The sequence below is a fragment of the Ambystoma mexicanum genome, chromosome 11 (assembly GCF_040938575.1).
Source record: "Ambystoma mexicanum isolate Mex_15411 chromosome 11, UKY_AmexF1_1, whole genome shotgun sequence".
Taxonomy (NCBI): domain Eukaryota; kingdom Metazoa; phylum Chordata; class Amphibia; order Caudata; family Ambystomatidae; genus Ambystoma; species Ambystoma mexicanum.
Window position 1 is genome coordinate 342,260,221 of NC_090934.1, and position 288,358 is coordinate 342,548,578.

The window sequence follows — 288,358 nt, forward strand, 5'->3', positions numbered from 1 at the left end:
AAATAACAACTGCAGATCTTCACTGGCTCTCAAGACACTGGACACTGGCTCCCTGATTCTTGGTTTTCAGCTACTCTGACTCCGTAGATGATTTTTCTTTATTGCTGAATTGATTTAGTTTTTATCATTAAGCTGTGTCTGTGAAAATCTAAAAACAGGAATATACGGGTTAAAAATACTCTACTCTGAATATAGTCTATATATATATATTTAATTTTAAACCTTATTTTCTCTTTACCTGCTGCCTATGCTTGATTGCTGATAGGCATCAATTTTATGATACACTTTTCATTAAGTCTTCAAATATTATTTAATATTTCAATTGTTAATAGAACCTTGGTAGTTTTTCTTGGCTTAAGTGTTGCTGAAAATCTGAATTGAAATTGCTTTGACGAAATAGTTCAATTATAGTTCTTAAAATTCATGAAATAATTAAAGTTCTTCTTTGTAGAAACTTCCAGCTTTCTATGTATTGTAATTCTTGAGGAATAATGTATCCGTGTGTAATTTTATTCAACTTTGTAAACTTCTCAAGTTCTTTAGATACAGGATCACTATAAAGCACTGAGAACAAAAAATATAACTTGTCTGCAGGACGCGACGTTACGCGCAAACATTGGGAGTAGAGAAAAATTATGACACGAAGCAAAAAATATAACCTCGCCCTAGTACATACTGGAAACCCAGAAAAAACTCTTCGCAATATAAACTCAACTATTTAAAACTAGAACACTGAGTATTATAGAGTTTTTTTCAAACAACGTCCACTACGTCACTATAAACGACCAGACGCCAAACCAGGAAGTAAATCAATACTATTGGGATGCACGCAACAGACGCACGCGGGTCCCTTACTCTAACTAAATTACCGTTTACTCAAATATAAACGAGTCGCGTGAGTAACAAGAAAATACTGCGAAAATGATGCAGAATACACGCGCAACTCCTAAGAAAACCGAATCGAATTAAACACTACTGAAAATAAAACCTACGCAATACAATAATACGCTAACACGAAGTCGCGAGAAAAAATAAACGCAATGTTAAATTTCGTTCTCCAAACTTGCGCAGTGCAAATAATAGTTCTTTTCAAATCATAAACCAAAATGCAGATATTACAGTTTCCTTGTTAATAACTCATAGTGGAGTTCAGTCAAAAAGATGAACTTTTCAGATAGAACGACTTAGCTTGCTTCATCTGTAAATATTCTTGTATATAATGATGACTTCTTCTTGAAGATATCTTTCTGTAGAGTTATCATCTAGGAATTACTCAAAAAGGAATTCTAAAACTTCTTAAAACTAAATATCTAGGGAGCTATAGTTTCTACAACCTTTCTCTTTGGGAACTGGAATGAAAGGCAGTTTAGAATCTTGATGAAAGTTCCAAGCTACATCACATCACTATTCCTGCAATCACTGTTATGGAACAGAGCCACCATTTTGGCTTGGGAAATTAGACACTTCCTGCATAGTTTAACATTAAGGAATTTTAGGTAAACAATAAGATGTGAAATTCAGAACTAACACTCAAACTTCACTCACCCATCACTCTTATATATATATGTGATGATGAAATTTCTAAAATGAACATTTTCTAGTGTAATGTCTCTTTAACAATGTGGAAATATGCCATGGGATCCTGACAGTGCCTGCTTCGTAATGCCCTGCCCCAGGGCCAACTTTTTCAGGATGTAAATGATGAAATCTTTTTACTAGTCTAGGTGCATGTACATTTTCAACTTTCTCCCACGAACGCTCTTCAGTACCATATCCCTTCCAATCAATCAAGTATTGAAGTTGACCATGAACAATTCTGGAATCTAAAATAGCTTGCACTTCAAATTCATTCTCATCTTCAGAAAACACAGGACCAGGAACATCATGCATTCTGGTATCATTCCTAATTTTTTTCAATAATTTTACATGAAAGGTTGGATGAATTTTTAATCCTGATGGTAACTTCAATTTCACAGATACTGGGGAATAAACCTTTTCTATCCCGAATGGTCCAATATATCGTGGACTAAATTTACTTCTCCCCTTCAAAGGTACATTCTTTGTAGATAACCATACTTTGTCTCCGACCTGATAGTTTGGTTCTTTTCAGCGCTTTCTGTCAGCAAATTTTTTGTAATTAATTTTACTCTTAGTCAAAGCCTGAACAGCACGTTTTAAATTTTGTTCCATAGCAATCAACCTACTCTCAACATCTGGAATCTCAATTTCATCTAAAACCACTCCTCTCAAAAATTGTGGATGAAATCCCTGATTTATAAAGAATGGGGACATAGAAGTTGAATCTTTAGTAGCGTTATTTTAACAAAATTCTGCCAACCAAAGTAATTCCAACCACCCCTGACCTGCACCAAGATAGCATCGTATATACTTCTCTAACTCTTGATTCACCCTCTCGGTTTGGCCGTTACTCTCAGGATGATAACTTGTTGTTAAATTAATCTCAATCTTCAACTCTTTGCAAAAAGCTTTCCAAAATCTAGAGACAAATTGAGATCCTCTATCGGAAATTACTTGATTTGGTAAACCATGCAATTTAACAACATTTTGTAGAAAGGCCTGAGCTAAAGATGTCGCTGTAGCCGCTCCCTTGATGGGGATAAAATGACCAGCCTTAGAAAACACATCCACAACAACAAGAATAGTAGAACAACCCTTGTCAGGTGGTAAATCCACAATATAATCCATTGATACCGTATGCCACGGACGAGGTGGAACTGGGAGTGGAACTAAATATCCTGCAGCTTTCTGATGATCAGACTTAGAATGAATACAAACATCACAAGTTCTCACATAATTCTCAGAATCTTCCCTCATTTCCTTCCACCAAAATTCCCTTTGAAGAAGATCAAAAGTTTTCTTAATTCCTGGATGACCAGCCAAAGGGGAATCATGACAATTCTTTAATGCTTCAATTCTCAGCTCTCCAAAAGGCAAACACAATTGCTTTCCAACATATGGTAAACCTTCTATAATGTGACGTTCAGAATCTTCTGCTGCCCAATCCAACAGTTCCTTGTCAGTAAAAGATTGTAAAATTGACTCACGAAAATCTTGAACCTTCTCAACCCCAGCAATGACAAAATTCTTTTCTGCCAGCAAAGGCATAAATATACAAGGATCATTCTTCAAACTCCCAGGAATACACCTAGATAAGGCATCTGCTTTTCCATTCTGACGCCCAGGTTTGAACAAAATTACAAAATCATATTCTGCAAAAAATAACGACCAGCGTAATTGCCTTGGTGTTAAAGTTCTTGCAGAACGAAGAAAACTAAGTTTCTATGGTCTGTCAACACAGTGACTCAGTGTCGAGCTCCCAATAGATAGTGTCTCCATTCAACAAAAGCTGCTATGATTGCTAACAATTCGCGATCTGAAATCGTATAGTTTCTTTCAGCTGGTGAGAATCTTTAAGAAAAGAAAGCTACTGGATGAAGCTGCCCCGTAACACGATGACGTTGTGACAACACAGCACCCATAGCACAATCTGAAGCATCAGCTTCCAAGAAAAAAGGTTGTTCAAAGTCAGGATGTAATAGAATGGGTCCAGTAACAAATTTATCTTTCAAAAAATCAAAAGCTTTCTCCGCTTCTTCACTCCATTCAAATTTAACTTCTTTCTTTAACAATCTTGTCAAAGGAGAAATAATCTGTGAGAAATTTTGTATAAATCTGCGGTAAAAATTAGCAAAACCAATAAAACTTTGTAAGTCTTTTACAGAATTTGACTGTGGCCAATCTCGTACAGCTTTCACCTTAGCTGAATCCATCTCAAGTCCTTCTGGAGACAAAACAAAACCTAAAAATTCAACTCTATCAGTGTGAAATTGACTTTTTTCAAGTTTTGCAAACAATTGATTTTCTCTTAACTTAGTCAACACCTTTTTAACATGTTCAATGTGTTCATTTAATTCTTTAGAGAATATTAAGATGTCGTCTATATATACTACAACAAACACATCCAAATATTCTCGAAGAACTTGATTAATGAAACATTGAAATGCAGCAGGGGCATTGCAAAGACCGAATGGCATTACCTGGTACTCAAACAATCCATATCTAGTCCTGAATGCTGTTTTCCATTCATCACCCTCTCTCACTCTTACTAAATGATATGCTCCTCTTAGATCTAATTTGGTAAATATTTTAGCTCTTTGAATTCTGTCCAACATAACTGATATCAAAGGTAAAGGATATCTATTCTTGATTGTGATCTTATTCAACGCCCTATAATCAATACATGTTCTTAAGGTCTTGTCTTTTTTGGGTACGAAAAATAATGGTGAAGCTGCTGGGGATTGTGAATGTCTAATAAACCCATTGGCTAAATTTTCATCAATATATTCCTTTAAATGTTCATTTTCTTTTTCTGTCAATGCATATACCCTCCCACAAGGTATGGGTGCTCCATCTTCAAGGTCAATTCTACAATCAAATGAACGATGTGGGGGTAATTCTTTAGCTACTTGAGTATCAAACACATTCTTAAACCCCTGATAACAATCTGGTAAACAGCCAGACACAGCTCCTATCACATGTTCATTAATAACTCCAGCAGCTAGACAAATTCCTTGAACTTCAGAAATCTCCTCCTGATCCCATTCTTGAAATGACAAAGAACATTGTTCTTTGCAAATTTCTGACTTGAACTCTACTGTTCTTCTTCCCCAATCAATATATGGATTATGTAAAGTTAACCATGGCATTCCTAGGATTATTTGTAATTGTGGTGCATCAATTCATTCAAACACAATTTCCTCACCACGTTTTTCACCAATCTTCATTCTTAACACACCTGTCATTTTTGTAATTAACCCAGATGTTAATTGTGTACCATCCACCGCTCTCACTTGTTCAGGAGTTCCCTTAATTACCACAGGCACCCCCAATCTTTCTGCTGAAGTCAAATCCATAAAATTTCCAGTTGCTCCACAATCAATCACACATGGACCTCCACATCTTAATTTACCATCCCAATATAAGGATACATTGAGAGTGATATGTGGTATAGCAGTCTGAATAGTATTTGCTACAACTTGTCCCTTTCGAGGAAATGGAGGAAGTCTTTTAGGAGCACGTGGGCATCTTCCTACAAAATGTGTTCCATCTCCACAATACAGACATAATTTTTCCTTGCGTCTTCTCTCCTTTTCTTCTTTAGTTAAAGGACCTCGCATTTGATTTTCACTAAATTGTACTTTAACTTCTTTTCCAGCATTTTGTTCTACTTTAGGTCGTTCACTCCTATTCCAAGTTTTGTTTTCGAAAACATTTCTCCTCTTTTCTGACCTACGCTCCAATATTCGTAGATCTAACTGAATTACAAGAGAAATTAAATCCTCACAAACGGTGGGTCTCTCTACTATAGTTGCTAAGGCATCTTTTAATTCTTCTCTTAAACCTTTGTAAAAGATGGACGCTCTCTTCTCCTCTGGCCACTCACTCTCTTGCACCAATGATCTAAAGTATGTAATATAGACTACCAATTCTCTGCTACCTTGACGTAACTCTAATAATTCTCCATCTACACTTAAAGATGACGTTCTTTTATCAAACATTTTACGGAATTCATCTTTAAACAGGTTCCAGTCTCTAAGTTCTCTTGCACCTCTTTCTACAAAAGGAACTGACCATGCTGATGCCTCTCCTGTAAAATAGGAAATTAAAAATGCAACCTTTGCTGTTCCTGTAGGAAATGCTTCCGGTCTACACAAATAATGTAATTCACATTGCATTAAAAATGTCTTTAATTTCCTGTGGTCTCCACTAAATCTTTCGGGTGGCGCTAATGGAGTGGATACTAAAGATATTCCTGGTGCCAAATGAATGTCTTTCTTCTCTTCTACTTCATATGTTGGCCATTTAACACCTAACTCTGGATACAAAACTGGTGGTTCTTTATCAATTATTTCTTTAGTCTTATAGGTTCCAGGAGTCTCTGACCTATGCACATAACTGTTTAACTCTTCCATTCTAACTCCTAAATTAATTGTCTCACTTTTTCGCTAACTTTAACACCTCTTTAATTTCCATTAACATCTTTCCTATGGCCCCCAAGCTTAACTCTGACTCTGGATCCATCATCACTCAGGCAAGATTCAAATACGTGGGCCTTTCATTCTGTCAGACTCTGTCTTTATCTTCTTGCAGGAGTGATGCTGGCCCACCAGACCCCCTTGATATGCCAGCTCAACAATCCTTAATAATTAAAATTACCAAACCGGAAAACCCAAGGGGAAAGGGGAATAGAGGATAAAATAACAACTGCAGATCTTCACTGGCTCTCAAGACACTGGACACTGGCTCCCTGATTCTTGGTTTTCAGTTACTCTGACTCCGTAGATGATTTTTTTTTATTGCTGAATTGATTTAGTTTTCATCATTAAGCTGTGTCTGTGAAAATCTAAAAACAAGAATATACGGGTTAAACATACTCTACTCTGAATATAGTCTATATATATATATATATATATATATATATATATTTAATTTTAAACCTTATTTTCTCTTTACCTGCTGCCTATGCTTGATTTCTGATAGGCATCAATTTTATGATACACTTTTCATTAAGTCTTCAAATATTATATAATATTTCAATTGTTAATAGAACGTTGGTAGTTTTTCTTGACTTAAGTGTTGCTGAAAATCTGAATTGAAATTGCTTTGACGAAATAGTTCAATTATAGTTCTTAAAATTCATGAAATAATTAAAGTTCTTCTTTGTAGAAACTTCCAGCTTTCTATGTATTGTAATTCTTGAGGAATAATGTATCCGTGTGTAATTTTATTCAACTTTGTAAACTTCTCAAGTTCTTTAGATACAGGATCACTATAAAGCACTGAGAACAAAAAATATAACTTGTCTGCAGGACGCGACGTTACGCGCAAACAGAACGGAGTAGAGAAAAATGATGACACAAAGCAAAAAATATAACCGCGCCCTAGTACATACTGGAAACCCAGAAAAAACTCTCTGCAATATAAACTCAACTATTTAAAACTAGAACACTGAGTATTATAGAGTTTTTTCAAACAACGTCCACTACGTCACTAGAAACGACCAGACGCCAAACCAGGAAGTAAATCAATACTATTGGGACGCACGCAACAGACGCACGCGGGTCCCTTACTCTAACTAAATTACTGTTTACTCAAATATAAACAAGTCGTGCGAGTAACAAGAAAATACTGCGAAAATGATGCAGAATACACGCGCAACTCCTAAGAAAACCGAATCGAATTAAACACTACTGAAAATAAAACCTACGCAATACAATAATACGCTAACACGAAGTCGCGAGAAAAAATAAACGCAATGTTAAATTTCGTTCTCCAAACTTGCACAGTGCAAATAATAGTTATTTTCAAATCATAAACCAAAATGCAGATATTACAGTTTCCTTGTTAATAATTCATAGTGGAGTTCAGTCAATAAGATGAACTTTTCAGATAGAACGACTTAGCTTGCTTCATCTGTAAATATTCTTGTATATAATGATGACTTCTTCTTGAAGATATCTTTCTGTAGAGTTGTCATCTAGGAATTACTCAAAAAGGAATTCTAAAACTTCTTAAAACTAAATATCTAGGGAGCTATAGTTTCTACAACCTTTCTCTTTGGGAACTGGAATGAAAGGCAGTTTAGAATCTTGATGAAAGTTCCAAGCTACCTCACAGCACTATTCCTCCAATCACTGTATGGAACAGAGCCACCATTTTGGCTTGGGAAATTAGACACTTCCTGCATAGTTTAACATTAAGGAATTTTAGGTAAACAATAAGATGTGAAATTCAGAACTAACACTCAAACTTCACTCACCCATCACTCTTATGTATATATGTGATGATGACATTTCTAAAATGAACATTTTCTAGTGTAATGTCTCTTTAACAATGTGGAAATATGCCATGGGATCCTGACAGGTGCCTTGTGACGGAGCACTCCGTGGCTGGTCTCTTCCCTGGTGGTGCAACGATCTTCAACTTTCCTCGACGACGAGATCATCTCATCTTCTGGCAAATCCCCGACTTGCATCCACCATCAGGAACAACTGCCCCCGCCGGAGCTGTCTCTTCACTTTCAAGGTACTGTGTCCACCAGGCTTCCCTCGAAACGGTTAGTGTGAGGTGTCTTAAATCCTTACCTTTCCATTGGGTCGCCTCCAGGCCTTCTTAAACGTTTGTTCTAAACGGGTCCAACCTTTCTGTGACATTTTGCTACAAAGACTTGAAGTGCATTTCCACTGCGATACTTTTGGGACATACAGCCTTGCCTCTCTCCGAGTGGGCCTGGCCTCTGAACTTTGTGATTTACAGTAGACCCTGCCTTGCTCGCCTGGCATTTGTTTCGTAAAAGTGTTGGTACTGAGTTGGTTTCATACCCTGCCTTTTTCTCTTCCTTTCTAACGAATACTAGAGTGCCATCTAGGTTAAAGCATTCACCTCTGTCTGCAAATAAGTGGTGCCGTTGAACCTAGACTTGTTGAAATATTGTTATGGGATTGATATATACTTATAGTAACTGTGATTGAAGTTGTTTGCCATATTAGTGCCAGTGTGTTTTCCATAGATGTGTTTTTAAATAAATAATTATATATCTTTACACCCAAGCTCTGATCAGTGTCTGCTTGTTCTACTGTGTAAATCGTCCTATCTTGTATACTCCAAATACGGCCTAACTTTTCTTGAGGGAAGTCTGACTGCTCAGCCACAGCTACCAAGTGAATCTGTGTGGTACAGACTGCTACCAAGTGGGTCTACTACCAAACACCTGTAGTCTTAAATCTTTTGCAGTAGTCCCAGAGGGAACTGCACAGTTTCTGCCTAACAGGAAAACAGGGAACCCCATGGGAATGCGCAGAGGTCTGACTTGCGCAAAGCAGGCCAGAATGTATTACCCAGAACCCCAGACAAAGTGAACATTGTGTTTTTTCCCCACCAAATATCACACTTTGTCAGGGGCAAAAGGAAAAGGGTAACCCGCTGGTAACCCCAAGCCTTTCGCCACAGCACAATTTGGTCATGTAGGCAACCTACAGATTTGGGCCTAGGGTGTCGAAGCCAGCAAGGAAAACAGGGAACCCCATGTATTTCCCAAAAGAGGACACCTGTGGGAATGCGCAGAGGTCTGACTTGCGCGAAGCAGTCCAGAATTTTTTACCCAGAACCCCAGACAAAGTGAACATTGTGTTTTTTCCCCACCAAATATCACACTTTGTCGGGGAATGTGGCTAATAAAAACTGGGGCAATTTGCGCAAGGCATACCTCTGTGGATTCCCACGGGTGTCCTCTTTTGGGAAATGCATTGGGTTCCCTTTTTTACTTGCTGGCTTCGACACCCTAAGTCCAAATCTGTAGGTTGCCCACATGAACAAAATGGGCAGTGGCGAAAGGCTTGGGGTTACCAGTGGGTTACCCTTTTCCTTTTGAGCCCCCGGTAGGTGCACCCACACATGTGTTGTTGGCCATGTGTTGTTGGGGTCATGTTTTGATGGGTGAGCCGAGTGAATTGTGCTGAAAATGTTTTTTTTTCCCCACATTTTTGACTTCGTGGGGGTGTCTGGGTAATAAATTCTAGGGCGATTTGGGCAAATCATACCTCTGCGGATTTCCACGGGTGTCCTCTTTTCAGACATGCATGGGGTTCCCTGTTTTCCTTGGTGGCTTGGACACCCGAGGCCCATATCTGTATGTTGTGCTGGTCGGCAGAGCGTCTCAAATTCCGGTCTGAAAACAGATTTGGGGTTACTTGTGTTTTAGGCTTTCCCTTTGGCGGCCAGGTAGGTGCACCCACACATGTGAGGTACCGTTTTCATTGGGACACCTGTGGGAATGCGGGATGGTAGTCCATGTGTTAGGGGCGTTTTTCGATGGGTGATCCAAGCGAAATGTGCAGAAAATGCGGTTTTTCCCCAAATTTCGGATTTTGCAGGGGTGTCTGGGTAATAAATTCTGGGGCGATTTGGGCAAATCATACCTCTGTGGATTCTCATGGTTGTCCTCTTTTCGGAAATGCATGGGGTTCCCTGTTTTCCTTGGTGGCTTGGACACCCGTGGACCATATCTGTATGTTGTGCCGGTCGGCAGAGCGTCTCAAATTCCGGTCTGAAAACAGATTTGGGGTTACTTGTGTTTTAGGCTTTCCCCTTGGCGGCCAGGTAGGTGCACCCACACATGTGAGGTACCATTTTCATCGGGTCACCTGTGGGAACGCGGGACGGTAGGCCATGTTTTGTTGGGGGCGTGTTTCGATGGGTGAGCCGAGCGGAATATGCGGAAAATGCATTTTTTTTCCCACATTTCAGACTTTGCGGGGGTGTCTGGGTAATAAATTCTGGGGCGATTTGGGCAAATCATACCTCTGCAGATTCCCACGGGTGTCCTCTTTTCAGAAATGCATGGGATTTCCTGTTTTCCTTGGTGGCTTAGACACCCGAGGCCCATGTCTGTATGTTTTGCCGGTCGGCAAAGCGTCTCAAATTCCGGTCTGAAAACAGACTTGGTGTTACTTGTGTTTTAGGCTTTCCCCTTAGCGGCCAGGTAGGTGCACCCACACATGTGAGGTACCATTTCCATCGGGACACCTCTGGGAATGCGGGACGGTAGGCCGTGTTGTTGGGGGCATGTTTCGATGGGTGAGCCTAGCGAAATGTGCGGAAAATGCATTTTTTCCCCACATTTTGGACTTTGCGGGGGTGTCTGGGTAATACATTCTGGGGCGATTTGGGCAAATCATACCTCTGTGGATTCCCACGGGTGTCCTCTTTTCGGAAATTCATGGGGTTCCCTGTTTTCCTTGGTGGCTTGGACACCCGGGGCCCATATCTGTATGTTGTGCCGGTCGGCAGAGCGTCTCAAATTCTGGTCTGAAAACAGACTTGGTGTTAATTGTGTTTTAGGCTTTCCCTTTGGCGGCCAGGGAGGTGCACCCACACATGTGAGGTACCGTTTTCATTGGGACACCTGTGGGAACGCGGGATGGTAGGCCATGTGTTGTTGGGGGCGTGTTTCGATGGGTGAGCCGAGCGAAATGTGCAGAAAATGGGTTTTCTTTCCCACATTTCAGACTTTGCGGAGGTGTCTGGGTAATAAATTCTTGGGCGATTTGGGCGCATCATACCTCTGTGGATTACCACGGTTGTCCTCTTTTCAGAAATGCATGGGGTTTCCTGTTTTCCTTGGTGGCTTGGACACCCGAGGCCCATATCTGTATGTTGTGCCGGTCGTCAGAGCGTCTCAAATTCCGGTCTGAAAACAGACTTGGGGTTACTTGTGTTTTAGGCTTTCCCCATGGTGGCCAGGTAGGTGCACCCACACATGTGAGGTACTGTTTTCATTGGAACACCTATGGGAAAGTGGGACGGTAGTCCATGTGTTATTGGGGGCGTGTTTAGATGGGTGAGCCGAGCGAAATGTGCGGAAAATGCGTTTTTTTGCCCACATTTCGGACTTTGCAGGGGTGTCTGGGTAATACATTCTGGGGTGATTTGGGCAAATCATACCTCTGTGGATTCCCACGGGTATCCTCTTTTCGGAAATTCATGGGGTTCCCTGTTTTCCTTGGTGGCTTGGACACCCGAGGCCCATATCTGTATGTTGTGCCGGTCGGCAGAGCATCTCAAATACCGGTCTGAAAACAGACTTGGTGTTAATTGTGTTTTAGGCTTTCCCTTTGGCGGCCAGGGAGGTGCACTCACACATGTGAGGTACTGTTTTCATTGGGACACCTGTGGGAACGCGGGATGGTAGGCCATGTGTTGTTGGGGGCGTGTTTCGATGGGTGAGCCGAGCGAAATGTGCAGAAAATGGGTTTTCTTTTCAACATTTCGGACTTTGCGGAGGTGTCTGGGTAATACATTTTGGGGCGATTTGGGAAAATCATACCTCTGCGCATTCCCACAGGTGTCCTCTTTTTAGAAATGCATAGGGTTCCCTGTTTTCCTTGGTGGCTTGGACACCCGAGGCCCATATCTGTATTTTGTGCTGGTCTCAAATTCCGGTCTGAAAACAGATTTGGGGTTACTTGTGTTTTAGGCTTTCCCCTTGGCGGCCAGGTAGGTGCACGTACATGTGAGGTACCGTTTTTATCGGGACACCTGTGGGAATGCAGGACGGTAGGCCATGTGTTGTTGGGGGCGTGTTTCGATGGGTGAGCAGAAGTTACGACTGCCTACATGTGGGAAAAAAAAGGAGCCAAATTTGGCCGACATATCTCATGTAACAAAAAAGTTACAAGCCATTGAATGGCCACATACCGAAATCACCAATAAAGGCCCTGGCACTGGGGAGAAATACCCATGGCACTTAAAGGGTTAAGGATGTGTAACTCAGCGAAGTCACACCAGAGTTCTTCATGTCGGGCAGTTTTATTATGTAGGGCTGCTATGATTTTCTCCATTGTGAATATATTCATGGTGATTCCTATCCATTCTTTTTTTGCTGGGAGGTGTTGGGATTTCCATTTGGTCGCTAGGCCTGCTCTCACTGCTAGGAGGAGTGCTATTCCTTTTGTCCTGATTAGTTCTTCTTCGTCCTCTTCTAGACCGAATAGGACCAGGAGCGGTGTTGCCTTCTATCGATGCCGTCTATCTGTTTGATCCATCCCAGCACTTTTTCCCAGTAAATGCGTACTTTAGGGCAGCCCCACCACATGTGCCAGTAGTTGGCATTGTTTCCACATTCTCTTCAGCATTTGGGGCTGTTGGTCTGAAACATTTTAGAAAATCTGTGAGGGTCATATTGCCATCTGTGTAGAATTTTTTAGCATTTAGCTTATATTGGGCAGTGATTGATATTTGGGATGGTATTTTACAGATAGTGTCCCATGCGTGCTGGTCAAATTCTCTGTTAAAGTCCTTCTCCCATCTGTTTTTGAGGCTTGTGATTGGGTTTTGGCCTTTGTTAAGTAGGGCACGATACATGCTAGCGATCAACCCTTTAGTCGTAGTGGCCGTGTCGAGGATTTTTTCAAATGTCGTTAATTCCCTACATAGCTTTGTACGCCACTCTCGTTTGGATAGGACACCTATAGGTGTAAATAGAGGACGACTGGTATGAGGTGCAATTGCAGGGCTTCCTCTTGTTTGGAGATTGCAATTAATTTGCCGTCCCTACATACCTGTCCAACTCTTTCGAGCCCTGCATCGAACCAGGATTGGTATCTGAGGTGTTCGGGAATTTCCTCTCTGATTCCTGGGGCCCATAGGTGGCTTAGGGGGGAAGGCCATGTTGTTATCCCTAGCATTTCTTTTCCTTCTTTCCATATGTCCCATATTGTTGACAGGATGGGGTTGTCACTCAGTTTTCACATGAGCTTCGATCTGGGGACCAATAGCCATCCCAAGCGGGTTACTGAGGTCAGATTGTACAGTTGGACCCATTGTAGGTCTTTTCTATCTCTTAGGTGGGGAATGAGTACTCTAAGGTGGACAGCCTGGTAGTAGAGTTTAATGTCAGGGAGGCCTACACCGCCTTGCTCTTTGGGGAGTATGAATGTTTTGTAAGCTATTCTGGGTTTTTTCCCTGCCCATAGGAATTGTACCATCGCCCTTTTAACTAATTTAAAGAAGTCTTCCGGGATCTTCACAGGGTGGACATGGAATGGGTAGAGAAAGTGTGGGAGGCTGACCGTCTTCATGGCGTTAAGACGTCCCATCCATGAGATCATGAGGGGTCGCCATTTCCGAGGTCTGCGTGAAAGGCTGTGAGGAGCTGTGGGAAATTGGCTTCGTATATGTCTTCAATGTTTCTCGTTAGGTTGATACCTAAATAGCTAAGCGTTGGGCCTCCAATAGTAAGGCCCAGCTGGGAGAATTTAGAGCATTTGTGTGTGGTGGGTTCGTTTTGCGGGAAGAGGATGGATTGGGTTCTGTTAATTTTGAAGCCTGAAAGTGCACCGTATTCTTCTATGAGTTGTATGGCTTGGGTATGGATGTCATGGGGTTTTGAACATGAAGTAGGATGTCGACGTATAGGGCCAATTTATATTCCCTTCCCTGAACGTGCAAGCCTTTTACTAATTTGTCTGCCCTGAGTGTTTGGGCTAGGAGTTCTAGGGACAATGCGAATAATATTGCAGAGAGGGGGCATCCCTGCCTCGTGCCTCTTCCTAGGGAGAGCCATTGTGGTTACTGTGAGTTCACCAGTGCGGCTGCCTGCGGTGAGGTGTATACTGCTTTAATTCCTTGCCGAAGTATCGGGCCGAGGCCTATTTTTTTTAGCGTTGCCTCTAGGAAGTGCCATTCGAAGCTATCAAACTCTCTCTGCATCTGCATCAATTGATAGCAGGACAGGGGTGTTTGTCATTTTCTTGACCTTGTGTATCAGGTGGAGGGTTTTACGAGTGGAGTCAGCGCCCTGTCTACCAAGGATGAACCGGACCTGGTCAGGGTGGATTATGGAGGGCCTATGTGTTTCTAGTATGGCAGTGAGGACTCGTGTGTATATTTTGGCGTCAATGTTAAGGAGGGAAATGGGGCGGTAGGATGCACACTGTTTGGGATCTTTGCCGTCTTTGGTGCTGATCCGGTTTGAAGGATATGGTTAAAGAGCTCGACCATGAATGGGAGGAGGGGGTCCATGAAGGTTTTATAGAACCCTGCGGTGTAGCCGTTGTTTCCTGGGGCTTTCCCTGTCAGGAGCCTTTTGATGGCGTCTTCTATTTCTTCGGGGGTGACGGGAGAGTCGAGTGTATCAGCTATTTCTTGGGTGCGTTTTAGCATAGTGATCTTGCCCATATATTCATTTATTACATCTTCATCCGGTATAGTTTCGGAGTTGTCAATTTGTCGTAGAAGTCAACAAAGGCCTATGGAACCTTAGTGGGGCTCGTTGCTTGGGGGTTCATCTATGTTTTCTATGGATGACACCCATCTTTCTGCTCTTTCCCCTCTTAGCCTGGATGCTTATAGTGCATCTGCTTTGCCACCTTTCTCGTAGTGTTTTTGTTTCAAGAATTGGAGTTTACGGATTACTTGGCAGATCTCCACTTGGCACAGTTCATCACTTTTTCAGGCCACTTCTGCTATTTTCCTCCCTCTCTCGGCACTGTTAGATTGTGCTCAGAGATCTAATTATGAGATCTCGTTTCTAAGCTTTATTTCTATCAGTGTTCGCTCCCTTTTCTTGGCTGCACCTTCCCTCATCAATTCTTGGTGTCCTGTGGAGATCCCCAGGAAGCTTGCTTATCCAGTACCCTATCCAGAGCTTGCTTATCCTCTAACCTATTCAGTCTCTTCAGCAAGCCGCTTTTCCAGCTGCTTGATGAGAATCAGGTGTTTTACACAAACTATGCAGACGATGTTCAATGCCCCATGCCTCTGTCAGGGTATTACTCCAAGGACTTTAAAACTGTCAACTCAACCTACTTCCTCAACCAGGTCTGGAGGATGGAGAACGGCCTCACCCAGAATGACTCAGAAATGGAGTTTATGGTTATGGGCACAAGACTGCAGCTAAATAAACTTAGCCCAGATTTTGGCAAATTCAAAATCGATGGCTGCTCTATCGTCACCCTCCCCAAAGTAAAGACTATTGGGTTCTTCCTGGAACATCAACTAAAAATGAAAGCACTTACCAGTTGCCTAATTTCCTCCACAGAATCCTCTGGCTACCAGCAAGAAGAGTGCTTACAACTAACAACTCCTTTGTTCTGCGTGCTCCAAGGCTACATTGACTCTGGTTGCTCAATGGTCCTTCCCCTGTGCCGCACCTGAATGCTGGAACACCTTGCCACCTGACCTGACATCCAGCCTCTCTCTTAACAGGTTTAAGCGTGGCTTAAAAATCACCCAGTCAAACCTGAGTATGACCTTCTCTCACTCTCACATGCGCATCCAGAAGCCACAACATAACATTCACTCACGTCATACTCTATGCACATACCTTGCACCGGAGGATACAAACACATTGCATTCTCATTTATTCACACAGACACAACACACATATGTTTGTTTGTTTTGTTTGTTTTATTATTTATAATGCGCGCCAGACCCGAGGGTATAAGGGCTCAGAAGATGCTACAAGAAAGTTTTCAGCTTAGTTACAGTGCTGTACAAATAATTACAAGTATAAACAAAATCAGATTGGTTACAGTGCTGTAAAAAATAATTACAGGTATAAATAATATCAGATACAAGATATCAATACAAGTACAAGTGAGCCATGTGGGTCAGAGGTATATACAGCATGGTGAGGGGAGAGGTACAAAGCGGTCAGGTGTGTAATATCTAACACGGATATGTTATATGCAGGCAAGGCTGAGCAAAGTAGCAGGCAGGGAGTTTACAATATGTGCAGGGTGGGATACGGTTTATCGGTTGTATGCACCACACACTCACACCCATACACACCATCCACATTCACTGTGCACACAACACATGCATATTTATATAAATTCAAATACACATATTACAAACATACACACACTTTTCTCCAAATTTAAATTAAAAAAATTCCTGCATTTCCAGTGCCGGTGCCACGAATGTCTGATTTTCAGACCCAGCCCTTTAAGACAAGGTAGCGATACTTTGAGATGGATGGGGGTGCAGAATATATTCAAACATCTTCTATCAGGAGGATAGCTCAGTGGCAATGTGCTCGCCTTGGAAGCAAAAACAACATGGAGAAACACAGGTTCGATCCCCATGTCCGGCTTAAAAACCTCTGGGTATTAAGCACGTTATAAATAACCTATCACATCATATTATCAATAATCGGAATAACTCAGGAAGTTGGCAAAACTGTTCTATTTGCAATTGTCTAAAACAGGGAGTACAACGGACATCAACATACGTTGCACAGCATGATCTCCCCGAATTTCATAAAAAACATTACTTTTATAGTAAAAATGTGTCATTTCTGTCGTCAATCTACATGGCAAACTACAAAAACATATTGGAGAAAGTGATTGGGTCTACGGCAACATCTAGGTATATGTTCCATCCTTGTTTCAGAGAGTGATACGGTCTTTAACTAAGTCCACCCCCCAAACAGGTCACTATGAACGTCATCAAATTTATGACGTCCCATTGGTTACACAAAATATAGGGGTCTTTACCACGTGGCCCTCTTTAATTGGTTGGGACCCTTACATCCGTCAGTACTTTTCGACATACGCCAGCAGCACGCAGGCTGGTCTCCAGGTGCTGGTGGGTTGGTCTTGACCATAGCTTCCCACCAATTAGCATATCAACTATCATCACCTCTGTGGTCTGAACTCGGCCTTGGAAATGTTCCTTGCTCTGGAGAATATGAGGGAGGACAGCATGCTCTATCTCCGTGCGTAGGTGTGGTTCATCATGATTGCCTATTTTCAGCCATCCACGTGACTGAAGACCATGTTCTATCAAGATTTATTTTCTGCAAGTGCCCAATTGCTCAACGGCCAGGTGCGCTCTATAAATAAATAAACAATACAAACAATACAACAATGATCTTGAGCTCTGGTGTATTTAAAATGCTACTATTTAATGAACCTCTGACGTCTTCATTGTTTTCGTGCACGTCTTCTGAGCCAGAGTTTGTTCTTTCACACGTTTGTAGCTACTGTCTTTTCATTCCAGCCTAAAGCGGCCTGGCTTCTTGGGGTTGATCCAGCCTTGCCCATCTTGATTCACCTCTGTAATTCAGTTGCTTTTCCGCTGCGGCACACAAACAGACATCTGATATGATGTATTCACAGAAAGACATTGCTGGGTGGCACAAATTCATCAGAGATAACAAAAAGGCGTCCTACACATCCACAGACATTTAAAGCTACTGTTCTAACTTGTATAGAAATGCAAAACCCCATAACTGAATACTACATATAAATATAGCTATCGCCCATGTTGTTGTTTTCATTTAACATGCATTGGGGGAGGTGTGGGTCATGATCAGTCTCTGCCGTGAAAAGGATTTCTGGGCATAGCAAATAAAAACAAGTCTACTTTTATAAAGTTTTCCATATGCTGAGCCAGCTTGTGCAGTTGATATAACATGTCCCTTAGCACATGATTTATTTATCATCACTGCCTCACAATCTACCATGGAATTAGTTCTTCGTTCAACTGGCTTATTTTAGTGAGAACTATTTTATGTATTCATAATTAGATACAATTCAAAACACATAAATTATTAAATAGTAGAATAATTGCATTTTCCGTGAAGCCTGCTGGAAACAGAGCCACTAATCACAGTTTGTTCCTCACGTAGCTCACTTATGTGTATACTGACCCCGGCAGCATCCTCACAGGAGGAAGACATTAGTGTGTTATGGCTAACAGTTAATTAGGATTAACGTTTTCTTGCTTGTACTTTCAGTATAGTTTTGTTTCAGGGTGACTTGATTAGATGATACAGAAGTCATATTTTTTTCCATAGGCTTTAGGACATCGTTTTGAGTACTAAATAAGACTGGCATTGTTAGAAAGCCAATTCCTGAAAAAGCAATTCTGCGCAACTTATTGAACTTCGGAAATGAGGAAATAACAAATTGCTGTTCTACAGAAACATTGCATCAGTGTTTGCAATGGCCAGAACATGTCCTTTGTGCAAATATGGATTGATCTTTGGGGGTAAGTATTCTGTAAGTACCAGAGTTTTGGTCCTATGTGAACATACTGGATTTGTTTTGTTGCTGCTAGCAGGCAACACACTATTGCATTCCTGTTGTTTAAGCCCCAACACATTTTATCTCTTATTCTACCATTTCAAGCCTATATAGTCACTCTCCCCTATGAGGTGCAAAGCAGAAATGCGAGCAGTTGACTTTAACTCATCATTAAAAAAATAATAATAAACTGCATATATAGGCAATACGTCTTTCTCATCTAATTGGGAGGGACCATTCAGATAAAATAGAAATAAAATAGATTGTGGCATGAAATTAAACATTTTGCAGGATAAACAAGCACATTTAGAAGCACAAAATTATATTGATTGCAGTGTTTTTGTAGGCACAATTGTACTGCCTGCATGGCTAAAGCGCCAGTATGCATGAGAGACAGCTTTTAGGAAGAGGAGGTGCGTATGAGGCTACAAGAGAGCCAGGTTGTCATTAATTATTAGCACCCTTTGCATGTGGTCTCTGCTATCACTTTAATAGATTGATATTCCCGGCTTGACAGAACAGTTTGCTTTTGTTTTACTATACTTGTTTGTTTTTATGTGTGTCTATTTTTTATTCTTAACTTTATTGATTGTTATTGGTTTTAATAGTGCAAATATAACCTTCTATGTTCTCCAATCTCCCAAGCACCCACATTTGCCAGTCATCAACTTCCCTCACACTGGCCAATTCTCCATTATAATTTATACTTTAAAACCTCTGTGCCATTCATGTGCATTCTCACTTTCTCTGGCACACTGCCAAGTCACAACTCACACTCCACAGCTCTTGTCACACCCCCAACCCACACCATGCTTTGGCTAGTTCTTCCGGCAGTCTGCAGTCCTTCATTTTCCATCACTCCTTCTGCACCTTGCATCCTTTCTCTCAATCTAGTGCGCTCTCTCCCATCTTTTATCCCAATTTTTAGCTCACTCCCTCTTTCCAGCCCACCACTCCCTCTCTGTTTTCTGAGCCACCACTTCCTCTCTGGCCCACATCTCCCTCTCTGCTTTCTGTCTCACTGCTTCCATTCTTCTTTCTGTCCCACCACTCCCTCTCTGCTTTCTAGTCTTTTAATGCTTTATAGTATTTTAATATTCATGCAGATTTGGGTTAAATTTCTAAAAAAGGGGCATCTAAATAGAGCACAGTGGATGTGCTGTTTTTAGATGCTCCATTTGTGGAAATGAGCAGGTCACCTTATTATCAAAGGTGACGTGCATTTTCAGGGGACAAGCTGTACCGCAAATAATGCCCTAACAGCACCAATTGGTAAACTTCCATACCAGACTTTTATATACAAAGATTATTTTTATTTTTTCATTTATTTACATATAACGCAAGGCACAACTACCCGTAGGTTTGTAATTGCTAGACCTACGCAGCACACACAGCAATGGCCTGAAATACATAGTTTAAAATATAATGGGTCTTCAGTTCTCTTCTGAAAGTTGTAAGGTTTCATGTCTTGCAAAGGGCCAGTCGAAGGCTATTCCACAATTTGGCTGACAGTACAGCACTGGATCTGCCATACGCTCACAACCATTTAGAAGGATGAATGAACATAAGGTTACAGTAAGAGTAGTGTTGAGGCTTGGAGGACAGCCACATAGATCTTTGTTTGATACAAAGATGGGAGGAACCATAGATAGATTTATGAACCAATTTGAGCAGTTTGAAGGGAATTCTGCTTCCGATCGGTAACCAATGCAATCTTCAAAGAACATGAGTAATATGCGCCAAACAAGTATTCCCCCATTACAAAATCTGGATACACAGACAATGGACCTCATTACATCTCTGAAGAGGGAAAATCGAGATTAAACTCCTGCCCCTCACCCCAGGTACATCGACAGACAGGACAGCAGGAAGAATAAGGAGCGCACTTATCATTTGAACCAGGCCCCAGCGCACCCATGGGTGACAAACATGCTGAAGCGGAAGCGGCCACTGCGTTCACTGTGTTTCTGTCAGTGACAGCAAACGTTGGTGCGGCTTGACGTTCTGAGGCTCAAGGTGCTTTAGGTGCTTTCCTCTAGCAGACGTGCGCTAGGACGCGGGACGCGCACCCAAAGCTGAGGCTGGTGTTCGGTCGGGAGCCGAGAGCAACGTTCACCGGACCCGGAGTACTGGAGCTGCAGCTGCCCAGGAGCACTGGACTCGTTTTGGACTCGCGTTGACCAGCTAAGCGAGTAGAGCGAGTAGAACGAGTCTGTAAGGAGGCGGCTAGGAGGCGGCAAGGAGATAAGGAGGTGAGGAGAGGCAAACCGAGCTGAGACCAGGGGCAGTGGTATTATACTACCATACTACCATACATCTCGGACTGAGGTGCCGGCAGTGGCGTATTTCAATCAACAGAGGCACGGACACCTCGGTAAACAGAGTCCCAGACCCCCCCGTGTGGTGAAACATCGTATTCCTCCTCCACGCCGCACTTGCTCCTCAGACCCGCCTAGAGCCCCCCTCCCACTCCCAGTACTACCATTTTTCTCTTTTTTTTTTTCGTTCTTGCTGCCCCCCTGGCTCTAATAAGAGCTTTAGAGTCTCCTCAGCCATAGCTAGAGCAGCCCACAATGCTGAAGTGGCAACTGGACTGATAAGTGCGTAAAGGGTGGGTGTGACCTATAAGCATTGGCTCCAAGTATTCTTACTTTTTGCTGTGTCTGGGAGACTGCGGCCAACGCCTTTGATCCTGGCACATAAGGCAAATTTATCGCGATATAGAAATAAACAATAACAATATGACATGAGCATGCTATAGACTGGAAAAACCACTTCTGTCTCTGAGCCAACTGCTCCAACCTCAAGAGGACTTACTACCAGGCTCTCACCAAGAAAATTTTACTTTTGTCTCTGACACCTGGCAGTTTGCAGCGACTGAACTAGAGTATCAGCGACAGGCAACTCAGATTGGGCAGGCTGCTTACAGTGATAGAGGGAATCTGACTTCCACTGCTGCCACTGTCACTGACCAGCCTCAGGGATTCTACCTACTAAGAGATCAATTAACTAACTGACCGTAAGATTTGTCTTTCAATCTTGCACCCTCTATCTTCATAAGATCTCCTACAGAGGGGAGGGACAAGACCCATCATGCTTACAGTCAAGAAGTGTTCTGCTACGAGGTACAACCTTCGAAACCAGAAGGGAAGTACTCCTACAACAGGGATGTCTAAGTGTAAGGGTACTAAACCTGGACCACTGGAAAAAGGCGCCATTACTGACTTCTTCCCATTCCCAGGCACCCCCAACCCAACAAGTTCGCCATCAACTGTGGGGAACGAGCCTGGTAGTCACAGCATGATTAACAACTCAGAGGGTCTAGGGGAAAGTGCAATTGATAATAACTCATTGCTAGATCTCTGCTTATCCATGCAGAGAGCCATGACTCCGCTACCAGGAAGTAAAGTGGGAAATCTGATCAATAGTTATCAAAATCAGACCATTGATACACCACTTGAAGTATACAACAGACTATCTGCTTCCCCTAACTTGGACGTACACTTAGATTCACTGGAACCAGAAAACAGCAGTGGCCAAGGAGAAAGCCTTGGTTGCATCCTTACAATTCGCATTAGAATTCTGTTATAGATGTGTGGGAAGATATTGGATGTTACCCTTACCTTGTCGATAGGAAACATAGAGAAAATAGCCAGAAGGAGTCTGAGCCGGAAAAAAGTAATGTTATTATTCCGGACAGCTCTGAACCTGTCGACCAGGACTCAAACGTCACAAATAATTTTGAAATTTATTTCTCACGCAAACAGAGATGTATGACCAGAAGAGCGATTGGAAGGAGAAAGTGACAAATTGTAACAATAACATTACCTTATACAGCAGAGCTGGAGGATGAAATCTCTAGACCGACTGAAGGCAGTACGCCCAAAAAGGGGCAGAGAAAAGCCAAACGGAAAGCGGCACGTGCCCGTAAACGCACAGCAGGTAAGGAGGGTAAGTTGACCAGTTGGCTCATTACTGACAAGAGCAATACCTCTCATCCAGCAGTGGCGGGCCAGAGCTTAGTTCAGAACAATACAAACAATGTATCAGATATCTCATTGACACCGAATAACAAACCTCTACCATCAATATCAGTACCAGCTGAGGATAATGGCAATATTGTAGTGCCCGAAGGCGGAAGAACTTGCCTCATTAAAAACCTGTATCAAACCAGCGACCATGACTGGATCACCAGATCAGCACTGATGACCAGACTGCACTCCATTCCACAGCTGAGAGTATTACGATCTGAGGACTTCGAATGTGTCGAACCACTGAAAGTCAGGAATTCTAGTACATCGGCTTTACACTGTAAATTTCTAGCTAAAGCCGAGTTGATACGTAACTTTAAAACAAGCCTGAGGGAAGCAGACATGGAAATAGATGCTGACTCCAATATGATAGACCCGCAATGGCCAACACAGATGTCAAGTCCAAAAACGGAAGAAAGCATAACACCACATTTACCAAAAGGTGATACAGTACAGATGGCAGATGTACAGAAGGTTCTCAAGTGGCTCGCAGAGTCTCTACCAGCATTAACATTAAAACAATGAGATCAAACTGTAATATCATGGAACTGTCAGGGATTTATCCATCTACTATCTCCCGATGGCTCTATCCCTCTACTAACAGGACATACCTGCATATGCCTTCAGGAGACGTGGCTTACCTCCCGAGCCCTGCTAAATGGGTACACCATACATCAGGAATTGGCAGAAAAGGGGCAGAGGGGAAGACCATATGGAGGACTACTTATTGGAATTCTACATCCACTAAGATCCACCCGTATCCACACTAATATGGACAAATTTGTTTTAGCGGTGGAATTGGAAATTCCTGGTAAAGATATAGTGGAGCAAATATTGTTAGTTAACATATACAACCCTCCTGAGTCTTTCCACAGAGATCAAATCCAGGAAGCCTGTCATGATCTGTTGATTGATTGGGCGACGGATGTAAAGAAAAAATCTGGTGATATTTGCTGGTGACTTCAACTGCCATTTAACTGGAGACGTGAGCACAAGTAATAATCCCCTGCTGAAGAACATAGACAAGTTGAGACATGCGGGTGCAAACCCTGAGGGACTACTATGGCTCAACTTTTTCAAGTCATGGAATTTTGAAATCCTAAATGGTAGAACCACTAGTGACTACCCGGGACAACCAACATGGGGAAATACCAAATCCAGAAGCACATTGGATTATATTTATGTAAGCCCCTCTATGGCCACTTGGGCATGGACATGAAGATTAATGATAATGATTGAAGTGATCATGCAACACTCACACTCACATTCAACTACACGGTACAGCACGTACAGTACAGATCCCCGGGAGAGCTAGAGACGAATCATGCCTCCTCTAATATTCGGTGGTCTGACAAAAACATCAAAAGAGCTACAGAATATACAATCAATAAGTCAAACACGGGTCGTGCTGAGCTACTTGCTATGACTAGTAATGAGATTGAAAAATGGATTACATAATTTTCGTACTGTAACGCAACTGTTAAAACAAATATGCTGGCTCCTGAAGTCTACCAATGTTTTCGACATTGAAATCAGAGACGCTAAACGAATCTTAAGAGTAGATCTAAGAAACTTACGTAAAGCATCCACCACATGGAACAATTACCTGAATCTAAGTAAGAAGCTGAAAAATCCCTACAGAGTATGGCTTAGGCAGAAACGTTATACATCTACATTATTTAAATGGCAAACAACAGTTCAAACACTCTGCACAGGGAATTCACAATCTATATGGGGTCTGCTGAGTATGGCACGGGGAGACACTAATAACTCTTTGACTAACCCAATTGGTATAGTCCAGTGGGAGGAATTCCTGAAAACCCGCAACCACACTGTTCATGATAAGCTCCAGGAGAGGAACATCCTGGGTCGACCCACTACCCCGTTTAAGGTGACAGTTGAATCACTGATTGCCAGGATTTAAAAGCTCAAAACATCGAGAGCTTCTGGGCCCAATGGCCTAGCAAACGTTATCCTAAAGAGTAATCCGGAATACTGGGCAGAGGTACTTGAGATATTATTTGAAAAGATCCTGAACGAGGGGCAAATTCCAGAAACCTGGCAGACAGCAACCTTGGTCCCTGTCTATAAGAAGGGAGACCGCACGGACCCTAGCAATTACCGTCTACTATCTATGTTGGACTGTACGGGAAAATTATTCGCAGCATACCTATTACATGAGTTACAAACATGAGCAGACAGAGAAAAGATCCTAGACCGTTTTCAATGCGGCTTCAGGGGCGGATATTCCACAACACACAACCTGGTTGTAATGGATATTCTCCGCAACAAGGCCAGAACACCAGGTAATCCGCCCCTATACGCTCTGTTTATTGACTTTAAGGCTGCTTTCAACCTAGTCCCCAGGGAGTTACTGTGGTCTAAACTTGAGAATTTGGGTTGCTCCAAAGGAATACTACACTATCTCAGACTTCTACACAATAATACTACAGTCTCCCTGAAGTTAGACTCCAAGGGGAATATGACCAACAAGATCAGTCAAAACCGTGGAGTAAAACAAGGTTGTGTTACGGCACCTATACTATACAATCTGTTTGTCCACGATATACCCAAAATATTAGCATTGGAACATAATTGCCCCCCCTAGGATTGGCACTGCCCACTGCCTGGTCCTAGCATATGCTGACGACTTAGTCATCATGGACCATACTATTAGTGGTATCCGAAGGTCAGCAGAGGCACTATGGACTTACACTCAAACCAATGGCCTGGTAATCAATTTAAATAAAACCCAGATGGTAGTATTCAGTTCCAAGAAGATACCACGAGTGAATCTCAATATACATGGGACTGCAATTCACTACACCCCATTCTACAGATATCTGGGCATTGAGATCGAGCCCAAGGGGCAATACACTATGTGTAAACAAGCCAGAATCACAAGAGCGGCCCAAGTTACAGCCCTGATTTATCGCTTTTCTACATCTCACTGTGGGTACACCATCTGGGCAGCACGACAACTTTACCTCCGGGTGCTAACACTGATGATAATTTATGGCCTGAGGCATCGCAATTGATGGACATGGAGTGGCTGCAGATTCTGGAAGGAAAATACTGGAAAAAAATACTCAGTCTGCCGGCTTGCATTCCCATGTCCATCCTCAGATTAGAACTGGGCCTCATCTCTTGGAAATCCCAAGAGCTGAACTGTATTTAAAAATGACACCTTATACAGACAATCTATTGTTAGCGGCAATGCACTGCGAAATTAATAAAGCCTTCTCATATCCACTTATGAAAAAACATATGGACTGTTATCTAGAAACGATTGGCTGGACCCAAAGACAACAAGCGGATACAGCCTCTTTGCTTGGAGCGCTATCAAAGAAATCTGAATTGCATGACTGGATCAACAATTTTGCGCATTTGGAAGATCTGAAGTGCTATAAATTTGTGCAATATATGAATTATACCTTCAAGAAACCATTACCATACCTGAATCTCTGCCCTTCGCCGCGCTTGAGACGATGTATTCTACTGTTAAGGATTGCTCAGCTCCCGGTACTGGCTATAAGTGGGATTAAGAATAATCTCACCATATCCGAACGCTCCTGCCAATTATGCAAGGATAGATCAGAGTCTGAAACTGGCAAACACGTCCTCACCAGATGTCCGGCTATGCTAAAAGTCTACACAATATGTTATGTAGATCTTGTTCATAGATCGGACCACGTTAGTAGCAATGACTTCTGGTTAAGGGCGATTAATGCAAGGGGACTGAAACTCTACATTGCAATGTACAACATATGGATGAATGTAGAGAAATCATTGGACATAAGCAAATAGTTAACATACAGTCTATGTATACCAATTTTTGTTAAAGTTTTATCTATGAATTAATAAGTTTCTCTTTTAGTAATTGTTTATTATAATCTTTCTCTTTCTAGAACATGCAATAGATATAACCTGAGTAACTGTTAATTATAAGACATCAAATATACCAGTCAGATATTTTTCATCTTTTAATCCTGGTTTAGTTATGTTCATCTGAAATTCTCAGTTTTTTTCTTTTTGCTTTTATGATATTACTGTCATTTTTTCTTGCTTAAACAATTTCTTGTAATGTAATAAGAATATTTATGTTACATGTGAAAAGCTTATGTCAAGCTATAACACATTAACAATAAATTAAATTAAAATATGCTGAAAGACACCCATTTCACCAACATTGCAACTTCCATGCTGCATTAGCCAATGCAGCAATACCAGAATCTACAAAACACAAGAAACCCTGTTTAAAGGCTTGCAGATGCTTATATGAACTAACCTGATCTAATTTCACAGTGTAAAGCCATGTTTCAGGAAGATCACAGCCAAGTGCATTTTTCTCACTGAACACCAGCCGCAGTGGGGATTTGTGCTGACTTCAGCAATGCTCCTCGCAAACCCAGGAGCAGCCAAGGTCGTACAGTAAGATTGGATTGCTTTCCTTGAACGACAGTGAACTCTGGCAGACATAACATCCAGAGCCCAGTGTTTTTCCCTGGGAACGAAAGACATTTTCGCAAAAACCCACACATCATTTGAAACATAATTGTAACAAGAATGGCTCAGCTCTGGTCAATGAATGCTGAGGGCCCTGGGGCGAAAAGCCTGTTTCAGCTAAAACTGATGGGAACAGATTCATACTGCAACAATTTTAGAATTAGGTAATGGGGGTGGCAGAGCTAAACCAACCCACTGACGCAAAAGTCCTAATGTCCAATGGTCAGGCGTCCTATAAAGGCTACATAGGTAACCTATCACTTAGCAGCCAATAGCAGGATGAGATAGGTTTCTGGGAGCTGGTCAAATTCTGTGAGGTCAGCCTGCAGTGTGTTACAAAGCTGGCTTGCAAGCCAGCCCCGGGGGAGACGGTGCCTGGATTGTCGCTGTGCACAAAGCTCTCTGTGTTTTTTTTTTTGCTGCCCAGAAATAAACGCAGTTTGGAACATGTTGATGCCTGCTTGGGACTCTTCTGCATTTCTTTGGGCAAAATGGGAGGTGTTGGGGTCTCCTATAGCTTGGACCCGGAGAAGCCCGGGTGGGGGTCCAACTTCTCCCCAACAAGTTGGTGCCCTCTGTGAGGCTCATTGTAAGAATGGGCACTGCCTGCACAAACCCTGCATTAAAATGCCCTCCCTGCCGCCGACCCAAGAAGCTGTGGGACCCTTGCCTGCACCTGAAGACCACTGGAAAATGCATTCACTGGGTAAAGGCCTCGGAGCTACTTGGAAATACCCCGCTTAAGGGCAGGTGAGAGCCCTGCAGAAGAAGGGGTCCGATGAAGCACCTTGATGAGGAGTCCGGTAGCAGAGCAAGTGCCAGTGCAGCATAGGAAACGTAAGTACAAGTTCAAGCAACCAGCAACATGGGGTTTGAGGGGAAGGTGTGATTGTGTGGGGTAACAATGGACAAATGTTTTAAGTATTAGGAAGTATTGTTGAACAGTATGTGGTAGAAATGTTAAATTGTATTGTCTGAATAAGGACTGGAGCTTTTGTGTGTAGGGAATGTTCGGTCTTCGAGTTAAAAGGTTCTGGTGAATAACCAGGACTATAGACTTGACAGGCTTGGATTGCAGAAGTATGTAAATAGAGGTTTACCTGTGAGTAGAGCGTTGTAGTCTGGATCATGGATGATGTATTCCCGTAGTGGTTGGTTAGCTGGAGCTATCCTAGATTGCGGAAGGTGTTTGACTGGTTAAGTTTCCGGGAGAGAGGTGTTTCATCTGTGAGGTGACGCCACGGGTGCAGTTTAAAACAAACACAAGTTAAGACAGCTGTGGGGGGGAGGTATTGTACATAGGGTGGTGGGTAATTGTACATTGTCGCAAAATCCGGCACATTGGTGGTGATCGGCATTTGAATTGTAGTTGGAACTGGAGCGCTGGCAGTGGTCCCTTCTTGTGTTTATGAGGTTATTGGGTGGGGTAGTGACTCCCCACGTATCGGACGTAGTGCCGCGCTGGTTGGTCTGGATGGCGATTACATGTACGGGGGTGTGGATTTCCTATGAATTGACTTTGTAGATCAATGAGTAGATGAGGTTCCCTGCTAATTGAGTGTTTTAGTTCGTGAGTGGATGATGTTTCCCCGCAGGAGGTAGCTAGATTGTTCCCGAGTGCGGAAGATAATTGGCTGGTTAAGCTGCCCTGGTGAGGGGCGTATCACACGCGAGGTGACGCAGCGAGTACAGTCCGATTATAAGAGTTTATTGTGGTTTACCAGTTGTAGCGAGAAGACAGCTGTGGGGATTGTGGGGTTTTATTTTGGGATGTTTGGGTGTTGGAAGCAATGGGTTGTTGTTCTGTGTATGCACATTTGTCTGTTCATTTGTACTGTGTTTTTAGTTTGGTGATGTCACCTTTAGATTGATGCATAGGATACAGATTTTTGACGGTGAGGAGCTAGCGGTGTGGATTTGGAGAGGAAGAGAAGAAGTGACCCAGAGGCGGTGTGTGGAAGGCACATGCGCAAGATTGTGGGGGGGTGCCGGAGAAGGCAATGGTTTGGTGGAGATGGACTGCACGTGGAGTGCGCTGGCTAAGGTGCAGAGCCAAGAAGGCTGATCGGAGTTTAAAAAAAAAAAGAGAAGAGAAATGTTACACTATTTTCTAACTTTTTCACCGTGAACAGCGGACTATCGAAAAACTTGAGGTGAGGTAAAAGGTATCACACAATAGAGAAATGACTCCCCTTCAACTGTTATGTAGGACACAGCCCCATTTAACGCAACATTGTAATTTACTTACACAGATTTTACTTTATCCAGCACTGTGCTGGGTTGATGAAGTATGAGACATCTACTTAGACTTTTGCTTTTTTGTTTTTGCTCTTTACAGGACCCGTTGTTCCAACCGTTCTTAGATTTGCTTTCGGGGTCGTTAACCGCCATTGAATGCCGGTTGGATGTTTAAGTGTCTTGATCTAACCCAGCAAAAATCTGGGTGCAATTTTTTCAACTAACCTACTTAACATCGCACAGGTACGATTCGTCAGTATTTTTTGCACACTATATCGATATGGGCAGGACACTGACATCTATGCATTTCTTCCCCTTTAGATTTTATTAATAGTCCCTCCTATTTGAAGGGTAGCGGTTCTGACTGGCCTGTCTACACTCAACAATGTGATACACGTCGAAAAGAGCCCAACCGAGAGCTAACCCAACCTTGAGAGGTGAGAACTCGCACAGAAGTTTGGTTTGCTCTTGGTCTGAGGGGGACCCTGTCGACATCTGGAGACTGTATTACTCCCCCCTGATCATAGGAGAGGGTGCCTATAAATATATTATCATGATGTTTTCCAATACCCCACAAACATGATGCTGTGGGAACCTAAGATATAGCACTGCCCCCAGTGGGATGTTATGTTTTTGTTACTCGACCCTGAGCTAGAGGGTATATGTGTATGTGGGAGGCGAGTTAGATCGAGTGAGTTGTGAAGGTTTTTTATATATGACTAACCTAACTCCAACAATGTGGAATAGTATCTGCTCCTCTTTTTCTCCCTTTTCCTACCTATCTTTATGGTAGTTTCTCTCTGTCTCGTTGTATTTTTCCACAACCATGGTTAGAAGACTTTTAAATTTTAGATTCAACTATGACAATGGCATTAGGCTCACGTAGTGTTTAGGGATTGGAGTACTTTCATTGACGTTAATTTTACTCCACAGATTTATAGTTGTTAAAGATTCTGGTGGGACTAGAGTCCATAAGTTGAGATCTCTACTTACCCACACCCTTATTTTTGATTGTTTATAGGTGGCAAGCATCTCCCTTTGGCCTGTTCGGTAATTGAGGAGCTGGTGACAAGAGCAACTACACTACAATTACCATCCCAGCTCGCCCTTGAACCGTGGTAGCACAACAACAGTACATATTGGCGGCTAGCCCTGGACTATGCCAGAAGGCTTTGCTTAGCCTTTTCTTCATAAATATAACGGCCGTTGAGCCGTTCTGCTTTAATTTTTAAAGCTATACACATTATTGTTTCTCTGTGAATAGTGTTTGTCCTTGAATACGAGCCCCTGACGAATTTCCCTTGACTTTGGTTGATGAATGTGAATGTGTATGAGGAATGAAACATGTTGGGTTGATTGGGTATGATGCAGTGTGAGTACCTTGGTGCAACTTAGCGTGGAGCATAGTGTGGGCGAATTAATTGACCCTAAACTGTGCAGCTTATATAATCTAATACCTCTCTGTAACTATAGATTCCTTTTTGTATTCTGTAGGGTGGAACCCGAATATGCCGGTTCCTTTTTTATGCCACTGTAACTCATATAGTATCTGTTTGAGGTTGTTTGATGCACTGTTTACACTTTTTCATTGTATTGTGTTTATGAAATACTAATTGTGGTTGAGAATAATTCTCTGCTTTTAAGTATTGATAATTTATTGAATAAAAACTTTTTATACTGTGACACGATTTTCTCTTTTAAAACCTAAAGAGTAGCACTAACCAGGCTAGGTGTTCTTACACTCCGCTTTGGAGAACAATACGCTCTTGATGCGTAGTGTATAAAGCCCGTTCTGGCCTTAGATAGATGCAACACCTGTATAACACACTACTCACCGAACCTTTTGTATGTTTGTAAAGGGTCGTTTCCCTAGTTTGGAGGGATGTTTGGTGTAGCAGTATAAATATCCTCCTACCTCTTTTTGTGTCAGTTGGACACAGCCCCATGCCAAGATAAATTAGTAAAAAACATAGTGTGCAAAGATTAAAAAGTACAGAAGGTAAATAAATAAGACCATGGCTGCCATAGGCGGCTTCTCCAGAGGCGTGCAGCAATTGCTCCTGACACACATGCACAGCACTTACACAGGAAGTGGCTGAAAAGCACCTGGCTACAGTTGAACTGTGGCACATGATGGAAAGGAAAGTGGTAAGGAGTCAGCAGATGCTGAACTAGCACGAGCAGAGCGAAGAGGGGTCTCACCCTTCTGCACATCAGGGAGTGTAATATTTGATGACACAGATGTTAAGCAAGGAATGCATTCCATGAGAGAAATGAAAGCAGCAGCAAGGACAGATACAGGGATCATTTCAACAGACACCACAAGCACCAGCATGAGCACTGTCACCACTACATGTACAGACACAGACACAACAAATGACAGCACCACCACCCCAGGACATACAAGCATCACAACCCAGGGGCACTGCACAGCAGTCCGCGCCCATACAGAACACTGGCACAATAGCAACAGTACCGCTTACATGACCGGGAGGCGTCATATTGTTGGGGAACAACCCTTTTAAAGGAAATGGATTGACATTATACTCCTAATAAGACAGCCCCAGACAAACTTGATTTGTATCACTCTGCCACACACTCTCACGCACACTCAATACTGCAGAGGACAACAAAACACTTTCCTTTCTGGGTGACAGTAGGGCGACTAGAACATCCATTAGGGAAGGGGCATTTGTGACATCACAAGTAGACTGGATATGACCATTTTATTCACAGACAAATCCATAACTTGTTCAACACCAGGCATACACATGCTGAATATAGGAAGATTGTTTAGGTATGTTGGGGGTGCACGGTACAGGGAGGGGTGCGTAAAGAGAGTAAATTGGGCTACATTATGAGCACACATCTTTCAGCGAGGAGACTGGGCTCATGCATAAACAAATAAAACAGAGCAATTAAATGAGACACACAAGGGGGGGGGTACATTTCATTGACAGTTGACAGTTCACCACGGGAGGAGAGAAATAGGGGTAAAGGGTGGATGATCCATGTTCCCAACGGACACCATTTGGAGACAAAATAACACAGTCCAAGTAGTAATGCCACTATCGCTTTTGAACACAGCACTGGCACAAATGCATTAGCCAACACACATAGGGAAAGAGGTCATTGCTGCACGAATTGGAGAATAATGGTTGTATTCAAATTTGGGAGTAGATAATGGGGGGAGAAATATATTGTTCAAATTTAACAGTAATGGAAGTAATGGAGTAATACAATGCTAGGCTTAAATACATGAGTAGTTAATACATTAGGGTTTAACAAGTGGAAATGTAGTGGGATACAGGACATGGGAGTAAATTGTGACGTTGCGATTGAAAGAAAAAGAGGAAATAAATAAATAAATAAATAATTTTTTATTTATTTAGTTGATTTAATCAAATTAATGATTTTTACAAAACATTGTAGAATAAGAAGAAACTGTATATCAAAAACTGTATCGAAAAAAGAAGCTGCATATCAAAGGAAGAGGAAGAGATTCATGTGAAGGACGATCAATGCTTTCGAAGTATAAAAGAAGAGAACCAACGAAACCAAGAAGTCATTTCAGCAAACAGCGCTCTAGTGGCTAAGTTTGTTGTTTGAGTAGTGGTTTAGATTTCATAAAGATAGAATAATCTTAAGCGTCTGTGTTGTGGCGATTGTCCAAGTGTTCCTTTCTCCGCTCATTAAGCGGCTCCACCACAGTTCCTCTTCCTTATATGATGCCAAAAGGTGTGGTAGCAGGAATTTCTCGCCCATTTCTCTTGTTCCTGGACATTTTAAGAGCAGGTGGCGTATGGTTTCCACCTTTGTGTCGTTCTTACAGAAACGGCATGTGTCTGAATTACTCTGAGTTTTAAGATCTTGTTGGTTTCCAGTAAAATTAGACGTGCTTTCAAGAACAAGTTTCTGGCTACTTTGCTGGGGAACTTGCTCAGATAGATTGGCACAATGTTCAATTTACTGTGATAGGGTGGGAGATGACTGACTGATTTTGCTTTTGCTGCATTGTCCAAGGTTTTAATCCAGTCGAGCTCGCCCATTTTTCTTTTTATTTTGGTCGGATTACAGATGAGGTCTTGCTCTGAGGAGTGAATTTCCAGTAGTTTCGCTTTGCACGCTGTTTCCCAAGATTTTAACACACTACAACGTGCGGCCAGGGTTTCATTTAATAAATAAATAAATAAAAGAGGGGGGGAGGTAGTGAATACCTGGTAGCAAATTTAATTAGTACCAGCTTAAAATGCCTGCAGTTCACTGCGGGGCACACCCTGATAAGTTGTGAGAGGAGCCATAGAAAAACGATTTAAAAACCCTATGATTTTCTTAACTAAGGAACATGATCCTTTTAATTTAGATACACAGCCACCCTATATGACAGATTTACCACCATGACGCTTCCCTGTTTAGCTTGTCAGTGCCTAATGCCCCCCCCGGGACAAAGGCGCGCACCATAAATAGCTTAAAGTAAAGTACAGTAAATACAAGACTCAAAGGCCCATTTGTACACCACCACCTAAATTACGTGTATATGATCCAAGTGTGTCATGAGTATATTCACTTAAATTAAGTTCAGATGATCCAGATGTGTTAAGGATACAGCTACGGGCTAGTGTATGTCTACCCATTTTCCAGGTAAATTTCGAATTATGCAACAATTTACGGTCAGACCGCCACTGAACACCCACCAGGTGGTGACAGGATGGTGCATAAATGCACCATTGGCTCCTCCCACTAAGACACTGAATAGTGCAAGAGTAGTGCAGAGAGGTTAGGTCAAGAAAATGAAGAATGTGTACATTCTCAGGTCTCAAGCGCTTCTTGTTCATTTCTCGGCAGATACAAAGTACCCAGGGCAGGCCTGAAGACAACGGACAACTAAAATTCCAACGGCTAGGGACTAGAGTGGGACAATTTGTCCTCCTGACAGACTTTGTTAGATGTGTAAGGCGTCAAGCCCTACAAAGCGGTGGTCACCCTGGCAACGAGGGAGCAGCAATCAACAGGGCCAATGCAACAGATTTTCATGAACTGCAAAACAGCACGAACACCCCCGAGTTAGGGAAACATGGCCATCCTATGGTCCAACGCACACTAGCAACTAGAATAGGGACCGACACACCCATGTCCAAAGTTTAATTGAGTTTCATATTATATTTTGTCCACCTACAGCTGTAACACTGTTTTTGTTCTTTCTCTTTTCCTCGCACATGCAGGTTGTTGCGTATGTATGCTGTTAGAATTGTGTAGGAAATTTCCTTAATGTTATCTCCCATTAGTCACCCTGAGGCCTACTCATTGAACCATTCTGAAGAGTTTCCCACACAATTTGCCCACTACGTCAGAAAACTCAGACACCTTAGAGCACGTTTCCCTGAAGTATATTTCCTCGCTTACATTGAATACAAAGCCCAAACTTTTCCCCAATTTGAATACAGTACATATATTGTCGGACTCACATTGAGAAACTCTCAACGGGGAGGTTTAATTTTTGCCCTTAGTGATTGTTTAGTTCACGGAGCTTGAGGTTACTAACAAGTACTAATGTATTAAAGCCTTTCTTGCGATTTTCAGGAGGGCAACTTTATCATCTCATCAGCAGCGCAAGTGGTTATGGGCAAGCCAATAAGGACTATTATTTTATGATGGGACTGTTAATGATGAACGAAATAATGGGGAGTGGTCATTTAAAAATTATATGTAATAGTGAGCATTACCGCTGTATCCCCTACTAACATTCCCTAACCCAAGCAGGAAGACTTACGGTGTCAGTGGGTGAGGAAAAAGCTGCTGCCAAAGTAAAGAGAGGTAAGGGCAGACACAAAGGGAGTAAAACATACAACTAACACACATAGCAGAAGTAACAAACAACATGCACACATGTACAAATTGGTAGGGACACCACTGGGGAGAGCTGTCCTGACTGCTCTTTAATAACATATGCCTTGAGAGAATTCATTACAACAGAAATTTCTACAGCAGAGCACGACGCCCATGTATCTCAAAGTGTGAAGAAGATTGCAAGGGAAGACAGCAACATTGAGATTGATAGAAAAAAAAAAGAGGCAATCCCCTCAGAAGGAACATTACATAAAGACACTACCAATAACGAACAACTACTGGCAGCTCATTGAAGAACAAGTGTATGCAGCAAGTGGCTAGAGAGAGAAAAAAAAACTTGCAAATGCACCAGTGAGTAAGCTGCAAGAAAAAAAACAAAAAGAGAAGAAAAAATAAAAAGAAGAAAATATAATAAATGCCTAACAGAGTGGGATAAGAGAGTGAAGATGGTGACAAACTGGCAGGCTGCCGCCTGAGTTGTAATTTTTTCCAGCGCCTGGCTTGCCGGTAACAGCGGGGGATTCTAACCCCGCCGGTCCGGGAAGTCAGACGCCAGAAAAATGGTATTCCCCATTCCCATTCGAGTCCCATAGGGCTCAAGGAGAATGGGGAACAGAGAGGGACTGGCATAACGGTGCCGGGGCCTCTGTGAAAGTCTGCTAGCGGCTGCCATACCGCCCGCCAGATTTTACTTGGCAGGTGGGACGGCAGCAGTTTGCAGACTCTGAGTGTGCCAGTCCATTAACAACGGTGCCGGCAGTCTTATCAGCATTGTTACCAGACGGCATGCTCGTAATTAGGCCCAGTGACTTACTAAGAGCATTGGCTGGAGTAACCAACCAGCTTTCAGTCTCACCTTGATTCAGCCACAGCCAATTTTGAGCCATCCATCTTTTGACACACAAGAAGATTGACTGGATATGTGCAATGTTAGTTGCTGGGTCCTGGTCCAAGCAAAATACAAGCTCTGTGGCGTCAACATAATTCTGGAATATTGCACCCAAGTTGAACAAGAGTTCATGCAAGGGTTTCATGCAGATGTTAAATAATATTGGACATAAGCATGACCCCGGGGGATCCGAAATTCCACTGGCTGTGATCGAGATGTATAACGTCCCACCGTCACACGAGATGTGCACAGCGATAAGAATGATGAAAGCCATTTTAATGCAGCATCTGATGCCCCCACAACATCATGAAAGTGCTGACACTATTGAATTGTCAATAGAGTCTAATGCTGCCGAATGGTCGAGGAGCATCAGTAGCCCATCATGACCCTTGTCCATTATATGTACAAGAGAATCCTTAAGGTCTAAGAGGGTTGTTTCCCTAATTCCCATGCCGAAAGCCAGATTGCCGATCCCCAAGAAGATGGAGTGATTGCAACTGGACTTGGAGTTGGAGTGAAACAGAGTGATCAAATGTCTCAAGCAAGTATGGAGAGTTTGAGATGGTAATTGGCCCAATCCTGGCTTGTCTAGTATGGCTTCTTTAGAATTGGTGTGAACCTAACCTGTTTGAGTTCTTTAGGTACTGCTCCCTGATTAAATGATGAAGAGATGATGGGGCCAATTGACGCTTGACTGTCCTTAATGATTGAAGCTGGGCATGGGTCACTAAGACAAGTTGTCAGTTTGAGTGATGAGAGAATGTTCTTAGGAGCTTTCTCAGAGATGGGATGAAAGTTAAAGGATGGGGGATCAATGATTTGTGTTTTGCTAGCAATATGGACTATTATTGCCGGTTGGTTATATGACTCATGCATGGAACCAATCTGTTCTCTGATTTTCAACATTCTATTATTAAAGAATGTCTGAATTTGAATCGGCCATGTAGTATAGTTCATTTTTGGTAATAGTTGGTCCTGTGGGGTTACAATGGGATTGCAAGTGGTGGTAAATCCCCATTTTTAGAGTCCATAGCACTCTGTGGGGAATTTTGGCTGATTTACCACCAGTCACATTTTTGGCAGTAAAGTGGTGGATTCATTTCCAACTTTTTGCTTGATGTAAATCCCCCACTTCACCTCCAAAATTATAATTCAGTGGTGCAGGAAAATGTCAGTGAGTCTGTTGCTGCCCAAAAAAGTTGCAGCAACAGAAATCACTGCCACTTTTTTCCCACACTGCCGAATTTCAATCAAATAAATCAAACATACTTTATTTCGGCAGATATGCCATTAAAACGTGCATAGTACATACAAAATACAATTCATATTTCAATGCTACATAAAAATAGAAGATTTTCTAGGCATCGGAAAACCTCTTTAGCCACCAAACCAGTTGGATCAATTTAACATTCATTCTTTTCCAGGCCCAAGCTAGATAGTTGGACGTAGCAAACACCACATCCTGGTGAAAGGGTACTACTGCTTCAACCATATGTCTTATTCCATCTTTCAACATATATTGCCAGATTTTAAAATAGCCAGTGCAAACTAGCAGGAAGTGCTGTAAAGATTCATATGTGCTTTCGCAGAATGGATACCAGCCAGACCATGTTTTGAACCACAGGTTTGTTTGGGATGCCAGTGGGAGAATATTTTGTCTCATGTTCATAAGTAACAAACGTTCAAACGGTGACTTAATAATCATTAGGTAACAGTTGTGTTCATAGGAGGAATTTTCTTTTAGATAATTTCAAACTATTGCCAATGTCAGACTGCTTGTCACCCTTCTGGCTTGTGCCCAGGCCTTATAAACATCCTTAAATATTGCCTTACTGCTGGGTTGCAACAAGTGGAGATTCTCCCATAACTGGTCTATTTGGCACTGGTAAAATAGTGACTTTATATAAGCAAACCATGGGAGCTTGAGTGCCCCTTCAGATCCCATTAGGCCCAATAGAGCCTCCTTGTAACTTGCCAGGTGAATGCTTGACCATAATTTGGTCCAACGTAGTAACTGCTTGAGTGTTATGTTATCACTTATCGGTATCAGGCCTAGTTCGATATTCATGTGGTGACTTTAGGCACTTTTTGGCAACATAAGAACTTTTTTAAGAAGCAGATTTTCAGTCTATTTGGAGCTTGTAAAATAGTGACTTTATATATGCAAACCATGGGAGCTTGAGTGCCCCTTCACACCCCATTAGGCCCAATAGAGCCTCCTTGTAACTTGCCAGGTCAATGCTTGACCATATTTTGGTCCAGCGTAGTAACTGCTTGAGTATTATGTTATCACTTATCAGTGTCAGGCCTAGTTCGAGATAAATGTGGTGACTTTAGGCACTTTTTGGCAAAATAAGAACTTTTTTAAGAAGCAGATTTTCAGTTGTAGTTAAACTTACAAAGCTTCTGTGACCCAATAGTTCCACCGATAAATGGCTGGTCCAACAACTTTGGATATACACACGTCGCACGTGAGTAAAAATGCAGTGTTGTGAATTTCTTAGCGAAATTGAGTACGGCAGTGCTCCATTTGGCAAGTGGAATATTACCTTTCTCTATATGCCTACGTCCCATTATTGCTAAACCTGAAGCCTACATGGGCAAAGAATATAACCGTGTCTACAGGAGAATATCCTACTTGATCATATGGTTAGTGGGATTTTTAATTTTTTTACTACATCTCATGTACTTCGCTTTAGATGGGTTGGTAATCAGACATTTCCTATCCCAGAATGCGCTAATTTGCTTTACAATCTATTAAGATTACTGGATGGCAGGAAATAATAACTGCTTCGCCTGCATATAAAAGATCGTTAATGTTCCTCTCACCCAGTTTGGGGCAATCAGTGTAATCCACAGACAAACTGCTCACTACATCATTAAAATAGATGGAGAAAAGAATTCGTACAAGAACACATACATCCCTGTCTGACCCGTTTTTCGACAGGGAATTGATTGGAAGTTTCTCCTCCTAGCCCAACACTCACTACAGCAGTACTATTTGTATACAGCAAGAGAATGGCCATCAGAAGAGACTTGGGAATGTTTTTGATCATGAGAGTTTTCCACAACTCTGATTGGTGGAGGCTGTCAAAGGCCATTTTAATACAAGCAGTAAGCTCCCCAGATTGACTGATACTAACTTTAACAGCTGTGTTCTTATGTAGAGTAATAATTATGCACCAACTTTACAGTTGTAGCCACTGGCTTTCCCGATTAACAGTGTCAAATGCTGAGCTGAAGTCAATACAAGATGCATGAATAGCCTGATTTTGAGTTTAGCTAATTGCTGTTTAACATGGCGGCCCCCGAGTGGAGCTGTGCATCAGAAAGGATCTATCCAGAAGTCGAGTAGGAAAAAGAGGAATTGTGCACTAGAATCACGTCTCAGACATAAGTGAAGCAGGGGTCCTTGAGAAGTGATTTAAGAAGAAAAAGGGGTGAAGTGGGCACTAGGAGCACGATTTGGATGTGAGTGAAGCAGGGGTCTGTGAGAAGTGCTGTGGGGAATATCAGAACACAGGAAAACCAAGGTTGGGAGATTTACCAAGATATTTGTCCTGATGAAGGCTGAGAAAATGACAGCATTGGTTATGTGCTCATGAGGCCGAAACACTAGGTGTCAACGTTATTTTTCAGGCAGTGTCATCTATATACATTGTAAAATCAGCCCAATTGTAAGGCATAAGGTGTATTGGAATTATCCGTAAGGAGAAGGGGGTGACATAGTAAGAATTGTAATTATGATGAGTGAGGGTCAACAGATATATGAGTAGTCTATCTCATTCCTGTGTCTACAAAATTGTGTGGGGGCATGTGAAAAAATGTTCAATTTATTTTTTATATGTACATGTATGATTGTTTTATGTCTATTGTGTGATATTTTGAATAGATGTGTTGTCACAAACAAATTGATTTATTCAAGAGGAATATATTTTTGCAAAAAATAAGTGTGGAACTGGGATCCATAGTTTATCTGGAGATTCCTTCTGATCAGTTATTTGATTATAGTGTAATACCTGGGAGATCAGGGAAGTAGCAAAGTATCCCAATTTTAATTGATGTGAGTGCCTCTGTGCCCTTTGAATGACAGATACCAAAGCCTCTGGCAGGTGCATCGAGCATTGCTAATATTCGATAATTGGACAGATAGTTTGTGGCCCCACATTTGAGTATGGGAACTATAGTGCTCCTAGTCCAACTGTTTGTGAGTCTATTTGTTTGACTAATACATCTAAATAAGGTGTGTAAAAAATGTCTCCACCTTGCTTGATTTCTTTTTCAAAAGAGCTTTGCAAATACCATCTGAGAGAGGACTTCTAGAATCTGTAATCCACTTTTGAAACTAACATTGCATCTTGTACCCAGTATATATAGGGCAAAAGAACAATAAATAATATAAACATTCACTAATAGTTTTACAAAACTTACAGATTTGAGATTTAAAAACACCACCTGCAAATCTTCCCTTGGGGAGTGGAGGAAATATGTTTATGCCTTCCTGAATGAGATTGGCTATGTGATAGATGTTACAACACACATCACAATAACACTACCTGAAATCAAATGGCCTATGCTTGTCTACAGAAATAACAATTTAGTTGGTTTATCTTCTAAAAGTTTGTATAGGAGGTACATCTTCCAGGCATTCTCTTACAGACTTCCTCTTGCTTACCTGAAAAATACACACAATGGGAAAGCACAATGCTTCATACTATTGTTACACCTTGGCCTTCTCCCCACGGTATCCAGAACGGGAGCCTGACAAAAGCTGCCTTATGAGGAATGTTGGTGCAGACTGTACAAAGATGCAATTGAGACCCCTAGGCACCTCTTGATGGAGATCTCAGTAACCAAGCCCTTTTTGCATAGAGCGTAAAGCAAGATAAGATTCCCTTTGGAAGTAATTGGCTCTGATCAGACATGGGCATTTTTGTATTCAGGAATTTGTTTGGTACTTACTTATACAATGTATTATATCTGGATTGAAGCAGAACAATTATTGAACATAGTTTAACATTCTATGGATAATTGATACATGAGAAAATCTGTTATCAATGATATTGGTTTGATATATTATGATAGATTTGGGGAAACCTGATTAAATGTGAGTGTTCACTTTTAGGACCTGATGAAAAGTTTTTTTTATGTGAGTGCTTTTTTTTGTAATTAATTATTTAATTTATTTAATTTATTTGAACATTTATAAAGCACGCACAACCCAGAGGTATCTAGGCACTTGAATTTAAGAGATTGGTTACAGCCATTTTATTTATTTATATAGCGTGACAAGCACTGAGGCATCTGGGCACATTTCTTACAGTTACATGATACAAATATATACAGTTACATGGAATAAAGAAGACAAATATTTACAGTTACATAGAATCAGTAATTACTTTTTCCATCAATGAAAATTTTGTACAGAGGTATAATTAAAAATGTACAGCAGATTCATAGCATACATTGCCAATTTTACAGGGTAGCCTAGTTTGCAGAGTTGGGATCATTTGCAAAGGACTATGTTGGAGCAGAAAGAGTAATTATATAGGTGGGTGTTGAAAGCAGGGTAGCTAGTTGTTAGCATTCCTTCAGTTTGAGCCAGGTTTTTACATTGTTCCTCAATTAGTAGACGGAAGGTTCAGCTCTAAGGGTATTGGGTAATGAGTTCCACAATTTGTCCACGAGGACCAGGAAAGTACTACCTCCTGCTGTTTGTAGCTTAAACCTAGGGATGATAAGGCTTTTAGCTTGAGGGGATCTAGTCGGTCAATCTGAGGATTTTTGTATGAATTTGTCACACAAGTACTTAGGTGCTGAGTTATTTAGACATTTAAAGGTAAGTGATAGCGTTTTGAGTCTAATTGTTTGGTTGATGGATAGCCAATGTACACAGCGTCTCAGCTCTGAGATATAGAGTGATCTAGGGAAATTGGTTGTGGATCTAAGCGTGTTGTTTTGGAAAGTGTGTAACTTTTTAAAGTTGTTTTGGTTGGTACCTAGGTACAGGGCATTGCAGTAGCCTAGTTTAGATAGCACTAATGCCCTGGCTAAGGTAATGCAGTTATCCATTGTCAGAAATGGTTTGCAGGTGTTAAAAAACTTGCAGGTGTATGCAGTAGTTGAGGCAGTTGCATTTATTTGTCTTGACAAATGGGAGTTATGAGTCAATATAAATACCCAAGGTTTTTACATCCTTGGATACATTCATGTAATTTCCATCAATAATAAATGCCATGCTTTGCTTGTCCAGTTTGTTAAGTCAAGCTTGGGTACCTAAAAGAAGCAACTCTGTCTTATCATCCTTAAGACAGAGTCCATGTTTGGCTATCCAGGCTTGAATAATCAGATACATGTCGTTAAGACGTTTAGAGTCTATGTTGTAGTCACTGGTGATGGGGATCAGGATGTGGGTGTCGTAGACATACTTAGTGTAGTAGACACCCAAATAGTCTAGGTAATCAAAAAGGGGCTTTGTGAATATATTATAGAGCATGGGGGAGATGCAAGAGCCCTGTGGGACCCCGCAGATGACTTGAACCGCTAGAGCAGATGCAGTGAGAGCGAACACTCTTGTGGTTCTTTTGTTGAGGAAAGAATAAATCCAGGAGGTTTCATCATCAGAAAAGTGAGCCGCCAATGATAGGTGGTTACATAAAGTTTTATGATCGACCAAGTTGAAGGCCACTGATAGATCTAGTAATAGAAGAAGTGCTAAGTTACCTTAGTCTTTTATGATGTCCATTTGTGTTAAAACATCTATCAAGGCTGTTTCCTTGCTGTGTCTTGGTCGGAAGCCTGACTGACAGAGCCCCAGTAAGTTTTTGCTTTCCAGACTTTTTATGAGGAAGGGCAGTGTGGTAAATGGTCTGTAATTTGTTGGGGTATTTGGGTCTAGGGCAGGTTTCTTTAAGAGTGGCAGGACCCATCTGTCCTTCAGGTTAGTGGGTACTGCATTAGTTGTAAAGGAGGCATTTATTAGGGAAGTGATAAAAGGTGCCAGTTACTTAGCTGTCTCTTTTATGATTGTTGCTGGGCAAATATCACCCAGGCATTTAGATGGTTTAAAGCTTGTTGTTATGCCCTCGACCTCCTTAGTTTGTTTGTTTGTTTTTTTTATTATTTATAATGCGCGAGCGTACACAAGGGTATCAGGGCGCAACCTTTACAAGAATATGCAAAGCTTGGTTACAGGTCATAGTGTATACATTGAGCGAGAAAAGGTACACCAACATTATTAACATATCAACAATAAGGTACATGGATGTTATATACAAATGAGCAATGGGGCACCCATGGTTACATTGTTTGTGGGTAGCATAGAAAGGGACGGCCTGGCAGTGGAATATCCTTGAAGGCCTACGTTTTCAGCCATGAGACTACCTTGGATCGGAAGTTCTGGTAGGGCAGGTCCATTCTGAGATTAGGCGGTAGGGACTTCCACAGTTTGGCTGCTTTTACTGGGAAGCTATTGCCGCCTATGGTGGCACGTTTAAAGTTAGGGACAGAGAGGCAGTCTTTGTATGCAGTTCTGGTAGGTCTCAGGGAGGTCTGTCTATGGAATCTGTTGATCAGGTAAGTAGGGGCAGCGTTGTTTAGGGATTTGTGAGTGAGCAATGCAGTTTTTAAGAGAATTTTGTCGTTGATGGAGAGCCAGTTGTTCTGTTGACTAAGCCCTGAGATGTGCACTCTTCTGGAAAAGCCCAAAGCCGCTCTAAGAGCATTATTCTGCAAAGTTTGCAGTTTGCTAGTGGTAGCTTTAGAGGATCCCAGATAGAGGGCGTTACAGTAGTCTAGGCGGGAAAGTATAAGGGCTCTAGCTAAGGTAAGGCAACTAGTGTCAGATAGAAATGGTTTAGCTGTGCGGATTAATTTACACGTCTAGGCTCTGGAGGAAGCCAGGGAGCTCACCTGTCTTTTGAAGGAGAAATTAGAGTCCAAGTAAAAACCCAAAGTTTTGACCTCTTGTCCAACCTTGATGTTGTTACCATTGATCGTGAAAGAGTTATAGGCAGGGCCAAGTTTCTTTATGCTGGTCGTGGTGCTTAGGATGATGAGTTACGTTTTATCATCATTCAGGCATAGTCCATGTGTAGCCATGCATGCCTGGATGATGATGTACACCCTATTTAGCAAGGCCAAATCCTTTCCATAATCTCTGGAAAGCGGGAGGAGAATCTGGGTATCATCTGCATAGTTAGTGTAGGTGATACCGAGATGATCCAGATCATCGAAAAGGGGCTTGGTAAATATGTTGTACAGGGTGGGGGAGACACAGGAGCCCTGTGGGATGCCACAAGTGATTGGTGTGGGGTCTGCCGCCGCAGTGGGTGAGAAGACCCTCATGGTTCTGCCATTAAGAAAAGAGGTAATCCAGGTGATGGCCTCAGTGGAGAAATGAGCTGATGTGTGGAGGTGTGTGCAGAGGACAGAGTGATCGACCAGGTCGAAGGCTGAAGACAGATCTAGGAGGAGGAGTAGGGCAACTTGGCCGTTGTCTCTGAGCGTATCAATCTGAGCTTTCAAGTCAATGAGGAGAGAATTTGAACAAATCAGGTTGGTCAGGTAGGAGTACTTGAGTTCCATATTGGGGTTATTGTTGGCCATGCTACTTTTTTGTCTCTATTTTGTTGGAGAGAGTTTTCTGAATGCAACAAGTGCACCAAGCAAGGTTTTTAGTGGATGAGACAGGAGGTACAGTCGGGGATTCAAGTTCTTTGAGGATGCTGAATAATTCTTTCGTATTGGATTTGGGATTAGTAATCCGTTTGTTGTAGGATTCACTTTTAGCTTGGAAGATGGCTGTATTGCAAGCATTTGAGGAATTAATAAACTAGACCATTTAAGTTCAACAGAACTCAACGAGCGCTTAATAAAATAGGAGGAAATAAAATTCACCCCTTTAACTGATGATACAGGGGCACCACGAGTATCATTCTCTGGTCCCACTATGCACAATATCATTGCTAGAATTTAAACAGCCTCTAACAGATTGTATGAACAGAGTACTGTACACAACTAAGCAAACAGGATCCCAAATTAAGAGCCCCGACACTTGACGACCGAACACCAAGGTCACATGACTCATTTGCAACATCATGCAAAGTGACTAATAATAGACCAAAAGACAGCTCGCATTTAGAAGTAAATGGAGCCGTAAGCAGATGGACGTTAACGCAGGTTCCTCGGCTATTCCCACACGGTAAGATGTAACAGCTCACTCTGGGATGCACGTGCACATACTCTAAATGAAAGCTACAGTAATGCACGAGAGGATCCCTCTAATTTTTCCTTAAGACTCCAATGTTTAACCAGCCAGATGTTACACACTGCTAACTTGATGTAAAACTACTTTTATCCGGAAATAAAAGATTGCCAATAAGTAATTGCCATTACATAATGTACAACAAACGCAAAGTAGACAAACCTGCTGAAAAATTGCTCACACGCTCAAACGCATATCACAGACATTAAATCCAGGTATTGTTTTAATCGCAATCTGCCCCCTGGCACTGGGAACATAATCCAACTCCTAAGGGACACATGTGATGAAGTTCTCACAACAAATACTTTCAGGAATTTTCCTTTCTGTGTATATATGGCACCAACAACAATAAACAGAATGGCCACGGGCCACTCAAAATTAAAATCATCAAAGACTAATGGCATGATATTTTTAGCAACAGATATCACTCATTAAACTATTTCAGACCACGGTCACAAGAACGTAAGGATGTAGCAAGCAAACGAATCGAAAAAGGCTTTACCTTGAACATTGATTTTTTGTAAATTATCATTTGTCACTAAGAAATTAGATCACATGCTCTCCCTTGTGAAAGAAATCGCTCACAAGTTGACCCAGTGAAGCACCTGCACTCTCTTAAGCAAAGGGGAGCTCATAATAGGGAAGCCAACAATAAAAACAACTGGCAACTAAATAAATGTCAAATAAACTCAATAAAACTCAATAAAATGCCCAACCTGGCTTTTACGAATAACGGAATCTAACTAAAAGTTTATAACAATTCAAATTAATTCTCTTAAACCACAGGGATTGATATATTCAGTTGCAGAAACGAGTGGCAAATGCCTGAATATGGATTGCATGCAGGTGCAGCCACCCGATCTTTAACCAGGACCCTAGAATAGTGAATTCTCACTCGATACCAAAGGTGAGCCTCCTGCTAACATCTCAGTAACTGAGCATTCAGCAAAATGCCTTAACAGATTGGTGCTTCCTTCCTGTGTACCAGCAGCTAAGACTAACCAAACTTCTCAACCCTTTAACTCCTCAGAACCACAGAAGTCTGATCATTCAGGAACTACAAGAAACAGAACCCCTAATTTCTGAACCAACAAAATCTATATTTGTGTTATATCAAAGAAATGTATCAATTTATTGTAAATTTGAATCAAATTGATTGTATTGTATTGTGGTATTTGTATCGCGCACCTGACAAACTAAATCATAACTGGCCTCAGATGTTTCAATTGACATTTGTCTATGAATGGTCCACTGGATCTTATGAGAGTTACTTAGCACCATTATTCTATCTGAGGCCTAAAAAAACAAATAAGTCTTTACAGCCCTCTGGAAGACGAGAGGCTTTTAATGTCGCAGATTTCTCTAGGTAGTTTGTTCCAAGCTCTGGGCCCATAGACAGAGAAGCTGTGATCCCCTTTCTTCACAAGTTTGGTGCCTGGTATACAGAGAAGATGTTGGTCTGCCGAGCACAGTTGTCGGGTAGGACTGTACCTTCTGATTTTATCTGATAGGTATTGTTGGTCCTATCTTATTCACGCCCTTATAGACCAGACAGAGGATCTTAAATTCTATTCTCTCTTTTACAGGCAACCACTGCAGGGCTTTTCTCAGGGTAGAGATTGAGTCTGATTTTTTTGCCTTGTGCACCAATCTTCCTGCTGCATTTTGGGCCAGCTGCATTCTCTGCAATTGGTAGGCTGGAATACCCAACAATAATGCGTTGCCATAGTCTAACTTCGAATTAACCAGAGTACCGGTAACTACCGCTCTGTCCTCATTCACAATAAACGGTAGAATGTGTCTCAGCACGCACAATGAGTGATATGCTGCCTGCACCTTCACACTCACCTGAGCTCCACTTTCCAAATTGTCTTCCCAGATACAGCCTAAATTCTTAATATTTTGGGAGAAATTCAACTGCGTCCCCAATAGGCAGGGGGGGTGCAGTTTCTCCTACTGCAGATGATGTTTTGAGGCAAATACAGCTACTTCAGTTTTGCTGGCATTCAGCAATAGCTGATTAGCACACATCCAACTTTGTATCTCTTGTAGACAGCGTTCCACTATCTCATAAATTTCCTCTTGATTCTGTATTCTCAGGAACACCTGAGTATCATCTGCGTATGAATGAAACTGTACATCATGCTTTCTCAGGATATCCATAAGCAGTTTTACATAAAAATTAAAAAGCAGTGGGGAAAGGGAGGATCCCTGAGGGACTCCACAGCTTTGTAATACTGAGTCCGACAGGAAATCTCCCAGTCGAACTCGTTGTTCTCTGCTGCAAAGGAAAGATCTAAACCATTGCAGGGCCTTTGCCCCCACCCTTCCCACTTCCATCAGACGTCTCAACAGGGTCCCATGGTCCACCGTATCAAAAGCAGCAGACAGATCGAGCATAACCAACAAGGACTTGCCCCCCTGATCTGCTGTTTCCAACAAATCGTCCCACACCGTTAATAGCGCTGTCTCTGTCCCAAAACCTGGGCGAAAACCAGACTGTAATGGGTCTAACAGATTCTCCTGGTCAACGTGGTTCTGCAGATGAGTGGTCACAACGTTTTCCAGAATCTTGGAAGGCCATGATATTCCTGCTACTGGCCTGTAGTTCTGAATTTTTTTTTGGGTCTAGGTTTGCTTTTTTTAACAGCGGTGTTACCACCGACTTTTTTCAAACTAAAGGTACTACCCCTGATATAAGTGATTTGTTAACACATTTTGTGATGAAAAGGGCAATGTCTGGGGCTATTCATCTCGCTACTGATGATGGAATAGCAAAGAGCGTATCATTAGTAGGCTTTAAGGTGGAAAGCAAGAAACAAATCCTTTCCTCCGGGGCTTCAGTAAATGTGATAGTATTTTTGCACACTCCAATCTCCTCATGTGCTATATGCTCTAGGCTCATCTCCTCAGTTATTTCCAGATCCTCTTGGGGATCTAGTAATTTAATACCCTGGATTTTCTCTTGTTTTAACTATATTTTATTCACAAAATAGTGATTAAATGAATCTGCCTCTGCTTGATACAACAAACAATGTATTCCTTTTTCATGATGAATGTGGAATTAATTGAATTAAAACATAATATTGTATAAACAACAACAAGTGTGTATTTCACAATCCTTGCAGGATTGGGAACCTGTGAGGACTGCTAATTTGAATGCGCATAGGCTTACATAGGAAACCCCTTTTTCTCATTAATGAAGTTGTCTTTGTTAGATATGGAAGGGAAACTTTTCCATAAAGTTTCAGCGGCTCTTTTGTTGTTTTTGCGCAGGGATCTCAGGTGCGGGGTGAACCAGGTGTTCAAGTGTGAGATAGTTTAGCTTTTTGCATTTTTTGTGGTGCAATCCTATTGATAGCATTCAGTATAGTGGCGTTGTAGGAGTCCACTAGAGAGGTTGGGTCATCATTTTGGGTAGTGGGATTAGTGAGGGGGAGATGTAGCGGGAGTAATTTTGGAGCTGTTATATTGCTATCGAGTCTGGGAGGTGCCAGAGATTTGTCAGAATTAGGCTGATTGTTGTTCTGTATTGTAAAAAGAATAGCATGATGGTCGGACCAGGCAGAAGGTTGGTTAGACAGGATGTTGACATCGCAATTGATGTCAGTGATCCAGTCTTATAGTCTACCATTGTTCTGGGTTGGTTGGGAGACAGGTTGTGAGAAACCTAGTTCTGAAATATTATTAACAATAGCGAATGCGTTGACGTCTTTATTGTCATGTAGTCCTAAATTCAAGTCACCCAGGAACATCATTTGTGATCCAGGTTTGGCAGTGAGGAGTTGGGTGGTACCTTCCTCAAAGGAACACAGAGGGCCTGGTGGTCTGCACATAAGTCAAGGTTCACGTGGGTGTCATAGGTAATTTAATTGATAGAAGTTCTCCAGAGGGGAATATTTGGGTGGGGGCAGGGCTAAAACCCAGTGATGTTTTAGCGATGAAGGCTACACCCCTGCCTTTCTCGGATGTTCTATCCTGCTTGATAATGGTGTGATTATCTGGAATGGCCAGTGAGAGCAGTGGCAGTCCAAAGGGTCAGAGTGGGGATGAGTGATCTCCATCCTGAGGACCTCCCCCTGTGACAGACTATACAGTATATTTAACAGTAGAAGCTGCTCATTTATAAGGAGAACTGCTGGAACACTATTCTACCTGGTGAATGATTACCAAACGCACCAGGAGAGAACCTATAATTCAGAGGAGAGATTAATTTACTCAACACATGGGTGGATAAGATGGAAGGGAGAGTTCCCTGTGAAGAAGGAATTCACAACGGCCCAGTGAGACCAAGAGTGATAAGAAGAATCAGACCTAACAGTTTGGTGCCGTGACTTGAATCTCGTATTGAGGGCCTACCGGCTGGTTGTGAAGGAATGATAAGCAGGCAGGCCGCACACCAGCATGGCGGGGTGACCAAGTCAAAGCCCAAGAAGAAGGCTCTAAGCCGAAACGTCACGGGACTAAATAAGTTTGAAGGCTTTATTTCCTCCAATCCCGTCCATAAGTTGATCTGTCTCCAGACGTAGACCAAAGACTAGGTCCCTGTTTTCCTAAGAATTTACAGACACCAATTGTCTTGCACTTATTATTTACTTAAGACAAAAAACTTTGTTAATGATGGTTCAAGGTTTTTTCATTTGTTTATTAATATTTTTTTGTATTTTTCAAGTTGTTTGCCATAAACATGTTTGTTTTCTGTTCCTTTCTCAAATGCACTTCTAAAAATGAGAAAATGAATGTATTTTGACGAGACCAAAGACTAGGTCCCTGTTTTCCTAAGAATTTACAGACACCAATTGTCTTGCACTTATTATTTACTTAAGACAAAAAACTTTGTTAATGATAGTTCAAGGTTTTTTCATTTGTTTATTAATATTTTTTTGTATTTTTCAAGTTGTTTGCCATAAACATGTTTGTTTTCTGTTCCTTTCTCAAATGCACTTCTAAAAATGAGAAAATGAATGTATTTTGACGAACGATGTACCTTAAAAAACACCTATACATCTTCTTGTAAAATTAATTGCATAGATGATGTTGTGCAGCTACTAGCACTAAGTAATTCTTTTTTCCTAAAAAGAAAATTAAAAAATGTGGCAATCCAAGGGCCTCTTTTGCTCATCTTTTTAGAATATCCTTTGACAGTTAGCTAAGTAACAAAGCTGTTGTCAAATCCTATTTTTGCATGCTAAATAATCACCCTTTACCAAAATGTATAGGTAAAGAGATCTAAAAACAAGTGGCAGGACGCCTCCCTACTCGTTTCAGTGAGAGCAGTGGGCCAGATGTGGGCTGGAGCCAGGTCTCTATAATGGCTAGGAAGCATAGGTCATTCATGGTTATGAGGTCATTAATGTCTAGAGCGTGGGCTGTTAGTGATCTACCATTAATGAGTGCCCCTTTGATAGAGGATGTTTTACCCTTTGCATCTGGTTTCGTTGCTGGAGTATTTTTATATATGTGAATGCTTTTATTATGTGGCTTGATTGTTGTGTTAGCTTGTTTCTTTTCTGCTAGTATTTATGTTATTTATACATTTTATATGCTTGTAGAGCGCCGAAAGCCGGCAGGCATCAAGGCGCATCAACATATAACATACAATCAATAAGACAGACGGTGGCAGCAAGAATTTACAGAAAAGTTTACTGGGCTCAGAGAGGACTCATTTGAACAAATAGGTTTTTAGGTGTTTCCTGAAAGTCAGATATTTGCTTTTAAGGCGGAGAGAAAGGGTAGCTTATTCCAAAGTTGTGCTGCCTGCACTGGAAATGCTCTGCCCGATCCCGTTATAGTTTTGTTGCGAGTTTTGTTAAAGCTTTTACACAATGAATGTTTACTTTGAAGAATCTATATACAAGTCTAGAATTTCTAATAGTGGTAGGGCATGGTTGATTGGGTGTAGGTCTGGAAGCATATCATTTTAGCCATTGGTCGGGGGGTAGGTAGTTGGGCATTATTGGGCATGGGTAAGGTTGGGTTCTTGAGTATAGAAGTTGTTTGGTTTAGTTGTGATAGGAAGGTGGTAGGTTTGCCACTATCAGAATGGGGTAGTATAATGGCCAGATGTCTCTTCGGTATAGTTTGCCTGTTAGGGGATGGGCATTTATCATAGCCTGCTACAGTAGAAGCAATGGCAGGGGCAGCCATAGTGCCTATGGTTGGCGCTAGCAGACTGAGTAGTATGCTCGTAATGGTTAGTATAATTTGGAGCATAACTAAGATTTGGGTGGTGAAGCAAATTGATAGGCACAAAAGTTAATTTAGGAACAAGTGGGTTTGCACTGCGTTGTTTGAACTCTCTCTGATAGGCATATCCTCAATGTTGAGCTATGCAAACAGGCAGTTGAAGTGCAAATCCAATGCTAGTCTATTATAGCAAACACACAGCCGGATACGACTGTCAAGGCAGTATAATGGTAAGACAAAGGATGAATTATGTTATCATGAGCAGTAGAGAAAAGAGAAACAGAGGTGAACCCCCAAGATCAGCGAATAGGAAGACATGCATACAGTATCTAGTTATCTGAATTGTGAAGCACAACTGGTATGATTGCTAAGAGACGCTGTTGTTGGGAAGCAATATTCATCGTGAGGGGAGGAGGCAGTAATCATAGAAGGTACTTTACATAGCAGTCACAGTCAAAGGCCCCCAGCTCACAACCCGTAACATGCAAAGGTGTCGTAAAGGTGCTTTTTATGCCTCACCACCGCTCTTGATACAAATGAATGGCCGCATACCCATGCTGCTATTGTTACTGGCCACACTCCCACCAATGCCAGTTTATTGTGCTAAGGTTATTGCTCAGGAGCTGGAACTCTGACCTTGTTCTTCTTAGGGGTCATGACTTTTGGTGCTCAGACATATGATTAGTTTCAGACATATGATTCATCTCATGCAGGAAAAGCATATCTAGTATTCATAACGTACATTACATAGAACTGACAACATTATACATGTTACAAACTATAGTTTGTTGTGAGATCAGTAGGATTTGCATATTGCTACATGGGTGGCACCTATGTGAACTGTGGGCTTTTTGAGGTTGACTCAAATAGGTAACTTATTGGTGGTCTTGATTGAAAAGCAAGGTTTTAAGCCTTTACGGAATGACCACAGGGTATGTTGTTCCTCAGTAATGGTGGCAGGGTATTCACAGTTTGGCAGCAATCACTGGGAAACTGGATCTGCCTGCTTACCACATTTTAATGAAATGTTTGTATTCTTTCTTAAAAATCGGTTTGCATTTGTTTCTCTTTTACATAGTGTTGAAGGTTAAATTGAACTATACAACACTAATAAAAAAAGAAAAACTGACAAAACAAAGACTTTGTACTTTCCCACCTAGCAACGTGCTTAGCTAAGGGTAAAAGATAAAGCCAACATTTTGGCCATGAACTGTACCCAATTGCACTTAGAACGGTACCCAATGGCATTTAGAAGTGTACCCAATTGCATTTAGAAGTTGCGCCCAACAGCCTCTCTAAGAAAGTTGAAGTTAGAAGTGTACCCAATTGCATCTAGAAAGTTGCACCCAATAGCCTTCTCTGATAAAGTTGAACTTAGAATTGTTCCCAATTGCATCTAGAAGTGTTCCCAATTGCATCTGGAAGTGTACCCAATTGCATTTAGAAGTTGCGCCCAACAGTACCCAATTGCATTTAGAAGTTGCGCCCAACAGCCTCTTTGAGAAAGTTGAATTTAGAAGTGTACCCAATTGCATTAGAAGTTACGCCCAATAGCCTCCCTGAGAAAGCTGAATATAGAAGTGTACCCAATTGCATTAGAAGTTGCGCCCAATAGCCTCTCTGAGAAAGACGAATTTAGAAGTGTACCCAATTGCACTTGGAAGTTGCGCCCATACCCTCTCTGAAAAGTTGAATTTAGAAGTGTACGTGGTCTCTTGGAGCGGACGAACGCATGGAGCAGATTGATTTGTAGAGCGGATGAGTGTGCTGAACGGAGCAGTATGCTGAACGGATAAGTACGTGGAGCTGAGGAATAGTATGTTGAGGGTAGCAGTGGGTAGACCTCAAGAGTGTATAGATCAAATAAGCGTACTGATCAGAGGTGTATACCGAGCAGTTAAGTATACAGAGCAGACGAACGCATAGGCAGACATAAGCACAAGCGCGGTGTAGACTGGAATGCACGCGCAAGTACACGAGTGCATATGTATGGAACACATGAGAGCAAGCATGAACCTCACTGGAGAATGAAGACCAGACTCGAGCACGCAAGGTGAACCAGAGAACATGAATATGTCGAGCAGACACGAATGCGTAGGACAATCCTGAACATCTGAAATTAATAAAAATACATAGATCGGACCTGCCCGCCCTGAACTGCGTGACAAACATAATATGCTTTGGAATGCAGGGAACGTTTGAAAAACATACACCATACCACACCCCACGCTTACTCTCTCCCTTACACCACCACTCAACTAGAACACAGAGATACTATGACACTATTCGGTATAACTGTTCTCATATCTACATCTTCCGCTCAACCCACATCACTCTATGTAAACACTGCTGGTTTCACACCCCCCAGCCAGGCGTTTTCCTCAGGCCTAACGCAGCCACACTTGTTCTGGATAAAGCCGCTAGAGCGAACACATACTCCTGATCTCTCATCCACCACACCTACCACTATGAAGCAGCTACCACCTGAATTCCGCACCAGCTGCACACATACCTGGTGCGCACATGCACTTTTGGACTCTCTCTACTCTCTCTACTGACCCGAACTTCGGTTCCCAAGGGCGTTCAACCTATCAGCGCCTTCAGACCATACCAGTGGTATATAAGGCGCTATATAAATGCAAAATAACATAACATAACATAACATGGTACCCACTCCCAAGTAATTTTCAAAGCCTGAAGCCGGAAGTGGCTTTCTGGCAAAGGTATACAATAGATATGGAGACTAATGCTATACTGAAATAAAAAATATGGAGACCATTCCTCAAACGTCTTCCTACATTCACTATAAGACTCCATTACATCATCCTTCTACAGATTGGTCATACCTAAATCAGTTCAAAAGAATGTTATCAGCTGAAGCCATGTCCAATAGCAAGCAACCTTCATTTTGTCTGCTGAGTTCTCTCAGGGCTCTTTTTATAAAGTATTAATTCGTACCTCTTTAAATAATGAAAACAAAAGAGCAGAGATCTCAGGCAAACCTCATATCACCCACTACTTAACATTTAAGATTATCAATAGGACTATTGTCTGAATAAGATGATGCCCTTTGGATTACGCTATTCAATATAGTGAATGAAGCCACTCTATCAATGGGGATGAGTGGATTGATGTAGTGGGAGGAAGAAGATATGTAGGGTTAAGTGTGCCAGTTTATAGGATGATTTCTTGTATAATCATGAACGCTGAACGCCATTGTGATAAAAAAAAGGTTTTTAACTATTCGAAGGTATTGCGAAGGCTCCTTTTAGCATTTTGAACATATTCATTCTAACTGGATTTTCTCCAGGTCATGAGTGTAGCTTGAAGTGATTTTGGTTCCACTTTGCTCCTGCGGTCAATATCTCCCATCCATGGTTCTTACAGGAGGGGAGACGGATAGGAGTGCAGATCCGGTTTCAGGCGAGCCACGGAGGATTTAGCTGAATAGGAGAAGAAGGGAAAAGGCCTGGATCTAAAGGAATTGTTTTGGCATGTCGGGCAGCGGACCCTGATGCCATACAGACTGGACATGGGCACCATAAAGTTTATAACGGGGAACGTGCAAGCAAGATTTAGAAGCTAGAATTATCTGCACTGCCATACACCCATTAGTGACACTCCTGTCAATTTTGCACTTCTGTGCTTCTGGGTCATTTCAAAGGAGTGTTGTGATGGGTTCTGACATGACAAACAGCTTTTTTTTTAGCAACGTTGTGGAAGCAGATCAAATGTGGATTTCCTCCCCAATGTCTGCAGAAAAGTGCCTTCTGCTCTATCACTTTATTCCCTAATATACTTGTTCCTCTCGATGGCATACAGGAAGGCCTAGAGCCACCAAGAGCCAGGAGCACATTTTCTTGATCATGACAACGGGCCTCATTACACGGATGGCGGTAAGGGATTACCAGCACCGGTAAGGGCACCGGTGCCGGTAATCCCATAGCACCCTACTACGAGGTCCCTTTGCTGGTCCCTACCCGGTTCTACCAGCCGTTAAGGACGGGACCCGCAAAGGGACCTTGGAGGCAATTACGGTACCGCAATTTGCGGTACCGTAATTGCCGCCTTCCCCATTCCCATTGAGCCCTATGGGGGCTTGAATGGGAATGGGGAAGGGCCAATGGTGAATGGGGAATTACTGCCCCGCCAACCTTGGAATGGGGCGGTAATTCCGCCATTCACCATGGCGGGATCGGTAAATTACCGGCGGCAACCATGGCGCTAATAGCGCCATGGTTACCGCCTTCCGTGTAATGAAGCCCAATGACTTATGTCATTCATGTACAAATGACTTGAATGACTGATCCCATCATTACTCCTTGTTTTGCAAATGGCATTTCTACAAAGTGACCAATCAGAGTGTCAACACCCAAGATAGAGAACCTGCTCTTCCTCTCAGAATGCACTGCTTAAGTATCTCCCTTAGTCTGTATTAATGCTAATAAATGCCCATTACACCTTTCCAACTGTTCAACTTTGTTGTCAAACTGGTTTTGACATTAAATATAAAGAGGTGCATACAATAAACAGAACCATTTTTTTCTTTCTTATACTTACTCTGATCAGCTGTGCATGAGAGCCAACACAATTGGGTAATTGAAAGCATGCAGGATCCATTGTAGCTAGCACCTTGTCCTGAAGTTAAACGTAGTTAGCTCATAAGGTGGACCACCTGCTGATTTTTTAACAACGCTCCTTGGAGTGGAGGAATTTTGCACATACTGTGATTCACAAATCGTATCATCTTTTCTTTAAGTCATCAATGGTAGGCATCTCTGTTGACACACTTTAGATTTGTTCCAGCATTTTCTGGGCAATTCTGTTCTTGGTCTGTACGGGGTACAATGTAAGTTGCTGCCAAACATAACATCCTTGTGCTTGATTACTCCTTCCGCTATTGACAGAGTGGATTGGGAAAATGGCTGCGTCTCCTTCTGAAATGCAGACAATATCGCCATGCTGCAGTGTGAAAAAGAACAGCTGTGGTGTTGTTTCCCTTGTAAAGTTGTGTGAAACATCACATGAAAGAAGAAATGCCATTTTCAATTGGTAGTGTGCATGTGTATGACATTTCTGTGCACGCATCCTCACTATGGAAAATATGCCGCACAAATAACATCCCGTACAAGGAGGCACGCCGTTTCATGCGTCAGCAGGACCGGCTAGTTCCCACAATTCAGAAACTCACTGCAATGTGACCAATTGCATCATTAATGCAATACAAATAAATCACTGAATACAGCTGGACACTTGCGGTTACTTATTAAGTAGCCTTTCTAGAGGTCAGGAAGGAAATAAGGAAAAACACTGCCACGTAACAAATCGTTCTCGGAGTTCTTCCGTAAGGCAAATCTATTTGTGCATCATGTGAAAAATGTGTAATATGTCAATCTGTGTGATACCCCAGAGGACTCTACTAGCGCAAATACATTACACGGCCTGCAGTAGCGGCTGTGCAGTTATGTTTATGTTGCTCAAACCATAGGAATAGCACTCTTTGCGCAGGTTATAGCTCCCCCCTCTCCCATGGATGAATCCTCACCAAAGTATGCAGAAAATATATGTGTCCCTCAGATTGATTCTGCAAAGTTTGGCGAGGTTTCGTCCAGGGGCAGCAAAGTTATGGGAGGTCCCAAAATGTGTGGGTTTCCTCATCGACGCAATGGGGAAAAAAAAAATTGCTCACGCCTCCAGTCCAAATCGCTGGATGAATTTTCACCAAATTTGCATCAGTAGCGGCGGCTCGGTCCCCGAAAGCGTGCTTTTGAAAATTTGGTGTAAATCCATCTAGTATTTTTTTTTTAAATGGCTAAAAAGTAGGTAAAAATATATTAGTGGACATACTTCCCTGTTCGGTCCATGGACAGGCCTCCGATTGGCCCAGGGGCTCTCATGATGTCCTTGGACATCAGACACACTCGCTGATTGGATGGTAAAAAACGTGAGGTGTGTCAAAACTTTTGAAATGGTCACATGTTGGATTTGGGAGCATTGCCGGTAGACCACAGAGTCGACAGTAAAAACATATTCAAAACACAACATTGAACTTGTCAAACTAATGAATTAATTTCTGGGGAGCTGAGTGGTGATGAGGATGGGATATGGCCATAAAAAGCCAAATAATGTTATTTTTTCATCTCTGACGTCCACAAACAGTTCTGGGACAGCCGTACATATCTTTGCATTACAGGGAATGAAACTGACTGCCATTTTATGATATAATTCTAGACGTGACCTTGAATTGTTACAAGGATTGGTGCTGTTTTGCCAAGAGGGAACACAATTAGAGGAGGCTACCAACATATTTGAAAAGCTTATAAATTTGGTGATGTTTCACGAGTCAGCACAGAAGTTTGCAAAAAGATTTAAGACCCAGATTTGAACTTATTTTCAAAGTTTGGTGGGATTTTGTGAAGAGTGGGCAAAATTAGAGGGGGTTCAACATTTTTAGATGGCTTATAACTGTGTTGCCGTTTGACGAATGTGCATAAAAGATTTTTAAAAGATTATAGAGACAACCTTGAATTTTTTCTGAAAAGTAAGAATGGATTTTTTCAACTGTACGTGTATTTTGATACTTTTCAAAAAATAAAGCATGGATGAATTTATTTATTTATTGTTCACTTGTTAGGTGCTTATACAGCAAGTAAATTCTGTTTCAAAGTGGCCAAAGTTGTGCAAGGAGCATTGGCAAGGACCTGAAAGCATGGTTTTGTAATTGTGTCCATGCTTTATTTTTTGAAAAGTGGCATAATGTAGGTACAAAAATTAGTGATAAACCTTTGGTGACTGAGGTATAGCCGGCGGTAATGGGCAGAGGCCAGATTGTCAGAGTCATGGCCTGTGGCCATGGGCAGTGGCCAGATTGTCAGAGTCATGGCCAAAGGCCATGACCAGGATTATGTGGCTACTGGCCATGGCCACAAAGGACTGGCAATGGGATTAAAGTGGGTATGGCCATCAGGGACTGGCTATGTGGTGAAGTTTTCAAACCTTTTAGAACCTTTTTTGTTTTGTTTTTTTATGGGGTTTTTTTGCATGAGAGGCCAGAAAGTAAGGTCAAGAGGGAAATGAGGGAAGGGGCACCAACCATGCATATGTAGGGGCGGGTGGACAGGGGAAGATGTTGCGTGTGTGTTACATCTAAGGTAGAGGGCAGTGCTTCTCATGCTCCTTGATTACAGCTTCAAAAGCACTTCAAAATGGATGCCCCCTGCAGAGTGATGTGTTGCAATACATACAGAGTACTGTTGTTTTCTAAAGATATGTATCATCAGCAGCCTCTTTTATTTCTTGCAAGGTAGCTAATTCTGGGTCCCATAGTAGTGGGCTTTGTGGCTTCAGCATTGATTGAGGAATGTGAGGTAGAGAAAGACATCCTACTACTTCCTTAGGAACAGCCTTTCTCAGAGCATTGCAGTGGTTGGATTTGGTGTGGCAGCCCATGGAGGTGGTCCTGTAGGAGTACTGCCCAGGTTGTCTGCAACTGAGTACAATGTTGCACTCAGTCCATTTTACTTTGGTAGCTTTAGCCTTTGGTACATTTCCAAAAGTGCTAAAGAATTGCCACACCCATGATTCTCTTTGGGTGCTAGAGGTAGGCACTTCTACTTCATCTTCCTGGTCTTCTTGATTGCATTTTGAAGTATTGCGCTTCTTTCATTGTGTAGCTCGTCCAGCTGGCGGTGGTGGTTGCTCTTGGGGAGGAGGGATGGCAATAGCTGATGCCATTTTTAAGATAAATAGCAGTTTTCCTAATATTCTTCCAAGCATGTGCTGTGTGCTAGATTGTTAATGGATAATGAGTAAGAATAGGTGTACGATCTGTGCAAGGATACATTTTGACCATCAAAGTTCCTAGATGCTCTGAAAAATGCAGTCTGAACTGTTTGCGAAGCACAGACCTGTTCGTGAAGTGTGGTAATGTTTGCAGACACGTCATCATGCTGGGTCCGAGCATGTAGTCACATGACACTGTCCAAAAGGTCTGCAGTGACGTCAGACGTTCACGAACATCGGCAAACTCAAACACAGTGGAAAAAAGTATATCAAAATGTTAAAAATGATCCTAGAAGATAGAGATAAGCAATGTTTTAAAGTGAAACTTTCTAAATCGGAGAAAAATGGTGCTAAATTGGGGCAAGTATGATATTAGTAATTTGCAGCAAATTAGGGTGCACTGGTAAAACTCATGAAATTCCCTGAAAAAACATTGTTAAACGGACGTTACGGTCACAAGTGAAAACAAAACCTCCAAGAAATTCACCAGTTATAGTAAGCTAATCCACCATAACTCATGCAAATAAACACACAGTACATGAATGATGACATCACAAATGTCATTGATGACATCACTGATAACATCACATAATGAAATAATGTTCATGAACAGTCCCTACAAGGGGTAATGTTTATAATGTTGGTAAAACGATGTCAGAGGTGATCGAGAGATCTATCAAACTACTTAAGGTATTAAAGAATGTTCTCATCTAAAGGAAACATTATATTCGAGTGTTGTTGTTAATACAGGAAACTAATCATACATACTGTAAGGAAGGCATGTTATCAAACAGTGAAGATGGACACAAGTGATCTCAGTTCAAAGGTGTTTATTGAACTTCAATGGGTTGGTTGAACACCTATCTAACCTAAATCTAAGGATGGGAGCAAGCTACGACCATCAAATAATAATAATGCAGTCCTACTTGAGTCTTTGTCAAAATATAAAGGGCCTATACTAATAAACATATTGCCAATCCTTATTTCTAAATACAAAAGTGTGTGAGACAATAATGTATGCAACAAAGAAAAGTGTTCAAGAAATAACATGTCCCTTCCCCACATTTTCAGCACGGGGCAATGTGGCATGTTCGAGCTTCACCCACACTCTATGAGGACACGGTTCAAAGCATAGGCATCAGGTCCTTCTGCCAAAGTCTCTTTTCCAATAACAGTCTCTTACTGCAGAGAGCCTGTCATAACAAACAAATATCAAAGTGCCATTTCTATTAGTACTGCACACGCATACGTTCTGGCTTCCAGTATTTATGGGTCTCCCTCCTTCAGGCCCAGACCCCTTCATACCACAATGTTTACTTTTGGTCTCCCTCATTTGGTCTGGGACCATGGATCTCCATCGTTCGGGCTGGAATCATCTTGATATCAAAATCGAAGACTTTTGAAAGTGCAATGGGTTTTGCTTAAACCATCACAGGACAACTTCGATTCACTTCATAAATATTCTCATCAATCTTTTGGCTTTAGTTTCTCTTGGTGGGATACCTTACGAAGACCTTCGAATGAGTACACGCACAGTGCTGGACCACTCTGTTAACGGTATTGGATCTTTCCTTTCATCACACGTGTTTAACAGTGTTTGCTCCAGCGGTCGTTAACAATGTTGCTGCTTGCAACCTTGACTTCAACACAGACCTGTATTGCATTGGTCTCCCCAACTCACTGGCTGTGTTGATCTCTCAAATGCTTCTTTTTTTCTTGGAGCCAAGGACCATAACCTGGCAGCTGCCGCTCCTCCCCACCTGGTTAAAAGTGAGACATGAAACACGGGAAGAATCCTCATGTTTGGAGGTAAGTCCAATTTCACAGCTACCGGGTTGATGATGGCCTTAATGGTGTATGGACCTACATATCTGGGATTGAAGGTGTGGGTTCCTTTCATTGATATGTGCTTTGACGCCAACCAGACTTCATCTCCAATTTGATACCTTGGAGCTTCACTTCTATGCATGTCTGCCGATTTCTTGTATCTTTCTTTAGCTTGTCTCAGATGGTCTGTTGCTTGTTTAAAGACTTGAGTAATAGTAGTGTGTAAACTTCTTACTGCTGGCATTTCCGGAGGTTGAGGCGGGTCAAGATTAGAGATTTGTGGATGCATCCCGTAAATGGTAAAAAAAGGGCTCTGTCCAATGCTAGAGTGTAGAGCATTGTTATAGGCGTATTCGGTTATCCATAAAATATCTTTCCAACAGCTTTCCGTTTGGTGTAACATACATCTGAGGTATTGCTCCAAAGTCTGGTTGGTCCTCTCAGTCTGTCCATCAGTTTGGGGATGGTGGCTGGTGGAAAGTCTTACATTGATTTGAGCTAACTCGCAGCACTTTTTCCAGAATTGTGAGATAAATTAGCTGCCACGATCTGAAATCAGGATGGAAGGGAACCGTGTATTCGGACTATCTGTTCTAAGAATTCTTTAGCCAGGATTGAAGCTGAGGGTAAGCCCTTCAGTGGGATGAAATGGGCCATTTTGGAAAACAAGTCCACCACCACCAAAATTGGGTTGAACCCATTACAAGGAGGAAGGTCAGTTATAAAATCAAGAGACAATGTATGCCAAGGTGTAGGCGGAGTATCCAGTGGTTGCAGTTGACTTGGTGATCTCTTCTTTTGGGACTTGTTTTGTGCACAAACTCCACAGGATAGCACAAACTGCTTGATGTCCTTACGCCATGTTGGCCACCAAAAGTGTCGCTTGATCTTGGTTTCAGTCTTAACGATCCCAGGATGACCTTCTATCAGTGATTCATGGTAATTTGAGATGACCTTTTCCTGAAGTTCCTTGCTGGGCAGATAGAGACGTCCCTGGAAATATGGTAATTGGTTTGAGACTGAGTGGGGAGCCCTTTGGGTTGGCCAATCCCTCAGAGTGTTGGTATCCATGTGATGTGTGATTTCCTCGTGGATATCGTCTAAGGTTAGAGACATTGTAATTCCTAAGATCTTTTCTCCGGGGATGATGGGCACTGGGTCAGGGTTGGTGGATTCCTCGTCTACCCCTATACGAGATAGGGCATCTGCCTTGCCATTTCGACAACCAGGTCGGTAAGTAATTACAAAGTCAAATTCAGCAAAAAATAATGCCCATCGGAGATGGCGGGATGATTGTGCCTTTGCCACCTTCAGGTACTGTAGATTGCAGTGATCAGTGATTACTGTGATTGTGTGCCTTGCTCCTAAAAGATAATGCCGCCAAGCCTTGAAGGCCGCCTTGATGGCCAAAAGTTCCTTGTCCGTAATGGCATAATTGAGCTCTGGTGCCATGAATTTCCATGACCAAAAGGACACCAGATGAAGTTGACCTGTTTCAGGATCCTTTTGCGAGAGGACCACTCCCATTGCTAAACTGGAAGCGTCGGTCTCTACCACGTACGGTAGATCGGGACGAGGGTGTTTCAGGATTGGAGCTGAGATTCATTTTTGTTTTAAGTCCTGGAAGGCTTTCTCTGCCTCCTCTGACCATTGAAAATGTTTGTTCTTTCGCAGTAGAGAGGTGATGGGATTTACTAGCTGCGAAAAGCCTGGAATGAAGCAACGATAGAAGTTTGTGAATCCGAGCATACTCTGGACTCCTTTAATTGAGGTTGGAGAAGGCCATTTGAGGATGGCATCAACCTTCCACGAATCCATGCATACACCATGAGGGGTTAGGACAAATCCAAGGAACTCGACCTCAGTAAAATGGAAGAAGCATTTTTCCATTTTTGAAAATAGTCTGTGTTCCCCAAGTTTGTCTAGAACAGCACAGACATGTTTCACATGTTCTTGTTCAGATGGGGAATATACCAGAATGTCGACGATGTATACTACTTCACACACATCAATCAATTCTCGCAGGACGTCATTCATGAAATACTGGATAGCTGCTGGGGCGTTACAAAGGCTAAAGGGCATCACTTGGTATTCAAATAGCCCGTATTTGGTGTGGAAAGGCGGTCTTCCATTTGTCTCCTTTCTTAATTCGTACCAGGTGGTATGCTCTTTGGAGATCTAACTTGGTATAAATTCGGGCATCTTCAACTTGATCCAATAGTTCAGGAATCAGCGGCAAGGGATAACGGTTTTTAACAGTGACTTGGTTCAATGTGCGGTAATCGATGCAATTCCTAAGGTCTCCTTCCTTCTTAGGCATGAAGAATAAGGGTGAGGCTGCCGGGGATTTGGACGGGCGGATAAAACCGTTAGCCAGGTACTGGTCTAGATACTTTTTTAAATGCAGATTTTCACGTTCGGTGAGTGCATAGATTCGACCGCATGGAATCTGTGCGCCAGGTATGAGGTTGATCTGACAGTCGTACGATCTATGGGGAGGAAGAGTGTTAGCTTGATCCTTCTGGAAGACATCCTGATAGTCTTGATATACCGGAGGTAGCGGGTTAGTTAGACTCATGATTGTTGTCACTTCCTTGACCAAAGGTTATTTTGTTTGATAACAAGTATGAGCACATTCGACTGAGAAGGTTAGCCTCTTAGCACGCCAGTCGATGCAAGGATTGTGTGATTCTAGCCATGGCATTCCCAGAATTATTTGAAATTATGGAGCCTTGATTATATCAAACACAATGCTTCCCGATGTCCGTCTTGGCACAAAAGTGTCATCTCTGTCGTTCGCCGGACCCGAAGCAATCTCAGTTCCGTCGACAGTGGTGACTAAATCTGTTGTTGCCTTTTCACAAAGAGGAAGATTCATCCTTGTAGCCAATTCTTGATCCATATAATTTCCAATAGCTCCGCTATCGATATATGCTCTGACTGCATGCATTCTTGACGGCTGTTGGTGACTTATGAGGATCATTGGCAGGGCTAGGTACGAGGTCTGTGAGTCGTTCGTTTCGCTCGACAAGCAGATCTCTACGCTTGTCGGGCGGGGATGTTTTCTGACTCTGGCTCTGCTTCAACTTTGCCGGCAACCCCAACTGCTTTCTTGGGTGGTTTTACTGGGAATTCTCAGAGGAAATGGCCGGCTGACCCACAAGACAAACACAACTGTTGTTGTATTCTCCTTTCTCTTTCAGCCTTGGATAACGGCCCTCGCACTCCTCCAATCTGCATGGGCTCGGCCAAGTTGGTGGTCTTGGATGCATTTTCTTTTGGTTGCACAAATACCGAGTGTCCATTCTAGCTCGATCTGCCTTACGGCTCTGTAGTCTATGATAAAGCTGAACCACCAAGTCTATGTATTCAGCACAATCTCTGGGAGGGTTGACCACTTGAGCTAAAACATCCCCTCTCAAACCACGGTAAAACAGGGTTCTTTTGTCGTTCGGCCAATCGGTTTCCACTACCAGTCTATTAAAGATTGCTATGTAAGTTAACAGATCTTGGTTGCCTTGACGCAGAGACAAGAGTTCATTATCCAATGCCTGACCCAGAGAGTGGCGGGCAAGCAACTTCTCCACGTCCAATTGGAAGTCTCGTAAAATGGGATTGTCCCGATTGACTAGGGTACCGACCAGTCCGCAGCACTGTCACTGAGATACGAAAGCACAAAGGCCACCTTAGATTGGTCATTTGGAAAAGCTCCTGGTCTACATAGGATATGTAGTTGGCACTGATTTATAAAAAACACATACCTTTTTGGGTATCCTACAAAGCGTTCTGGAGGTGCCAAAGGTACGGCTCCTGGAAGGACCACCTGAACTGGATTGCTTGGTGTAGTCGGAACCGTTGACCCCAATCCTGGTAACAGTGTTTGCCCCGCCTGTGATTGAAGCAGTTTTCTAGCAAGCTCATTGGTACGTTCCTTGGCCATGCCCAGTTCTCTCCTTAAGGCATTGGTTTCCTGCCGAGCTGAATGTACCTCGGCCCTAAGTTCCCCCAAAAGCTGTGCTAGCTGGTCTGTCTCAGAGGTTTCCATGACGCCCAGGTAGAGAATTTGTAGAAGGCTTCGCGTTCTGTCATGCTCACCTGGTCTCTACAGGGGCATAGCACGTAGCTGCACGAATGATGTCTGCACTGGCATGACACTGCTTGAATGATGATGCTTGCTTGCGTCTTCTCCCTTGATATCACCCCAGGAGGCGTTTTTCTGCAAGGTCGAAACAAGATATTAGCTAATGAGTGGGGCTGGCTTGTCCCACCTCCTTTCACCTCCTGATGCCCTGCTCCTCTTCTTTCTCACCTTGGAGTTTTGTGGGGTAGGCTCTCCGTCCTGAAATCTCTAGCAGGGGCGCAGTAAGCACAGTCTTTGCCTGGACCTAGTTACTTCACTGATCCAGTGTGGCTGTGGCTGAGTCTGGAATAGCTGGATTAAGCAGGTAAGTCTCTATGCCAATGGACGCTTGGTATTGGTGCTTAAAGTCCTTGTTGCCCAAGTTTTAAACGTGTTTTGTCTTTGCTTTCAGGCGCGGTTTCGTGCAGATTTCAGATGAAGAATGACTCTTCCTAAGATGCTGAGCAGATTTCCTTCAGGTGAGTATTAGCGCAAGTGAGTGGCGCTGGATGGTTGAAGAACTGTTCTTTTTCGTGCGCAACTAACCTGCTTTTTCCTTTCTTTCTTTGCAGGCGTGGCTCCAGGATGGCGATGTGAAGAACCGACCTAACGAATTTCGGAAGAATGCCTACCCCGGGAGAGTATTGGATGCTGGTGCGGATACCTTCTTCTCTGCAGGGGCGGCGGTTCAGAGATCAGCTGAAGGCGCGACCGATTGGATGAAGTACTGCAGGTAAGACCTTCGTTGCTGTACTAACTCCTATTCTTGTCTCTTTCTTCTCTCAGGTACCAATGGATTGGAATCTCAGAACAGGCGTGGCTGTAGAAGTTCGAGGACTGAGCAGACACAGTGAGCTTTACACTGCAGGAGAGCAGAATAACGCACAGCGTGTTCTGCCTGCAGGGTGTGGCTTAAATAGCCTTGAAAGTAGTTCCTGGTAAAGTAGTCCCTTTACCACACCCTGCCCTTCAGGTAAAGTAGTCCCTCAGCCACACCCTGGTTATGCATAAAGGCTCAGCCTCACTAGGCTGAGTAAATAGTCGCAAGCAGTTCAACACATATTATGAGTCTAGGAGGTTCTAGGATACTCCTTTGGGGCTAGATAAGCCCTTATGGGTGCCAGTGACTGGGGTGGGCCCATCTGTTCCAGGGGTTTGAAGCACGCACCGTGACAGAGAAGTGGAAAGTGCGAAGCAAAGGAGAAACAGATAAATAATAATAAATAAATAAATAAATAATATTGGCAACAAACAGTGGTAGTGCAGGCAGCAATTTGCAAGTGCTAGGTTTATGGCAGAGACAGGGTAGGTCTGATAAGTGCAGGAAGAAAAAAGGGGGGGCTGTATGGGTACAGATACAGACCCCCAATACAAGAGGTGGCCCGAGGCAGTGTGGGAGGGTGGCAGGGTGAGCATGTACCTGGGCCCGGAGGACAGAGGGTGGCCAGGTGCACGGTGCCAAGAGTGAACAGATCAGCAGGGGAGATGGGGAGCGAAGGCAGAAGAAAAGAGGAAGGTCTTGAGGTGCTTCCGGAACTGGAGATGGTTCTCCTCAAGCTTTAGAGTGGCAGGGAGGCTGTTCCAGAGGGAGGCCCCAGCTGAAGACAGAGATCTACCCCCAGTTTGTTTCTTTGAAAAACGACTGACCCTGAGGGAGTTAGAGGTAGAGGAGCGAAGAGCTTGAGAGGGGAGATATTTGCGGAGGGATAGCTGAAGGTATTTTGGATCCAGGCCCCAAAAAGCCTTGTGGACAATGCAGTGGGTTTTGAATTTAATCCTTGCATCCACTGGGAGCCAATGGAGATATTTCAGAGCTGGAAAGATACAATCCCAGGGCTTGAGGCCAAGGACAAGTCTTGCAGTCCTGTTCTGGATTAGTTGCAGTGGGCAGAGTGTAGAGGCAGGTAGATTTAGAAAGAGGCTTTTACAATAGTCCAACCTAGAGAGAACCAGAGCTTGGAAGACCATGAGCTTCTGGGGGAAAGAGAGGAAAGGCAGATTACCTCTGAGGAGGTGCAGTAGGAAGTTTGAATATTTAGAGACCTCAGAGATGTGGGCGGAGAAGGAAAGTGTGGAGTCAAAGATGACCCCGAGGTTCTTAGCCTCGCAGGTGGGGGTAGAAGGAGGGCCAAGGGAAGCCGGCCAGAGAGTGAGGGGAAAGGATGGTGAAGGTGTGCTGATGAGGAGGATCTCCATCTTGCTTGCATTCATCCAAAGATCATTGGTGGCACACCAATCTTGAATGGTAGTTAGGCAATCAGAGATGAGAGAGGGAGAGGAGGTGGCCGAGGGAAGCCTGAAAATGAGTTGAGTGTCGTCAGCGTAGCACTGGAAATTTGAGCAGAACATGGCAATGCAGTGGGCGAGAGTTGCCAGGTATTGGTTGAAAAGCCAGGGTGAGAAGTTAGACCCCTGGGGAACAACACAGGTACAGAGGAAGATAGATGATAGGAAGGACCCAAGTTGGACCTGGGAGAATCGATCAGAGAGGAAAGAGGTCAGCCAGGCCAGAGCCTAATCAGTGATACCCAGCTTATCACGGAGACGGTTGAGCAGGATGGTATGGTTGACTGCATCAAAGGCAGAGGAGAGATTGAGGAGGATGAGGACAGAGGGAATATTAGATTCAAGGTTGGAGAGCAGATATTCACGGATGTTCAGGAGAACAGTTCCATGCTTCTGGCAGCTCTGAAGCCAGACTGGTGGTCATGGAGACAGCCAACAGAATTGGAATGAAGGTTAAGCTGAAAGATGGCCAACTTTTCCAGGAGTTTGCCAGAAAGGGAGTAATGGAAATTGTGCCAAAGGTAGCTGGACAAGAAGGATCAGCTGTGGGTTTCTTGAGAAGAGGATGCACAAGGGAGTGCTTCAGACAGGAGGGGAAGGATCCTGAGGCAAAGGAGTGATTGCATAAATCAGCAAGGGCTGGAGCGAGGGTGTCAATGTGGTCCTTGATGGTTTTAGAGGAACAGGAATGAACCTGTTTTGAAAAGGCTTTCATAGATCGGACTTGTCTAGTGACCTCGTCAGGGGAGAAAAGAGGAAAGGACAAGAAAGATGGTGGGGGGTGGCTAAACAAGGGTCAGCAAGCACAGATGGAGAGGGGAGAGGAGGGATGGGGCGGAGAAGGTGGACAGGATCTCCTGTTTTTTTATAGATGAAGTGAGAGGCAAGGGCATTGCAAAGAGCCTGGGAGGCAACAGGAGGGGTGGAGACTGCAGCAGTGTTGGCCAGCTCCTTGCAGATTTTACAGAGTTCAGCTGAGTTGTTAGATGCCACAGAGACACGAGCTTGAATATGGACTCTCTTCTTGGTGAGGACAGAGAGTCGGTATTGCCTTTGTAGTAGGCGACATGCCAGTTTGTCAGAGGATGAACAAGAATCCCTCCATTTCCTCTCAGCCACCCTACACTTACATTACTGCTTTTAAAAGTTACTGAAGGCTTACAAAGAGGTTCATCCAACAAGAGACAAACAGCAATGACAGGAAACAGGAAAGAGGTGATTGGGAGAGGACTACAACCGTGTTTATGCAATAAAGCAAGCCAGAATGAGTTCTCCGTACGTGCTGGTATGCCCAAGTGCACTGAAATGTTTGTGTCTAACGTATTGACCAATCGCCTAAATCAATCAGAAGATGTGTCTGCACATGGCTGTAGCCGTGTCGAGGGAAGGCCCAATCACTTTCAAAGCTGTGTTGACATGGCTACGTGGCATTGCGCCTGTTTTCCACTGCCAATGAGATCTCCCCCGATTTGCTGCATCAACAAACGACCCAATCACACACTGTGGTATTTTTATAATATTGATGCGGCCACACCCATGCCGTATGGTGAAATCCATGAATGCAAAATCACACATTGGAACATCAAGCTTCATCAACGTGGCTAAAATGTTTATGTAAATCTTGGTTATTTTAGCTAAGTCTATATGTAGAATAGACCGTAATTCTGTTTTGGTACCATTTAGATGATCAGAAAGCTGCACGAAAAGGTAATGTTACTGTCTTTTTCCAGCGTGCTAATAAATCCTAATTGCACTGTTAAGAGTTAAGTGGCAAGTTTAAACTCATTAAGTGTTCTGCGTGTTAAGCGGAATAAGGGTGCAGGTTACTGCTCCTAACCTCTTACCTCTATAGTTCAAGCACGGTCTCCGTACAAATCTGTCCGCGTTCGGCAAGCGAGCCGAAAAAATGGTGACCTTAACTGTTGTGATCTGGTCTCCATGACGACCGTAGCAGTCCTTCTACTGTTTCTACTATGGGCGCCATGTTTTGGGTAACAATGTACAAGGAAATAATAAGGTTACCAGTTATAAGAGCCCATACTCCCCGTGTGGAACGAAATGGATTTGTTAATGAAGCGTGAAGAAACCAGATGTATATATTTATGTCGCATGTTGAAACAACGTAGTAAATCCATGAATTATTTATCGGCAGAAACTGTTTACTTAGAAGGGACGCATATAAAGTTGTCATGACAATTGATAAAAGTACTTGAAGAGAAACGGTTACAGGTCATGGCTAAGTGGTGTAGCCATGGTATGAGGACAAATGATGTATTGGCAATAATGTGATTCGAAAATATATTAGGTGGCCATTACTGAAATTGTTTCTAAAGAAAGATCGAAAACGGACGTCGGTTGTCGGCATGGCGGATTGCCATGGCAACTGCTATTATTAATATCACAAAAGTTTCACTGGTTAAGAGTAATCGGTGCTAAATGTTATACTTATGTGCCTAGGACAAATAAAGTGGAAATAATAGTGCCTTTAAACGACAATTGTATGTTGATTTTGAATAAATTCAAATAAGGAACATAAGGAAAATGCTAGCTAAAGTACACAAAATCCAAATGGGCAAAGCTTTTATATATATATTGTCAGTGGCCATGACAACAATTAGTTCTGAGAGAATACTCTAAATATAAATATTAATGCAAGAACATGTGACAGGGTTGTAGTGTTTACATTACTAGTCGCTTGGTGAGCTTGGAGGTAAGTATAGCAGGTAGTAAAAGCATGGTTTGTACATTTATAACTTGAACATAATTTAGTTAAATGGACAACTCATTTCCTAAAGTTTACTTGGTAGGCTGGGATTGAGCCCATGACTATTTTTGAGTGGCTGAAAGCACCCTTCTGAACATTCAATCAATACGATTAGGTAAGATGCAATTTTTCCGTTCAGTTGAAGATGTTTAGATTTTGCTTTTACACTTGCAAACCGATACCTAAAAACATATGTACTCATGAGAATTGTGTTTTTCTCTTTTTTTCCCCCTTTCCTTTTTCTCCCATTGTTATTGTTTCCTTTGACATTTATACATTGTACCAATATGACACTGTTTACCCATTTCAATCTTCCCCCTATCCCCCTCCTTTGATGTCTGTGTTACACATGACACATTTCGTTTTATATTTTTTATATATTTACTCATAGAATGATAATGTCTATGACTGAAATAGATGATGTTTCGCTAAACTAGCCCTGATTTGAGAAAGACGACTGAGTTCGTTGAAACATGTGTCATCATAAAGGGCACTTTTTGTATTCATAAAGTTAAAATTGCTTAAAAACAAACCTTGACTAAGTGGAATCTGTTTTATTTCGTACTGGTGCATGAGTGATACTAAGTAACTACTTTTCCAATACTTATTTTTTGTTTTACTTTTTTCTTCTTTTTTTTAAACTTTTTCATTTTTGTGTCATTTTCTTTTTACTGTTGTCCTTTTTCTAATTTTACATTTTCCTCCCCAGTTGGACATTTCAATATATCTGACCATGAGAACAGCAGCAGCAGAGATGATGATGTCATCTGGCTCCCCAATGCATCGTTACCCAGAGTGAAAGCCTCAGGAATTAAAACCCTGGCAGACAGTTGGCAATATTTTACAGTCAAAGAACACTGCTCTACAAAGGAAGCAGAGGATGTAGTGTGCACATTGTGCATGAAGGCTTTAAGATGTGGACCATCAAATGTGCCATCGCAAAGCCTTGGAACATCGGTAATGATCATTTATCTAGTGATAGTTCATTGGGATGACTTGGACGACACATATTGGAAAGCGCAAGAACACCACAAACTTACAATGTATAGGGATCATAAATTACATGCACGAAAACCAGCACATCCTCCAGCACCTGCATCAACTAGTGGGATATCACTGACACTAAATGAATCCTCAACTTCAGCAACAGTGTCAATTACACATGTTCTTGTCTTACTGGTTCATTTATGAGGGTCATGTGTGAACTATGCCACCAATGGGCAGCCGTGGGAGGTGCCACAAATGAGTATTGGGAGAAGTTAATATCTTAACATCAAATTAACTGTCATCCTTATTTTTTGTAAATGTCAATTTCCCCCATTAAAAAAAAATAAAAATAAATAAAAACAAAGAAAATACCCCAAAAATATATGTGCCTTTTTATTTTAATTCCCTTTGTTATATGTTTCATCCTTCTATGCTTCGTTCCCTGTTCAATAATCATGCTAGAGAGGAAAAAAAAAACTTAGAGAAGAAACCTCTATTAATTTCTTTAAAATATATATCTATTACACAGCCCACGGTAGTGGCTGTGTAGTTATGGTTAAGTTGCTACCCCCATAGGAAGAGCACTTTTTGGGCGGCTTATAACTTTGCTCCCCTGGATGGATTTCCACCAAATTTGCGGCAGGGGCAGTGGCTTAGTCCCAAAAGTGTGCTTTTGTTAATTTGGTGTAAATCCGTCCAGTATTTTTTTTTTTAAATGAACAAAACGTAAGGCAAAAAAAGTGTGATATCTATGTATGCTCCGCGGGCACACTTCAATGTTCGCTCCGCGGACAGGACACCGATTGGCTAATCGGCTTACGTCATGTTTGCGGACACGTAACATGTCCGCCGATTGGCTGGAGTGAGGCATGAGGTGCGTCACATTGTTTCAATGCGCCCGCCATCTTGGATCACAGAGCGGCGGCGAACGGAGGCAAAATGCAATTTTGGGGAGTATGTTGGTGTGCAGGAGTGCTTCGGGAGGGTTGTGGAGTAAGAGATGGGTCAAATACTGTATTTGTTTAGGTGGCAGGTGCCCCTGATGTGTTCACCATGTCCGCAGTCTTCCCAGCTGTCCGCCGACATAATAAATACACTACTAGCTATTTTACTTCAGTATGATGTTGGTTGTGGGTTGTTAGTAGAGCATTGATTGTAATTAATATCCCCTATAAGCAGACCACATACCGCAGTCAAAATGTTTGGTAGCATAGGTGTGTTATGCTGCAATGATTGTGGCCAGGTCCTAGAGTCTTGGGTGCATGGCTGAAGGCCGTAGGCCATAGGCCACGCACCCAAGACTCTAGGCCCTGGCTACAACCACCGCAGCATAACACACCCATAGAATCAAACACCCATCAAATATCCACAACCCCAAAGTTTGTGTACTGTTTCATTTGTAGAGTTTTTATGTGAAGTTTTGGTAGGCTATGCAGTTAAGATTGTAGAGTTTGTAAGAAGGACTGCATCATAAGATACCCTTGGAAGTAAACATTTTGGATTGTGGTGTATGCGTGTTTACATTTTCTTTGAGATCTAATGGTAAATAAACTACTTTGCCACAAATGCCTTTCACTAATTCAGAGAGAGGTAATTTAGCTGTTTTTGGTTGAAGGCATATTATTGCTTGAAATGGGTGCACTGTTTGAATTATGATGCTCTTATATACATTTTGTTGTTGCAGGGGTTTTGGTAGTGGGAATAATTCAAGTTATTCGTGATAGCACGTGAAGGTGTTTGGTCATTGTCAAGTTTTAGTATAAAGGGGTCAGTAATTTCGTATTTGTTTTCTGCTATAAGGTAGAGAGCTAATTGGAACCATTTGGAATCGTCATTGTCTTCTATTTTGTACATTATGTCTACAGTATTTGTGCTACTTTTATAAAAAAGTCTTGCGGCAACAAACACACATGCTTTGGTACTTCAGCGGTACTTTAATATTTCTTTTTGTATGTGTTTTATAGAAAATTGCTATTTGTACAGTAGTTGCTAGTTTGTTGTAAAGCTAATGCATTTTGTAAGTGGCTTTCACTTCCAAAATATTTTCTCTGGATATGCTCTATTTCTTCGAGTATTTGTTTGGCTGTACCATATAGAAGATTGTTATTTAAATTGGCTAGTGCTAAAGCAGGACTTTTAGCATAGTAGAGTTTATGGACCAGATTTCTTATAGTTGAATGATGTGTTGATATCATTTTGATATGATGGAAGGTGCTTTTGCAAATAGGTCCTGAAATGCAGGCTAATGAATGTCCTTGTAGCCCTGTGTATTTGCGCACTAGACAGGCATCCATATTTTGTAGTAGTTTCATTTTGAACTTGTCTTTGCTTTTTACAAACTGATTGAGGAACTGGCGTAAAGATTTGAAAGATTTTTTTGGCAATGTTACACATTGATGTGCACGGCCATTTGAAGACTGGATGTTTTGGTTCAGTAGAATGGAGAGGTGATTCTGAGTTTTCTGGGGATATATTTGTGAGCAGGGTTTCTTGTTCCATAATGGTGTTATTTAGCTGTTCATACCCTTGTCCTCTGCTATAATAATTAATAATAATTTGGCATTTATATAGCGCTACGAACCCTCAGGTATCTGAGCGCTGCTTATTATTACCCACGGTGTGTGGTGCTCATTTATCGACCTCGGAAGGATGAAACGCTGAGTTTGGCGCTGCCGGGATTCGAACCTGCGTTCGTAGGCTCTGCACTGATGTCAAAGCGAGCGCTCTACTCGCTGTGCCACTTGACCGGCTGTGTATGTATGGCAATTGGGTTTGTTTGCTTTTGTTTATATGCTTCTTCATTAAAATATGGTTCTGTGCTTGTGGTGTTACTCCATTCACCTCCACAGATGTTTAAGAAGCTATTTTTGTTGATATTTCGTTTATTGAGATGTCTTTTTTGTACTTTAATAGTTTGTTTTGTTAGCGGTTTCATTCTGTTTAAAACTAAAATAAATAACTTCCTTTTGGGAAGGATTGCAGTGTCTATGAGTGCTTCTAGGATTAATCTTGTACGGTAGGTTTTAAGGGTTGTGCATGTTCTCTCTCCTGTTTTTATAAGGTTCTGAAGGACTCTGTGGCAGAACATTTTTTGTTAAAAAATATTTTTGGTATGGTTGCTTGCCACTATATCATGATTTATAGGTGCAGCATTAGCAGTAGTGGTAGTTGAAATCTTGTTAATCACTTTCTGTTTCATTTTACATTTTGATAGAGGAGGCAAAGTTTCTGTACTGGAAGCTTGTTTTGTTTTGCTTAATGACTGTATTAGTGTTTTGTTTGAACTTTTTGTACAACATCTGCTAGAGATGGTTGCTTATTTTGGACACTTATTTTGATTTGCTCTACTTCTGCATTGCTTTCTATGGAGTTGCTTTTTGGTAGGCATTCTTTGGGGTCTGTTGGAGAAAAAAGAAAGTGTGGGTTGGGCTTTTGTGCAGTGTATGCGTGCTTTGTGCATGAGTGTCTGAGTATGATGATAAGGATGATTGTGGAGGTGTGTGATTGTGCAATGCGAGCTACATCAAGTTGGGAAGGCTATTTTTGTATTTGTGTGTTACTATGCTGGGTTTCAGATGACAATGTAAAGTATACAACTGGTAAGGTGAAGCCCTAATACTACATCTAATGGGAAATGGTTAATACACTTCTTTGTTCTACAATACTAAAATGCTAGTGTGTTTGAGAAACAGTTAGAACATTATGTTAGTTTTGTACTTACTTTTTTGTATGGAAAGAGTAGGTTTCCTCTAAGTACTTGTTTGTACTTCAGACACTGCTGCTGTTCAGGAGAGTGGTCTTCACTGCAATTGTAAAAAAAAGAAGTTAATGAATATGTGTGTTTATAGCACTTTTGTTAATGTAGACATTGTTTTTTTTTGTTTTTGTAGTAGTAGTGTTTTCTTACAACTGAGCATAGTATGCATATGCACTTTCATTTGCCTATGTGTATCCTGTATATTTTATTTAGAATCTGTTAGTTGAATATGTTTTACAAATGAGTATAATAGTAAATGTATAGAGCATACTTGTTTTTTTAATGTTATGTTATTGGATGTTTAGAGATAGAAGAAATAATCACATGCATATTTTGCTATTTTTACAGGGTAAATGGCAGAGATTGTACAGAAAAGCATGCAATGTATGCATTTGTGAAGGTGCGCGAAAACAAGCAGAAGGATTTCATATAGAGGCAGTGGTGTTGTTGTTTGAGCTGGGAGCTTTTCTAATGATATTGTCTGTGTGTGTGCTTGAATCAAGATGCATATACTCATCCTGGCTGCATGTAATTTTATAACACACTGGACAGGTTTTTTCATAATTATGCTGTTATTTCTCCCATCCTTTAATATGAAATAACATTTTTTAGATAGCTGTGTGAGTAAACAAAAATTTGGAGAGCAGACAGGTTTGCAATTAACACTTCATCATAGCAGATGGGAGAAATGACAGTAAATTCATTTTACAGTTTATACAGGGTTAGTGGCAGTTGCTCTGTTTATATCTATTCCTAGAAGAGATGTACATGTACTGTGTAGAAAATATTCATATGTGTAGTCTGTGTTCGTGCATGAATCTGAAAGTAGAAATCTTGGGGAATTTTATAGTAGTTGTTGCTGTAGGTCTGTTGCAGTGACAGCCGAATTGTACTGAGAGTGATCAATAGTACATCTGAAGTGCTGATCTGTGATTATAGAGTTAGATATAGAGTTCTTGGATGTGATTGGTGGATGATTGTGTGACTGCTTAACAGTAGCCAATGAGGAAATGGTGCAGAGAGTGAAGTGGAAGGGGTAGAAGGGCTGCCCCAGTGTTAGGCGCCCCGCAGACACTGCGGCTGTCCGCGGACAGGTCGTATCACATCTGGGGTTTCACAGCAATTGCAGCATGGAAAGGGGACTGTAGAGATCAGCAAATCGGATGCTGAGGTTGTGGTTTGTGTTGAAAGAGGCTATGTGTAGTGAAGATGACAGAGGTGGAGAAAGTCAGGGTGTGGGTGGTTGGAGATATTTTGTGCATGGTTTGGAGCAGTATGCTAAATATAGGAATGTGGCAAACATTTTTTGTTAAACGAGTGGATTTGGTGTTGAGCACTGTGCCCGGTTTCAATGTGCAGGGAATTGTACAAGTTTGTGGCGATATGGGCAGGGTAAACATTCCACATGTAGTTGTTTTGCACTGTGGTGCTTTGCATTTGGGGTATGTCAGTGCTCCTACTTTGTTTGCAGATTTGGAACACTTGGTTCAGGCAGTAATGAAAATACTTCCAAATGCCAAGGTTATTTTTTCTGGTTTAGTACCTAGGGCAATATGGGGCAATAGTTTTGTTTTTTTGTCCTCAGCAGGTGGAGAGAGGAAGATGTAGGGTCGTATTTATTGAGGTGGGTCACAGACCTACTCATTCTCTGTTTTACAGTAATGTTGGTATCATTATATTTGACCCATCCACACTTTTTTTTATATATGCAGTGTAGAGACCTGCATTGGTTGTGGCTCCTGCGTGGTAGATTATACCTACTGTTGTGAAGGTTTTCTTATCAAGTGATAGTTTACCATGTGTGAATTCAGTTAGCTTGCAGTTGGTTTTGGTACCATCTGCATTATAATGTAAAAGCATTACTCATACGTATTTAGTATGTGTTTGTATTTGTAAGGTGGCAAGACCCCCACACCGTTCATCTTGCTAGAGACCGAAAGTGGGATAGTGCAAACACACATCTGCAAATTATAGGCCTCTAATTCATAACTGTGGTCATTGGGTTTAGGGGACCGCGGCCTGGCCGGAGGCGGTTGCAGCAGGGTTTGCTCAGACATTCTCATATGAGCACATTTTTGAGACTTGCTCCTTTGAAAAATGTTTACGTGATTTGCTGTGTGAAGAGGAGATGGGCTGAGGTGACAGGTGGTGTGGCCTGGCTGTGGGAGTCATTGGGAGAGTGCAAAGTTCTCCAGAGGAACAAAATACATCCGTAGAAATGTCCCCCGCATTGGTGAATGGTAGCAGATAATTCATATGTTTTTCAAAAATATTTGTAATACCAGTATGGTCTGAAGGGCTATTGGCTCCCATTCTGAGTGAAGGTCAGCGCTGTTGAACAAAAGGTTCAATTGGTTTTCAACCTTGAAACAAAGGGAGGATTCCGAAAGAAATGCATGAAGGGAGGGATGTAACAATTTTTAATATGATAAGGTTCACCATTCCAAAACTGGACAAAGGAACATGTAATTTCATTTTATGAAAATTTGTTGACCTGAACGGAGTGTCTGCGTTACGCCGATAGAATGGAAATGCCGAATATTATGTAAGTTTTACTTTCAACGATTTTATAGGTGGACTAGTCAAATTATCGTTCACCGACCATTATTGGTGGCTTACATTGTACTGAATTGTTGTTTGTGGCATATTGCAATGACACACAATTACAAATTCTATGTGTACTTGGTTTTGTCCTGTGCACATGGGCAGTCCAGTATCGAGATGTGTGTAGTCCACTAGTGGGTTCCCCCAGGATCTGCAAACGCGTAATTTAATGCTAATATTGAATTAAAATTCTGTGTATGTGTTCTTCTTGGTTTTAGCTTGCTCCCTGATCATAGCGTCAGCCTCCGCATCCCATTTCGGACTGACCATACTCCATAGCAGTAACTTCTGAAGCAAATTGAACAGTACTTTCCACGTTGTTTTCTCTGTGTTCCCATTGTTTCACGTCCGTGTTTATCAATTGTTGTAACACAGGGCCAAATTAATGGTAAAAATGATAAACTGTAATAAAGATCGGCTACTGAGACACATTTCTGTTATCTTTTTTAAACATGTACATCCTGCCTTTCTGCGATTGTCATCGAATCCAGATACCAACGGACGGTTTTCTTAACCGTCAGCTGCAGATACACGTGAATGGGTGGATCATAGTGATTCTTTTTTTGGGATGATCGCCATGGGCCGATATGCCCTTATGTGGTACCAGTGATAAGGAGCAACCTGACATTGTTTACGGTGGCCTAGCGCAAGCTGTTCCCGAAGCCTTAGGATTCACAGTGCATCCAATGCACTTCTTATACTGAAAAGGAACACCGCGTGACTCCCGATAAACATTTGCGGATCGAGAATGAAGAAAAAAATTACTTATTTGCTTGAGTATGGCAATTGCCAGATGTTCTCGGAGTGCTTTTCGTGAAAAAAAGTACTTTACAGATTGTACAGTTTTGCTATTTCCTTTGAAAGTATGGTTTTATATTCAGAATTGGGATGCGCTGTGTTGTGAGATGATGTGTGTTGATATTCCGGGTTCTGCTTCAAGTAATGTTATCACGTAGGTGATGACTGGGTGTGTTTGGCTACGCTGTCCAGTAACGTCCTGGAGATAGACGGAAAATATCACTAGGTTTGGTGATGTCAGTCTCAGGGGCAGGGCATATGAATTAGTGCCGCCAGGGCAGTCCACCTTGGGCGATGTGGCAACGGATAAGATTATCACAAGATGGCCATGCCCTGTTGCCTGATTTCACATGTGTAAAAAACAGGAAAACTATAGTAAGGTGAATAGGAAATGTTTGTATGATCAATCAACGTATTGTTAGAAGCATATGCCCGAACACTTGGGACAATAATATTTCTGAGTGCACTATTATTTTAATAGATCAATTTTTTACTGCATTCGCTGCAGATGATTTTTTAAGGTCTCTGTTTCTGTATTATTTTTAATGTCTGTATGGTGTTTTTAAAAAAGAAATTGGTAAATACACATAAAGTAATGGGTAATAATTGGTTTATATAGAGAAGTGTAGTGTCTACCATTAGTATCTCTGTTTTCACTCATTTTCTCACGAGGAAAATGTCCTTACACGCATTCCAAAGTACTAGACATTTCTGTGTCTTACATATAAAGTTTCCACTTCTTATTTACTATTGAATGTAATGTATTTATGTGCTGCTTTTTGAACATGTTTAGTGTTTTTTTTTGGATGATATAACAATTTAAGATACCCCCTGAGTTTTTGGATAGTGTTGATGTTGTCTGAGTCCGTCCGCGAATATCCGCATGGTCCGCGGATATCAGACCCACTAGCGCAGTTAGGGGGTTCAGTATGTTCTATGTTATATGTATGTAAACTAAGGGCATCCTAGTAAACATTTATCAAATTGACATTATCTATAGATGTATATTCAGTAAAAAAACTTTGTTAAAGGGACGTTAAGGTTAAGTTGCTCTACTAAAAACCTATGAAATTCAGTGAAAAACACTTTGTTAAAGGGACGTTATGGTTAAGTTGCGCTACTAAAAACCTATGAAATTCAATGAAAAACCTTTGTTAAAAGGATGTCATGGTTAAAAGTAAAACCGAAAACCCCCTGAAATTCGCCAGTTATGGTTAGCTAAGCAACCATAACTCGCGCCACCACAGTGCACTGCTAAGACTAACACCCCGGACATCAAAGATGCCATCACAAATGTCATTGATGACATCACTGATGACATCACATGTGCATTTACTTTAAGGCTGTGCAAGGGATTATTATAGTAATGTTGATAAAAAAGTATGAAGGATTATTGAATGAATATCATGAGGTAAGTAGTGCATTAAGTAATGCATTGATATGAATACCATTCTATTATGAGGTTCTTTCCAGTATTCTAAGCTACTCATGTAGAAACATAGGTATTGTGTGCAACATACTTGATGGAGATGCAATATTATTAATCTTACCATGTTGAATAGTAAAATGACACATGCTTTCTTATTACAGTTTTGCCTAATGTGAAACATTTAATAACTAGCTAATAAAACCCACTTAAAACATAATTGTATTATTGGAAACAAAACACAAATAGACAACAAAACATACAAATATGAGCATATACAGGGAAAATGAAGTAAACAAAAGTATTACCAGCCAATCTTCATACCCTAACTCATTAACTTTATACACAGAAATGATTGCTCTGCTTCAAAGCTACTACTTCGCTACATATAACTATCAAATATTGTGCCTGGACCCTAAGGAAAGTATTGTGCATACAATGTAGCACAATATGAGCATATCCAGGGAAAGTAAAGTAATACAAAAATCAGAACTATAAGAAAGTGTTGATAATCTTACTGATCATCTTCATACATAGAAAGCATTGCTGTTTTCCAAATCTGTGTTTTCCTCTATGTATATGCTTCATATGCTGTGAGCGAACCCCAAATGAATTACTATAAGAACATATTTGAAGTATAAGTCTACAAATATAGTTGTTTTTGAATTTTTAGTTCCTGACTGTTACTGGCCTAGATATGTCAATAAAGGCAAAAAGAGGGAGCCAGACATGTGATGTCATCAGTGAAGTCATCAATGACATTTGTGATGTCATCTTTGATGTCCTGGATGTTAGTCTTAGCAGTGCACGGTGGTAGCACGGGTTATGGTTGCTTAGCTTACCATAACTGTCAAATTTCAGGGGGTTTTCAGTTTTACTTGTAACCATAACGTCCATTTAACAAAGGTTTTTCATTGAATTTCATAGATTTTTAGTAGTGCAACTTAACCATAACGTCCTTTAAACAAAGTTTTGTTCACTGAATATATATATATATATATTATATACTATGTCACTTTCTACAAGTATATATATATATATATATATATATATATATATATATATATATATATATATATATATATATATATATATATGACAGGTTAAATAAAAATATTAACAAGTCTATATATAAACATTATGTCGAAAAAAAAACTTTAAAAAATTACAGTTTCAAAGAGAAGGGCTATCTACAGTGTAGTATAGAAAAAATACATTCTCCATGATTACATCAACTATACTAACCATTTAGGTAACTATGAACTTGGTTTTGCCTCAGCAAATTCTAAATATAAGTCCCCACAACGTCAATAGTATGTGCACTTATAAAGGGATTTCAATACAATGAAGATATGGTTACATTCTGTACGAACATTATTCAATATTACATGATGACACATTTGCAGATTAATTTAGGCAACCTTAACCAGGAAACCAAGACATATAACCTAACTATGTTTTCAGTTTTACAAATAAATGTATGAAGACATGCCGACATTGTAACATTATTTTGAGTATAAATCTTTATAAAATGTAGTCATACCAATATTCCAAATAATAGGTAGATAGTAAAAACTTGTGTGTGTATGAAAACATATTAACACTTACCAAAAGATACACTAAGAACCTAACAAATGTAATTTTCATACTTCTTCTGAAATCTATGTGCATCCTTTGTTGGGCAAAGTGCACACATGAGAAGTTAATTATGACATTTCAAAATGCGCACATCATATTTGAAATTTTTAAAAAAACTGGGAATTGTTATTTAAACTTCTATTTGCAAAGATAGTTGTTTGTAATGTGGAATACTTTTTTTCAAACTTCATTTTAAAATATAATAATTATCTCTACATTGCCATTAGAATACTTATTTTTTTATTTGGCGTGCATCCTTTTGTTCACCACCTACACACTTAACAAGCTAATGAGAAATTTGGATAAACTAATTTAAAAAACCAAACATATCCATGGTGTAGTGACACAATACTTTGTATGACTTTTCTGAAAATGTCCACACTGCAAATAGAAGATCTTTAAACCTTGAACATACTAACAATTAAAGTAAGCCATTTTAATGTTTTTATTGAATTGGAATACTTTTTTAAAACGTTGTGTGTGTGCTTACCTTGGCCACCTACACACATGACAAGTAAGACACAGTATATCTAAATCCTTCCCTAAAACTCCTATTATTAGTTAGATGTCATGTATTTTACAAACATTGAACTTTACTTTTTTTGCATGTACATAATAATGTTTACTTCATTCATATGTAAATAGTCATGACCTTCTATACCCCCTAACACTCAAAATATTGTACATGGAACCATTTATGTAACCTAGTACCTATAGGTAACACTTGTACATATTATAATATACACTGTTTTACACAATAAAACAGAAGCAGAAGATTGCAAAATCCTGTTTTCTGTTGGTATGTATGTAATATTCCGAATAGTATTGCTCCATGTATTTTGTACTGGTTTCAAAATACATCCTAGTAACAACCCATCGTCTAATTTACATAAACACTTATTACCCTATTATTCAATTTCAAACTTTTATTTTGAATGTTTATATTCACAAAGAATATAAAACATATATTTTAAAACTTTGGTTCTAACAACATAAAGTAAGAATTCTTTAATCTCTTTAGCAATCTAGCTTGGTGTGTGACTATAGAGTCATTACAAACAAGCCAATCTACTTCTGTACGCACCCATGCTGTGAAATGTCCACAGTGAATGGATGCCCCCTCATGAAAAATAATTGCACATGTCTTTAAAATTTTCTTACTAATAGAAACTTGACTATTTACAAAATTCACTACCGATGTGTTAATTTTCCTATCATCTACACTGTATCTTTGAAACATAATCAATAAATACTTATTAAAAACTAGATTTTGCAGTTTAGATTGTAAATTACAACCACCGGCACTGAATTGCATGTCATGTAATGCTGTATTTAGAAGATCAGAAAAATGTATGCTTTTCTCATCAGGGATAGGAACATGTAAAAATATTTCAGAAATATCCTTAGTAGTCTAATATTTGTTGCATTGAGGACACATATGATTCCGTTCTTAACTAATTCATACATATCTATCTACTAAAACAGTTTCAGGCAGTAACAAAGCAAAGAAAGTAATTAATAATTCTTGACTATCTTTCTGTGTATTTTGAGACAATTGTTGATTTCCACTTGCAACAGCTACTACATTTTGGATTGACCTTGCCAAATGTGTACTGTGTGGTTGTTCATCTGCATATGTTTTAAGAAATGAAAGATTCACACATAGCTGCTAGTCTGCTGTGGAAGCTATTTCTTGCATCAATGGTGTCATTTGAAACAACATACACAAAGCTGCATTAGAATAACATTCAACTCCTCTTTCATTACTAAAACTACAAAGAGAATATGTCATGGTTGAATGACTGTCCAACTCCGGTAGATTCTGTTGTATTTTAGTCTTAAGAGGAATGATTTTATTTGAGTGTTTTTTCACTGACTCCTTATTTTTCCTGGCTAAGTGCTTTGTAGTTACAGGTATAAGGTTCAGGCGAGGAGCATACAGTAGACCTAACATGTTATATTCTTCAAATCAGGAAATGTCAGCTGTCACTTTTGTTTAATCAACATTTATTAAAAATAAACCTTCAATATTTTTCACACATGAACGTGTTACATATGACATTCCTTCTTTAAATACTGTATGACCAATGTCAATAAGTGTTGCTTCTAAAGTCAACCCTTATGATTTATGAATAGTAATTGCAAATGCAGAGCACAATGGAAATTGTGCTCTTTTCACAAAGGTATCCCTAAAAAGCAAAAACGCATGAAACGTCCAGAGGTCGGAGAAATCAAATGAGTTTCTATTACACAATCAAACTTTAATTCACAAGTTCAATATTTGTACTGTGAGGAAACGTGTGATAGGCAATCACTCTTCCCATCGCTTCATTGACTAGACCAATTCCTACATTCAAGTTCCTTTTTAACATTACTTGTGCATTGATGCACAGTTTTAAAATTGCTTCTAGACATGCTGTTTTAGAAATTGAATTCTCCAGTTGAACTAATCAAGCTTTTGCTCTCTTATCCAACTCTAATGGCATAACATGACCATCTAAAACAATACACAACTTTATCTCCACAATATTTTGCTTCTCTGACAATAACATTGTAGAGATAAACGTTTTACATTCTACAAGTGTGCACATCAAAGCAACAATAGACATATTTTTCTGTTCCTGAAGAGTCAACATGACATCAGATGGACTGCAATCTGAATGAAATATGTAAGAAATCAGTCTTCCCTTTAAGATTGATTTCACATTCTCCTAAAGAACAACTGTACAAATCTTACTAAGAATTTCTGCATACTCTAAGTCTGCAGATGGTCCCATATTAATGGTAAATTCTTGGAATTCAAAACAATTCCAAAGGTTAACATGACCAATACTTCCTGTATTTTTTTAATTTGATATTACTTCCTGTAATATCCCTAGATTGTAGCAAACTGGTTGACCTTTCACTTAATTGTAACAAGTCTCCAAAAACAAGTACATGTTTACCTTGTTAGGGAGGAGAGGTCTTTTCAGACCCCCCGACATTCCCGTGCGAATTGGATCTTATGTTTACCCAAATGGTGGGATAAGTCCCCATGTTTGTTTGTCTGTTCTTATGATTCATACTTAACATTAACCACAATAGAAAAAGACGGTAAACAAAGCCATATGGTGAGACACACAGACTTCTTTTTTTGCCACCCTATAGCACCATATTTTCCTAGGCCACACCATGATTTCTAAAAAGCCAGCTTTGCACTGACCTATTTCTCACGGAAGCTTGGCCATGTATTTTTGCAAGTATTTAGTATCCTTCTCCCTTCCACTGAGCTCATTGTCCTGCGTATGACCGGTGTAAACCCTTGCCTTCGTGCCTATCCGTCTCCCCAAACCTGTGTGTGCCAGCTCACCCCAACCTTTAGAAATTACAACTTGCAGACCATATGCCCCTCCACTGTCTTTAAATGTAACTGCAGGAAGACCCTTCCCCGGGACCAGCCTAAATTGCTCACCATATACCTAATCCCATGTGATCATATATCCTCTCTTGAACTAACATCTATCCAACCATTTGTTTGAATTGTGAGGCACCAGGGAGAATAAATCACAGATCAAACCCCACAGATAGGGCACCTGGGAGAAGGGCCACATGTACCCTTGCCCCCATAAAGGCACGGGTTAGAATGTACATATATATGTCCACATTTTCTAGCGACCTACATCCAAGAAATGGTTTTATGTCTGACATTATTCTTTGCATGTCAATTATCATTATGTAGTTTAGATTAGTTAGGATTATGACACTTTGCGAAATAAGCCTGACCTTCACCCTGCGAAGATGAGCCCAGCTGACCCACGTGCCAATTGACTCCCCCAGCAACCAATTGGAGTCTGACATCACCTATATAGCATACTGTGCCATATGGGCCAAATTGAAACTGTTATTTTGTACTATATTTCATTACATCACTCATGATGTTCTTTGGGTTTATAATGTGCTGTCTGTGTATTGTTTAGCAGAGCATTCTGAGGGCAGCAGAGTTCCATGCATGCATATCTTTATCTATGTAAAACTTTGTTCAACTTGCAATCCATCTCCTGGTCTCATTCCCTAGTGGGGTGTTCCTTTTATTTGGCTTATTTGGTATTGTGTTGGGACCAGGTGCCTTCAACCTCCAAACAAAACATTGTAGTCAGTCTTGAAGACCTCTTGCATTTGCAAGTGAATGAAAGCTAGCAGACACCATGCTTACTTGATCTACAGGGACGTTATGGTTAAGTTGCACTACTAATAAACATATGAAATTCACTTGAAAAACATTCCCACAGTGATGTTATGGTTACAGGTTACAGGTAAAACTGAAAACCCCCAGAAATTCGCCAGTTATGGTAAGTGATGTCATCTTTGAGGTCATGGGTGTTAGTCCTTGGTCCTTGCAGTGCACTGTGGTAGCACAAATTATCTTTGCGTACCTTACCATAACTGGCAAATTTCTGTTTTTTTTGTTTTACCTATAACCATAACGTCCCTGAAGGAGCATTTTTACAATGAATTTCAGAGGTTTTTTAGTCATGCAACTTAACCATAACGTCCCTTAAACATTATTTTTTGTTAGTGAATTTCACAGGGCACTTTAGCAGGGCACTGTAACGGAAACGTTGCTTAAGCATAGTGGTTGCAGTAAAAGTGATATATTTGTAGTACCCCACCTTCACCATAATGTCCCTTTAGCAATATTTTTTGTGGCTGATTATGATATAAAGCTCCTTTCAGAGTTTCACAATGTAAGTGGCAATGAAGGGAGGCAGTGTGACGCGCATCGTATACCCTCAACACAGTTGTATGCTAAATGGAAGGAACCATGGTACTGTGGAAAACACTGCAGTGAACACAGGTAGAAATGGGTGTCTGTTGAAACAGATCGTTGTGCCTGTTGCAGTGCGTTTTCAAGAGCGCAAGTGTGCAACAGCAAGCACAAACATTATTCCCATACTTCCAAAAAGGGCAGCAATGCAATGTGTGTAAAGCGTCCAGAATTCGGAAATGCGGTAATATCATCAGGAACACTATTTGTGGGGAAACCTCTTCGTGCTGTGAAACAATAGATTCCCATTTGTACAGTACGACAATGCCACAAGTTGTAAAAAGACACAAATTTATTTTTTCACAATGTACTGCACTTTCTCCATTTCCGGACCAAATAAAAAATAACGCGCCTACATGGGTGCCTGCATAATGGGATACACAATTATGCAGGAGATCAGAAACAGAAGCATTACCTGGCCTACTGCCGCCCTCAGGTGTTCATTTGTCCCGCCACAAGCAGCAACAATAATATCATTGTGATTGAACGTCACCACAGTCTCACACCGACAAACCAAAAGCAAGCACTTCATTATAGGTGTTCCATACTTGTACAAACCCACGTGATATACTCCACACATAACTCCCACCGGACTCTGTTTTCCAGTCTCTGTCAAGTAATGTATGTGCAATTCACCCACAAAACATACGCTGTGGTCGTACAACACACAGCCATAAGCTCACCCTATGCATTTAGGTCAACAAATATACTGTATACCATAGTCTGTGCATGCACCCCAAACCCAGAAAGATTATTGCACAATCCTGTGTCCTCCACAGTCCCAAATATAAGGTAGCCATGTGCAAAAGGGGCATATATTACACGTACAACCCTGCAACTATCGCTATGTCCGCTGACTTTTCCAGGTGTGCGTGCGCAGGAGTAGGGGAATAAATGTCAAACAGGGTAGGGGATGTCCTTTGTAGTGGTGGCTCTTAAAAAAGATGTTTTATTTTTATTTATTAAAATAGCTTCCACAGTAATAACTCTTTTTTTTGGGCTTGTATGATTGTTTTTATTTGTTGGACTGCGCCTCACATTCTTACAATAGCGTCTTCAGTGCAGCCTGTAGATTGGAAAACCAAATGTCATTGCCACTGGGCGACAATGAAATGCCATTTCCATTGAGGTGCACATATTGATAACCAATGTTGTCATTGTCACAGGAGTACATCCCAGGAGCACGCAAAAAGTTACACATGCTTATGTTGATAAGACGCTTTCCAACCTCTTGCTGCCAACAACATTCTTTGGGATAGTTATATGCTGGACTTGGTAGTATACAGGAGAAAAGCACCTTTGCAGTGGCAAAAATGTGCTGCACTTCTTTCATCATCTTTTTGAGGTGACAGTACACACTTGCACAAGCTATGGAACCCAAAAGCAATGTTCCATAGTGCAGTACCACAAAATGTACAGTACCAAAAGCAGCCATTTGTTGACATTCTGCAAGCAAATGGTTGAAAGTACGGACAGCGACACCGCACCACAAAGTCTCCACGTCGTCCAAATTCAAATTGCCATTAAGGCCTCTTTCCACGACATATTGAAGCAGATCTAGCACAATGCGATCACCTACTATGAAAAATGTGCGTCTAGCCATCTCTGCTGGCCTCACTACACAGAGTAATGTAATAAAATATGGCTGCCCTTTCCTGTGATGCACACTCTAACCACCTGATTGGACAATTGCAACCATCGCATTTCCATTGCCCAGCATGTGCAAAAGCGCAGAATGTAGCACGTGCACCTCGCAAAGTATCGTAAGGACCGCCCCCCAAAAGGTCAGTGTCTGCACGGCTGTTGTGCTTTGTAAGCTGCACTGTTGTCACAGGCTCTTTTTAAATCTGGCAGCTTCCATTCTGCGCCTTCAGCAACTCATCCATAAGATGAGTGTGCAACTTTTCCTTGGCCTGAACTGCAAGGGGTCGTATCTCTGCTGGACTAAAATGTCTGCAATAGCTCACAGTGGCTACAAACAATAAAATAAAAGCCCTGTGCATTATGCAGAAGGTATTCTAGTCCCTGGGACCTCAATACCTTGCACTCTCACTTCCTAAATATCTGCTTGCTCCAGTTCTTCCTTCATCCACCTCGTACCCCCTCAGTGTCAGTTGCTTCTACACACAACCAGATGGTGGTATATGTGTTTCTTCTGCTGGGGCCTCCCTGTGGAACAGGCCATCTGTCTCCCTGGACCTTGAGGGGAAGCATTGTAGGGTCTGAAAGCACCTGGAAACCTTTCCATGTGCTTTTTCTTTTTCCCCTCCGTTCCCCTACTCACTTCCTGACTAAAAAGTATTGTGCACTGGTTTACTAGCCACCCTATAATCTGTGCACCCGGCCACTTCCCTCCCTACAGTTCCACCCCTGAACTGGCATTCTACCAACCCCTGCACTTGGGGACTGTTTTCTATAACCCTAACAGTGCAGCCACCACTTCATATCTACACTTATCCTTGCACTTGCCAGTACCGGCCATAGTTGCAGGGTATTCTATTTTTCATTGTTCCCGTATACTGCACTTTGCCCTCCCCCTTCCCATTAACTTGCGCACTCTCAATGTCAGCTGGCCTAGAGCAATAAATGTCTCTGTGTGGTCTCCGTTACACCACCCTTTCCACAGTGCGCCTTCACACACTTGTATGTAGGCGTGATACAAATGTTACAAAATACTATAGCATATCATATGATGCACACACTGCATTCATAACAACATGATGCCTGCCACATACTTTGTACACTTCACAAAATGGTCTTCCCACTGTAATGCATGTACTACAAATGTCAGAAAAGTGATCCCACAAAAGCAGCAGGGAACATATATTAGCAACGTTAAGCAAGTGCGTGCAGTGCATGCATACAAACAGGATGCATGCCCCTTACCTTATTCACTTTCGCCATAACCTCCTACACTTATCGGTACAAACAGACCTTCTGTCACAGTGTGTGTGTACACACCACAAACAGCAACCACATTGTCCAATGGCTTAGCCTCCACAGAGCCAATGCCATAGCTGCCATCCTAAAAAGAGCCGGATGTGCCACATTTAATCCTCAAAGTCCTGTGGCATTACCGTGCTAGAAACTTGACAGAGAATTGAGTGGGTCCTTGGGGGGGGAATGTGAAACAGGGGTGGGGATTGTGTCTTTAGGATTGTCTCTAAAAACACTTATATATATTTTTCTTTTCGTTGTGTTTTTGTTATGTATGTACATGCATTCATACATTATTTTTTTCTTGTTTTTCTCTCTTTTGCTCACTGTATGCTTGCTTCTCCTCCTGACATTTTTCTCAACTGAAGATGAATGCTTATCTTACGTTTCTACAGAATTCTCTGCAACGATTCATGCAGAGTGTCAAACACAACAGTATGGCAAATTGAGGTAAAAAAATGCCATTTCCTTGAAACCACTGGAAATCTTGCTGCTTATTAATGTTTTCATAGTCGGTGCAGAACATCACAGCACTGCACATAAAGTCGCACATGCTTCTGTTTATCCAACATCTCCTGACCTCTGGCTGTGGACAAATTACACCAGCATGCTCCCATTGTCCTCTTGGTGTCATTGATAAGAAAATCACCTTTGCAATAGGAAATATCTACATCACAGCTGTCATTAACTTCTTTACATAAGCGAGCAAACGTGAGCACGACATGTGCCCCAAATGTAGTCCTCCAAAATGCACAACCACCACATCTACAGTAACAACAGAGGCCACACATGTGCAAAGGAGATCCATGCATCCAAACCCCACTCATACACTCTGCCCCAAAAAGCCTACACTCCTTCCAACTGAAAGTCAGTATTGAACCCTCTTTCCACAGCATACCTGTGCAGATTGTGCACAAAGGTATCACTGACTATAAGCACTTGTCATCTGTCCATCTCTGCCAACCTCACTGCATCGAACCTTAGGTAACTATGTCACCGCCCCTTCCGGTGAACCACATCCTCGAATCCTCATTTCCACAGTTCCACAGTTCCACAGTTCTATTTGCAAAGGCTCCAAGTGCAGAAGGCCATGATGTGGCACGTGTGCTTTCCCAGCTACAGCTAGGGCCACACCCCAGTAAAGCAGACACAATACTTCTTCCCTTTACATTTGAATTTTCCAACACTCCCTTAGTGGCGCATATTGGCAAGTATAAATTTTCAAAACTGCCTGCACCAATCACATACTGAACCTTGGCATTGCACACTAGAATTTCTGTACATAAATCCATATTTCCCGTTAAACACTCTGAGCACATGTTCCCTTTGTCCCTTTGCTTCCAAAGCCCATCCACCACAACCTTTTCCTACAGGATGCCCTATTTCAGCATCCACAATAATCCTGCGGCGCACCCAGCACACCTTTCGCCATGCACACTACAGTCCACCCTTGCCCACAACCAGCACAACACTATGAATCCATGCACGCGACCATGTGAGCAGCTAACATTGTGCACACACGTAAAATACGTAGCAGCACTTCAACCTAACTCCTTCACACCATAAAACACCCATCCCCACTTCCATTGCCAAAGTATTGTGTCCCTGCCTAAGTATCCACATTTGGGTCACAACACTTGCCTACTGCAACCAATATGCACACATCGCACTATGCAAGCACCACCCTGTACCGGATGCACTCCCACACTTGCATTACTGTGGTGGGTATGCTAAAGCCCTATGCTCTTCAGTGCATGCCCTATGGTGTACAGCCTTTGCCCATGCATCGAATAGTCTAATCCTTCCAGTGACCCAACACAACTTTCTACTACTACTGCATTCCATCTGCATAGCACAGCCACCTGCGCTCCCATCCCACCTATGTCATATGCAATTCATTCCCCCTTCTAAAATTGATCTACCACAACTCACCCCAGAAAGCGGTCACCACAAACAGTTGCAGCAAAAGCTATCGGGCCATTACGACACCTGCCTCCAATCACCACACAAAGTACTCGCCTGTCTAGCTTCCAGCGTCTTGACTCAGTACGCGCAAAACCTATCGGCACTCCTCCATCTTCTTCCACCTACCTACATATGTCACATGAACCACTTCTCACTCCCCCACCCGTTCCCTCCCTTCTTGCCACCAACACATGGCGTTCAGTACATTTTCTAGAACCTTCTGCCACTGCACTGGCCTCCGATACACCATGGCAGGATTTCCCAACGACTTTGACGCACAGCACGCTTCCCTCCAGCCAACCACCGGTCACATCCAACATTCGCTGACATCACGGCATACAGCAGGCCAATTACACTTCAGTCCGAGAAGCGAACAGGGAAATGGGTCAGCAGACTCAGATATCACTAATTTTATGGGACGTACATTTAAGTAATTTGCAACAAAAGTACTGGTTGGATTTCCACCAAACACACGAAAGCACGCTTTCTGACCCAAGGCCCCTCTCCTGCCACACATTTGGTGAGAATCCGTCCAGCCGTTCAGGCTGTAAATGTGCGCAAAGGTTTTCCCCATAGACTGAAAAATAAATTGGGACCCCCCTATAACTTTGCCCCCCCCTTGCTCGAAACCTCATCCAACTTGGCGAAAAATTAAGAGCCGCCCATATACTTTTATAGCACTTTTATAGCAAAGTTTGGTGGGGATTCCTCCAGGGGGAGTGAAGTTATAAGCCGCCGAAAAAGTGGTCTTCCTCTGAGTTTAGCAACTTAACCATGACTATAATATATATATATATATATATATAGTGGCCGTGTAGTTATGGTTAAGTTGCTGTTTCCATAGGAAGAACACTTTTTGGGTGGCTTATAACTCCGCTCCCCCTGGACGAATCCTCACCAAACTTTGCACAAAAAATATATTGGCCACTTTGAAACAATGTTTTTGCAAAGTTTGGTGAGGTTTGGTCCAGGCGGGGTAAAGTTATAGGGGGGTTCCCAAAACTTCTTTTTTCCCATAGACTGACTGGGGAAAAACTTTGCGCACGGCTACAGATCAAACTGTTGGACGGATTTTCACCAAATTTGCGGCAGGAGCAGCGGTTTGGTCCCAAAAGCGTGCTTTTGTAAATTTGGTGAAAATCCGTCCAGTATTTTTTTTTTTTTATTGATCAAAAAGTAGGTCTAAAAAAATTAGTGATATCTATGTCAGCTCCGCGGGCAGGACACTCATTGGATATTCGGGTGCGTCATGTCCGCGGACATGTGATGCGTTCGCATATTGGATGTTGAAGGATGTCAAGTGCATCAGATTGTGCCGATGCGTCCGCCATCTTTGATCCGTGTTTTGGTGTCTACAGACATCGCTGCAAAAACATATAAAAAAACACAACATTGCACTTGTTGAACTTATCAAACACTGTCTGGGGAGGTAAGGGTTGATGAGGATGGGATGGGATGTGGCAGCAAGAAGCAAAAAAGTGGTGTTTTTATGTCACGAAAGTCATACGGTATATTTGGAGGTAGGCTGGGCAACTGTCCCGTAATTTGCGGGATAGTCCCGCAATTGGCACCTGTGTTGCGCAGTTTGCCGAGTGGCTCTGCGGGACGCGGGCTGTCCCGACTTGCTCTGTTCAAGCACAATTTGTGATCTAACAGAGTAAGTTAGGAGTCACAATTAGTCATGCTGCGGTTTGGGGCCGAGCGGGGAGGCGGTCATATACATACATTTTCCGCGAATGGGAATAACAGTGGCTGGCAAGTGGCTCCAAATTTGTAAATAGGAGTCCTTTTGTATTGCATTGCAGGCTTGCAGGCCGGTCATGTCAGTAGCTTCGGGTGCAATGTATTGATTCTGCCAGGTGAATGACGCCGTGACGTCATCACCACCTTTTGTCCCGCAAAGGGATGTGCCAAAGTTGGCCACCCTATTTGGAGGTATTGCTCAACATGTTGTGCGTAAAATAGCGGTGAAGGAGTAATGTGTCTGTGTTACAATGTATGTAAAATAATATTAGAGTCATATTGGTGCCCCCTAGACTTTGGCATCTGAGGCAGCCACCTGCAGTGTTTGATGGAAACAGCGGCCGTGCACGTGACAAGTTCTCATGGGTGCGTTGAGCCGTCTTGTTGCAAAGTGAGAATGCATTTAGATTCTGAGTGAAGGTCAGCAACTTTGATTTTTTGTTTGCAAGCTAAGGGAGCCCATGCATGGGACAGAAAGTAGAAGGGTCAATAGTTTTTTGACCTTGAGAGAAAGGGATTTTTTCGTCAACATTCATTGATAGGAAGTTTGTAATAAAGAACATTTGATAAGGTTATGCATTCCAAAAGTGTGTACGGAACATGTGAATTCAGTTCATGAAGATTCTTTGATGCAAACGGATTGAGCATTACAGACTGATTTTCGCAAATACAACGGAGACGGTCAATATTATGTAAGTTTGCTTGTGACGACTGTATACCAGAACGAGGTTTAACCTATTATTATCTGAAGATTAATTTTGGCAATGTAACTCAAGTACTATATTTCGGTGTGGTTGTCTTTTTTATGTGGTTATGGGAAGTGCAAAATGTAGTCGTATGTCCACTAAGACTAGATTCACCCAGGTTCAACGCTAATATTTCTTTAAAATGTCATGTATCACTATATGGAATTGTGTATCAGTTTTTAGGTTCTTTTTGTCTTTTTTGAGATTCTTTGATGTGTGTGCTAATTGTTAGTTTAAACTCTATGCCGAATTAAGAAAATAATACATATATTGCAATAAACTGTAATAAAGGTTGGGTATTGATATATATTTTCTGTTATGTTTTCCAAATAGCTACATGCTGCCTTACTGCGATTGCCATGGATTCCAGATGCCAACTGATGGGTTCTTCATTTGTCAGGTGCACGTAGTCGTGAACGGGTGGATTACAGTGACTGTTTTGTGGGACGATTGGCCAGCACCCATGTGTCCAGACGCTGCACTAGCGATTAGGAGTAACATATCATCTTTTATGGTGGTCTAGGCGTAAGTTGATGCAGACACCCTGGAATTCACTGTGGGACCCGGGCGGTTCCTTCATAAAAATGAACACTTTTTATATGGAAAAAGAAGAACGCGTGTCTCACAATTAACATTTTCGATCACGAGCGAAGAAACAAATTTGCAATTTGATTGAATATGGGAACAGTCGGATGTTCTCGGAGAGTTTATTGTGAAATAAAAGTACTTTACAAATTGTATACTGTTATTGTTTTCTTTTAAAGAGTGGTTTAATAATTTGAATTGTGACGTGGTATGTTAGTCTCTGTGTGTTGATTTTTGGGTTCTGCGTCACGTCACGTAGGTGGTTATGGGCGCATTTGGCTACGCTGAAGAGGAACCTCACCGAAAAAGGTGTTCATTATCACTAGGGTTGGTTATATGAGGGTCAGGGGTGGGGCATATGATTTAGTGACGTCCGGCCAACTTACCTTAGGCCGATGGAGCAATGGTTAACAATAGCACATGATGGACGCGCCATGGTGCCAGATTTCATACGTTTTTCAAAGAGGAGAAATGAGGTAAGCTGATGTGGAAATGTTTGCGATAAATCAATGTTTGTACGAAAATGGTCAAAACCTCGGGACAATAATATTTTGTGAGCATTGCACTTGTGAAACTTATGCAATAAGGTTTTGGGAAGTAAGGGGTGATGATCATGGTTGGAATATTTCTGACGTAATTTTGAATCACTTTACAAAGTTTGTTGGAATTTTGTACACAGCTTATATGACGAATGATTTGTGTATTATTTTGACAGTTTTGAAAAAATAAAACGTGGTTGGATTTACAGCAAATTTGCATAGGGCTCATTGGCAAGGATCGAGAAGCATGTTTTTTTAGTGCCTGTGGGGTAGGCTGTAGTCATGGGCAGTGGCCCGAATGTCGGGGTCATGGTATAAGGTCATGATCCGGACAATGTGGCTACTGGCCATGACCAGAAGGGACAAAACAGTATTAAAGTGGTCATGTCCACCTGGGACTGGCTTTGTTGTAAAGTTATTCGCAATTAGGATAGATTTGAAAGGGAAGAAAAATGTGCTTATGTTAATATGGTTAGAGGATTTTTTTTTGCCTTTTGGAGGCTGCCATGGAAAGGGAAGATGGGCCCTGTATGGAACTGGCACTTTCCCTTTCCATGTTGGCCATCTTGGAAAAGGATTTTATTTCTAAACCAGGATGCCGCGTCCCGATATAGGACGAGAAATCCTATTTTTTAGTAGCACGGGTTACCGCTTTGGAAACCTAGGCTGGTAATGGTGTTCATCCCCCATTTTAGGGGCTGAAATGGGGGGTAATAGTCCAGAACGCTACAACATTCACATTATTATAACAAAAAATGCAAATGGAAATGTTGGAAAATCTTAATGCGTCTATGTATTTTACTGAGAAATACTAAGTAGATGGAGTCTGCATTTTTTTTTTTTTTTACTTCTATTTTTTAACTGTGAAAGGTGGTTCCTAAAGGAACATTTATTTTGTTTTTGGATGCATTTTTTTTGGCAGGAGAGCTAAGAACGAAAGGTGGGGATGGAAATGAGGGAAGAGGCACCAATCACTAATATGTAGGGGCAGATGGAAAAGGGGGAAATGTTGTGCATGTGTTATTTCTAAGGTAGGGGGTAGTAGGGTAGTCAAGTGTCCCCAATTTCGTGGGATTGTCCCGCAATTAGGAACTCCGTCCCGCGGTTTGCAGAGTGGCTGTGCGAGACATAAGTTGTCCCGACTTGCGTCGGACAACAGCCACTCTGCAAACTCAAGTGGCCATCTGCTCAGCACGGCGCTGCTGCCTGTTGCTTTCTTTCTCTGAGTGCCTCTGCAGCCCTGGCTCCTTTTGAGCCTACAGGTCGAGCTGTAACAATCGGACACCTGCCTTAAATCAAATGCTAATGCTTTGTTCCTGGGGTCGTGATGGTCATGTTTGCAGTTAAAAAATGTGACCATTACCTCCCCAGGACAAAGCATTTGTATTTAAATTAAGCCAGGAATAATTCAAAAAGAGGCAGCCCAAACGTGAATGAAGTGACATCATCACTGCCTTGTGGCCAAGTGTCCCGCGGCAGACTATCAAAGAGTTGGCTAGCCTAGAGGGCAGTGTTTCTCATGGTGCTTGATTACAGCAATGGTGGTGTCTCTTGGGGAGGAGGGATGGCATTAGCTGATGTCATTTTAACGTAATAGCCGTTTGCCAAAAGTATGTACTGTGTACTAGATTGTTAATGGATGAGTACGAATAGGTGTTGGAGCTGTGCAAGGGAAATGTTTAAGTTGCAAGTTCCTACATCAGTAGAAAATGTAGTTCCAAACTGTCCATGAAGCACAGATGTTATTGTGAAGTGCGTATGGGTCCTCTGACACGTCGTCATGCTGTGCACGAGCATATGGTCATGTGCCATTCTCCGGAAGGTGTGCAATGAAGTCAGATGTTCGTAGACATTATGGTTAAGGTGTGCTACTAAAAACCTATGAAATTCAGTAAAAAAAACTTTGTTAAAGGGACGTTATGGTTAAGTTGCGCTACCAAAAGCCTATGAAATTCAGAACAAAAACTTTGTTAAAGGGCCGTTATGGTTCCAAGTAAAACCAACAAAAACCCTGAAATTCGCCAGTTATGGTAAGCTAGGCAAACATAACTCGTGCCACCACAGTGCACTGCTAAGACTAACACCCAGAACATCAAAGATGACATCACAAATGTAATTGATGACATCACTTATGACATCACATGTGCATTTACTTTTCATGAAAAGTCTGTACAAGGGATTGTTATTATAATGTTGACAAAAAAGTGTCAACGGTCATTGGAATAAATATCATGAGCTACTTAGTGCATTAAGCAATGCATTGATATAAATATCATTCTATTATGCGGTTCTATCCAGTATACTAAGTTACTCATGTAGAAACATAGGCATTGTGTGCAGCATACATGATGGAGGTGCAATATTCATAATCTTGCCATGTTGAACAGTGAAATGGTATCTGCTTTCTTATTAGAGTTTTGCGTACTGTGAAACATGTAATAAGTAGCTAATGAAACCCACTTACTACATAATTGCATTATTACAGATAAAACTCAAAGAGACAACAACACATACAAATATGAGTATATACAGGGAAAGTGAAGTAAACAAAAAAGCAGCAGTAGTAGCAGAAAGTGTTCATAACCTAACTGATTATCTTGTTTGTTTGTTTGTTTGTTTATTTGGTATAGCGCAAAACCAAACCCAAAAAGGGTAGCTGGGCGCGGACAGCACAAGGATACTTGAGAGCTTGGTTACAGGAAAATGCAGTTATACAGTTAAGATAGAAACAAGGTGCATGTACAAGCGAATACGAAAAATGCAGATAAAGCAAGATGCCCAGAGAGCAATTAATCTAATTACAAACATCAGGGTCTCGAGGGTAAGTGGCAGTGGGGGGTCAAGCTAAGTGTCATTGGAGCGTATCCAGGTGAGGACTTTCCGCCTGAAACTGGGATAGGGTTGGTCCATTCTGAGATCAAGAGGGAGTCTGTTCCAGGTTTGAGCAGCTATGACCGGAAAACTGGAGCCGCCAGCTGTGCACTTTTTGTATCTAGGCACCACTAAAGTGTTTGCTAGGTAAGGGGGCGCTATATTGTTAAGACATTTAGAGGTGAGGGAGAGGGTTTTAAGGGCAATCCTATCTTTGATTTTTAGCCAATGGATGTTTTTTCTAAAGGTGGAGATATGAGCTCTATTAGGAATATTTAAAGCTACTCTATTAGCATTATTTTGGAGAGTTTGAAGTTTATCAAGGATATATTTGTTAGATCCTGCATATAGAGCATTACAGTAATCCAGTTTGGATATGATGAGTGCATTAGCTAGAGTAATGCAGCTAGTTTCAGTTAGAAATGGTCTACATGCACGGATCAGTTTACAAGTATGTGCAGTGGAGGATGCTATTGAGTTAGTTTGTTTCTTGAAGGTGAGCGCTGAGTCAAGATAGACCCTGAGGGTTTTGACTGCAGGCATCACTTTGATGACATTGTTGTCGATGTTGAATGAGGCATAGTTCGGGTCAAGTTTTTTGATGGCCAACTCTGAGCCGAGGATCAGTAACTCAGTTTTGACGTCATTCAAGCAGAGGCCGTGAGATGCCATCCATGCCTGAATGAGGAGATATATCTTGTTTACTAAGGCCGTGTCTTCCAAGTAGTTGCCCGAAAGGGGGATAAGGATCTGAGTGTCATCTGCGTAATTAGTGTAGATGACACCCAGTCTGTCCAACTTGTCAAACAAAGGTTTAGTAAAGATGTTGTACATCGTCGGAGATACACATGATCCTTGAGGGACACCGCATGAAACTTGTGAGGGATCAGCGGCTGCTAAAGGGGAGAAGACTCTCATTGTCCGGTTTGCAAGGAAGGATTGTACCCAGGTTATGGCATCACTTGAAAAATGTGCGGCAGAACTGAGGTGATTGCATAAGACTGCATGATCTACCAAGTCGAAGGCCGCAGAAAGGTCAAGGAGGAGTAGCATAGCTGATTTGCCATTGTCCTTCAACTCATCAATTTGGGTCTTAAGGTCAATCAGGGCTGTTTCCGTACCATGAAGAGGACGGAGGCCAGATTGCCGTGAGCCTAGTAGATTGTTAGTTTCTAAGTAGTCCTGAATTTGCAAGTACGCTACTCTGTCAATGATTTTAAGCAAAAATTGGATGGTGGTGATGGGTCTGTAATTTGTCGGTATTGCGGGGTCAAGTGTTTGTTTTTTTAGCAAGGGGAGCACCCAAGATTGTTTTAAGTTATTAGGCACTAGGTTAGACTTAAAAGATGCATTGATGAGTTTAGAGATGAAGGGGGCTAGGTCTCTAGCTGCGTCTTTTATAATTTGGGCAGGGCAGTTATCTCCTTTGCAGTTAGACGGCTTTAGAGATAGTATGATGTGTTCTGTCTCTAATATAGTTATTTGTCTGAAGCTGAATAGGTGAGGGGTGTTAGGCTGGTTTAGAGGAAGCTGTGACTGAGGTGTGGCCTCCGTTGGCCGGAGCAGGGAAGCTTTCTTATTAGCAATTTTAGTTTGGAGCAAGCTAATTTTACCCGCAAGGGCATTTTGTATATTAGTGCACCAGAGTTTATTTTTTGGAATGTTATCAGTCGGGGGTATGGGTGATTCCATTTCCCGGAGGATGGAGAAAAGTTCCTTGGTATCAGATTTAGTTTAGATATTCTATTATTAAAGGTATTCCTTTTGGTGCTTATGATTTCCTTTTTATACTGTTTGGCAAGAGTGGCTAGTTTGAATTTGTTCTCCACATTGGGTGAGTGTTGCCAAATAGACTGTAACTTTCTTTTTTGAATTCTGAGGTCTTTCAACTGTGGTGTGAACCAGTTGTTCAACTGACAAAGTTGTTTGCTTTTACGAATTTTGGTGGGGGCAATCAAATCAAGTGCCTTAATCATCGTGCTGTTGTAGGTTTCCACGAGCGAAGTGGGGTCAGTGATGTTGTCTAGATTGTCAAGAGTAGGGAGGAGGTGGGGTAAGAGTTGTTCTGCTGTGATGTCTTTTTTACTTCTAGTGGGGAGTGGCAGGGCTATAAGTATGGGTTTAGGTCGGATAAGGTCAAGTGAGGCATTGAATACAATAAGGTAGTGGTCAGTCCAAGATTGTGGTATAACGTTGGTAATGCTAATGTTGCAATTCCGATCAGCAACCCAGTCTAAGGTCCTACCTTTGATATGAGTAGGGGAGGAGACTTTTTGTGTTAGGGCATAGTCATTCAATAGTGTAGCAACAGATAGGGCGTGTTTGTCATTACAGTAATTAAAGACCAAGTTAAAGTCTCCCAATAGTAGAATTTGAGCATGGTCTTTGGTGTTATTGGTTAAGATACTAGTTAGGTCGTCTTCAAAGGATCCTAGTGGTCCAGGTGGTGTGTAAATGACATACATGGTAAGGGTTCGGTTGCAGGAGAGGTGAAGTTTAGCAGTAAGGAGTTCACATGATTGAAATAGCAAGGTAGTAGCTAATCTAATGGGTAAGGTGGATTTGTGAATGATGGCTAGGCCGCCTCCTTTGGTATTAGGTCTGTCGACTCTTAGTAGTTGGTAGCCATCAGGTATTGCTAGCATGATGGCAGGGCCAGCCGCCTCATGGAGCCAGGTTTCGGTTATGACCAGTAGGTCTAGGTTCTCATTGGATATTGTGTCAGAGATCTCTGTAGCATGGGCTACCATGGATCTAGCATTGACGAGTGACCCAGTTAGTGATATGGTGTTAGTTGATATAGTAGTGGGAAGTTGTTTATTTTTAGTTAGGGTGACTCTTTGTGATGGTGACTGGTTAGTTATTATGTGGGCGAGATGGTTAGGGGCAAAATTGAGGTGTTGCGAGCGTTTGTTTGATAGATCAATGTAGCCTCTATGGTTGTGGTAGGACGATGGTTCGTGGAGACTGGTCAATCTTGCCCTCAGTCTCATGTTTCTGTCCTTAGGGGGGTGTGATGTGGTGGATACAAGGGCCATGGTGGTGAGGAGGCTCAGTACAAGGTGGAGTGTTTGGTATAAGGTGGTTTTCATTATGGTCGTAGGCAGGGAAGTGTTAGTGATGGGCAAATCTATGTACAGATTAAAGGTGTAGGCTGGTGCTGTGTGCAGAGACGTGTAGCTGTATTAGTTGTGGCAATTCGGTAGTAGGGGGGTTTAAGCAATCTAGTAAGAGGCCGTATGCTGGTAGTTAGGTAATCTAGGCAAGTACAGATAGACTAGGATCTAGGTAGGTAGGCGAGCTGGCAAGTGCAAGTAGTGGCAAACTCGGTAAGTACAGGAGTACAGGTTAGCTAATTGGGCAAAGTTTCTCCTAAATGCGAAAGTCACAGCACAGCCAAAAACACATTAGAGAGCATAGTATAACTTGGGCAGTATTTCACCTAAATGCGAAAGTCACAGTGCAGCCAAAAACACTTTAAAAAGCGTAGTATAACTAGGGCAATGTTTCACCTAAATGCGAAAGTCAATTAATGCAGAGAAATGATTGTTCTGTTTCAAAGCTGCTGCTTCCCCTATGTATATGTATTATATGATGTGATACGATCCTCAGGAAAGTACTGTGAGTACAATGTATACAAATATGAACACATACAGGTAAAGTACAGTAATAAAAAAAAAACAACAGAACTATCAGAAAGTGCTGATAAGCCTACTGATTATCTTCATGCACAGAAAGCATTGCTGTCTTTCAAGTTTGTCTCTTCCCCTATGTATATGTTTCATATGATGTGAATGGACCCTAAGGGAATTACTGTAAGAACATACTTGAAGGATAAGTCTACAAACATAGTACCTTTTAAATTTTTAGTTCCTGACTGTTACTGAAGAAAACCATTTGGCCTAGATATGTCAGTAAAGGAAAAAAGGGGGAGCCAGACATGTGATGTCATCAGTGATGTCATCAATTACATTTGTGATGTCATCTTTGATGTACTGGGTGTTAGTCTTAGCAGTGCACAGTGGTGGCGCAAGTTATGGTTGCTTAGCTTAGCTGAATTTTAGGGGTTTTTCTGTTTCACTTGGAACCATAACGCCCCTTTAACAACTTTTTTTTCTGAATTTCATAGGATTTTTGTAGCGCAACTTAACCATAACGTCCCTTTAACAAAGTTTTTTTACTGAATATATATATAAATATATATATATATATACAAGGAAGGAGCGCACTCCAAATCCCTGCACAACCTTCCAGGCCACTGGTGTTCTCCTCCGACCGGTTTCTGTGCCAAGCTACTCCCCCCCTTTCTCCACTGTGGGATTGGGCGTGAGCGTTTTCCTTTCTAACCTGATGACTACATCCACCAGAAGCCCTTGCAGCAGATTATCATCACCTGCACCTACGGTGAGCTGCAAGTTAAGACAGCCTCCATGATGACGTGTATTGGCACAGAAACCGGTCGGAGGAGCACACCCGTGGCCTGGAAGGTTGTGCAGGGATTTGGAGTGCGCCCCTTCCTTGTTTTTACGATATATATATATATATATGGACCTTCACATGACAATACCTAGTGGACCATTTACTTCATTACATATGAAGTGTAGCATGGCTCTAAAGATTGGTATTGTAAGAACCGCAATACACTTACCGGGTTCATGGAACACAATTTTCCTGGTGTCATGTGTTCTATGTCTTCTTTCTGTGGATTAGTTTTATGAATCCACTCTGCAAGATCATCCCAACCATACTCAGTGCCATTTAAAGTTGCAAACCAAGCTGGAGAGCCTCTGAATGTCTTCTATACCAATATCCCTTGGTTCCTCACATTGTAGCAAACATATTTGTAAGTCTACCCTCTAAAACATACAATTCTTTTATTTCACCTGTTGCAGCATCTCACATGCAGAACAACTTTGAAATCTAGTTCCGGTCTGAAGTGGTAATTCAAAATATTGCCTTCTGTGACAGATAGACATTGAAGCTGACTTTCACTGCTTTCGTTTGTTGACTCAACATCAAGCACAGATAAGTCTAGTTCAGTCACACTGCCTTGTAGAAATCATTATGCTCCAATAAAAACGCCAATGCATTTTTCACCTTTCCAATATCTATAAACTGCTCCTAAATGTTCTTATCTTTTGTGGCAACACCATTATCTAAAACAAACAAAGCATCTACAATGTCACGATTCACTCCTAGAGGGTTGACATTTTTTTCCAAATTGAGAGATAAATAAACAACTTTGCCTCTCACACCTTGCACTAATGATGTTTTAGGCAAGTTTGACTTCTTTGTTTGCAATCTAACAATAACTTGAAAAGGATGAACAGTTTGTAATGTAATTACTTCAAACATGTTACATTCTTGAAGCACAACAGGCACATCTGGCACTACTATGTTTTTCAAGAGACTGCTTGGAGGAATACTAATTTGATTATAAAACCCAACACAGTGTCTACAAACATAAAGTGTCTCAGTTGTGTCAAATTGTTCTTCTACAAACAAATACAGATGAAGTTCTTGCCAAACATCTTCTACACATCATCTTAATTTTCTCCTCAATGTACATTAGTTGCACTTGTCACTTATAAAAAGTGTGTCGACAAGATACGCGAACAATGTCATATCAAACATTGATATACTTTTTTATACTGTTGAAAAATCAGATCCTTTGAAAGCATAGGATTGTAATTTCTACTTCCTGTAAGTGTTTCATCTATGTAGACATAAAGCCTCATTATAAGGTTGCTGGTCCGGTAACAATGGTACCGGTAAGCATGCCATTACTGTTGATACCGGACCGACAAACTACGAGTTCTGCTCACGGGTGCCTTTCAGCCCGCCAGGTCTGACCTGGCGGGGGTGCCGGCACCCGCGAGCAGACCTAGATAGATGCACCAGCACCATTCATGAATGGTGCTGGTGCATCTGGCCCCCCATTCCCATTGAGTACAATGGGACTCAAATGTGTATCGGGAGTAATTATTACTGGTATGTGGCAATGGGCAATTACAGGGTCCCGCAGGACGGGAATGCCCTCGTAATTGCCCATTGCCGGGTGCTGGCAATTTCATGACTCCGGTGCTAGTATTTACTGGCACTGCTACCGCCAATGTCATAATGAGGCCCATAATCTTTTAAATGCATTATATTTATCATTTGCATTGTACAAACGAAACTTTCTACAGTTCCAGTCAAAAGTGTTTGATTTAAAAGTGCAAGCGACACACTTGATGTTTTGCAATCATTTAACTACAAGGTATCTCCTTTTATTATGATGTGCAGCCGGTATCCATATATGATGAAACTGACTCTTACATCTACTTTTATCAAGACAAGCTAGAGAGTAACCAAGAAGTCCTGTTTTTTTACAAACTTCACAGTCATCTATTTTCTGTAGCATCATTATCTGTCTTTGAACATTATTATTTATGTGCAAAACTTGCCAAAATCTCTTTAAAACTTTTCAAGATAAATTTGCAATATTGCACAAAACATTGCACGTCCATATCTCACTTTGCTGTTTGCATTTTATCATAGACTAACATAAACTTTGAATTTCTGTATTACCAAACCTTAGGATTTCTTATTTTTTTTCAATTCACACCGTTTTGGACTTCATAGCTACGCCCACTCTCATCAATAGCAAGAGGCACATTTTTTACTTAAATGTAACTCTCCTCATTACAAATTCTTTCCGTATGACAAGTGTGTTTCCACTCTCCACCAAAAACATCACAAAAATTGTCACGTGTAAGTACACTATATTTCTACAGAATGTTATAGTCACCTTAAGTAATTTCTTTAGTTGATTCAATTCAAAAATGAACAATTTTCTTTTCATACGAAAAACTTTTTTATTTATCTACTTTTTCTTTTGCAAAACATATTTAGATTTTGGTTTCACACTTCTCCAAAGATTTGTAAAAAGTCAAGAGTGGTACATTTTCCCATGTATATCTATATTCCTCTGTTTCAAATTCATAGCACATTTCCTATCATTTCTTCTAAAAATATTTGTTTTTTTACAAACTACTAACAGATTTCATAAATGTTTTCTTTATTACTTTCACGAAAATCATTTTAGGTTCCATTAATTTGTTCACTTGCCACTTCTCCTATTTGAAATTGCAGATTTTCAAAAAGTATTATTGATAACATGTATTGTTGTATCATGTTCAGTATTAGTAGGTACAGATTAGAGAACACTACATTTATAAATATTATATTATAAAAGTTTACTTCCCTGCAAAAGATCTGGGATGGTGAAGGCCAGTGATTGTGTTTTTTTATATTTTCAATATATAATACGAATTGTTGTTTATATAAAATGTATTCAGTATATTTAGTTTTGCAATTTAGTACATCATTCTCTTCATATGCGCATTCCTTATCATGAATTCTTAGACTGTGAAACAAATGATCACTATGAACTATAAAATGAGCTCAGGTTTCATTCAGGCTTAGCATCCTTAAAATGTACTGTTCCAACCACAAATGCATCACAAACTGAGAAACTCAGTTGCCACCCATTGAAACTCTACTTTTCTCATCTTATTTAGGCAACATGCAATCCTTCACACACTTTCTCTAATCATATGACTGTAACCTATAAGAGGTATGTCGGCCGTATGGGCAAAAGGCATTCCTTCTCCACAAATTTGATGAAGGGAACATTGTATTTTCCCTTTAGATTTATTCAACACTATAAACTGAATGTGCAAAGTGAGCATCTTAGTCCTGGGCACAGTACGTATGGCATTAGCATGACTTGTTAATTCACATACATACAGTTGTTACAAGATAACCTGTTACACATCTTTGGTTTGATGTAGTAACCTACCATTCATTAATCTCTGGTATGTCCGCAATTCATGAGGAAGGTGTTAAGGGAGGTGAGCTGGAAGGTAATGCACTGCTCCAGTTTTCGCACTTTATAAGCCTCTACTTAAGGACTGTAGGCCAGCTCCAGGCAGACAGCATTGCGTAGGCTACTGGTAATGTGACCAGGCATTGCCACTCACTTCCTCCTCCTCCAACCCATTAATCAGTCCTCCTTAGGCGTCCCCATCAAAGGAGTGGCAAAGACAAGGACCTTGCCTGTTTGAAACTGTTCTGGTCTGATAGGGCCAATGGCCTGACCTGCTATCCTGCTTTTTACCTACAAACGAATTGCTACGACTGCTACTCAACAAAAAACATCACCATGTGTGTCCCCCCTCCAGTGCCCAACCCCACTCTCAATAGGTTTGAATGGCCAGGCACCCTGGGAGGCTCCAGAAAACGACCCTAACAAACCTCATCAGTATTGACCTTGCCCTCATCCCATGCCCCATCCCAGTGAAAATGTCTTTAGTAAAACCTGGCATACTGTAGCCATAACTTTAGAGTACAATTCCCAAACCACTAGGTGGCACGAATATTTTGGGTTGTGATATATCTGTGTTTGGCACAGTACATTGTCTGGATGATAATCCTGAATTGAAGGTGAGATAATCGTATACGCCACAGTAACCCTTTCTTTCAGAACCAAACAATTCATGATAAAGCATGCGCATATGTCATGAGAAAGATATACATAAACCATGTGATTTGCAAGTTCATATCTATATAAAAATAGGCAAACACATTTGATGGATTTCTGCAGAAAAGCTGAAATGCAAATTATGAGGCCTTAGCCACTTTGCCACTATTAATTCACCTTCTTCACTTTGCTTCATAATTTCTCAGAAACCATTTACCTGGTGTATTGTGCCTGAAACGCCAAAAGAGTTTAGTAATGCATGGCACACTCTAGCCCTACCTTCAGAGTACAATTCCCAAACCACTTCTCAAGAGAAGTAACATTCACTGCAAACTTACCAGTTAAAATGACTTTCCTTGTAAGCTGGCAGAATCCAGAAATCTCCACAAATAAGCAAAAGAACATTGGCGAACATCATAACCAAGTAAGCATTCATCAGGTGCACTGCCTCATAATACTTTTCAAATGTAAAGCCACATTCAAACAATTCCACAAGTCTAACACAGTAGAAAGTCACTGATATAGGGTCACAGGAAACATCTTGATAACCAACTACAAAGCACATACACAGCTGCAATATTTGTTAAGGGTAGAGGGGTAGAGTTATGCTGCTTGGCTCAAGGTAGGATTTCTTATGCAACCCCATTCGTTTCACATCATCCAATGTCAATGAGGAACAACATTTAATTGGAAATATTTTTTTGATCACAGATACCATTAGCATAACATGTGCTACTGCTTGATCACACTCCTGAAAACACTGAAGTAAAATATGGAAAACCCTACTTTCCAAATATACGTATAAACCTGAATAAATCAGAAACCTAAATATACTTAATTTATCTTATATAACCAACAATTCATATTATATATCAAATATAGAAAATCACACAATCACAATCACTGACCTTCAGCTGCTCCAAATAATGATTAGATCTTCATAATAGCCAAACACAGTACATGTGCACACAGTTCTACAATCAGAATGTCAAAAGTTTACAAAAAGGTCACTTTCATAGCTTTCAGAAATCAATAGCACAAAAAGAGGACTGTACAAAGCAAAAAAGTAAAATGCCCCAATTTATTGAATTATAACCTATAACAGTCAATAAACCCCAAAATAATCATTCTAAAGAATACGTTGTTGAACATGGAGAAACACAATTAAATAAAACCATTTTATTTTTAATTTGACAAATTAAAAAACCGCTGCTATAACCCCCGTTACACTGAGAGAACCTTCCCATAGCCGCGGGTAAACATTAATATTTCAAATGCACTGAAAAGCACATATTGGAAAGGTTTCAAATTTAAATCACACATGCGTTGAGGAGAGAACATCCAAAACGAAAGACATATGCATGTGCTAAAACATCCATAGACTAGTATGATTACTGCACCAAAATGCAAATAGCTATAACTGCAGGTTCAATCAGCTGGTTCCTACACACGTCTACTAAAGCACGCCGTAAAGCATGATCTCCAATTGGAGCCTAGGTAGCCGTGGGTCTGGCCAGCAGCCAGTAGCCGCGGCTAGGTGTAACATTTTTCAAATTTCAAAAATACATATTAACAAGGTGTGAAAATGCAAACAACACAAAGGTACAAATGACAGCATAGAATCAAAATCACATGTAGCCTTCTGCACTCTAAAATCCATTAAATATCCATGAAATGTCATGATCAATGCACAAGAATTGGTACCGTTGTACCAGCGGCTAAGGCTATAGTCATAGCTGTGGCTGCAACTGCCAAAAATGCTCGACATCCCGTTGCTCAGTGATAACTGTGGCAATAACCCCTCTGACAGGGTGCAATGTTTCATTCACTGCTGGGTTCTCTGGGTGTCTCTTAAAAGAACCTTTGGGTTCTTTTACAAATATATAATCCCCAAAAATATGTTAAATCAGAGAAATACTCTTTACCTCTATAACAAAAAATAAAATGTTGAAACATTTCTCTGTGCTCTTTCTTTAAATGACTAATTAAGGTTCCAAGGAGAAAAAAACCTGTGCTCCCTGTCAAAAATATTTCTCCACAATTACAGCATAAACATCTAATCTCAAACACTTGTCTAAAATAGTATTATAGAATCAAAAAATGTTGTAAGCTAATGCTATGACAATACATCACCTATGTCCTCAACATCACTTTGAACCCCATTCTAAAAATTCTCAAATTCTTCAAGTCTTCTGAACAATGAAATTCCTCTCCTTCTGAAATTGGCTCCATATTTCAAATCTCCAATGAAACAATAAATATAGCCCATAAATAGCACAATCCCCTAAAACTGCACCTCACAAATATACTATGTAGAAAAATGCTTAATATAATGATACAATATAATCTACAATTTTATTGGCATATATAAACATCACTCAAAAAAGGCACTCTCTGATAGGTTCAACAGTAGAACAGCATCTGAGTTACTTGACATCCCTTTGGCAGCTGCCCACCACACAAACAATAAACAACCAACCAGAAAGTAAATACAAGAAATTCCACCTTCACACATCATGTACTCTTCCTCCATTGCTTATTCTAATATGCAAGGTGACAAGCAGTATTTCTTTCTGTCACATGGAATGGCTGGAGGACAATTATCCTACAGAGGAAGACTTTAAATAAGAAGATGCTCAAGAAAAGGAAACAGGGATTTTGTGTGTCCATTCGTTATACTTATTTAAAATGAGACTAACAATTGTTTAAAAATATTTCAAATACTTTAAAGCAGATTAAGAAGTCATTCAAGTATCAAGACAAATCAAACAAGAAGCACCACAAGAACTCCCCATGAAAATAATCATGGATACATTAAAAGAAATAAAACAACTATTAATTAATGTTAAACAATAAATACAATCAATGAAAAAGGACATTGACAATTTAAGACAGATCATGGACAGTAATAATCTGGATAATTGTGCTAAGGAAGTAGATGTATCATGTGTTGCAAAGGAAAAGGAAAAGAAAACCCACATCCACATTCCCCCCAAAATAAACCTGTTTTTAAGAACTGTGTTTGCATATTTATTTACGTTTTTAAAGTACTTACACTTATATGTATTAATGTATAAAAAGAATTGAAAACATTACAAAAACTGCTCACCAAAAGTGCACTCAATATATGTTAAAACATTTTTACAAGATGACTACCCACACGTATATGTATATATTTTATTTAATACATTTTATAGCTGTGGCTACACAATGCATGATGTGCCGGTGCATGCTTATAATGCACAGCCGCACAGAGCACCACTTATACCTGTGGGTAACACGCACACACACCGGGGTGAATGTGGGATAGCTGAGTTTGGAATATGAATGACAAAAGAGACAGTAGTGATACAATGGTAGTTAAAAGGAGTTATGTAAAGTATATGATGATAAAGGGAGCAGGCCAGATGTGCTAAAATAAAACACTCAATGTACCCCAAACAGTCCTTTTAAGTACATCTTACAACATATAAATACACAAATACAATTAAAGGACATCCAAAAACATTTTCTAAAATAAATCATTGCTCTTAGGCGCGGCTAGAGTTCATTGAATTTTTTCCTGGCCACTGTTACAATATGAAACTTTGGGGGGTAAGTCACATATATTTGTATACATATATACATAATAGATCATTCTTAGAAAAGACTCTTTCGGGTTTAAACAGCATACTTTTTAAAAAATTGTGCTCTATAGCCACAGGTATGGTCCAACAAACCCCCTGCTATGACCATCCCCAGTCGTTGCTGCAGTTAATGTGCCTCTGAAATTCAATAGCCCATTGGGCAATACTGTAGCTGTGGTTATTCATCTATGTTTAAACAAATGTATAATGTCCTTCTATCAGTAAAAAAGAAAACATAATTAGTTAAATAACACACACACTTTAAGAAACGCAATTTAATACACACGTTTTTATGACTCTCATATCTTGTATGAAGTGAAGAGAGTCCAATGCACCTTGTGCACAAAGACAAAGAAGTGGGCCTCAAATGTTTCAGCATGGTCTGCCCTATACTAGGCTGCAGCCTTTTTTGACTTACATGTGGTCTTCCCTCTTCAACTTCCCTCTTCACTGGAGCTGTGAGCAGTGGGTGTGTACAATCAATCTGCACACATTAAAGGTGCTGCTAGCAACAGCCAGAATCTTAAGACACCTGCAGCACTTGAGCACTCCATTTGAAGAATCATCAGAAATGCTAAAATGGTTCACAAAGGAGGCTTTGAACTGACTACAGAGGTGCTGCTCCCATCTCCAGCAGTACAACTATGTTTTGAACATGGCCTTAACTGTACAACATCTAGTGCAAGTTCAGTGGGATGATGAGATCGATGCAGCTATAACAAAATAAAAAAGTAAAAAAAATTACAAAAATGAACTTGCAAAACACAATCAATTGTACTACCTCACCGAAAACTCAAAACATCTAAGAGTACTGCATAGCTTAAAGTGCATTGAAATGAGAACACATACAATGAAATAAACCTTCAACCTCACTAACATGAATACAAAAACAAAATGCCTGCATATAAATGCCATTGAATGACAAATCTAATTGTGTAGGTCCATATTGGTGAAAGTTAAAAAACACATTAAAAAATACTTGCCATACAATCAGAGCAGATGGAAAAAAATGATAATGAACACCATCTGATAGCAGTGGTTAATATACCTAACATCGCAACAATGAAAATAAACCTTCAAATATATGAATATGTATTAACACTTACATCAGCCACACTCTTAACATGTGCACAGCGAGAGTTCTGGAATCAAAAGGATAAAACTTCAGAAAATGGTTGCTTTTATATTTTCCAAAATGAATACCAAAAATGTGGACTATATACCAATACAACTACTAAAATGGGTGACACATTTTCACTACAACCAATCACAAAGAACTTCACAAATAGAACAGTAGCAACAAATAATAACAAACAATCAAACTCACACACAAATCTTTTATTTCCCCCAGCATCTTTCATAGCCGTGGCTGCAGATCTTGCTTTGTAGCCGCATGTACACGTACATTTTTTGCAAACTCAAAAACAAAATAGGCCAACCAAACTTCAAATAAAACAATGGAACACCTAATCACATAAAATAACACACACACATGAAATGCTGTGCTGTATCAAACACATAACATGATATTGCACAGAAAATGTATGGTTTAATAGACACTGCTATAACCATAGCTGCAACTACAGGTACAACTAATAAATTGATGAAAAGCATTGATGCACCTACACACATGCTTTTTATAGACACGGTTATTGAAAAATGCCTTCAAGGCCGTTTGCATGTAGCCGCGGCTACACGAAAAAGACTATGAATAGAAAAATGTATTTACACTTCCGCAAACTCCAAACTAGTGTCTCTAACATGCCTTCCAAACCCCTCCACTTCCCATGGACCTTCTCCACTCCCCTAGGCTCTCCCAATCCCCCAAAACACTCAATGCATCTATGATGCTATTGCTCCCAAAATGTTTACCCACGGGTAGCAACGTCGTGTACCTAATGAGTGCTGAATGGCCGTGGGAAAACACCCCAGTCTTTGCTGTTGCTAGGCACGATCTTCAATACACCAATCACTCCCCTTTAATATAGCGATGACTATGAGGATTCATATTTTTAAAAAATTCTGAGTATGGACTGTAAACGACACAAGAGACAGTAGTAATACAATGGTACTTAAAAGGTGTCAATACAATAAATGACTGTTCATGCAGTTATTTAAAGTAGATGATGATAAAGTGTACAAAGTAATTAGGATATAGAAGATTAGGGTTAAGTAGGGTGGATAAGGTTCAAAAACAGGAAAAGGATGAGTTGGACTCAAACAATGAAAGTATATTGCATAAAGAGTTCAATCATAAGGACAAAACTGCAGAAATTGGTCATTTTTATACTTTCCAAAATCAAAACCACAAAAAGAGAATTATACTTACTAACCAAAATACAGAAATAGCCGACATATTTTGAGTGTAACCTATCACAGGCAAACGCAGAATTACAACAGTAACATCAACCAATTACAAACACCAAAACACACACACATCACAAATTACTAGAAATTCAAACTAGGAATACATTTCCTGTAAACAAAGAAAGACTGCAGATATCATGGCTGGTCTGAAAACTGTGTGGCTGATCAGAGACAGTTACTGGCTTTTTGTGAGAAACTAAATATTAACATGGACCTAGGTTTGAGAAATGTTACAATGAAATGGTTTGGATTGCGGGGAATGCGTTGGTTCCAAGCTTTCCAAAATTGCTCCGTCTAAGAAGTACAGGGCAGCCACGCATCATCTCTATTCATTGTGGAGGCAATGATTTGGGGAATGTATGAGGTGTGTCCCTTACTTTAAAGATGAAATAAGACAAGGGAATACCAATCCAGGCTATTCGGCTCAATCTTGGTCTCATCTCCTTTTTCACAATGTGGTCACTTGCTTCATGTAACTTCTGGGAAAGAATAAAATTCAACCTGGGGAGGAAGGATTCGCTATTGGCACATACTTCACACCACACCTTGAGATATCAGAAGAGTGAATGGTTTGCTAACCTGAAACACTTGTGTATGAGCACGATACAAATAAAATATAATATACAAGGATGCAGTGTTACTTGTAGAATATTGGGGTAACCCCAATACCGGACTCCTGGCTGGGATATAACCTGGCCAGGATACCGGCGAAAGCCAGGGCATATGATGCTGACCAGGCTCTTAACCATCTTGGTACGCTATGGACATTTAGGGTTTACTCCCAACAGGCATTCGTTTTGGGTGTTCCCAAATCTTACTTAACAAAAGGGCATCATCCTTTCCTGATCAGGTTTATTCTTTCCCTAGGGTTACAGACTATCCCTGTTTTTGGAAATTCTTGGGCTTAGGTTGGCATTCCATACAAAGACAGATTATGCATATTCTGTGGGAAAAAACGGAATCTGCCCAACATATTTTAACCCAATGTGAGGCCCTGGAAAATTAATATGGCCGTCCGTATGCTAAATTTGTGAGCCCTACTACTAATCAATTCTGGAGTGGTCTGTTTGGGGCAGAATTACTGGTCGTTTTTTTCGGCTGCTGCCTTCCATGTATGGGAAATAGCTGCTAGTAAACGCATGTTAACATAGAGGCACCTGGGAGGGCAAGATGTGAAAACTGTAAATTCATTTGAACTTGTAATGTGTGTGATAGGAGAAATTCTGTCGCCTCATGCACCTGTATGTTTTAATGGTTTTAGAATACTGATTTTATATCTTTGTACTTGTTATTTTTAATAGTGTGAAAAAATTGCAGCGTAACCAAGTGCACTTTAAAGAAAATAAAAAAATGTAAAATTGAACTTTTTCCTCACACCATCTTTATCTTTTCCAATCTGACTCAGAGGCACAAATGGAGATGGGCCACTAGATGTAATGGCAACATTGAAAAATCACAGAGTAATGTTAATAAAGTAGTTTTAGCATTCATGAGAGGCCACAATCAATTATGATTTCAAACAACAAGATACAGTTCTACATAGACGATTTCTATAGACATGATGGAGTACACCTAACCGATGAAGGAAATGTGGTGTTCCATCATAACATCAAAAGAATACTACAAATGTGCTAAAATACTATTCTCAGTGTAACCCAAAAACAGTACTTTTAAGGACTGCTTAACACATATAAATACACAAATAAATAAAATAACACCCATTGATGTTTTTATAGACACTGTTAGAATTTGTTAGTTAAATGGGGAGGATCACATTGGGTTTTATACATATATACATATTTACAAAATTACACAAGGTATAATAGCACAGCTGAGACTACACAGACTGAAATACAGTGGAGGGGGCATCTAAAACTAGAGTAGGGTGGCTTCATTTTCTATTGATGTTTTAAAAAATGTTCTTCTTTTTTCTCCTCAGTCTCAAAAGTAAGAAAGTCTGAAAATACACATCTAAAAAAGATAAGACTCCCACATACATACTGTGACACTGACCATGGCCTTTAGCCATGGCCAGTGACTTTTCACCCCCAACTTAACTATACTTAAAATAACTTTAAAAAAGAAAATAAAAGACAAACCCGTGGCTATCTGTAGTCCTATATAGCCTCGAATATAGCTGCAAATATCGGAACAACGGGCTGAAAATAAAATGCTTTCCTGTCCCGCAAGGCCTCACCAAGTGACCCCCTCATATGTCAGCTCCCCCACTTTCCAGATGGCCTCCTCACTTCCCCTGCCCTCTCCCTTTCCCCCACAACACATACTGTTTCTGTGATACAGTTTGCTTTGAGACATCAGCTATTTGAGGATATAGCAGCAGCTACAGAAAGCTTTGTGATGCAAACTCAGTCCCTGGACCTCTTATGACTCCCAAATCTCAGTTGGTGTCCTCCAGCAACCTTCCTACCTTTAGAGTAAAGTCATTTGCAATTATTTCAACCCGCAAATAGCTTTTTAACTACTTTTTATTCCCTGTTATCCCTGGCTATATCCACGGTTATCTATTGCATCAAGATAAAAAACAAGATGCTGGCTGTTTTGGATAAATCCTGGAGATATAGCTATCTATTTTTGAGAAGGGGCACCCCCTTCTCTGTCAAATGTTTTCAAAAATACTGCACGGAATACCCCCAAACCAAGTATGGATTGTGAGTCAATGGTTTAGGCTGTGCGCTTTGATAAAAATGGCCCTTGTTTGTCAATGATAAAATGAATGGGAAGCAGGCCTCAACTTTGGATTTTTTTGTTGTCTTCTTAATAACTTACTTATTTTCTAATGTATCTTTACAAAACTTTGCACTCTGGGGGAGTGGAGGGAGTCTGAATCACTAATCACTTTCCAAATTTCGGTCAAATCCATTACTCGAATCAACAATTACTTAACGCAACAAAACCCTGGAAATTCAGCAGATGTGGAAAGCGATGATCGTTCTCCCGTTAAGGACCCCTAGAACCTAATGCTGTGTTATTTATATAGCGCTTACACCTAAGCACTTTACATAGAACACACATACATTCAATATCAGCAGCGTTGGTACTCATTTATTGATTTCAGAAGGATGAAAGGCTGAGTTTGCCTTGCAGGGATTCAAACCTGCAAACCTGCAGACCCCACACAAATCACAGCTGCAAGTGCAGCAGCAAGCGCTCAATCCACTGAGCAATCTTGCCAGCCTTTACTTTTGTGTCTCATTTTGGATCCCATCTATTATGTATGCGCTCATGGGTTTTGCAGCAGAGGGACGCTGAGTTAAGATGATCATCCCTTCCCACATCTCCTGAATTTCAGGGTTTTGTTGCATTAAATCTGATCACGTTTACTGTCCCTTAACACATTTTTTTCAGTAAATGTCAAGGGTTTTGTTATACCATAGTTTATTCAAGGGCCAGTAGCCAAGGCCTTTCACCATGGCCATTGTACATGTTACACCAATAGGTTTCTATAGGGCCTACTAGCCATGGCCTTCAGGCCCTGGCCACTATGCATGTTCCACCTATAGGTTTCCTTGGAGCCCACGCCATGTCCATCAGCCCTGGCCAGTGAGCACAGTTGTTGGCCATGCCCACTGTATATTTTAACACAGTAGGTTTCTTTCAAGACCACTAGTCATGGCCTTCAGCCGTGGCCACTGCACATGTTGTACCAACAGGTTTCTTTGGGGCACACTAGCCATGGCCTTATCTTTGGGAGAAGGGGGTATCCCCATCCCCATCAAATATTTTTAAATCCACTGGACAGAATAACCACAAACCTATCCCAGAAATTAAATTGAACCAATGCTTTGTGCCCAAGTTGCTTTTTATTTGGTCCAATTCCCTCCAGCAGTGTTTGTGCTTTGGCTTGATCAAATTTTGACCTTTTCTCTATGGCCAGCATTGTTGGTGTGCTTTCTTAATAACATTTTCATTTTTTAACAAATCGTTCCCATAATTTCCAGTCTGAGAAGGCATATGACAATCCATTTTTTGGAAAATATAAGTCAAATCCATCATGCAAGGCAAAAGTTATTAGCAATAGAATTATCAGATTTCCTATGGATCATGCAACACACCTTAACGACAGAGTGGCGACTGCCACAATATAAAATATTATAGAGAGTAACCTCTTCTGATTATCAGCCCAGGAATAAATTACTTTCTGCACTTACACCTAGGGCTATGGGTTTCGAATGACATATTGAATTTGCTTGGCATCATTTGAGGTTTCTACCCACTCCTCTGGCATGTGTTGGCACATCATTTCTTACATTAATTATTTGCACAAGAGTTACAGAAACTCTTTGATTGGGGTACTAATTTATTTTGGATTTGCTATAGTTAACAAAGGTATTGTTTGCATTCTTACCATGTTTCCATGTTTACACTAACGTCTTTAGATTTAAAAGTCAGTAAACTCGTTGTGTGGTTTCTCAAAGCTTGGTGAAATCTGAGCTGTAAGTGACAATGATTGTATAGAATTGCATAGAAAGTCACTGGGAACATTCACCCACTGCATCACAAATGTCTCCATCTCGAGTATTGACAGATGTGTTTAGAGAATAGTCCACAGTGCAAACTATTTAATAGATAATATACTTTAAATATTAGGAAGCTAAGATCAATACTATGGCTCAAGGAGTCCTGTAAAGTAGTGGCATAGTTAAATGAGGGTTATCATCATATTTCATTATAATGTCTGTAGGGTTCATGAGAGGCACCTTGAGCAATAGAAGTAGACCGCATGCACATATTGTACTGTATTGAATTGTATTGTATTTGGTTATTTATATAGCGCTCTTTCCCGGTTGGAACGCCCTTGTTGACCGTAGTCGATGTGGTGGGAAATTCTAGGGAGTTTACCTTAGGAGATGCATGTGTGCATGTTGTCGTTCTAAGACTTGGGTGGCTGGCACGGCTTGACTAAGCAGCCCCAAGAGAGAAGTCAGACACGTAGGTAGGTGCTGTTGAGGATTTGAGATAGATTGCTATTGTTCAGAGAGTCTATCTCATGCCAGCTATACTGGGTTCGTTTCGGGTGGTAGTAACAGTATGCTAGTGGCAGAGGTGCTGAGGTAAGTCAGGTGTTTTAGTCTGATCTAGCCCTTTAATGAATCCTCAAATGTACCCCCTTTATGAGCCATTCAGAATTAATCTGCTTACAAAGTAACTCAAATGTGCTAATAACTGAAGTGTGACAGTCCAATGTCTGAAGGTAAAGAAAGGGATGCATTGTATCACTGCACTATTTATAATACAACGTTATTGAAATTGACAAATCTATAATAGATCTATATCTCTTTCTTCTCTATCTTTCTCTCTGAGGATGTGAGAGAAAGTGACCTATATATAGATTTCACTTCCAGTTATATCAGCTACACTCTAGTGCAGTAAAACAATATGCCCTTGCGTTTAGTTTCAGACAGGATGTAACCCATACTGCATAATGTCATGTTTCCTATCATCAATCTATTTTTGTTACTTTGTCCAAAGTACTGCTGAGCTGCAAAACTGATACTTCAAGAAGTAACTTTGAGGATTCATTTTGGGGGCTACTTTGCATATGTATATGTTGTCCAATCCTATTTTTCAAGGTGCCAACCCATGATTACTTAAATGTTTAAAATAAAATATGATGCATGATACCACACCTTTAAGGTTTCATTTGAAATGGTTGATTGCAGTATGTCAGTGGGAGGTCACAGTTGCTGTTGCTGACGTGTAATGTTGTGTCTAACTGTGCTTAAAGCAGCATATTTGTGGAGGAAGGATAGCTCAGGGACAATGTGTTTGTCTTGGAAGCAAGACAACACACTGCAACATAGTTTTTAATCTCGATCCCATGATTAGTAAGCACTCACTAGTGCTAAGTGCATTGTAAATGAACAATCAAATAAAATAAAAAATATTTGAGCCATGGGCCCATGCCTTGACACAGATTCATAGTTAGTAAATGCGAGAAATGTCAATTATATTCAGGCGAGGCCACGCAAAAGTGTTCATAATTGTAAATTGAACAGAAAATGATGTTTTAATATGAGAGTCTGGGACAGGCACCATGCAACCCTGGTATTAGAACACTCAGTGTTACTAAGTGTAAACGATCCTTATGACTGGTCTACAGGCTTTCTGGGATGAGCATTATGAGTGTTCTGATAAATGTCAAACAAAACTGAGATAGCAATATGAAAGAACTACAATAATACCAAAAGACTACAGAACTTCCTGTGGAGCCTTTTGCTGTTGAGGATCCTTTTGAAAGTGGGTGAAAAGTGCATTAGCCTTGTTTTAGCACACACAATATGTTGGCTTCTCGCAGGAAAGATAATGAGCAATGATAATGAGCTTGTTTAGCCAAATTCAAGTTCCTGCCCACATTCAAGCTGCTTACCTACTTCAAGCTGCTGACAGATAGATATGCTGATAGTAGGTGTTAACAGTGACTGGCAAGAGCTGGCAAGAAGACAAGAAGCAGACAGAAGGCTGGAGAGAGAGCAGCATTGGAGCAGAGAGGAGGGGTTGAGTCCCACTTTTTCCGTGGCTGGATTTTAAAGCAACTAAATAGAAATGTTGGCTTTTCTGAGATATTTTGAGTCCCTAGAGAACTCTGTCTACTGACATTAGAGAAGAACCTTCGATTGAGCTGTATGGAAAATATTTTGCTTACTTCCCACCCAAGACAAGAACGCTCACAACCTTAATTCTAATGGGCTGCATGCTGACACCATGATCAATCCCTTGTCTTTTAACTCACTTATTGGGGGCTACTGCAAATTATGATCTGTGGACTATCAAAACAAAATATATGACATTAGTAAGCCTCTCCTGGGAAGATTAAATAGATTAGTTACCTACTGCAGTGGTTGTTGCCTTCTCTCTTTACTGATGCACAGTGACAGATATATGCACTTCCCTATCTCTATTCCTATCACAGTCCCTGCTGGGGTGGTCTTAGACACTCCTTTGGGGTTGGAGGAGCGGGTCTGGAGATAGGGGTGATAAGAATCATGTCAGTGCACAACTGTGGTCAGCTGTGCATCCATAGCATGGCCCCCATTCTGCACAGCTCAGAGAAACACACATGCCATCACAGTTTAAATAAAAAATGGGATCATCAATGACAGCACTGATGGCATAACCTGTCGAATTTTCTATGCTGACACATTATGAATACTTCACAAAATGATTTAAGGAATAAACCCAGACAGACAGGGACGTTCCTGAAGCCGAGTTGATATTACCCCTGGGACACTGCCAGACCCAATAATGCCCCACCCAGTGGGGTTTAATGCTTTTTGTTTAGAATCCTGGCATTGTTTTCCGGGATGATAATATTTTTGTTTAAGTTGCGAAACGTTGTGTGTGTCATTTCTCAACTTTAAAAAAAACACACATAGTCCCTTCCCCCATTCAGTAGTGTTCATTAACTTGGCAGGGACGCGCCGGGAATGTGGTGAATTGCCATCTGGCCAGAGTGTGAAAGCACTGGCTTTTTTGATTGTTTTTAAATAATAAAATGATGCGGGTAATTCAATGTCTGAAAAAAGGGAAATCTGCTAATCTGCTAATCAGATTCCCCTTTCATTAACACCATGCCATACGCATAGTGTGTATGTCTTGCTGCATCAGTATCCTAATTCACAGCATCTGTTCTACCAGTGGCGCCACAGGTGCCGTCTTGGCAACTGCAGGGCACGGGATGCATTTAAAAGCACCCACTATCACATCTATTGTAGCTGGCGTAGTAGTGCACCAGCATTACAATATTTCATTTGAAAACTTACATGTAAACATGTTTTTATTCTTCCAATTGCTGAATCTGGGCCTACATTGCAGAGACACAGGGGTGATAGATGGCAGGTCTCTCTCAATAGCAGGAGTTTTGTGGCATCAGCAAGGGTGTAAACTTTATTCCAAATGAATGAAGACACTTTGTCCATGGTGGAAGGAATAGATTGGAAAGCAGTGGAGATCTGGCATCACCCTTGGGACTCCATGTTAACCTTATGCTACACAGATTCAAAAGTCTCAAAAGCCAACATTTGGGATCAGCTGGAAAGAAAGAATCTCAGTCACTTTAAGGCCTGACCTGTGACACCCACCCACAGTAGATGACTCATGCGTTGCAGCGTGTTTGACAGTGATGAAGGTTGAGAGAGCTAATGAAACCAACGCTCTAGCACCCTCATCCTCAAGCAACTACTGACATCCTCCAGCACTGACATTCCCCGGGCCCGGGCCCATTCCTTGCCAGAAACCTGGATTCATTTGTGTCTAAAGGTTCTGTGGTTCCAAAAAAATTAGTTAATTGTTTTAGAAATTGGGCAAAAGTTATCTTAGTCCAATAGATCTACATCTGCTTTATTTTTCAAGTATCAGAAAACTGTTTTATAAATCAGTGAGCGTCACATCTGTGCTCATGGTTGAGCTATGAAGCTGCAGACCGTATCCAATAGTTGCAGAATGATATGGTTGACACATTTTGCTTGATGCCTTTGGGGGTCCTTCTGTAACCCTGCTAAATTGCAGGGGAAGTGACCACGCCCATTTGCACGTACAAGCAAAAGATCCTGTTACGTGAAATTGTAGACATTTGGAAAACGGTGTGGAAATGTGAAGAATGAAACATAGGCGAAATCTCCCTTACAATTGACTTTTCCAATTGATTTTGAAAATAAAAATAAAGGCAACCTCCAAAGCATAATTTGCAGACGACATTTAAGTTTTTTTTCAAAAACTGCTTTTACAATTGATTCCTGTACAATCCACCTGTTTTTTGCCAGTGTGGTGCTCTTTGAAGGTGGCGTGGGAGAGCAACAAATACATTTATATACTGTTCCGCGCCCCCTCTCCTCTTTTAAATGGCACTAAAATCACTTTCAATCATTAACATAAAGTGTAAAGAGCATAAACCTTGCTTTTACGCTTTACTTTAATGCTCTGGGGGTTTAGAACATGACCATTTTAGCCTTGGATACAATAGTCTGAAGGTCAAAGTGATTGGGGTAAATGAAATACATTTTTATAGATAAAGATGGAAATCTCAACATGTGACCAATGAATCAGTATCTGACTACGGGCACTTCGCCAAAAGCTCAGGTATAACAGTAGAGACTGTATTGATGAAGACAATAGCAATGCAGTTACAATATTTCCTTGAGGGTGAACAAGGGTAAATAAGGTTTTTGGATGTGCAAAGCTCTTTTAGGATCTTAAAACATTATTTGAATATATTGTCACTGTGAGAGGCAAACTAAGGAGATAAACGAGCGTGTAAGTGACAGCAGTGATTGCTGACACTTAACATAAGTTTAAATAATGAAGAGTAAACTCCTGAGTCCACAAACTATAGGACTATGCTAGAAGTTATGGCCAACCTTTGTCTTGCCATTGTTATCTAAAAATTGTTGGAGCATTAACAGCATTGTCTTTAAGCAATAAGCCCCGAACTGTGGGGGCATTACTGAGTAGTTACAGCGAAGCTAGGACCTTAATAAAGTCCCCAGGGCTTTACCAGACTCGGTAATGCCCCCACAGCGAGGGGATTATTGCTATTAGTACCCCGGCCCGCAAGACCGGGGTACTAAAAGCATAGTTTTTCTACAGTGTTTCGGAACAGAAAGAAAAGTTTAAAAAAATGCCCGCAGGGGAAGGGAAAGCAGCCATCATGGAACGGAGTGAAGGGACTACATGTAGTCTTCCTTTCAATGATGGCCTGTCGGGGATCGGGAGTGGACGCACTGGGGACAGAAGTATTTGCAGCGCATTCGCTCCCGAAAAAGGACCAAAAAGAAGGTAAGTGGGGTTGGGAGGGCAGAGAGGGGATTGTTTGGATGGGGGGGGTGGGAGAAAACACTTAGCTGAATACCAAGACCAGGGGAGGATGGCAGCCATCAGCCGTGTGGTGGCTCGCCTCCTCATTGGCTGAGGGGCTGCCACACCCCACTGCTGGGGATACGAAGGATTTGAGGGATTCTCGGTCAGGTAAAGCCCCAGCGAGGGCCAATCAGATTGTATGTAACAATCTGATTGTCCCTCACGTGGTATTAATAAGTGTTAAAGATGGATAAGAATCTCACACTATTCGCTCCAAACATAGTCCCTTAGAAAGGCCAAAAGAAAAGCTTGTAAGAACCACATCCATCCTGCACCCAACGATATGGGTTGGCTTCGTTATGAGATGTGTTAGGCATAATCCCAATTAAACAAAAAGAAATCGAGTTCTCATTTGTCTTAAGTCACACACTTAAATCTACGGTCACAAAGAGGTGTGTATATGTTGGAATAATTAAGGCAATATTTGTTGTACTAGGTTGGTCGAGAAAGAACAAAAATGTCAAAAGAGCTCTAAGGATAAATTGTTTTTAATTTCTTGACTCCTGCTTTATGGAGTCAGATTTGTGCTGTGAACAATAACATAGAAATGCAAATAAATAATGTACAAACTATTGTTTTGGGGGCTTAAGCTGACATAATTGTCTAGGCCACTCAGTTCTTTGAGCCAATAAGGTAGTTCGAGCTTAATTTTTAATGACTGAGTGCCACGTGGAATAAAATAATCTCAGGATTGTGGTTTAAAGCAGAGGACTAAGTGGTGCCTGATCTGTTGGGCAATGTATTGATGACCTAATGATGTCATTAGCTAGAAAGAGTAGGTACATTGCAAACACAAGGGCTAGCAAAAAGAAAAAGCTACAGAAAATTATGTAATCGTTCATGTCCGCATATAAGGGTTGTGCCATTCAGCAAGTCAGACACATCCAAGGAACAAAGAAACTCGTAGCTGTCTGGAGACACTTTAATTGTAAATACAGAGTGCATGACGGGTTTTCAGATAGAAGCATGCTGATTGAGGCTAAACATGTGAAAACAGTTCATGTGTTATTCTTCTTCTAAGAGGTTCTTTTCCCAGGGTGTAAATGATTAATGAAGGATATTCTGGAAGGCAGATGCACTGTTGCCATAGTAACCGTGACGAGCATGCGGGGAAGGTTTGTCCACAAGCTGAATACTGAAATGATATTAACGTGCAGTGCAGCTATTTTAGCCCTCACACGCTTCTCTTTAATTATTCACCGCAGAAGGTCCTAACCTAGGGGAAAATGTATAAACTAAGCGAAGTTTAAAAAGAATCACTTTCCATGTTCTGTCTTTAAATCTCTCGCTGGGTGCAATTACACTGCCAGCTGGAAGAGAAAAAAAACAACATCCTATTATCCGATTGTAATTCTTTAATAGCTCTTCGATGTGGCCAGATAATATGCGTGTCAGACTCTCCTTGATGGGATACGGTCTGCATGCACTGACATGTTCTGTTAATAATACCCCAACACTGTTCAACACTACCATTGAAATGTGTTTACGTTATATAGTTGATAAAAGTGCTAACATAGGTCCAAAGAGGAGCGTGATGCTTTATAGTGGAGCATTTCAACAGAATCCTTCAGTGTGTAAGTGCTGTAATAATCAGTGTCACCATTATTACTCACTTGCACTCATTGTATTGATCCTGGGGGGGGTATAAAACCAAGGTTGCACAGGAGAGGGTATTGCACTTGAACAATGTGTGGGGGTCCATTTGAGGATTCCATATCTTTTCATCGTGTTATTCATTATGGAGGTCTTTTTTTTTTTATAACTGTGCAGATTACCTTTCTGTTTTGTTGTTAATTTTGTATTCTAACCTGTGTGACCACTCACCCTTGTCCCACTTACTACTAACTTACTGCCTTTTAGTGTGCAGTTTTGGGAGGCTGCTTTGGAGAATTCGAATTTCAATTTGCATAATAAAACATCCACAGAAAAAATGCACAATGAAAAGCCAGTTCAATCAGCTTGAGCCAGGGTTCTGGAAACCAGGATGTGATGGAGCGGGCACAGGGCACATGACTACACTACCTTTGGGTATGTTTTTACATTTTTACATCACCATATTTACAGATGAGTGTATGACGCATAATGGTGGTTTGTGCACTCTTTGAAAATACACTGGTTCAGCTTCATTGTAAACTGCAGGTGTTGTGTTGCAAGGTACACGGTACCTGTTGTCCCCCTTGCATTCTTGTATAGCTCTCCATTGCTTGTCAACATGGTTCGCACTTTATAACGTGCATACATATCTAGATACATACATACAAGCCTGGGGCCACATTGCAAACACATTGCACCAAAGCTTGCCCTATTTTTAAATACACTGGGACAGATTAGAAAACTATGACACCATGACAAATGCGGTTTGGCATATTAAAAGCACTAGGGCAAAAATTGCATGTATTTACCAGAGCAAAGTTTGCCCTAGTGCTAATACCATTCCGTATTAGCACTAGGGCAAACTGTGCCCTGGTGCAAAAAAGCAGTACAAATGCATCTTTTTTGCACTAGGGCAATTTTTGCGATGGTGCTATTAATATGTCAAACTGCCCATGTCATGGTGCAATAGGGTTCTAGTCTGTGCCAGTGTTTTTAAAAATAGGGCAAACTTTGCCCTAGTGCTAATACCGTGCAACGTTGTCCTTGCGTTGGTGCAACATTTCTGTAATCTGGTCCCTGATGTGCAGATGTGCTGTTGCTCAATATGCTTGTATGTAGCTTGAGAAGGCTTGATTTCTGGTCCTTTCCATTTCTTTGCCTTCATATTGGTTGTTGACTTCCTGATGTGGTTACTTTTTCAGCCAGGTAGGTTGTTGTGTTGGTTAATGCAACCTTATCGGAGCAGTTGCAGGACCTGCAGCACGTATGTATGATAAGTCACAAGATACCCAGTGCTAGTCCAGATGCAGCATGAAACGTATTGATTATTGATTTGAAATAGTGGCTTAAGGAAGGCTACTTGAAATATAATTAACTCTATTAACACCCAGAGTGGAATGCTCAAATCATGCCTGCCAATCACATTCTATGTGTTAAGGACAGTAAGCCCAGTGCCCAAAATGCTATGTGTCGAAATGGCTGGTGTATCTCTGCAACCACACTGGGTGCCTCTTAGTCTTTGATCAACGTTCTCCAAGTTCATGTGACATCTTCACTGCTCATTCTCTGCCATGGCATGCCTGTTTTTCACAACCTGCTTGAATGAATAATTTGAAAAAAGGGGCAGACATCTTGGAATGGGTTTTTCTGTTTTGACTCACCTTTTTCTCTTTCATGCCCTGTTCATAGCGTGAAGGACAGAAAAATCGGGGCAACGCACACCAAAGATAACTGGGACTGGTGCTATTAGCAATAGCTGTCTAGCCAGTGGCATACAAGAGCCATAATCACTCTGCATTCAATATGCACAAGTGGCTTCGGATCAAGATCATACATTGGGCTTCTGGGCTTATACTTCTGTGTATTGTCCATGGCCACAAGCCTTAAAGGAGAAGTTCTCTCAGGAATTATATTTGCCCAATGGAAACAGCATGTATTTTTGAGCCTAAATTGACTGATCACATTTTTTTTCAATACATCATACCTTCGATTTTCTGACATTTAGACATGCAGACCACACGGGTCAGTAACAAGCATCTTGTGATTATCTTATACGTTGATCAATCACCCTAAATTCAAGTGCTGTGGCGGCAGCAAATTATAACATATGCCCATCAAGTGACATCAGCTGATGCTAACTTTAAGCTTATGCTCCTAGTCACCACACCAGCCCACATCTCATTTGAACGTCCTACGTGCAATCTATTGAAGTGTCTTGATGGAAATTCCAAGACGACTCTTTGCTCTATAAATATCAACAATCCATTTCTGATCAGACAACATTGGAGTTTCTCCAGCCTTCTTGTCTATCTATTTCATTCTGAGGTTCCATGACTCCTTTTTTCTCTCTTCACCTACCTAACAAACTACAATGAATAATACTGAAAAAGGTACTTACACAAGCTCTAAAGACTTTTTTCTACAAGCACTTCAGCTTTCAATAATTACTACATAATTGAAAAATGTGCTAAAACAAGTAATATATATATATATAGATATAAAATCAGTGAAAAAACGTTGTTAAAAGGACGTTATGGTTACACGTAAAACCGAAATACCCCTGAAATTTGCCAGTTATGGTAAGCTAAGCAACCATAACTTGCGCCATCACCGTACACTGCTAAGACTAACGTCCAGGACATCAAAGATGACATCACAAATGTTTGCGGACACAGTCTGGGCCCCCGGACATTTAAAAAGTGATTTTTATTTTAACAATCCAATGTATATTCCAGTGAAAGTTCACCCTTTCACATGTCCCAGACAATGTCTCTGGCGATCTGCATACTATTTGGAACTTTTTGAGCCCTTTCTTGTTGTTCGAAGAGTTTGCGGATGGCACGGGTGTCTGTGAAGCGTGCCCCAGCACCCCTATAAAAGGCCACACCCCAGAGCTGCTCCTTATTTTGTTTTTGGGCTTCCAGGACAGAGATTGCTCCTTGTTGCATTGTTGCATTGGATTGCTCTTGCTCTTTCCTGTGTGCAGACTGCTCACATCCTGGTGGTTCCTGACACCATTGAAGATGGCAACCATGACTGCTGTGGCTCCTGCTGGGGCTACTTCTGCCTCAGCACCATCCCCACCCCCTCCACCACCACCACCTCCCCAATATGCTGCAGAGGAGAACAGGCATGAGGAAGCAGAGGAGAGTGATGAAGAGGATGATGAGGATGACGAGGATGAGGTAGTGGAAGTCCCTACTAAAAGTTCTCACCGTGTGGAGGTTGTTTGCCACTCTTGATGGAGTACCGAAAGCCTGTGCAAACAAGGTGCACTGCACTCAGTGCCAGTTGGTACTGAGCCGTGGAAAACCAGGTGTGTACAGCTATGGTACTACCTCAATGAAGAGACACATAAGGTCGTTCCACAGTGGGGCTATTAATAAAATTGTACCTTGTGATCAACGTGGTAGGTTGAGTTCCCCTGCAGCATCCTCCATTTCGGCTACTGCCACCACAAGAAACACTCCTGTGGGACAGCGCATCCCTCCAGCTGCATCACCGACCATAGGTGATGCTGATGACCCTTACACTTTTGAGGGTCACAGTATTGTGCATGTACTGCGAGACAGTGCTCTGCAGGGGGAGAACCTTCGAAGTGCTTTCGAGGACTTCGACCTACCTGAATAAGGCCAACCCTACATCTTCCTCTCTCCACCTGCCCTTTCTTATCCCCGTGGTTGGTGTCCCTTTCTTACCATCCATTCCCTTGTTTTCCTTGTGTGTCGTGTTTAAAAAAACAAAAAAATATAAACACAAATCCAAATAAAAAAGGCTCTTTTCAGAGCTGCCTTTCACAGTTTAAAAATAGAAGTGGCAAATAAATAGTGCAGAGCTCTGTGAAATGTTAGAAGTCTGCGGAATGTCCACGGACCTCTAACATTTTTGCAGTGCTGCCCTATCAGAACCATTGCACTTTTCTGTGGGAGGAAGTGTTGGCTCTGAAACGAGCCTTTTGGTGGTGTTTTTTTGTGTTTCAAAAACTTTGAATTGTCAACACCTACTGCAAAATGGATTTCTGTAATTCCAAAAAGGGTTGCAATGCATTTTGTATATTTTGTAGAAAAATCTGATTGCCAGCATAAGTAAGATGTACTCCATCTCTGTGAAAAATGTGTGTACTACGAAACATAATATTTTCAATGTGAAAAGAGGACATGCCTCTCAAAAAGGCACAAACAGTCTTGTTGACATTGCGCCTCGCTTTCTCCATTTGTGGACCAAATGAAGAAGAACACAGCCACATTTGTCTCTGCGCAATACAAGAAAAGATTACTCTGGATTTTGGCCATGACTTTCCCAGGTCCTTCTTTCATTGCAAATTGCAAAGAGATTCCAGAGACATGTCTTAAATTGTTCCTTCCACAATGAATAATAATAATGTCTGGATGACACATTGTCACCAAAGTAGCACAAAGAGGTATCAATCCAGCCACTTCATTCCACGCACTCCATGCCAGTGCACTTCCACATGAGGGTATCCAAGATGTGCAGCCACTCCACAGTGATCTGCATGCATCTCCAACCAATTTATCCACAAATCTCCCAAAATCCAGACAATCTGCTTCCTGAAACACACAGCCATAGTTATCTGCTCTCCTCTCAGGAAAAAAACTTTCTGACAAAGTCTCTCCTTACACATCACACCCAGTAAACCTTATTGACCAATCCCTTGCTCTGCTAAGTCTCATTTGCATGCCTCTGAAACCTCTACATAATACACGCTGCCTGCGGACAACCGCAGTGGCGGCGGACAGAACAAAAAATATGAGTGGGGAATGAACATTTAAATAGTGTGCCCAATTTCCCCTTTGAGGTTGGCTCTGAAAAGAGCCTTTTTTCAGATGCTTCAGAAACATCTTTCATTTTGTACATTATGTTTTTTCCTTATTTACCTCCAAATATCTTCACATTAGCTTCTCCAAAGCAATCCTTATGTTCCAAAACAGCATGACATTTCCCATAAAAGAAAAAGACATGCCATCTGCTTTAAAGTAAACAACATTAATAGAATCAATGTTGTCATTGTTGCAAAAGAACATAGCATCACCATTCCTAAAAGCAAACATGCCTCGGTTGATTAAACACCTAGCAACATTTTGCTGAGGACAAAAAACAGCACTATTGTCCCATATTGCCCTAGGTATCAAACCAGAAAAAATAGCCTTGCCATATGGAAGTACTTTCATTACTGCCTGAACCAAGTTTTTCATATCTTCCAATAAAGTAGGGGCACTGACATAGCCCATATGCAAACCAATACAGTGCAGGACAACCACATGTGGACTGTTAACCCTAGCCATATCTTGACAAACTTCTAAAATTGCCTGCAAATTGAAACCAGGCACAGTGCTCCACACCACCTCCACTCCTTTTACGTCAAAATTCTTAGCCATATTCCTACATTTAGCATACTGCTCCAAACCATTCACAAACATATCTCCAAGCTCCAACACCCTGACTTTCTCCACCTCTGCCATATTCACTACACACAGCCTCTCTCAATACAAAGCAGAACCTCAACCCCTGATTGGCTAATCCCTAAAGTCCCCTTTCCATGCTGGATTTGCTGAGAAACCCTGGATGTGGCAATGGTGCAGGGAGTGAAGTGGAAAGGGTAGAAGGGCTGCCCCAGTATTACATGCCCCTCCAGGCTAGACCAATCAGGGCGCCAACCAGCCCTCCTGCACCAACCAATCAGAGCAAGCACAGCCAGTCAGTCAGGAAGTGTTTAGGACAACACAGGCATCAATTTCACTTCCTGACTGACCACGACTGGTACACGTCGCCGGTCACAGCACCAGATAAGATTAATTAGGGCTACAAACCCTGTGCAGCGGGCTCCTCACGGGGAATCCCCCCTCTCTGCTCCTGGCACTGATGGATGTTGACGCGTGCCCCCTGGGGACGCAACCCCCCTCCCCTCACCCCTGCATCAACGCTGCGGCGGCCCAAATGGGGTCCACTCACAGCAACAATGGTCCCAATCCGCACCAGGATGGTCCGCTCCCAGCTTGCTCCCTGTGACCACACCTTCCTTCGCACTAATAGACCCACAGCAACCTCGATTCAGCACAAGCACCATGGCCGCATGGACCCGCACAACTGCAGCAATGGGCATTTTTAAACTAGACACCCCACTGCTCCGCATTGGTCACCCTTTACAATTACCCCCTGCGACCACCCACCTCCCCTCGCACCATCCGTCCTTCAATAAGTGGACTAAACAATTGCCAGTTCACAATCACACCTCGGCTAACCTGCTTTTGGGGTACAGGACCCCTCTTACACCCCACTGGCCTGCAATTATGCTGCCTCAGGTCACGTTGCCTTACCTTAGACCTTCTCCAATAGAGGCACAATCATCCTACAACTTTCCCCCCATACCATGGAAACCATGCTCCTCCACCGACCATTCTACAAACCTCCTGAAGGCTAGCATCCCCCCAACAGAGCTACATGGTCATCCCTGACCCCACATATAATCAGGCATGAATCTTCAATTTGACCTTTCTAGCATTATAGCTAATTCAGCTCCTCTGATTTTTCACAGACTAGGCCACCCAGCCTAAACCTGGCACCCGGACCAGGGGCTAACTCCTTACCCCAGCATCAAGCTTGGCCACATTACTGGCACTAACAACCTTCTAAACTTCTCTCCCCCACTTTTTCTCTCCCCCTCCTCTCCCTTGGTACAATGTCTCTCTTCGTTGAACTCATAACTCATGCTGCTAATAATCTCAATACTTGTGTCTTCAAATGATGAATGTCATGCTGAATGTATTTTCTTACCACCACAACTCATCATGCGGAATGTATTTTCTTACCACCATAACTCACCTTCACCACGTACAATGCAATGAATGTACTATTGATCTTACCTGTTATGATCACTATATTGGCTTGATGCACAAAAACATGTTATTTTTGACAAACCAAAATCTCAACATTGTACAACTGTCCCACAAATTTCCTTAACAATGTCACTGCACCGTGTACTACTCACTCACATGTCTCATCACTCACTTCACTAATCACATCCTTGAGAAAGACTTCAGTTGAAATGCGCGTCGGCTGTTTGTACTCACCAATTCTGAGAAAACAAAAAATTACAATTGAATAGGTTCACAAAATACAAGTGCTCTTGGGATGCTCCTACCTGTAGTCCCCTTCGCCTAAATAACTTATTCAGACTCAGTATGAAATCAATCTTGTTTCTTTATAAATATCTGAGGCATTAAATTTCAACATAAAATGTAATCTCCAAAATGGACATTAACAAAGAAAAACGGAATAATTAGTGTGCGTGAGACCATATCAATTTAAATAACATTGATTATAGAGTTCACATAAAAGTAGCAAACATGTAGACATTTGGACATATTAAACATCACATAAACATTTTAAAAAAACATAAATCATTTTTTCTGCGTGAAGCAGCATTTCTAAGCTGCAGTTGGAAAATAATGCATCGACACCAGTGTTTCAGCCGTTTCTAGGTGGAGTTAGTGTGCCACGTATGATGTATGGCCTTCGTCAGGACGGGGGTCTGTACTTTATGATGTCAGAGCTGTAAGTGACAAGAGAGACTATAGTCAGGGGAGTGTTTTAGAGCATTAGTAATCTAATTTGAAGTAAATCATGCAATGTTTGGAATGCCACACTGTTTACCTGTGGGTGTATTAATTCCACAGGTCTAGTAACTTAGGAGACAGGAGCCACAACGGCTAGTTTCTATGTAATCCTGTTATAAAGAACAGAAGAAACAGGAATTCTTATTAAAAGGGGGAGTAAACTTGTCGAGCGGTTCATGCTACTTTTCACACGGTGCAATATTTGCAATTATTTACAATTATCGAGCTCTTACCTCTCAGCAGGAGGTGAGACTCTAATATTGAGTGCATCTGGTGACTGGGTTTTCAAATGATTCAGCAGGGGACGCCTGTATCGGGTAAAGGCATCTGATTATTGATTTAGTCAATTACTGCACGTCGACAGCTCTCAAAATTTCACAGAAGCGCAGCGTTACCTGTCACTGTGCAGGGCCTATTCACTGACTGTTGCTGGAGCGTGCTGAACGCTGAGTCACTGTATCGTGCAAGGAGACCTGGCTATGGCGTTGGTAACGCTGTTGCTAGGTCTCCGTGATAATTTATATGGCGGCCATCTTAGGTGGGGCTCGATGTCAACCCGTATTAAAATTTCCTAAAAAATCACACGTATGATGCTCGGAATGATTGGGTAATTAATTGTAGTGGATCCCGTGTGTGTCAGGTTTCAAATAGGTAATTTAAAACCATTTGTTTATATTGGTTGCCATGGCAACCGTTCTTCATTTTCTGAAGAAGAGGCGGGAAACCGAGTGAGGGTTCAATTCAACTCATAGGGTGCTCTAAATTAAGAAAAGTGATGAGCGAATCAGAAAGTCGCACCGCGTTCTTTGAATGGTGTGTGTATAACGCCTAAATGTCATCGCTGAGTCAAAAAAATGCCAGTGGATGCATTTAAGGTTACAAAATGACAACTGTTTACAATAAAAAAGGGGACGTATGATGTTCTTAAATAACATTTCTATCAGAAAAACACATTTTTGACAGGAACAAGTCACAACCAACAATTGCATTTGTCCAACATCAGTCACAATTCTGCGTACAGTACATTGGTTTTGTCAATGTGTTGACAAAGAAAATGGCACGTGTGATGTCCTTATGACATCTCTATGAAAAAACACAATTTCTGAAAAGGAACATGTGAGCCGACAAATGCTTTTGCTCAACCTAAGTTACTTGTATGTGTACAATACATTGTATACATTGATGATTATTAGTGTAGAGGTTTACAAAAAAGACTTCCACTCCACTGATATGTTGAGTCCAGCATGTACAGTGTTCAATCTATGGACCCAACGCTGCTCAAGTTGTGTGAGTGTTTTGTTCAAATCTCCCCCACGTGTCGCTGGTTTGACCTTTTGGATGACAAACCATCTCAGATCAGTGTCTTTGTGTTTTTTTTTTTGTAAAATGCTCACCTAGGGGCTTGTCAGCTACCTTGTTCCTAAAGCAGGAACGATGTTCCGAAATGCGCATTTTTATAGCACGTATTGTTTTACCTACATAAAGGAGGCCGCAGGGGCATTGTATGATATATATCACCCCCTTCGTGTTGCAGTTGGTGAAATCTTGCATATCCCATTTGACCTTGCCATGTTCAAATGTTCTTTTTTGCAGGGTAAGAGGGCACGCCACACAGTGTCCACATTTATGGTGTCCAACTATAGGCGGTAGATCCCATAGGGTGTTAGGTGTCCTTGGCGATGGTTCAATGAATGTATGTACCAAAGTGTCCTTGAGATTTCTATTCTTTTTGAAAGCAAAACATGGCACTTTATTAAGGGTGCCTGGATGTTTCACCAGGTGCCAGTTGTTTTTGATGGTTTTCTGGATCAATTGGCTGAGGGGTCCGAACGTGGTGACACAGACCAACCGTCTCATTTCTTTTTTTGGTTTATTCTCTAGACATATTTCTCTTCTTGTATGTCTGGCTCTTTTTTTTTCTTGGCTAATAGATTTTTTTTGGGTACCCTTTCTCTATGAGTCGCTTGGTCAACTTTGGCCCACCCACTTGGTTTGTTACATTAAGTTTTGCAGAATATGCATGGGAAGATTTACATGATTTCCTATGCATAGCAAACAAAAACAAAACAAACATAGATATACTAACACCTGGAGAACTTTGCTCTCTAGATCCTGTTAATATTTCAAGATATTTCCATCATCGCTTCATTGCTATGCTGCACTTTATTTGTAATACAACTGTTCCTCCCTTGGGAGAAGTGCAACACGTCTTTTGGAGAAAAGAATACCAAGCCAGAGGAGCACCACATATCCACATGCTTTTATGGATTAAAGATGCTCCTAAATTTGGTCAAGACAGTGATTCCACTGTGTTACAGTTTATCGAAAAATATGTCACTTGTGAAATTCCATCAGAAGCAACAAATAGTGATCTTCATGCACAAATTGTACAATTTCAAAGACACAAATGCGGCAAGTATTGTCGTCCCAAATACACAAACACAGGGAAATACTACACCAAATGCTGCTTCGGTTTCCCTAGACCAGTTACAGAAACAGGTGAAGTGAACAACTTCATGTCTTCAGTTAGACATAGTGTTAAAAGTAAATCACCTAAAAATACATATTACATAAAAAGAACAGAAGAAGCAAAATATATCAATGATTACACTGCAATCATTGCCCTATTATGGAATGCAAACATAGATGTGCAGTACTTTGCAGACAATTCCACTGCAGTTGCACAATATGTTACAGACTTCTTAACCAAAGCAGAAAAAACAGTGCTTCAAGACCTCCGGATGATCTGTCATCAGACAAAACACTGTCTCAGAAATTGTACTGTTTGGGCATAAAAATGCTCTCCCATATAGAATGTGGCTACTATGAAGCTGCAGATCGTTTAACCGGTACTGCTTTGTATGGACAATATGAAAATATAGTATAGCTAAGCCTTGGTCCTGCTGAATCTAGAAAAAGAGTTCACAAATCATACGACGACATAGAAACAATAGCCAAAAATTATCCCAACAGCCAAGACATTTTGAAAAACAATTTACTAGACACATACTACCCAAACAGAGTACCACTTTGGAAACCATGTGTCCATACCACATAGCCCAAAACTTCACATACAAAAATTATATAAAACCTGATGAGAAAAAAGGTAGATACAGAGTGACAAATTGTGATGGCAGATTAGTAAAACTTACCAAACCAAGATTCATTAATCATATCAAATTGTCATTAAAAACTCCTCAACATAAAGAACTATTTTACATGTCCCTGCTACAACTCTTTAAACCATGGAGAAAAGAATCCTCCTCAAATGCTCTTACACACCAACACATTCGCCAAAGCTATGTTTCTCCACCATTTGTCACCGCAATGTCCAAGATGGCGGTCGCTTCCAAAAATCTGACTCACTTCACGCTCTTCACCATCCAATCAGTGAGCACGTCACATGTCCGCGGACATGACGCAAATCGATTAACAGGACACTGTCTGCAGAGCAAACAGGGAAATGTGTCCACGGAGCGGACATAGATATCACTAATTTTTTGTGACCTACTTTTTGGTCATTTTTTAAAAAACTACTTGATGGATTTTAACCAAATTTATAAAAGCATGCTTTCGGGACCAATCCACTGCTCCTGCCGCAAATTTGGTGAAAATCCGTCCAGCGGTTTAGGCGGTAGGCGTGAGCAAAGTTTTTTCCCCATTCACTCTATGGGAAAAAAAGAAATTTTGGGGCCACCACTATAACTTTCCCCCCCTTGACCAAACCTCACCAAACTTTGCAGGAAATTCAGAGTAGGCCATATACTTTTTTTGCAAAGTTTGGTGTGGATTCCTCGAGGGGAAGCAAAGTTATAAGCCACCCAAAAAGTGCTCTTCCGATGGGCATAGCAACTTAACCATAACTACACAGCCACTAATGTGGCTGTGTAATATAATCTATAAATAATCTCTAGTGCGCGAGTATAATGCGGAGTGCAGTACTGCAGTGCTGGAGTAGAATCTTGTCTATTGTGAATCCTTGTCATTTATAGGACACGCTCCCAGCAGTTTAAAATAATCTGCTCTGCACGAAGTGGGTGCGCGGGTTCAACACTGAGTGTAGTGAGCTGTACTGTAGTGTTTGTAGTTGGATTCTGTCTTTGTACTGTTCCTACCTTGTTGGAAATTCTCATTAGTTATTGGCCTTGCCCCCAGCAGTTTAAAATCATCTGTTGTGCATGTAGTGCATGTGCAAGTGCATTCGGTGAGAGGGGAGTGGACGCGAAGAGGAGTTTGTTGACAGGCTATTCGGGAAATACACTATTTGACTGATATCTTTATTATCTATTTTGAGATTGTTATAGAGTGACTCTTGTTAGGAAAGGAGCAGCCCTGTCCCACCCACCTAGTTACTTTAGAGTGAGGCGAGACGCATTGAAAGCACTATGATGAGCCAGGGGGAAGAGGGACGGTGAGAGGGACACCTTCCCGTTTAACAGGACCCTACTCCAGTATAACCAAATATAGTCTATCCACATAGTATAGCGTAAGAAGCAAGCAGCATTGCTATTTTGAGTAGATATTCATAACGTTAGGTAGACGAGAAGGCCTGCGCACTAGGCACAAATTGCAAAACAAGGGGAATCTCCAGCCATGCCCCATGAGGACCGTCCACAACCCAACCACTACAACACGTATTCAGTGTTCTAACAGTGTTGCAAATATGTTCAAGAGGAATGTGCCCTACCAGGCTGCATTCACAGACAGGCACATGGTGTGTATTTTATCTCACACTGGCCAAAGCATGACCCGGCCCATCCCCCGGTGACCACGAGTTATAGCCCATATAACTGACTAAAGCCTTAGACATCTGAATTCCATGGCACCAGGTGCCCTTTCACCACCACCATCCCCAAAGTAACAAGTCCTGAGATGTTCAAAGAGGACGGACAGAGCAGATCGTTGAAGTGACAATCGTATGATTTGTATTGTGATGTGCTGGGAGGGATACATGATAGTTCAAAATGAGGGTGGAGACCCTGTAGCCGGATGGCATGGAGGGGAGTGAGTGAAATATTTGTGTGAAGGTTACAATGCCCCAGAACCTCCTTTGTGTGCGTCTTAAGGCCTGCCAAGTGCACAGTATGAGTGATAAAACAAGTTGTATAGTAGGAGCATATTTAATTTGTTTTCTGACCTTTGTAATGAAGGCAATTCCCTGATTATGCACTCTCCAGAGTGAATACAACTCTCTAGGGAAATAAGCTTGCAAGAATAACAAGGTTTAATTGTACAGAATACAAAATATCAGCAAAGGAATCTGCTGCTAGAGAAAGTTCTGGTTAATCATAGTACAAGCAGGAGCTTAAAAGGCCGGGTGGCATCATCACATATAGTAGAAACTTATTTCGCTGTCATTCAGGCTCCATATTGGTCAGCTGGGCTCATATCATTTTGTGGTGAAGATCAGGTCGCTCATGAGATACAGTGCTAAATCTAAGCTAGCATGCTAAGTCTACTACTACACAACTATGACATGCATCTGGGAGGCTCGGGATTGGTGTCAGGGGAACGGGAGGATGAAATACAGTCAAACTGACCCACACATTCTGAGCTTTGTTGATACTGCTCCTCTTGCACCCAAGGTCTCCACCCTGGTTTTGATCTATAATGTATCCCTCCCTGCACCTCGTGTTACAAGGGATGTATATTATACTTAGGGGTGAAACAGTCGCACATGCTTGGATCTTTTATGGTCACTTGATTTGTTTTAGCACAGGATGGTCGCTCACTTATCATGGAATGCTTGGATGTGGGGGTTGGGTCGGTTGTGTGAGATCTGACTCTGGGCTGGCTGAGTGGGGGTTAGAGGCCTGCTGGCAGCTTAGTTGTGATGAATGGAAACTGCGTGGAGCCTGGTGTTGTCCCACACTCTTGCAGGGTTCATTCCTCTGAAAGATACTAAATGTTTGCAACAGTGAAGGGTTATGAAGAAAGTGAACTTCCGTGAGAACTGGTGGTGCAGATTCATTCTACCTTAATGATGTTGGGCCTAGTGAAATCTTTCCCTGGAGCTCAGCTGGTGCAGCGCTGTCATGCAAGCCTGTGCTTTTGTCATAACTAAAATTTGGCTTTCCTTGCTCTGTGTCTCCTAGTGTTATGCCTCTGCTGTTCGTGCTATATTACATCTGCACCGAGTTCCATAGAGCAGTACTCTTCCCTCCTTACACATTACACTATTTCCGAATGGTCCCAAAAAAACACGTGTTCTGAGTGGTTTAGTAGGAGCCATTTTAAGAGAAGTGCTCTCTGCTCTTTGGAGCAGACGTGGCTCTGAGGAGAATGCAGGCCGGTGTTGGAACTCCATCACGGAGGAGTTCAGGTGAGCATGCACATGTGAGCAGATTCTTTTAAGCAATAACAAGGAAGGGGCAGATGCATTGCGAAGTGCGAAAGGTGTGAGTATGTGGAGAGCGAGGTCGTCGATATGATATGGGTGAGGGCAGGGTTATTTTTTGTTAAAATTTGTATTGTAAAGAGAGTATTTTGGTGAGCCATTATAAGGTACGGTATTGTAAGGTAAGGCAAAGGTAAGGAAGGGAGCCCCTCCTCAGGAGGGGAGGATAGGTGGTATATTATCTAAAGGACGAATATAGAAATAAAACTAGTGGTCTCATAATAGGCCTGGAATAAGTAGTGGTTGTTATATTAGTGTGTCATTTGAATGCATTCTATTTGTGCTTTGTTGAATAAAGAACAGGCCCTAGAAGGGGCGGTAATAGTGTGCATCGCAGTATGGTGTGGTATTGGATGGCTTTTTGGAGTGATGTAGGTGTGTTAAAGAAGGGGGATAGAAAAGGGTCTGTTTGATTTTCTCTTTTTTATTACAAGCAAGCAGCAGTGCGTTAGCAGCACTTTGCGGGGTGAGTAAGAGATAGATATCACTAGCATGGGGGAATGATACACCAATACAACATATGTATAAGGCCCTGCTACTGTATTGTGACTGGGTGGAAATAGCATAAGCAGTGGATCGCGGTGACAGGCGGAGGGGGGATGCCCTGCCCATTTCCAGGGCAGGGCTCACACACAGAGCATCTTGGAACACATGTCCACATTTTTAGTAGTGAAATAAAAGGGAAGCAGCTAGAGTAGAGGAATTCTAGATCTCTAGCGTATGTTTGAAGATGCAGAAGATCAAGGGAATGGAGTGGTGGCAAAGAAACAGAAAGATGGGAAATGCAGAAAGGGAGAAGGAGAGGGTGGGGCACCAGTGGAGTGGGGGGATTATATCCCTTGACAGCATATTCCGCAGAAGGGTACACCAATCCAAGCTATGTACCTGTTGCGATAGGGACTTCTGATGTGGTAGGGTCCACTTTAGCACCAGTACTACCCCAGACTACCACCTCTCCCCCACCTCAATATACTCACCCGTCTGAAGTATCGACATCGGTGGGTTACAGGTCAAGAGAGTTTGTGGATAGGTTGACAGGATTGATAACAGAACTGAGAAAGATACAGACATCCCCAAGAACAGTAAGGTATATAGGGACATCAAGAGAAGGGTCGGGAAAATGGAAGTCAGGGGAAGTGCTGCTTAAAATGGATACTGAAGGAATAAGACATATAGGTGTTGAGAAAGAAAGAATCCCAGGTGGGTGGAAAATCCTGAGAGAGTAGAATACGATGTTGGGTGAGAATGTGGAGGAAAAGGACATTGATATGTTTACTGAAGGTGAGAGTGAAGGCAAAGAAAGGGGTAAAGAGGCGGTTTATCCCCCAAGTAGAAGGTCTGTGGGCATGGGGCAGGTTGAGGAAATGGTCCGGCTGAATGCCATTAGTAAAGAGAACAGGAGTCATAAAGAAGGGTGTGGGAAGTAGGGCAAAGATGCAGATGCCCCTCATACATAAGGTGGCAGGGAGGACACAGTATGTGCCCTGGCCCCAAATCGATAAGAATAATTTAATTAAGGCAAGCCCACAGCTCACAGCAGGGGCGAGCAAGTGGATATACACATTCAAAAAGCAACCAGCAACCATAAGAGCTTGATGGTTGCTGTAATTGGTGACCAGGCTAGGAATGTGTGGGTTAAGGCCGGATACCCGAGAGTAACCATGGGGGACAATGCACATGATGAAGCACCATTTAATGGAGTTAGAGCACTGATATGGGACGCACTAAGCAGGGCCTTCCCAGATACTCCAGATTAACAGTCCTTGATGCAGTATACTATGGGTGATGATGAGGACCCACCTAGATTTATTCTTAAAATGCAAGAGATGTGGAGAGCTGAAACAGGAGGGCTGTGGGATCAGTCAATACCATGTTTCTATTTTATTGTAAAGAGGGGCTTGCCGAAGGAAGTGCAGAAGGCATTGGAAAAGAGAGCGGGTATTGAGGCGAAAGGGTGGCCAGAAATACAGAGTATAGTAGTGCATCATTGTAAAAGAAATAAGGAGCAGGAAAGGGAAACAGTACAAAGACGTCAAGGGGAAGAAGTGAAAGTGGTGGAAAACAATTGGTTGCAGTCCAGGTGCTTGTATCAACGCCAGCTCAGGTGGAAGGAACATAGAACTGGGCTGAAGGAGGACAAGGACAGTGGAGCTGGGCAACAGCAACCCAGCCCACATGGGCAACAAGGAGGGTCACCTTGAGGAGAGGGGGATTTCGAGGAGCAAGAGGAGAAGGGTTTGAAGCCGGGGGGTGGGTCCGGAACATACCAATGTTGGAATTGTTTTAGGCAGGGGCATTTCAGAAGGGAATTCAGGAGCAGGTCTTCAGTAGGGTGTAATTATGGGCTGCAGCAACAGGACCCAAGGGCCCCAAGGTCTAGGGTATTCGCAACAGTATCAAGGATATCAGAACCAAGGGTATTCCCTGGGGCAACACCAAACATATAATCAACAGCCTCAAGCATCTCAAATGCAAGTGCGGCATATGCCACTGCAGCAGCAGAGCGGTGCTGCACCGGCGAACAGGGTGCCAAGTGGGGCTACTGCTCCCTTTGGATGGACAGCAGTGGTTGGAGGTAACCTCTTCTTGTTTCTTGGAATGAACACATACCCCTGATTAGGACAGCCCACAGAGAGCACTTGCGGTGCCTAGTCTTGTCGACGACCATCAACCCTAAAGAGAAACCTTTGGTGGGGCTGAGATAGGAAACAAGCAGTTCATATTCATGGTGGACTCTGGTGCAACTAAATCATGTATCATGGAATTGACTACTATCAGGAAAATATCTTGACGTGCATGGATTCTCTGGGTCTATTTCCAAAGTTCCATACAATGAGGAGTTGGAAGTAAAGGTGGGGGGGGAAGTAGTATGGGCACCTTTACTGTATTCTGAAGGTTCCCCAGCCAGTTTACTGGGTAAGGAACTGCTCAGTAAGTTAAACATGACTATGTCGTTTACAGATCATGGTGTAGTCTGTTCCACACCTGGAATGTGCACTGTAAGGGCAATGTTGATAATACACACATTTACAAGAGAGGTGGTGGTTTGCATGATTGCCGTAGACCCAGACAGTGCTTGTGGAGGCGGTGCATCAGATTGCCAAACAGTGTTGGTGGGTGCCCACTGATTTTATATTTCATCCAGCAGTGTCACCTGAGGTGGTGGCGGGAACGATATTGTCACTGGATTTGCAGGGGTTGTTGGTTTCAGACAAGAATGTTGCCCTGGTGGGAATAGACAGGGACTGATGTGAGTGGCACACAGTGCTCTGTCTAGATCCAATGGTACAGCTAAAGGAAATGACAGATGACAAATTATTTGAGGATAATGACAAAGATGGGGAAATAATCCTAAAGATCTGTATCCCCTGTGACATAATGATACAGTACCAAAGAGTGCAGTGTCCCTTGATGGCAGTATTAACTCCACCTCTATTTTTTTTACAAGGACTTACAATACATGCCTTCGCAGTTGTGGACTACACATCCACATGATGTAGGGTTACTGAAAGAGGTAAACCCTGTGCCTATAACACTGAAGCCAGGTTTGGTGCTACCCAGGGTAAAAAATTTATCCATTTCCGAGGGAGGTGGAGGAAGGTATTAGAAAGACAATACAGGCCCTACTGGACCAGTGATCATCATGCCATCTATGTCCCTGTGTAACACAGAAACATAATCTGTCAGAAAATCAACAGGGGGCAATTGGAGAATGATTCAGGTCTTGCAGTCCCTACATGATGTGGTACAGAAAGAATTTCCAGTCGTTCTGAATCCTGCAACAATGTTATGTAGCATCCCCAAAGAAGCTATGCATTTTACTTTATTGGATTTGAAAAATGCATTCTTCTCGTTTCCACTCCATCCTCGAGGTATCTCGTGGCATTCTCACAGGGCCAGATACGGTTTGAACACACTAGGTGACCTCAGTGGCACTTCGAGAGCCTGACCATAATTAACAGAATACTGCATGCTGATCTGGGGAACATTCAGGTGCCTGGCATGATTATCCAGTACGTGGATGATCTGCTAGTGTGTAGTGACAGCGAACAGCACTGCCGAAGGGACTCCACTGCACTCCTTCAATTGCTGGCCTGTAAGAGGTACACGATCGTGAAGGCCAAATTCCAATATTGCCAACAGGACATTCTCTATCTGGGGCAGTTCATATCAACGAATGGTAAGATAATACTACCAGACAGGGCATTGTCAGTACGTGCCACCCCTAGACCCACTGCAGTTAAAGAAATGCTGAGGTTTCTGGGCCTGTGTAACTACTGAAGGGACTGGATTCTAGATTATGCTGCATACACAACGCCACTTCTACAGGCCCTTAGAGAAGCCCAAAAAACAAAGGACCACAAGTTACAGTGGACGGCAGACATGATCAAGCAGTTTGATGACTTAATAGAATAAGTCATTAGTTCGGCACCCGTACTGGTCACCCAAGATTACACACAGGAATTGTATTTGTTTTCACATTAAGATGGCCAGTTTATGACACTGGTGTTGACTCGGAAAAGCACTGTGGGCCATAAACCATGGGCCTTCTGTTGCAGTACTTTGGATACAGCAATGCAAGGGCAGTTTAGATGTGAACAAGCTTTAGCAGCTGCTGCTTTTGCAATAGAGAAAAGCTTTACAATTGTAATAGGGTATTCAGTTACGTTGTATGTAGAACATTCTTTGCCATTCGAGAAAGGTCAAAATCTACTCTGACTACGCAAAGATCATCATTTCTAAACCCCATATTCATGTGGCTAGGTGTAAACTAGTGAACACTGCTACTTTGTTAATGGCATGCCCACTGCAGAGGACTTAGGGGTACATGGCTGTTCCACATTCGAGGGGGAGGAGGACGACATTCCCAATGCAAGGGACTGTGCATAGACAAGTGGTGATGTACGTTTTGTTGATGGGTCTTCCATAATTGATCACAATGTTGGGCAAAGACAGACAGGGGCAGCAGTGGTGAGAATTGTGGAAGGAGAGTATAAGACGATGGTCATGAAAAGATTGTCCATGCATTATTCTACACACAACTCATAGCGCTCATCGAAGCATTAAGAGTGTCCAAGGGGTGCTGTGTTACAATATGTTCAGACTCAGTGTATGTTAGAACAACAGTACATGCCTGTCTATCCCACTGGAAAAGGTGGGGGTTTCGGAGGTCAGATGGATTCCCAGTGCAGCATGCAGCACTGCTAGAAATGCTGATAGAAGCATTATCCCAGCCATCTGCTGTGGCGGTCTTCAAGAGCGCAAGCCACACTAATGGGTCAGATGAAATATCGATTGGGAATGCAGCCTCTGAAGCAGCAGCCAAAATGGCAGCGTATCTGCCAAATGAAATACCCGCTGAGTACGTTGTGACTGCCCCACCTGCAATTGAACATCCAGCACCTTACATAGCATTGCTCATCTCTCTGATTGTCGAACTACAAGGAAGGGCACCGGAAATGGAGAAAGAGTTGTGGTCATTGAGAGGTTGTAAGCAATCGCTGACAGATCTGTTATGGAGGCAGGAGAACTCTGGGGAGACAGTAGTGCCCCATAGCCTTTGAGCAGTAACATTATCCATCTCACAGTTCGAAACAGCACGTAGCAGCAGATATACAGGAGGACTGGTTTATACCAAATATTCCGGAAAGCATTACAGAAATGGTCGTACGTTGCATCACATGTCAAAGTTTCAGTACATGGATGACACTACAAACACTACGGACGTTACACAGCACCTTGCCCTGCCTTACTGGGCCATTCTGTGAATTTCAAATAGATATCACTGATTTGAGTGAGCGTTGTAACGGATCTACGTACCTCATTGTAGTGGTTTATGCTTTCTCAAGGTGGATGGAAGAGGGCCAGCGTGAACATGCAGATGCTAATTGTGCTGCTAGATTTTTAGTATGGGAAATCTTCAATCAATGGGGTGTGTGCGAGATTTTAAGGTCAGAAAATGGCACACATTTCTTCATTTAATTAATTCAGCACGTTGCAGCACTACTTGGTATCAAGCAACAGATGTGTTTGATCTACCACCCACAGACCAATGGTGTTGTGGAGAGAATAAACAGGCTCCTTAAATGTAAATTATCCAAACTGTGTAGTACGTCGAAGAATAATTGGGTGCACTGTTTGCCCCTGGTCCTCTGTTTACATACACTGCCAAGCAAAGACCACTATTTCTGACCGCATGAAGTGGTCACTGGCCGGCGTATGCATACTCCCCTATCCACTGTAAGAAAGGCTTCAGATGCAAATAGGGCAGCAGCAGTGCTAGGTGATGAGTTTAAGGAATATTTGACTACAAAACCTAGGGCCATTAAATATGTCTCCCGACAGATAGCATTGCCCAGGATTGTGATGACAGAGACACCAGATGTCGAGTCTACTACAGTGACAGATCCTGAGCATATGACAAAACAACCACTGATGCCTGGGGACTTCATATACGTCCGCAATTTTGTGCATAGATGGAATAACCCTCAGTTCCAAGGTGATGTTTTGTACTCGCCTTGCTGTAAAAGTCAGAGTTGCGTTATTGGCTCCACCTCTCTGACGTTCATAGGGCAGCTCCAGAGAGTACACTGGTACATCAGCTATCGTAAAACAAGGGGTAGCAGTATCTGTACCCCATTTACCTAACAGGGGCAATAAGTGTACGGTACGGACGCTCCAGTGGCAGGCCAAAGCTTAGCTTCTAGCTCTGTATCATTCCTTTTTCTGGGAGCGCTTACTTCCTTTCTTCCTTTCTTCTTTCTTCTTTTGCTCTCTTTCTCTCTCTGTCTCCCCCTTTTTCTCCTTTTTCCTCTATTTTCTCTCTCTTCTTTTCTTCTTTTCCTTTTTCTTCTCTTTCTATTTGTGCAAAGTACATCTTGTATGTTTCTCTTATCCTTTGTCTTGTGTGTCTGTGCTTTCATTACACGAAAGAAGAAGATGGACGTGACCAATGTAAATCATTTTATAAGTGGGGACCCGAGGTACAGATACATGAATGAGAGAATATGGACCAATGTTTATTATTGTGAATTCACTATTATTGTAGGTGTGATATTGATAGTACTGTTGGGAGTGTATTGGGGAAGGGTATTATAAGGGGAGGTTCTATAAAGGGGGCAAATGGGGGAAACAGATTTACATATTATCCAAATGGGACAATACATATACATTTTAATAATATGAGTGGATATACATATATTGGCACTAATGTGAACACTAACAATAACAGTGGAAATTAATTTGATGACTTTAATAAGCACAATACGTCAGTGGGGAAAACAGTGAACAGGTTGTTTTCAAAAAGTAGGAGATTGTCTAACACTGCAAAACAATATAATGTTATTTCCGATAGCACCATTAAAGCTGCCGTTCTGGAGAACATGCATAGAATAATGAAAAGATAAAAGTATGATACATATCAAGGGCTGGGTTTGGATGTGTTTGAGGATATTGATCATCCCGAGTTAACCAACTCATGGTTTTCTGATATGAGTGGTGTGGGGAGAAACGCTGAATGGAAACTGTTATATGTGTTCACTCATTCCACGTGCGTCAGGGTCTCCCAAGGTGTTATTACCGTAACCAGTCCCAATTACAGAAGCACACTGCCTAATTGATATTGTGCTATGAAGAATAAAAGGAACGTTCCAGGCACATAGTGTGCACATAGTGTGCAACTGCAAATGGTGGGTCCAGATTTTGTAAAGTGCAACGACAAACCAAAAAATATCAAGTGTGTGGAGCTACCCAATCTGATAGTGAAAAAACAAGGAGTACAATGGACATCAACAGACATCTCATAGTATTTCTGTCAACGTGTTACATAAGAAAAACACATTTATCGTAAAAACGTGTTATCATTGACGTCATACTACGTGGCAAAATAAGGAAACTCAGTCTTCACATCCAGACATCCTAGTCTGAAAAAGTGCTTCTTTGGAGTCCATATCTGCATTAATCCTTTCAGAGATCCTGCTGATTTTACATGTTCATCAACACTCCAGGTCATGTGACTACAGTGTCCATTCGGACTGCAGTAGATCCATCTTCCTGCATAGTTTAGTTTAGTTTGCTCATTTGTATTGCACGGCCAAACCCTGGGGTAACTGGGCGCATTGTCTTAGGATCAGCAGTGTTACATAAAGTTGCACATACATGATATAACATAGGATGGTACAGAACAATAGTTTGTGTGAAGGACCAGGTTACAGAGTGGTCCTTGAAAAAAGCATGTATTGGCTACAATGGTACATGTAATCTGACTGGTGATACATCTTAGATCATAAAAGCTTTAAATGTAGAGAGCTCAAGGCGCAGGATTTGGCTAAGTGCAGTTAACAGTCTATTGTTGAGTTGTGGGTATTTCCTTTACTGTTAGGAAGAATTCTCCAGAATGGCTAATGTCCCTTACCTACTGAGTCCCTCAGCAGCTTTGTTGGATTTCTAGGATTTTTTATTTTTCACCTGATAAGAGTGTAAGCCTTTTTTCCCACTCTTACATGTGTTTTGCTGAATGCATTTAACATTTGTGTGTTCATAGACTGTGGAGCCTCACCTACTCCATAGGCATCATCTTTTTACTGTGTGTTACACAGTACCTTTAGTGCAGTGACACAGGGTTGTCTTTTTAGACTTCCCAACTCAGACTCCATTTTCTGGAACTGACTACTGTCTCCCAGAACATGTAAATTTGGCATTGACTTTATTAGTCTTTTTATAATCCACAGACCCAGTACAAACTATCTTACATAGAGTTCTGGAAAGGGTTAATAGTTATCCCTTTTTGTCTGTTTCTCCTGGAACATTATTTTGTTCCCTTTTCATTAAGATTTGGCTGGTGGCAGTGGTAGCTACCCTTTTTTACCTACCGCGGTTATTTTAAATAGCCTTGGTATTGATTTAGGCAATCTTAGTAGCCTCGAACTTAAACCCGCTGGACCAGATATGTTTTTATTTGATTCTGGCTGGGTTTATTCGCCATTTCTTTTTGTAAAAGTCTTTCTCGTGTTTTACTCCGCACACCAAACTAGGTTTGGTCCCTTTGTTCGCCGACCTTTGTCGGGCTTCTGCACAGAAGCCCTCCTTAGGCGCCTGAAAGTCTGGGTAGGCAGGATGTCAAGGAGGGGTTTTAGGACCCATGCCATGGGTTACCTTGGTAACCCAAGTCACACTCCTGTTTGATTGGCTAGGTGACTGTCCCGCCAGGACAGCCACCCTGCTGTGTGATTGACAGCCAGGCTGTGTGAATGGGGGAAAACTGCATAAAAAGCAGGTCTCTGGGACTGAGAAGGCAGAGTCGCCACTGGATCGAGAGAACCAAAGAGAAGCTGACTGAAGAGGACCTCTACCACGACTGAACCTCCCGGGGAAGCCCTGCTGCAGGTCCGAATCTCCAAACTTCGATGACAGAGAAGATCTGCGAGGAATCTTCGCCACTTGAGCTGGTGGCAACAAACAGTTTGCCAAACTGCAAGCCATGCCTCTCTCCTCTGGTCGAATTTGGGGTGCACAGCTACAGTGAACCGGATATCCAGGAGGATCGGACCCTGCTTGGGTTTTAAGGTGCGCACCTTTTATTTGTCGCTTTGCTCCGCTGCTGGTTTCTTCCCTGGGCAGTGCAGGACCCTCCAGTCTTCCTCCTTCTTTGTAAGTCCCAAAGTCGCTTCAGGAACCGTGCGCCAGCAGGGCCTGCCAGGAACGTCTGCCTCAGCTACAGCATTCTTCTGCTCTAAAGGTACTGTGCTAACCCAGTTGTTCGTTTCGTCAAGCCGCGGTGAAAGTGTGTGAAATCTTTTGCCAATCTGAGGCCTTGTCCTTCTCTCTTGTTTAAAGTAACTTTTCGTCCAACCAACTTTGTTCTGAACTCTTGGCAAAGACTTAACCGCAAACTACCCTGAACTGCGTGATCCTCTGCAAAGACTTTGGTCCATTGACTTTGGCCCAGGCCTCTTGATTTGATTTCCTCACTGTAGTTCCTTTTTCTAGATTGCCCTGCTTACTTACTTGTTGGTGCTGCTCAACTTCTGTCTAACTTTGTCTTTTCCTCTCTTTTAAATTACTGGAATGCCATTTTGCTCACACTTCATTTTGAGCTAATGTGTCCAGAATCTATTGGGTGTGGTGTAGTGTATTAAAATTGTGATTTTTCAACTGCTTGATAATAGTGAAATGTTTTATAACTGATGTGCAAATAAATGTATATTCTTTTACTCAGAAACCTTGAGTCAGTGTTTGCTTGAATCATGGTAATTGCTGTCCTTTGTATAACTATTGATACTGCTAACTTTACTCTTGAGATAAGTCTGGCTGCTCGCCATCACTACCACTTTACTGTGTAGTGCAGGCTTGTACCAAAGGTGAATTTGTATTGTCACTTGTAGTCTTAATAGTGTGTGGTGTTCCCAAAGGGTACTGCATATAATTCTGCCTAACATTTACCTTAGCTCGGAACGACCAGAATGATGTGGTTTCTTTGATGAAGGAACTTCATTCCCTCAGGAGCTGGAATACTTGCTTCTATATATTTTCAGATGTCTTCATCTGTCAGCTCTTTGGGTCCAAACCCAGACTCAACATCGGTCATGATTTTCATTTCTACACCTTTCTTTGCCGTCTTCTTGCACTGTGTTATTATTATTCTGATCACACAGAATCCGAACATGTTCATCACCAATAGTACTCAGTGAAACTTGAAAATATTCGTCATTCCGTTGTGGGACCCATGAGAAGATCGATGCAAACCAGCCGTCAACTGCAATATCTTCTGTTTCATCTTCCATTTTGATGTGCAAGTTCATGAGCATCGTTATGGCCTTTGTCAAGGTCCCATTCTCGTCATTGTGAGAAGATATGGATGTGCAACATGATTCTCCAAGTTTGGCACAAACACCTCCATCCATAGCTGTAATCATGTCCAGGACATATCTATTCTGCAGGGTCATTAGTCTTATGGCTCTCAATTCTTTCTTGATAGGGTTGAATTCCTTTATGGTAGTATTAATCCGCTACAGAAGTTCCCATCTGGTAACCTGTAACAATTTGGCATTAGCCATTGTCTGGATCCCTGGCATGAAGATAGTCATGAATACTGCAGCAGTTTGACTGAACAACCTGTGTTCAAATGGAATAGAATCAAAGGCTTCAATGGACTTAGCTGAAAGGTAGTTCTCCCTCTTTGTTCAATTAAGAATTTCAACCGATCTCCTCCTCCTCATCTGGGCATCAGCTTTTGGAAACTCTCCAATATGCAAGTCACTCTTCAGAATCACCAATGCTGGAACGTGAATGAGAACTATGGAACACAGCCCTCCCCAGTCTTTGGGCATCTTCATATATCCTCTGGATCCACAGGTCCATTATCACTACTGTTCCATCCTTCATGCCTGGTACATCGAAATTTTGGCCGCACTGCTAATTCATTCCAACTTTTCTCATGCCATTGTTTCTGAAAAATAAGGATGCATTCGCTAGAGATACTATCTACAACGGTCCTCCTTTATCATGGACCCATGTCTGAAACTTTGCAATGTTCGGCCAATGGTGCTTGTATTCATTCTCTGCATGCCACACAATTGCTTCATGTCACCTGGTTAGTGCTGGTGCTTTACACACAATCAGGCCTTCAGCCCATCCAGTAAGCACTGTTCCTTTGATTTGAAGCTGAACTCTCTTCTTGCATCTTTGTATTTCTTCATGATTCTTTCATTGACAATTGAGCTTTTTGTTTAGTTCACATCTGATTCCTGTTCCATTTATTCCAGTCTGTTCATATCTTATCACATGACCTCTGGTATGTGGTCTCTCTCTTGTCTTTAAATCTTGCACATAGTCATCTTCTTCCGGGGCTGTCTTCTCAGTCACCCATACCAAGGATGCTGTTCGACCCTGGAATTGACCTCTCATATGGCAGAGTGCAAGGTGCATCATGCAGTGAGCTTTCTGGACTGCTACTTCTATAGCTATGAATATCTTAGAATTCCCCATGGCATAAGGTATGAGAGCACAAACATAGCAACTCTCATTAGACGTTCTCTCTCCCACCTTTTTCATGTGCTGATACCACATGTTATTACCCAAGTGTATTGTAATGTCTAGACAATTATTTAATTCATAATCGTCTTCCCTTGTGCTTCTCCTGTGTCTCATAAGGAGGGTGTGTGCATAATGCTTATGAAGTATATCAAAAAGGGTCCTTCCTACAGGGGGAATCATAGGAACACTTGTGATAGAAATGGGTGGTCTTGCATGCACTACTGGTGTAGAGATAATTACAAATGGTCTCCGTTTTTCAGTAACAGACAATTCTGTGAGAGTCACTGGAGTGGGAAGAATCAAAGGGACTTCTACTTTGATTGGACCAATGAAGTAAAAAGTATGGATTAGCAAAATCAGGAAAACAATGATAAATGCTGAGCATGCATCTATTATGCACCAATACATCAATCCCCACCTTTTACGATTCTCTGCATGTCGTTGGGTTAGCTCACTTTCCAAAACGGTAGCTTTCTCGACAGTCCTCATTATGCCTGTATACTGTTTTAAGGAAGAAAAAAATGTTTTAATTAGGCAACTTTGTTAAATGGTCAGGTAACTGTAGGATCTCTTCAACTATCTCCGTAAGCAGCCTCCTGATTGCAGGGCTATTTTTAGGATCATGCACAAAAGTGTGTATATTAGTACTGCGCCCAACAAGAGCAGTATAAGCTTGAAGTATGTAAACAAAAACAGAGAGAAGCAACCTATGGTCATGGGCATCTGTTAAGACCATTGATTCATCTAAACAGAAACTCAGTGAGGAACCCGTCTGGAAACTGCTCACGTTTCCAGTCATCAAATTTGAACTCCAGGTTTGGCATATTTAGTACGTCAATACTTTACATGGTCCAATTCAAAGTTTCCTGTGACTCAAGAAATGTGTTTGCACTCCTGCTATAATATCTATAAAGAGTGTCTGGGGTGAGCCACAATCCAAATGCACACTTGCATTTATTTAATCAGTAACCTTAGAGTCCTTCTTCCTCGTCATCGATGGAGTCTGCACATGCTGAACTTCTTCTTCTTGTCTTGCTTCCGAATCAATAGTTGGGGGTGCATCGGTCTCACCAACGTATGGTTTTATGTCACTCAAGTAGATCCAGGCGTGTCACTCTTGGACTTTTACTGCTGAGGCAGTAACATTTTCAACTACGTTGGGACCACTAAAGCGTGGCTCAGGCGATATCAGGTTGAAGTTACACACTAGAACTGGATCTCCAATAAGAAGTCTAGGTACAGGAAGTAGTTCTTGAATTCTGGTTGATGAATGGTCTTCATATGTGCCCTGAGACGGACCCCACTTGCGTTTCTGTTGATCTGAAATGATGGAGATACCAGTGGTCTTACATGTCAAATAAACACGTAACTCATTTCCTAAGATTTCTGCAGTCTTCTAGGCATCACTTCTGCTCCTCGATGGAGGAGACAAAGGCATTCTCTTTGGCCTCCCTGTCACTAGCTTGTGGGGTGCGAGATGGTGGTCTGAACCAGGCTAATTCCTTACTACATATACTTCAATGGGCAAGTAGTACAGCCATCCCTCCTTCAGGGTCAATTTTAATTTTGCAATTCTCTCTTTAAGGAGTCTCTCACATTCCATTTCGCTTGCGGGTGATAATCTAAAGAAAACATGTGTTTTATAATTAGTAATAGACTAATCTGTTCAAATATGTCATTAAAAAATGGGGCTGATTGTCAGATCTCAGCACCTCACATACTCTGCATCTAGAAAAGACTTCTCAGACTAAGAACTTTGCTGCACAAGTGGCTTCAGGGTGTGTACAAGGACAAGCTTCGATCCACCTAGAAAAGGGACACACCACCACTATCATATACTATAAAAACTAAAATAAACAGATGGAACTAGCTTTCCAGTCATGGCGAAATAACTATGGAACTATATCCCTGATTCCTTAATAGCCATATCTTCCTTTCACTCCTTTAAGAATAATGCTAAGCTGTGGCTGTACTCCCATGACCTGTGACTGCATTTGGCCAATGAACTCAAGCGTATCTACAACACCACAACAGGAAACTGTAATTAATGTATAAAACTGTACATATACAAGCATGTATATTCTGCAAAATTATATATAAGCATGTAAATGTATTTGATGTCCAAATCATCTGAAACCCATGTAACCTGTAATGCGCCCAGATGCCTGAGGGCCCGGTGTGCTCTATAAATTAATAAACAACACTACTATACAATATACATGTATCCACTACATACTTGCAGCATATCAACATAATTGATATGTAAATGCTGAAACTGACCATTGAGTCGAAGAATCACTCCTCTGAACATTAGCTGTGTATGCCAAGCGGTAAACATTTGACATACAATGCAATTTACAACATAAAATGTAATGTGTTCTAACACGTTCGGTACGAACCAATCCTCCGCAATAGCTTTTGCGAGGCTTTCCCTAGTTGCATGCTCAGGGAAGTGCAGCTGTCCAAGAGCTACCTTTAAGAATGCTACTCGCATCACTGGCTTTCCAGTGCTGTCCTGTCACCATAATTCTTTGGAGGGGGATAAAGAACACCCACTTGGTTTCCGAAATTCCTGCTCTTCCTGTGGCGCACTGCCATGAACCTCGATCAACTGTGTTCTTGATAAATGATTAAACCCTTCATTTACTGTCATAATCATGACTACTTTTTCTTTTACACCTGGAGTAGCAAAACTTGAAATATCTGGTGAATATGCAACCCTTTTGGCCTCTTCGTCTGCTACTTCATTCCCGTGAGAGATAAAGTCTGCTTGTTTAGTATGTTCTGCACATTTAACTATTACAATGGCTACTGAGAGTTGTAATGCCTTAATAAGCCTGTCCAATAATGCTGTGTGCTGCACTAGAGTGCCATCCTCTCAGAGGTAGCCCCTCCTTTTCCAACGTGCTAACTCTGCGTGCACAGTTAACGTCACATAGGCAGAGTCACTGCACACCGTCAATTCCAGCCCTGATTGTTTCTCAAGCGTGACAATAAGCACCGCCAATTCTGCTGCTTGTGCTGAAAAGTGAGACGCAGTCTTGCACTTGCTACCTTGCTACCACCACCTCAAATTCACCATTGGCTCTGTGTCTTACCATAGCTGAACCTGAATGCCTTTCTCCACTAATTTGATCAATTTTCAAAGAACCATGAAAAAAGAGAATCTCCCCCCTGCTAACACATTTTCCTTTACGCACAGAATATCATCATGGAATTCCTTGTAGTTAGCGCAATCCTGCACATGCTCACCCTCTACAACAGGTTAAGCTATGAATGTGGCAGGGTTCACTATTTTACACCTCACTATTTCAATTGATGGATTCAATATAACTACCTCATATGCAGAAGCTCTCTGAGATGTTAATGTACCCTTAGGTTTTTCCAAAATAGGAAACAAAGCATGCCCAACAAACAATGTCATAGAACACCTCATCACAATTCTGGTAGACTTCTCGATTGCGAACGCGGCTGCTGCCAGCAACTGTTTGCAAGGAATTTTCCCTCTCATAAATAGATCCAGATTCCCACTATAATATGCCAGCGGTTTATACCCTAACGTAGTCCTCTGTGTAAGTACTGCTGTCATGACTGTCCCATTCATGTGCGAAAATAAAAATAACTCCTAGTCATAATTGGGAATTCCTAAAACTGGAGCTTTACAAATTGCTTTCTTCAGTTCTCCAAACCCTCCCTCCATTTCCTCAGTCCATTCTATTTTTTCCCTATTCACTTGTGCTTTCTTCAGAGCCTGCAAAATGGGTCTGGTTTATGAACTATAATCAAACACCCACACTCTAACATAGTTGCATAATCCCAAAAATTGTTGCTTGTGTTTTACCATGTGCAAGTTTTGCTGTTTTCATAATAGCCTCAGCTCTTTCAGTTGTGACCCTCTTCCCGTCATGTGAAATCAACTGACCTGTATATAAAACTTCTTCTTGACAATATTGCAACTTCTCTTTGTCTACCTTATATCCCGTGTCTGCCAGGATATTCATTAACTGAATGGAGTCTTGTCCACACTCATCTTCTGTTGTGCTACAAACCAAAATATCATCTACGTACTGTATCACAACGCTTTTCAAATCAATATTGCTTAGGTCCATCTGAAGGACACTGTTAAAGATAGATGGAGACTCACAGTACACTTGGGACAAACAATGTGTTTTTCAAGGTTAGTTTGGCAAAACGTAAGTGATGTATGGTCTTGGGAGTGCTTATGCAACGGGATTAAGAAAAACCTATTTTTCAAGTCACTCACCGTAAAATATTATGCTTCTGCTGGGATACTACACAATATTGTTTCCGGATTCGGAACAAAAGGGAACTCTGCCTCTACAATCGTGTTAATTGGTCGCATATCTTGAATAAATCTCCACGACCGTCCATTCATTTTTATTATCAGATACATCACGGTGTTAGACAGTGACTCTGATGTCACTAAAATACTTTGTTCCATCAGGGCTGAAATAGTCTTAAAAATACCCCAATTCACCTCTTGAGACATTGAGTACTGTCTTGCACGAGGTAGAATTGCTCCTGGTTTCAGCTTAATTTTACCCCCCCCCACTCCCTTCAATAGGCCTACGTCATAGGGGCCTGTAGTCCATAAAGAGTTTGGTACCGTTTCTAAGTCTTCTGGACGCTGCTACACTATCACTATTCACTGTGGGATCTCTCTTTTTCTCTATCCGGATCCAATATGTAATACTCATCTTGAAATATCACTTCATCATCTCATGGATCATTTCTGAACTGTCTTCATCTGTGATGTCAGTCAATCTATACCCTTCCCCAGTGGCAATCACTGTTTACCATGTCCAGCCCTCGTCATCTGTTTCTTCAAGCATGGCCATCTCCCCTTGCACTGCGGCTGCATTTAACTCTAGGGGAATAGTCTGTCCCCCTCGTCATCCATAGCTATCTTAAGCTTGAAAAAAAACGTATCAGGTATTCTCATAATCTTTCCCACTAAGCCAGGTAGCCATGTCAACAAAATGCATACCCCACAACGAAAAACTTTGGGCTCTAGCAGCATTCCTCGCAGAGCCATTTGCCCTGTAAATGACAACATAAATGTGCCCACATTCAAATAATGAATCCCTGGAGTTCAACACACTATGCCTTCATCAGTAAAAGAAATCGTCATTTAAGTTTCGTCATTACGTCTCATCCTATAATGTTAACTAGTGCCTGTCTTAAATACAATAATGTAACATACATGTCACATTCTCCTATGGAGACTGGTAATTAGTCAGTAAAAGGAACTTGACTAGTAGCTCCAGAGAATCCTTGCATATTCATGGCATTTCCCAACATATGGTATTTTGCTTCTCATATACATGAACGAGTAGCCCCAGTGTCTACTAAAAAAGAAAAAGATGTGCCTCCTATCATCACATCAACCCTTGGTTCCTCTTGGAGGTCTGGTGTCACTGATAGTACTAAACACTTCAAGTTGCCCTGTGAGCTGTCCTATTGTTGATACATACTTATTCCCGTACCTGTGAAAGGACTACATCCCTAATTTGTGAGCTATATGCTGGAGGGTAAGCTGTTCCCCCTCTTGAGAATTGACCATCTGTACTTTCCTTTGGCTTTCACACATGCGTGCAATGTACCCTGGCATCCCACATGTCTAACATACAGGAGGAGTGATGTATCCTGGGCCAGATAATGAGACAAGAAGCAGGAACCAGACTGACCCAGGTGCGTTGCAAATAGATAAAGGATGCTTTATTCCTCAAGTTACAGCTTTGCAGTTTAGAGGTGGGAGAGAAGGTAGCATGCATCCACTGTGTGTCTAATCTTCAAGTTCATAATGACATCTCCAGAACCTCCAGGTGTCAAAGGTTCCACATACCTCACAGCATTCTCACAGGTCTCTATGTGCAAACACTCAGACTCACACATTCAAGTCACTACAAGGAGCTCTTCTGATTTGTCCCCCTTGATTAAATCCTATTTGTGCATTCTGATTATCATTCTGCATATTCTGAAAACTGCCTTGATTATTCTGAAAACCACCTCTCCCTCTATAGCTCAATCCTCTGTTTCACGGCATGGACTCATTCCCTCCTTGATCCATTTGGTGCTGACTATTCTCCTGTGATGCACCCACTGCTTGCTGCATTCCCAATCCTTCTCCACTTGTCAACACAGCCCCTTCTATGACATACTTTGACAATATTTTCTGAACTAACTTGGCTTCCTCAAGTTTTCTAGCATCTTCCTTCTTCCTATTTTTCTCTTCCAACAGCCGACAGTGATGCACTATGGTCAACTGTATGTCTGCCCATGGCTCCAATTCCATTACCACTAATTGCTTAAACTGGCTCTGTACTTGCTCGGGCAATCCCTGACATAGAATGTGGTAAAATACTGCCACTGTCTTTCCCCAAGACTTCTGCGTTTCAAGAGTCCACCGTTCCTGAATTCTTTGAATGTAAGCAAGCATATCTTCATCATCTTTCATCTTACGTTCCATAATTGCACCCATATCTGAAGTGTCAGGATACTGCAGTCTAAGTGCTTACAGACATCTGTTCTACAATTATTAAATGGCGCTCCATTGTGTGCTGTGTTCTGTGCCATGTCACCTGAGTATTCTGCTCTCGTCCAAATGTCATCAGCCCTTTCCCTAAGAATGGCTGCTAGGAGACCCTTAATGTCCCCTATTGCTGAGGTATTTCCCCCTGTAATTTTTTCGAGTTCATGAATCCATTTTCCTGCACCTGCTGTTAAACTGGGAAGCTTACTCCTTAAATTATCCTTATCCATTTGTGACCAAGGACTATACTGCTGTCTGGCCCCTCCTTTCTCTAATATAGGGAACTACGTGAACCCAAATCCACAATTGGCTCCCACCATCTGCCTATCCATAGTGGGGACAATGGTTCCTGATCGCGTTCTTCCTGGCAATGACCTCAGACTGCTCATATATGGTGGCGACTCTCCCTTTTTCGCTATGTTATCATCCTTTAGGTCATTCTAGATACGCTACAGGATCTGGAGCCCTATCCTTAGGCTTCTCTAGATCAGACCATCTCACTTCCTTGTCTGTCTGCATTCCTCAGGTCCACATGCACCTCCTCTCTCTTCCCCATGGAATATTTCTCTTTCTTCGTCTGACATATCTAGTCCCCAACTATTATAGCTCTCTTTCACCCTTATATTAAGTCAGCCTGTCTAAGGACCATGCTCTATGCTCAAGACAGAACAGGTCTCTTTCTTCGCTTCATGATTGGAAGACCAAGGGCTGTTCTCCTTTCCCTTGGCTTCCCGGGTTTGCTACTTTCTCATAAGTCTTGATAGGCTTTATCAATCCTCTCTCCAATGCTCCCTATGTCAAAATTCTCCTCTAGCGCTACCCTGGATGTTCCTACCTTTGCTCTCTGTGACAGGAGGAACTCCTCTATATTGCCCCATGATATTACTGGGCTCGGTTCCATCAACTCTTTCTGGATGCAATCAATATCGCGCTCTCAATGTTTCCTTTTTCGCTCCACTTCTTCATCTAATTCTCTTTGCTTTCTCGCTTCTCATCTTACTCTTTCCTCTTCATGTCTTTTCTCTACTCTTTTTCCATTTTCTCTACGCTCTTCTTCCCTTTGTCTCTGTATTCTTTTATCTCTCAATTTATATGATTCCTCCTCTTCTCTCTTCCTTTCTTGCCTATCTTGTTCTTTGATTGCTCTATGTCTGTTGTCATATTTTCTTTGCTCCTGCGCCCTTTCTTCTTTCCTTCACTGTTCTTCCTGATACATCTGTTCTTGCCTCTGCCTGCTCTTTCTCTTAGGCTCATCCTCATTCAGTTGTTTTTCTCTTTCCCTGTCTTTTCTGTCTTGTTCGTCTTGATCTTCTCTTCACCTGACTTCCTCAATACTTTTCCCATCAAGCTTGAGCAATATCTGTCCTCCCATCATTTCGATCTGTATGAGCGTTACCTTGTCAGCTTTATCCTTTTCTCCTTTCCATCTCTTAATCTATCGTTCTACGTATGTGGTTACTTTTTTATTGCTTTTCTCCTCCTTGTTTTGAAAGATCTTAAAGATCTCCTCCGTTCTTCTAGTCTCTTCTGGACTATCGTCACTGCTATTAGGAGGTTGTTCATATATCAGATTACTATACCCTGTCACTGCTTTTAGTTTCTTTAACTGGTACAATCCTGCATCTTCTGTACTGCCATCATAGACTTCGTGCGAGGTAAGGGGAGCATAGGGCTCAACATCTTCATCCATACACTGAGTAAGCATCCACTCCTCAAGTGGCGGGTCCTCCTGCTCCTCCTGATACATTTTACAGAGCTCTAAAATGGCTAACCTTTTCGCCAATGTATTCCCTGTGTACGCAGCGTGCGAGTATGTGGTCATATGTTGCAATACTGCTTTTGACAGCGATCCCCCTTGTGGCCATGGCATGAACATTTTGTCTGCTGTGCCCTTTACCCACTCCGCACTTGGTAGCGTTTTATACAGATACATCAGTGGAGTAATATCTATCATTGTGACAAGTCTGTTGCACAGATACGTTTCAGAAAAACAACAAATATGAGCATGTTCCAACCTTCGCTGCTCAAAGCCTCTATTTCTCAATTATCTCAACCTACTTTTCGGTCGGCCTTGACAATGACTGAAAATTGTTAATAATGTTTTAACTCTAGTTCAACTTGACAAAGTTTACTCTTGTCGCTCTTCCACACCTCTTTTCATTTACATAATACACTACACACAGACACACAGGGACATATGTACGATGGTACTCCTTTTCACCTAGGCCCTAAAATACTCTGATTGGAGTTTGAGTCATTCCCTATAATAAACCTGTTATGTGATGCCTAGTTATACCCCGATTGGGGTTTGAAATGACTCCTTCTACACCTGCCTTGAGGTAGGAAACTGGGCTCTTTAAACGCTCCTCGTTTTACTATAACGCTTCTCGTTATACTATAACGCTCCTCGTTATATTTTACACAAACCCCCATTACTTTTCCACAATCCCATTCCCTTATTTTGCCAGTTCCCTCAATCTACTCGCCATTCGCTCTTCAGCTCAAGAGAATTAGTATTGTCTCCCCTCCTTCAATCGACCACCATCACTTTCCATACGGTCAGCGCCTGTGGAAACCAGGAGGGATTTCGTCAAAGAGGGACCTGTCCCACCTATATCGATCTTCTTGCAAGTATTCTATATCGGCCGCTCATCACAGGAAACCTTGCAATCTTCTTGCTAGATGGCATAGGGTGTCCGATCGTCTGAAACACTGGATACCCACTGGTCGATAGGTTTTTTCAGAACCATCCTCTCTCTGCTACCACGTGAACCCATAGGCCATTTAAGCGAGGTAACAATTTATTGAATAGATGGTGATGCAGAATTTGCTCTTACATCAATAACAAGACCGACTCAGGAAGTTGGCAAAACGTAGCTGTTTTATTTGCATTTATTTAAAAATGGGAGTTCAATGGACGACTCACAGTATTTCTCTCAACACGAAAAAAAACACACATTTAAAGTAAAAGCTTGTCATCATTGACGTCATACTAGGTGGAAAAATAAGAAAACCTAAATTGGATGTGGGTTGGTCTATGGGGAAAATGTAGGTATACTTTCTACTGTGGAATAGGATTGTGATTGGATCTCTAGAGTCAGGTGGACAAGTTATCTTCAGTGTCATAAAATACACGTTTCATTGGCTTTCAAACTATGGGGCTATTTGCTACGTGGACCTCTATAATGTTTGGCACACTTTTACTCTTCTGTAATATTCCACTTCCTAGCAGCACGTATGCTGGTGCCCCAGGTGCTTGTGGGTGGACTCGACCACACCATCCCACCCTAATTAGCCCATCATCAATCATCAATCCTGCTGTCTTTCATTCAAATTGTCTTTGACTCAGCCTATGCAAAGTATCACCGTGCTTGAGAATAGAAGGGAGTGTTAGCACAGTCTCGATGTAGCTTGCACAAAATCTACACCATGTGACAGGAGACCGTGTTTTAGCTCCTTCTTTGCCTTTAATACTATTAAATGAATAAAACTTGGCACTCAGAGTTCGTCCATTGCACCTCAACAGGAGCTCGCCTCGCTTCTCACGTTCATTGTATCTTCTTGAATAGATACCCAGTTTCTTGGCTGCCTCAGCCCTTGACAATGGGCCAGACAACCTTCTCGAATCTTCCTTCATTGTCAACTGTCTTTCTATACTGCACCACACTTTCATCCCTTCTTGCTCACAGGGTCCTAGTTTGCTAAAATGTGATGTGGAACATCCAGATTCTATCATATATATATGATCTGCAGTCACCATCTGCATTCTCTTCGCTATGTATAGCCAACCTTCATGGTTACTTAGTCTACTTCAGTTGCAGCATCTGTACAATTGTAAAGCAATTTGCATTTTCTTCAGTGCTCTTTGCACGTACAATCTTCATTCCGCATGTGAAATGTTACACCATTTTTTACTTCATCATCAGGTTCTGTAATGTCTATATACTATCTTCCTTGGCAAAATAGGGGTAGGACTTCTGGTAGAGGCATTTGGCTCCTCCTCTGCACTTCCAACAGATACCATATTCTGAAGTAATACAGTACACAGATATTTTGAAAATTGAATTACCATCATGGAATAGCTCAACAAATTGGGTGTTGGTGGAATTTGCCTCTCCATTAATGGTGGCATTGCTGAAAACTCACACAAAACTATTCTTTGACTTAGGCTAGACTCTAATTGCCTGCAGGAAAATGAAAAGGAACATTAACCAGTCGCAGGAACACGGCTAAACCGGCGCTCTCATTGAACTCAGAGCAGGAAATACAAAGCACCAAAGCAAAAGATACTACGAGCCAAACTGGATTCCGGTGTGCTCCCAAAGTGGGGCTAACTGACCTAAGGAGATCTTAAGGAGATCTTAACCAGATTAAGTTGGCTATCTTGGAACACATGGGGCTTTCGCTCATTTCTGGTGCACACAGGAGGGCAAACATTACTAGACGAGGTAGATGTTTTCATGATGCAGAAGAACTGGTATACAAAGCATTACAAAAATCAAAACAAAACAAAATAAATAACTTTGTTCCTATGGTTCTAAGCCATTTCTTAGTAAGGTAATCCCAATGACAATCCAAACTCTCTATCAGACTAAATACATGTGTTGGATGAAAAAACTAAATTACAAAGCAGTTATGAAATTCATCTTAAAGTAAAGTATTGTATTTACTCTTATTCAACACATATCAAAATCATTATAGCATGATTCCCTTGAGACACTTTTCTTACTTCATACGATGGATATTCCCAACAATAGTGCACAAGAAATAATTTTCATCAATACAAAAAAAATATACAATGTACATCACAAAATTGTGTCTATGTATTCACATCCATAACCTTCATACAACTTCCTTCCACTTTCATCCATTGTATGAAGTAAGGAAAGTGTTTTATGGGAATCATGCTATAATTATTTTGATACGTGTTAAATAAGAGTAAATAAAATACTTTAAGATGAATTTCATAACTGAGTTGTAATTTCGTTTTTTCATACAACACATTTATTGAATTTGGTCTCTCATCTCAGTACGGAAAAATCTCCCTATGTTCAGATGGGGATCTTGTGGGCCCCCCCAGATAAAATTATGGATATTTTGATCATTAATATATATGATCCACTGTGTGGGAGGCAAACGAGTTCTATCCAGAACATATTGTGCCTTGCAATTTTACAACGGATCGAACAATTTCCTGCAGGTCATGTAGTGTTATTAGGTGACTTTAATAAAAGGTACTTGCATTTGAAGGATGCACTAGCAATCTGGGGCGTTGGTTCTTGGCTTAAAATTGTGGAATTTTTTGACCTAAGATTCTTGGATCCCCCTTTGCTCAAAGATCACCAGGCTAATTATACCTGGTCTAACTGCATTTTTCAGTCCTTTATCAATTATGTGATCAGCACTCCCACCTTGTATATAAGTTCCAGCCATATTACCATCACTTATAATAAGCTGAGTGACCACAGTGTACTCAGATGGAATACGTATCTTAAAACCTCTCTGCCTGTAGCCAGGAATCTCACTACGCCAACTTGTAATTTCCAAGGCAACCGTCTTAGATGGTTTTCTGATAACATTAAATTCACAAACAAGCTACTGCCCCAGGACCTTGTCGGTTTGAACATGGGAAAAATGCTTTCTACAAAGGTATACACATTGTAATATAGGAAATAATAACATCACCAGTAATTCTTACCCTTACGACTATTTAATTGCAGAGTGGAAAAACTTGTATCAAAAGGAGCGCCAGATAGAGCAAACTGTGAATTAGACTTATAGGCTAAAAGTAAAGCATTAAAAAGTATGTTGACTAAATATAGGAACTGATACAAGATTCATAAGTCCTCTGCAAGAAATATAAACTGGCAAACATTGTTTTACTGGCTAAAAACTCATAATGCCAGTACATTTTGGCAGTACTATAATTAATTCTACATGTCTTTTTACCCCCAAGAATTGAATCCTATTTCACAGGAGGTCTGGATATGTTACATTCAGGACTTATACTATGTACCATCAATCTCTTTTCCCGAACATAACTTCGAGGATTATAATGATTGTTTGGTTGTTAGCTTTTGCTTTCAGAATACTATTAAATCCAATATCTCTGAGGTAAACCTAATCAAATTGATTGAGAAATCAAAGTCATCCCAATATGGTATTTAAAGAAAACCCAGCCCTGTGAACAACGCTTTTGAATGTTCTCTTCCTGCACTTAATCCAGACTGGAAATGTCCCTGCCAGCTGGCAAATAACCACAATAGTTCCCGTATTTCAAAGGGGGATAGACTGGAGCCATCAAACTACCACCTACTGTCAATGATGGACTCCAGTCAAAAGTTCTTTGCCAATTTACTTCTTGAGCAACTGTCTCTTTAGTTAGAAGAAAATAAAATCCTAGGCACTTTTCAAACAGGGTTCAGAACAACGTATAATACCTTAACAAATATTGTCACTTTACAATTTCTGATTTCCTGACATGCAAAACGGAGAGCTGCAGCTCTGTATTGTTGTTACATGGACTTCTCCAAGGCTTTCGAACTGATATCAAGACCTAAGCTATGGGAAAAACTAAAGAAATGGGGTATAGACCTGCAATTGCTCTATTTCATCCAATCTTTGTACACTAACACTTCAGTAACTGTACGTCTAAGTTAGGGCGGGCACCAATCAAAATACATTTCAGTAAACAGAGGCTTGAAGCAAGGTTGTGTTTTGGGCCAAATTTTGTATAACGCTTAAATATCTGATATGGCCACTTTCCTGCTTGCCTTACGCACTTTCCCTCCAAAAATAAATTGAACTAAGATCACTAGCATGTCCTATGCAGATGATATTATATTTTTTTTAATCAGACTTGCATTGGCTTGCAGTGATCATTAGCAGCGTGTATAGATTATGCTAGGGACAGTGATATGGTAATTAATATACCAACCACTAGAACAATGTGCCTGGGTAGTAGACATACAGCTACTAAAAAGTATAAATGGCAATTGGAGAACACAGCATTGAAAAACGCACAGGAATGTACATTACTAGATTTCCCTCTAAAAAGTAACTCAACCTGTGCTTATTATGCTGATTTTGTGTATGAAAAAGTCTGTAAAAGATGGCTGGTTATTAAGAATTTCATTTAAAATAGTGGGGCGTAATATTGGTGGAAGCATAGAGATCTACAAACTAATTATAATTCCATCAATATTATATGCGCTTGAGGTGCTATCAATAGATCAGGTTAAGTGGCTGGGAAAGTTCGAAGCAAAATTGTTACGATTCATAATTAATCTTCCGAAAGCAGTCCTGGTAGAAGCCTTGAGGCTTGAATATGGCCTTCGATCCCTAAACTCGCTGTGGTGCGTTAGGAGAGTAATGTTATGTACGAAACTGGGAGAGTCAGACCTCAGTTCAAATGCACTCCTACACCTGTTGGCTAAAGGAACGTCTTATAACTTGAACCCATCAATTGCAGATTTAAAGGGATTCACAACAAAATATTTCTCAATGTTGGGTCTTGAACAGAATTGTTTAGAAACGTTTCCTGACTATGAAAAAATAATGAAACCAAAGACCCAACGATGGGACTTGTCTTCTAACATTGAGAAACTTCATCAATGCAAAAGATATAAAGAATATTCGTATCAAAGTGCCAAGGGAAACATCCCACAAAGCTATCTAAACAATAGTAGTAGTTCTGAGCTAAAGCACTTTATTCTGTACCTTCGTTTTAACATACTCCCCACTAAAGAATGTATTAGTTGCTGGAATGATACTGCACCTCAAGATGTTCTGTGTAGATGTTGTAATTTAGAGATCGAGACTGCTCGACATGTTTTAACATTGTGTGTCGCTCTAAAGGACTTATATAAAAGGGAGATAGCAATTATGTAAGTTCCATGTATAATATAAGAGAGGACCAATTTTGGTCAACAATAATGGGTGCTCAGTCAATTGTGATTAGTGCTGCCGCCTTTGATATTTGGAATTTGGTCATAAATGTCATGGAGATTTGAGAGAGTATAAAAAGATCACTTGGCATGATAAACTGTTGTTGTATTTTATTTTAAACGATGATGATTTTCGATCTGATTGATTATACTTATATGATTGTATTATTTTTGATTATAGTCTATGGTGTTTTTAAAAATATGAAGATTAACTGTCATTTTAATTTTTTTGTAATGTGCTTAAAGTTTATTTGTAATTAAACTAATGGACGATACAAAAATAAATAGAAAATAAAAGAAGGAGGGAGGAGTACAGGACAGTGATTGGTTTACTACGGCATTTAGTTCGGCACCGTTCTGGCTCGGAGCGATCACAATGCCCATCATTGTTTTCATCCTTGTCATTTTCTGTCAGCTGGCCCTTGGATGCAGTGCCAATTTGGAACCTAATAGCACAAGAATGATGGGATCAATTGGGGTTTCAAAAGCACCATGTGAAACAAAAAGTATTGAAGTACAAACTGACATCCCAGAGGGTGGTCCTATGCAGTTGATCCTCTATACCACACTATCATTTCTCCACCCCCGACCTTGAATATTACACAGAGGTTTTGGTCGACCTGGTCGGGGAGGGGGGATTCATCTATATGAACTGCTCACCTGAAGTGTACACATGTAGGGGGGAGAGTTTGTGATCAGTGAGTAGGGCCTGGGTGACAATAAACGGAACTCACCCATATATGGAAGCAGAGAGGAGGGAGCGGGAGTGTAGAGGTACCCCAGAGTTTGTTACTGTAGAAGTAATGAAAGAGGGGAATGTTGGGAAGGGGGCAGCCCCGTCCTATCCTGCTTTAGCGTGAGGCAAGATGCATTTGAAGCACTATGATGGGCCAGGGGTCAGGGGGACGGTGAGAAGGATACCTTCCCGTTTAATAAGACCCTACTCCAGTATAACCAAATATAGTCTATCCACATTGCTATTTTGCTTAGATATTAGTAACCTTAGATAGAAGGGAAGGCCTGCATGGAGAATGCAAAAGGATGGAGGTGAGTGGCACACAGTGTTCTGTGTAGATCCAACAGTACAGCTAAATGAAAATATGGATGACGAATTGTGTGAAAATAACCACAAGGGTGGGGAAATAATCTGTATCCTCTGTGACACAATGATACAGTACCGAAGAGTGCAGCATCCCCTGATGGCAGTATTAACTCCATCTCTGTTTATTGACAAGGATTTACAACACGTGACTTCACAATTGTGGACTACAAATCCACATGATGTAGGGTTACTGAAAGACGTGACCCCTTTATGCCTAACAATGAAGCCAGGTGCAGTGCTGCCCATGATAAAACAATATCCATTATCGAGGGAGGCACAAGAAGGTATTAGAAAGACAATACAGGCCCCCCTGGACCAGGGGATTATTGTGCCATCTACGTCCCCATGTAACACAGTGATATACCCTTTCAAAAAACCAACAGGGGGCCATTGGAGAATGATTCAGTACTTGCACTACCTAAATGACGTGATACAGAAAGAATTTCCAGTCGTTCGAAATCCTGCAACAATTTTATGTAGCATTCTCAAAGAAGCCACGTAATGGACTTGAAAAATGCATTCTTCTCGATTCCGCTCCATCCTGAGTCGAGGTACCTCACAGCATTTACACAGGGTCAGATATGTTTTGAACACACTTCTATTTTGTGTAGATATTAGTAATCATAGATAGAAGGGAAGGCCTGCGTGGTGAATGCAGCATTGCACAAACTATGCCCAAATTGCAAGACCAGGGAAGTCTCCAGCCATTCCCAAGCTCCCCCGAGGATAGTCCACACTCCCAACTGCTACAACGCCTATGTGTTGTTCTAACAGTGCTGTAAAGATGTTGAAGAGGAATTTGCCCTACAAGGCCGCAATCATGGTCACCTGGTGTGTATTTTATCTCACACTGGCCAAAGCATGACCCAGCCCATGCCCAGGCGACCACGAGTTATAGCACATATAACTGACTAAATCTTAAGACCTCTGAATTCCATGGCACCAGGTGCCCTTTGACCACCAACCCCAGAGTAACAAGCCCTGAGATGCTCAAGGAGGATGGACAGATACATCATTGAAGCGACAACTGTGATTTATTTTGCAAGATGATGGGAGGGATACATTATAGTTCAAAACGAGGGTGGAGTCATTGGAGGAGGAAAGTCTGGAAGGGTGTGAGTGGAATGTGTGTGTGTGTGAGTTAGAGTGCCCCAGAACCTCCTTTGTGTCCATCTTAAGGCCTGCAAAGTGCACATTATGAGTGATAGAATAGTTGTATGGTAGGAGTGTGATTAATTTGTTTTCTGACCTTCGGCATGAGAAGAAGACGAGTCCCGCAGCACCAATGTGACGGAAGATGGACGGACTGTGCTGGGATCAACAGATTGGTATCCCATATGGGTAAAGGTGTAACATGTATAGTGTTCATCCAATCAGCCACATGGGTTTTTACTGTATGTTGTTGAGTCTTTATGACGCCCTGTACCTTAAACAGTTTCTGCTTGTACCTCTCTTTGGCAGAATGTTCTTAAAAGCAGAGTTGTTTGCTGTTGCTCTCATCTGCGTGTGAGAGTGAAACTTGTTATCCTTACAATATTAACTAGGGCCTTTCTTCCCAAGCGGGAGGCCAACATCGTGGGACCATTGTCCCCTCTGCCCCCCCATGGAAGACCTTTAAGGATGGCTAGCTGCTCCACATTGCCACCCTTAACACCTGCTTCGCTGTAAAACACTTGTCTGACATCTGCAACCTTCTCGAACTCATGGATCTTGATGTGCTCACCATCGATGATACATGGTTCAAGGATAGATCTGTCACAACTTAAACACTCTCCTCCCTGAAGGCTACAAAATCCTTTCTGCACCCAGGCCAAAGAAGGCAGGCGGGGGAGTAGCATTGATCTTTCACCCCTTCTCTAGGCATACTCCTGCCTGGAGAAGTTGGCTTTCTCTCTGCTGAACCTCCACACTGAATCAGTTGGCTGCTTCCATGACCATCAGTCTGGCTTTAGAGCTTCCAAAGGCACGGAAACTGCTCTTCTGAACACCTGTGAAGACCTGCTCTCAATTCTTGACTCCCTCTGTCCTCATCCTCCTTGCCCTCTCCTCTGCCTTCGACATGGTTAACCACAACATCCAGGTTGCACATCTCTGTGACACCCTGGGAATTACAGGTCAAGCTCTAGCATGGTTATCCTCCTTTCTCTGTGACAGCGCATCTCAGGTAGAACTTGGAACCTTTCTCTCGACTACCGCTCTCCCAACCTGCGGTGTTCGCCATGGATCTAACCTATCGCCCTGGTTCTTCAACGTCTATATGGCTACCTTGGCATGTTTAATTGCCACTTTCACCTCTAATTTCCAGTGTTAAGCTGATAACACGAAACTATCTTTCAGGCTACCCTCAGCCGCCTCCTCCTCCTCCTCGCTCATACCCAACTGTCTGTCCACCATTCAGTCATGGTGTGCTGCAAAAGACCTCTGCCTCAACCCCAGCAAAACTGAGATCGTTTGCATTGGGACCCCTGCTCCTGCTTTCCCACTTTGACTCTGGCTGGCCTCCTTTGGCCTTGCACCCACCCGGCCCCCACCCACGAGGCCAAAAACCTTGGGGTCATCTTTGACTCCACTCTCTCCTTATCCTCTCACATTTCTAACATCTCAAAAAAGTCTAACTATCAGCAACACCTCCTCAGAGGCACTCTACCTTTTCTCACTTTCCTGCAGCGTCTCACTGTCTCCAGAGCCTTGGTTCTCTCTAGGCTCATCTATCTCCAACCTTCTGCAAGTGAGTCGGTTCTCCAAGCAGCGAGTTGGAGGGAGATCCTTATCCTCAGCTCAGCCTCCCTCTGGGGTAGCCTCCCTGCCACCCTCCGTCTTGACCCTGATCTCCTTAAATTCCAGAAACTCCTCAAGACCTTCCTCTTCTCCTCCTCCTTCTCTCTCCCCCTACCCTGCTAATCTAGCTCTCTGCTCTTTCCATCTCTCCCTCCTCTCCCAAACCGCTTTCTGACTGGACACCTGGTGTTCCTCCGAGTCTCACAGGTCCCAGGCACCTTCGACAGTCCTCACTGCACTTGCCTCTCGGCCATGCACCCCACCCCCTGATTGCACTTGAGAATTAACCCAAGAGAGCTGCTCTCTCTGCACTTACCTCAGCCTCCACCAACTGGGTGCACTTGGACCACCCAACCCTTCTCTTGACCGTTCTGCGCACTTGCACGATCCAAATACATCTTGTCTAAGATCGTCTGTCTGGTCTCCCCTATTTTCACCCCCTAATATGCGCTTGTAAAAAAACGCAGATTCGCTGTCAGGTCTATTTGCTATGTCTCACCTGTTAAATGTATCTTTTTACTTACACTTTCTGTGCAGACTATTATTGCCTCAGACTTCAAGGGCTCTGAGCGACTGTTGTTTGTCCCAATGTTCCCACTCTCCTTGAGTGCTTTGAAACACTTGTCTGTGTATATGTACTTTATAAATAAACATTACCATGCCATAGCATACCAAAGAGAAGAACACAAGGTGGCTGGCACAACACAAATGGAAAGTGACCCCTTTACTGAGATCACAGGATTCAACTTACCTGCCTCCCTAGATTTAGAAACGTTAGATGAAACCTCATTGGAGCATGACAGTGAATACTTGTCTGATGAAGAGGGAGAACGGAGTAACATAGATAACACTTGCAAAACTGTTAATTTAATGAAGGCCATATCAAAGAAATCAAAAACAGCCAGATGATTTTAAAAGCCACGGATTATGCTCTCAGTCTTCCCAATGCCCATTCCTCAACATTTAATGGGAGTCTTCACGAGGAGGAGGAGGAGCTGATGGGCAATGTGGGAAGTTATCAATCGAGACAGGATGACGGTTGCTCCCCTGTAGTGGGACTCTTCTCAGATAAAAATGTTACTGATGGCCCTATGGTGTGTGTTTTATCATTGCTACAGTCAATAGCAGAAACAACTAAAGATGTACAGCAGTCAATTATAGTTCTGGAGGAAGTGGATTCACCCCCAGTAATTAAATGTAAGAAAAAGAAAAAGAAAAACAGGTGACAAAATAAGCTTGAACAGTAACGCAAAAAGAATAAAGTGCGAGAGCCATCATTTAGGAAAAACGTTCGTTCCTTTGCTTGTTTTAAGGTATTAAGGGTACTAACATCTCCCATGTATTGACAGAAAGTAGATATGATGTTGTGGATGGTAAGGCCGTTGTTGATGGCAAAGCTGTACAGAGAGAAATGGTAAGATGAAATCCAAAAAGGCAAATAATTCCTCCATTATAGGAACTTTCGGAAATTGGATTGTTCCCTCGAATACCAATGGGAATGAGGACAGTTTACCAGATGAACGGACTATTCAGTTATCTTGCCCTCCAGGTCTTGTATTTACATTAGTAATCAGGAGATTAATGTCAGATCAAGAGGTGTTGAGAACAAACATTTACCATCAATACATGGTCAGGGGAGTGATGTTCTGCCAGTGGCCTAAGAAGGCAAGGTGTTTTTACCTCTTCAACAGAATGCACCTTTGGAAGCGCTCTGTAAGTCTTCAGACAAATTGACTATAACTGAGCCCTTTGCGACTATGGATAGACCTGCTATTAAATTGCTATTTGGTGTTAAATCTTATTTATTCAATCCCTCACCTGCAAGTTATCCCATCCAAGGATGTGGAATTGTGGTGATTCCGGAGTCACCGGCTGAGACAAACTGGAGATGTTAACATTTCAATAATTGTTTGACTGTGGATTTTATAATTACTTTTTCTACCTAGTTTTTTTAAATGGAATTTCTGATTGAAGTTGGATATGTTAATTCTCCAAAATGTTGATTACTGCTCATGATAATACTAGGTGTGTGACTGACAATGGAGGGGTGATGAATCTTCCGCCCAATATGGAAATTGAAGATGATTGGTCCCGGTTACCCGTGGCACTGACTATGCATAGACAATGAATATATTTAGTGTGCACTGTTAAGAGTCCGAGCGCACCCTCTTGCTAGCGTCTAAACATCTAACACTCTGAGATCCGATACTAAGGAGTAGTTTAATCTTCCTTAAATTTCAAGATGTTTAAATCATTCTTGCCCGCACCACCACTCCAAGTGTAACTTTACACTTGATTTGTCCAACTCTTAGTGCTGCATTTAAAGCTACATCATGGACAGAAGCCCCAGGAGTGGCAAACAGCTCCTCGGTCCTGCAATCAAATTAGTCACTTCTACTCAACCATCCCGATACAATCCTATCACTTCCCCTCCCACTGTGCAGGACTCTTGTCTTTCTTTTTAAACAGCCAAGCCAACTTCCATGTTGGGTGCTGGGCCGTCTGTGGATAACATTTTATGCTCTCTCTGCACTCCAGCTTTGCCAACTAAAGCTTTAGTGCATGCACCTGCTAGCTTCACGGTGGAAAAGAGCACATTTTCAATAAAGTAACTAATGATGCTATTCTTCCAAACATTGAAACCTCTCTGAATATTTCACAAATTGAAACCTCCTTCTTGTGTAATTCACAAGAGGGATTCTCTGCTCCGGTATCTGATATATCGATGCTTGTCGCTGTAGTTATGGCAGAGCTCGATAAGTGAGTTTGCTTCTCTTTAGGGCCCTCCACTCCAGTGGCCATAACTTTTGCCGACGGTGAGCAGGTGCCATTTCACAAAGCCCAAACCCCACCCCGTTCTGGGCCGTCTTCTACTAGGGAAGCTCTTCCACAAAACTGGTCCTCCGTTGTACCTATGAAGGCAAGCTCTCCTTCCCATGACGATTCGGTCACTTATTCTGATTCAACGCAACCCAATGTCACAGAGTGGCTTATTCCCACCAGCTCTTCCAATCTTCACTTTACACATGCTCCACGTCCACAGTCCTCAATGGCCTTTTTTCCTCTTGGAGAATCCTTGATTGGTCTGAATGATCACGATGTACAAAACTTTCTGTTTTGTCTAGGATTCTTAATCTGCTGGATAAAGGTCATGAGCACACACACTATGCTATCAGAGATTTGAAAGTGTCTATGTCAGACATGATTTCCCATTTTAACAAACTCAGAGGATTTATGTTTGCACAAGAATCCTGCCATACATTTAATTCTACTAGTCCAGAGAGGACCGTTCTTGCCTGTAAAGCTGCTTTGTTAATTCCACATGGTGGTCCTTCCACATCTTCTCAACACACCCAAACCAATGACTATGTTCACCTCTCAGATGGGCAAATTAAATCATATGCCAAGGTGGCTCAATGTTCTCCATATCATGCAGAAATGCGCCAGATTGATCTGGTGGAGGCTCTAAAACCTCAACACAATAGAATAAAGGAGATTGAACACATTTTGGTTCATGCAGAATTGGTGCCACAGTTTCTATCATCGGATGTCTCCTGGCCTAATCCATCAGGCGCAGTCATGGTGGACAATTTTGAATCTCCTGACAGCCCATCGGCACTCACTGATCTTATGGATCAACCTGTGGTTACTGACACTCAAACTGACACTGAAAAAGAGCCACTCATGCTTCAGGTGGTGCTCAGTCTCCCACACATTTTATTTTTCGCAAAGCAAAAACATTACACATGAGGGCCCAAAAAAAGAAGACATCATCCTAAAAATGTCACTACAATTGATAGTGCTAATTCTCCAGCTACTTTGAAATCTACAAATAAGCCACCTAATAAGATTAAGGATCACAATTCTTCCATTAAAACACTTTGCAACATCTCTCTTGAGGAGGCAGTGCTTGACTTGCATCAGCTTAATGATGAGAGCAAGCTTTTACTTCAACTCAAAGGTCCATATTGTAGGACCAAAAGCCCAATATGGCTAATGCAACTACACCATCTTTGATTATGCAAGCACCCTCAGTTCAGCTTAGCTCTCACCAGCACATTACATCTCTCTCTCGGGTCGAAAGATGTTCTGACATGATTGCACCTCTCACACAGACTCAAATGTCCAAATTTTACCAGCTTACCCAATACAAAAAGGCTGTCAGTGTAGAACAGCCTACGACTTCTTCCACTCTCATGAATCAGCAAGTACCGAGCACTGTGATGGCAAATTTTGTCACTCCTCAGGCAGCATTAGACATCACCTCTGAACAAGCGTTGCAATTGTCATCTGTAAATGTCTTGACATCACAAATTGTTGACAATAGCTTGGGTGAGACATCTGGGCTGACCAATTCCACTCCTAGGGAGTTGCTGGGCGCCACACATCCTAGCACCAGCATTGATGCACTCCAGTCTTTGCCTCCCAAGATCTCATCAGAGAGTTCCAGCGTGGTATCCCGTGATCCTGTCGATGTGCCCATGGAAATGTAGTTCTTTTTGGGATGGACCAGCGACACCTCCCTTAATGGGACAGCGCAAATTAATCGCTCTTTCCTCATGAAATCTTTCTATCAAATCCCATCCTTACGTAATCTTTGCTCGGATGATGTTGAATGGGTTAAGCTTGCAGGTCATAACAATATTTGTATACTCTGCAAGCTACAATCCCTAATTATAGTGAAACTTCTTTGGGAGTTCTCTTTGATTGGTCTCGATTTACAGGCCTTTCCGACTATGGAGGATTCATGGTCATTTCTTGAGTTCATGCCTATGCCTAAGCAAGATATGATCTTCTGGGGGCCAGACGGCTCAAAACCCATAGCCTTCAATAATGAAATGCTAGAGCATTTGGAATTTTTTGCCAATGTAATAAAGAGCCTAGCCTGGTTGGAACCATATATCAAACCAGTCTCCCAAGATGGCAAGGCTCTGTCCACTTCGTAATCCACTTCTTTGAATATAATTTCCTGGAACTGCTGCGGTTTTAACAATCTGTTTTGTTGGCACAACTCGCTCACTGGCCTTAAATCACTTTGTATTATACTTTTACAGGAAACAATGTGCCTGTTGGAAATTAATTTGGATGGCTTTACTTTGTTTAGTCATCCCGCCAAACGAGGTCTGCTTGGACGCCCTTCCGAAGGGTTAGCTATACTGATCCACAATAGTCAGAGACTTAAATCGAATTGTATTCACTCCTTGTCTACAGGCAACGACATGCATGAACAAACCCAACACAATGCTTATTCTGACCAATCTATTGCCAGAGGTCGTCACTGGGTACCATTTTGGAGGATTGGGACATCTTCATTGTCCCTCCTGCACTCCATCAATCAACTGCAACATGGCAGAGAGGCACGTCAAGATCTTTTATATACTATTTTGCAATCTTTTAAGATCACTTGCGTCTCCACGTTTTACTCCCATTAGTAACAATCTAAGAAAAAGCATCTTTAAAAAACTGGCACACGGTTAGAACACCTGATTTTGAAACAATGCCGCCCAGATTTGCTTTTAAAAGACAGTCAAATCTCCATGACAAATTGGTTCACACTTATCCAGGCTGCCAGAAAAACCATCTAATCAGAGTACCCTTTGGGGCCTTCCTCCAGTAGAAGGCCACTACAAATGTGGCAACGGTTCTGTATGCCCACTAACTAAGAACATAAAAATGAGATCTTAATGGCCGTTCTTGGAAATTGAAAACCGTCTCAAACTGTAACACTCAATGGGCCATTTACGGCATCAAATGCCCTTGCAACCTACTATACATAGGCAAGACGAAATTTTCCATCAAACAGAGAATCTGTGAACATAGATCCTGCATTAAGAACAGGGTTGACAACAAATCTCTTGTTGCCCATTTGTCCTAAAGCAACATCTACCCTCTGACTTATTTTCGTGAATTATCCAAACCATACCTCAACCAGCGAGAGGAGCCAATAGAGATTCACTCTTGAGAAAGTGCGAACAACAATGGATTTTCAATCTTAAAACTGTTCAGGAAGGCCTCAATTCAGAAATAGTGGGGCTTGTTTTTTCTGAATGAGGGAAGATAGACAAAATATAAACAAGTTTTTCCACCTAAATGATTTTGCGCTTTTGGAAAGCATCGTCCCTGCAACATTCTGCACAACTCTTCTGTACACTAAATAGATGTTGCAAACTATGATCTGCATTGTACCATGGTGCTTTGTTTACATTTGTTGATTTCTTAGTTTCAGTTATCAAAATAATAACAACTTTCTAGCGAACATTCATTTGTTCAATAAATACCTTCTAAATGGTTTCATGATTACTGTATTACGAGAATAATATCTCGAATATCTATGCAGACGTAGAATTAGACAGTTAAATTACTCTGCATCTCCAACATGGCAGAGACCTTGCGATGCACAAAAGTCTCACAAGCACGCTCCAGTGTTGACATTCAACACGCTACGCATTAGTTACGTAGCTCTTCAGCTTTTGATTCAAACGTTGAAAATGAATTTGGAAAGACGCAAGTTAATGCTTCCAGAATCATTCCCACAGCGATATACGAACAGATTAATCCATTCTACGGTGAGACAAATACTAAAAAGTAAATATTTCGCCAGCTAGAAATCGCAGATTTACAGTAATTAACCTGTACAAACAAACAGCTCACACAATCGCCTTTCTTTCTCTGTTTTGTGTCCTTTTTGACTCAGCACAGATGCACTGAAGTATTACAAACAGAGAGATTTCAAACAATGCGATATTTTGGAAAAGTGATACGACTGCACTACTGCCCTTTAAACTAACCCACAGCATCTTTAATATTGCTGATGTAATTCACTTTTGACAACTATTTTATAAGAAAGGCTAGTACGATACACCCCTGTTCCATTCATTTGGTACACTTGCATCAATGATGTGTATAAAATAAGAACAACAAAATCAGTTGTAATGACTTATCCAACTATGGACCTTTACGCTTATATATATTTGGTATATTTTTTTCTTGTTTTGTCCAGCGTGTCAATGACACACAACACTTGGACAACGTCCGTCCTAAAGTGAAGGATTGCATCCCATCCACTTCAGCCTGAATATCTCAGGTTAGTCCATTACTCATCAATTAACACATTTTGAATATGCTTCTTGAGAGTAATGTTCTCTAGAGATGTGTAATACTTTCATTCTCTGTTTTCAATTTGATTGACTTACAATAATTTTTTCTTTTGTAAAAATGGACTAATGCATACATTTTTTGCAGCTAAATCATCTGAGTGATTGATATGCTCGCAACCACGGGTGACTCAAGATTCTCTGAAACCCTGTTGGTCTTTGTTCCTTGACTATTGCAAGGAGGTTCCACCTTGTTTTTTTCAAAAAAGAACCCCAGGTTGGTGTATATCGTCTGAATAGTGGCTATATGAAGCTACAACCCAATTTACATGCTGTTCTTATTCAATACATTTTTTTAAAAATTGAACAATATTATTTTTTCATTTTCTGAAATTACCATCCTAATGTCCTGAAGATGGCCATACCAGCTAAGGACTAACACAAGTGATAGTGTTTGATCCATTGCATAACGCCGAAACATATGCCGACCATCACAGTGGCTAAAGACATTCACTTGCCTATTTTGTTGACAGAGCTACTACAAAGTTTGCTGGTGCAACTAGTGCTGCACGATAAATACGTACTAACCTCACCTTATTTACGTTTGAAACGGTACCACATTGATTTTTCTGTGACAGTGTTATGTGTTTGTTTATGTATATTGTGTTCTAAAGATATCTCTTTTAAATATCTTTTTAAATTCCAGCGGTTTAAATAAATTGATATATTTTTCCAAATTTTGGGGATTTTTTCAAACTATATGCTCATTCCAGTATTTTGTTCTGTATATTTGCAAATTCAAAGGCTATACCCTTTTCCAGAAACTTCAATGTGAGAACCGGGGTAATTACCTTCCACTGCTCTTTTTTCTCTCATATATACTCGACCCAGGAAGGTCTTCCCCCCCTTAAAAAACAGGGCCGCCCCACTATCTATACCAGATACAAAATGGACCTGAAAAAGATTTGATTCGATAGTCACCTCCAAGCTAATCAGAAAATGATCTTTCATTTTTGTAAACGCAATATTAGGGACATTTGGGCCATCATGAGAAATCCAACAGGATCTCATGTCATTTCATGAGTTCTCTCTTACAATTTCGACAAGCACTGAAAACTTTTCTGTTTAGGTAGATGACCCCCTTTTTCTGGGGATTCTGAATTTCGTTACACTATTTATGTAGTTTATATCATCTGCGCCATTATACGATTGAGTTCATTATGTGTGCTCTATAAATGTAAAAAATCAAAATCAAAAATCAAACTCAAATAAGACCGAATATATGTTACCTCAGGAATATCCTACATTTGATGTACACACACTTGTTAGGAGTATTCTATCCCAATACTCTTGGTCATTGGAGGAAGTTCAATGGGCAATTGCAAAACTAAAGTTCTCAAAAGCTGCCAGTCCTGATGGCTTACCCCCTTGTGTTCTGAAGGACGATCCTCATTTCTGGGCCAAAATTCTGTTGCCCTGATTTCAAATTGTCTTCCTGACAAGAAGTATTCCTGCATCTTGGTTGACATCAATCATAATTCTAATTCATAAAAAAGGCCCCATTTCCAACCCAGACAATTTTCGACCCATTCCTTTGATCGATGTATCTGCAAAGGTTTTTGCTCTACTCATTCTTAATGAATTGGAACAAATCCTAGCAACCTACCATACTTTAAGATCTCAAGTTGGTTTCCGAAAGGCAATGGGCACCTCACTGAATGCCACTATTCTAGCCCATCTTTCAGCTTCTTCCCTACAGTCTTTTAATGTTCCAATCTACATGGCATCACTGGATCTGTCATCCGCCTTTGACAGCGTTATAAGAGGCGCCTTGTGGAACAAAATGTTAGCATATGGCATTCCAACACATCTTGTGGCACTCATTGCCTTACTACATGATCAGACAAACTACAAAGTCTGCATAAATCAATCTGAACTACTTACAGATGCAATACCAACTGCTAATGGTGTTAAGCAAGGTTGCAACCTAGCATCAATACTTTTTAATTTATATCTTGCTGATGTTTACCAAATTTGGACTACTAATAATATTTTTCCTGAAAAACTGGGAGGTCTGCGCCTGCATTGGCTAGCATTCGCGGACAATGTATACTTGTTTTACCATACTCCTTTCAGCCTACAGAACAAACTAAATCTGTTTTCTTCATACTGCAAAAAACACAATTTAACCACTAATCCCTCCAAATCCAATATCCGTCTTTTCACTAACAAAACAAAATGTGGAAGTACAATTGGTTCATTGACCTAAATCCAATTCTTTGCGCGACAGAGACAATCTATTTAGGTTACAATCTTTCCAATAGTAATTGAATAAAAATGTGGCAGGCTTCCCTTATCATAAAGGTTTCTAATCTGACAGCCCAAAAGAAAAATATATGTCATAGGCATTGTAGATGCTCACTTATGCCAATCTTAGATTTTTATGTTTTGAAAGTGGAAGCCATAATCCTCTATGGATTAGACCTCTGTCTATTGGATATTGGTGCAATGCTACACAAGGTGCAGGGTAACATTTGCAAAACTGTTCTTGGCCTTCCCAAGTCCCTGCTTAATGCTATTCTTATGCATGAGCTCGGTCTCTTCTCTCTAGCTTCCAAGCTACTTTGGAGAAGGTTGACCAACTATGATAAAATGCGACATCGACCGGCCAACTCATTGTATTAGGACCGCGCCACCATGCTTTCTAAGTCACATCCAGCCTCGATAGCCCAATTAAGGGGGTAATTCATAGAATTCGGCGCATAAGAGTGCGCGTGCGGCAGTCTGCGCCAGCCGCGTGCGCCAAAACCCATTTAGGCGCACAGCGTATTCATGGATTTTAACATCCATAAGTAGCCGTGGTGCAGAGTGGCGCAGTGACCCTGCAGCAGTGCCAGTTACGCTCCCAAGACTGACGCATGCGCCAAAAACATTGCACAAATCCAGTACATGGCGCAAAGGCCAGTGGACCAGCATACAGCCCCTAACCACGAAAACACGTGTAAAACTCCCCATGCACGCCTCAAAATACACATACCCCGCTCGCGCCCAGCCTATCGTGTGTAAAACTGCCCACGCACACCTCGGAATACACGTACCCCTCTCGCGCCATCGAAAATGCATGTAAAACACACCACGCACTCCCTGGAATACACATACCCCGCTCGTCCCAGGCCTATCTCATGTAAAACTACCCGTGCATGCCCCAAAATACACGTACCCTGCTTGCGCCAGGCCTATCGCGTGTAAAACTCCCCATGCATCCTTCGGAATCCACGTACCCCACTCGCGCCAGTTAAATTGCGTAAAAAAAGCACCCCCCTGTGTCGTTGGCTGCCTGTGGGGCATGGCCAGGGTGGATGGCCTGCCTGTGGGGCATGGGGAGGGTGAGTGGGCTGCCTGTGGGGCATGCCCAGGGTGGATGGGGTGTCTGTGTGTATTTCGGGGGTGCGCAGGAAGTATCCCTCGCGACAAGACTTGGGCGAGCGGGGAAGGTGCGTGGGAAGTTTCACATGTGATTTGGCATCGTGGGCCCTCCCGGGTGTGTGGTTTCCCCCTCACCATGCCCTGCAGGCAGCCCACATGGTACCATGCACTTGTGAGCGCACTTGTGAGCCCCTACTCATGTCTCCCATCCACCCACCCACCATTGACGGGCACCTGCCAGCAGGCCCCGACTCATGTCCCCCACCCCACCCCCATTGACCGGCACCTGCCAGCAGGCCCCGACTCATGTCCCCCACCCCACCCCCATTGACCGGCACCTGCCAGCAGGCCCGACTCATGTCCCCCACCCCAGTCCCATTGACCGGCACCTGCCAGCAGGCCCCGACTCATGTCCCCCACCCCACCCCCATTCACCGGCACCTGCCAGCAGTCCCCGACTCATGTCCCCCACCCCCATTGACAGGCACCTGCCAGCAGGCCCCGACTCATGTCCCCCACCCCACCCCCATTGACGGGCACCTGCCAGCAGGCAGCGACTCGTGTCTCCCACCCCAAACCATTGACGGGCACCTGTCAGCAGGCCTGACTCATGTCCCCCCACCCAACACGTGATCACGATCCACACTCATGGCCCTTATGGCCACCCAAATCCCACCACACGCCACCCCAGTCGAAACACCCAACCAAGCATTCCATCCTCTCCATATTGAAATCCCCATGTCATGATATATCCCAAATGACAAGTATGCATATCAATACATGTCCGTCAGACACACACAATGGGGGCACGTGAATGAGAAAACCCACATCGTGACATGCACGAAACCAATGAGAGAATACCACACAAATGAAGTATGAAATAAAAATGTATTATATACAAAATTGAAGGAATGAAAGAAAATCACACAAGAAAAGAAATAATAAACAAAAGCCTGGATGTCCAAAATGAATGAAAAAATGTGAATGCTGAATCTAATAAAATCCAAATTAAAATGGCTACAAAGCGTCTGTCCATTAAACCGAATCCAAAGTTTAAAAAATAAGAAAACCATTGCTCCATGGTAAAAAAAAATCAATGAAGTCACATCCAGTCCAGAACTATATACAATGTAAAAACCAGGGTCTATGAGCCCAACAATCCAAATGAAACCTACCAAAAAGCCTACCTAATGAATCGGATCGGGGGCAGGATTACACACAGGCACCTCCGTGGCTGCCTGTGCTGCCTCCTGTCCATGCCCCTGGACTGCACCACTAGCACCAGTGGAATCCCCCCCTCCAGACCCTGTGCGTGCGCCTTCCATGGCCTCCTCCTCAAGCAAACCCCCCAACAACCTGGATGACCGTGCAATCTTCCTCCATAGGCCCCTGTGGGGTCTCAGCTGCCCCTTCTGCTGCCGAGGAGTCCACCTCTGACCTCCACCTCTTGGACTTACTCTCAGCAGCTGCGGCCGCAGACGCGGCACTGGACTCCTCACTCCCCAACGAGATGACAACAAGGGAGGGGAGCTGGGCCTTGCGTCTCCGGCTGGCGGTGGGATCCCTGCCGCTGTGCTCCACAGCACCGTCTCTGCCCTCTTCATCAGTTGACGCTGCAGACAGGGAGAGACAGAACACAGGCATCAGGGTACCGTACAATGGTCTGATACACACATGACAGTTGCACATGAGTGGCAGTGTCAAACTTCACACATGGCATCACACTCCCCAACACACATATCATTTGAACCCACACACATGTGCAAATTAACAGGAATGTTGCAGCAGGCAGCACCATCCATACACATACAACAGCATGAGCATCCGAAGGTTAGCCTGACGTCACATGCAACACGGGGAGTGCCAAACACATGTACACACGCCACCAGACATACATGCATCTGTACATCTCCACCACCTGTAAAAGTGAAATCATCGGCATCCGTATCACAGCTGCCAATCAGCCTCCTACATGTGGGTGTCACATGCATCCATGGTGTATCACAGTAGCACACATGTCAAATACACACACACGCACATGTACATTGTGCACATACATGAAGGTGGAAACAGCATCCATGTGTCACAACCAACAGAAATGTATACATGTGTGCACCTACACATGTATTTGGCCATCATGCATTTGAACACATACACCATTGATGTGCCTCACACATGACTGGACTCACATGCAGCAGGCTCATGTCCTTGTACATACACATCCATACATGGGCCTTTCAAGACATATGTCCAACCTGCACACTCCTGGCACACCTCAACATGCACTGCGTCCAATCAGTACGCATGGACACTTACCGCTCGACTCTGGACGGGTCTGCCTCTGAAGGACCTGGAGGTGGAGTGCTGGGTGTATGCGTTCCAGGACCCTCATCTGCATGCTTTGCCTTCAAGAGGTGCAGGGCCTTGCTGAGGGTCCTGGACCTGAAGTCCTCCCAGCGCTTCCCGATGTGTTGCATGTCGCGGGCTGCCACCCCCTCCACATTGATGGCAGCCACGATGTCCTTCCAGATCCTCTTCCGTCCTTCATTGTCGGCGCGTGAACTTCCAAAGAGGGCATTATAATTCACCAGGACTTGCTCCACCAGGATACCAACTTCTGCGGCACTGAAGCTTGTAGCCCTCTGCCTCTCTCGCTGGGGGTTGCCAGTGGTCTCTGATGGTGTTTCCCCCAACATGGCCACCCCCGAGGCAGGTGTGGGTGGGCAACTGGCTCCTGAAGCTGGGCTGTGGAGCGATGGAACTTCAGTCGGGAGTCTTCTGTTCCAGCAGGGGTGGTCACAGCAACTGGACCCCTGCAGATGACTGATGTGCAGGCACAAAACAGCAGGGCACGTGGCCAGCAGGCAGCCAGGCAGCAGCAGATGGCATGTGGGAGCAGGCTCGGGGTTCTGGGGGGCAGGAAAATGGCCATCTGGGCAGGAGCGTGATCTTCCGTGTGTTGTCACATGGCCAGCTTGTTACAGAGTGATTTGGCACGTGAAAAAAACTGCAGGCCAGCGTGTAATTCGAGGAAAGGCCCTTAGCACGTAAGCGCGTCTGTGACGTGACACACGCGGCCGTTCCCCTAGCACGGGTTGAAGGTCCCACATGGGTTTCCATCGCTATGTACGTGCTTTTCGTGGGAAGCGGTGCGTGTGTTTTCCAGGTGTTGGGGTTCACACACGATTACTTCACAACGGGTCGGTGTTGGCTACGTGTTCTTCTTCTACACGCAACGCAGACAGTGAGTCACACACGCTATTTTTCCCCCTGCCGGTATCCATGTTTGTCGCGTAACCCTTTTTGTATGGGCATACTAGCCTAATTCTTCATATGTATGTGTGTTTCTAAGCCACCCTACCATGTACCCAGCAGTCCTAAGACTCAATGGAGGGCAGTAGAACCGCGGCCTGGTTTTAGTGTTTTGGCATCTGTTAGGGAGAATTCTCCTGAATGGTTAATTTCCCTTACCTTTTGAGTCCCTCAGCAGCTTTGCTGGATTTCTGAGGTTTATTTTTTTTTACCTGGTAAGATTGTGACCCTTTTTTCCTGCTCTTACATGTGTTTTGCTGTGTGTTGTACATTTTTGTGCTCATGGACTATGGAGTCTCACCCACTCCATAGGCATCATCTTTTTACTGTGTGTCACCCAGCACCTTTAGTGCAGTGACACAGGGTTGTCTTTTCAGACTTCCCACTTTGAATTCCATTTTCTGGGACTGACTACTGTCTCCCAGAACATGTTAAGTTACCATTGACTTTACTAGTCTTTTTAAATGTACAGACCCAGTACACCCTATCTTCCAATAGAGTACTGGAGGGGTTAATCGTTATCCCCTTTTGTCTGATTCTCATGGAACATTATTATGTTCCCCTTTCTCTACGATTTGGCTGGTGGCTATGGTGGTAGCCTCACACTCAAACCCGGTAATCCACGCTTAATTTAACTTAGTTCCGGTAGAGTTCTTTTGCCATATCTTTTTGTAAAGGTCTTTCTAGGGTTTTACTCTGCACCAAACCAGGTTTAGTTCCTTTGTTTGCCGACCGTTGGTGGGCTTCTACACAGAAGCCCTCCTTAGGCGTCTGAGTGTCTGGGTGGGCAGGCTGTGAGTGAGGGAGACCCAAGTCGCACTCTTGTTTGATTGACTAGGTGGCTGCCCTGCCAGGACAGCAACCCTGCTGTGTGATTGACAGCCAGGCTGTGTGAATGGGGGATTTGGTGCATAAAAAGCCAGTTTATGGGACTGGAAGGCAGAGTCGCCACTGGAACGAGAGAACCAACAAGAAGCTGAAGGAAGACGACTGCTGCAACTATTGGACACCCAGTGAAGCCCTGCTGCAGGTCTGAATCGCTTGAAACTTCGACGACAGAGGAGATCCGCAAGGAATCTTCTTCCCTTGAGCTTGGTGGGACCAACCAGCTCACCAAACACCAGACACCGGCCCTCATCCTGGTCAAATTTGCTGCGCATCGCTGCAGTAGATCGGATAGCCAGTGGGAAGAGAACCATTTTGGGTTTTAAGGAGCGCACCTTTTATTCAATGTTTTGCTCCGCTGCTGGCTTCTTCCCTGGGCAGTGCAGGACCCTCCAGCCGTCCTCCTCTTGTCACCACGACTGAAGCTTCAGGAACCGCAAGCCTGCAGCAACTGCCAGGAACAACTGCCTCAGATACAGCATTCTTCTTCTTTTAAGGTACTGTGCAAACTCGGTCGTTCTTTCCGTCCGACCGCGGTGAAAGTGCTTGAAATCTTTCGCCTCTCTGAAGGCTTGTCCTTCTTTCGTCCTTTAAATAACTTTTCCTCCGACCAACTTCGTTTTGAACTCTTGGCAAAGACTTAACCGTGAACTACTCTGAACTGTGTGATCCTCTGCAAAGACTCTGAACCATTAACATTGGCCCATACCTATTCACTTGAATCTTAGTTGTAGTAGCATTTTCTAGATTCCACTGACTATAACTTGTTTGTGCTATTGATTTGTGATAACCTTGCTTTTCTCCCTTTTAAATTGCTGGAGTACCATTTTGCTAACACTTCATTTTGAACTTAACATGGCCAGAATTGATTGGGTGTTATTGTAGTATATTAAGACTGTGATTTTCTGCTGCTTTATAATAGTGAACTGTTTTATAAGTGATGTTGTGGGAGACCAATTTTGGTCTCAGATTTTGGCAGCTAAATCGAGGGTTTTATTAAATTCTTTTTTTAAACGTGTGCAAATATATTACAGTATTAATTGATACGTATTGTATTGCATAGGTCGCATTTGTGTGTATTACATGTTTTATGTTAAACTGGTCTTTAATTGTGAAATTATGTTTATAATTTAAAAGGATTTATGTGTAAAGGTCTATGTATACACCATACACACAATACATTTAAAAAAAAAAATCTCTGTATTTTGGGATGATCATTAAACCACTGTTTGCCCATTTGCTGTGCCCTTCATCAGAACGAACATCCTAGCATTTAATCAATAAACACATGCAGAGAGCAAAGCTTTATTTCCGATGTGTAATGAATCATTTTTTCTCGCGAACGGAGCACCATGTGCTTGGAGAGAAAACGGATGATCGAAATACATTGAATTCTTATTCACTCAATGGAACTTTTCCTTGCACAATTCAAGTACTGGGATTAAAAAATTGTAGAATGAAATCTGAAAGATTTCATGGAATGTGACCATCAACCTAAAGCTGATTACTATGGCTGGTAGTAAATAATCTGTTATTTCATTGATTATTCATTCGAATGCCTCAGTTCAATGTATTTAACTGTTTATTTAACTGTTTCTGTTGCAATAAGAAATATAATGAGATAGTAAATTCCCAACTCTGCGTAATTACTGAAAAGTGTAACTTGTTATCTTTTTTTTGTGAAAGGCAACCATTAACTGTGTGTGTATGTATATGTATCTTCCTACTTTTATGTTAGGTAACGTGATTGCTTAGTTGCCGAGAGCAGATGTTTGGCTACCCTGTGCACCAACGCCGTGACAAGGGCAGTAGCATAATGGTTTGACATAGAGATGTCAGATGGAGGGGTGTGTTATGATTTACTGCCACCAAGGAACTTGAACTTAGACTGATTGATCACTGGATACAATTATCACAAGATGGCAGTTTCCAACCCATGCGGTTTGCGTGTCTAAATGTCCGAAAATCGAAGGTAAGATGTATTGTAAAAATAAATATGATTGATCAATTTATGCTAAAAAATACATGCCCTATACATTGGCCCAATACAATTCCTGAGAGAACTTCTCCTTTAATGCCTTAGGGCTGTGATCCACTACAATTTTTACTACACGATTTGAAGCCTGCCACCAACTGCAAGGAAGGCCTAAGACTATCAAACCAGAGGTCTTGTGCCATTCTAAAATGGGTTCAAGGGTCTTTGAAAAGTCAATCTTGCTTCCTGCATGCTTTGTAGGTTTTGCTTCACTATCAAGTTGGGAGTGGACAGGACCGTCTCACAAATGAGTAATTTTGGAAGTATTCTGGTGTGGTATTTCTGGTGTTCCTTGACCCCTGTTGTATCTCCTTCTGTCCGTGTGTGATGTTTAGGTTTCCTTTATTATATGCTATTTTTAGAATTATCCTTTAAAAAAATATATAATAAAGGTTTCTCTTCCAGTGCTGCGCTTGGCCAAATTCCATGCTGCTTGTATGTTTGAGAACACTTCTACATCACACAAGTTCTGCAAGAATCCCGTTGTCTGTCTTTGCCATTTGTTTTGTGTTTTTTACATTGGCAGTTTAGGCACATTGGGTCTTTTTATTTGGCAGGACTGCCGGGGGCAGACGACGAGGAGCTGGAAAATTCCTTTTCTGTGACAAAGGTTGAGAGAGTCAGACAGCAGTGGGAGAAAGAGCCAAAGGAGGAGATGGTGGAAATAGTGGGTGAGGAGAGGAAGGGGGTATTTGAAGAAGTGGAGACAGTGGCTAATGAATTTGAGATTGTGGTTGAGGAGAGGAAGATGATTGTTGAGGAGGTGAAGGTGGAGTTTATAGGGTAGACAGAGAGCATGTGGAGGGGGAGATGGAGCATGAAGAGAAGGAGAATGTACTAGATGCAGAAACACTTGAAGAGTATGTGCATAAGGTGAGCAGCAAAATGTAACTTCCCGGGGAGGAGGAGGTACTACGGGAGAAGTAAGGTGAGGTAGCCACATAGGTGCAGGGGGGTGATGGGCAGAGGGTAGAGGAGGTTGTGTTGCTGCAGGAGAGTGAAGTGCACCAAGCAGTGGAGCTAGAGATGGTTACCCATCAAATAGCTCAGAAGGAGTTGGCTGACAACTGCACCATTGCCTGCCTGTGCAGAGGGGGACAGGTGGGGTCAGTCTTTCCTCAAGATGGTGAAGAAGTCAGAACCCATCCCCACCAATGACATTACCAGCCATCTGGTCATGGATGTTGGACTATTTAAGTTTGCCAAAGGTTATGACTGTCACTGTGGGGGCAAGCAGTGCACTAATCAATGTCTGCCGGATAACAGTTCATGGGGGTAACTGAAGTAAGAGTGTAAATGGGACCTCATTCTACACACACTTCTGTGTACAATGACATCCCTGTGCTATTACGTCATTTGTTTATATGCAATGTCATCGCGTGGGCACGATAAACTGAGCAATAGACATAAGCAACCATTTTGCGTTGTCCCACACCCATGGGAGAACGTGCACCAGCATGGCATGTATCTGAGTCATCAGGAATCCCCTCATCACTACACTGCGACAGGAGGATTCCACTTAGGTAAGTGTCTGCTGCGAGAGCCACATCTCCTTCAGGATTTTGGAAGGCTTAGCAGCCTATTCATAGCCCTCTATCCTCTATTTGAGAGGACCAATTTGCTGTCTAGCAACCGTGACCCTCTACAAGTCATGCTGAATCCCTGGCTGAAACTGCACTGGTTACCTGGCCACCCTCTGATCTCGGGCCCAGGACCCTTCACCACCAGTCGCACACCTGCACTGCCTTCCTGGCATTCCCCGCACTCGGGACTATCTCTGTATCCCTACAGTCCCACTGCAGCACTTGGCAACGGTTGTCTGCACTTACCCTTGCACTTGCGACAAGCTGGCCATACTTTACTTACTGTCATTCTTTTATCCCATGTACTGCACTTTCCCCTCCCCCTCTCCCTCGCGCTTTCCCCCTTCCCTCTTCCCATGCACTTGTGCGATCTGAATGACATCTGGCCTAGTTGGATCGCTGTCTGTCTTCCCTCTGTTCCCCCTCCCTTGCCTCGACGCGCCTTGAAACACTTGTGTATAGGCGCGTATAAATGCCATATCATATCATATTATATCATATCATAAGAGGAACCATCCACCAGTAATTCATCTTCACACATCGGGAGTGAGGTACATTAACCTTAAATCTTTTTTCAACTAGTTCAATTATGCATAGGTTAACAGGAAGAAGTAGATTACCCAGAACCTCCTTCCGAGACAGCCAGAGAAAGGTAAGAGACTTTCTTACCTCGCAATCTGAGATGTTGAATATTTTAACATTTCCGGTTACTAGACAGATCTTAATGAAGTCTTCACTTACAATATAGGTTCATTAGGATCTCCAGGATACACCTAGAATGGAGGACCCGCCTCCCTGAAAACCCACATCAGATCTCCACCAGGTGAATGACCAGATAGATGACATCAGAGAAACTGTAGATAATTTAAGATAAATTGACAGTACCAAGTTAGTACAGAAAAGCTAATATACTCTACTCTCTATTTCGAAATACAGATTACAGTGAAGGTTGATTTGAGAAAGATATTGGAACGTGTGCTCCGGATGAAGGGACGACTGTCCCGAAATGAGTAGAGCAATAATGTATTTATGTATAATATATGAACTTAATAAAGTTTGATTAATTGTAATGTGATTTAAACATTTAAAACATACTTGTATAAACTTGATGTTATGTCTATCCCTACAAAAACTGCATGATTGAATTCAATTCTTAAACTCTATGATATAAATGCATCACAAAATATACATATATATTTTTTTTACAAACATACTAGCTGTGCAGGGGACGCAAGTGATCCACAGATTGTGGACACCAGCTTCTCTCACCTCATTAGTGTGCAAGCAGGCTTGCGCAAAAATCCTCATCATCTGGGGAATCTATTACGTGCTCTCCCAAGCAATGTGACTGATGTCTTCAGCAGGAGACTGCCCATTCATTTTTATGAAAGTAAGCTCTCCCATGTGGGTCATTCAGGTGCTTCCTGTGGGTGAGACAACATCCACAGCAATGCTAAAAATCAGTTCACACTACATGCGAGCCATGGGGCAGTCTAGGCCGCAGCTAATTGAGCAACTACAGATGGCCACACTTACTGCTTGTTGAGCCAGAATTGCAGAGAATTATCTTCACTAGCCAGTTGTCATTTGTCATGGCAATCCATCTTGTCTGTAGTGGGCCCACTGAAATCTCATGGGGATCCTGATGCATATAGCAAGCCAGATTAGGTGAGGAGTCTGTCCAAATTCTTTAAAAGGCTCACCTGGGTTTGACTTCAACAAGTGTCAGGAGTTGAGGCAAACAAGGGTGCACTCTCAGCAGAACTTCGTAGAGTAATGTAGTGCCACACTGGAATGTTGATATCTGCCATTTGGTTCTATCTTTTTGTTCCGTCCAGGATATACATTTTCTCTTTCATGGCCCATTACACGGCTCGAATGTTCTTTTGCGAATGATAGCTTGCAGCAGTGTCCTCATCCTAGTGCACATGATGTATAAAAGTTGACACCTTTGCTTTAAACCATTGATCAAGAAATGAAGCCAAGAGATATTCCATTTCCCCCTTCATACCAACGGTATGTGGATCATTTTGGATGGTTGAGAGCCGATTCATTGCCAGCTACCCTGCTTTTGCATTGCCTTCCAGTTCTTAGCCATGTAAAGTGGTAAAGAGTTCTTATTCCAATAGCTACACCAGTGGGAGCACCACGCTAAGTGATGCAACGTAAAGGCTGACCCACTGAGTGACCTCTTCAAAAGGCTGCAGCAAACAACATTGTTCAATATTTGCCACTGTTTCCGTGTTAAATAGGCACCATCAGGTTGCTGGGTCTGGATATTGCTTAGTAGTAGCTCACTTCATTGCACTGTTCTTGCAATTCAATTGAGTTGGCATCATGCTTTAAGTGTGCTGGTGATGCAGCTTTTGTAACATGTTCAGGGCATCATACAAGCATTTATTTCAGTCAAAGATCTTCTAGGCCACACTTACAATCGAATCTAGTGGCAGTACTGACGTAGGAAGTGGGTCACCATAAAATGGTGCACATGGGCAAACAAGGGCCCATGCATGGTTTCACCTACCTCAGGACAACTACAACATTAAAGCAGTATTTTGCTGCCACAAATCCCACTTTGAAACCATGATGGGTAAGCCAAAGTGCCTTTACTTTCTCCCAGATATCGATTCCTTGTGGGACCTGCTGTAAAATCATTACAACGACAAGGTGTCCAACTGGCAAATTGCATTAAGCGACTGCTGTCCTAGACTTTGCAGAGGGTAGGTACAGGGAAGGTTATCCAGTGCCCAGGGTTGGCCATGAAATCTGTGCCTTGTGCACTATTTCACATGACCATTCTTAGGTGGACTTTATTGCCCCCACAGTGGTCCAATGCCGACCACACTGCTTCCATGACAAAATCGTATAAGGATGGCACTGAAGTTCACGTCAATTAGTACTGACTCAATAAGGCCAAAGATCCATGTGAATCTATGCTTTTCTACAAGGGAATAGGTCAGCTGAGCGTTTGACAACAATACAGAACAATTGTCATGGAATAGACACAGCTGTTTGTGTATTGTGTGATATTGTGTGACACACTCAAAATCCACAGCAATTGTGCACTAGTGGATTGAGGGGGAATTAAGTTGACTCCATGCTGCAGGATCTGCTGGCAAAGATGGAGGCAAAGATGGTGCGTCAACAGTAGTTGTGAAAATACAATATGCAAATCTGGAAACATTCTCTGGAGTAGGGCATTGGGGAAATGGTTCAAATGTGCCTTTGCCAGCAGTTGAGGAGTGCTTGGAGACTGACATGTCCCCCTTTCCTTTTGCCGAGCACTGAAATGATCCTGTCTCATCTCATTTGGGTGCACATAGAAGAGGTGGGTGCACAAATGAGTGCTCCTCATGGACCCTTACATCTCCTGCTTACAGTGAACACATTGTGGTTACTGCCTTTATTGTGAATTACTTCAAAGTGGTACTACCACCAAGGTGTGTTTTGCCAGACCATTTTTGGAAAAGACAGTACAATTGCACACATTAAGTGTCTGAAATGTGCTTCCTATGTGCAGTCTTTGCATTTGGCTATTGTATGGATGTGAAAATTCCTGCACCCTTTTCTTCTGTCTGGTCTCCCTCTCTGTTAGTGGTAACACCAAAGAAGAGCTGTTCGAGTATAAATCTTGAATCTGGGGATGTATCTTAATCTTTGACATATTCTTCATTGTCATCTGTTTACACAGCAATCAGACCTGGGTAATTTTCAGGAATCACTTCTTCCTCACACATGTATTTTTCCCTTTGTTGCTTAGCTGATGTTGTATCTTCTTACTGTTATGACTCGTTTTCTGGTGGATCAATTGCTTTCTCTCCTGCACTTCATCTTCTCATACCCTTTGCATGCACAAAAGTGCTTCATGCACAATTACATTTCTTCCCAACCAGATTTTATTTCAGACAGATGCCCCTGATTTTTAAAGAGGAGGATATTTGCAGCTACTCGTTGACCGTAATTGCTTGCACAGAGATCGACATACTATCTAGCCTTCTCCAACGCAAACAAATGTTGCTGTAGCAGGTGAAAAATGCCAGATACCTTCCTCACCTGAACCTTTTCCCTTCCCTTGCCACATTTGGGAATTGCAGTATGTTCTCACATGTTAATTTGATTCAGCTCTTCCCTTTAATAAATGCATGTGGGGTTTTCAGTGCTTTGGCCTTCTCAACCTACGAACATGCATATGATGTTCTCAGTGGTATGGCTTTATCGTTTGGCTAGTAAATGCACCTAGTGTTCACAGTGCATTTGGCATTCTATTCTACACCTCCTAAATGTAAAAGGGGTTGCCAGTGGTTTTGTCCTTAACCTAAGTCTGTATGAACATGGGGTTTTCTAAACTTGCGGTTTTCCTCTGCCCAGTAAATGCACATGGGGTTCTCATTGCTTTGGCCTTCATCTTCAGTATGCCTGTAGGTTGTACTGCCCCTCGGCTCACACCCCCACCCACTCAAGAATAATGATCTCTAAACCAAAACTAGAAATTCCAATCTAATTTCTTATCTCTGCCAATAACCTATTACTGATTTAGGTCTGCTCTAACCTAACTATCCCACATATCCCTTCCCTAACAAGCCATGAACCACTCCAGCCTCTTCAAATGTCAACCTTTGATTGTTCTGAGCTTCTACCAGCCTGTCTGTATATAGATGCAAGATCGAACCTCTTATATTGAAACTTTAGGAAAATCTATAAAGTTTGACCTGGACAAACCCTAATGAAATTGTATGAGTTTTATTTTTGCAAATAACGCCCTGCCCATACCTATACGAGTACATGAATACCCAGACCATCATATTAGAGTCAAAGCTGATGCATGATTCTGAAATGGTTTGCTCGTGTTTCTGTATCTGCTCTTGGGTTTGTACTATTGGCTGTTGGTGTCTGAGTCCTCACTTTGTGGGTAAGTGGGGGCTCACGCTCCCTTACACAGACAACAAGCCTTTAGCTATTACTTCCCTTGGGGTGTGATTCATGGATCACAATTGCTCTTTAGGTGCGCTCACATCAATTAACTGTGCACACATGTATATGTCCAATTCCATCTGTTTGGCACCCTGCACTAGCAATGAAAAAGGCCAGGAGTGGGCAATAGTCCTTGAGAATCCACCAAGCTCTACCTATGGTTCAACATCACATAGCAGTGGATTTTCGGTATTTATCATTAAGACACTAACCTAATGAAGAACAGCGGAGCACTTTACAGGGCGTGGACAGAGAGCATTTGGGATGGTGTCCTTCAAAAGTAGGGCAGTACTGTGACTTGTGGTATGTGCTTCAGTTGCTACACCCATTGGGATTTGTCCTTGAGCAGGCATTGTTGAAAAAGGTATCTTTAGAGAGCTTGGAGTATTGAAGAATTATGGGGGCATTCTGAACTGATACAGGGATTAAGTTCCAGATGGTGGGTGCTTAACGAGAGAAAGATTGTTTGCAGTTTCTCTCTTTGCGGGCAAGTTGTGATTCGAGACAATTGTCGATTTATTTTGTGGGGAGCATGCTCCACTAGATGTGTGGAGATCAGTTGCCAGATATCTTGTTGTGTTTCTTGTGACTGATTTATAGATGATACATGCTGTATAGAACAGTATACGGCTGGGCAAGTGAGCCATTTATTGATTTGTTTTTGACTTGTCCATTCAAAATGCGCCAGAGCCCACAGGCATCAGGGCGCAGAGAAGAAAAGACTGAAAGAAGAAAGTACAGAAACAGGAGGTCAGCAGCAAGGGGTTGGGGTTACTCAAAAATGATAATGTTCCTCTCTCTCCTGATTTTCAGCAGGTTATTTCAGCGTGCAGGTTTTTAGGAAGTTTGTATCATAGGGTGGTGGCTTGAACAGTGAAAGATCTGCCCAAACCTCTGGCACGCTTACTCCTAGGGACACATAAGCAGACCCTGTCACTAGATCTGGAGAGTCTGACTGAGTGATGAAGCTTAACACACTCTTTTAAGTAACCGGTGGCTTGGCCGTATAGGCATTTATATACGATTGCCAGGACTTTGAAAATGATCCGGACTTCGACAGGATGCCAATGAAGAATCTTTCTGTGATCAGAGACAGGTTTGTGGCTTGGTATATTTTTACCAATGCGAGCTGCATAATATTGTAAAACCTGAAGGTGCCTGAGGCTATTTTTACTAGTTTTACTAGTCCCCAACATCCAGGCATTGGAGTAGTCTACCCTTAGCATTATAAGGGCACGAACGAGCGTGGCGCAGATAGCTTCCGAAACATACATTTTCACCAACCTCAAAAGCATGAGTACATAATGGGCTTTATTAGCAACGCTTTCAATATTAGCATCTGAGTTCAAAAACAAGGCCCAGTGTCTTGACCTTGGCTACAGTTTTAATAAGATGGTTCTCAATAGGGAAACCAAAATACTGGGTATCCAGCTTAAATCTCGTCTGTGAAGAGCTGAACAGCATGATCTCGGTTTTAGTGTCATTCAAGCACTTCCCATTATTGGCCGTCCACTTCTGAATTGTGGAATACACTTTGCTAATAAGCTCCACGTCCTCTGTGTACTTGCCGCCGAACTCGAAAACAAGCTGGTTGTCATCCACATAGTTAGTAAAATGCACACCCAGTGTAGTTCACGTCGGATGGGGGTGATTCGGTCAACATTTCGTGTACCGATAATGGGACATGCACAGGAGTGGTGGTCTGCTTTTAGGGACGCCAGGTGAGCAGCAGGGATCCATGTCAGGAGAGTGTTTCCCCACCAATGTGCAAGACCACAAGCGCATGCACTTTGGTTCGCAAGTGCTGCAGCAGGATTAGGGCTTTGGTTTAGCTAAGGATGGAGATTTCTGTTTCAGTTCAGTTCATAGGCTTTATTTCGACAAAAAGTAATAAAAGCAATTCATGAATACATAAGAAATCACACTGTGCGCTATTGTAGCATAAAATCATCAATTCATTAATTCATCAGAACCTCAAACAGGTAAACAAAAGAAAAATAATGCATTGCACTACTGTATGATACAGAAGGATACAAAAAAACCTTCTGAGTCAGACTAAAGAGGGTCTCTCAGCTTCTTTAGACCGACTCTCCACGCCCACTTGAGATAACTACTAGTTACAAAAACAGCAGGAACATCAGCAGAGTTTAAACACAAAGCCATGGCTTCAGCAATAGTCCAACATACAAGACTTACAAAAAGCGGCTTCAAAACGCATTTCCTCAGCTGCTTAGTCACAGGACATAAAAATATTAAATGGCACAGGTCTTCATCAGTTTTGTTGCATAAAGTACACTTTGGAGAGACTTCGTTATTCCATTTGTGTAAGAGTGCTGCAGTGGGTAAGAACCCAAAACAAAACTTCAGGTACAAAGATGTTTCTTGATTCGAGGCAATATAATCCAAGCAGTCTTCACAACATGCCTGATTGTGAATAGCAAGGTAGCAGGCCAAAGATTCAGAGGCCCAGGATGTCAACACTATACCGGCCTCTGCCTTAACCAACACAGTACTCTTTACCACTGCTTTGGAGTCAGGAAGTAAACCACCTGGGTCAGACCAATAGTCCGGGAAGAACAGGATGCTGTTGATGGTGAAGCCCAAGGATTTTGCTGAATTGGAAAGTTGCGGATGAAATCATTCTGGGTGCATATCATTGAGCCATTGGATGAGTTGCTTTTTTGCTGGGGAGCATGGTTTCTTTCTACAGTTTCCTGACCTAAAAAATAGGACTCCTTACGAATCACAGAATTAACAGAAGCCCCCTATATGGCAGCTAAGCATGCCATAGATATATTTAAAGATAGACTACAAGGGGGGCGTGGCTTGGACGGCCATGTAAAGGGACATGCTCTAGTGGAGCTCTGCTGATCCTACAATGATCCTGGAGGAGAAGTGCGTGCACGGGAACCGGCCGGTACTGGAAAATAATGCCCATGCGTGTGAAGATGATGGCTACACTCGCTGAAACTTTGATGCGAGTGGAGGGTGAGGACACTGAGTTATACTCGTCTGCATGCCGCGGGCCCCGGATCGGCGAGTGGAACAAGATGGCAGCAGAGACAAAGAGGACAACAGGGGTCACGAGATGTAGGTCCTGTAAAGCCCCTGCATCGAACTCCAAGACCAGCGATTAGAAGCCGACCGCGGCACTGGACCGGAAAGCGTTGTTGCTTCACTGAGGCGGCACACATCTGTGGGCACACGTACCCGGAGCTGGTACAACCTATGGACTGTGCATTGCCGAGACTCATCGAGCACATTGGTAACCGACGCTGGGCCTGCGACGTAATCGGATCGAACGCCGGCGCAACCCAGGAGGATTCATTGTAGCGGCGCACCAGTTGGGTGGCCGCGGATACTGGGGCCGACGCGAACGAGCGGGCGGTGGTGGATGCAGTTTTCCACAGCGAAACATCAGCGCAGGCCAGGTGGTTGAGGCCGACACGAGACAATTGCTGATCCCCTGCACTTAAAGCCGCCCTTCTGGGCCTGGGTATTGTGGGCCGGATGGCCTTGGGATCGCGGAAGAGGGGGAACAAAGGGAGTGCGGCGAATAGGTGAGCGCACTCGAGCACTGGCCACGGAAGGAACACGACAGAGACCGGGCCACGACACCAAGAGGGTACGAGCACATGGGAGGAGACGGCCCACTCTGGGCGCGAGAGAAGAGACAAGTACATACAAGTACATGCTTGGCCTGCTGAGAGTGGTCCGTGACCACGCGGACCTTTGTGCGGAGGGAGGCACGGCAGGCCCTCGCCCAGTTAACATAGCAGGATGTCCTCTAAAGTGGTTAGACCCAGGATCCGACAGTCCACGATGGAGACCTACGCCAGGTCGCCCCCAGAAGCGGAGGGGGGCAAGAGCAAAGAGACCCCCACGGCAACGGTGGAAACACCAGGCACGATCCAGGAGGTGTTGGCAGCGATCGCAGACTTAAAGGTGGCCTGGGAGACTAAGTTGGGCCAGGCAATGAAAGAGCTGCAGGAGGGCCTGGACCTCAAGATCGGAGCGGTCCAGGAGGAGGTGAACCTGCTGAGGAAGGACGTGCGAACGATTGCGGAGCGCACTGGGGCCTTGGAGAAGGAGATGGCCCCGAACACGGAGGCGTGCGCCGCACATGGAAAGGAGTTCCATGCCCTCGTGCAACGGATGGGCAATCTGGAGGACAGAGCTGAGCAAGCAGAAGGGAGCGCCAGACGTAATAACATCCGTATAGGGGCCTGCCGGAAGGTATGGAAGGGTCAAACCCCACAGAATATGTGGAATCCATGCTTTTACAGGAGATAACAGGCGGGGTGCTGACCCAGGGGTTCGCGGTTGAAAGGGCGCACAGGGCCTTGACAAGGAGACTGCCCCCTGGAGCCCCCCGCGGCCGCTGATCGCAAAGATCGTGAACTATCGGGATCGGGAGAAGATCCTCAAATTTTTCCGGAGGGAAGGAACGATCGAAAAGGGTTCCGCAAAAATCACGGCCTACCCGAACTATACGCTGCTTGTACAGCGTAGTATGATGAACTTTGGATCGGTGAAAAGGAGGCTGAAGGAAGCAGGCCATCGCTACATGTTGCTCTACCCAGCCAAGTTGGAAGTGTTTTATAAGAACAGATCCCTTTTTTTTCGAGACGCCGACCGAGGCAATGGACTGGCTGGACATGCAGGGCCGACCTCAGGAACCGGATGTCCAGATGGGGGCTGCAGGAGATAAGTAGCAGGCGGCTGTGGCACCTAGGGTTACATGGCCAAGACATTGGGACTTGATTATAGAGTTGTATTAAGCTTGTGGGGAGTGTGTTGTAGTATCAACTGGCTGGACCCGCTGGACGCACCAATCCTAAAATAGACGACTGGGAGCTCCTGGGAAGCATCCCTTGTACCCAATAGTAATATACTTAGTTGGGTCACTGTTAGATCGGTGACGCCCCGCGGGGCCCTAGTCCTTGGCGACGGGACAGGACCAGACGCGGGGTGGCCTGAGATCCAGGGATGGAGCTGGGCATTGGTTGGGGTAGGGCAGGGTGGGGGGAGGGGCTGGGTTGCGTGCAGTGGACGGGAGTTGGGGAACAGGGAGGAGGGAAACTGTTGAGGGGCAGTGGGGAGAGCCAGAAAACAAACCATCAAGGGAAGCATTGAAGGGAGAGGTGGGTTGGGAACAAACCGAGTTGATGGCATCGGGTAACCTCAGAATTGTGACCTGGAATGTACGGGGCCTTAACAGCTATCTGAAACATAACAAAGTGATGCTGTATCTAAAAAAGGATGCACATTGATGTGGCCCTGTTGCAGGAGATTCATCTCACAAGGGAGAAGTTGGAGGTTGTCAGGCGAAAATGGAGGGGACATGTTGTGGGGGCTACGTATTCTGCATACGCTAGAGGGGTTATCACTTGGGTGGCGCCGCACGTGCCGCTCCAGGTGCTTAGCTCAACGGTAGACCCAGAGGGCAGAATGGTGGCAGTGACAGGACTCCTGGAGAACAGGGAAGTGCATATCATAAATCTGTACGCCCCCAATCATGATACAGCGGCTTATTTTAGGTACCTTCAGAGCAAAATTAGCCCCCTGGTTAGGGGTGCGGTGGTGTGGGGAGGGGACTTTAATTGCAATCTGAATCCCAAAATGGATAGGTCAGCCGACAAAGCAGGGAAGCCGGCGCCGGCGGCCAAAGCACTGGGGACATTGTTAAAAGATCTAGGCCTAGAAGACGTGTGGAGAATGTTGCATCCAATGGATAGGCAATACTCGCACTATGCAGCACCACATGACCTGCACACGAGGCTAGATTATGTGTTTGTAGCGGCTGAGATAGCGGGAGAAATGGTGGGAGCGGAATACAAGGCCCGGGTACTATCTGACCACTCGCCTTTGGTGGTAGAGTGGCGACACCAACCCCCAGAGCGTGGATCCCGACATGGAGACTTAGGACTAAGGCATTACAAGATGAGGGGTTCCGGGAGGACTTGAGGGAGGGCATTGAGGAATATTTTGATATAAACATGGGCAGTGTGCGCTCAGTTGGAACAGTATGGGAGGCGTTCAAGGTGGTGGTGCGTGGAGTAGCCATTTCCAAATCTAAAGGGCTCCAGGGGGGCATTGAAAGGGAACTTCAGGAAACAGAAAGGGAGTTGAAGGGCCTCACGCGACATGAGGATACCGCCCGGAAGAATAGCGATAAGATAAAAGACCTACAGTTAACCTGCAGTGGACTCTGGGATAGGCTATGTAGACTAAATTACAAGAAATATATACGGCGAGGCTACACGCAGGGGGCGATAAGCCGGGCAGAGTGCTGGCCTGGCTGTATAAGAGTGAGACCCCCCGCACAGTGATCAGTGAGATAAGGGATGAGGAAGGTCGCATCTGTAATACCCAGGAGGGGGTGAACAAGGAGTTCCTCAAGTTTTACAGACACTTATATGAGGACGCAGGGGAGGATAGGAGCCAAGACATACTGGACACGTTAGAGGACATAGAGCTGCCCACCCTGGACGACCTAGAATGCGCGGAACTGGACGCCCCTTTCACCTCGGAAGAGCTGGAGGTGGTGATCCAACATTTGCCCACGTGTAAGGCACCCGGGACGGACGGGTTGCCGAGCGAGTTTTACAAGACATACAAACAGAAGCTGCTTCAGCCACTGCTTGCTATGTTCAACGAGGCCTATGAGCAGGGGGAACTGCCATTGTCCATTCACGAGGCGATGATCATCCCACTCCTAAAACCAGGCAAGCCGGCCGCAGAGTGTGGGTCTTACAGACCCTTGTCCATGCTGAATCAGGACAGCAAAATACTTACGGCAGTGCTGGCCAATAGGCTGAAGAGGGTGATCGGTAAGCTGATACACCCAGACCAGACGGGATATGTCCCCGGCAGGAACATTACAGATAACCATAGGAGGCTACACCACATCATTGACCACACTGAGGAAGAAATGGGTGAGCTGGCCATCGTGTCGCTAGACGCGGTCGAAGCCTTTGACAGTGCGATGGCCTTGGTTGAAAGCAGCCCTGAGGGCATATGGAATGGGGTATATCAGGTGGGTCCAGTTGTTATACAGCACCCCGGTGGCGAGAGTTAAAACAGGATCCATAATCTCAGATACCTGGCAACTCAGCAGGGGTACCAGACAGGGATGCCCTTGGTCGTCCACGCTATACATTCTGGCATTAGAGCCGCTGGCAATATGTCTGAGGCAACAATACGGGGAGGTGGGGATTAGTACAGTAAGTGGTAGACACCTGGTATCGCTGTACGCAGATGACATGCTCCTTTATCTGCGCTATCCGGAGGAGAACTTGCAGTATGTGCTAGAGGTGATGGACCAGTATGCCACCCTCTCGGGCATATCAGTGAACCCTAGGAAGTCTAGTCTGTTCCCCTTGGGTAGATACAAGAATGTCCCATTACAGAGGCTGCCTAGCACTGAGACATTTAGGTATTTGGGAGTAAATATTTACCACAGGATCGAGGCACCAACATAATACAGAGAAAGCAATAGACGGGGTCAAGAACAGCATGGTGTTTTGGTCCAGATTGCCCCTGACCATGATGGGGAGAGTGGCCTTGCTTAAGATGGTGGTCCTGCCCAGACTCCTGCACTTCTTTGTGAATGTCCCGTTTTTGATTCCCAGGAGCCTATTTGTGAGACTTCATAGCGTGTGCAGGGGCTTCATATGGGGTAACTCCAGGAACAGAGTGGCCCTGTGGAAACTCCAGAACCCATGTGACAAGGGGGGCATAGGCCTGCCAAATTTTGAGCTTTATTATCTGGCGGGGCAGTTGCTGTATGTGGCCAGGTGGCTGTCGACTGAAGACTTGGCGGAAGCCAGGCTTCTGCGGGAAGACTCGGCCCCATACTTTTTGAACGAAGTGGCGTGGTTACAAAAGAACAAACTGGTGAGAAGAGGGCGGCTGTTGAGGTTGTGCTCGGAGGTTTGGCGCAGAATGTGGAGAAAGATGGGTGAGATAGAGCCGTTCTCTCAGCAGGCCCCGCTGGTGGCACTATGCGGGAACGACTCACAACTGTTCGAAGCGGTCCGTAGATATTGGGAACCGGTGGGCCTGGCCACCCTTGGGGACATATGGCAGGAAGGGGAGGCATTGGAATTTCAGAGGTTGCAAGAAGAGGCAGGGGTGCATAGAGGCCAGTATATAACCTACCCTAAGCTCATGAAACGGGTAAGGGAGAGATGGCCGGAGACAGTGCTAGCGAATGATCCTGATGCCTCCCTGGAAACGATGTATGATGTTTCAGAGGGCGGGCACGAGATATGTAGAATGTACAAGCTTTTAAGAGCAAAGGTAGGAAAGGAGCTGCTTCAATTGAGGCACGACTGGAAGGAGGAAGTAGGAGGACCCATGACAGATGGGCAATGGGAGAGAGCCCAAAGGTACCATAAAAAGGTTTCCCGGAATGCGAGACTCCAACAACTCCAATTGTATGTCACTCACAGGGCTTACTTGACTCCCGGGAAAATTGCAAAGTTTGGAGGCTGGGCTATGCAGAAATGTCCCAGGTGTGGGGAGGTGGAAGCGGGGCTGCTACACATGTTCTGGACTTGCCCGGAGGTGCATAAATTCTGGGATGAGATTAAAAATAAATTGGCTGGTGGGGGAGTGCAGCTGGACGTGGGATCAGCTTGGCCATGCATGTAGATCTTTACGTCGTGTAGGTGGTTCCAAGCACGTTTGTCCTGTAACTTTACTGCTCTCGTTGATACCTCTTCTACCAGATGGGGGCCAGTGAATCGTGGACTGTTCCACTTTCTGTTGAAATTGCGAAGTAGTACGTGGTCACCTTTAGCAACTTTGCACAATCTTTCCTTTTCCAATTCTTTATCCACGCCTTCTTGTTGGTCGCTGTTAGACCCGCCCCGCGTGCGCTCGAGCTGTTGAGACACAAACACTACACTAGTAATCAAAGAAGACACATATTGGTACATTTCATCACCAAGAACACTCGCAGTACTCTTGTGGTCAGTAAATGCTCTTGATGTTGGCGTTAGGGGAAGGCGCATTTGACGTCCGGTAACCACCTCGTGAGGGGTGAGGTGGTGGTCGGACCCTGGTCTATTCCTCAGCTCAAATAGGGCTAATGGAAGGCAATATAACCAACTCTTCTTTGTTGTTTGCTGTATCTTTGCAATTGCCTCCTTTAATAGGCCGTTCAGGCGTTCACATACACCGTTGGCCTGTGGGTGGTATGCACATGCAAATTTATGCTTGATGTTCAGCAAGGATGTAATGTGCTGGAACATTTCGTTTGCGAAATGTGGGCCATTGTCTGACCTTAATACCTCACACACTCCCCACCTAGGGAAGACCTCCCTCACTAGGAATTTAGCTGCTCTAAATGCATCTGGGTGTGAACAGGGCCCTGCTTCAATCCACCTCGAGAATGGGCATACTACTACAATCATATACCTATTTCCTTGACATACGTTGATCATATCAACATAGTCAATATGGAGATGTCGGAACGGTCCCTCTGGCCGGGGTATAGTACCTCTTATCACCTTCAGAGTGTGGCCGGCCGTAAACTGTTGACATGTGAGACAGTTGCTGATAAAATTTGACACATGAGAATTTAACTCGGGGCAGAACCAGTCTTCCCTAATTCGTGCTGCAATTACTTCCTTGCCTGTGTGGGCTGGATAATGTAGTTGGCTCAGGGCGGTGTTCAAAAGTGCCAATGGTATTACAACCTTTCCAGTGTCACCCTGGCGCCATAGTGCGTCGGTTGGTGACATTGTGCATCCTCTTTTTACCCATATTTCTTTTTCGGCCATTGGTGCAGCCGCTTGTAGCTCCATAATCTGTGTGGCTGGGAGATGGGTGTACCCTTCTCTTATCAACATCTCCTTAGCCATTCCCCTCCCTCTCCCTCTCTGTAACTCTGAGGGGTTCCATATCTCACCAAAGTATGCAGCATACTTCGCATATGCTTCTGCTGCTGCATTCCCTTTTGAGATGTGATCTTCGCCATTGGTGCGTGCGGTGCATTTCACTAAAGCTAATTCTTGGGGGTCATTTATTGCTTCAATTAGTTCAGCCAATAGGAGGGCATGTTGCACTGGAGTGCCATCAGCTCTCCTAAACCCTCTTCTTCTCCATTTCGACAGCCCTGAGTGGACAGTGGATGTAACATACGCGCTGTCGGAGTATATGGTCACTCGTTTGTCAAAGCTTTCCTTCAACGCCAAGATCAGTGCAACTAATTCCGCTGCTTGAACGGAGTAATGCTGTGGTAATTGTACACACTTCATGGCCACACACACCGGTACCTCCATCATTTTTACCACTGCTGCCCCAGTCCTCCTTACACCATCCCTTTGGTCGATGGTTGATGACCCATCAATGAACAAGAGCTCACCTCCCTCTAGCGCGTTTTCTTCAACCTTTCTAGTATATGAGTACATGTCAGTTATGTGCGTACAGTCGTGGGCATAATCTCCCTCCTCAATTACTTCTGCTAGGAACCTTGCAGGGTTGACCGTGCTACATCTAACAATTAATAGTTCAGCTCGGGATAAGATGATCTCATAACCTGATGCCCTTTGCGTGGTTAGGGTGGACTTAGGTTTATTCAATATGGCAAATAGTGCATGTTCCACAAACAGTGTAGTTGGGCACCCCATGGTTATTGCTGATGCTTTCTCTACCGCAAAAGCAGCTGCGGCGAGACCTTGTTTGCAAGGGAAATGACCTAACATCACAGGATCTAAGTGGCCGCTGTAGAATGCTACTGGTTTGTAGCCCATGCTTGTTTTTTGGGCCAACACTGCTTTCATTACTGCTGAGTCGCAATGTGAAAATATAAAACATTGTCGCTCATAGTCTGGGGATGCCAGTACCGGAGCAGTTGATATCGCATCTTTCAACTCATCAAAAGCCTCTTTCATTTCCATTGTCCACCTCAGCTTTTTCTCCCCTTTATTAGCAGGGGCCCTATGTATGAACTGTAATCAAATACCCATGCTCTACAGTATTTGCATAGACCCAGGAACTGCTGCAGTTCCCTCACTGTTTGTGGTACTGGTGTGTTTGAAATGGCCTGTGCTCTTTGTGGTGCAATCTTTCTTCCATGTTGGGATATGAGCTGACCAATGTAAAGTACCTGTTCTTGACAGTACTGTAACTTTTCCATGTCTACCTTGTAACCTTTCTCAGCCAATATTGTCAACATCTTTAATGAGTCCTCTCTGCATGTTCTTTCGTTTGTACTGCAAATTATTATGTCATCGACATACTGCAACACTGTGCTTTCCACTTCAATGTTACCCAAATCCATCTGTATTACTCTGTTGAAAATTGAGGGTGATTCGCAATACCCTTGTGGCAATCTGGTGTGTTTTCACTTTGTGTTTCTGTAAGTGAAGCTTGTCAGATCTTGTGAGTCTGGGTGCAATGGTATTGAGAAGAATGCATTTTTAAGGTCGATCACTGTAAATCGTGATGCTTCTGCTGGAATGCCACACAATATTGTGGCCGGGTTTGCTGCTATGGGATACTCTGCTTCTACTATGTTGTTCAAGGGCATGAGATCCTGTATGAAGCGCCAAGATCCCCCTTTAGCCTTGCGCACTGGGTATACAGCCGTGTTACATGGTGATTCTGAGGGGACCAATATGCCATTATTTATAAGGGCCGTTATGGTTTCATATATGCCCTCATCTGCCTCTTTTGATAGTGGGTACTGTTTCACTCTGGGGAGTATTGCACCTTTTTTCAATTTTATCCTTACTCCCCCTTTACTTTTTATGCACCCCACGTCATAGGGGCTAGTAGTCCACAGTGATGTGGGTACCTTTGTCATATCCTCCTTAAAGAAGGGGACTGGGGTGCATGCGGGTGCCTCAAGTGCCATTGCAATTTTCTGTGCTACTTGTTTGTACGCCACTCTTAGCCATATTTCCACACTCATCATAAACACCATTTCACCGTCCTCCTTTTCTTCTGAGAACAGCTCCTCATCTGACACCTGGGTGAGTCTACATCCTTCCGCTAGTGCTATCACTTCCCTCCATGCCCTTCCTTCTCTGTCTTGGGCATGTACAGCAATGTAATCAGCTGTTGCTATAATGCTCTCAATGTCCACTGGAACCACCTTTCCTTCTGGCTCATTGACTGGTGTTTCTGGTCTGAACAGATAGGCTGCTGGCCTCCTCCACATTTTACCCTCTATCCCTGGCATCCATGCAAATGCCATGTCTGTCCCGTACTGGAAGAGCTCGCCATCTACTGGCTCCGCCCTAATCGCTGTTTGTCCGCAGTATGCTTGCATAATCTGTCGTGCCGTGAGCATGTTAATCCCTGGAGTGGAGCAAATTATGCCGTCCTCAGTAAATGAGATCGTCATATTCAACCTGTTCATTATGTCTCTCCCCAGTATATTTACTGGTGAGGAACTATAATATAGAAGTGGGACTGACAGGTCATAATCTCCTATAGATAAGTGAATGTTATCAGTAAAAGGAACCAACCCTCTAGCCCCAGAGAATCCTTGGGTGTTCATGGCTTCGCCTGACATCTTAAATTTACCCTCCCTTATGCAAGACCGGGTCGCCCCGGTGTCAACAAGGAATGATAACTTTTTGTCACCTATCGTTACCTCTATGCGTGGTTCCTCCGCACTATTAGGTGTTATTGACAGGATGGGACACACCAAGGCCGACTGTGGGCTGTCCTATTGAGGGTACAACGATTGACCATTTCCTGTGTAAGGGTTGTGTCCCAGGACAGTCACCCTACCCAGTTGTGTTTGTTGTACTTGGGGTTGTTGTGTTATCGCTACCTGTTGTTGTGTCAGTGAATGTGTCTGTGGCTGTTGTTGTGTTATTAGTTGTTGCTGTTCATTTCCCTGTTGCAACGTCTGCTGTTGCTGTATGCCCTGCTGTTCCTGTGTGGGCCTTGGTTGTCCCTGTTCACTCCATGATGGTGTTCCTGGTCTTACTCTACACGTGCGTGACATGTGCCCTAATAGTCCACAACTCCAACACACAGGTGGTTCCCTACTCTGCCATGGAAAGCTCCCTGTGTTGTCCTGGTATACTGGTTGCCCTGTGGGATAGGAATTTCTAAGTCCTCCTACCTGCTGTTGGGTATTATATCCGTATCCTCTCCCTCTCATAATTCCTCCTCTCCCCCTGTTGTAATTATAATACCCAGCTCCTGGCATTGGGTATCCTCCTCCCATGTTGGTCGTGTATGGTTGTAGTGGCGGCACCTGTTGTGTTATAGTCTGTGAAGGTGGTATTTGGGAGGGATCTTGTGCAGCCACTACTTGTGTGGGGCTTTGGGTCATTGTTGTAGGCGTAGTTATTAGTGCCCCTTCTTTTGTGTATTTAGTAAGCTTTTTCTGTACTAGTTTAGCCTCTTCCGTTTTCCTGTCCTCTTCCTTTTGTTTAATTTTTCCTTGCCATGTCCTGCAATGATGCACTATAGTCAGTTGTATTTCTGGCCATGCTTTTGCTTCCATTCCCACTACTTTCTTCAGTTGTTTCTGAACTCCTTCCGGGAGCCCTTGTACTAATATATGATAAAATATTGCGGGTGTTTTGTCCCATTGTTCTCTAGTTTCCATGTGCCACTTCTCTTGGATTTCCTGGATATAATCAACAGGATCTTCGTTCTCACGCATCTTGCGGGAGGTAATTGCTCCTATGTCTGATGTGTCTGGGTACTGTACCCTCAGTGCCTGCCATAGTGCATGTCTGCAGTTTGCGAATGGTGCCCCATCATGCGATGTGTTTGTTATTGTTACCCCAGGGAATCCCGCTCTCTTCCAAATGTCATCCGCTGCATCCCCTAATATCGATATTAGAAGGCCCTTCACATCTCCTACTGCCAGTTTCTGTCCTGCGGTGTGTTTTTCCATTTCATATATCCACTTACCCGCACCTCCACTTAATGATGGGAGCCTGCATTTTATATTTTCTTTGTCTGTATGCTTCCAAGGGACATACTGTGGCCTAACCCCTCCCCTCTCCAGAAGTGGCAATACGTTATGTCTCGTTTTGCCCTTTGTGTTCCATAAAATCGAGTCCTCACACCCTTCCTCTTCTTCCCTTTCTTCTACATCGTCAATTTCATCCGTATTTCCCCTGCTCGTAACTCTTTCTTCTCCATCTTTTCCCCTTCTTCCATCATTTCCTGTATTTAATGTGGGCATGTGTATTCGCCTTTCCTGCCTGCGTCTAGGGAGGTCCCTAAGCCGACATGCGTAGGGTGTCAGTTCGTCTGTGAAGGGCGCAAGTTTTATTGTGCGTAACGAGCGTGAGGTGGTTGAGCATGTAGGGTGCGATGGGAGAGGGCGTGATGGGGACGGTGCGGCCTCATGTGTTTGTCTTTCCGCTATTCCTTGCTCATCCTCCTCACTTCTCTCCAGCTCATCCTTTCTCCTACGGATCCATGGCGAGTCTGTGTTGGTCCGGGTGATGTATAGTTTATCTAGGCTTTCCCTTTCACTTTTTCTTCCTTCCTTCTCCACTCCTTCTCCTTCCTCACTACAAAAGTCAGTCATAAACGGCACCCCCCACTCGGTCCTTTTCCCCTTTATTGTTACTGTTTGTAAGTCTATTAGGTCGAGTTCTCCTTTTTCTCCTTTATCAACCGCTCCCATTTGCGCTGATGTTGTTGCTACTTCTGTGTCTTTATATACATCCCCCCATACTTCACTCTCCCTTCTCCTATCTTCTCTTTCTCCTTCATTTCTCTCCTCCATCTCCCTGCCATTTTCCTCCCTTTTCCTTTTTAATTCCTCCATTACTTCACTACTCATCTGTTCCAATATTCTTTCATCCTCTTTCTTCCTTTCCCATTTCACCCTTTCCCTTTCTAGTATGCTCTCTATCACCCTCCCTTCTTCGTATTTCTTAGTCGTTTCTGATAGTAATCTCCTCTTCCACATTGCCATTTCTTTTTCTTTCTCTTCTTCTTCCCTTTTCTTTTCTCGCAGCACTGCTCTTGATACCCTTTCTGCTGCTGCTTTTACCCTTTCAGCTTCTCTCCTTTGCTCCTCAGTTCGTTCCCTTATTTTTTCCAATTTGTTCTTACCTTCTTTCCTTTTCCTCGCTCTCTCTCTTTCCTCCCTCTCGAGCTGTTTGATCAATTCATTCTGCTCATCCCTTAATTCTGCTAGTCGTTCCTCCAAAATCTCTTCCTTTTGCCGTAACAGCTCTTCCCCTCTCATTCCACTCTCCCTGGTATTATCCTCGTCTGTTTTCCTTACTACCTCCTTCTCTTCCCCTGTTAATGAACCTCGTAATTTTAATAGTATCTGTGCAGCTACCCACTCATCAGTTCCTATTTCCACAGTTTGTTCTTCTCCAGTCCTCCTCTCCCCTGCTGGCATCTTCCTATGAGCCACATATGGTGGAGGGCTGTATGCCGGGTTCGAGTACCCCTCAGCCGCCCCTAACTGACCTCTTTCTATGTCTCCTAACTCCCTTAAAGGGTACAACCCCCCACCCTCTGTTTTCACTCCCTTTGCTAGGGGTATATCGTTGCTCGGTTCTTTTTTTATTTCATTTGATGTATTATTCTTTTCTCCTCCCTCTTGTCCGTTCCCCGTGTTCTTTGGGTCTTCACTCCCCTTTTTCCCATCCTCTCCTTCCTCCTTAATCTCTTTTTCTTCCGGTATTTCCTCCACAGTGAACATTCCATTTGGTCCTGGTCGGGACCCTTGGAACATCCTCCATAAGTTAAACACCTCCACGTGGTTTGCCAACTTCTTCCCTTTGTATGTATTATGCAGATGGTTTAGTAGTGAATGTTGGGTATATGGATCGAAGCTACCATTAGGCGGCCACAGTGTTATCATTTTGTTGTCCGTCCCCTGGGTCCATTCTATACTATACTTAATCAGTTTCTCCCTATGGGGTGACAGTGTTGTACATATGTGCTGTAGTGGCGGTAGTGAGGGTGTTCCCCCACCCTCCCGATCCTGTCCCGTATGACATAGTAGCGCTCCACTTGTTACCCTTCCCCTATTTGGTAGCGGTTATCTCACTAGCAGTTTACAATATACAGCCTTATTTCGTTACCTGGCCCCGTAAGTTTGGGGACTTGCGATAGTCCGCTAAGGAAAATTATAAAAATATAGTATTTACATTTGTATATTTTCTTCTGTCTTTCTTCCTTTACACGACACCCTTACGGCCCCCTGCGGCCGAGGAGCACGTAGCCCCCTGCGGCTGCGTGCCCCTTATGACGTTCTTATACAGTCGTCCTATTTTCACTTGCTCCTCCTCCTTCTTCTACACTTGCCGTGGCCGGCGCTCTCCGTGCGCAGCCACGTCCCCCGTTTCACCTTTCCCCGATCAACTCATTACCATTTGTCTCCGTTTCCACTCCCTTACCACAGTTCTCTTCCCCACCACTCTCAAAAAGAAAGATGCCTTGTGCTCGGGATATCCTATGAAAGCCCTACTGGTGACGTCACCGATCTCTTCGAGCTACTGGTAAGTTCTTCATATATTCTTTAAGTTCAAAATACACTTGCAATCTACCCCCGTTAACCTCACAGCTGTCTTCCTGTCACTCCAGGAACAAGGTAATCAATAATATAATCGGACTGCGCACGCTGCGTCGCCTCGCGTGTGATACGCCCCTCGACAGGAGGGCTTAACCAGCCAATTATCTTCCGTATTGGGCAACTAACTAGCTACCGCCTACAGGGAAACATCATCTACCTATCGAGTTTCTTGCTCGAACAATAGGGATCCTTATCTACTCATTGATCAATAAATGCCAAATCGTAGGAAACCACACACACACACACACCCTTACACGTAGTCGCGACCTAGGCCAATCAGTGTCTACGAGCGGCCGCACGTGATGTTTTCGTGCTCCACCCCCCTCTCTCGCGCAACGTAGCCGACTGCTCTCGCACTCGTTCGGCTACCATTCATTCCATTGCCAACACTAAATTGTCAAACCTTCGCCGCGCACCTGTGCAACACCTCCCACCTCCCGTATTTAATTCCTCCCCCCTCCCTCACAATTTCACATTGCTTGTTGTGCGTGGCATGCTCACCAAGTTCTCTTGATGCGGGGCCGCTCGACTGCGTGCACCCCTCCAAGCGGCTCGCCACCTCCCCTCGTCTGGACCACGTCTGGACACTCGCCAATCGCGGGCGGGATACTTCTCATTCGGCTCCCGAGGGCCAATATCCGGATTGCGCTGTTCGGTCTTCTCGCAGCTCCGCGATGGTCTTGTAGTCCTCAGAAGGGGGCAACGGCAGAGGGGGCCGCGCCGCAGGGCCTCCTCGCAACGCGATTACCTGGAAAAAGTAAAAATAAAAAAGCAGATCTTAAACAGATCTCAGCAGTGCCTCCAACTTGTCGGGGGGGAAATTATGCCGGGGTCGGCCGGACCGTCCGCAGACCTCCGGGCAGGGAGGCCCCAACTCCTCCCATGTATCCCAAAAGAGATAGAGTATGAGACACACGCAAGAAGCAAGGTGACTCTGCTGTTTATTAGACAAAACGGCAGGGATGGGTCAAGGAGCGTACGCGTCCGTCCTGACACACACACAATCGTGGGGCTCGCAGGCCCTTTTTACCTTAGTATGACGCGCTACTTGCGTCACTTGGAAAGTTTTAGCAAATACCTATCTCCACTCTGGATTGGTTACTCGAGTGGTAGGGTTAGTATAGCGAACATATAGAGCACAGTGTTATTGGCTGAGAGTTAGTCAGGTGGTATACCTGGGCTGTCCCTTCAATTTGATACATGAAAATTGTTACATGAAGACCTCTGAGGATTGGTCAATGTAAATGGCGTCAGTGATAAGAACCCCATGTTCTAATTGGTCCGCTCGCGAGCCTCCCAGTCTGGGACTATCGCTGTTCCCAGCTCGCGGTGCACCTGTCATTTGCAACAATGTTTTAATATGGGTAGGTGTAAACAATGTGAGGATTTATTCATATGTTGGGAGGTCGAATACTCCCACTGCTGCAGATGTCCAAATGAGTCTTTTAATTGTATCTGCCTGTGTCTTGAAACGTGGGATTCAGGCGTCTCCTTCCTCCTGGGCTTGGCATCTTGTCAGGTTTAACTTTGTCACGTGAGGTGGGACCGTGTTTGAGGCAAAATTCAACACAATTAATATTGTTTTTCCTACTGTGCGCCTGGTTTATCTTGCAGGTGCGACCTTGGCGTTGGCTTGCAGCGTGCGAGATTGCAACATCGTGCCCTTGGCGGTGTGCTTTCGCCGGGCTCATTTTGCAGGGTCAGCAACCCAGTTCTTGCTCACTCAATGTTCATGGAAGCTTTTGCCTGCGGCCTACTTGGGCCTGGTGCATAGGTGGAACCGTTTGATGCAGGGCGCTTTAGGTTACGGTATCATATTTCTTTATCCTCAGTATCGTGTCCCCGTTATATTCTTCATTATGGTACATGGCTCTTAGAAGAAGCGTGAGCAAGCCTTTTTTATATGAGTTCATGATGCGTCTTGCGTTTCTGCATTTTGAGAGCCTATGTGGAAAATAATAAAGATGTACGTCCGTGAGTATGTCTGTCGCCTACGTCATAGCACTGAGTATATTCTTCGTGTAGATTGGTGCAGGAGTGTCCGGTGTGTATATTTGCACAGGTGTGCTGACCGTTGGCTAGGTCGTCATGGCATCTCTAACGACGTGTAGGTTTAGTCGAGTTGGTCCGTGCCGCAGGTGTCGGCATGGACAGGGCGGGCTGCTGGGCAGGTAGATGGGCACATCCGTATGTTCCTGTACCAGGGTATTTGGTCGTCCGGTAGATAGGCAAACTCCTCTCGTGGCGGGTGTCTGGGCCGTGGTCCTCTAGGCCAAGCGCAAGAGGGGAAGGGCAGGAGCCTGTTCTTCCATTCTCCCACTTCACTCTGATGAGTGCACAAGCACTGCGATACCTGATAATGCTCCCATAGATGACGTGAGTGTGCCGGCTCTAGTTTGTGCGGTGGGAGGGGGGAGGACGGAGAATTATACTGTATAATGTGATGGTTTGATGCTGATTATGTACGTCCTAAATAGTTGTAATGTGTGTTATTTTGTTTGGTTTTATTGAAAAAAAAAAAAAAGAAAAAAAAAAAAGATAGACTACAAGGAGAGTTTCAGGTAGCTTACAGGACATATAAATATCAAAAGCCATTTTAATCAACGGAAGATGTTTGGCAAGAGACGGTGTTTGGTGGTGAATACAAAGAAAACCACATATACTCACATTTAGCTGCTCTGACTTTAATGTGATATGTCCTTTTTACATGGAATTGACATGTGCATCTACTAACTTTAAAGTGGCCCATCAAAAACTGGAAGCAGAAAAAAAAAGTGTTGTTTTTTACATTCTGTGCTGATCTAAACCAAATGGAGTGCTTCTGATTGACAACACAGCAGTAAATTCGAGTTCCTCTTGCTACAGCCCAGGATCTGCTTTAATATGCTTTAATTACGGCACAAGACCACACATAATGTGTACAAGAATGCACCCTTGAGTGACTTCTGGCACTATCTTAACTATTGTATATGGTACAAAATATTGCCTAATGCATAATTCTGGGCAAACTAGTTTGGGGATATAACAAACCCATTGCATTTTGGGTGGTTTGAGGTTAAGCAAACCTTTGCACAGCTTTGGCCGGAACGTTTAAGGTTATCCAATGGTAAAAGAGTAGGTTCCTGAGTGAGAGCTTAGGCTACTGCCATCCCACAGATGACCATATAACATGTCCATTATCCTAGTAGGAGCTGGCAGTACCCCACAGTGCAGTGGTTCATGTTAATACTATTTCCAATGCTCTTGTGCTTAAAAAAAACAATAACCCATTCTTGGAGTTCTTGGGTATCCAGAGTCCTAAGTCAATCCTTAAGAAGAACATTTATTTTGGAAAATGATGACAGGATACCAGTAAAGAGATAATCTAAAATGGGACGTGGCACATCTGATAAGTAGTCTATTATTTCAAATGGCCATTAGAAATAGGAAAGATATGAATGATATACGGTATGATATGAATAAGAAATGAGTATGTTTGCCATACTATATATATGGGGCATAGGAAGGTACATAACGTATGTTTCCTTCTTGTAATGCGGGCTTAAATGTATGTCAGATGTATACCGTGAAAACTGGTCTGACACAGTATGGTATGCGATACTCCTATGGGTACAACACGACCCTCCATATATTGTTATCAATTGATGCTTCCAAACAGAAGACCCAGCAGCATAGCAGAATAAGCTAGAGGGAAATACTAAGCTTAGTGGTCCTTTTGTAAATCCTGGCCATGAGATATCATTGAGACTGCCTCTTTGTAGGCAGTTTTGTCTAGGGTTTTAGATTCAGATGCAGTGAGGTTCTTCTTCCCTTCCTGTAAACAGTTAGAATCAATTTGAGGTAGGCTATTTCCTCTGATATCTTGATTTGTGTACCACACACCAACCAAGTTAGTTAAGTGTTTTGCTCCAGTTTCATCCAAATGAAACTAATCCTTAAAATCATCCACTTCCTCTCATTTGAACACAGAGTGTCAGCTTAAAATACACTCATTTCTTCTTGCTATGAGTATGACAACAGTCTCTGTCTAAGCCTCTAGTCTTGTCAAATCCAACACTTACTGCATGCCCAAAATGCATTAGCAAGACTATTGTTACGGCTTGACTGCATGGCACCCATCACTTCAACTCTAACTACTCTTTAGTGGCTGATTATCATAAAAAGTACCTAATGCATAGAAGTCTGCATTGCTCACAAAGCCTTGCCTGGACTAGGTCCCTATCTCCAAATTCACTCTGCACGCACCCTGCAAGATTCTAATCTGCCTCCCAACAATGAAAAAGAAAACTAGGGGAGTTTAAGTCCTTACATAATTATATACCAACTTGCAAACATGCCCCTAACCCGACCACTCTCTGCCACAAACCAACCCACATCAAAATCAATAAAGTATGGAATACCTGGCTTTTACAGAACCAAAATGTACCCGTCTTAATTCTTGATCTGTTTTACCTACAATCTTCCTTTTGAGCATTGGACACTCTGATGTGCAACAATAAATACACAGGCCACTCACACAAACAGACAATAAATAATACACCAAAACTCATCTGACTTCCTAACATGAGCAAAGAGGATCTGAAAAGCTAAAATCCCTAAAATGTGCACCAGGATAGTTTTATTGACAATAATAAATCCTGAGACATTCACTTACAAGGATTCACTTAAATTCCCATTTTAACAATTGGGCTTTAAGACCTAGAACCTCATCACAACCTTGGTAATATCCCGGTGGTAAACCTGCTTAGATGCCACCAATGCAAATAGCATCACTGCAGCTTGTTCCGGTGCTATTAGCGCTGGATCCCAAGATGTGGTACGGCTGTTACTCCCCATTTTTTGAAGGGTCCATAGAATTCTATGGGGCAGTAATGACACACCTGGGTGTAAAGTGGAGAGTTTTGCCTCCAGCAAAAATCTAGAGGCAAATCTCTGACTTTACTAGAGCAGTAATGCGGCAGTAATAGCGTTACTGCTGCATTTTATCTGCTCCGTCCAACCCCTGATGATGCCCCTAGTCTTCTAAGGGTGCACAAGAGGAAGGGACATTCAAAACGAACAAAAAGCTTTGGTACAGTCTAGAGATACAGTTGAAGTGCCACATTCTCTGCCGCTCATTCTCTGTTCAGGTCAAGAATGCTTTCCATATAGGGGCTGATTTTGTGCGTCTGGCAAAACCATACTACGTTTTGTGTGCCGATACTCAAAATGATTTATCTAACCTAATGTTAAACATGTTGTTAAAGATCTTTACATCGATATGTAAATGTGATGTCAACCTATAAGAGGAGAGCAGAGGGATTATTGCCTTATTTCTGGTCGATGGAGATTCATGTTCATGCCATTGTAGCAGGGAGGCGATTACCCCAGTGACATTATTAAATACTTTTCTAATTAGGGAGTCATCTGCTCCAAAACCTTGTTAAAGAAAATAAATGCAAAACTGCTCCCTCCTTGGACATCACATGGGGTCACCATTGATAAAGTCATTTTAAACCCTTAACGGTGACTGGAAATAGTTTAAGTTTCCACCAATTTCATAAATGACACACAGTTTGGCCAAATCCAAGAACTATTCAATCTTCTTTTCTATTTCTGCCCATTTGGATTCATGCATGATCCCTTTATAGCATCTACATGTGTCCATTGTTCCCACAGACTCGTTACTCCAGAGTCTCTAGTGGGCTCTATTCTAATTTTGCCCATGCATTTCTTGAGTTTGTATGCATTAACGTTATCAGTATTATTGATAGCGTGTCTTTATTTAGTATGTATTAGAGACAGGGGATAGTGCTTCGACCTGCAATACTATATAATAGGAGCAATCGTGGAGAACTGAGTATTCTGATAACCGTGTGTTCTGCAGTGGATTGGAATAAGGCATTGCGAGGACCTGCTAAGGTACGAGAGGCAAAGTTACACAGAATTGGAACAACAGATATGAACAGATAAATAGGTAAAACATATTTACAGTTATGTTAAGTATTTATACTGATATAGCAGAGGATCATGTGTAGTTTACTTTAGCTGAAACACAGTTAAGTTGAAAACATTAAATGCAGCAAAACCCTTGAAATGCAGAAAAACATCTTTTGTTGAATGGACATTATGGGGTTAATCTACTGCAATCAACCTCCTGAAATGCAGCAGGCATTAAAAGCTGCACCACCTTAACTATGAGCGCCACATTGCGCAGGCCCTGAGCACACTTATGTAAACTACAAATAACAACATATATGATTTGGTAACCAGTTTACAAAAGTGCACATTTTCTTGGCAAGGTACTAAAATATACACAACCTATCCAAAAGTTATCAGGACACAATTTCATATCGACAACCTCTGCAAACATGAAACATTCCAATTGAAGAATCCAAAGGAACTCGTTTATTTTATAAAACCTCAAAAATCACATGAGAAATTCATGCCCAGCTTGTTGAGAGTTTTCAGCAAAATAAGGATGTCCATACCCTATAACAATCAGATGGAGCTGCCTTAAACAGTCATTGAAGATGGGCTAGGCCTCCACAGAGACTAAGCGCTACAAGACAGTTTACTGTTAGCATTAAGGTTGTCATCTAAAACAGTAAGGGCAAGTTTAAATTCCAATAACATTCAATACATGTTTAGGTACAGAAATTGTATATTTTGTTGCTTCAACCAAAAGTTGCTTTTTACTACAGTAACTGCTCTCTACCCATAAAACTAGCAGTACATTGCCTTTTTGTATGAGTAAGAGCTCTTGTAGGGACAGGCAATACTCCTACGGCCAAATAAAAAACAAATAGCGCACATGAAAGTAGTGCAGAGAATGCTCTCATTTCATTTGTGCAATTTTCAGAAATGAGCAGGTCACCTTATTCACAAAGGTGACCTGAACATTTCAGGAGGGGTTAGACAATAGCACACTTCTGACACTAATGTACGACAGGCTCCCAGCAACCACGTGGTTACTGGGAGCACATTTCACAGATATGGGCCGTTAAAGGGTCCATTTTGGCGCGCACCTAGCGAAAGCACCTGGAAAGCACCGCTTTGCACCAGACTCTCTGTTGTTGGTCCGACACCCTTGTACCATCTGGATTTACTATTGGATCTATTTGCCCTGTGGAATTGTAGCTCCACCCCTATTGTTGGCGAACATTCAAAAGGAGGCTTCCGCACCTAGCGAAAGCACCTGGAAAGCACTGCTTTTCCTCTTTGCCGCAGCGTTGCGGCTCTGCGGTGCTCTCTGAGGGTGCCTTGTGACTCTTGTTTTGTTTTTGCTTTTGTTTTTCATTTTTTAATTTTATTTTTTATTGGTGACTTCCTTTCTCTGGTAGTCTGGTCGCTGACTAGGTCTTTATCTCTGCAACCTTATTTTTCGTGAGGCTAAGTTTGAGGTTGAGATTAGAATCATTTAGTCAAGCGTAATCTTTACACATTAAGGGCCTCATTACACGGATGGCGGTAAGGATTTACCGGTACCGGTACAATACCGGTACCGTTAAATCCTTACCGCCTTACTACGAGGTCCCTTTGCGGGTTGGGGGATTTAACGCCTGCTTTTTGCAGGTGTTAAAAACCAACCCGCAAAGGGACCCAGGGAGATAATTACGGTACCGCAATTTGCGGTATCGTAATTAGCGCCTTCCCCATTCCCATTGAGCCCTATGGGGCAAAAATGGGAATGGGGAAGGGCAATGGTGGAAGGGGGAATTACCGCCCCACCAACCTTGGAATGGGGCGGTAATTCCCCTTTCCGCCAAGGCGGTGCCGGTAATTTACCGGCATGAACCATGGCACTATTAGCGCCATGGTTCTCCGCCATCTGTGTAATGAGGCCCTAAGACTGATATGCCGCTGCCCCCATTGAATGGCGTACAACTTCTTAAACGGAGAGTGCTCAAATTAATTCGAGGAATCCGGCAGGCAATCCACCGGCCTGTTCAACACTGAGGTCTCGATCATTTGGTAAGAAACTGGGGAAAAACTGTGAAAATGACGTAGTTTCTTCAGACATCAGATCATTTTACTCTCTGGCTGAGCTTAAGGGTGGAGCTAGTAAACCTATAAGCCTGCATGACATTTCTTTAAATAGAGGTTCTGATGTGAAGAACCCTCTTCCTGTTGCGATTATTGAACATGATGTGATTGAAATAACTGCATGTAACATTGCGCTATCTGACAGCACGGTTTTAAGAGGTGACTCCATGGCCCCGGTGGCTCTAGATATCTCTGGTTTACAATGTTAAAGTGTTGAGGACATTGCAGTCGTAGACTTAAATTTATCGAATATGGATTCCTCAAACCAGGCTCTTATTGAAAAATTGTCATTCTCACCGAATGTGTCTTTTTCGCCGAATGTGTTTAAGATTACTCACCTAAATACAAATCCAGTGTCTTCCTTTTTAGTCCCTACTCCACGTCAGCGTAATAGTAATGGAACGTAGCATTTAAATGAGGGTGTGTCTAAATTAATAGCTGTTACTTTTGACTCTATGCAAACCACCATGAACACCATAATTAAGCTATTTGACACATTGAATGACAAAATGAATATTCAAAGTTCTCAATTTGCCTCTATAATAGTTTGGCAAACTAAGCATGATACATTTTACTCAGAGAACTGTGACTCCAGCGAGTTTAGGCAAAAAACTGCCTATTATGAATTACTCAGATAAAGCAACTTCGCCCCTGATATTATTTTCAACAGAAAGTTCAGGGATGGGATTAAGTGTCGATGTATTTCAGTTGATTCCCTCTTACCATGTTTTCCCAACATTATCATTGATATATCTTCTCTGAATGTCAAAAAACCAATGACGCTAAATGAAGTGTCTTCTGACAAAAGTCGCAAAGGCATAAAACCCAATACTACGAACATAAAAACAGCATACACAATTTTTTCGAAAACAGGTAATGTTAAAAAAAAAGTAACTCTGCAAAGGATACAAGAAAAGTTGGAAAAAAAACTAAAAACATCAGAGGGGTTAAACAAACTATGACAGCAACATCTAAACAGTTTATTAAAATCCTTAAGGTTCCTTCCTCTAACTTACAAATAGCTTCTTCAGCAGTTTCTAAAAGATATATGTTATTGGATCAAGCACCCAAACCGAAAACAGGTGCTGTGGACAACTTGGAACAACCTATTTTCCCATATGCGCTGTTGGATGATTTAGTTAAAGATGTCCAACAGCATATAGGTACGTCTATTTCTAAGCCTAGTGGCCCTGATGTTCACATCTCCCTTGAACCACTAAAAATTCTTTTATATCAAGATGATCAAAAGGAAAAAGAGCTACGTCGCCAAGAAATTAGGAGAGAAGTTGTTGCATATGTGTCCCATTTTTCCAATCCGAGAGATTTGAAGGCTCCTGCTCTCACCCCCGAAGATCATGTAGGGTTACCCCCTCTCCCTTCGGTAGTGGACAAAATTAAATTGGCTAATAGGGTTGCACCATCTTCTGAAAAACTACAACTTGCCCCTACAGTTATGCGTGAGATTTGTAACACTCAGAAACATTTACCTTGTACCAAGAACACTACGGAAATAAACCTGTTAACAAGGCCCAATGAAGATAACGATTCTCGTTTAGGTAGACCTGACTCTCATTTTTGTGGTGCCGAGATAGCTTGCATGCTACAAGCATTACTGCCTAAAAACCCTGCGAAATTAGGCGAAAGAATGCCTGCTGTAAAAATTGCATCTATGATCAAAGCCCAGAACTAGTTTAACCCGAACTATAAAAACATGACTTCTTTGATCCCTGGGTGCCGTCTTGATCCTTATCCACAGTATGATTTAAATTGTCATAGCATAATGGAGTTATTCTCGGACGTTCCATTGCTTGATGATATTAACAGCTCAGATATCGAACAGGTGGAGTTTATTAACACTAAGCACTGTAAGATTATGGTTTCGATCAAAAGTTGTGAGAAATGTTATCTGGCAATCCAAAGACAAGTTATTTAACATGGGTTTTGTTTTGTTTTACTATCTGGACCAGTGGAGACTCCTGATGAGGTCACTGTCCCCAAAGAGTCCCCAAAGAGTTGGGTAAAAAAGCTGTGCCCTGGTCTAAAAATGATAGCGGCCATGAACCTTCTGCTCGAGAAAATGTGTTTGTGTAAGCAGAATCTAGAAGTTAACTACAGCATTTGGAAGAAAATTCAGTGGTAGCATTAGTCTTGTGGAACACGTGCGGCTTCCAACATTTAATTAATAATCAAAATTGTGATTTAGCAAAGTTTTGCATAGTCATGCTGCAAGAGACATGGATCACTGACACTCCAATTTGGAATGATCATGAGTTATATTTAACCCCTGCTTTAAAGGGAATTAGAGGCCGCCCTATGTCTGGCCTCCTAACAAGCTCAAAGACAAGTGCAAATATTTCCCTAATTTTTACTTATGCACCCAATCCATGCTCACAATTGACAATTATTTCAATTAACACCATTTTATATGCTCTACTCAACTTATACTGGAATCCAAAAGGCATTGAAAATCAGAAATGTATCAGTGATGTATCCATGATGCTAGATTATACTGCCGTTGTCCCTGAAATCTCCCGCACGATAGTAGCTGGGGATTTGAATTTGCACAGTTTTGATCACATTAAGTTACATGAACAGGCAAGGAGGATCCCTTGGGATCACTTGATGAAATTGCGAGTTTTGCATATGTTACATGGTACTGGCATCTATGATAGTCCTCCACAATCAACATGGTCCCGAAGAGGTTTGGAAGCTACAATTGATTATATATATGTTGATAGTGGGCTACTTTCTAAAGTTAAACTATTTCCAACCGAAACAACATCGTGTAGTGATCACAAAATGCTTTGTGTACAGTAGTATACCGCCCTATGACAGCCACAGTGTAGCGGACAAATGTGGACGGGAACAATAACTTCTAACAACAGTGTATGGACTGAAAAATCGATATCACAACTAGGTCTGCTTTTAAATGATGCATTTGTCCATTCTAAATCGAATCAGGATTCAGGTTCAACCCCTTACTATGATGTGATAAAAAATGTGGTTCTTACAAAACAAAAGAGAAGGCAAATATTCACAGGAACCATGCATTTGATATAGTAGTTAAGAAGAGGAAAGCCATTTTTCATCAAGAAACACATGAGGCTGCACATCTACCAATAAGTGTGTGATTCAAAGCCTTAACGCACATAAAAACGGCCTATAAAAACTGGATTCGTTCTCACCACGCAAAGTTTTATCAAGCCAATGGTGAAAAGATGCTAAAAATTTTGCAAGACAAGAATACAGCTCGCATGTGGCAAGCGATTAATAATGTGACATCGTCCTCCCAAATAATGATACAGGCTCAGAATTTGCGAGAAGCAGATTGGGTCGATTACTTTGGCAAGATCTTTGCATGTACTGTTGTAACTTGCACGCCTCAAGTAGATAATAGGTCTGATCGCTTTCATCACGACATAGATAAATCTGACATATTGCACTTCATTAATGCAACTAGCCTGTCCAAAGCCCCATGCCCAGATGGCTTGTCGAATAACATCTTTAAGCAACACCCAGAACTTTGGACTGACATTATATTTACCATATTTCAACAAATAAATAACTCTCAGATTATTACATCATCTTGGAAACATTCCATAATTGTTCCTCTTTATAAAAAAGGAGACCATTGTAAGCCATAAAGTTATAGACCCATTGCATTGTTAGATACCCCAGGGAAAATGTATTCCCGTATTGTGTTATAAGAATTAAATGCATGGATGAATGCTAAAAATATAAGAGATTCCTGTCAGGCAGGATTTGTTGCCAGTCTTGGTACTTCGCCAAATATGATAACTCTTAATATGTTAAAATCCAAATATAATAATTGTAATCAAGCCTTATATTTGGCCTTTGTGGATTTTTGTTTGGCTTTCGACTCGGTTGATCGTCAATTGCTCTTAACCAAACTGAAGTTGTATGGATGTCCAACCTCTCTCCTGACTATAATCAAAAAACTACATTCTGATACTACTCTCCAGGTAAGGTTATCCTTGGAAGGGCTTCTTTCCTCCCGAATTAGGAGAGAACCTGAACCTTATTCAATTTATTTATTTTGGAAAATAAGCTTGGATCTCAAAAAATCTCAAAAAATCACTTGGATATTATATACCGACAATCTTGTCCTTTCTCAAAGGCATACAAAATCTACTAGACTGTCTGAGTAGTTATAGTATCAAAAATAACTTGACAATAATACAGAAAAAACACAAGTTGTTATATGTGGAAAATAAGTTAAAAAGAACATGCTTAATTTAAGTTGGTCCTTGGGAAAACAACATCTTACTGTCATAGACAATTACGAATATTTGGGTTTGCCATTTACAGGATGTTTAAGTGATTTGTCACATTCATTAATTCTAGATGCTAAAACTAGAACATTAACCTCACGAGCGATAATACTCCTGCTGCGTAAATATGGTAAATTCACTTCCAGTCATATAATGACCTTTCTTCAACAAAAAGTGATCCCAATAATTTCATATGGGTCTGAGACACTGCTACCTAAACATAGAAATTATTGGGACTGATATGAGGGAAGATTTTGGAAGTCAGTTTTCAAACTTCCAAGGTGCACCCCGATTTCACTTTCACGGTATGAATTGGGTGCCATATCGATATACTTCCAAGTAACTTGGAAAATGTGTGGGTTTTTCAGAAAATGTTTGATAGGAGCCTCAGCTAAGAATATATTAAATTTCATAGCACATTATCTTTTAATCTCCTCACACAAGTTTCCAAACTCTTGGTTTAAGTGCATCTTAGACGCATTAGACAACGCTAATATAGCGTTGGAACTTCTGATCCTTAACCCAGGGAAAGCTAAAATAGCTCTTTACCGTCAAGACTGGATTTTTACCCAAGATCAATGTAAAAAATATGTAGATTATTCCATCCTACCATTTGGTAATAAATGTATGAGATCCATGGAAAGATATCTTTACAAATGCCTGTCAAATTATGTTAGAATCCAATTGATGAGAATTGCGACTGAATCTGTGTCCTTCAAACAAAATCCTTGCTAGGATTAAGAACACATTTCAATTTTTCTGTCACCATTCTGAAGATGAAATTTGGAGTCTATTATTGACCAGCTGTAAAACGTCAATTCACATCGCATTGGTACAATTTATTACTGTAATTCTTCCAAACTTAAACCAATATGTCACGGAAAACTGAATGTGTTTTATTGTAATTGCTGATTATTTTTGTCATTTAGTGACTTTGTAATTTTTAAATATTTGTATGTATGATTTGAAAGGTTTGAAATACTCAGCCAAACAAATAAAAAAAGAAAAATAATAATAATGTTGGTGAAATGACAACAAGAAAAAGCATTTCCATCCCTGTTTGGTGAATGAAAATGCATGTGTGACATTTGTGGTTTAACCCAAAATGAGAAATGACCCTGCCATAATTTGCATCTCCGTCTTCACCTGTTCTGAACAAGCACAGTGGTGAGACCCTTGTTTATGAGAATTTTAAAGCACATCCCATGTGTAAATCCCTTATTTGCTGCATTTACAAAGGGAGGGAAAATGGGGAACAAACGTAGATGGTTATATTCAATAACACATTAGATGTCATCAAAAACTAAAGACTTGTCAAAGGCTATCAAATATCAGCCTAGCAAACATCTCACACGGGACAACACCATATACAACATGTTTACCTTTAAGCTGGTAGGCCCTACATACACCTGCATGACATCTAAACGCAAGCCATGAGATTTGTGCACTGTGATTACATGCAGAGAACAAGGAGAACACTGCACTCTTTGGGCATACATGTCTCTAAAGAGTTGGAAGCGTGCAGACGTTCTTCTTACTAACTGCGGTTCACTAATATTGTCAAATTTCATGAGAATAAACTCAACTGTATTGGTCTGGGATTAAGTCAAAAAAGCAACTACTCACCGGATTGACAAATTGACAAGTCCAATCACCACATTCAAGTAATGTCTCAAAACAACTCTGCATTTGACACACAATCTCAAATTAGTACCTAACACTACTGATAGAGAAATTGGCATCTCCAAGTCCTTGAGACTAGCCTTTGCCATACTATTTAGTACTAAAAGGTTTGATTAAGCCTTCCAAAATGTCAATAGACATTATTGTACAATGTATTTATTCGCCATCATTGCAGAGTTGAATTGCTCAATTTCTGCAATAGTAGACATCAGCGTATCCTTTGTGGTTTTTGTTGGAAATCAGTTTACTTTGAAATGTCTTGTGGGCACCAACATTCAATAATCCCACACACAAAGTACTTCCAATTTCTATAAAGTCAATACAAGTCTCACCTTTTTACTATGCAGAGTATTGAAGACTTGCTGACCCTTTGACAGTAGTTAACTACAGAGGAGCACCAAAAATAATCACATGTTTTACACCAAACAGTTCATCATAGTCTAGCTGAGGCACGTTTGGCATTTCCAAATGTACAAAAGAAAGCATGAGACTGGCTACTATGCTCACTTCATCTACAATGAGAATGATCATTTCCTGGAGAATCCTGCCAGCTTCATAAACAGCTTCTGCTGAGAGTTTCCTGAATTCCCACTTGACATGCTCTAAAGGTAGCATCAATAAGTGATGCAAAGTGCCGCCTGCTATGTTAAATGCTGTTAAGCCAGTGACGGAAATAAGTACACAAGAGGGAGAGCAGCTGCTTTTCTCTGAACTAAAGCTTACAGAGCATGGATTAAAATGCATTCCCTGTTCCAGCATGTCAGGTAATATGCAGCACAAGAGAAGGGTATTCTGAGCATGACCAAAGTTTTTGTTTGTGTTCAACACCACGGCAGACGGAACCTTTGACCTACCCAAAAATAGTTTGCTACTTATTGTTGAATTTTTTGATACTAAGGAACTGAGTCAGAAAGTGTTGCGTGCTGCAAAGGCAGTTTTCAGTGAAAAAGTGCACTTTGTGGTGTGAAATACCTATGTTGCAGATTCATGGATCAGTCTTTGTGTGGATCTGCACTTACTTTGCACTAGTCCTTACCTACTTTGCGTGGTGCTGAAAAGTGTGGGAAGGGTCAGTAAAATGAATAACAAGGAATAACGTGGGCGTGTTGAGGGACTCACTACATAAGAAAACAACATGCCCAGTCAAGCAAAAACATGACCCAATTCATGGATTACAAACCGCAACTTCCCAGAGAAAAAAGGCACACACACACCTTGCAATCTCATTAAAACATGATACGTGACACAACGTGCAAAGCGCAAAGGCCACACATAAAAGTATGCAATGCACACCATTACCAAATTGCATTTCCAGGATGAATCCGGTTGTAGTGGCAGTAATCGTACATGTAAATGGTAGAATGAGTAGGAGAAGGTTGGTGAGGCACAGGATTTTCCATCCTCGCACACCGCTTTTAGGGATGCCAGATGACGAGATGTATGCAAGATACAGATTCCCTACCCATGTCATCATAGACCTGGTCAGGAAGTGGGAGGAAGACCTTGCATCACCCACCATCTGCTCCCATGTACTGGTATGTTATGTTATGTTATTTTATTTATAAGGCGCCAAAACCCAAAGGCATCCAGGCGCCAAGAAGAAGGAAGGTAGGCCCTATCCAGTACAACCAGGTAGCTGGATCAGATTTTATGAAAATAGAAATGTCTTCAACTGTTTCTGAAAAATCAGAAGATTGTTTGTATTGCGTAGAGACACCGGAAGGGCGTTCCAGGCCTGTGCGGCCTGCACATGAAATGTGTGGCCATTGCCACAAGCTCTTTTTACTCGATCTACGTGTAGAGAGCAGGTTTTAGCTGAGCGAAGAGATCTGCTAGGCACATATATCTTCATCCTGTTCTTAAGATATATAGGTGCGTTACCGTAGATGCATTTATGACAGGTTGTTAAGAGCTTGAATTGTATTATATCTGAGACTGGCAGCCAGCGGAGACTCCTCCTGGCTGCAGATGTGGGCTCTAGATGCTTCATCTGAAAGACGATGCGTACCACGGTGTTTTGATTCTTTTGGAGTCTTTGTAAATCTACTTTCTTTGCCCCTCCCAAAAGAGCGTTACAATAGTCCACTCTAAGCAGTATTAGGGCCAGGACTAATTTTTTGCGGTTTTCCTCTGAAACCAACGGGGCCACTTGACGAAGCACTTTCAGATGATAATTAGTGCTTTTCACAATGGCGTCAACAAGGTCCTTGTTGTCTAGACTGGCCTCCAAATAGGTGTCCGAGGTCTTAACTTTGGGTACCACTGGTATCTGACATCCGTCGACCAAAAAACTGTTGTACTGAGAACCCAACTTCTCTCTAGCTTGTCTGGGACCATATAACATTAGCTCTGTCTTGGTGTTGGTCCTTACTGTGGTCTCCACCGATCTCCAGTGCCAACTGAAAGTCGTCTGCATAGTTGCAGAAAAAGAGATCTGAATTCTCAGGATCCCTGCATAATGGGATAATGTAAATATTAAAGAGCAAGGGGAGAGGCAAGCCCCCTGAGGGACTCCACAGATGGTAATCTCAGCATCAGAGTCACTATCACCCCAGTGCACTCAGGAGCTATGTCCCTCAAGGATTGGCTTGAGCCAGGTTATTGCCTCCACTGAGAGACCTCAAACAGTAGATATGCGGTCTAACAGAATCTTGTGACCTAGCAAGTCAAAGGCTGTCGATAGATCGAGTAGCATCAGCAGCCCCAACTTGCCAGATTCCAGTCCAGATAGCATGTGCATCTGCAGATCCAGTAAGGCACTCTCGGTGCTATGAAAGCTGCGGGACCCTGATTGTTTAGTGTGAAAGATATTTCTTTCTGCCACATGTGCCTGCAGTTATAGCATAGCTACTTTGTCCACAAGTTTAAGAAAAAAGAGGGTATTAGTAATTGGTCTGAGGTTTGCAGCATCATTAGGGTCTAGAACCAACCTTTTTCAACAGTGGAGTGACTACTATATGTTTTATAGATGGGGGAATTTGATTGGTACGAAAAGAGGAATTTACAAAACGACAGAGAAAAGGGGCAAACATGTCCTTGTGTTCTAATATGATTTTAGATGGTAAAAGTTCACCTGGGCAACTAGTCGGATGCATGACTCGCATAATGTTACAAATATCTGTTTTAGTATGTTCTTTGAAATTAAACTTAGCTTGGGGTTGTTGAGGAGATTGTTCTCCTTCAGTAGAAAATTTAGATGTAATTTTAGATTTAAACTGTGTCTCCTTATTGCTGTCATGTTTGGGTTCGCTGAAAGTAGCACTAGCAGTTATTTTGGCTAATTCTTGAAGGATTTTATTTTGGGACGTTTTCAATTCATCAGCAAAAGAATTTTGTACCTTTTTACAATTATCCCTTGTGGGTTTGATGACCGTGTTGATACTGGCTGGATTTTCCCAGGATCTCAGGAGACTAAAAAGCTCTTTAGTTTGATTCCCAGCATTAGTAATTTGATTGTTGTTGAAGTTATGCTTAGCTTGTGCATGTATGCTCCGCCTGTCTTTTAACTGTTTTCAATTCTGCTAGTGCTGTAGTAAACCATGGGTGATGGTTAGGGGTATCTCTAACCTTTCTAACTTTCCACGGTGCAACATGATCCAGCATTTTTTAAATGTGATCGTTATAGGTACTAATAAGTACTTCCGGACTATCTGAGTCCTTAGTAGTTTTCATTATCATATCCAAGCTTGCTGAGAGAATAGGAGGTGTAACCAGCTTCATATTCCTTCCAAGCAATTCATGCATAGGTTCATGTTTCCTGGGATGAGTGATAGGAAGTGTCAATTGAAAATGAATAGAGGAATGATCCGAACAAGGACATGGCATGGTAACTACATTATCAATCAAAATATTTCCACTTCCCACCCAATCCAGGATATGACCTTTTATATGAGTAGGTTCGCTGTTATGAATAAATATATGATGGTTATGTAAGGATCTTTCGAGATCAATAGCGTTCCTGTCCTTAGCATGACCCTTCCATAAGTTAAAGTCACCCAGAATCACCACTGCAGAGTTAGTGGTCAGCAACGGTGTAATAGTGTCCACAATGTCATCATTGAAATTGGGAGAATCGCCTGGGGAGCGATTGATGAGGATGAGGTTAATGCTGTGATTGAAGTCAGCAAGTAACGTAATGTGTAGGAGATTGCAACCCACACATTCCGTTTTACTTTGATAGATACCTAATTCCTTTTTACATATAATTGCCACACCTCCTCCGGTGCCCACCTCTCGGTGTTTACCGAAGAAAGCATAGCCAGGGGGTGTCACCTGTTCAATGGTCGAACCATGTGCATCGCTGAGCCAAGTCTCAATTACGCACATGATGTCCACATTGTGTTCAAGGATGAAATCATGAATGTCAACCATGTGTTTTACTAGGGACCTGGTATTTAGCAAAACTAATGTCAATTTATTTTTAATCAATGGGTGTTTGGGAGGTCCCTGTTTTAGTGCGATCCATAATGGGGGAACAACGATCATCTGGGGTAATTTCTAAGTACAGTCTTAGTCAATAGGCAGATTAGCAATGTATAGAAAATCACAGGATCTTTCTAGACTCCAGACAGCAAGGTAAATATTGATCCTTTCCTTGAGTATCCAATAAATACAATCAGGGGTGTGCACATGGAGCAAAAAATATAAAAGGTAACTTACTACACGCCTATCCGCCCAGTCTGCCCACAGACTGCCACAGACTACCTGTACTCTCAGGGAGTTGTAGTTTCTTTTTGAGAAAACCATGTGCGTGTCGCGGCAAGGTCGCAAATTCAGATCGCATTTGTGAAGGTGCGATCTGAAGTTGCTGGAGAAGGCCTGGAGAAGGTGCTGACAGCCATCCATATTTTGGCATACGGGCTCATTCCAGCACACCCCTTCCACTGTTGGGGGCATATGCAATCCCGGTGTGCTGCATAACATCATGTGCGCGCAGGCATATATACATGCCTCGCACACCGCAGGCAAGGCGTAGAGTGTGCCAGGAGTTGTATGCCATAGCACACTTCCCACAGGTACTAGGAGCCAATGATTGTACGCATATTGCGTACTCCACCCACCCAAGTGACTGAGCACATGTCACGCAACAGAAAGCATTGGCATTCAATCCAATACACAGGTCATCTGCGATGCAACAGGAGTTATCATGCATGTGAATGCAAATTTCTCTAAAAGCACACATGACAGCTTCATTTACCGCCGTTCTTCACTATACAAGGCCCTTGCATCAGGACCCTTTGGCAAAACCTGGCTCATCAGTGAGTATCAACTATCACGCACATGCAAGCAGTCACATGATACACAGAATAACAGCCCATGACAATAAATGCCAACAACAACCATTTCCACATTAGGAGGGAACAGTGTCTACCTGCTCATGCCGTTCAAGAATCCTGCCACCCCAAATGAGGTAAGGTATAACGCAACACACGTAACCACTCGGGGCATAGTGGAGCACACATGTGTGTGCTGAAGCCACGCTTCCGTTTCCTTAACCACTCAGGTGGCGTATTGCTATATGCCCCACAAGTAGTATGCACGATCATTGTGGCATCTTTTGTCCTGCACAAAGTTGCCTCACAGCGTGCAATGAACCTCTGCTTTAATGCCAGTAAGACTGGAGATTCTCCTCATCGGCACACCCGCTCCCTACTTTCCTGTAGCTCTATGGTCGCCCCCCCCTTGGCCCCCCCTTGCTCCCGCCTGCAAGGTCAGGCTCATCTTAGACTCTACATCTCCTCCTCTCCTCACATCTCTGACGTCTCTAAGTAGTCACATTACCAGCTGCACATCCTCAGAGGTATTCTTCCTTTCCTCTCCTTCCCCAAGAAGCTCACTGTCTCCAGAGCTCTGGTTCTCTCCAGGTTGGACTATTGCAACAACCTCTTTCTAAATCTGCCTGCTTCTACTCTCCACCCTCTGCAACTTATCCAGAACAGGACTGAGAGACTTGTCCTTGGCCTCCAACCCAGGGATCGTATCTCTCCAGGACTGAAATCTCTGCACTGGCTACCAGTGGATGCGAGGATTAAGTTCAAAACCCTCTGCATTGTCCACAAGGCCTTTTAGGGCCTTGGGGTTTCAATACCTTCAACTCTCTCTCCCTAAATACCTTCCTTCTCGAGTTCTTCACTCATCTGTCTCCAATTCAGTCGCTTCTCAAAGCAACGAGTTGGTGGTAGATCTCTTCTTCGGCTGGGGCCTCCCTCTGGAACAGCCTCCCTGCCTCCCTGAAACTTGAGGAGAATCATGTTCGGTTTCGGAAGCACCTCAAAACCTTTCTCTTTGCGTCTGCTTTTTCTCCTCCTCTCCCTTGCTGATTTCCTGGCTGACGCTGAAACTGCACTGGTTACCTGGCCACCCTCTGATCTTGGGCCCAGGTCCACTCCCCTGCCAGTCGCACTGCTGCACTGCCTTCCTGGCAACCCTCACACTTGGTGACTGTTTTCTGTATCCCTACGGTCCCACTTCCAGCACTTGAAACCGGATGTCTGCACTTACCCTTTCACTTGCCACCTGCTGGCTGCACTTTTATTTATTGTTTATTTATTGTTTTATTCCATGTACTGCACTGTCCTCTCCCTCTTCCCCCCGCACTTCTCCTCCTTCCCCTTCCCATGCACTTGCGCAATCTGAATGACACCTGGCCTAGAAGGATTGTTGTCTGTCTTCCCTCTGTTCCCCCTCCCTTGCCTTGTTGCGCCTTGAAACACTTGTGTATAGGTGCGTTATAAATGCTGTATCATATCATATCATACCAGTAGAGCCGCAGGAGGGACATGGCCCTCTGCCACAGGCACTACCAATCCCCTTGGCAGGCCAAAGGGCACAGGGACAGGATGCACACAATCAGGTTGCGCATACCTACATCGCCTGAAAAGCAGCCACTGTGGAGTATAGTGACACCACATCCCTGGAGCCCTTCAGTGATGAAAAAAGAATAATCCACCTTGCCCATAACACTACCCTGACAATGTGTGTCTGAGAGATGCAAACTGTGTATGGCCATAGCCATCAAATCAAGTGCACAAACCACTGACACAGTGATAGCAAGTGTAAAAAACAGTATCCTTGTCGCTCACACAAAAGCACACAACAAAATCAATGACATTTGACAAAGCACACAGGAGAACACTAGTAGAAAGACACAGCATATAATGTATGCAGGAACCAACGCTTTTGAGGACCGGCCACCCTAGGTGTGTCACACCCTAATATACAGGTGGCGTGGCTACTCCATTTCATGCCAACAATACTGCTCATTAAACACATATGCATAGAAATTGTCATACAGACTGAGAAAAGTGCAAGTTTAGTTCAAGAAAGACACCCATCTCACCTCAGATTTTTCCCTTGAGGGTATACTTCAGCTGTCATCAGTCATGTAGCAATACATTCTCTGGAGGAGCTGAAACCAGCCTCCACTGCCGAGGTGTGCGTGCAGGCATTTTACAATCCTGTATCATTGCATCGCGTCAACCATCTCCACTAGACGAATGCCTCAGGAAAAATCAAAACACAAGGTCAGAGGAGGTAACACATCCCTAACCCAGTGCCAGTCTACCATGTGCCCCCCTGAGTGCCATCCAACTGCAAGCAATGACTCACCAGCCTCCCATCTCCATGACTCCCTCCACACCCATGCAGCTGTACCTGCTCACCTCAGTCCAAGGCACTGAAAAACACCCCACTCTGTGATTGCATCTCCACCCATAATACCACCACTGTGTGCCCCCCTGAATGTCATGCAACAACTGCAAGCAATGACTTGATTGACAACCTCCCATAGTAATGTCTCCCTCTGCACCCATGCAGCTGGTCCTGCTCACCTCAGGCAAACGCACTGAAAAAACACACGACACAGTGACAGCAACCCTGCCCCCAACACCACCACTGTGTGCCCCCCTGAGTGCCATGCAACATCTATAATCATTTGCCTCACCATTTTGAACAGGAGTATCAGAGTACAAAATATCCCAAGTGAAATGTCAGAGGGAACTAGACACCAGATGGTCTCAATGGTCTCAATGTTTATCCTCACCTATATCGTATGCATTTGGAGCACTGGAAAGTTGGAACTACTGCACCTGATCGGTACTTTGGAGTGTATCCTGCTGCATGTGCTGATGCCTCTAAGGACAGTGTCCCACTGTGCTGGAAAGAGAAAGCAGGAAGTAGGATGGAGGCTCTGCACAGTTTTGCTAGATACTATAGATTGGATGAGAGTAGAGTCTCTCTATTAATCAGTCAAGTACTTGTTTTTTTTTAGCAGTGTATCAAGTGGTTTTATTAATCTAGCTGATATGTTTCGACTCATTAGAATACCTTGTGGACTATCCAAGGAACCAGTATACGAGGCTCCTCCCTTGAACACACACCAGAACTTACTCCAGTCCCATCAATTCCATATTGCCTTGAAAATGACCCCTCACGGTCAAAACACATGTCTGCTACATGAATAAAACCATTTGATACACTGCTAAAAGAACATTAGTGTTTGACTGATTAATAGAGAGATTCTACTCCGTATGCAGTGACTATGTGGAATCACAAAATAACTAATCCAATTACAATGAATACAAAATAACTAATTCCAAAATAACACATTTGGGAAAAAACTAAAAATGGGGCTAGGAGTGGGAATAGTGGTGTTGGGGGTGGGGGAAAGTATTAGGAACAAAAAAGGGGGGCTTTAGGGAGGAACCACCTAAAAACAACAAAAAAATAATGTGTTATTTTGAAATTAGTTATTTTGGTATAAATTGTAATTGGATTCGTTATTTTGTGATTCCACATAATCACATGTAACCCTCTACTGCCATCCATATTATAGTATCTAGCAAAACTGTGCAGGGCCTCCATCCTCCTTCCTGCTTCCTCACCTACATAGTGCCACAGGCTTTGGTTTGGCTCACCAACTTGTACACATTAGTCTGTGTCACAAGATGAGGAGGGTGGGTAATCAACATCACTGCAGACCCCTGACACTCTTTGTGGGCCTCCGCCTAGCAGTGCTATGTGGTTGGGGTACACTGAGGTCAGTCCGCCCCAGTTGACAGTCACACTGGGTGCTGGGAACTCTTTCCCCTGTCTCTGCTCTGGTGACCCCTGAAAGATGATGGGATGTTTGCCTGAGGAGTGTGTTATGGCAGCCAATCACTGTTGGCCACATGTACATGTTGAAACTGGAGGCAGGGGTCATTAACACCCTTCATCAGAATGGATAGCCACCTGCCCTTGGGCCTTTTGCAGCCAACCTCGAGCCAGTTACGGTGCACCACAACAGAGGTAACTTGCTCTATGTTGGCTGGATGTACCCGGGTGGCGGTCCTGCAAGGGGATCTGCTGTGTCAGGTGACCAGACTGCCCATCGTGTCAACTCCCCCATGATGATCTCTAGAGGGAATCATGCCCTCTTAAACTAACTCTTCAAAGTACAATTCATCTGTCAATCATGGTACTTATTGGATATTGGTCTCAAACCCATACTCATCCTTAGATGGAGACAACCACCTGCTTGGTGTTGCATTTCCAAGTACCCACATCTGTTCTGAAGCCATACTGGGTGAGCATAAACTTGACAGGCACTGTTGGGGTATTGACACAGCAGGGTACCTCTTGCTTTGTCAAGTGTGTGCTGTCCTTATCTGTAATAAACACCACCTGGGTAGTGCTAGCCTGATGGACGTGGCTGTGAAGCCTGCGCACTCCACCCGTTCCATGCTGGCAGCTATGGAACACCACAGACAGCCACATGTGGCACAGCCAGCTGCCTTTGGGTAAGGGAATGTATTTTAGGGTTTCAGTACACCACAACCACCACCAGGTACATGCTGTGGTTGTGCCTCACCTGACCCGAGGTGTGAAACTGGGAAGCCCGGAGGCCCTGCAAACAAGTAACTGCACCAGGTACATGGATCCAGTGATGGTGTTGATCGAGGTCTGAGCTTAGGGGGACAAAGGTAACGGGGACCCTGCAACAGCCCCAGTTGCACCACTGGAGGGCCGTGGGGCAATTTACATGAAATCGACCCCCAGAACGGCATAGCCTTAGGAGGAACCCGGAGCTGCAAGGTGAGATTGAAGTGAAAATGATCAATGTGTCGTACAAATCACACATTCAAAACGCAGCTAGCTGAATTCTTCATTGATCCATGAGCTGAGTGATCCATCAACATGAGTAACAGACAACTGTCCTCAATCCAGATGTTGGACAGAACCTGCTTGTGCTGGAGAGGTTGAGGGGAAGCAGTATTAGTCGCCCTGCCTGCATGGTGAGACAGACTCATGCCCTTTTCAGCATCCACACTATGGAGTCCAACAAGAACATTGTGGAAAACAACAGATGTTTTCCCGGTGCACTGCCCTCTAAAACTGTTGGCTGTCCTCTGGAGCAGCATGACAGTCCTACACATAGTGATGGTGGCCAGGGCTTGGACAGGCATATGTGTGCCTTGTCCAAGACCACCAGCCCAATCACACGATTCAACTTGGGCCCCATGGAGTCGCTAACCTCTGCCCAGCCCCTTTATTTTCCCCTTTGTTCCTCAAATGCCACCCACGCCTCCTCTAAAAACTCCATTTCCCTTTCAGTACCTACCGAGTCATAATCTACACTATTATAACGTGCACTTCCCTCCGGTGGCCCTTTGGGTCTCTTTATGATTTGGCGTGTCTCTCATTTGCCACTACTAGAAACCTAGAAATCCCGAATGACCATGCTATCTATTTAGAAAACAATCTTTCCCACCCTCCACTGATCTGTGCCTATTCCCGTGCTGTTGCCATCCCTTTATCCCTGCATCGCTTGTGCTAGCTCCTTCTCTGTTTTCTTTAGCATGCTTCTAATTCTCTCTGCACCCTATTCTCTACTTCAATAATCAATGGGCCCCATATTTTATCATTTTGCCCCACTCGGGTTCCCTGCCTGGGCTCAATGGGGTTGCATACTGGGGGTTGGTGTATCCCATGAGGGGCTGTAGGCAAAAGCACCCATAAGGAGGCAGGGTGGAGGCGTGACTGTGTGTGTGTGTGTGTGTGTGTGTGTGTACTGGGTGTTTACTGGGTCTGTTCTCTCCTTGTTATCATCAGGAGCATTCTCTAAATCCTCATACATTTTCTGCAATTCGATTCTACTGTGCCTACTCTTTAACTTTTTCCCTTTATATTTTGATGCCAAATACGTATACATGTGTTTGAGGGCTGTTTTATCATTTATGCCCTCCTCTGGCCAAGTTAAACACCCTTCAATCAGTCCCCAGAACCCATTTGCGATGATACTTCATTATCTTCTCCCTATACCGTGGCAGTAGCTCAAACATATGTTCTAACAGAGTAACCATACTCCTTCTCAAACCCAACTTTATTTAAAAACCCTAGGTTTAGCAATCACCGGTCCAGCAGCATCTTATTCCAAAACCTCCCAATGCATCAACAAAACCATTCCCCCTTTCCACACCCACATTTCAACTCCCGCCCCCTCAAAACATGTTCTCCTCATGCACTCACCACAACACAAGCCCTATCCACACAAATGGGCATCTACCCTACTTTTATATACACAATTATTAACATCATCAAATAAAAATATGGTTATCTACACAATGATGTAGACACTTCCTTAGTCTCCTTTCTCTTGAGATGAGGGTACTCAACCCTCCTCATGCCCCTTTTACTCTAGAGCGTAGGGATACCGGGCTCTCTTTATAAGGGACTGTCACCTCAATTACAACCCTGTATTTCCTCATCTAAGAGGAGATATACGACATCAATTCTATTTTACCACTACCACAGTACTATGATGTCATCTTTCCCTGCAGCAGGGGAGAATCCCCTCCTTACCACTCAAACACATATAATGTCATCACGTGGTCTTTCCTCTTCACACTCTCATACACTCCAAACTAAGCCTGTCAATCCCTTTTGTTTTTCCTGCAAGAGTGCACTCATGTCCAATGCGTTCTTACGAGCTCCTCCGAGGCGATGTCCCTCTCCAATTGCCTGCAACATTGGGCACAGCACCCCGCTCCATGATCAGGCAGGCCATCAGGCAACACAGCGCTTGAGGACCTCCTCAGAGTGTGCACATGGACCGGTCACTGCAGATGGGTGCTGTAAAACAGGATGTGTGGCAGGGAAGTCCCCAGCCTCATGGAGGATCTGGAATCACATTGGGGTCACCAAATCTGTAGGGTAGGGCCAAAAACTGATCAACAAAAACAACTCCAAAATGGGTCAGTAAAAAAAGTGTGCTGTTTGCAAGAACAACAACATTTTAATACATGAAAATATAGCCAGGAGTTTCAGTAAGTCTTGTAGAGCTGAGAATAGAAGCCATGCTCGACACGCCCATTTCAGGTTCAATTTTTTATAGCGGAAAACCTTAAATTGCCATAAGCAAAACATATCAGATACAACATAATCCCATGTTCCCCACTGGTTAAACCCTATGTAGAAATATAAACATCCCCTATAGTTCATTACAACATTGGTCAAGCATATCTGAATACAACCCTTTGCAAGATGACCTAATTGTACAGTCAGCAGAAAACATTTTGATGTGATTGGTCCACTATATTGCAACAAAAAACTCATTGTTCATTTGTCAAGGTAACTTTGGGAAATTTGAGATGTGCATAGCCCCGACAGGACCCTATCAGGGAGGAAATGGGACCATAAAAGTCAACCCTGCCTGGGAATAAAATGACTTCTTCATGAGATCAGACAGTTTGGCACTCCCTGAGAGCCCCTTCAACCTTGCAACTGCACTCTTTGGCATCACCTCTTGCTACTCTTGTCTTACAACATGTTAATTCCCCAGCATCCTCCTACCTTATCTCCCTCCGGAAACAGGTGATTTATAAAAAGAAAAACAGTCAGGGCACAGCTCTTGGGGTTGAATTTCTCATACTTATTTGCTGCATTTGCTCAGACACCTGTAGTTTGGTTATAGTTCCAGTGGACCGGCCACTTCTCAATGGGCACAGTTTTATTCCAAACCTAGGCCTACACCTTGGTCATGCCAGACACCAGGCTCTGTTCTCATGAGATTCATCCTTCACAGCAGCAGCAATAATCTAATTGTCCAAAACCAATATTCCATTATCAGCTCCTGTGAGCTACTCGGCCTTGCAAAATTAACTGCTGCACGTCTCCTTTCCTACATAACCTTGGCTGTCTGCACAGTCGCTGGGGAAGGATGCTTACATTAAATGGTGAGAGCAAAGTGCCAAAAGGCAGTCTAATTCTCTAACTACCAGAAGCTGCTATTCCTAGCGAGGTCTAATCCAAAATGGCAGAACCCTTGCTCATGCAGCAAACAGCCCTTGTGTAGCTACAACAAGACCCTTACCTTATACCACTGCTGGACACTCCAGCTACCTTTTCACCTGCTACCAAAAGCTTTCCTGAATGAAATAGCATATTCTAGGATCTCCTTCCTACAACCAAAGCACAACTTCATTCACTACTACCAGCTACAAAACTATTAAACATGTTGTAGCTCTACCATCTAAATATAATAATTACATTATTACATTGTTGATCCTTCTTTCATCGTCTAAGTCTCTGTGATGCTCGCTAAACATGTGTAAACAGTAACTAAAAATAACACGTGTGCAGAACTGCAAAATACTGACATTAAATGACCAACTCTTCCTGCTAATACAATTTGTGCAGCCTAAACTCTTTCCATGGTTGGGATATTGCACTTGCGCCCCAACAGCACATTCTACCTCATAAGATAATTTTATTTTAAGTTCACTATTGTTATTTTTTTGCCCGTTCTATATTCCTTTCCTGTACATTCTTCCTACAATCTATCAATGTTCATTTCTTGTTTATTTTTCCAGCTTCTAATTTGCCTCCATTCTCTTTCTTCCTCTCACTCTTAATTATATCTCGTCATCACAGTCTCATTTATGTTTTTTCGTTATTTTGAGTGCCATCCTTTGGCATAATCAATTCATAGCCTTTACTATATAATGTGTGTCGTCTCTCTCTGTCATTCTTAAACCTTCTTGATCTGTTCATGTTATCTCACAAAGACATATGCACTCTAGTACCATTTTTGTACTCTCCGATGCTGGTTAACCCTTTCATCTCCTTCCCACCATTTGTTCTTAGCTTATTGTATTTTATCTTGTGCATCCATTACCTACATTTTCTTGCTCTTTCTTATCAGTTACACACAGCTTACAATTTTATAATTGAAAAACACTGCAATCTTTCTCCCTACACACATTAAACACACACACACATGCACACATGCACACAAACATACATACACAAATAGCAGCGTGCATATAGCGATACTGTTTCAATCTTCATTTGAAAATTACATTTGAACTCCGCAAAGTGTATCTCAGCTTCTCCTGTTATATAGTATTGTTCGTCACAGGATGCCCCAAAAAACAACAGAACGCATTGCCATCCAGCATAGCATGTAATACCTCTACCCTTGAATAACACAAATGCAGATCCAGATGAGAATTAGCACTAGAAACCATAAGTTACTCAGCTTTTCATTTCAAATTTTAAACTTCTTTGAAGCACACTTTTAAGGTTTCATTTCTCATTGATATACTTAGGTGATAGTGAGGGGCTACCTCACTACACCTCATACATTTGACAGCTTAGAACTCAATGTAGAAGCATTTTGGAGAGAGGGTACAACAAAGCTAATTCACTTAAAAAAAAACTAGACAACTCTTTACAGCAAACAAAGCCCCTTTAGTTAACTCAGAAAAGGGGAATGCTAGTGGAACTAAGAACAAACATATTTATAAATCCAGGATATTTCTAAAGGCAAAGAGGAACATCAGTTAGATCTCTCCAAACAGCTCAAAGCAGATTACAGGCATCCTCACTTTGGACAAGAGCATAGTAGCACAGCCCTGTTGGCTGCATTTAAGCCATTCAACCATAAATTCATAGCTCACAGGCTCAGTGCAAGAGGTATAAAAGACTTTGTCATGAGCTAGTTTCTTTCTTTTATTTCCAAAAAGCAAAACTATTTTCAACCTTTCTGCTTAGAGCCTCAAACATTCACCTGTGGAGTTTCTCAAGGCTCCACTTTGTCCCCATTGCATTTCAATAGTTATGTACTTCCTCTTGGTTGCCTCATTAGCTTTTTGTTGTGTTCTTGTTATAACCATGCTGAAGATACATTCATGATACTTGAGTTCAAATCTCAAGCTGTCCAGCCATCAAAATCTGTTCTCAGACTCCTGTGAATGAATGTATAGGTTTAAATCTTATCAAATTTTATCCATCAAAGGCAAAGGTATTGGTAATTTTGAATTCTCCAGCTCTCCTTTTTGGCCTTTTGCTTATTGGTTCTGTGTTCCAATCCATCTACTCAGCTGGCTAAATGTAGCATTCATGACAACTCAGCTATCTCCCTATAACCTCAGTTTGCCCAGACAGTGAAAACATTTTTGTTTAAATATCCCTTAAACCTCTTCTTTTACTTGATCCTGAAACAGGGGATGTTTGTAGGTGTGGCTTTGGTTTAGTCAAGGTTTGCTACATACTTTGGTACATACTTCGGGATTGTGCTTCCTGCAAAGCTTTTTAACCAGCACCAATGCCTTGAAACCACAGCTGCAATGCTTCTGACAGGTCCCGGTGTGATTTTCCTGCAGAGACCATATAATACTGGTCCTCTTGTGGCATAAATTAAATGAAGATTACCAAGGCACCAATCATACACATCCGAGTACCCGAGAAGGGGGTGAAGTTAAAAAAGACTACCAACAGGTTAATCTTACTCGTCCCAGTACCAGTGAATGATGGAAGAGTAACAGAGCTTACTAAGGGACCATTCATACTCATTCCAATACAAGTGAATGGTGTAAAGATAGACAAGTCTACCAAGAGAGTAAACAAACTCATCCCAGTGTCAGTCAAGGCTGAGAAGAGAAAGGAAACTATAGAGTGGACAGTGTTGCAAGGTATAAAATAGATGAAACATTGAGAAAGAAAGAAAATTGGCTGGGGAGCAAGTGTCCACAGACACTGAAAGAATTGAATGTGAAACTAAACATTAAGTATAGGGGAGGATCCCCTGTATTTGATAAGTTAATATGAAACAAAGAAACACTTACTGATTTGGAGCATAGCAAAGACCAGGATCATGATCACACAAGCTTGGACTTGAACAAGGAACTATGTCAGTAAAAGTAAAGGGGAAGCCCCGGAAGGACAATAGCCCCTTTGAAGAATTAAAAGAACCTGTTCACAGAATCACCAAAAGCCATCCCAAGAAAAACTTGCTGAGGCTATACAAGCCTGTCCAGGAGAAGGGAGTCATTCTCCTGTATCACACTTTTCTTTGTGTTGTTTTTGAACAATGGTAGGTACAGAACAGAGTTTTTGGTATTTGATTTTTGATTTACCCCCTGATTATTTTCATGTTTCTATATAGCCTTTCAATAGTACAGGAAATAGGCAACAGAAATAACGCCATTGAAAGTGTGCAATGTCCATTCTATTTATGTTGCATTTTAAATAAATTAGGCATACTTGTATGTACTGCATACAACAAAAAGAGTGAGACGGTACTGTACAGCTTCATTCCACTTCCTTAGTCATAAGTGGTTTTCAACTCAAGTTGGCTTCCCCTGGATCCGCACCACCTCCCAAGGCAATTGACATTTTGCAACAAATGATTGCATGTGAAAAGGTGTAAAACTCTCTACCAGAGGTTAACATCTCCATGTGACTGATGCACCTTCATTATACAACCACCAAAAGAATCCACCCACTGTAAGCCCAAAATATAAAGGTACTGTAAGAAAGGTATGAAATGTAGGAAGACAGCCCAAACCAATTCATACATTAAAAAAACATGCCAAAATACAAAAACATCATTCAGTTTATTATTATTATTATTATTATTATTATTATTATTATTATTATTATTATTATTATTATTATGATTATGATTAATATTATGATTATGATTATTATTATTATTATTATTATTATTATTATTATTATTATTATTATTATTATTTATTATTATTTATTATTGTTATTGTTATTATTATTGTGAAAAGAAACCCAAAACAATGTTGGTTGTGAAGTAGTTCCAAATGGTGTTATTTGCTACTTAGAGGGAATCAAACCATCCCTGATAGAAAGTCAGTTCACAGGACCACTCTTCCAAGCATTCTGCAAGGGTAGCTGTTGCTCCATGTGCACACAAGAATATATTAACAGCACTGTAAGTTGGGACCTGTATTTGTATTTCGTGTATTGCTCTGATTTGTTTATCACTAGAAGACATATGAACAAAAGCACTGAAATACATTACCGTGCTATAGGTTTAGAAACTCTTCCTTCTCAGAAAATGTTTTGAAAAAACAATTAATAGCCCTTTTTAGCACTATCCTCCATGACTAGCAAACGCTATGAATATTTATGGATCTAAATTATGTTTTTATTTTCAAGCCCTCTTTAGCTTAACTGTTAATAACATATCAGCTTTATTGCCCTGTCATAAACGTTTTTTCTGGGTCTCAGAAGCAAGGAAAGGTACACCTAGCTGGGAACCAGAGTGCACCCCTCACCCCCTTTCTGTCAAATGGTTTTTGGGAGTCCCGGGCTCCAGAGGTGGCGACACCGGGGTGACACATGCCCCTACTAAGGAGAGTCACACTGTTGGTTTTACCCCCTCCCCCCATCTGGGGTTTTATACTTTGTAATTGGAGGGTGAGTTGGTTCCTGGCTACTTGAATGACTACAGCAACCAGAATTCCCTGAGGCCATCACTGGTAGTAGCCATCAACACCTGAACAAACACCTGAACAGACTGCCTCCCTGATGACTGCAAGAGGCAAGAAAGCGCTAGGAGGAGATAGGAGATCATCTACTGGACTGTGGAAAGGTACACCTAGCTGGGAACCAGAGTGCGCCCCTCACTCCCTTTTCTGTCAAATATATTTATATATATATATATATATATATATATATATATATATATATATATATATATATATATATATATATATATATATATATATATAAAGAAAAAACTTTAGTTGCAGGGAAGTTAAGGTGAGCAACACATTGTAACAAAACCCTTGCAATCCAAGAAAACAACTTTATTTGCAGGGACATTAAGATGAGAACCTAATGCAACAAAACCTCCATAAAGCCATCTTAACTTTGTGCCCCCTTTTGTGCAGCCTAGGACCACAATGATGACATCACAGATTACATCACTGATAACATCACCAATTACATGTTGTATGAGAACACTGAGTATGGACGCGAGTATGCCCATGCAGTTTTATGTAACCCACATGTACAAATAAACCAATGGGATGTAGAACTCCTGCGACGCAGCCACGCCTCTTCTGGCAAAATGCATCAGCCAATCATAACATTCACTGTTGCTCCGCGCCTACACTTGACTTGTATATGCGTCAACAAACCATCCAATCACAGGTTGCACTGTATTGATGCAGCTACACCCATGCCATTTGATGACATTCGTGCATGCAAGTCTATCCAATCAGACGGCGCAGCAGTTTGTAGCTGCAAATAATCACCATACCCACAAAAACATAACTTTACATTAATAATTTCTTTCTGTACTTGCTAGTGAAAGGTTTTCTGAGTAACTGCAAGCACTTTTGGCACTTTACCCCTTAATCTCCTCATGCTTTTTACTCACTTTTACCAAAATCCAATTTTTGATGGTCTTGTGATTTGTTCAGTTTGTCTATTTTTAGTTTTACTTTTTTAAAAAAAAATTCAGTTTTTGCAGCTTTGTCTTTTTCGTGTTGTCATTTTTATTCTTTTATAGTTTCCTCCCCGGTTGGACATTGCAACATGTCTGACCATGACAGCAGGAGCAGTGAGGATGACGTCATCACTTGGGTGGACAATCCTTCACCACCAAGGAAGAAGCACACAGGCATGAAGAAAACTGCAGACAGTTGGCACTTCTTGAAAGTGAAGGAACACCACTCCAGGAAAGAGGTGTAAGAGGTGCTGTGCACCTGCTGCAACAAGAATCTATGCTGTGGGCCTTCCAATATTCCATTTCAAAGTCTGGGAACATCGATAATGGTTAACCATCTGGTGAGAGTCCACTGGGACTATGTTGATGATGAATATCGTAAAGCGCATGAACATCACAACAGAAGAATGCATGGGACCCATCATTTGTATAGACGAAGAACATCACCACCTTCCACCAGTACAGCAACAACGCCAAGTGGAAATGAAGCATCTACATAAGCAGTGCTATCCACTACACTGAGTCTGTTTCTGACACCCAACCTTTCCAGGATGCATGTCATGTGTAAAGGATGCTGTAAATGGGAAGTCAATGGAGATGCCACAATTGAGCAATGGCTAAAGTTAATCACTGAACATCAAATTACCTGTCATGTTTAGTATTTCCTTTTAAAGTGGCAATTCCCACCCTTTTTTTCTAAAAAAAAAAAAAAAACATGTATGTTGAATTTTATTTTAATTCCTTTTGTTAAATGTTTCATCCTTAAGTATTTTCCTCCCCTATTCCACTTACCTCTTTCCATCCCCCCAAACATCCCTTTTAAGGGCCACCTTTTGTGTTACAACAATTGTTCAAATTAAACACAGACTGCACACATATATCACAATATCTGTTTTTATTTATTTTATGCAGTTTCAGTACTCAAAATTGTCAATTGTTGCCTGTAGTCATGTTTATCAGAGCCACAACTAAAAGCTCTCCAGTCGTTGCTAACCTTAGCCACACAAAAAATATCCTACTATACATTGACTAATACCGTAACTGTGGCTAGAAATAATATTATAAAAGAATATACAATTCTTTGTATGTGCATATATACATTTCACATATATATTTATCCAAGTCTTACCAAATACCTTTCGATGTCCTTTCCTCTGTCGTCCATATATGAACTCTGAGAAAAATGAAATGCACTTAATATTAATGGTAAAGGCCATTTATACCATGCACTATCACCACTGCAGTGGTACAATGGTGTGCATCAAAACTAAATAAATACATAATTGTGTATGTTTCTCATAATTATATTAAAAGAATACTGATTGTATTTCAAGTATACAACCATTGCCAAGTTGTGTTCATTAATCATGCTACAGAGGAAAGAAAATGCCTCAAAGGAGAATAAAAACTATATTATGTTATTTTAAATACTTAACATTTAAGTCATTACAAACTAGTTTTTGCATCAGCACATTAAAAAAAGAATTGCCTACAACATCCACAGTTCTTACACCAGTAAATGCATTTTACTACAATGCATAGATGTTACAATACTGTACAAAGATTACGTTATGCTACATGATGACTAATTTACAGATTACCTTGTGCAACCTTCACCAGGAAACCAAGACATATAACATAACTATGTCTTCAGTTTTACAAAGAAATAAATGAAGACATGCAAACACTGTAACATTATTCTGAGTATTGATCTTTTCAAACTATAGATCTTTTCATACCTATATTATATATTGTGAATAAACATATTAACACTTATCAAAAACTACACTAATATGACAAATGTCATTTCCATGCTTCTTAGAAAATCTGTGTGCGTACTTTGTTTGGCCACCTACACACATGAGATGTTTTTAATTACATTTCACATCATACACACCATATTTAAAAAAAAAAAAGCTACAAATTATTACCTAAACTTCTGTTACCACTGATACTGCTACACAGTGTGCAATACCTATTTTTTCTATATCAAATGTATTCTAAATGATAGCAAATTATATCTACATTAGCATTTCATAACTTTTCATGATTTGGTGTGCATCCTTTTTCTGGCCACCTGCACACATTAGAAGCTAATCACAATTATCATAAACCTACCATACAAAATGAAAGAAGATGAACAGTTTAATGACTAAATAGATTGTCTGACTTTTCTAAAAACTCCACATTATACATAAAACATATTTATACAATTAACAAAGTTACCTTTTCAGTCAGTTATTTTATTTTGTATTTCAATTACAATATATGTTTTTTTATCTATCTACAATTGTGTACTTGTTTCATATGTAACAGTCATCAGCTTTTACATTCCCTCACACTCAAAATAATGTTCATGGAACCATTTATGTAACCTTGCACTTATAGGAAACACTTGTACATATTATTTTACACATTAAAACACAATAAAACAGAAGAAGAAGAAGATTGCAGAATGCCATTTTCTCTTCTAAATTAGATAATCTTCACAATATTACCTCTAAATTTATTTAGTACTGTTTCTAAAACAAATCCTAGTAACACACCATGTCCTACTTTACATAAACCACTTATTAGCCTATTTTTCTATTTCACATTTTAATTTTGCATGTTTATATTCACAAAGAATATTACACATATATTCTAAAACTTTGCATCTAAAACATTAAGTAAGTCATTACAAACAAACCAATCTAATTCTGTACGCAACCATGTTGTAAAATGTCCAGATTCAATGGAATGAAAAATAATTGCAGACGTTTTAAAAGTTTTCTTACTAACATAAACTTAACTATTTACAAAATTAATTATTGGCGTGTTAATTTTCCTACCATCTACATTGTATCTTTGAAACATAATCAATACATACTTGTTAAAAACTAGATCTGGCAGTGTTGATTGTGAATTACAACCACAGTCACTGCTTTTGTTACAGATGAGAACATTTTACACTTTTCTATCAAGCACATGCAGAAACACAAATCGTTCACAATAATCTGGAGTGGAATACCCTTTCTCACATTTTGAACACACATGATTCCACTCATAACTATTTCCAACATACCTAGCTACTTTAACAATTTCTTTCACTAAAATCTCAAAGAGATTCATAAAAATTCTTGACTATATTCCTGTGTATTTTGAGAAAATTGTTGATTTCCACTTGCAAGAACTACTTCATTTCGGATTGACATTGCCGAATGTAAACTGTGTGTATTTTCATCTACAGACACTTTAAGAAATTAAAGTTCAACACACTGCTTCTCTGCTGTTGAAGCTATTTCTTGCTTGAATGGAATCATTTGAAAAAACATACACAAAGCTGCATTACAATAGCATTCAACTCCTGTTTCATTACCAAAGCTGCAATGAGAGTATGTTACAGTTGAATGACTCTCGAACTCCATTAAATGTTGTTGTTTTTTTAATCTTATAAGGACTGATTTCATTTGAATATGCTTTCACTGAATCCTTATGTTTCCTGGATGAGTGTTTTACAGTTACAGGTATGTGGTTTAGGTGAGGAGCATACAGTAAACACCCTATTATATTCTTTAATGCAAGAAATATCAGCTGTCACTTTGCTTTCATCAAAGTTTATTACAAAATAAACCATTGTTCACACTTGACAGAGCTACATATGGCATTCCTTCTTTAAATTTATGAATAAGTATTGCATAAGCAGAGCACAATGGAAACTGTGCTCTTTTCACCAGGTATCCTTAAAAAGCATGAATCATGCAGAGCTCAGAGAAATCAATTGAGTTCCTTCTACACAATCAAACTTAACTTCAACATTAACAGGTGTAAATGTTAAAGTTACACATCCTACATTAAATGCTGCTAAACCTGTTGGAGCAGTTACAATCTGGTATATTGTGGATCATAGCTCATATTACATTAATTAAAAAAGATATACTTGTTCCTGCTTGTCCACTAACATACAACAATACACGTTTGTATTGCAAACAAGAGCATTCATGCTTGTGATGCAGTAAACCATGTAAGAACCTATCTTTAATTTTATTATAAACTTCTTTTTACTCTATATTAAGTTTACCATCAATTAAATCACAAATCACATCTGCAACTTTACTTTGTTGCATTGCAATTTCTAATTCCTCCATAGCAAGCTCAACATCAGTTTGAACAATTGGCTCAGCAAGAACATTTTGACTTCCTGCTGCAGAATCTTGACTGACCTGGGGAGTCATTTTTGCCAATTCAGCTGCGAATAGTTCTTCTTGACGTAGTTCTTTCTCCAGTAAGTCCAAATACTGCTCACATGTTGGATATATAATTAAACATTATTTAGCAAAACATTATTTTTCAAAAGTTTCAAAACTTCCAAGTAAATCACTATCTGCACACCATGGGAAGAACAACTACAAAATACAAAAATATAATAATTCCTTTTTCTCTGCACTTTGGCAAGACAGTTTCATCTGGTTAATGAGACTTGCCGTCTTATGTCTCACTAGAAAAATACGACCTACATGTACTTTAAACTGTCTTCTGTCACTGTTTTTCTTAAATATTTCGATATGAGCAGATGAGCGCTACTTCATGTAAACAAAGATCCTCCAACAATTCAAATCGATTTTTATTAATATGTATCAATCAAGTTGTTTTTCAAAAGCTCTGTACTGGTATATTCAGCTAACTGCTCACTTTCAGTCAAAGACTACAATACCCGATTTCTAGTACTAGCTGGTCCAAGACTTAATCAAACAACATTAACGCTATGTCCATAGAGAGACAAACTAATTAGCAGGTCTGCAAATAGCTACCACACTCTCTGTGTGACAGCATCTTCAAACCAAAGGTTACAAGTTTCTGACTGAGACTTTTATCTGATGATAAATCTGCCCATACTTCAGCTGCATTGCTCTTTTCTGCTTTTGTCATGTATGCTGTAACATAATGAGCAACAGCTGTTGAATTATCAGCAATAAACTGTACATCAGTATTTGCATTCCATGGGCTGAGCAATGATAGGATTGTAATCATTAATATATTGGCATTCCTTACTTCTTTTTAAATGATAGGTATTGCTCAGTGACTTACCAGTAAGATGGCGTCGAACAGATGACATTAAATTATTCACTCGACCAACTGGTGTCAGAAGCCTTGGCAAGTCAAATCTGCACTGAATGTAGTACTTGTCTTTATGTTTGTATTTTCTTTAACAATACTTTCCACATTAATGCTTTTGAAACCTTTCCATCTTGTTCCATAGATCAGCATTCACGTGCTGAGCTGGAATAGAACAAGTAACATATTTTTCAATGAACTCCACCGCACAGCCATCACTTTCCTTACCAAACTGTGGAGCATCTTTAATCCACAACAGCATATGTATATGTAGAGCCCCACATGCCAGGTGCTCATAACTCCAAAATAAATGTTCCACAGGGCCTAGTGGACCATTTTCTTTATTACATATAAAGGGAAACATGGCTAAAAATCTTTGATGAAAAAAACGCGATAAACTTACAGGGTCCATAGAACACAATTCTCCCAGTGTCATGTGCTACATGTTGTCTTTCTCTGCATTAGTTTCCCAAACCCACTCTGCAGGATCATCCCAACCATACTCAGCTCAACTTAAAGTCACAAACCCGGTTGGAGATCCCAAGTTTCTGATCATGCATCTAACCTCGGAGTGTGTCAAATACCAATATTCATTAGTTCCTCTCATTGTAGCAAGAATATTCCTATGTTTGCCCTCTAAAACTTCATTTTTTTCTTCCACCTGTTGCAGCATCTCACATGCAGAAAGATTTTGAAATCTAGTTCCGGTATGAAGTGAATGAGCAACAGCATAACATAATATTGAAAAATCACTTTCATACAATAAGTTAAAAATATATTCAACATATATTCAACATTGGCACGGAATCATGAATCTTCTGAATACATTCTTGTACAACAATATTCTGAAGCAGAGGTTTACACCTTCCAGTCATCCTATCTCCCCCAGTACCAGTTGGAAAAAGCATAGGGAAACAACAGGCTTCTAATGTATTTTCCCAAATACTAATTGATGCACCTTTCGTTGCTTTTATTTGATACAATTCTTAACTGTCGCCCATTACTTCATGTGAGTGTAGAGGATGAATAGTGTAATGTTCATACAATCTATTCCCTTCTGTAAGAGATAGATGCTGAAACTGTCATTCACTGCTATTCTTTGTTGACTCAACATCAAGCATAGACAAGTCTGGTACAGTCAGACTGCCTTTGTATAAATCATTGTTCTCCAATAGACACGCCAATGCGTTTTTCCCTTTTCCAATATAGATAAGCTGTTGCCAAATTCTCTTATCTTTAGTGGCAACACCATTTACTAAAACAAAGAATCTGCAATGTCATGCTTTACTCCTAAAGTATTAACATTTTCTTCCAACCTCAGGGGTAAATACACAACTTTGCCTCTCACACCTTGCACTAGCAGCTCCTTAGGCAGAAGTGACATCTTTGTTTGAGGTCTAACAATAACTTGAAAAGGTTGAACAGTTTGCAATTCAATCACTTCAAACATGTTCAATTTTTGAAGCACAAGAGGGATATAAGGCACTACCATATCATTTAAGACACTGCCTCACTTGTGTCAAATGATTCTTCTACAAACAAATACAGATAAAGTTCTCCCAAACATCCTCTACACAGTGTTTTACTTTGTTCGCAACATACACTAGTTACACTTTAGACTTATAAAAAGTGTGTCAACAAGATACACAAACAATGTCAGGTCTTTCAGTAGAAGACAACTCAAACATTGCAATACTTCTTTTATACTGTTGAAAAATCTGAACCTTTGAAGCACAGGATCAGCACTTCCACTAAGTCTTTCATCTACATACACATACACATTTAAATGCATCATATTTATCTTTTGCATTGTAGAAACTAAACTTTCTACAGTTTCAGTTAAAAGTGTTTGATTTAAAACTGCAAGAGACATAGATATTGTTTTGTACTCACAGTTTAACGAGAAGGTCTCTCTTTTTAGTATGATGTGCAGCCAGCATCCATACTTGATGAAACTGACTCTTACATTTACTTTTATCAAGACAAGCTAGAGAGTGGCCCAAAAGTCAATTTTTTTCACACATTTCACAATCATCTATTCTTTGTAGCTTCTTGATTTGTCTTTGAACATTATCATTTTTGTGCAACACTTGCAGCAAAAATCTCTTCAAAACTTTCCAATAAAACATATCTATATTGCACAAATACATTCAAGTCCATACCTCACAATCCTTCTTTAGTTTCAATGTTGACTGACCTACAGTTTCCATTTCTGTATTATTACACTGTACGATTTCTTCTTTTTTAGAAATCACACCGTTTCAGACTTCATATCTACTTCCACTCTCAACAATAGTTAGTGGAACATTCTTTCTTTAAATGTAACTCTCATCATTAAAAAATCGTTCAGTATGGCAGTATGCTTCCACTCTCCACCAAAGATGTCACAAAAGTTGACATGTGTAAGCACATTAACTGTTTGTATATTTGTATAGAATGGTGTAGTCACCTTAAGCAATTTATTTAATTTATTTAATATGAAAATGAACAATTTTCTTTTCATATCAAAAGCATTCTTAATGATTACTTCTACTTTTTTCTTTTGCAAAGAAACGTTTTACCACATATTTAGATTTTGGTTTCATGTTTCTCCAAAGATGGTAAAAACTCAGGAGTAACACTTTTTCCTATATATATCCTTATTCCTCTGTTTCAAATTCATTGCACATTTGCTACCTTTTTTCTAAAAATCATTCTTTTTTCACTGGCTAGTAAAACATTTGAAACTTTTTCTTTTTTTTTTCCTTTCAATAAAAACATTACTGGTGGCAGCAAAACTTTGTGTAGGCATATCTCTTAATTCAACTTCCACAGTTTTAAAAGTATCCTCAACACTAGAAATTGTTACATTATCTACAGGATTTGTATCTACAGATTTAAAAACACCTTTAAAAAAATTATACTGTTTAAATCTACTTCCTTGCAGACAACCCGTTCTTATAGCTTGTTGTTGTTTTCTTGATGGCATCTTACAAAAAAAGCCATATTAAAAAAACAAAATTGAAATGATTAAGTTCACGCAATGTGTTTCTTTATATTTTCAATATAAAATATAAGTTTCAAGGTCAGGCTAACAGGTGGAGTTGGACTTTAACAGCCCGCAAACCCAGGATTTGTAAGGCCAAGCAAAACAAGACACTCACTCAAAGCTGCAGAACAGAAAAGCCTCTGACTGCCCGTCAGCCCAAGCGGAATAGTTATTTGCACCCTGGGAATTTTCCTGGGTGCATATGATTTTCTTTTTATTTTATTCCTCACAAGATGTATACTGAAGTGAGTACACCTCCCACCAGAAAAAAAAGTATACCTCCACGATTTAAATCAAAAAGACAATTGTTCCCTTTTTGACAGCAAACATAAAACAACTGTTCCAAATTGCCTACCATAATTAAAAAAGGAACCTTTAAAATAAAATTACTACTAGTACTCAACAAAACAATACAGCATGTCCACCCTCTCTCTACTACCAATCCCCACTATCACTACAGTTTGAATGGCTAAATTCCCTAACAGCACCATAAAACTCCTCACAAACCTCTACTTAACAGCTAAATGACAACTCGAAGTACACAGCATTGAGGGGCCAATTCATAGAATTCAGCGCACAAGTGGCGCACGCGGCTTGCGCACAGTGTGCGCGTGCGAATCCCTGCGCCAGCCGCGTGCGCCAAAACCCATTTCCGCGCACAGCGTATTCATGGATTCCAGCCACCAAAACCAGCCGTGGCGCACAGTGGCGCAGCGACCTTGCAGCAGCGCCAGTTATGCCCCCAAGAACGCCTTCCGCGCAGGGAAAAGCCATCAAAATCCCCAATCCAGCGCAAAGGGCTGCGCTAACCCTGTACCAGCACGGCAAGCGGGCTACGTGTATTACAGGGGTTCACGTGAAGTTTCTCACGCAATCGGTCCTGGGGGAGCGGGCTACGTGTGTTTCAGGGGTTCGCGTGAACTTTCTCACGCGAACGGGCCTGGGGGAGCGGGCTACGTGTATTCCAGGGGTTCGCGTGAACTTTCTCATGCGATCGGGCCTGGGGGAGCGGGCTACGTGTATTCCAGGGGTGCGTGAGAAGTTCCACACGCGAATAGCCTGGGTGCGTGTATTTCAGGGGTGCGCGGGAAGTTCCACACGCGAATAGCCTGGGCGCGTGTATTTCAGGGGTGCGCGGGAAGTTTCACACGCGATTTCAGCAGGGTACGTGTATTACAGGGGTGCGCGGGAAGTTCCACACGCGAATAGCCTGGGCGCGTGTATTTCAGGGGTGCGCGGGAAGTTTCACACGCGATTTCAGCAGGGTACGTGTATTACAGGGGTGCGCGGGAAGTTCCACACGCGAATAGCCTGGGCGCGTGTATTTCAGGGGTGCGCGGGAAGTTCCACACGCGAATAGCCTGGGCGCGTGTATTTCAGGGGTGCGCGGGAAGTTCCACACGCGAATAGCCTGGGCGCGTGTATTTCAGGGGTTCGCGGGAAGTTTTACACGCAATTTCAGCAGGGTACGTGTATTTCAGGGGTGCGCGGGAAGTTCCACACGCGAATAGCCTGGGCGCGTGTATTTCAGGGGTGTGCGGGAAGTTCCACACGCAAATAGCCTGGGCGCGTGTATTTCAAGGGTGCGCGGGAAGTTCCACACGCGAATAGCCTGGGCGCGTGTATTTCAGGGGTGCGCGGGAAGTTTTACACGCGATTTCAGCAGGGTACGTGTATTTCAGGGGTGCGCGGGAAGTTTTACACGCGATTTCAGCAGGGTACCTGTATTTCAGGGGTGCCGGGGAGTCCTACATGTGATTTGACAGTGTGGGTCCTCCCAGGTGTTCCCTGTACACCCTCCACGGCCCCTGCAGGCAGACCACACCACAGGGGACTACCCTGCATCCCTGGTCATGTCCCGCAGGCAGCCCACCCAACATGGGCATGCCCCCCAGCAAAGGCACATGTCTCCTTGAACTAATGAACACCAACTCATGTCCCCCACCACCCCCACCCCCAGCACTGTGGAGCACCTGCCAGCAGGCCCCCACCCATGTCCAACTCATGTCCCCACCACACCCACCCCCCAACACTGTGGGGCACCTGCCAGCAGGCCCCCACCCATGTCCAACTCATGTCCCCCACCACCCCCACCCCCCAGCAGTGCAGGGGCACCCACCACCAGGCCCCCACCCATGTCTCCCACCACCCCCACACCCCCAGTCACCAGGGGCAGCCTCCACCAGGCCCCCACCCATGTCTCCCACCACCCCCACCCCCCCAGTCACCAGGGGCAGCCTCCACCAGGCCCCCACCCATGTCTCCCACCACCCCCACCCCCCAGCCACCATGGCCAGCCCCCACCAGGCCCCCACTCATGTCCCCTATCACCCCCACTCCCCAGCCACCATGGCCAGCCTCCACCAGGTCCTCACAATCCCCAACACACATGCACGTCCGCGTGTAATACGAGGAAAGGGCCTATGCGCGTAAGTGACGTGACGAACGCAGGTGTTCCCCTCATTGCATGTGATGACAGAACACACGTGGATTTCCACCAATCGCGTGTGAAAGTTCCCGGCACCCCGGAACACACGTACCCAGGCCACTTGCGTGTACGCACACTCCCCTCCGATCACACGCGATGACACTCGGACCGTATCCGAACACGGGAAACACGCGCACGGCAAAAGACGTGCACAGGTGTCAACGCGTCTGCCACACGAAGGCAGGCGGAAGCGTCCCCGCGCACAGCATAAAAGTGCGCGCAAACAACAAACGCGTATATACAGCTACGATGAATGCCCCATTTGTCACTGCACTGATCGTGGGACACCGCAGGAGGAGGAGAATAGCCAGGGCACGCATTTTCGCAACACGGACAAGCCTTTTTGGGATGCCTGACGACCAGGTCTATGGCAGGTATAGGTTTCCACCCCATATCATCCTAGACCTGGTCAGAGAGTGTGAAGATGACCTCACATCCCCCACCCTTTGCTCCCAAGCATTGAGCCCCTTGGAGAAGGTGCTCAATGTCCTGCATTTTTTGGCCACTGGGTCATTTCAGCAGACCACTGCCATAGTGGGGGGGGTCTCACAGGCCACGCAGTCACGCTGCCTACACCAGGTACTGGCAATCATGACAGCGCGCCCCTCAGTCCGCAGGCACATATACATGCCCAGAACACCCGCAGAAAGGCAGGCCGTTGTCCTGGATTTTTTCAGGGTGGCACACTTCCCCAAAGTGCTTGGTGCCATAGATTGCACCCATGTGGCCCTGCGTCCACCTAGGGCCATTGAGCACATCTACCGAAACCGCAAGCACTGGCATTCCATCAATGTACAGGTGGTATGTGATGCAAAGGGAATCATCACCTCTGTCTATGCAAACTACCCTGGCTCCACCCATGACAGTTTCATATACAGAATGTCCGCCCTGAGCCGGGCCCTGGTAGCTGGGCAGCATGGCGACACATGGCTCCTAGGTCAGTACAAATGCCCTTGCACATGCATGCAAGTCACACACAGACAAATATCCAAACCCTAATTATCTCAACTATTATCATCTCCCCAGGGGACAGTGCCTACCCGCTGAGCAACCACATGATGACGCCAATCCGAAACCCCACCACACCACCCCAGGTAAGATACAACGCCGCCCATATTGCAACCAGGGGCATAGTGGAGCGCACATTCGGAGTGCTCAAGTCACGTTTCCGCTCCCTTGACCGCTCTGGCGGGCAACTACTCTATGCACCACCAGTAGTGTGCAGGATCATTGTGGCAGCATGTGTCCTTCACAATGTTGCAACACGGCAGGGCGTCCCGGTGGACATGGTGGTGCCCCCACATCCCCAACCACAGGCGCTGCCCATGGGAGGGGACAGGGCACGTGGCAAGGAAGCCCGGACCCAGCTTGTGGCCACATTTTTCACCTAAACACCCACCCCTGCGGAGTGCACACAGGCCTGGCACATACCAGGTGACAATCGATGATGACAAAGAGACAGTCAACTGTCACAACCTTACCACCCTGAGATAGTTGCCATGGAAGTGCCACATCGTCTGCATCCCTAGCTACTTAAACACAAGCTATCCTGTGTGACCAAAAGGCACACATATGACATATGACATGATATGGGCCATACACAAGTATTCCAAGGCGCAATGAGGCAGGGAGGGGGGAACAAGGGAACACAGAGAACGGTACTACTAGGCCAGGTGTCATTGGGATTGTGCAAGTGCAGGGGTAGGGGGAATGGGAAAAGTGCAAGGGGAAGGGTGGGGGGGAGTCCAGTACAGGGGAAGTAGCCCGAAAAAATAATACATAGGTCACCTGGTGGCAACTACAAAGGTGAGTGCAGTCAAGTGCTTTGAAGGGAGGGCTGTAGGGATAGAGAGACAGTACTGCAGTGCAGGGGTTGCCAGGGAGGCAGTGCAAGTGGAGAGTGGCTGGGCCAGGGGCCAAGGTCGGTGAGAGTGGCCCAGTTGCAGCTCCTGTGCAGTTCCAGTAGAGAATTCTGCAAGGGAGAGGCAGAGAGTAAGCAGAAGCAAAGAGGAAGGACATGAGGTGCTTCCAGAACTGGAGATGATTCCACTCAAGTTCAAGTCAGGCCGGAAGTCTGTTCCAGGGGGAGGGCCCTGCTGCGGAGAGAAATCTACCCCCAGCTAGTTGCTCTGAGAAGCGGATGACACGGACATGCAAGGTGTGCATCACACACACCTGCAAACCAGGCCATGGCCATCACTGTCATGACACACAAACCCTCCCAAACATCAACATGTCATGGCACGCAATACCCATACACCAATGCAGTAACGATAAGGTACACATTGCCATGTCCTAAATGCACAGTGGCATCGGACACTGCTGGCTGACCCGGAATCAGATGAAATGACAGACCAACAACCTCCCACCCAAAATAAGTCTTTTCAAAATGCATTACAACAGTCGTAGACGTAATATCACAATGAATGCCTGTCTACATGCACATCATGCATTGCAAAATCAACACTGCAGCTCATGTGTGCAGTGTCCTACTCCTGCATCACACTGCTCAGCGCACAGCACAGTGAACAGCCATTGTGTGTGATGCACACCCTGAGCATCACATCTAAGTGACAGACCACGTCAAACATCAAATCAGGCATGTACTGGATCCATGATCGGTCACAGAACATGTGCTGCCGGGACACAGTGGGCACCAGAAGGCAAACAGTGTACATGTGTATATGCAAGGGTGAGAGTACATGTAGTGCATCAGAGTGCAAGTGTGTGGTTCTGCAAGGACATGCACTCCACATATGCATGTGCACTCAAGTGACCATCAGTGTTCCCTACACATCACATGTGAACATCCACCATGTGTACACCCCAGCATGTCAAACCTCAACTATCCCCTTGCACCTGAAAGGAAAACACAACACATGAACAGGCATTGATCAGCAGAACACAACATGTACATGGGATACCACCATTACTATGTCAGAGTTCCCATCACACTGCAGGGCAAGGCAACAATCAACAACAACCCCCCCTCCCTCACAAATGACCATGACCCAGTGAACAACTGCACCTGGGTCATGGAGCCCCCAAACCTCAATTCCACCTGGCCACAGGATCACCTTTACCCTTCGTCACCATCTCCCACCTTGTGTGTAAAAAGATGCCTGAACCCTCTGAATACACACTCATTTCCGAAACACAAAATCCAAGGCATAAAAACGAACCCAAACACCCTCCAGTAGATGACTTGACGTAGCAGTACCTCACAAAGGCCAAGTACTACCACAATGATGCAACAACCAAGGTAGCACAGCAAAACAATGTCACGACAGGATGTGAGACATGTGTGGTACATGACATAGGATGATGCACCATGAATGGATGTGTACTGTCACAGGTCCCCTGTACAGGCGCGGGAGTGCCACGAAACAACCACCCCCACCATGTCCCGGGTGCCTGCAAGGTCAAACTCACACAGGCCCCTGAGACCCTGGTGGGGAAGGAGGTTCAGGGATATGCAGTCGGGACAGGTGTTGACACACTGGATGACTGGAATGAGCGGCAGGAGAGGGGAGGTGGAATGACACATGAAACTAGGGAATGCACGAAAATGTACAACCTGCATGAACACATACACAATCCAAACAGACTTGGACATCATTGTCATGGCCTTCTGTAGTCCAGGCTCAGGAGTGGTACGAACCCACCACCCCCTCTAGGGTTTTGGCGCCTGCAAGTTCGGGGCTTACACAGGCATCCGCAACCCCAGTGGGGAAAGAGGGTCAGGGAACATTGCTTGGATAGGCACGGGAAGCAGGAACACCGGGTAGAGGGTACAGGTTTCAAAATTGCATAGGATCACGGGTGATTAGGGAGAAAATAACATACAAAATTGAACCACACATACATTCATGCATCAGTACACTCCCCAGCAAGCCTATGCAGAGCAGTTTTTAAGAAAAACAACAAGACACTCAGCTCTGGTTTTGAGTGCTGGCCTCCTGCCTGCGCACTCTCAGGTCCGGTTACAGGAGTACTGCAATGCTGCAAAGAGAGACACAGTCAACAACCTGTACGTGCCAATTGCACAAAAACACAACACCAAACATGCCCCATAGCAACAGACTACTCTACAAACAGACAACCTGTGGTTGATGCTTCGTACCCATATATAACATCACCCCTGTGACGGGTCATACACAGTCAATGCAGTAAGGCAGCCGCTGCTGGGTGCGTGGCAAATGGAACACCAATGTGTCACAATTCACACAACATGCAATGTTCCCTGGGTAAGCAGACAGACCCATATTGCAAGCTATGACTACAGAGCAAGTTGTGTACCACCATGACCGAAACAAAGTTGGCAGTGCATTTATCATGAAGTACGTGGAAAAGACATGCACTGCACCCGAGTATGTCCCTTGCTGCTTGTCCCTGTGAGCTGCCCCTTTCCATGTCTCGGAAGGCTACATGGTTGATACAAGTGGCTCAATGGAGCTTGGTGTACCGGAGGGTATGTGCCACTGCCCCTGCATGTGTCCCAGACAACCCTACTATCAGCAGCCATCAGTCCACAAACACTTCTGAGCTGCATTGTGTGCATCAACACCAATATTCGTCTAAGCTCACCCTCAGTGCTGTGACTAAGCCTGCATGTGCAACTCGCCTGGTGCAAGCTTTGCTGTGTCGTGGCCCCCCTGTGATGCTCACCTTGCCTGGAGTTCCTTGGAACAAGTCAGCAGTACTAGGATGTGGGTCTGCAATCACTGTGCCTCTGCTCCTGCACACACGTGCATGTGGGCACCAACAAACGGGTCCAGAATTCCGTCGTCCAATGGGACATGTCTGCTGGCAAAGGTGCTCTGGAGGCTCATCCCCCAGCAGAAAGGGCATGTAACACATGATTAATGCTTCAAAGTCATCTGTGTGTGTCTCATCAGGCATCTCATTACTTGACCATGTCAGAGAGTCACATCACAAATCACACCATCAGTCCGTCTTTCACCTACAAAGTGTGGAACACTATCTACAGCATGAATAGCAACAAGCACATATACAGGAAAGAAATGAAACATACTACACAATGCATAGCAATCAATGTCCACATTAATCATGATACACCCCATCTAGCAAAAGCTGAACAGTGGACAATGACACCTAAATCATCCCCACTAGGGGTGTCAACACAAGTCACACAGCACCAGACATGCCACAGATATGACAGTCCAATGCCCTTGTGTAAAATGCTGTAACAACGAACCATCCTTGCAAGCCCATGGATAAGGGAGGCAGGAGTGGCATATGTGAGTCAAGGAACCCAAGCAGCAAACACATACACAAGACAACCATGAAGGAACCAGCTGGAACAGACAGTGGATGCCTTCAAAAGCCACAAAGCACCGCACCGTCACATGAAAGCACAATAGACTAGCAATTTTAAACTAACTCAACTATTAACTAATTACACTAACTATGGAAAACCTACATTACCTATTTAAACTAACTATCAAACAGAAACTTAACTAACTAAACTAGAAGAAAAATCAAAAATGGCCACATACGACCCGGGGGGGAGGGGAGGCACCCAGGAGGGGGGAGGTACAGGGTGCTGCTCAACATCCACATGCGATGATGCTGAGCCAAAAGAAAATACCTCCATGGGCTCAACGCCTGCACAGCACGACCTATGTGGGAGATAGATGGTCGTCCGAGTCTGGCTCATCCTGGAAAGGAGGACGTGGCACAGTAGCCTGGCCATGCCTAGCCGCAGCTTGCCCCTCGTCGGCAGCAAGTCTGCCGGACGGGTGAGCCTGGTTCTGTGTGGCGATGTGACGTAGGTCTGCATGCAGAACCTCCCGTGATACACGTGCTTCCTCTTGCAAGGTAGCACGTGTAACACGGAGTTCCTCCTGCAAGGCCTGGCTGGACAACCGCTGTACCTCCCGGCAAGCCTGTAGCTCAGCCGAGATGGTACACTCAAGCTGTGCAAACCTCTCCTCTGCCCGCTGCCTCTGGGACATCATAAGGACACCCAGAGTGGATCTGAGGGAAGCATACTCCTCCCTCAAGGCATCCATGTGCGCCTCTGCGTGAGCAGCAATTGCTTGACGCAGAGACGACATTTCAGCCTGGCGTGCCCTGTCTGAGGCCGCCATGCCCAGCCTGAGCGAGCGGGCCGTGGACCGTGCCGCCTGCTGCTGGAGAAGCACCTGCCTAGCAGGGGGGAGCACAGATCGGGCCACACGCTCCATGCTCTCAGCGATGTTCTCCATTGCTGCCCTCTGCCGTTCGGAATTGGCAGTTATGTATTGCTCCCACTCAGTATACAGCGGTTGCACGCAGCGACCGCGTTGCCGGGCTTGACCCCTGCGGGACCCAAGGACCGGGAGTCCTCGCTGTGTTGGCACCGCCTGCGGCTGCACGACTACATGCCCCCGTCGACGTGATGTCCCAGACACATCAGTGACTGGTGTGTAGGGTGACCCTGCGTCCCGATCCACCACGGGCGGAGGAACCAAGACTGTCTGATCCCTCAGTGCAGGTGTCGCAGACAGAGGAGTGTCCACATCAGAATCACTCACCCCTGACACATGGACTTGATGGTCATCCAACTCAACATGGACGTCAGTGTCGTCATCAAGGCTGGACTCATAGGCAGCCAGAGACAAGATGGACTGCAGCACTTGGGGGTTTTCGTGGCCTACCACCCCACGACCCACACTAGTGCCGGGTTGATGTGGCGTTACCAACCCTGTGTCTGGCATGACAACACCATCCTCTGCCTCCATTGCGTCATCACCTGAAAAATAGAGGGGAAAAGGTCAATACACATGTCAGAAGCACACGACACACACACACACCGACAGCAAAGGCATCAGGCAGACATGTGACACACAACATATGACCTGGCATGCATGCTGGGTCTACTTTGAATAGCTTCTGTGATCAGACCTGTTGAAAGGTGGCAGTTTCCATGGAAGTGGGTCTATGCAGTGCAGAAAATGTGTACGCCACTCACTACCTACATGTACAAGCACTACATGGTGTGTGCCAGGAAATGTGAAGGCAGTGCAATGTCAAAATCAGACATCACGTGCATTGTGCATTCAATGTGTACCATGTCCAGAAGCCAAGCACCCCTCCACCCCAGTACCAAAGCAGGGATGCCTATCATGGTAGCAAAAGGCTGACCATACACCTGCGTATTGACAGGCAGTGTTGACTGGCATCAACAGCTTCATGTGATTCAAATGACAACACTGCAAATGATGCTGGGACAGTGGGCAGGACACATGATGGAAACTCCGGAGGCCGCCCACGTGTGAAGAAGACACAACAAGAGTTGGACAGAGTCATTGGCCATTGAACAGGCTGAGGCCTGTGAGCCACACAGATTGTCAGAGCCTAAACATGTGTGCAACGCAGGACTGAGGCACAGTTGACATGGGAAGGCTGATGAGATGGCAGGCAATGTATGTAACCAAGGACTGATATTAAAGTGATCATCCAGTCAAGGACACATAGGGGAATGCGTGCAATGCACATGGAGCATGAATGGGCACTCATGTCCCTGCGGGACATCTGACCCATGCACAGTACAAGTGAGATACCCTGCATCGAGTACTAAGGCTGTACGACATGGCATATGTCTGGCAGATTCTACGCTGGAAGTTAGCATCTACACAGGACACATGGACAAGAAACTACACATTGGCAAGATTGGAGCAGACCAGTGCAAAGGTGGAACTGGGCTGCAGAGTGGCGGAGGAGGGGCAACGGAGCATGCCTACATGGAGTCCCGCATGCAGGCAGAGGAGACATGCATGACATTAGCATTGCATTACTTACACATCAGAACCATGTACACGTCACATGTAGCAGCAATCATGCACAACACATCCCACAATTGAACCACACACGTCCTCAACAAACACGCATCAACACTCACTGGACTGGGCATCGAAGTCCAGCTTCTCTCCCACTCCTTCGACCAATTCAGGTGGTATGAACTCCGCAACAAGAGCCTCATGCGGAGTGAGTTCTTCCTCCTCTGATGCAGGCCCACCGCCAGTCACCAGAGTCAAGTTGTAATTTGAGGCACGCTTGGCCTTAGTGCTGCGCTTGATGTCATTCCAACGCTTTTTGCACTCCTGCGCCGTGCGCACCTCATGGCCGAATGAACTGACATGTTCCGCAACATGCTTCCAGTGGGTGTCACGTTGGGCAGCCGTGGTCTGACTATTGGCACCCACTAGCATGTCACGGCTGTGGCCCCGCACGTAGTCCACGAGGAAGTCCAGTTCCTTCTTACAGAAAGGCTTCTTCCTCGATGTGCAGGAGGTCGTGGCTGTGTGTGGGGTCGCAGCCTGTGCTGCAGGTGCAACCTTCCTCCTCTTGGACTGTGGCGCAGACCCTGGCTGGCTAATGCCGCCCTGAGCAGCATGGCCAGTGGGTTCGGTGGATTGAGCCAAGGGAGTGGCAGGTGGTGGGATGACCAGAGGCCTGACTTGTGTCAGTGGCAGCTGGGTGCCCACTAATGGACCCTGCGCAGCAACATCAGCTGTGGCAGGGTGCTTGGCCGCAACGGTCCTGGTTGGCAGGCTCACAACCGGGGTGCTGTTGGGTGCATCTGCCCCTGCACTTGCCAACACCCGGCTGTTCGGGGCAGCAGATGACATGACTGCCCCAGGGACACATGTCTTGGTCTGAGCAGCCCAGCGTGCCCCTATGGTTTCCCCCCTGGCCTGTTGGAGATCTACCAAGGGCTCTTCAAGTGCCAACGCAGCCTGCGCTGGCAGACCCTGAGCCTGGGTGGCGGTGTCCACAGCTGCACCTGCAGCTACCACCACCCTTGGGCCCGTGGCAGTCGATGGAACGGACTGCCGGGTCATATGGGTGCCAGTGCCAGATGCAGGAGCTGCATCCCCCAGAACCACAGGGGGTGGTGGCATGGCTGCACCGACACATGGCACAACATTGTGCTCAAGTGGTGCACCCCTGCCTCTTCCCCCTCTGTGGCTGCCCTGGACACCCTGGAGTCCCCCTACTCCCTGGTCACCACGGCCACGTCCCCGACCACGCCCGCCACGAGAAGTACGCCCAGCTGAGGCGCCCCTCACCTTTGGTGGCCTCCCAACCATGGCACAGATGTAGTAGTGCTGGCACAGATGGAGTGGTGCCAATGGGAGGTGTACACCACAATTGACCTGGGCAATTGGGGTGAAGGGGGTGGGAAGCAAGATGTTAACAGCCCCCCTGCACCTGCAAGGCTGTATGTGACCCCGGTGATGTGGTGACGGGTCACGCAACGCTCAGGCACCCCAAAACTGCAGTAAAACCTTGCACGCAACCCTGCAGCCTATGTGCGTGGATTGGACCTTCCGCAGTACGCGGTGGCACCCAGTAACACGAATAACGCGTACGCGTGGGACACGCAGGCTACTATGACATCAAAAATGGGTGCGATACACAGGGGCACCCGCAGTGGGAAAAAGAGCGTGTGTGACTCACCGTCTGACTAGCACGATGCAGAAAAACACACGTAGCCAATACCCCCGCCAAAAGAAGAGATACGTCCTTGAGAGCTGTGAAGTTGTGATGGCGCGCGAAACAACAGGAAGCAGCAACACATGTCGGTCTCCACGAAAGGCACGTACAGCGAACTGCTGGGCCCGCTCACCTTTAACCCGTGCTGAGGGAAACGCACGCGCGCGTCACGTCACTTACGCGCATAGGCTCTTTCCTCATATTACACGCGGACGTGCAGTTTCCATGCCCGCTTACGCGCATGGGCCTTTCCTCGTATTACACGCGGACGTGCAGTTTCCATGCGCGCTTACGCGCATGGCCCTTTCCTCGTATTACACGCTGACGTGCATGTGTGTTGGGGATTGTGAGGACCTGGTGGAGGCTGCCCCTGGTGGCTGGGGGTGCAGGGTCACATGCGTTGGGGTGGAGTAGTGCAAGTTGACATGTGGGTTGGCTGGTGGGCATGGGCATGGTGGGTGGGGTGCCTGCATGACATGTGCTGGGTAGGCCCCTGTGGTGTGAGCCACCTGCAGGGGCCGTGGAGGGTGTAGAGGGAACACCTGGGAGGACCCACACGTGCAATTCAAGTGTGCTGCTCCCCGCGCACCCCTGTAATACACGTACCCTGTTGATATCGCGCACACCTGTAATACACGTACCCTGATGGAATTGCGTGTGTAACTTCCCGCGCACCCCCGAAATACACGTACCCCGTACCCCGCTCAATCGCGTGTGTCACTTCCCGCGCGCCCCCGAAATAAGCGTAGCCCGCTCCCCCAGGCCCGATCGCGTGAGAAAGTTCACGCGAACCCCTGAAATACATGTAGCACGCTCCCCCAGGCCCGATCGCGTGAAGAACTTCACGTGAACCCCTGTAATACACGTAGCCCGCTCCCCCAGGCCCGATCGCGTGAGAAAGTTCACACGAACCCCCGAAATACACGTAGCACGCTCCCCCAGGCCCGATCTCGTGAAGAACTTCACGCGAACCCCTGTAATACACGTAGCCCGCTCCCCCAGGCCTGATCGCGTGAGAAAGTTCACGCGAACCCCTGAAATACACGTAGCCCGCTCAATCGCGTGTGTAACTTCCCGCGCAACCCCGAAATACACGTGCCCCGCTCGCACGATTGCTGTATGTTGCCACTTTTGTAATGCGCAGGTACGCTACCGCCTGCCTTCGTGTGGCGGACGTGTATCGGCTTGTGCGTGTCTTTCGCTGTGCGTGGCTTTGCCCTATTCGGTTCCATGAATACGTGTGGTTCGGGTGCGTGTGGGCGTTCCCTCTGCTTCCCTGCAGTACATCCCCAGTTACGCGCTTGTTTTCGCAAGTTGTTCCCCATTCCGCACGTTACGCCCCGTGTTCCGCCCACTTTCTAGTGTATGCGCAGAGGTTGTGCGCTTTCACTGTGCGCGTCGCGCACGTCTTTCGGGATGTTGCAGTGACGTGTGCGCCATGCACGGGTTTGGCGCACATCCTGAGGAAGACACGCGCAGGGACTTCCATGAATCGCACGCGTGCGCCTCTTTTTTTCCACTTGCGCCTGCTTGCGCCTGCTTGCGCCTGCTTGCGCGTAGATTTTCGGCGCACGTTTGTTCCATGAATCGGCCCCTAAAATATTCACTCGACCAACTGGTGTCAGAAGCCTTGGCAAGTCAAATCTGCACTGAATGTAGTACTTGTCTTTATGTTTGTATTTTCTTTAACAATACTTTCCACATTAATGCTTTTGAAACCTTTCCATCTTGTTCCATAGATCAGCATTCACGTGCTGAGCTGGAATAGAACAAGTAACATATTTTTCAATGAACTCCACCGCACAGCCATCACTTTCCTTACCAAACTGTGGAGCATCTTTAATCCACAACAGCATATGTATATGTAGAGCCCCACGTGCCAGGTGCTCGTAACTCCAAAATAAATGTTCCACAGGGCCTAGTGGACCATTTTCTTTATTACATATAAAGGGCAACATGGCTAAAAATCTTTGATGAAAAAAACGCGATAAACTTACAGGGTCCATAGAACACAATTCTCCCAGTGTCATGTGCTACATGTTGTCTTTCTCTGCATTAGTTTCCCAAACCCACTCTGCAGGATCATCCCAACCATACTCAGCTCAACTTAAAGTCTCAAACCCGGTTGGAGATCCCAAGTTTCTGATCATGCATCTAACCTCGGAGTGTGTCAAATACCAATATTCATTAGTTCCTCTCATTGTAGCAAGAATATTCCTATGTTTGCCCTCTAAAACTTCATTTTTTTCTTCCACCTGTTGCAGCATCTCACATGCAGAAAGATTTTGAAATCTAGTTCCGGTATGAAGTGAATGAGCAACAGCATAACATAATACTGAAAAATCACTTTCATACAATAAGTTAAAAATATATTCAACATATATTCAACATTGGCACGGAATCATGAATCTTCTGAATACATTCTTGTACAACAATATCCTGAAGCAGAGGTTTACACCTTCCAGTCATCCTATCTCCCCCAGTACCAGTTGGAAAAAGCATAGGGAAACAACAGGCTTCTAATGTATTTTCCCAAATACTAATTGGTGCACCTTTCGTTGCTTTTATTTGATACAATTCTTAACTGTCGCCCATTACTTCATGTGAGTGTAGAGGATGAATAGTGTAATGTTCATACAATCTATTCCCTTCTGTAAGAGATAGATGCTGAAACTGTCATTCACTGCTATTCTTTGTTGACTCAACATCAAGCATAGACAAGTCTGGTACAGTCAGACTGCCTTTGTATAAATCATTGTTCTCCAATAGACACGGCAATGCGTTTTTCCCTTTTCCAATATAGATAAGCTGTTGCCAAATTCTCTTATCTTTAGTGGCAACACCATTTACTAAAACAAAGAATCTGCAATGTCATTCTTTACTCCTAAAGTATTAACATTTTCTTCCAACCTCAGGGGTAAATACACAACTTTGCCTCTCACACCTTGCACTAGCAGCTCCTTAGGCAGAAGTGACATCTTTGTTTGAGGTCTAACAATAACTTGAAAAGGTTGAACAGTTTGCAATTCAATCACTTCAAACATGTTCAATTTTTGAAGCACAAGAGGGATATAAGGCACTACCATATCATTTAAGACACTGCCTCACTTGTGTCAAATGATTCTTCTACAAACAAATACAGATAAAGTTCTCCCAAACATCCTCTACACAGTGTTTTACTTTGTTCGCAACATACACTAGTTACACTTTAGACTTATAAAAAGTGTGTCAACAAGATACACAAACAATGTCAGGTCTTTCAGTAGAAGACAACTCAAACATTGCAATACTTCTTTTATACTGTTGAAAAATCTGAACCTTTGAAGCACAGGATCAGCACTTCCACTAAGTCTTTCATCTACATACACATACACATTTAAATGCATCATATTTATCTTTTGCATTGTAGAAACTAAACTTTCTACAGTTTCAGTTAAAAGTGTTTGATTTAAAACTGCAAGAGACATAGATATTGTTTTGTACTCACAGTTTAACGAGAAGGTCTCTCTTTTTAGTATGATGTGCAGCCAGCATCCATACTTGATGAAACTGACTCTTACATTTACTTTTATCAAGACAAGATAGAGAGTGGCCCAAAAGTCAATTTTTTTCACACATTTCACAATCATCTATTCTTTGTAGCTTCTTGATTTGTCTTTGAACATTATCATTTTTGTGCAACACTTGCAGCAAAAATCTCTTCAAAACTTTCCAATAAAACATATCTATATTGCACAAATACATTCAAGTCCATACCTCACAATCCTTCTTTAGTTTCAATGTTGACTGACCTACAGTTTCCATTTCTGTATTATTACACTGTACGATTTCTTCTTTTTTAGAAATCACACCGTTTCAGACTTCATATCTACTTCCACTCTCAACAATAGTTAGTGGAACATTCTTTCTTTGAATGTAACTCTCATCATTAAAAAATCGTTCAGTATGGCAGTATGCTTCCACTCTCCACCAAAGATGTCACAAAAGTTGACATGCGTAAGCACATTAACTGTTTGTATATTTGTATAGAATGGTGTAGTCACCTTAAGCAATTTATTTAATTTATTTAATATGAAAATGAACAATTTTCTTTTCATATCAAAAGCATTCTTAATGATTACTTCTACTTTTTTCTTTTGCAAAGAAACGTTTTACCACATATTTAGATTTTGGTTTCATGTTTCTCCAAAGATGTTAAAAACTCGGGAGTAACACTTTTTCCTATATATATCCTTATTCCTCTGTTTCAAATTCATTGCACATTTGCTACCTTTTTTCTAAAAATCATTCTTTTTTCACTGGCTAGTAAAACATTTGAAACTTTTTCTTTTTTTTTTCCTTTCAATAAAAACATTACTGGTGGCAGAAAAACGTTGTGTAGGCATATCTCTTAATTCAACTTCCACAGTTTTAAAAGTATCCTCAACACTAGAAATTGTTACATTATCTACAGGATTTGTATCTACAGATTTAAAAACACCTTTAAAAAAATGATACTGTTTAAATCTACTTCCTTGCAGACAACCCGTTCTTATAGTTTGCTGTTGTTTTCTTGATGGCATCTTACAAAAAAAGCAATATTAAAAAAACAAAATTGAAATGATTAAGTTCACGCAATGTGTTTCTTTATATTTTCAATATAAAATATAAGTTTCAAGGTCAGGCTAACAGGTGGAGTTGGACTTTAACAGCCCGCAAACCCAGGATTTGTAAGGCCAAGCAAAACAAGACACTCACTCAAAGCTGCAGAACAGAAAAGCCTGTGACTGCCCGTCAGCCCAAGCGGAATAGTTATTTGCACCCTGGGAATTTTCCTGGGTGCATATGATTTTCTTTTTATTTTATTCCTCACAAGATGTATACTGAAGTGAGTACACCTCCCACCAGAAAAAAAAAGTATACCTCCATGATTTAAATCAAAAAGACAATTGTTCCCTTTTTGACAGCAAACATAAAACAACTGTTCCAAATTGCCTACCATAATTAAAAAAGGAACCTTTAAAATGAAATTACTACTAGTACTCAACAAAACAATACAGCATGTCCACCCTCTCTCTACTACCAATCCCCACTATCACTACAGTTTGAATGGCTAAATTCCCTAACAGCACCATAAAACTCCTCACAAACCTCTACTTAACAGCTAAATGACAACTCGAAGTACACAGCATTGAGGGGCCAATTCATAGAATTCAGCGCACAAGTGGCGCACGCGGCTGGCGCACAGTGTGCGCCTGCGAATCCCTGCGCCAGCCGCGTGCGCCAAAACCCATTTCCGCGCACAGCGTATTCATGGATTCCAGCCACCAAAACCAGCCGTGGTGCACAGTGGCGCAGCGACCTTGCAGCAGCGCCAGTTACGCCCCAAGAACGCCTTCCGCGCAGGGAAAAGCCATCAAAATCCCCAATCCAGCGCAAAGGGCTGCGCTAACCCTGTACCAGCACGGCAAGGGGGCTACGTGTATTACAGGGGTTCACGTGAAGTTTCTCACGCGATCGGTCCTGGGGGAGCGGGCTACGTGTATTTCAGGGGTTCGCGTGAACTTTCTCACGTGAACGGGCCTGGGGGAGCGGGCTACGTGTATTCCAGGGGTTCGCGTGAACTTTCTCACGCGATCGGGCCTGGGGGAGCGGGCTACGTGTATTCCAGGTGTGCGTGAGAAGTTCCACACGCGAATAGCCTGGGCGCGTGTATTTCAGGGGTGCGCGGGAAGTTCCACACGCGAATAGCCTGGGCGCGTGTATTTCAGGGGTGCGCGGGAAGTTCCACACGTGATTTCAGCAGGGTACGTGTATTTCAGGGGTGCGCGGGAAGTTTTACACGCGATTTCAGCAGGGTACCTGTATTTCAGGGGTGCCGGGGAGTCCTACATGTGATTTGACAGTGTGGGTCCTCCCAGGTGTTCCCTGTACACCCTCCACGGCCCCTGCAGGCAGCCCACACCACAGGGGACTACCCTGCATCCCTGGTCATGTCCCGCAGGCAGCCCACCCAACATGGGCATGCCCCCCAGCAAAGGCACATGTCTCCTTGAACTAATGAACACCAACTCATGTCCCCCACCACCCCCACCCCCCAGCACTGTGGGGCACCTGCCAGCAGGCCCCCACCCATGTCCAACTCATGTCCCCCACCACCCCCACCCCCCAGCAGTGCAGGGGCACCCACCACCAGGCCCCCACCCATGTCTCCCACCACCCCCACCCCCCCAGTCACCAGGGGCAGCCTCCACCAGGCCCCCACCCATGTCTCCCACCACCCCCACCCCCAGTCACCAGGGGCAGCCTCCACCAGGCCCCCACCCATGTCTCCCACCACCCCCACCCCCCAGCCACCATGGCCAGCCCCCACCAGGCCCCCACTCATGTCCCCTATCACCCCCACCCCCCAGCCACCATGGCCAGCCTCCACCAGGTCCTCACAATCCCCAACACACATGCACGTCCGCGTGTAATACGAGGAAAGGGCCTATGCGCGTAAGTGACGTGACGCACGCAGGTGTTCCCCTCATTGCACGTGATGACAGAACACACGTGGATTTCCACCAATCGCGTGTGAAAGTTCCCGGCACCCCGGAACACACGTACCCAGGCCACTTGCGTGTACGCACACTCCACTCCGATCACACGCGATGACACTCGGACCGTATCCGAACACGGGAAAAACGCGCACGGCAAAAGACGTGCACAGGCGTCAACGCTTCTGCCACATGAAGGCAGGCGGAAGCGTCCCCGCGCACAGCATAAAAGTGCGCGCAAACAACAAACACGTATATACAGCTACGATGAATGCCCCATTTGTCGCTGCACTGATCGTGGGACACCGCAGGAGGAGGAGAATAGCCAGGGCACGCATTTTCGCAACACGGACAAGCCTTTTGGGGATGCCTGACGACCAGGTCTATGGCAGGTATAGGTTTCCACCCCATATCATCCTAGACCTGGTCAGGGAGTGGGAAGATGACCTCACATCCCCCACCCTTTGCTCCCAAGCATTGAGCCCCTTGGAGAAGGTGCTCAATGTCCTGCATTTTTTTGCCACTGGGTCATTTCAGCGGACCACTGCCATAGTGGGGGGGGTCTCACAGGCCACGCAGTCACGCTGCCTACACCAGGTACTGGCAATCATGACAGCGTGCCCCTCAGTCCGCAGGCACATATACATGCCCAGAACACCCGCAGAAAGGCAGGCCGTTGTCCTGGATTTTTTCAGGGTGGCACACTTCCCCAAAGTGCTCGGTGCCATAGATTGCACCCATGTGGCCCTACGTCCACCTAGGGCCATTGAGCACATCTACCGAAACCGCAAGCACTGGCATTCCATCAATGTACAGGTGGTATGTGATGCAAAGGGAATCATCACCTCTGTCTATGCAAACTACCCTGGCTCCACCCATGACAGTTTCATATACAGAATGTCCGCCCTGAGCCGGGCCCTGGAAGCTGGGCAGCATGGCGACACATGGCTCCTAGGTCAGTACAAATGCCCTTGCACATGCATGCAAGTCACACACAGACAAATATCCAAACCCTAATTATCTCAACTATTATCATCTCCCCAGGGGACAGTGCCTACCCGCTGAGCAACCACATGATGACGCCAATCCGAAACCCCACCACACCACCCCAGGTAAGATACAACGCCGCCCATATTGCAACCAGGGGCATAGTGGAGCGCACATTCGGAGTGCTCAAGTCACGTTTCCGCTCCCTTGACCGCTCTGGCGGGCAACTACTCTATGCACCACCAGTAGTGTGCAGGATCATTGTGGCAGCATGTGTCCTGCACAATGTTGCAACACGGCAGGGCGTCCCGGTGGACATGGTGGTGCCCCCACATCCCCAACCACAGGCGCTGCCCATGGGAGGGGACAGGGCACGTGGCGAGGAAGCCCGGACCCAGCTTGTGGCCACATTTTTCACCTAAACTCCCACCCCTGCGGAGTGCACACAGGCCTGGCACATACCAGGTGACAATCGATGATGACAAAGAGACAGTCAACTGTCACAACCTTACCACCCTGAGATAGTTGCCATGGAAGTGCCACATCGTCTGCATCCCTAGCTACTTAAACACAAGCTATCCTGTGTGACCAAAAGGCACACATATGACATATGACATGATATGGGCCATACACAAGTATTCCAAGGCGCAATGAGGCAGGGAGGGGGGAACAAGGGAACACAGAGAACGGTACTACTAGGCCAGGTGTCATTGGGATCGTGCAAGTGCAGGGGTAGGGGGAATGGGAAAAGTGAAAGGGGAAGGGTGGGGGGGAGTCCAGTACAGGGGAAGTAGCCCGAAAAAATAATACATAGTTCACCTGGTGGCAACTACAAAGGTGAGTGCAGTCAAGTGCTGTGAAGGGAGGGCTGTAGGGATAGAGAGACAGTACTGCAGTGCAGGGGTTGCCAGGGAGGCAGTGCAAGTGGAGAGTGGCTGGGCCAGGGACCAAGGTCGGTGAGAGTGGCCCAGTTGCAGCTCCTGTGCAGTTCCAGTGGAGAATTCTGCAAGTGAGAGGCAGAGAGTAAGCAGAAGCAAAGAGGAAGAACATGAGGTGCTTCCAGAACTGGAGATGGTTCCCCTCAAGTTCAAGTCAGGCCGGAAGTCTGTTCCAGGGGGAGGGCCCTGCTGCGGAGAGAAATCTACCCCCAGCTAGTTGCTCTGAGAAGCGGATGACACGGACATGCAAGGTGTGCATCACACACACCTGCAAACCAGGCCATGGCCATCACTGTCATGTCACACAAACCCTCCCAAACATCAACATGTCATGGCACGCAATACCCATACACCAATGCAGTAACGATAAGGTACACATTGCCATGTCCTAAATGCACAGTGGCATCGGACACTGCTGGCTGACCCGGAATCAGATGAAATGACAGACCAACAACCTCCCACCCAAAATAAGTCTTTTCAAAATGCATTACAACAGTCGTAGACGTAATATCACAATGAATGCCTGTCTACATGCACATCATGCATTGCAAAATCAACACTGCAGCTCATGTGTGCAGTGTCCTACTCCTGCATCACACTGCTCAGCGCACATCACAGTGAACAGCCATTGTGTGTGATGCTCACCCTGAGCATCACATCTAAGTGACAGACCACGTCAAACATCAAATCAGGCATGTACTGGATCCATGATCGGTCACAGAACATGTGCTGCCGGGACACAGTGGGCACCAGAAGGCAAACAGTGTACATGTGTATATGCAAGGGTGGGAGTACATGTAGTGCATCAGAGTGCAAGTGTGTGGTTCTGCAAGGACATGCACTCCACATATGCATGTGCACTCAAGTGACCATCAGTGTTCCCTACACATCACATGTGAACATCCACCATGTGTACACCCCAGCATGTCAAACCTCAACTATCCCCTCGCACCTGAAAGGAAAACACAACACATGAACAGGCATTGATCAGCAGAACACAACATGTACATGGGATACCACCATTACTATGTCAGAGTTCCCATCACACTGCAGGGCAAGGCAACAATCAACAACAACCCCCCCCCCTCCCTCACAAATGACCATGACCCACTGAACAACTGCACCTGGGTCATGGAGCCCCCAAACCTCAATTCCACCTGGCCACAGGATCACCTTTACCCTTCGTCACCATCTCCCACCTTGTGTGTAAAAAGATGCCTGAACCCTCTGAATACACACTCATTTCCGAAACACAAACTCCAAGGCATAAAAACGAACCCAAACACCCTCCAGTAGATGACTTGACATAGCAGTACCTCACAAAGGCCAAGTACTACCACAATGATGCAACAACCAAGGTAGCACAGCAAAACAATGTCACGACAGGATGTGAGACATGTGTGGTACATGACATAGGATGATGCACCATGAATGGATGTGTACTGTCACAGGTCCCCTGTACAGGCGCGGGAGTGCCATGAAACAACCACCCCCACCATGTCCCGGGTGCCTGCAAGGTCAAACTCACACAGGCCCCTGAGACCCTGGTGGGGAAGGAGGTTCAGGGATATGCAGTCGGGACAGGTGTTGACACACTGGATGACTGGAATGAGCAGCAGGAGAGGGGAGGTGGAATGACACATGAAACTAGGGAATGCACGAAAATGTACAACCTGCATGAACACATACACAATCCAAACAGACTTGGACATCATTGTCATGGCCTTCTGTAGTCCAGGCTCAGGAGTGGTACGAACCCACCACCCCCTCTAGGGTTTTGGCGCCTGCAAGTTCGGGGTTTACACAGGCATCCGCAACCCCAGTGGGGAAAGAGGGTCAGGGAACGTTGCTTGGATAGGCACGGGAAGCAGGAACACCGGGTAGAGGGTACAGGTTTCAAAATTGCATAGGATCACGGGTGATTAGGGAGAGAATAACATACCAAATTGAACCACACATACATCCATGCATCAGTACACTCCCCAGCAAGCCTATGCAGAGCAGTTTGTAAGAAAAACAACAAGACACTCAGCTCTGGTTTTGAGTGCTGGCCTCCTGCCTGCGCACTCTCAGGTCCGGTTACAGGAGCACTGCAATGCTGCAAAGAGAGACACAGTCAACAACCTGTACGTGCCAATTGCACAAAAACACAACACCAAACATGCCCCATAGCAACAGACTACTCTACAAACAGACAACCTGTGGTTGATGCTTCGTACCCATATATAACATCACCCCTGTGACGGGTCATACACAGTCAATGCAGTAAGGCAGCCGCTGCTGGGTGCGTGGCAAATGGAACACCAATGTGTCACAATTCACACAACATGCAATGTTCCCTGGGTAAGCAGACAGACCCATATTGCAAGCCATGACTACAGAGCAAGTTGTGTACCACCATGACCGAAACAAAGTTGGCAGTGCATTTATCATGAAGTACGTGGAAAAGACATGCACTGCACCCGAGTATGTCCCTTGCTGCTTGTCCCTGTGAGCTGCCCCTTTCCATGTCTCGGAAGGCTACATGGTTGATACAAGTGGCTCAATGGACCTTGGTGTACCGGAGGGTATGTGCCACTGCCCCTGCATGTGTCCCAGACAACCCTACTATCAGCAGCCATCAGTCCACAAACACATCTGAGCTGCATTGTGTGCTTCAACACCAATATTCGTCTAAGCTCACCCTCAGTGCTGTGACTAAGCCTGCATGTGCAACTCGCCTGGTGCAAGCTTTGCTGTGTCGTGGCCCCCCTGTGATGCTCACCTTGCCTGGAGTTCCTTGGAACATGTCAGCAGTACTAGGATGTGGGTCTGCAATCACTGTGCCTCTGCTCCTGCACACATGTGCATGTGGGCACCAACAAACGGGTCCAGAATTCCGTCGTCCAATGGGACATGTCTGCTGGCAAAGGTGCTCTGGAGGCTCATCCCCCTGCAGAAAGGGCATGTAACACATGATTAATGCTTCAAAGTCATCTGTGTGTGTCTCATCAGGCATCTCATTACTTGACCATGTCAGAGAGTCACATCACAAATCACACCATCAGTCCGTCTTTCACCTACAAAGTGTGGAACACTATCTACAGCATGAATAGCAACAAGCACATGTACAGGAAAGAAATGAAACATACTACACAATGCATAGCAATCAATGTCCACATTAATCATGATACACCCCATCTAGCAAAAGCTGAACAGTGGACAATGACACCTAAATCATCCCCACTAGGGGTGTCAACACAAGTCACACAACACCAGACATGCCACAGATATGACAGTCCAATGCCCTTGTGTAAAATGCTGTAACACCGAACCATCCTTGCGAGCCCATAGATAAGGGAGGCAGGAGTGGCATATGTGAGTAAAGGAACCCAAGCAGCAAACACATACACAAGACAACCATGAAGGGCCCAGCTGGAACAGACAGTGGATGCCTTCAAAAGCCACAAAGCACCGCACCGTCACATGAAAGCACAATAGACTAGCAATTTTAAACTAACTCAACTATTAACTAATTACACTAACTATGGAAAACCTACATTACCTATTTAAACTAACTATCAAACAGAAACTTAACTAACTAAACTAGAAGAAAAATCAAAAATGCCACATACGACCCGGGGGGGAGGGGAGGCACCCAGGAGGTGGGAGGTACAGGGTGCTGCTCAACATCCACATGCGATGATGCTGAGCCAAAAGAAAATACCTCCATGGGCTCAACGCCTGCACAGCACGACCTATGTGGGAGATAGATGGTCATCCGAGTCTGGCTCATCCTGGAAAGGAGGACGTGGCACAGTAGCCTGGCCACGCCTAGCCGCAGCTTGCCCCTCGTCGGCAGCAAGTCTGCCGGACGGGTGAGCCTGGTTCTGTGTGGCGATGTGACGTAGGTCTGCATGCAGAACCTCCCGTGATACACGTGCTTCTTCTTGCAAGGTAGCACGTGTAACACGGAGTTCCTCCTGCAGGGCCTGGCTGGACAACCGCTGCACCTCCCGGCAAGCCTGTAGCTCAGCCGAGATGGTACACTCAAGCTGTGCAAACCTCCCCTCTGCCCGCTGCCTCTGGGACATCATAAGGACACCCAGAGTGGATCTGAGGGAAGCATACTCCTCCCTCAAGGCATCCATGTGCGCCTCTGCGTGAGCAGCAATTGCTTGACGCAGAGACGACATTTCAGCCTGGCGTGCCCTGTCTGAGGCCGCCATGCCCAGCCTGAGCGAGCGGGCCGTGGACCGTGCCGCCTGCTGCTGGAGAAGCACCTGCCTAGCAGGGGGGAGCACAGATCGGGCCACACGCTCCATGCTCTCAGCGATGTTCTCCATTGCTGCCCCCTGCCATTCGGAATTGGCAGTTATGTCTTGCTCCCACTCAGTATACAGCAGTTGCGCGCGGCGACCGCGTTGCCCGGCTTGACCCCTGCGGGACCCAAGGACCGGGGGTCCTCGCTGTGTTGGCACCGCCTGCGGCTGCACGACTATATGCCCCCGTCGACGTGATGTCCCAGGCACATCAGTGACTGGTGTGGAGGGTGACCCTGCGTCCCGATCCACCACGGGCGGAGGAACCAAGACTGTCTGATCCCTCAGTGCAGGTGTCGCAGACAGAGGAGTGTCCACATCAGAATCACTCACCCCTGACACATGGACTTGATGGTCATCCAACTCAACATGGACGTCAGAGTCGTCATCAAGGCTGGACTCATAGGCAGCCAGAGACAAGATGGACTGCAGCACTTGGGGGTTTTCGTGGCCTACCACCCCACGACCCACACTAGTGCCGGGTTGATGTGGCGTTACCAACCCTGTGTCTGGCATGACAACACCATCCTCTGCCTCCATTGCGTCATCACCTGAAAAATAGAGGGGAAAAGGTCAATACACATGTCAGAAGCACACGACACACACACACACTGACAGCAAAGGCATCAGGCAGACATGTGACACACAACATATGACCTGGCATGCATGCTGGGTCTACTTTGAATAGCTTCTGTGATCAGACCTGTTGAAAGGTGGCAGTTTCCATGGAAGTGGGTCTATGCAGTGCAGAAAATGTGTACGCCACTCACTACCTACATGTACAAGCACTACATGGTGTGTGCCAGGAAATGTGAAGGCAGTGCAATGTCAAAATCAGACATCACGTGCATTGTGCATTCAATGTGTACCATGTCCAGAAGCCAAGCACCCCTCCACCCCAGTACCAAAGCAGGGATGCCTATCATGGTATCAAAAGGCTGACCATACACCTGTGTATTGACAGGCAGTGTTGACTGGCATCAACAGCTTCATGTGATTCAAATGACAACACTGCAAATGATGCTGGGACAGTGGGCAGGACACATGATGGAAACTCCGGAGGCCGCCCACGTGTGAAGAAGACACAACAAGAGTTGGACAAAGTCATTGGCCATTGAACAGGCTGAGGCCTGTGAGCCACACATATTGTCAGAGCCTAAACATGTGTGCAACGCAGGACTGAGGCACAGTTGACATGGGAAGGCTGATGAGATGGCAGGCAATGTATGTAACCAAGGACTGATATTAAAGTGATCATCCAGTCAAGGACACATAGGGGCATGCGTGCAATGCACATGGAGCATGAATGGGCACTCATGTCCCTGCGGGACATCTGACCCATGCACAGTACAAGTGAGATACCCTGCATCGAGTACTAAGGCTGTACGACATGGCATATGTCTGGCAGATTCTACGCTGGAAGTTAGCATCTACACAGGACACATGGACAAAAAACTAAACATTGGCAAGATTGGAGCAGACCAGTGCAAAGGTGGAACTGGGCTGCAGAGTGGCGGAGGAGGGGCAAGGGAGCATGCCTACATGGAGTCCCGCATGCAGGCAGAGGAGACATGCATGACGTTAGCATTGCATTACTTACACATCAGAACCATGTACACGTCACATGTAGCAGCAATCATGCACAACACATCCCACAAGTGAACCAGACACGTCCTCAACAAACACGCATCAACACTCACTGGACTGGGCATCGAAGTCCAGCTTCTCTCCCACTCCTTCGACCAATTCAGGTGGTATGAACTCCGCAACAAGAGCCTCATGCGGAGTGAGTTCTTCCTCCTCTGGTGCAGGCCCACCGCCAGTCACCAGAGTCAAGTTGTAATTTGAGGCACGCTTGGCCTTAGTGCTGCGCTTGATGTCATTCCAACGCTTTTTGCACTCCTGCGCCGTGCGCACCTCATGGCCGAATGAACTGACATGTTCCGCAACATGCTTCCAGTGGGTGTCACGTTGGGCAGCCGTGGTCTGACTATTGGCACCCACTAGCATGTCACGGCTGTGGCCCCGCACGTAGTCCACGAGGAAGTCCAGTTCCTGCTTACAGAAAGGCTTCTTCCTCGACGTGCAGGAGGTCGTGGCTGTGTGTGGGGTCGCAGCCTGTGCTGCAGGTGCAACCTTCCTCCTCTTGGACTGTGGCGCAGACCCTGGCTGGCTAATGCCGCCCTGACCAGCATGGCCAGTGGGTTCGGTGGATTGAGCCAAGGGAGTGGCAGGTGGTGGGATGACCAGAGGCCTGACTTGTGTCAGTGGCAGCTGGGTGCCCACTAATGGACCCTGCGCAGCAACATCAGCTGTGGCAGGGTGCTTGGCCGCAACTGTCCTGGTTGGCAGGCTCACAACCGGGGTGCTGTTGGGTGCATCTGCCCCTGCACTTGCCAACACCCGGCTGTTCGGGGCAGCAGATGACATGACTGCCCCAGGGACACCTGTCTTGGTCTGAGCAGCCCAGCGTGCCCCTATGGTTTCCCCCCTGGCCTGTTGGAGATCTACCAAGGGCTCTTCAAGTGCCAACGCAGCCTGCGCTGGCAGACCCTGAGCCTGGGTGGCGGTGTCCACAGCTGCACCTGCAGCTACCACCACCCTTGGGCCCGTGGCAGTCAATGGAACGGACTGCCGGGTCATATGGGTGCCAGTGCCAGATGCAGGAGCTGCATCCCCCGGAACCACAGGGGGTGGTGGCATGGCTGCACCGACACATGGCACAACATTGTGCTCAAGTGGCGCACCCCTGCCTCTTCCCCCTCTGTGGCTGCCCTGGACACCCTGGAGTCCCCCTACTCCCTGGTCACCACGGCCACGTCCCCGACCACGCCCGCCACGAGGAGTACGCCCAGCTGAGGCGCCCCTCACCTTTGGTGGCCTCCCAACCATGGCACAGATGTAGTAGTGCTGGCACAGATGGAGTGGTGCCAATGGGAGGTGTACACCACAATTGACCTGGGCAATTGGGGTGAAGGGGGTGGGAAGCAAGATGTTAACAGCCCCCCTGCACCTGCAAGGCTGTATGTGACCCCGGTGATGTGGTGACGGGTCACGCAACGCTCAGGCACCCCAAAACTGCAGTAAAACCGTGCACGCAACCCTGCAGCCTACGTGCGTGGATTGGACCTCCCGCAGTACGCGGTGGCACCCATTAACACGAATAACGCGTACGCGTGGGAAAAGCAGGCTACTATGACATCAAAAATGGGTGCGATACACAGGGGCACCCGCAGTGGGAAAAAGAGCGTGTGTGACTCACCGTCTGACTAGCGCGATGCAGAAAAACACACGTAGCCAATACCCCCGCCAAAAGAAGAGATACGTCCTTGAGAGCTGTGAAGTTGTGATGGCGCGCGAAACAACAGGAAGCAGCAACACACGTCGGTCTCCACGAAAGGCACATACAGCGAACTGCTGGGCCCGCTCACCTTTAACCCGTGCTGAGGGAAACGCACGCACGCGTCATGTCACTTACGCGCATAGGCTCTTTCCTCGTATTACACGCGGACGTGCAGTTTCCATGCCCGCTGTAATACACGTAGCCCGCTCCCCCAGGCCCGATCGCGTGAGAAAGTTCATGCGAACCCCTGAAATACACATAGCCCGCTCCCCCAGGCCCGATCGCGTGAAGAAGTTCACGCGAACCCCTGAAATACACATAGCCCGCTCCCCCAGGCCCGATCGCGTGAAGAAGTTCACGCGAACCCCTGTAATACACGTAGCCCGCTCTCCCAGGCCTGATCGCGTGAGAAAGTTCACGCGAACCCCTGAAATACACGTAGCCCGCTCAATCGCGTGTGTAACTTCCCGCGCAACCCCGAAATACACGTGCCCCGCTCGCACGATTGCTGTATGTTGCCACTTTTGTAATGCGCAGGGACGCTACCGCCTGCCTTCGTGTAGCGGACGTGTATCGGCTTGTGCGTGTCTTTCGCTGTGCGTGGCTTTGCCCTATTCGGTTCCATGAATACGTGTGGTTCGGGTGCGTGTGGGCGTTCCCTCTGCTTCCCTGCAGTACATCCCCAGTTACGCCCTTGTTTTCGCAAGTTGTTCCCCATTCCGCGCGTTACGCCCCGTGTTCCGCCCACTTTCTAGTGTATGCGCAGAGGTTGTGCGCTTTCACTGTGCGCGTCGCGCACGTCTTTCGGGATGTTGCAGTGACGTGTGCGCCATGCACAGGTTTGGCGCACATCCTGAGGAAGACACGCGCAGGGACTTCCATGAATCGCACGCGTGCGCGTGCGCCTCTTTTTTCCGCTTGCGCCTGCTTGCGCGTAGATTTTCGGCGCACGTTTGTTCCATGAATCGGCCCCTAAGTATATTAGTGTTCACATCACTAGGCCCTACCAAATCCTTGCTTCTCCCAGCAGTCATTTAATTACTCCTCCTCAGCGATCCTCAATAAAAAGCCTACACAATTAACTACTTCACCTGATTCCACCCATCTCAGCATAATAACACAATAGCCTAATGCACTATCCTGCCTTTCCCACACAAACCAATAACTACTACTGCTAGACAACAAAAGGATTTCAGCCTTTTTGTCCTTCCTTCACTGTCCATCCCCACTGTACTAAGGTTTCAATGGCCATACACCCTAACCAGCCCCAGAAAACTTTCTTAACAAACCTCATCAATAATACAGTTTCCTGCAACCTATGCAACCCCATTAATTTTACATCGTATACACCACATTACCCATTTCTTGCATACCATAATAATTCCACATCCACACCACATCCAGAAAAAAGTGTGTCATATGTCAAAACCCAATACATGTCATAGCAGAGAAAACAGGATTTAGAAAAAACAGAATCTAGATAACCTGACACAACAGATGCTGGAAAATGAGCCATTTGATCTACCTGCAATGCCAAATATAGCACATTAAACCACCAAAATGAACTCCACCACTAAGGAGGTGGGCATGACTGTCACATGCTGTTAAAGGAAACAGAGGTGCAACTGGCCATTAACTTTGACAACTTCTAATATATCTGTGCTTGGGACTGTACATTTTGAAAGGTGAGCTAATCTTATGTACCACGGTACACATTTCTTACATAACATAACAATTCTTAATAAAGCATACACATAGTACAAGCAATATATACATAAACCATTCATGACAAAGATTCAAGAGAATAAAAGCTGCAAAATAATGCACTAGCACTGAGTTATACCAACCAGATCCCATTTTCACACCTAACAATCTTCTGCTTAAAGGATAGTTCCGGGACTTTTTTTTATTGTTCCTACGGTTCGGCCATGTGTTTTTAAGCATAAATCGGTAGATCGTAGAAAACTTTCCTATGGACCTTACCCGACTTTTCGTCCATTAACGCACTCGAAATCAGCCGCCATTTTGTGATAATCCTATCATTTCCCCCCATCGACCTGGCTCACCTGCGTTTGCGGCACTAAATCAAATCCCCCGCCCCTGAGCCTGACATCAGCAGACGCGTACCGCCCATTTCCCAACGCCAAAGCACGTTTCGTGTCAACAATCGCTGCGCCTCAGCTAATGAAGTGTCGCCATGGAAATGGCAGGACGCCTCTTTCCTCAATAAGTATAAACACACCGTTTCACAACACACAGCAGCAGATTTTAGATTCCATTACTCTCTCTGTGTTACTTTGAGTATTCTGTGACTCGTTTCTGTGCTCTGGTCAGCTACCTTCGCCGCTTCTAGGCCTTGTGAACACCTGTACCATCTCTGTAAATTATTTTACTTTCTTTACCACACAATGGCTACAATAATGCCGTATATGTACGAGCCCGAATACACCGAGGAGGAACTACTGGAAAGGCAAGCACGCGAAAACGATGGGGATTCAGATGGCAGTTGGGAGGACCAGTCAACGGATGAAGAGCCTGGACCATGTCGCATGGACGGCGTCTCCACCTGGTGCACGTGCAATCGGTGCGAGCTAATGCCAACTGAGGAGGAGAACTGCTGCTGCCGTGAAAATTCCGGGTGCTTGGCCTACATTTCGGAAGGCGAGCCAAGTCCGCAATGCATCACCGAGCTGCCAGAGTTCAGGGAAGCCTGCCTCTCACGGACCGTGTTGAGGATGATGATGGTGCTTATGCACGAACTTCGCGGCACTGTTCGTCCGCGTAATCCGAGTAACGAGTAAGTATACTCTGGTTGTGATGTCAGTGATGCCACTACTATTTCATGGTCGTCTCCCACATATAAAATTACATCTACATATCATTCGAACACATGTAAATTGGTTCCATATTGTGCATTTTCTAGATAGAATTTTTTTCAAAGCAGAATGACATTTTTTACCTTCATCGACATTGATAAGAAAGTTTTGTCATTTTAATACCGTTTGCATCTTTCTTTTTCACCGGTGGTACAGCCGGTGGCCTATCGTTGCTTCACTTGGTGGCTTCACGAGAGGCTCGGACACCGTGTTCGGAGAGTAATACCTGCCTGTGCGGTACTTGACATTAGACAACATTTCCCCAGCGACAGTGGACAATACCGCGGATTTTCCCTGGATGTGCTGCAACCGGAACTTTACAATGTGTAATGTTTATTATTTATGTTCAATTAAAATTAATATTCTCCTGGGAGGGTGAGGTATTTATAAACTCACCCCCCTGCCTTCCATGTACTAGATCCTGCAGCCTGCCTCTTACATGCAGTTAGATGGCCTCTCCTTGGTGAGGCCCTGCGGCAAACGAGTCTTGTCTGCACGACCACCGCCCCAATCCACCCCCCGCCCTATCAAAGGCAGTTCGCACCGGGGTACTTGCGCTGGCAAGTGGAGCTGTCAGGGAGCCATAAAGGCCAAGAGGTGCCAAAGACCATGTACACTTCAAAGTGGTCTATAGAGCATGGGTTGTTGTTCCCATGTCTACCTCCAGACCCTGTGTCTACTGCCAAGCATCCCCCCTCACGCTGGACGCCCCCCTGCAATCCACATAAGTGTGTCTCCATTCACGAGTCTTCCTGTGTCTTGTCTGCACGACCACCGCCCCAATCCACCCCCCGCCCTATCAAAGGCAGTTCGCACCGGGGTACTTGCGCTGGCAAGTGGAGCTGTCAGGGAGCGATAAAGGCCAAGAGGTGCCAAAGACCATGTACACTTCAAAGTGGTCTATAGAGCATGGGTTGTTGTTCCCATGTCTACCTCCAGACCCCGTGTCTCCTGCCAAGCATCCCCCCTCACGCTGGACGCCCCCCTGCAAACCGCATAATGCCACGACATATTCACGTCATTCATTCACAAACACACCCCTGTTTCGAATTCTTTATAACCCACTTCATATTTCTAATGAGAACTTCTTTGCGCTTTGCTAGTCAACCCGTGAAGGTGCTGGTTATCTGCTCTTCGTCTCTGTGAACTTCCGTGACCACTTCGAGCAAACTTGTCAGTTTGCAACCTGTGAACTGCTCCCTGTTCTACGACAAGAAACTACTCTGATCCCTGCATCTAACTGTTTGTTCGTCAAGGTAAGGCCATGTACCATAATCATTTTGCGTCCAATTTTTTAATTTATATCTATTTGCTAGTAGTCATCAAATTGCATCCATGTTTTCTTTTCGTTCAAGACAGTACATGCAAGGAACTAGTCACATGTTCTGAGTTTAGTCAAATTATTTTTCTATTTTTTTAAAGTTATTCAAATACTTACCTGCATGTGAATAACGTGTATAGTTCCAAGAACCAAAACGAACCTTGCATTGAACCTTTTATGTGTCATTGAATTTTTTAACACATTGGTATTCATAGAGAATTGTTGATCTTTACTTTTCAGAACTTTCCACAATGCCTGCCTGTTCCATTGGCGGTTGCCCTTCAAAGACCCATAAAAAAGCTGAAGGTACTATAATGCATGTTTTCCCTAAGACAATAGATCAGATAAGAGAATGGGTCCGATATTGCGGATATCCACCGTCTGAGCTTGAAAGTAGAGTCCTAGAAGTCTTTGCGGACAAGAGGGGTGATCGATACTGCATCTGCAGCAGGCACTTTAGCTCAGACATGTACTCCACATCATTGCTAATAAAGAAGAACACACCGCGAGCGAAGCGAAAATTGCTCTCAACTGCTATTCCCACTCTATTCGTCCACATCCCTCCACTGGTGAGTCAAGTTTACGGATTTAGCTCTCGGCCTTGCGGTAGTGTGTAGCATTAGCTAACAATAATTTCCCCATTTATGTATCCACTCAATATGAAGGCGGAAGATTCTCCATCCGTGTCGTTATTGCAGTCATCAGCCACTTCAAGCGCCTATCGGGTAATCTTACTTAGCTATTCTGCCACTGACTTGTTTTAGGCATGTAAATCAATAGTTTTAATTTATCGTGTAATTATTTTACCTAATGGTACACCCTAGTACTCGTCCTCTAGTCTTTGTTTTCAGTTATAATTATTGTTATCCAAAATAATGCAAGTACTGTCTTTCAGGGAGATGCTGAGGAGTCCAACGCATTGACGACAACCGTTGATGTCACTCAGATGCTCGAGGTACGTTTCCGGACAGTTCCATCGATGGAGATCATCAGATCTTGCATTCTTGTACCGTGATTGTTACACACAATGTTTCTTTCGTTTTTAGCCATTGATATGTCCTTCTGTCGTCGCCCTCCTATGTGTCTTCTTTTTTCAATATTGTGTTCATTACTAATGAAAGTCCTATGTTTCAGGGAGTCGATGGAGCATTAGTCCAAGAAGAAGGGGGAGCATGCAGTTACGGGTCGGCGCAATGTTCTACAAGAACATCACCCCTAGTAGTTGATGCAGATCTCTGGGTGGTGACACTTCCAACGATCTAGCAAATCGAATCATATTTAGATATCCATTACTTATTTTAGACAACTGATCATTTGTGCAGGTCTATTTAGATGAGCCGTTGACGCCTGAACAAAGTTTATGTTCTTTTTAACAAAATAGAAAACCATACTAATGCAATTACTGTGTTTCAGGGAGTTGCTGAAGCGTCATCTTCAATAATATCATCAATGGAAGTCTATGCGGAGCCCGAGGTATGGATCTTGACAGTTCCATCTAACTAGATCAACAATGCGTGAATAATTGTCGTTTGAATGTTCTACACAATGCGTTCATTCGTGTTTTGCTATTGAGATGTACGTGGGTATTGCTCCCCAAGTACATTTTGTGTTTTCAATATTATTATACATACTAATGAAAGTTCTATGTTTCAGGGAGTCGATGGAGCGTCAGTGCGTGATGGATGTGCTTATCATGAAAATATAGTCGTTGCAGCGCAAGAGGAAGTGGAGACACACACGAGTCGGAGCAACAGCGTCCTGATGTTGAAGTTCGAGGCAAGAAAGTTTCAAAGAAAAGAAAGCAAAAGAAGGTTAGTGTCCTGGTCACTATATTATGTTGTTTTTCACTGTTAATAGTTCAATACTGTAAGTTGTGTTTAAACTGAACATCCCTTTTCCAATCTGTCCTCTAGTTGCGAGTGGGTGTACTAACTAGATCTACACAGACAGTGAAGCGAATGAGAGATGTTGCTTGTCAAACCTTTTGGCAGGGACTTGAGACTGGAGATGCATCGTGCCAATGGGAAGAATATGAAGTGATTGACAACGGAGCTATACCACCACCAGCCATTGATAGCGAATGTCCTCCTGGTAGTTCGGATGCAGTCGGAGATCAATTTACAGAATCCACACCCGCAAAAACTAAGACCGCGAGAAAGTTGAAGAAATTGTTTTATTCACCCATCGCCGGAGAAGGAACAGATGTTGCAATGGAAGAGAATGAAGTGGACGACAATGAAACACCATCAATATCACTGAACATAGCAGAAGACGATATCAGAGATTCTACCTTTCATGTGAGTGACATGTCCTCAACGTTACAGGCCGAACCAGCTGGGATACAGAGTGACAGTATAAGGAAAGAGGCCAAATTCATTGTATTCGATAGTTGTTTGATTGATATTATTATTAGGATGAAATGTGGGCATTCGGTTGGTGGGGAAGTATGTGGGGAGCCATTGATTAATGTGACTCGTGCAATTCGAGGCACTAACCTTAAAATACATGCCACCTGTACAAAATATGATCCTTTCTCATGGTCTGCACAACCCATGCTGGGGCAACTGCCAGCAGGCAATCTACTTTGTGCAGCGGCCGCACTTTTTAGTGGTTCAAGTTTTAAAAAGTTAGAGTATTTCTTTCAGTTTGTGGGAATCCATTTCATTGCGAAAACTCAGTTCTACAAATACCAAATCGATTATCTATTTCCAGCCATTAGCGAAGCTTGGAGAATGGAAAAAATGTCTATTGATAGTACATTCGCGGGCAAACGGTTCAGGCTAGCCGGTGATGGACAGTGCGACAGCCCAGGATTTTCAGCCAAGTACTGCACCTACCACTTTCAGGACATGGAAAGTAAGAAAATTGTGAGTTCGGTGGTCGTGCAGGTGTCACAAAGTACATCCTCAGTGGCCATGGAGAAAGTTGGCTTTGTAGCATCATTGCAAGAACTACAATCGCGGGGAATGGTGATCGACCTGATAGCCACGGACAGACACGTTTCAATTGCCAAGACAATGAGAGAAGAGTACAAAAATATAAATCACCAATTTGACGTATGGCATCTTGCAAAAACAATCAATAAAAAAATGTCGGCTGCAGGTAAAAAAAAAGATATGCAAGGTATTTCACAGTGGTCCAAGTCAATCAGCCACCATCTTTGGTGGAGCTCAAAAACATGTGGAGGGTCGTTGGAAATTCTACTGGAAAAATGGCGGTCAGTAATGCTACACTGTAGCAACGTTCACCGCTGGACCACAAACCAACATTTCCACAATTGTGAACATGGCCATTTGTCCACAGAGGAGGCACGGAAGAAGAAGTGGTTGATTCCTTCATCACCCAGTCACAAAGCCATTGAAAAGATTGTATTTGATAAAACTATAACAAGAGATTTGAGGGGACTCACGGAATTCTGCCACACAGGAGATTTGGAGGTGTTCCACAATATGTGCCTAAAGTACAGGCCAAAACGATTGCATTTTGGCATGGAGGGCATGATAAATCGGACTCTTCTAGCGGTCTTGGCACATAACCATAATGTTGGCCGTCAACAAAGTAGGACGACCAGAACTTTAGGGACGCTTCGCTACAATAAGGCCTTCACTAAAAGAAGTAAACAATGGGTGATCAAACCAGTGTTTCAGGATATGCAATATGAGTTTATTGAGAGACTTATTGTTGATGTCCTAGATAGGCACATACATGGAGTTGTGAACGAACCTGTGCAGGGGACAACTGCATTGCCACCCAACAGTGCCTCTGTTCCATGTCCACCTAAAGCAGAGCTCATTGAGAAATACACATCACGGTTTAAATGATTGTAATTTGATTGTCTGTTCTCTCGAGTCTCCTCATGTTGCAGGCCCATTGAATATGTGTATCTATGTAATGTGTAAATAAAAGTGATTGCTCATTGTACATGCAATGTGTCTCTCCACCGTTGCCCCTCCCTTCACCGTGCAGTTGTGCGAACCACCCGGGTGTCACCTGTGACTTTGCTCTGGAGTCTCCTCATGTCGCAGGCCCATTGAATATGTGTAGCTATGTATTGTGTAAATAAAAGTGATTGCTCAGTGTACATGCAATGTGTCTATCCAACCTTGTTCATTTGCGCATTAAATTAAACCAAACAGTAATATAAATCATTTTTCAAAAAATATAGAATGTCTCCGTATTTATGGTTCTCTGGGGCTGCAAATGCACGCAGACAAAATGCAAAGATGGAGTGTAAATTTCAAGTCCTGTGAGATGGCCTTATACTGAATGTAGCTAACTAGGAATGTGTGCTCGTTCAAAGTGAAGGTCAGCTGCTTTGATTTTTTGCTCGGGTGCCAGAATGGCCCACGACTCAGTATAAGGTTCTATTGTTATTTGACCTTGACAGGCCGGGACCATCCCGAAAGACTTCTTTTTGGGGGTGTGGTGCAATAACGTAAACGATAATGAATAGAATTTCAGAAACGAAAGCCATTTAATGTTCGTTCATTAGAAGAAATAACGTCGGCATAGAAGGAGTGGTATTTCGGGGCTGCCCTACGCACAGACACAATGGAAAATGCAATTATAATGTAAGTAACTCTTTAGATGAGTTTATACTGCAATTTAATTACCATAAAGTAGCTTTAAAAACGGGTTAAGTTGTACTTGTTCGTTCTATGTGGCATATTGTTTTGTACCGCGCACTATCTTGAGGAGAACCATCTCCTTTTACGGAAGCACCTCAAAACCTTCCTCTTTGTTTGTGCTTTCTCTCTCCCTCTCCCCTGCTACAACTGGTCCACTGTCTGCGACCTCGGTCCTGGGCCCTTCCACTCTCCACCTGCACTGCCTCCCTGTCAACCCCTGCACTGGGGGACTGTCTCAGTATCCTACAGCCCCCCCTTCCCAGCACTTGTTCTGCACTTACCTTGCACTCGCCACCAGCTGGCCCTATGTATTTATTATTTTATGCTACTTACCTTGTACTCCACTTCCCCCCTCCCCTTCCCCTTGCACTTTTACCTTCCCCATACCCCTGCACTTGCGCGATCTGAATGACACCTGGCCTAGTTGGTCTGAATGACACCTCTTCTCCTTGTTCCCCCCCCCTCCCTGCCTCGCCACGCCTTGAAACACTTGTGTATAGGTGCGTTGCAAATGCCATATTATATCATATCAGTGACGAAGTGGTCCACTGGCGCTCAGGCGGCTCTGAAAAAGGCGGAGGAGAGGGGGTGGGTTACTGGAAATGACGTATAATACCCAGTTGCACTGTCCTAGCTATGAAATAATTCCCCGACCTAATATATAAAATGAATAATTTTAATAAAGATCTGATGGTGAGACTAATTTCATTTTTTATGTTTTTAAAACAGGTACATCCTTCATTATTGTATGTGTCACGAGTACCAGACACCGGCGGATGGCTTTTACAACCGCCAGTTGCTTCTCCGCGTGAACAACGTTACCACCCTGACCATTTTATGGGACGATCGCCAAGTACAAGTATGCCCTTGCGCGGTACTAATGGCTAGATGCAACATACATACCGTTGTGGTGGCCTAGTGCCTCGTTGTTGGAACAGCCATGCGATTATCAGTGCGACCGAAGAGCTTATTTTATCGTAAACCAACACCCTGTGTACTGCACACGAACATCGCTTGCCTCAAGACGAACTATTTTGGATCGAGAGCAAAGAAAAATGCAAATCGCTGAATATTCTCTAAACATTTGATGTCAAATAAATGTACTTTACCAAATTTACAATCTTGCGGTTTGATTTAAAAGTACAGTTTCATATTCCGAATTGTGGCGCGCTGTGTTGTGAGCTGATCTGTGTTGGTTTCCGGGTTCTGTGTGGAGTCACGTAGAAGACGCCTGGGCGCGTTTGCCTACGCAGCACAGTCACGTCATGGATAGAGGTGGGGAATATGAATGTTTTGATAAAGTCTGTTTCAGGGGCGGGGGATATGACTTAGTGCCGCAAACGCAGGTGAGCCAGGTCGATGGGGGGAAATGATAGGATTATCACAAAATGGCGGCTGATTTCGAGTGCGTTAATGGACGAAAAGTCGGGTAAGGTCCATAGGAAAGTTTTCTACGATCTACCGATTTATGCTTAAAAACACATGGCCGAACCGTAGGAACAATAAAAAAAAAGTCCCGGAACTATCCTTTAAAGACTGTAGGTCATCTCCAGGTAGACAACATTCAATCTACTGCTACTCACATAACTGTGCTCTGTCACAACCTTCAACCTCCTAACAGCCATGTAATCAGTCCGTCTTAGTCATCCAATAACATGTAAATTCAAATGCCTCACCTGTTTCTATATATTCAAACATCATTGGGCCAATAGCCAGACCCACTATCTTACATTTCACCTACAAAATAATCACTACTACTACTAATTAACAAAACATATAAACATGTATGTCCTCCCTTCACTGCCCATCCCCACTGCACTAAACTTCAATGGCCATGTGACCTTAGTAGACCCAGAAAACCATGTTAGGAAACCTCATCCATACTGCTGTTTCCTCCAACCCACTATGCACCCCATTCATTTTACATCTCTCTATGCCAGTGCATTGCATAACAACATATTGCATTACATAGCATGGAACCCAAACAGATTCCGGTACTTCCAAAGCACAACGTTTGCAAGCATATTGGAATAATGTCCAATATGATTGTTCATTATTACTTCTAAATTTCTACCAACAATTACATGACAGTGAAAATCCTGCAGTATAAAAAAGTCCCATACACTATGAAACCTACCTGCTTAGCCACTATAACTTCACCTTCTTCATTTCATAATTTCACACTTCCACAATTCTAACACAGTAGAAAATCACCAATATAGTGTCACGATCCGTGACCCAAAACCCCACTGGCATGGTCACATGCCAGGTAGGGTTAAGACTCAAGGATGACTTGGGGCCCCAAGGGCCTTGCACTATCCTCAGATTCCCCTGGAGTCAGGCCTTTGGCGCCAGGCTCATGTTCATATTGGAACACTGTCTTGAAGGGACTACTTTTTCAATTGGAGGCCTGTAGCCAACATGGAGGCACCCACACAGCCTAGTTCCTAGAACCAGACTGTGCGGTGCAGTGTTTTGGGTGTGGTAGCCCGGACTAATTTACCTGAACTACTTTTCTGGAGGGCTATATAAACCACACCCAAGTCACAGAACGTGCTTC